The sequence below is a fragment of the Hirundo rustica genome, chromosome 2 (genome assembly GCF_015227805.2).
Source record: "Hirundo rustica isolate bHirRus1 chromosome 2, bHirRus1.pri.v3, whole genome shotgun sequence".
Lineage (NCBI taxonomy): Eukaryota > Metazoa > Chordata > Aves > Passeriformes > Hirundinidae > Hirundo > Hirundo rustica.
In genome coordinates, this window is record NC_053451.1 from 46,060,921 (window position 1) to 46,335,268 (window position 274,348).

Genomic DNA, 274,348 nt, shown 5'->3' on the forward strand with positions numbered 1-274,348 from the left:
TTCCTTTTTTTTTTTTTTTTTTTTTTTTTTAATTTTTCTTTGAAGAGGCTGCAGAAGAGGCAGGGATTAGAACAAAGTGAGAAATTGTTATGGTCAAGCCGTATTCATGCGTACTCCGTATGTTCGTGTACACAAAAATCCGCAAGCCCTTTGCCAGTAAGGGCTAATCATATTAAATATCCAAAGGCTTACCAGGCTTTTTGATAAATTTAATGTGTCTCCTTCTTTTAAAGGAATGGCTTCTAATTAGCAATATTAAAGGGAAGAAAACACTGGAAACAGTAAAATATCCTTACTTAAATTATTTCATCATTTTTCAAGGGATATGAACCAGACTTTTCAGTGGACATTTATTGCTCTAGGAAAAAAAAAAAAAGAAACACATGTCAAACATGCATTTTTAAAAGCAATATGCTTAAGAAAAAGATATAATTGATCTTATTAATAGGGACATTTGTCAGTTACTAGCAACAATAAAGTATATTCTAAATTAAAAAGGAAGTCTTAGGTGTTTCTTTGAATTATTGCAATACCCTGGAAAAATCATGTCTCTAGAAGGGCTTCAGTTGTTTATCATAAAAAGGGCAGGAAATAAAAGTATATAGATAATGAAGATTTTAACATTTTCACTTTCATCATTTAGTCAATTGACCTGACTAGAGGAATAAGAATATTTAATTTTTTCTCACTATGCATTTATTCCATACTAACTTCTGAATTTGTTAATTCAGAGGTGGTAAAGATCGCGCTATTTTAGCCCTCTTGGATCACACTGCAGTGGAAGTGGGATCACATGTTCAAGAAGCTCAATCTTCTCCAGGACCGAGATTCGCTTGCAAAATCTAGAGGACATTGCTTTCAAATAAATCATAAGAAGAGAAAGAAGAGAAGATCTTCTAAAGGATGTAATAAAACAGGTTTTGACAGTCAGCTGATAAACAGAGCTGAAAACTAGGACAAAAGATAAAATGTGTAAGAGGTTCACAGGAATACTGATGCAAAACAGTATATTGAGAAGTCACTAATACTGGAAGGAAACAGCACATGATGACAGAAACCATTAGAAAACCCCTTAGGCATACAAAACATTTTCTGAAAAAGGAAATTAAATTCGTAAGTTATTGATGTTAAAGCCTAAAATGACTCAGGAGCTATCTCTGATTTTATATACAAAACCAACTGCTAGGGGTTATTTACAATCACTAACAGAGTATATTCTACTTTTGTAACTTTTTATGAAGAAAATTCTATATATCATTCCTCTAAGAAATGAGAAGAAAATTCTAGAAATAACAAACTTACTAAAGCAATGTGAAACTTGAGAAGCAGTAACACAAAAGAAGCTCTCTTGAGTAAGACTAAGTATTCCTCTAGCCCAGTTTCTTGTCCCTGGCAATGACTAATGGTGAATGCCTAGGAAAGAGCAAAAAAGAGGACAAGCAAATACTGATACCTCCTGTATATATTCTTCTCACATCCAAAAATAATGGATTAGAGGTTTCCTGAGCCAAAGGTTTGACATACTTTATTGCTGTTTTTATTTAATAGTCCTGTGTAACTTTTTCTTCTGTGCATTTGTCTCACCCTTTTTCTTTACTCAGTGTAAGCCTCTTCAAGTTGTGTTCCAATCTTTCTTGCACCAGAGGAGATTCACAGCTTTACCACTGCTGTATGAACAAACACTTCTCTCTTGCAATAATCACCTTCTGATTTCACTTCACTTTTCTTCAAAAATGCAGTAAATATTTTTCTCTGTTTTTCTTATCTTTGCCACTCATGATTTGGAAGAACCTAATTGTATTTTAACTTGGCCAAACATTTTCCAAGGGTAAGAATCTTTGTTGGAGTTGTTCCCTCTGTAGAAGCTGCTCTATAGCTTTGATCATCCTGGTTTCCTCCTCTATGCTTTCACTAACAGTAATTATTAACTTGAATCAAAGATGTCTTCACTGTTGCAATGGGCTAACCAAGGAAATCTCAAGGGAGGGTTCAATAAAAAGCCTGGCAAAACTCCAAAAGCCTGTTTGTTTTCCAAGTACATTTTAAGGTAAAATCTAAGTAAAACAGTCCATAAATGGGTTTAATGGTACTAGACTAGTAAAAAACAATTATTATGAGAACCTACTGTTTTGGACCCCTCAAGCTACTGGGAAAAGCCTGAGACACTACTTGAAAAGGTCCTTTAATTAATCTCTCTGTTCAAAGACACAGTGACATAATTTGGGATAGGAGATTTTAGTATGATCAATCATACCAAGTATACCAAGTATACCAAGCCATCTCATCTGGTCCTAGTGTTGTTTGATTGCAAAAGAAAAAGTTCATGTAAAACAATTAGTCAGTCTGGAATCTCTCTAACCTGATTTAAATTACATTCTCAGAGTGCAGAAACCATGACTGAATCAAAATCATGAGGATCAGAAAAGAAGAGATCACATTGAATGATTATTAGAAGCTTGCAGAATGATAGGCCAAACAGAAATAATATTTAGTTTAATAAATGAAAAAGCAATTTTTAAAAAGAGGGTTTTGTCAAGGACATGTTTTGCATTTACAGTCTCATCACAATTATTCCAGATAAAGTAAAAGATGCCTTTGGGCTGCTTAAAGGAAGACTGACACTGACTGAATAGAAAAGAGGATTTAAATACTATCTGACATAATCAAATCAACCACTTTAAAGCAATAGTGAATTGAAAGTAGTTTAATCCATCTCTTACATTTACAAAAAGAGAAAGGCTATAAAAATTTTTTATTATGAATTTTATTTTTTTAAATGGATACTTCAAATATATCAACACATTATTAGACAAAAGTTATCTTTTCAGTGTCAGCAAGAAATAGAGAAGAGGTATTATTCCAAGTGGTTTGCCTCAAGCTATAATCCCAGTATTTAAAAATGAGAGCAGGCCATTGAATAGCCTGGGTGAGCAGTTCCAGGAGGAATACTGGGAGCAAAACAATTAATTGCTTTAGAGAGGAGTTGTGGCAGAGAGGAGTAATTTTGCTATTGTAAGACACTTTTTGCTATTCCCTACCGTTGCCTGAGTTTCTGAGGTCCATCTCAGTAGTCAAACTTCATTGGCATAGCCAAAATAAGGCAAAGAGAATGATCTCATTTGCCCTTGAGTGATGCAGGATGCCCAGTCAGTCTCACCCTGTATGATCAGGCAATTTTGCAATCAATGTAGCTGTACCTGGTAGAACTGAGGCTGTGCTTGGCCACAACATGCCCTCCTGGGTGACAGAGGCCCATCAGTGTTTGCCAAGACCACAGGGAAACTCTGGCCTTTCAGTTTGCAACTTCTTCTTTTCAGTGTGTCACTGTCATCCAGCTTGGGGCCTGGGTTTCAACTGTGCCAAATCTGCACCTGGCTGCTCTTGGTGGCCTGCCCCACACCAAGATCATCATTTCACCCTGCCTGCTTGGTCCTTCAGGAGCCTCTTTTGTGTAACACCAAAGCAACAAGTTCAGCAGGAAGAGAAACCAGTCATAGAAATAATGCAGGTGTTTTTCAGTTCATTATTCGCCTGTTATGGGGCAAAATAGCACAGCCTATTCATATAATTGAATCACTACTGCTCTTGAGGTTGAGGTCAATAATTTGCTGGGGCAGATAAGCACAACATCAGTGAAAGGAGATGTACCTGTCTGTGTCAGCAACGAATTTTTCTCAAAATCTAGGGAGACAAAAGTGGATCCGGCAAATAACTGACAAGAAATGAAGAGAAAAAGCTATCTATTATCAGAACAACTAAGAAATTAGTATAGAGGTGTTACATTATACTGACTGCACCCTCTGTTCAGCCTGATCCTTTATTATCCTGGGGTTCTCAATTACTATTCACTTCAATAAGAATCTTGTAGCACATTCATAGCTCACAAAATCGGGATTGTGGTACTGTGACTGGTATGCAAATTGGTAATATGTGAGTATATTAAATATAAATTAAACTGTAAGGGGTTTAGTCTTTGATTTGGAAGTGCAATGAGTGGGAGCACTTATTAACAGAGGTATAATTCTTATCAGATACATACATGTATGCAAATATCTTTTTTTTTCCTTGCCTTGAGCCAATATAAGATTAAAAAATTCTATTAACAATTTCTCCCAGAAGAGAGCTGGAGGAATACATCCAAACACATTCTCATCATAAAGTTTCCGAAGTGTTTCAGTAGGATTACATGCAGGACAATGGGTAATGCTTGTCTTGTAATGGAGTGGTGCTGTTATTCCTCACATGCATTGCGAGGCTGTAATGCCCCGCCTTTTCAGTCAAAGTTATTGCAGCATTTCCAGACAAGGAGAAAACCTATGAATAATACTTTGGAAATTAAGATAGATTTCAGAAAGATCTTTTATGGCTAATGTGATTCGGAACATAAAGTGTTCACAAAATCAAAGGCTATTGTTCTTGTGAACTTCAGTGGACCTGACATTTCAAGATCTGAGATGAAGGACTTCCTTGCCAGCTTACAGTTTATTGAGCATAATGTGCTTTATTCCCTGGTATAGCCATGTTGGTAGACACCCAAGTGGGCTTGTTAGAGCAAATTCTGATGGGATGGAGATAACATTCATTCTGATTCCAGTGAGATCAGACTGAAAGTGTTACAGCTAGTTAAATCCTGATCCTTCTGAACATCTAAGGGTGTTCTTTTCCTTAAGGCTTAGGAGCATGGACACGGATGACTTTTTCTGATCACATGAGGGCCCTGGATTTGGAATTGTCTAAGAAAATCCTGGAGAAGGACTTGTCTCAAGGCCAGGCCATCTTTCTGTTCCTTCTTAGCCATCTGGTCTATTGATATAAATATCAGTGCTGTACTGAGACCACATCACTTAATGGGTCTTCCATATGTAACTGCAGTCACCCCCAGTTTTACATCTTTCTGCTGCACAAAAACTGACTACTGTGGCTGTTCATTTATCTTGGTGTAAATGTGGACTTTATAGAATTACAGCTGTGAATATGGAAATAAATACACACAACACCCAGAGCCTTAAATTTTCTAGACCTTCAGCCACCAGCCAGCAAAGCTGTTCCTTAGGTTTCCAGTGATATTATAGAGTAATACCAGCCTGTTCTACTGAGAATGGGAAATACTGGAAGAGCCATTTCTTTGAGGAATCTTAGCTGTGTAACTGGTTTGCCAGAAATATATTCAGTATTTAATTTCTACTGTATATTGCATCAGAGTTCATACTATAAAGCAAATCTTTGAGGAATGGTGTTTATATTACCTCTATATCCATATGTGCAAGAAAAATAATCTTGACTTAAAGTTTCTCCAGCATTCTGACAGGCAAAAAGCAGAGTTACAAGCACAAGATTATTTACATGGTAATACCCTTTTTTTTTTTTTTCCTGTTGTCTTTTGAAAGTCACTAATAACCAAATACCCTCATTTAGTGTTGAGAGAAAAATAGCAAGGCCTTAGATCAATGAAGAAGTAGCAGCAGCAGGTGTATTTCTCTCTCTCCTTACTCCCTGCCCTTTGGCTTTTACAGCCAACATGCCTGAATTACCTCCACTGCCTTCCCAGCACCGTGGAGATGACTCCAAGACAGGTCTGCCTACAGTCCCTGGCATCAGAGCCTAGGGTGGCATTTGCCCTGGTTTTCTCCTCAAGCCACCACACTGCACTCACAGACTCTCACAGTGCCTCCCATCACTGAACACATACAACTGCACAGAGTTGCAGCACAGATATGGCACTAGAAAAAAATTCTCCAAACCACTTTTCCTATAAAGAAAAAATATATACCTACTGCCCTGGTATCATGGCTGTGCTGAAATAGAAGATTAAAGACAAATGCAAGATGAAATTGTTTAATGGGATGCCCCAAAAATAGCGCCTATGTCCTCTGAAGTGACACCAAAAACACCCCAGAGATGTTCTCAGAGGAAGAAGTTCCACCCTCCCGGGAATGATTTTTTCAATATTAAGAAGAGATGAAGACAGGAATCAAGAGAGAAAATACAGAAATATGCAGGGCGACTTTGCTGTAAATCATTAAAAAAAAAAAAAAAAAAAGCTTTAAGAATTGGCATAGCTTTGTCTCAAGAAAATGTGGAGGCTGGAAATACATTGACTGGAAAAATACCCTGAATAAATCTACTATTCCTGCTGTTCTGGCTTGCTGAGAGTGACAAATCGCTTGATATAACCCTTGTTCAATTTAATACACCTTGAAGAACCTAATAAAGTCTTTTAAGCAGAGGAGACGCTTTGAAACCTTTCCTTCAATTATAGGGGAGGATGCCCCTATTATGCTAAGAGATGAGCTGAACAAGTTTAATTTCCGTTTATGATTAAGGAAAATACATGGATATGTTGCTGCATTGAGAGACTGAAGTCTACTGTATATCACAATGGCATATTTATGAGCAACACAACGTGATGCTCTCTTTCACTCACAAAGAGAATGACATATACAAGCCAACAGCAATCCCAGATCTCAAAGGAATCACACACTGCTTCAGCTTCCAGTTTAGTGAAAATAAATTATTTTAATCTGTAACAAGTGCTGCAAAAATTTAAATAAGTGAACAATAAATATATAATAAAAGGACTAATTTTTCTTTTTTCTCTGCCAATATTCTCAGTTATGATAGAACTTAATGAGGCTTTAAAAATAAAACAATACTAAATACTTACTATCATAAATTTCCTTGGAAAAAAACCCAAAAAAATAAAGAGGAGTAAAGTCCATAGTGAAAATAAATGGGCCAGATACTATCTTCTATTCCAACCCTTTATACAATCCTGTCAGTGTATAAGGCTTGCCACCTGTGGAGGTAGGAGTCTTTGTTCCCACATTTAATCCACTCCATAGGATTTCCTCAAACACCCTTTCCTTAAACACCTCTATCCCCTGAGCTCTACATCCTGTGCTCTTGCACTCATGAGAAGCAGCAGAGAATTTAATTCAATGTTTCTTTGCTCCCTAAGTCTTGATGAGAACAGGATTGATGACCCAATCAGGATTTTCCCCACTTTCCCCTACTGTCAACAATTGAATAAGTTACTCTCTGAACGAAGGTTGGAATCATCAAAGTACCCATCCTGCACCCCATCCCTCACCCCATCCCAGCCAAGACTTGATTGTTCGGCTTGGTGGGGCTTGCTGATGTGCAGCTCTTCAGGGCTCTGCCACCCCTGTGTTCCTGTCCTCGGACAAGTACAGTCCATCCCTTAGGGGGTTTTATTGTGAGCTGGTTTCAGCTCACAGACCACAATTTAAATTCCTTTATATAAGATACATCCTCAAAGTAACAGACTTTACAAGGAAATGGCACTTGTAAACATCCTGACGCAATGCTCTATTTTTGCTGTGATTGCTTTGGAGGGCACCAGTGGATGTGGGAAATGGAATGAAACTCTCAAAAAAGCGGTGAACTTCTGAAATCTTTTACCTTCTCTTTGGAAATAAATTTCTTTGGAAAACTTGTCAAGGCCACTGCTTTTTAAAACTCATTTTCCACTTCTGTATCCTTGAAACACTTAAAAAATGTTTACTTGATTAAAAACTGACCACTCAACCTTGTCAAATGCTTTTCCTGCATGTAAAGACAAAAGAATGCATTGAGCTAGTAAATTATAATAATCCCATAATCCTAAAAGCATGTTTACAGAGTTTTCATATTGTTAATTGCCAAGGGAGTTGGCATTTAATTACTTTCTGCAATCTTCACACAGTATTTCTCTTTTGTCCTAGCTTTTTAGAATAAGCAGTTACTTTTTCTCACAAATTACCTGAAAGACCCTAAACAACAAAAGAATTTTATTTGTCCAGTGTGATGAAAGATTATATTTACCTGTCATATCTTAAATTTAAATACAGTTTTAATTTATTTTACATGTTGAGATTTTATATGAGTTTGCTCTCTGACAATCTTGTTATTTATTTTGTATTTATTTTGTTTTCTTTCAAATTTATGCAAGATTAATAAATATATCTCTCACAGTATTGGCAGCTGTCCAGATAATTTTATTAATTTTCATTCTTACACTCCATAATGGCAGAAAGTTCACCTTTTCTTTCCTTCCTCCTCCTTGGACCCTTGCCCAAATTCATATTCAAACCAAACTCACATTAAAGCTAAGAAAGAATTGCTGGAATACGACTTGAAAGATTAGGTAAAAATTCTTCAAGGCATAAATAAGCTGCCTGCACCGATATTGCTTCTCTGTTTACACATTTATTTCACAATTAATGTTATGAAATATCTTTTCACATAAAATATGAGAAATATGAGAAACTTTAAATGGCTGAAAGGGAAAATGAAGCCACTACACTACATAAAAACGTGTTCCCTGCACCAATTTGGAACATTTTATTCTGAAAAGCTGGAATTTAAAAGTAAGTAAACAAACTTTGCTGATGAAAGAGAATAACATTTTATTTTCCAAAGTAGTCTTTGTGATACTTAATGAAAAAAAAAAAAAAAACAAAAAACACAACGACAAAAAAAACAAAACAAAACAAAACAAACAAACAAACAAAAAACAACAAAAAAAAAACACCAAAAAACCCCAAACGACCAGACTACCTTTCAGTGTATGGTCATACCAAAGAAACAAATCTTCTGTAAGGAACTAATTCTTAGAAATGTGTGCTCTGTGTAAAGATTTTTATGATTTAATAAAGTGCTTAACAGATCTCAGCAAAAAATTTGCTTGAAGTATACAACTAATAATTGTGTACAACTGTACAAAGAGTAACCAAAACTGCTTATGCTACAAGCAGTATTTGTTTAATATCTTCAGATAAAAAAAAAATAGATACTTTAAAAATCTTAGCTATTTTGTTCTGTATAATGTTTCTAATTTTTAAATCAACATAAGAAATTCTTTAAAGACAAGAATTTCAGGCTAGAGAATTTTACTACAACTCCTGACACAAAATATTTTTTTATCTTTTTGTTGTTGTTGTCATTTGTTTATTTCTTTCGAGGGGGTTGTTATTTTTTTGGTTTTTTGTTGGGTTTTTTGGTCACAGAGCTGCAAATTCTGTTGTCTGCGCAGCTCAACTGGCCGCATTTTGTCTAAAGCAGTAGGGAAGCTTCAAGGAAAGCCAGCAGTGTCTCCAATTCAGAATACTTTTGGTTTGATCTGTAATGGATAGGATACATCTTTGATTAAAAACCTTCATGGCAGCAGTCAGGAAGATTCAGTCACCAGGGAATATATTCTCTTCAGAGAGTCTTCAAAAACTATAGAAGTTAAATTAAAATGAAATAATTTTATTTTTCTTCCATTACTTAAATCTCAATTAATTTCAATAATCCTTAATGAATCCACGGTTTGGGGGTGAATGTTAGCAATTAGCTATTAATCTAATTGTGGAGTGTACATGCATAAACATTTAACCCAAAAGTTTTAATGGATTTTCTTTAAAGTATTTTTTCAAAATGTCACTGGACAAAATTGGTAATCAAAATAGTATCCCTTCTTGCTATGATGTCATTTGGAAAAATAATTATACAACTGCCTCATCACTGAGCACTGCAGTGAACAATTCTCAGACAAATCTGAATTGAAATTCCTTTCAAAGTTCCATTTTTAGCCTTTTTAGCATGTTGAGCTTCAGTTGGCCAGTTCCTCGGTCCCTTGCAGCTCCTATCATCTTTACCTTGGAGCAAAGCAGAGTCACCGTGTATGATGGCAGTACCTGTGGCACTGATGTGACTCCTTGTCTCCAGACATCGGGGGTGAGGGCCACCTTTATGAGCTAACGATTTTTGAGCCAGACATACCATTTTCATGAAGAGGAGGTGAGGGTTTGAGGGCTTCTTCTCCTGTGCATCTCTGCAGGGATGAGATGCTGCTGGGGCAGCCCCTGTGTTCACTGCAAGGATGGAAGAGAGATGAAGCCATCATCTTCCAAAATTTCCTGGGAAGTCTGATTTATTGATCTGTAATGATTTTCTGCTTCACAGGAACACGGAGCTGACAGCAATAACAGCTGTTGTTGTACCAGATCACCAGAGATTTACAGAGTTCCTTATTTCCAAGGAGTATTGCTGCGGTGTGGAGGTCACGGTCCTGACAGAGCCGGCACACAATGTTATACGACTTTCATTGCTGTAAAACTTTGAATCTAAACAAATAAATGTCTCCAATGCAATATAGTTCTCTTTTATGTCCTGGGCAAGTCTGCAGTTTCCATGGTTACCAAGGGGCAGCCTAGTAGAGAAACAATCCACTTTTTCTTTCAGCAGATTTTTTGGGGACTATCTTTTTGAAAAGTTGTACAGAATAAATAAATTGTAACACATATCTACGTTTCTTGAATTTGCTGTTTATTTAGATATGTATGCAAAAATCAATTGTACAATTTAAAACATATTAGACGGGGCAACTTTGATATTCCTCATTCAAAACCAGCATGTCTTATAATGTGCATAGTAGTTATTTACATTGTTTACTGTGTCATTTCTCCTAGAATTAAAAAAGACCAAAAAAGCCCTGTTAGTTATTTAATATTATTTTGAAATTATTTAGATAAATCAAAACTATAGTTTTAGAAACATTTCTGTCCACCAGGATCTATCTTTCTCTGTGAGACAAACATAATTACAAGTGCACCGCACTCCTTTTTTTCTTAGTTTTTATTGCTGGGCAAATGCCGTAAGTTGTGTAACATACCTAAGTACTTTGAGTCCTAAGACTGGATTTTGGGCTCACTATCTCATGTCTGTTTAACAATCATGTTGAATCAGAATCTTACTATAGCAGTACCAACAATAATGGTAATAAGGATGATGCAGGATGTTCATTTTACAAACACCAGGTATTGACATTAAATGTTGGCATCAAAGATTATCAACAGCATTTCAAAAATATAATTTCAAAATGGCATCATTTTTTTTACTGTTACATCTGATCTCTCCAGACTGTTTGGAAATCTCAGATTGGGTTTCAGCCACATGTAGGTTCCAGTTTTGACTTCCCAACAGATATTTTCCTTTTCATATTTATTACTTTTCTTTTTTCTCAGATGCCCATTTGAGAAATCCATCTGCTCCCTTAGAGAGCCCAGAGTGCTTCCCTGTGCTCCAGTGCTCTCAGCTTCCCAGAGAGTTGTTGAGGAGTTACCAGGAGATAAAACCTCAGATTCTACCTCAACCCCATCCCAGTTCTTGCAAATCAGAGCAGGAGTAGTGCCCCCCGTCAGATGAGAGATGCTCTCACTAGGTTAAGCAGTTTGCAGCAAGGCATTCCAGACCTCTGGGTTAAATCTCACAAAGTCCCTGACATCTTCCTTAACTGTCCTTGGTGGGAGAGGTGCTGGGCCCTGCCCTCTGCAACACCATGTGCCACATTCAGCTGTCCAGCTTGGGGAAACTATTACCTGTGCCAGGTGCATGGAACTGGAAAAGGAACTATTATTGTGCAAGAACCCAAAGGTATATTTTCCATATGCAGTTGTCTGTTGCCCTTAAAAAAACCTTAAAAACGCATGCACAGATTCACATGGCTTACAGTGACCACACGTGGCTTTACTCTGCTGAGCCATGATCTAACACAGCACTGCAGACCCTGCTACAGTAATCACCTGGCCAGAAAAACATAATGAGCGTCTTTCAGCAGCTCCTGCTGTAGCAGTCTTTCCTCACGGTTGTTTCTGAATTCGTTTTGATTTTTAAAAATTTATTTGTTTAAAGAAAGCCTCTGAAATACAAGCAAAACTTCAGGAACTGCTCTGATATAGCTGAGTAGCATGAGACCATCACCAGCTTACTGCAGGGTTAATGCAGCTGCACAGTCTTCATCTATTTTCTTGCTGTATCATGTTACAAATTAACATATCATTTGATGCCCTCTATTTCCTCTGCTTTTCATGTTTCTCTCATATTGACTATCACAGACAATTTTCAAGCAGATCTGCTAGCTCACTTTTCTCTAATAAGAATTCTAAATTTTCATTTAGTGAATATATTAATACTTTTGTATTCTCATGTCATTTTTGCTTTCTTCTCTAGAAGCAAGAAAAGCTCTGAGATTGGTATCATCTTCACATTTAATTAATGAGATTTCTGTTCCCTGAATAAGCTTCCCTGGCATATCTGCAGTTGATGCAAACTTATATTCACACTGACAGACGTTATCATTAATGTACTAAGTGACCATATACTATTTTAATAATAGTACTAATAATCATTACACTGTTTGCTGCCTACACATACACAGGTATACAGAAGAATGTATCCAGTGTTCCCAAGTCTTTAATACTGCCCAAAATACATCTTCTTCTTTGATTCTGAGAATTATTAGCTTTGGCTGGTTTATCTTCATTATAACTGTCACTTTTAGCTCAACCAAGAACAACTTTACTGAAATGCTCTGATAGCTACTCCTGAACTGTGAATCCGATTAGGTGGAAAATGAGAAGTTTGATTTTAAAAAAATTGAGCTACTATTAAGAATTTAGTTGGAAGGATCTTATTGTCACTGTTTACTTCATGGAAGTAGAACATTAATTTTAAAATTATAGTGAACACCTAATAACACAGTAAAAATAAAACCAAGAAATATGCTCACAGATTTAAATGCCAAAATTTCTATTATCTCATTTTGAGTGCTCAGGTATGTGAAACTGCTCTGAATCTTTTTCAGCCACTTTGAAATATCACCATTCCCTTCTTCCTGCCAGGAAAGCAGCTGAATAAACTGCCGGGTAAACTCTCCAGCCAAAGGGTATTTCCAGCATGTCTGGCAACCTAACACATACTGCTTCATATTTTCATTGGGATGTTCACTCCTTTTACTTTCTTGAGAAAACACAGAATGTACACAGCACTGAGATCTTCAGAATATCAATTGATTTCTGATCACTGAAGAAGGCTACTATACTTCCTTTTTTCCTGGAGTTCATGCATTTTCAATTTCAAGTGATAGTGAACTACTGCTTATTAGAAAGGTCCCAAAAGAGTGTCTTTTGTTGGTGTCCAAGGCACCTCCAAAGTTATATAAGGGTTATGAGGTTTTGTGTCACCTTTTTGGACATGATCCCCACACAACATTTTGAAGTAGAGGACACTTGACTATACTTTGTCCTTGAGTGGAGTCAGCTGCAAGGGGGATCCCAGGGATATGGGACTCTCTGGAGAGTGGCTGTGTGCCTGTGGACAGCCTCACTCATTCAGTTCTCCTATGAACTAGGAGCTGGCTTAGCTCAGGGCTCCACTAGGGAAATGGCCACAGGGATCCAAGACATCTGCAAGGCTTGAAATTAGTTGCACACGTCCCTTTCCAAGCAGTTAATTTGAGGACATAAATGTTAGAGTTTAGATGTGGTACAACTCCCAGTCTGTGATCCACATAACAAAAGGTAAATTTCACCTTCAAATGATAGAGGACAGCATCTAATTTTTTCCTGCTAATGATTAATATTTAATATTATTTGTGGGAATATAATTGAAGGCCAAGCTATGGCCTCTCTGGTATATTAGCTGATAAGTTCATTTATGTATAGCCTTATGTATTTAGAGATGTGTAAGGATTTCAGGGTAGAATGTTTCTTTGCTGACACACACAGCACTAAATAGAGACTATTTGGGATAGTCCCTTCAGCAAATGAAACTAACCCTTTTCAAGTTAACTATGCTCGCAGCTTTTCATTAGCAATTTATACCAATTAAAAAGCCAATAGCACAGAGTCTCTCAAAGATTTCGCAAAATTCCCTGTAAAATCTGAGATAGGGCAAACTCTAGCGATTCCACTTGGGTTAATTATCTAGAGCAGTGGGAGGACAATTTCCAAGTATTTTAACTCTGGAAAATTTTGTGATATTTGCCCAATTAAAATGCCTCCTGAATTAAAAAAAAAATAAATAAAATAAAATAAAATAAAAAAAAAATCTGCTGAATTTAAGAGGAAACCTGGAGAAAAGAAGTCTAGGGGTAATCTTATAAATGTGTACTGATACCTGTTGGGAGGGAATTAAGATAAGGGAGCTTGAATCTGTTCAGTAGTGCCCAGTGTCATCTCCCTCTGTAGAGATATTCAAAATCCAATGAGGCACAGTCCTGGGCAACCTAATTTAGCTGACTCTGCTCAAGCAGGTGGGGATGGACTAGACAATCTCAGGAGGTCCCTTCCGACCTCTACCACTTTGTGATTTCTTGAAACCAATCTTTGGAAGAAGCATCGTCTCCTAAGCAACTTCTTATTCTGTTCTCAACATTTTGCAAGTTTTGAAGTAAACCCTAAAACCATAAAAGAAAAGTGGGGGAGATTTAAGTAATTTAGGGAATTTCATTATCAGTTTTTTAAAACTTCATTTCTGGCAGCTTATGATACCATCTTTAAAATATTCTGTACTAAAGAGAACATTTTTTTAGCCCAATACCAATTTCAATATCTGCATCTGATTATCAACTATATCTTTGCTTTAATGCTTCTTTGATTAATGTCTTTTAATGATGAGTTTGTTTGATCAGCAAGCTCACATTTCATTATAGTTAAAATGAAACTGTGAATTATAATTTTTTTAATATGATTTCACTGTTTTACAGGAAGATGGATTCCACAACCCTTTGTCATTTTTTTACTAAGAGCTAGTTACTCAATGAGAATTTTTTCTTTTTTTTTAGATCCTAGTCATAAACATATAGTGTGTTTACCTCTCCTCTGAAATAAGGAGGTTTCATTTTTAAACATTCTAACTCTACAAAAGAGAAAATTTCTTTAACCTTAAAAGATTTGTATAACTGTCCATTTCCCAGTTTTCCTGTTTACTTGTCCAGCTGATGCTGATGGATGTGCTGTCCCAGGTCAGGCTGTTGTTTCTGTTGCAATGATATCTCTCTCTGTGTCTTTTCTACTGACAGTTGTAAACTGCTTCCGTATTATAACTTACTATATTGCTAATACAATTACTAACGTAACTTTAATGTTCCAGGATTTTGATTTATGGCTCCACATTGCATTATCCTTGCCTCTCCTCATAACTGATATTTTTTGCTCCTAAGATAACAGAAGTTCGTAGAGAAATATATTTCTTTATTTGATAGCTTTAGTAAGCATCTTTTTTGCCAGCGTATCGGCTGCTAATAGGATAAGCATGTATTAGAACTGGCCTCAGCCTGGCTGAAGTGTTATTAATCAGGTCCACATAAAATAACTGTTTTTAAAGACCAGTGATCTGAAGCTGCTCATAGCCTTGAATCAGTCCCTCAAGGATAGGTTCTTGAATTGCTGCTCCTTGGGGTTGTATATTAGTGATGCTGATTTGATCTTTTTTAACTCAGGTCCCAAGTGTCATCTATCTGTACAAGAAACTGTTATTTATGGGTTCATGAATACCTTTAAACGACTTTGATCTTTTCCTCTCAGTATTGTTTTCAGAACCTTCAAGATTAGCTTAAAATTAATCTGGTAGCTATAAATGTCACAAAAATACAGAGACTCAGTTCATCTCTGAAGAGCAATGTTTGGGTGCAGTGGCAGATAGCACTTGTTTTGAAGGGCCTTGCCCTGAGGCTGCTCTGTATTCCGAGTGCTAAGAGGATGTGTCTAAATGAAATCAATCTTTGACACTTGAACTTCGGTCTGGTGCTCCCTTATGGCAGGAGTACTCTGCGGCACTCAGATCTCCTTCTGCTTCTCTCTGACTCTGCAGTACATTGCTCATTGCACAGCCCTGCAGCCCAGTGGGAGAATTTCATTTATCCACAGGAGGAGCCTGGGCAGCACATCCCGCCGTGGAGCATGCAGGAGGTTGAGTACCCCAGTAGTGATCCCACTTTGCCTGCAAAGAGCACTCTGTCCTCATTAGTACAAAGGCTTTCAAGTGTTTCCAAATGCTTCTGTGAGTTGAGACAGAGATATCCAGACACTTGATGATATTTTCCAGATTTGAATGCTACTTGTTAATACTACATAAGAAAAAAAATGGTCAGTGCTTCTTTTAATATATCAGGTGGATCAAATTCTCAGTGGTCTCATCTAATGGGAGATGTCCAGGGTTTGTTTAAAGCTGGTTACTGCAGTGGATAAAAATAAACGAACTGCAGTGGATAAAAATAAACAAAGAAGGAAACCCTGCTGGTGAACTTGATATGATTCGCATTAAGTTTTGAACTAATGATTTTCCAGAAATGCCTAAAAGCAAACTGGCAGTTTGTCTGTAGTTGATTGATGGATATATTAATTGGTAACAAGAGCATGAAAATAGTCCAATGGCAGTTGCAGATTTTTTTTTTATTATTATTATTATTATTTAGAAACATTTTGTACATATCGATATTTCATATTTTTGAAAGAGAAGAAGGTGTAGCAGAATTTTATTGTGGTAGAGGAAAGAGGATTTGAACTGTTAACACTGGAGTTTCAAATGCACACAGAAACACAACCTCCCCCTTTGAATAGGCTTTGTCTGTGATGCAGTTCTGTGATACTTGCACACACAGAACCTGAAATAACTACCTAGAAATATGTCCAGGTAGACAGAGACTAAGACTCAGTTGAGCTCAACTCAATTTTCAAGGTAGTGTGAGCACTTGGAGGTAAATGAGTGGTGTTGACTTCAAAGGACAGGCACACAGCAAAAGCACCGTGCTGTACTTCGTAACCATGAAGTTTCAAATTGCTTTATCTTTCACTGCACAATTGTATCATTTTTCATTATATTTCTGTGCATTCCTTTCATGAGAATTATTACATTATCAACCAGAGCAGAAAAATGAGACATAGGACTTACAGTTTCCTGCAAAAGAAGTGCCAGATATAATAGTTTTCCCTTTATCACATTCCCTTTCTTAGGCAGCCTGCCAGCTATTGTCTTTGAACAAACAAAGCTCTGGAAAGATTTCAGAACCTGAATATGTCTTTTGCAAGCAACTTTATTCATTTAAACTCTTTCTGAACATTATCTATTGCATTAACAATAACCCACTCTCAGATGTTCTTCTGAGCATCCCATTAGGCTGTACCTAATAACTAGATGCTTGGTAAATGATCTAATTTTCCCCATATTCATAAGGCTACTAGTCCTTTAAGCATGATGCAAGACCTATATCACAGCTCCCCAGGGAAAAAAAGTAACTTAAAACAAACTTCTTCTTCTCATTGGCTGTTTTAATCTGCTTGGTCGGGGGAAATTATTGCATCCACACATAACAGGATACTTTTGCTCGACTGAAATATTTTTAGGAGGTAGGGTTCTCCTTCCTAGCCCTCTGCATGGACTTGTTCTCATTTACTAGATGTAGTAATGAATAAATTATCTGTACTTCCTTAATAGGATCAGTTTTTAATTTATCTACTTAATGGAAGGAAACAAAGGCTCTAGTAACACAGTAAAGCATCCTGTTAGAGATTTAGATACCTGGTTGCAGCAAAACACAGCAATGCACTAGGCAGGATGTTTTTTGGATCTGTTAGAATGCAGATGACTTGCAAAATATTCCCAAACAACATCTAAAAGCCTTGGCCTCTCCCCTTTTTGCTTTTCTCTGAGGCATCCGAGTCTGCTCTTTGTCCGCACAAAACAGTTCTGAATACAGCAACACCTTTGCTATGAGTTGAATGCACCCCAGACTTTCAGCATCTGAAGCACTGATGTGAATGGCAAGGGGAATGCATGGCTCTTCACACCAGCTGCAAAGATTTCCTGGTAAAGTAGCTGTATCGATCCTTCCCTTGATTGTGGAGCCGGAGAGATCTCTGCTGTTCCCGTGCTGAGAGGCAGCCCAAGAGGGAGAAGATTGTGAGGGGGAAAAAAGGTCCCTTTTTTACGATTTTTTTTCCAGATTATTGACTAGTTTTAGCTGAATCTGATAAAGCTGCATACATTCACAGCTCTTTAGGAACACTACACTGTGGAGTTTGAAACATCCCTTATATGAGGCTGGTCTGAAACTGATGTAGGTTTTCCAGCCTGCATTATCAGATTCTTCTAAATTTCGGTTGATCTATAGAGGACGATGTCACTTCCAAAATCTGTCTTGAATTGTGAAAATTTTGCTTTACCTATTCTGCAGAAAAATTCTCCTTAAGAAATGTAAAGCAAAATTCAGGAATTATTTAAAAGAATTCTTTACATAATAGCTTATATTGAATATTCACAGCAATTGCTAGAGATTATTTGGAAGAACATGAAAATACTTCTTGTTTTGGAACAGGAGAGATGTTACATAAAGTGCTTGTTCTGAGAAAATATTTCTTAGTGAGTTGGATTTAAAACAAGAACACTGAGAAAAGCAATGCTCAGTATTAGTAAGGAATTACTTATCAGGCAGATGTTCAGAACCAGTCAGGCACAGCCTGCTCCTTTGCGAATGCTTTTTATGTGTCTGTTGGGCTGGCATGGCAGGGTTTTGGTAGTGGGTGGTTACAGGGGTGGCTTCTGTGAGAAGCTGCCAGAAGCTCCATCCATATCCTACAGAGCCAATGCCAGCTGGCTCTGAGACAGAGCCACCACAGACCAAAGGCTACAGTGACAGTGGTAGCACCTCTGGGAATAACAGGCTCAAAACAGGGGAGAAGCAGCAGCAGAAGCTGGAGAGGGGAGTGAGAGAATGTGAGAGAAACAGCCCTGCAGACATCAAGGTCATGAATAAAGAGGGACAGGAGGTGCTCCAGGCACCGAGGCTGAGATTCCCCTGCAGCCCATTGTGCAGCCCTTGGTGAGGCAGCTGTGCCCCTGCAGCCCATGGAAGACCATGGTGGAGCTGAGATCCACCTGCAGCCCACAGAAGATCCCATGCTGGAGCAAGTGGATGCCTGAAGCTGTGTCCCCATGGAAAGCCCACAGTGGAGCAGGCTCCTGGCAAGACTTGTCAGCCTGTGGAAGGACCTGCACTCGTGCAGCTTCTTCCTGAAGAATCCACACTGGAGCAGTTACTGAAGATCTGCAGCCTATGGGAAGGACTAAGTGGGAGAAGCTTGTGGATCTCGCAGGTCTCCTGTGGGACGGACCCCAGGCAGGAGCAGAGGAGGAGTGTGAGTTCTTCCCTGAGGAGGAAGGAGCAGCAGAGATATGTGATGAACTGACTGCAGCCCCCATTCCCTGCACCCCCATTCCCCCTGCACCACTGCTGGCACGAGGTAGAGAAGTCAGGAGTGAAGTCAAGTCTGTGAAGGTGAGTGACCTCTTCCTGCTCTTATCTCAACCCATGAGATTTTTCTTTTATTTTCTCTCTCCTGTCCATCTGAGGAGGGCAGTGACAGAGTGGCTTTGGTCAGCACCAGGCATTCAGCCAGCATCAATCCACCACAGTGTGACTTCCCAGGGCAGTGATTGGAGTATCAGGCAAATGGATGTTTTATAACCAGCATTGTGAAAGTTCTTTAACTGAATTTGGGGCCCTAATGCCCTATTGTGATAATTTTAGAGATACATGGGTTGCTTGCATATTTGCATTTGAAAGCATTGTTTTTAATCCATCAGGGAAATAAAAATTAGATCATGTAGGCAATAGTAATATTAATATTTAAACCCTCTAAGTGGACACTATTCTGTACTTGAACCAAGTTGTTTTAACAAGGAGAAAGCTTTTTTTGTGAACATCTATTTTAATCTAAGTTATTTCATTATTATAAACCACGTTAAGTTATTTTTATTTTCATGTTCTTCCACTTTTGAGAGATCATTTCATTTTCTCTACATCACCCCTGGTTTTGGAACTTTAGGCTGATACTTATCTTCAAAGTATGCTACCACTGACTGACGAAACCAAGAATTTCATAATTATTTTCTCTGAACATGTTTACAGGCCTCACTACCCTTTATTTTTATCCTTTTAGTTGATGATTCTTAGCACAAAGAAGACCCAAGTAGCATGAAATATTTCCAGAAATTCAGGCTAAAAAGAACAACACTTCAGTTATTCTGGTCTGAATAGCAAAAAGTGTAATTTTCTTCACATATCGACTTCATATGGAGCAAAATAACATACCTGGGCAGCGGGAGATGAGGCATCATTAGGAAATAATTTCACTACAAGAAGCACAGATAAAAAACAGTTGCACTTCTAAACATTATAATATACACAGGGCAACTTTAACATTCATCTTTACTGAAGTAGGCCAGGACTAAGAAGAGCACAGGCTGTGTTCTTAATCCTAAATACTTATTAGTATTTTTAAAGAGTATTTTAGAATGTGTCCTAAAAGTGCATTGGACACCTTCAATTGGACAGCAGAATAACATGCCTGTGATCACCACAGAAGAAAACACTATCTAGTAATCTACCTGAAAGTATTGTTTTCGTCTTTGTGTAGTATTCACCTGAAAACTAGATCCATTAATGTGGAGGTTATTCAATGTTGTTACATTTTTCTTCAGTGGTTGGTAGTTATATGGCCATTTCTAGTAATTTCTAGCAGGTAGAGGCTGCCTCTATCAAGCAGGACTGCTAGTCAGCAAGATGCTGGGCTGCAGTCTCAGGGAAAGCAATGTCTCGACCTTGGCAGGTTACTCAATTGCCACCCACTCAGCATCAATCAGTCCCCCCTGGAAAATTGATTGAATAACAGTCTCACAGAAAATCACATTTTGTAAGCACTGAATTTTCATGGTTAAAATTACAGTATTTTTAGGAAGGAGAAAAAGATTTAATTTTGCTGATAGTCCCTGTGTTTACAATCGGTATTTTATTTTTGTATGTATATAAATCTGTGTAAGTGATGGCTCCTCTAAGAAGAGAGGACTTTATCTCTAAGACCCAGGGTATGTCTATGCAAGTACCAAATTTTGCACTAAAGGGGTGGATCAGTAGACCAAAAGAGGTACTGCTGAGCCCCCTAATCCCACATAACCCATGCTTTATGGATATTATCTGATTAGATATAATCTTGTCTCCTGGATTGAACAAGGTTATGACACATGCAGCTTAAAGCTGCTCGAAGAGCTGTTTAAAGAGTTTGAAACTTCTTGGTTTCATATGCCTGTGAGCATTTGTGATTGCAGTGCCTGTGATGCACCCTGGATGGGAGATTCCCATTGAGTTTCCACCAAGACACATCCAATTCCCACCTCAAGAACTCCTTTGTAGATTCTGAGATGTGGGAAATGAGGATATTCAGGACTTCCCTACAAGCTCACACTTGCTCCAACCTGAAGCCCTAACGGAGATGAAGCCACATCATCTGAGTGGAATGAAGGCCACTGGAAGTATCTGCCTTAGGTTTGGAAGTAACAGAGAGACACTTTATTGGGCTATTACTCAGTGTGCCAATACTAGGTTTTGCATAACTGTAAACCTTGACAGTGTGAAATACACTATAGTCAAGAAATATGCTAGCACTACCAGTGAGTCAAAGGTGAAAGGGAAAAATTAATCCGACCACTGAGAAACATTTCACGGACTGCAATATTTTTACTGAAATACTTTCCAATTTCTTACATACAGACAGATACAGAGGAGGAATACTGGGCTCCATGGACAGGGAAAGGAGTCTGGTAAGAAAACTTTTCACATTTAACCCCTACAACTGTGTTTCTTTCTTGTGTTAGCAGGGAAGCACATACATAAACCCTACCACCCCTCCTCTGCTCCTCCATCCTTCCTTCCTTCCACCACTTCTTAGCAAACATATGAAGGACTTTCTGCTGGGACAGATACTGAGACCTTCAATTCAACATAGCTATTCCTCACCCATGGCTTAAAGTGTGAGACAGTATAAGACTATTCCTTTTGAACTGAGGCTGAAAGGTTTCTTAAAAGGAATCAATTATTTTCTGCTTTTTAAGATCTATTTTTAGAGTTATATTAATGCTTACTGCTGTTATGGTTCCCACATAAGACTGCCAGGACAGTAATTATAACAAACAATGTGATATAACCTTAATGAAAGTAGAGTTGTCAAAGGGAAAGGAGATTGGAGCTGAAGCTTCAGGGGCAGTTTTTTCATGTGTTTACAGAGCAGGACTGACCGCATACCTTATTTTTTTTTTTTCCCCAAGTCTACCATTCATAAGGAAAATGACGTATATTTGCATTGTAAATTACTATTCAGTGAGGTGACACACAAGCATTTTCCAATGCTTCATATTAGTTTTTCAGAGCAAAATATCAGAAGGAATTAAATACTTATTCCATTGCTGGTTTTCTTTGTTTTCAAGGTTATTTCACTAATATAAGAAGTGATAGCCACACTCTTATAATAGAGTAAAAAATGAGTAAAATTTGAAGAGTTTTTAATCCCTAAAATTTTTTGAATTAATCACATGAGAATATTAGAAGACGCTTCCATGGTACTGGACAACCAAGACAATAACACTTACTTCAGTTGTATGTAAGTATAATTTTAAGTAGTATGTAGAATTGTAAGTTATGGTGGTTTGGTATCAAGTTATACCAGTATAACTTGGTATCAAACTTCTTGTCCCTGTGCAGACATAAGAAAAAGAGGGACATTGTTTGAATTTAATGGTGTTCATGAGGCTACTTGTAGGTATCAGAATTTAAATTTTCAACCAGGATAAATCATCAGGACTTACTGATTTCACAGGCATTAGAGATAATCTCAGATTTGTCACTCTGAGTGCTTGAGTATCACATTCTTTACAGAGCCTTCTCTTGCTCTTAAAAATAAAGGTATTAATTACCGTTAAGTACTGTTTTGTTGGCAAAAGAAGATCAGTTACCTCTGAGGAGATTTTGTCTTCAATCCCAAAGTTCCCCACTGGACTTGGACCACCTTTCTATACGATCAGTAGCCAAATGTGGTTCAGTGACTGGATAACAATACTTTCTCAGGTTTGTTGAGCATCCCAGTTACAAATGCACTGAGACACAAGACATCACACCACCCCCCTCCCCAGCCCCCACGTGCCTAAGGCCACCAGAAATAACTTTCCATTTAAAGCTGCTTTGCTATCAAGTTTCCCTGTCAAGATATGTTGTGTCATTCAGAACTGCTGAGTCAAGAATTGTGCCTATTTGTGCAGATGACAAGTTACCAAACTTGCCCTGTCTGTCAGCTATTGGTGGCTTGGCAGGACTGGGCATTTGAAGGGCAGATGAGCCACCCACATCTGACCTCTCTAATACAGAAGATACATAGGTCAATGCTGTATTTTTCTTGCCATCCTCTCTTCCCTGTAATAGTTGCTACAGACTGCTGCACTCAGCATAACACTACAATTAGTTTTAAGAGAGAATTTTGGGTTTGTACTTTGGTTCTGTTCAAGCCAATGAGAGCTTTCCTCATCTTAATCTGAGTAAGTAAATCAATGAGGGTGGCTGTGCAGTGCAGGACTATAGTGACCTTCTCGACAAAGGAAGTGGGGCGTCAGAAATTGTTCTGGTGCTGCTAGGAAATTGCAGGATATTTGCATGGATCTGGGAATGTGGCCTCCTTACAGTGAAGAGGATAGATTTGTATAAGAGAATATATCTCATTGCCCTATACCTATGGAACAGTCCCTTGCATCCCTCTGCCAAAGTTTCATGTGTGGGGGGGTAAAATGGAGTAGAACCACAGCCACGGCCCTGACTGACATCTGGGACTCTGGGGAGGGTGAAGAGGAGCATGCAGCTGGGACCTCCACACCTTACTTCTGGGAGCAGGATGAGATCCCTGACTCCAGGCTTGGGGCAGAAGCACAGTGGGTACCTCTCCCACTTGCTGTGAGATGCAAAAGTTTCAAACAACACTGGTCCAAGCAAAACCAGGCACCTAGAGGTGCAGCTGGAAGAGATGCCTTGAGAAGGCTGACCTGGAACAGAGATTAGATAGAGCTAAGAGGAAAAAGTAGGTATGTCTTAGAAGGCCTTAAAGGGTACACCTCAGGCAGTACAAGATCCTGGCCAGGGCTACACCCAAGATGGACCCAAGATGGTCACAAAAAAATGGACGACTGGTCATGAGGTTTCACACTTTTATAAGTTTTGGCCCATTTGCATATTGGGGTTAATTGTCCAGTTATAGCTTCAGATTATGAAGTCCCATCCCTCTTGTTCTCTCCCCTCAGCCCTCAGTTGTTTCTGCTTTTTTGGGCCTGAGACTCAAAACAGTTGTCCTTGGTCTCAAGCTGGAAGAGGATTGTTTTGTCTACCTACTCTGTGAAGAGAGCTGACTAACGCTTAATGTGAGGCTCAGAGCTACACCCCTAGGCAGCTCAGAATCTGAAAAACATGAAAGCTAAAACCTAAGGCATCAGAGGCAGAAGGACATCAGTGAGGGATAAAGGACTGCTTGTGTCAGGCTCACTCAGCCATGCGTGCAGCATGCCAGTGCCACCAGAGAGTGTGATGCAGACATCTCAGGGGAGGGTCTGTTAAAAGGAATCAGAGTTGTCATGGCAGGACAGACAAAGCAGAGACACCCACTCCTGTCGTGTGTCACACAAGCAGGCTGTACCTTCACCAAGCAGACTAAAGGTGTCAGGAGTGTAGACGCACAGAGAGCACATCGATGGCCTGTGAATGACAGGACATCTCCCAAAGGCAGCACAGGGCAGTTTTCCCATATGGTATATTCACATAATTCCAAATACCCCATAACTGCCCATGAAACTTACATCTTTTCTTATGCATAAATTATTAGTTTTTAATAAAATAACCGTTTCTGTCCTGAGTTTGAGTCCCAGACAAGGTGGAAGTTGTTGAACAAATGTCTTCTCTTCTGCATCACTCTTATTCTATGCCAATGGATGTAGGATCAGTAACCCAGACTGTAGAGATTTGTTCCTGCCATAAGGGCAATACTTTAACAGCTCCTGCATATGGGTTCGTATTGGCAGAATAGTCAACTGTGCCCAATATATGCAGAGACAGCAGGTCTTCCTTTTATGAATACAGTCTTGGTAGTGAATCACTTTGTCTCTATATAACCTTGAGAGTATGTCAGATTCTCACTTTTTAATTTCTATACAGTTATTGCATTTTAGGAAAAGTCTATTTAGTGTTTATCCCACTGTCAGAACCGTCAAGGTATATATACTCTGAGAGAAATACCAAGAAAATTCTTCTTAAAAAGCATTTTAAATATTCAGTTTACTGCCAGTGTTTATACATGAAACAGAACTAAAAAATATTGCCAGTATTGAAAGAGACAGCTTTTTGCTGCTGGTTCCCCAGAACCAGAATGTAGAATCATGAAACAGTATCTCATTTTACAAGATGCCTCAGTTTGATGGCATAGTCTTATAAATGTTAGTGTAAATCCCCAAAAGATTTAGTAGACAGCTTTGATTTTTTTCATTTTGTGATCCTAAAATATGATAATTTCACTAATTTGTAATAAAGAAAAAATTGTGAATTTTAGATAAACCAGCAAGTGAAAAGGTTACAAGCGGATACATTGTAATTTTTGTATTAACACAAAAGTGTGAAATGGTAAATAAGGAACATGTGCAGTAAACTTATACTGATCCTAAGTACATATGGAAAGCTGCTTCTGAAAAAATTGACTTTTTTACACTTGAAAATGCAGAAGATATAAATTAGTAGTTCTTCATTGTATACAAAATGAGCCAACAACAAAAGATGTGTTACGTGACTGACACTTCTTATACTCTTGAAAAGAATTTCAGAAATATCTAAATGACTTAGATGAAGTCAGTGGTAATTAACCTTCATCTTTTCTTGGATGCTTTAAGGATTCAGGCTAGAATTTTTATTAACTTAGAATTCATTCCTGGAGCTAGATTTTCTGAAGAGGTTAACAATCAACTGCCACTGAAATGCTAGAATAAACAACCATATATCAAGAGTTCAAGAGGACAGCAAGTCAAGCTCTGCTAGAGCTTTCAAAGGTTATTTGAAACAGTGGCAAATATTTCTCAAAAGTTTTACGTAAAATAAAACAAGGAAAAAGAAATTTGTTGAGAAGGTCAAGATTAAAGATAATCTTGAAAGGTCCTCAAAACTAAATGAACACTTGCTTCACTTGTCAATACAATTAATGATGTTAGATTTGGGGGCAAAGCAGGACCCTAATGGGAATGGAAGTTATCTCAACCTGAGTGGAAACAAAACTCCAAGATACTAGTGAATATTGATCAAAGCTTTGTTAGAGTTGCTACATGAGCTTGCAGATTCTGCAGTTATATTTTTTAAAATTGTAATGCTCACCTTGTTTAACAAATGTTTACTATGTTAACAAAAAAGGAAAACCCAGGACATTGATAGTTTCCTCTGATTTGTTTTGTTGCACTAAATTTTTTGCCTTTACTGCAGATCTTAACTTTGTTACAGATAATCATTCTGAGGAAGGGTGGTACAGATGGCACGGTCACATGTGGAGCAACTGTTCTTCACGTCCTCCTGAAATAAACATCTCCCATGCTACTAACCAAAATTTAAAGTATTGATAGTGTTAACCATGCAGCCCAGTGTTTCACATCTATTGTCTGGAGAGTAGTAAAGGTACTGTCAATACTTAAGAAGACAGACATATACAACCTGGGTCACTGCAGGCTAAGCAGGTGGAGGATATAAAGAGGGCAGGTTAAGAAGAGGTGGCAGCAGGTAGCTGTTGAAAGCAAGTATACAAACAGAATGCTAACATTGCTGTGGCTTAGCTCTCAGCCTTATCATTTTTGTTTCCATGAATCAAACTGGGTTCAACAAGACAGAGTGCCAGGTCCTACACTTTGGCAATGACAACCCCATGCAGCACTGCCGGCGGAGGGCAGTGTGGCTGGAAAGTGACCCAGCAGAAAAGGACCTGGGGATGCAGCAGCAGCTGAACATGACCCAGAGTGTGCCCAGGGCCAAGAAGACCAATGACATCCTGTCCCGGATCAGCAATAGTGTGGCCAGCAGCACTACAGAAGTGACTCTTCTCCTGTACTCAGGTGAGGCCACACCTCAAGCACCTTGTTCAGTTCTGGGCCCCTCAAAGCAGGAAGGACATTGAGGGGCTGGAGCAGATCCAGAGAGGAGAAATCAAGTCTGGAGCACAAGCCTCATGAGGAGTGGATGAGAAGCTTCTCCAAATTGTTTATTCTGGACAAAAGGAGGCTCAGGGGGGACCTCACTGCCCTCTCCAACTGCCTGAAAGGAGTGTAGGCAGGTGGGGGTCAGCCTCTTCTCCCAGGCAACAAGTGACAGGATGAGAGGACACAGTCTCATGCTGCACCAGAAGAGGTTTAGGTTGGACATCAGGACGAATTTACTCGCAGAAAGAGTAATTAGGCATTGAAATGGATTGCCCAGTGTGGTGGTGGAATTACTTTCCCTGGTGTTTCAGGAAAGACTGGATGTGGCACTCAGTGAGTGCCATGGTCTGGTTGACATGGGAGTGTTCAGCCACAGGTTGGACTTGATGACCTCAGAGATCTTTTCCAATGTAATTGATCCTGTGATGCTGTGGTAAGGATCACAAGGAATTAACTAAGTGCCATGTACACAGATCTGTATTTATCGCCTCTAGCTCAGGCACCTCACTAAGGGGCATGTTTAGAGGCAATTCTGTTCTGAACCATTGCTGAAACCACTTACACTTGTTGATGGACTACACAAGGAGCACTGCCCTAAGAAAACTCTTTGAAGACAGGTAAGAGAACTTATGCTGTAAGTTAAAAGGTAAAGAATTAAAATGATTGTGAGAGGAAGTAACAATAGTTCTTTTTCATTTGTGAAACAACAAAATACAACACTAAGAAGCATTAGCTGTACAGGTAGCAAAGCATCATTCCTGTTGTGGGAAGTGCTCATGATACTTCATCGTTAATATGACATAAAACTTGTCACCAATGCTCAAGAAAAGTGACTTTGACTTGAAAAAGAGCATGAAAGGCTTTGCTTGCTTGTTGTGCAAAATACAGGCTAATAAAATATATGGCTGCTAATAAATACATGACAGGTTAAATGTTAAGAGGAAATAAAACTGTTTATGCTAAAGAATAATACCTGAACAAGAACAACTGGGGGTAATAAACTGAACTCAAGTGTCTTTTAACTCTGACCCTACTGAAATAAACCTACCCACTGACCTGTCTGGAACAACTTTCCAGAAAGGAAACTAAATATTTTTTTAATGTTTAGAATTGAATTGAAGAACTTTATGGAGAGAATTTTTGTATCCTGTTTGCCTGCAAGGGCAGAGAACTGTATACAGTGACCAAGGAATCCATACCTTCAGTGCTAAGCTCTTCTGAAAGTCAGTGAACAAGGGAATGAGGGTTGCTGTTGTTGAAATATCTAGAAAGTCTGTTCTAGCTGAGTTGCTGAACTGATTTTAAAAAGCAGCCTGCAATTTTAAAATGAAAGCCTTTATGTACTTTGATACTGAACTAAGATCAGACAAAAATGACAGTAAAAGGCACAAAACCTCCTGTGTGTGAAGCTCAGGATTTCTGTCTGGATTTGTCATTCTAAGGAATGCCTCTCATTCAGACTTGGGAACAGAAACATTTTATCATGCCATTGCTGTAATGGCTAGCCTGGCTAGCCTGTGATCTGTAATGGCTATCAGATGGCTAGCCTGTGATCTGCTTTTGCAGAAGTGCATATCAGGAGAAAACTTCAGATTTTTAGGTCTCTGGGAAATGAATCATATAATCTAGGAATAGCAAAAAATCTCCATCATTACGGACAGCCCTTTTCTGCTTCCCACACTTATTCCACACCCCTCCCCCCCCCCCCCCGCCCCCCCCCCCCAAAAAAAAAAATCCATGTGTCCTTCATGGCATATGGCTACCACATGAAGAAATGAGATTAATTTTAATTATTAGGTAATAAAATAATTCCCACATTCAGAATCAAAATTAGTGTTGTAGTCTCTCTCTGATGATAATTTTTATTTTTTCTTTTTTTTTAATTCAAAAGCCAGGACAATGTAGGGGTGATGGAAGTTAAGGGAGTTGGAAAGATGGGGATACATTTTGGAGAATAAGTCTGTGCCAGAAGTTGATTAGAGATGCAGTCCAAATATTTAGGATACATAAAAATCCAGGAAAAACTGGGAACCTACAGAAGCCACGATCATTAGAGACATGAATCATAGTGTTAATCACACAGAAACCCGTGTGCTTTAATCCTGTTTGCAGTGTTCTGCCTTTTAGACTATCAACTCTTCAGGGCAGGACTTTGTTTTTCTAGTGCTGAAGTCAGATTTTTTCAATCAGGGTAATTGTATGTATACAAAATGAGGGACAATACCAGGAAACTTAATACTTGACAAATAAATAGCACAGACAACTGTTCCTATAATATGACTTCATGATGTATGAGATTTCTCAATAATATTAAGGGATATACACTAACAACATGTTTCTTCCAACATAACATTGTGTACTATGAGTTCTACAACAAATTTTATTCCAGCATTGATTTAATCTAGTAACCAGATAGCATCAGACAATGGAGAGCCTTTGTTGCATGAGTGAACAATTTAAAAAGAGTAATTTGAAATAAAAGAAAATAAGTAACTTTAATTTGTAAATTTGATAACTTTATAGCTTAAGTTTTGGCATCAAAGACTTTGTATTACGTTGCTATTACATATTAACAGTCAAAACAAAAGTTCCTGTGCTTATCTGGCCTTCTGAGAAAATTTTGTGCTCTGCATGTTGATGCTTTTCTCTATGAAATTCTGCCTAGGTCTGGTAGCTGAAGTGCTAAGCTAATCTCCCTTTTTCTGCAGAGATAATAACACGCTAATAGAAACTCCTGACAAGTGACTTGTATTATTTAGCAATTAGCAACTGCCACTGTAATAGAATTGAAACATCAGCAAGGACAGAATATGAAAAATGGTACTTTTTTCTCCCTGGAACCATTGTTCTGTTGGAGTGTTGTGCTCCTGTGAAGTAAAACCTTTGCAGGGATGATTTAATGAAGACATTTTGAAACACAAAATGCGTTATCTTTCCTCATCAATAGCTTCAGATAGTCCTGGAATATGACTGAATTTCTCCAAATACTGTGTTGTTAAACAAATATAACAAAGACCATAAATGTAATTTTGTGGCATAGAAAGCACAGTTTTTATTTAGTTGCAAACTGTCTTTGTTTGGCTCAGGATGGAAATTCAGCAGCTTTCTCCCTTGTGCAGGCATGTTATTTGAATTTAACCAGTGCAAATGAAAGGAGGCATGAGCACAGCACAAGAACCCAATTCAAATAATACATTTCCCTCACAAGTTCATCTCGTTTCCCAGAGCATTTTGTTTGTGCTGAAAGAAACATGACACACCAGCAGGGACTTGACAAGATTAACAGAGACATCATGGAGAAAGCTTCTACTTCAGCCAGGGACACTGAGAGGAGAAGCTGCTGCCTCCCAGCAGCTTTGTGCTGCTTTGGGACCGGGTGCGGAGCACCAGATGCAAATGCCACACAGCTGCACCACTGCACCCGAGTGCACCTAGCCCAGCAGGAACACTAGGTCAGCTCAACATAATGTGATAAAAGTCTTTCATCTCTTCTTTCTAAATTGTCCAGTTAAATACATATGCCTTTTCTCAAATAACAATGCAGAATTTGGTCTCTATTGCTTATGTCAGCAGAACAAATGGGATCTTTCTCCCTAGGACTATTTAAATAATGACATGTCATTTCAACTCCTCCCTTCAAAAAGATTTAGCCTTCTGATCAAGAAAAGAAAATATCCTGTTAAACTCTCAATGCGCTTTTATCCTGACCCATCTGATTTACGCGTGGTTTTGCAAACTCTGCCATTATTCATGTATCTTAGACCTGACTTTAAATATTTCATAGTAAAAGCAGATTAGCCTTTTGCTGATCAATGTGTTTTAAACTGGCTGCAGACTTTTGCAAGTCAAACAACATCTTGCTTTTTCCTACTAGGAAGGAGCTCCATGTAAAAAGCCACAAAATCACCTCCTTGTTCTCCAACAAATATCCCCTTCAGTGCAATGTTTACACATTGAAAGTGCCAGACATGAGTTAGACTGCCAATGCACTTTGACCCTTCTAAGGTCTATGACAAAGAAAGAGAGCCTCAGTGTTTCTGTACTATCCTTTTAATTGCACTCATCTACTGCCTTTCCTTCTATTCTTATAGAATTCTGGGGTGAAGATTTTTTCTTTTTTTAATTTGTGTTTGTGAAGGGCCTAATATATGCAGGTGTCTGCTTATGCATACAGATAGTAAGTGGTATAGAAATAAAAGTAATTTATGAGATTAAAAAGAATACTTGATACCAAACTTTTTTTTTTTAATCATCAATGAACAATTTCTATCCATATTTGCCAGTTTCTCAAGCTAAAAAGGGAGCTCTGCTGTAAAGAAGGTTCTGTTCTCTCACTACATTACCTTAAAGTATTATCTTCAGAGGCGCAGGTTTTCTGAAGCTTTCTGCACTGCCCTGGTTGGGAGAAAACACTGAGGTAAGAAGCAGGGCGTGAGTCACAGTCTCTTGAGGGATGGAGTTCATATATATATACACACAGATAAATAAGCCCAAGAAGAGGCATTCTATCAGGTTTCACTAAGAGCAGTTGGAACAAGCCTCTCCAAATAAAGCCTGTAAAAAGGAAAGATGGTGACAAGACCTATGTGCACTGAGACATCACTGCTGCTTATGGGAGAACTTATAAAGAAAACTTCCAAACAAATGGACACCAGGGAAAACAAATTAAGACTCTTCTCCTTTTCTTATCCCAGCAGAGATATTAAAAAAGAAAGCCCTGTGTTCTAGATAACGAGACACTGTTCTAGTTACCAATATTTCTGTGCTGCCAGAGTAAAGACAAAAATGGAGATATATGATGTGATATAAATTGATGTGATATTAAAGAAAGGGGATTACAAGTAAGCCAAAAAAATACAGAACTAAGGAAATATTAAAACAATTGAATGTAATAATTTGCAAACAGATATAAAAGAGAAACAAATTTAACAGGTATATTATGTTGGCTCTTTCATTTTAAAAACTGTAAAAATGTTGCAATAATTATAACACGTTTTGCTGTCACTCCCTAATAATTTTAATATCAGTAATTCTTCCCAGTGGTTGAAACTGTATGATGGTAGGGACACTAAAAATTTTCTTTACTAATAAGATATAAAAAAGATAATTGGAAAGGCATCAGGAAAGGAAAATATGTTATGTACAATGGTATATTTTGAATTTAAATTGCTCAGAATTAACTATGACATAGAATACTCATTCATAAATAGAAAGTATATTTGCTGAGAAGTACGAAACTGCTTCTGGCTTGTGGATAACCAAGGGGGAAATCTCAATATTTTCTTGAAATATTACATATCTATATGATTTTAATATTAGAAAACTATCAAATTTACAATGGAGCTGTATCTAGAAGATTTGTAGAAGTGACCAAGAAGGAGGCAAAATTTTATTGCACATTTAAGTTCTTGGAGAAAAAAATAGAGAATCTGTTAATTAATTAGAAAATGCCTCATCTATCCTGATGAACATATATTATTTTGATGACTAAGTGGTTTCAAAGGAGAAGGCTGTTAATTTCCATATGACAACGATAAAAAGAGAAGGATTTTGAGGGACTGCACTGTCACAACAATAGCCATCAGCTCAGAAAGTCTCAGATGCCCAAGCAGACTGGAATTTAATGTAGATGGGACAGAATGTGTGACATTCACACTGCCCAACTTTAAATTACCAAAACCTACACGTTTACTTCTGAACTACTTGCTTTCAGATTATTTAAAGTCATGAGGAAAAACTAAGAGCATTTAAATGACCCCAGATCAGCCAGGTCCATGTTTCTTCTTTGACAGTGAAGAAGGAGCTCTGTGGCCAGCTCAGTTAGAGCCATCTGCATTTTATCACAAGATTCTGTCCTGCCCCGTGTCACTTTTACTTTGTTTTAAATCCATTAAAAGCTCTGAGTCACCCATAAAAGTTCAAGCCACATCCTTTGGCAAGTAAATTTTTTTCAGTTTTGAGGATTCAGCATAGTGCTCCATGGTTCCTGGTAGGAAACCCATGAAGATGCTGATGTTAAGATTGCTAGATCTACAACCAAGAAGACGAGCCCAAAGTTTTTGTCAGGTCAGGATTTATGGATTTCTGTACCAAGTGAAAGGGGTCAGCCCAAGAGGTAGAAACGAACTGGAGAAGGCAACTTCCCAGCAGGAGAAAAGCTCTGTCCATCAATGGAGCAGGAAAAGATGGCACAGATATCTCCTGGTGTATGAATTTCCTTACTAGCAAAACTTCTGCCTTCCTCCTAGATCTTCAGGGAATAGAGCAGACCCAGTGGGATGGGATAAATTAGCAGCTTAGCTGCTGGTACAGACAACAGCTGCATAACTTTCAAGCAGAGATATGAAAACAAGTGCCAGATTGTGACATGAAGTCAGAATTCCTTACTTAGGACTCTCAGGCTGCCTCCCATGCAATGAGGTTAAAACCAGCTATTTGTCTCTTTATGTCATTTTAATATTTCATTATTATATTTGTATTTGCTTCTTTATTGTATACATGAGTATCTTATGAGTAACATGACACATAAAACTGTGTATTGAAAAGTTGTTTGTAGATTTCTGTTGTTTTTTGGTGTGGGGTTTTTTTTTTTTGGTGGGGTTTTTTTTTTGGTGTTTTTTTTGGTTTTGTGGGTTTTTTTGGTTTTGTTTTGTTTTGTTTTGTTTTTTTGTTTTTTTGTTTTTTTGTTTTTTTGGGTTTTTTTTGTTTGACAGAAATACTGAAGATACTTAACAGTCCAGTGAAATAAAGGGGTTAATTTATCACTGATCCAGTTCCCAGGAGCAGGTAGCAGCCTTCTCACAGCTCCTGAGCAACCAGACTAATCATCAAAGCAAATGAATGCAGAGGTAACTCCACAGATCACTGCCCCACTCTATACTGTCCACGAAAAACTTAATATCAGGAAAAAACCCACAAAGAAGCATCCTTTAGAAGAAGCATCTTGATTAGCAAATAGATCACGATACATAAAACTATCCTCTGCCACAGAGGAGACAGCAAGCCCAGCAGAGTTCCTCTGCTCCTGACTGTAATGTAACCTGTGTTCAAAGCTGCAGAGGCATTTTCACAGAATAGATGGGGAAATTATCATATTGCCTAGGGCCACTCACATTTAACAGCTCACTATCTTATTTCTCTACTATAAATAAAGGATGGCAAACACACACTGCAGCAGGTTATCATGTGAACACACTCTCATTTGTTTATAAATTTTTTAAACTGTAGAAAGATCCCAATTATCTGTTTCAAATTCCAGACAGTGTCACAGAAAGAGCACTGAGTCACAGGGCAGAGGACTCCGACACTCAGGACAATTTCCTCCACCCAAGAAAATTTACACTGGCACAGGTTGCTCATCTCAGTAAGCCCAGAAAGAAGTCAAGCAATACAGGAGCAGTAGGGGAAAGTCTCCCCTTATAGAGGTAGAAATAATGCTGTGTTTGCTTGATATTTTTTTTAAATCTTTTCCACATCAGTATGATAATATTATTTAGCAGAGATGAGTAATCCATGTTGAATATAATCAGCCCAACTTTCCCAGATGGTTCTTCTTTCTTAGTCAAGTTCTCTGATTCATTTTAGCCCCTCTTTACTTATCTTTGACAATTGCATTGACACTTTCTGCTTTCTTTTTCCATCAAAAAAAGAAATCTGCTTCAATTTTGATCCTGTTGTGAGAATACAGAAGATGTGAGACCCTTTGTGACATGGTAGTAAAATAAGATGTTGTTCATTCACTTCAACATCAGAGTCTTTGAAAATAACAATGATATCAAAGCAGTGTAGTGCAGAATTATAATTCGGAACAATTGATGACAGCTCCAAGCCTTCTTTCTTCTTCCTAGAGGAAGAAGATTTATACAGAGGCATTGATACCTTAAAATAGTTCATTATAAGAAATTTAATTCATAGAAGAATAATTATGACGGTAAGATAGATAAAGTATCTAACTTTTTTTTTTGCCATTAAAACACATATGGTGTTTTTAATTTTATTCCTGATACCTGTAAAGTTTTCTTTATTTGCCAGTTTGTCTACTTGTAATGCAAAATAATTTTCAGGTCTTCGGGTTTTCTTAATCTCTACATGAAAGAAGACTGTTGCCAGTTAAACTGCCTGATATACTAATTTAGAGACCCATTCTGTAATTAATAATGTGTGAACAGACAAGTGCATCCTTACAGAGCTACACAGATGTCTGCAGGACTTCTTGTTGCTTTATCATTCTGCAGCATGCTGTTAGATCAAGACCTTGAAAGGTTAAGCTGAAGCCCAACCCATGTTACTTTGGTAATGTGGGCTACTTTAAAAACTGTGTTGAAAACTTGAAAAATTCTGAGTTTGGGTCAGTTTCTGTATATAATTGTCATTTGGAAGGGATAGCACGTTGGTTTTAATTTCTTGGGGGTTTTGTTTTGTTTGTTTTGGTTTTGTTTGGGGGGGGGGGTGTTGTTCTTGTTGGTATTTATTTTTTTACTTTGAACATCAGAAGGAAAAAAAAGCATAGTATGAATAACATGATAAATATGAAAAAGACTAAACTAGGAATAGAGAACGCTAAATGTTTCTATATTCCCAGAAATCTTTCAAAAATGGAAAAGCTGCTACCAGAGCATTACAGCATTGTAAGAGGTAAGGCTAACAGACCCTTGAAAGTTACCAAGACTCCCTGGTTTTGAAGTGGTGGGAAAAGCTACAGTGTATGAAAAAAGGAACAGATTTTATTCTTTCACTGAAATTATTAGTCATTACTGCATTTGAAATCAGCAGCAAACTATTTTTTTGCTAGCAAAACAGACATAGCTTTGATTTGTGTCTATGCTACAGATCTGGAAACTTTCTTGATTCTTGTAAAAAACTTGGTTTTCTTCTGTTTAATTAAGGCAGTAAGTTTGGACTCATGTCAGTTGCAAAAGTTAGAACAGAAGATGACAGATTTTCTTTAGCAAAGGAAGAAAATTGAAAATCTATGATTAAAAAATGTGAAGAAAAGGGAGATGAGGCTAGCACTTTCTATTTGTATATCTTTTATAATAATTAGTCCTATTTTGTTTACAAATATTTGATATTTCTGGCAGTATTTCCTTGTCCAACTGGCATTCTTCTCTTTATTATTGAACAACCCACCAGCTCTTTAAAAAAACCACTTTCTCACTTCATGAAACTGTCATCTGCTAACTGTAAATATAAATTCACATTATATGTAGCTATGATATTATGAGCTGACAATATTCTCTAGGGACCATTTTCCCATATCTTGAACTTTAGAACACATTTCCAATATCTGTAATCCTACAGAAAGTAGAAATTACCTGAAGAGGAGAAAAAAAATCATTTTGACTTGCTCTGGGGTTTGTTCATCACACATGACCAAAGCCTCAAATGGTGACTGCAGACTTGTTTCCTATGTTATCAAACTTGAAGATAATTAACAAGTGTGAAAAGGTTTTTTCAGGGGTGGTTCTCTATTACTTGAATTTTGGAGATCAAGGCTGGTGATCTCTCTGGAAGGGATCTGTTTCCAATGAGAAGTTATCAGTTTGAAGCAGGACTTGAGGTACAACTTCAGAATTGCACAGTGTGGGTTGGGCAGTTAGATCAGTGGAAAATGTCTCATTTGCCATTGGAATCTGTTGGGGAAAACCCAAGCTTTATTTAAAAATATTCAGAGTTGTATACTATCTGCTTATCTTACTCAATCAGAGACAATTTAATCATTATTCTCTATAAAAGTATTATTATTTTTTATTGTTTATACATCTCTTAATAATATATAAGTTGCACTGCTTTCAGTATGGGATATTATCAATATCAGAATGTTTTGTCTGAATGACAAGCTTAGCCACACTTCTTTGTTTTGCAATTGTACTGAATTAGCATTATTTTCACAACTGGCTCTACGGAAGTCAGTTCTGACTCGGGTTATTTCATACGACATCAAGCAATTGAAGTCACAACTTCCTGCAGAAAGAATTATCAGTTTCTCCTTGAGAACAGGACATGCAGTGTTTGATTTCTCCTGTCTTTATTCATGCTCTATTTCTTAAGGAGTAGCAAAAACTATTCTTCTAACCCCTATGTAAGCAGCAAGATGACTCATGGTGGCTTCAATTCAAGGAAAGCGGGGAGAGAGGCGACAGGCCAGGTTCAGGGAAATATGCTCTCCTCTTGTATTTGCATTCTACTGATCCATCAGCAGCCAACAATATCACATCATTTTGTGTGGACTTGAGAGAGTAGAGCAGGCATCGATAAATGCTGTACTTCTAACAGCAAACAGGGCAGGAGATAAGTATGGGTGAGAAAATACTTTTCATCTGCAGAAGCAGAGCCAGAGGCCCTTGGGAGGTGCTAAGTGGAACACTATTTAAATTGTGAGGGATTCAAATAATTTCTTACAACTTTCTCATGCTAAAGCTGCAGTTTCTGTTCTGTTCTATTCTGAGCAAGTTTCCTGGGTTTGCTCTTGGTCGATAGGAAGATACAGGTGGTGCAAGGGCCAATCCTTATATTCTAGCCACGACAGCTGCCTAAAATGTGTGGAAGGGATTCCTACTGCGGTCTTTCTACTCTACAGAAAGAGGCAGGACAACTGTTTCAGGGTAGAATTGAAGGGTTAAAGAATTGGTCTCAGATCTCCCTGCTCCTAAACATAGCTACATCTCGGAACATAACTCTCTAGCCGTGATTAATATAAACCTCAGATGAAACGATAAAGAATCAGTAAAAACTGCAGTGAGAAAAATTTAGTTATTTGAAAGCTTTGAAACAGTTTCACTTCATCTTTGAATTCTAAGGAAGCAAGATTGTGTGAAGTCCCACTTTTTAATTTAATTTTCCTTTTGTTCAATGAGTCATCTTTTCATAAGATTTTACCATCATTCTGTGGCAAAAAAAAATATATCAGACATCAACTAATGAGGTCAAAGATGAGCTTTGATGACATTTGAAATTTGAAAGCAGTTTTTTGCAATTAGAGTATCCATTTGGATTAGCAGTTTATTATATAATGCTTCATATTTCAGAAAAAAATACACTTGATAATTATTTAATTTATTACATTTAGTGACAGCATATTTCAGAGAACTTTTAGCAAATTCTTCAAGCACATTTGTAACTTTCAAGTTTGAATCCCACAGAACATTAATAGCTCTTATGCTACTGAATTAGAGATACTTAGTTTGAATTCCTCATGTTTATTCCAATAGAAAATGAAAAACCCAACTGGTTTTAGGTTTAGGAATCTGACCACAGATTCATTCATGTATAGGGTATTTTGTTAATTTATTGTTGTATAAGATATCCTTTTTAAATGCGAAGGCCTTTTCTGTTGAAGGCCAGACCTATGCACCATGTTAAAACCTCAAATTAGAATTGCTTTGGTAAAAGTATGACTTTCACCCAGAAATATTTTAATATTTATTAGTTAGGATTTCGAATTAATGCAAGCAGTACAAAAATGCAGTAGGTCTAATCAAAAAGGAAAAAGAAATCCCAATTATAATCTATTATTTCTCTAGGGTCATGTACATTAGGCAGTCTACAGACATACAGCATGAAAGCAAAAGGCCTGTTCTGTCAAAAATGTGTTGGTGATTTGATAAACCAGACCACAATTGGGAGTAAAAGCAACTTCATTGGGATTATACTAGAGGTAGCTTTGTTGGGGTTGAACCTCTCATTAGCTAAAACAGAAATCAACACTTAAGTTTCAGAATAGACTCCTCTAAATAAGGTTTCAAACTAGACCTGCCAAGGACGACTGTCTGGAATAAGTGTGGACTGGCCTCAGTTCAGTGGGTCTCTCCCACCTCCTAGCTCAGCAATGTACTAACAATGACTCTTCCAGTTTTTTCAGTCAGGTCATAAGAGTATCCCTACTGGCAACTCAGTCTACCACTGTAATTTTTTATAATGATACTGTGAAATACAAATCCTTTGCTGCTTGAGACTACAGCTCAGGCACTCAAACCACCTTTTCTGACATGCTCAGAGGAAAACCCACTCTTTTTACAACTTTACTTAGTTACACAATAATATCACAATTACCTTTTCTCCATTTTCTGTCCCCTACACCATGGTATCTAAAGCCTCCAAGCAACAGACCCATTAGAATGAATGTCTCTTCTTGATGTGTAGCTAGCACGCATATGTAGACATAATGTAGACTTTGCTCTTGAAGTTGGACTCAAAATGGAACCAAAGCTCCATAATTAAGTTAATTTTCTCTTCAGAGAGTATTTTCAGACAAAGGCCTTTTCTTTCATTTTAAATTATACAGACTACAGTGAAGTCATTATGTACAATTTCAGTACACTGCACTAAGAAAAATAATGATTTTCAGGAAAAAAAGAAAAGCCACAACATTGTTCTGATGATTTTGAATACTCCAGACAAAGCCTTTGTATAAATCTACAGTCAGACAGTCAGAAAATGATTGAATAAAATATTAATAAAGCACAAAAACTAATTGAAGTATTTAAAGAAAATTACCGATTAACAGGTTTACAGGATTATCTTGTTATATGAAAATATTTGGGGCCTGAAGAACCTGACCAGCACATGTAGGCAAGGTCAACAAGAAAGAAGCTGTATTCTTTGTGGTTCAGTTGTTTGTACAGACTTGGGAACTGTTCCACTGAGGGAAAGAGAATTGCTTATCAATAGTGCTGAAGAAATCTGGATGACCGCCCTATCTGACCTCCTGGCAGTAGAACCATGACTCTGGTAGGTATCATCAACAAAGTCAATCTTCCCCTGCTTTCCCACCCCACCTCTGCTCCATGACACTTAGAAACTAAAACAGTCTCTATTTCTATGTGTTTCTTTACCACTGCAAAATTAGAACTTTCTACTCAAATATTTACATAATATTAAGATCACACAGAATCATTTCTGAAGGAAAAAAAAAAAGGGTTTTTTTTTGGTTACCAACTCTTCTGTTTTGAGCTCTATTCACATAAAATCTTATTATAAATGAAAAAGCTGTGACTGCTTTCCTTGTGGAATGCTGGCCATTTAATGGTAGTGAAAAAAATTTTTAAACAATATCTACTTTACCCTTGTTATCTGTTAGATAAAAGAGTCATATTTAAAGTCAAAGAGTCAATACTTTCTTACAACTGATGATAAACTATGCAGTTGAATGGGGTTTACACAGCCAAGTTTTAATAGCAGGAATGGGCTACAGGGGTGGCTTCTGTGAGAAGCGGCCAGAAGCTCCCCCCACATCCAGTGGAGCCAATGCCAGGCAGCTCCAGGACAGATGTGCTGCTGATTAAGGCTGGACCTATTAGAAATGGTGGTAAAGCCTCTGAGATAACATACTTAGGAAGAATTTTTTAAAAGTTACTGCACAGATGTAATTGCAGCGAGAAGGGCAGGGTGAGTACACGTGAGAGGGACAGCCCTGCAGATCCCAGGTCAGTGCAGAAGGAAGGGCAGGAGGTGCTCCAGGCACCGGAGCTGAGATTCCCCTGCGGCCCCTGGTGCAGACTGTGGTGGAGCAGCTGTGACCCTGCAGCCCATGGGCATCCACAGGGGTGCAGAGATCCACCTGGGGCCCTTGGAAGAGCCCACACTGGAGCAGGTGGATGTCTGAGAGGAGGCTGTGACCCCAAGGGAGGCCCCTGGGGAGAGGAGCCATGCTGGAGCAGCCTGTACTTGGAGGGCTGCACCCCAAGGAAGAGTGACCCAGACTGCAGCAGTTTGAGGGGGACTGGTGCTCACGAGATGGAATCACACTGGAGAAGTTCATGGAGAACTGTCTCCCATGGGAGAGACCCCACAGGGAAACAGGCAGCAGGGAAACAACTCCTCTCCCCTGAACAACGGCAGAAAACAAAATGTGATGAACTGACAATAACTCCATTCACTGAGCCCCTGGGGGAGGAGGTAGAGCTCCAGAAGGAGGGGGGGCCGAGGGGAAGGTGTTTTGAAGGTTGTATTTTACATCTCATTACACTGCTTTGATTTTGTCAGCAATAAATTAAATTAATATCTCTAATTCAAACTTGTTTTACCCATGACAGAATTTGGTGAGTGATCTCTCCTGATCCTTAACTCATGAACCCTTTGTTATATTTTCTCCCCACTGTCCAGCTGCGGACAGGAGCATTAGAAAGCGTTTGGGGGGTGCCTGGTGTCCAAGCCACTACAAGCAGTTTATATTTCCCTGTTACATATCCCTAGGACACTTAATAAATTGCTTGTTGTTTGGACTTTTTCTGAAGGTCAGAAATCCCTTCCTCCAAAATGAAAATTCTAAATGTCTTTAAAATACTCATTTAACTTTTCACTCTATCTGCTCTTTCCAGAACCACATATTTTGTTCCCTTTCAAAATCAAGATGAAGTTCTACCTGGATTCCATAGAAAATCTTGCAGGTTTTCCAAGGATACTGATAAGAGAATTCTTAGCAATATGATTAAATTTTAATTCCCTAACAAACTTCTGTATTACAATAATTAAATATCCTATTTAATCCTACTTAGATCACATTAACAAAATAAAAACTTATTTGCAAATAGCTTTCCTGAAAAATACAAAGTATTTTATACATGTGTCTACGTACATACATATGTTATCTAAAAAGGCCAGGAATTTTTAAAGGGGTTTTTTTCTGAATTCCCTGAGTTTTAAATAGAAAACTGTATACTCTATAAGCAAGTGTTTTGAAGTGTGAGGAACTTTCTTTGTTTCCCACTAAAAAATATTCAAATTTGAAGCACTGGTTCAAAACAAAAATCAAAATAACAATATTCTAAATAGCCAATGTATGAATGCAGAAAATATTATATGCTAGTTTATATTTTTCTACACTGTTTAGATCTGAACTCTTGCAAGAATAATATGAAACTTCATTTTTCACCCAGGGGTGATATTCCACAACTGAACTAATCTGAAGGTCATCACACTGATTTCTAATTATTTGGTTTCAGGCAAAAAGGCACTGTCTACTGGGCCATTAATATCATCCCATTTGGAAACAGAAGATTTCCAAGACAGATACATACATTTCTAGGTTGTGTACCAATAAAGTGTGAGTCCACCTGTCAAAATCATTGGCCAAGGCCAAACAGCCACAGGGAGCTCAGAAACTACATGGAAAACATGTAGAAAACATCATTAGAATAATAAAAGGCAGGCTTTGCCAAGTTCATACATTCTTACTGGTGATTGGCTATAGTTGCTTTTCTCCTTTAACTAGATAAAAACTACTGAAGAAAAGAAGTGTTTCTTTGATTGGAGGCTAAACAAAATTCATCAGAGATCTTTATTCTGAATTTCAGACTTCAACAAATCATCTTTCACCTTCTCTTATACTAAGACAAGAGATTATTATAGTTTACGGTTAAAGAAGAAAAAAAAAAGGAATATATGAAAATATTTTATTTTTTTTTCTTTAGCCTGCACCACTGATCTCATCCAGAACTGTGTCTTAGCCCTTTTGTGGTACCTGCAGGGTGGATGGGAGGACAATTGGAGACACACTCCAGCTCTGTTGTGGGCAAAACTGATCATGTAGGCATGCAGGGAATATTACATATATTCAGAAAACTGCTGCTTTTTGTATTTGCTTTGTATTTACGACTCTTCAGCAGTAGTCAAGCTCCATCACCGGGTTGTAAATTACTTTATTACAATACTAACAAAGGCACTAGCATGTGGCAAATCCAGAGGTTTGTTCTCATTGTGTGCTGTAATCAAATGAGAACTGCTTGCATGCAGTTGAACAAAGCAGACGAGAAAATTCCGAGACCTTGAACAACTGTGTTAGGTGAGTTTTATAATGCAGGTAGCCAATAATTTAAAACTCTTTGACTACAGTAAGGATTTTGGTATGGTTATTATTTCATTGTCTCAAATTGTAAAGATTTAACATCTTATTCTAGAGCAAGATAATGGGAATGAAAACATTGAAAGGCAAAAAGCTATTTTTATCAATTACTTCTTCTCCTCTGAGTATTTGAAAGAAACTTGTAAGTGGAAAATAAATCCTTCAAGACAATTTTCATAGCCACTCTCACTAGAATAATTTGGACTAAATACCTCATTATATTAATGCAAATTAATTTTTATTATACAATGGATACCTTTATATAAATCCTTGTCAGTTAAATAAATTCAGGAACTATCAGAACACTTCAGGAATGTATGACTACCCTACTCACAGGAAAGGAAAAGTGAGCTTCATAAATCATTGGAACTGAGCAAAAATATATACATAGGTATAGTTTACATTTTGAATGTAGGTTGTGTGTAGGTATCAAGGCAGATCACAGGAAAATGGCTATGGAGATTCTGAGATTTTCCTCTTTCCATGATTTAACATGGATGTTAAATATTAATTACCAGTATAGCTTTTAGTTTTTACTTGACCATTTTAGTTTCTATTTGACCAAATCTTCAAGGTCTGATGTCACCTTAAATATATGTCCAGTCCTGTTCTGTAGAGCTTACTACAGAAGAGGTCGTGTTTGTTGCCTCACATGCATTTTACCACTAAATGAAATGCATTTGAAATGTTAATATTTTTGTTCCAAGGGATTCTCATACGTCATCTGTTAAGGACTGATATCCATAAGAAACAAAATAACCTTCTATGTCTTCCTTGAGCCTCTCAGGAATTTTCTTTTTGTATTGCACATGGTGATAATATGAATAGCTTAAAGCCATTGCAATTATTATGTTTAATTCCAACACCATATCTATTCCCCTAGTTTATTACTTTTTTTCAGTATTGTTGCTATATGATTTCATCTCAAGTCTTTCATGAATTGGCCAAACTACCGTGTAAGTATTAAGCATACTGTATTTTCTGTCTTCAAGAACAGACATCTTCTAATACATTTAACATTCTTCCAATACTTTACAAAAAATTACAAGCATAATTGATCTTGCCATATAATACAGTTCTCTAAAAAGAAACAAACACACAATGGAGTTTTTTTTATTATTGCTTTAAGAGAGAGGATTCCTCCTGAGAAGATGAAAATAGACAATTAAAAGGACCACAGTCCTGTACTTCAGAAGAGTAGATTTTAATCTGTTGGAAGACTCACAAGTGAGGCCATCCTGGAGAGATGAGAGGTTGTGTCAAGGATCACCTCTTCCATGAGGTGCTCAGAAATGGTCCATCCACACAGCTGTGGCAGGAGCAACCTGATCTCTTTGAAGATGTCCCTGTTCACAGCAGGGGCATTGGGCTAAATGACTTTGAAAGCTTCCTTCCAACCCAAGCTATTCTATAGTTCTATGATTCTATGATTGCAAAGCCACTCATGATATTTGAATGGTGCTTAGAGGAGGCTCATGAGGTCTGTAAGAAAGGAAAAGTCATTCCTGTCTTTGAGACAGGCCTCAAATCCCTAGAAAAGTGATATAATCAAATACTCCTGGAAGCAGTTCCTGATGTATGAGAGTCAAGATTATGACTGGGAGGAGTCAGCATGGATTTAGGAAGGAGAAACCTGGCTAATCAATGTGAGAGCATTCTATCATAAAACATACCGAATGTTTTTTACCTTGGCTTTAGCGAGCATTTTGTTGCTGTATCCCTATAACATCCTTATGGACAGTGAAGTACAGGATAGGTAAGTAGACAATGAGATGAACTGAAAAATGGCTCAACTGCCACTCTAAAAGCCCTGTGATCAGTGTCAGAAAACCTATCTGGATGCCAGCCACTTACAGAGTACCCCAGGGGTCAGTGCTGAGCCAAAGTTTAACTATTTCATTGATGACCTGGACAACAGAACAGTGGGCATCCTCAGGTATAAATCTGGGAGAAAATGTTGATACATCAGGTGAGAGGGACCTCTACAGGCAGGATAAATGGGCCATTGATGTTTCCTTTCATCAAAGAAGATGAGAAGCATTAGGGAGAATGCTGCCAACAAGCAGACCACTGGTGAGGCCACCTCTGCAGTGCTGTATCCACCTCTGGGATCTCCAGTACAAGGATGACATGGTCAGAGTGAGTCCATTGATTGACCATGAAGACAGCTGAAGGGATTTTTAGAGATTGAAGCCTCTAACATATGAGCGACTGAGAAAGGATGCTTAACTTCCAGAAGAGGGTGTTCATTGAGAATCTTATCCATGTTTATAAGGACTTGATGGAGAGTAGTAAAAAAGGCAGAGACAGATTCTACTCAGTAACAGGACAAGAAGCGATGGGCATAAATTAAATTCAACAAAGTCCACTTGCACTTATGAAGAAGCTTTTTAATTATGAAAGTGGTCAAGTACTGGCATAGGTTGACCAGAAAGGTTTTGGAGTCTACATCATTGGAGATATTAAAAACCTGACTGGAGATGGTCCTGTTCTTGCTGACTCCTGTTGGACTAGATGTTCTCCAGAGGTCCCTTGCAACCTCAGCTCTTCTGTGACTTGGTAACATTTACAAATACTGAGCCTCCTTTCAAAAGCAGTCACAAGTGTGAAAGAAAGCCAAACTACATGGTCTATCTGAGTATTTCATGGACTAAAACAAAGGGGTGTGTGTATTCTCCTTTGTGAAAAGGAATAAAGTTCATCCGAAGTAAACTTGCAGACAAAAGTTCACAGAGACAATTTCTTCTTTTCTTCTCAGTCTTGTTCTACCATTAAAAGGCAAACAAAGCTGATGGCTCAAATTTAAAATGTGATGTTCCTTTCGAAAGCTATTCAAGAGCAACAGCTGGCAAAGATTGTTTAGGGCTCAGTGAACATCAGGCAATATATATCACAGCTGTGAACCCTGAAAGACTATTGATCCAGTAGCCTCTTCTAATTGTTAATGGAGGTAGGGATATCCTAACTGACATGACACTAAAACTAATAGCTCCAGGCACCTGTAGAAACCTCACAGATTTCCACTTTAACTGTAGACTCAAAAAATTTATCACAACCATGGAAGGAAATCAAATCTGTCATAAAAGTACTTAAAAACAGAAAGTGGCACTTGATTAACATACATATTATCTTTTGTGGGACTTGCAGGTGCTTTTGAGAACCTAGAGAGTGCTCTTCTTCAATAACACTTTACATTTTTCCATAATACTTTACAATCATAGACAATGGGGATATTTATGGATTAAAGAAAAATCAATTAGAAACTCAGTCCTTATTTCTCCAGATTTTCCCCCAAGGTCTTCATGCTACAATGGTTACTACAAGGATTAAAGATCAAGATTTCAAACTAATTTAGTTTCAGGTTTTTTTGATAGATGATTGATGAAAAACATGAAAATCTGGAGAGTTAATATATTGAGTCAACATTGTAAAGTACCTAAGTTAATTGGAATACTAAGGCACAATTTTCTCAATAGTGATTTAAGGCCAGATTTGCAAAGACATTTAGATAAAGACAGAGGTAGCCATAAGTGATTCATACATCAAATAGTAAATTAGTATTAAATCCTCATTTACCACACATAAGTATTTTAGGTAATTATACAGCTATTAAAATATGCTCCTCAGACATTTTGAAACAGAGATTTGGATATGATATACAGACACATGCAAGAGATTCAAGAGCCTTAACTCCAACAGCAGTCTCCAGGACTACGATTTTAAATCACTAAGTCACCTTGTAAAAATGGGACAGGCTTCAAAGTTACTTACATGCTTTTGAAAAGGCCACCCTTTTAGAAAATAAGTTAACATTTACCCAGCCTGGTCACAGTAACCTGAAGAATATTAGATTTCAGGACCACAAGGATAGTAGGATCTTATCTTATAAATCTACTTAGATATAAAAATTAATGATGGTATGTAAGGCTCAATCTGAACTCAATTATGCAATTTAAAAGCGATGCTAAAAAAATTTAAAACATTTAGTCTTCAAAATTAACTATGCAGAGATTAGAAAATGTTAGATTTAAGTTTTTCCTGTGTAACTTTACATTTGCTTTCAGGTGCTTGGGTGCCTTATTTAATTGTATGGTCATAAAATACTTTTTTTCTGAGGATCTACTTCATTCAAGGAATAACGGTTCCCACAAAATAATCAAATTTCCATACTTAATGAGTCTATAACATGATTGCATGCAAATTTTTGTGCAAATGGCCAGTTGTGCATCTAAGTGGCTACTTGTATGTCATTATCTGATTTGCATGCAAAATCACTGTAATTAGACACAGATTTAAAATGTGAGACCACAGTGTTTGCTGCTGAAAAAATATGATTTAATTCATGTATTAGTCATGCCTATTAATCAATCATTTACTTACAGTATGTTTACATTAATCAGCTGCTCTTTGCATGACTTACATTGCCTCCTTGCTTACAAGATTTATTCTGTTCCTTTTACCTAATCACTGTGCCTGTCATTCAGGAGGCAGACACTACAGGCACTTCTGCCAAATAGCAACCTGCCTCTCTTATGGCTGCAATCTGTGATCTATGGCCTCTGTACTCAGTTACCCTATATAAACAATCTTAAACTGGGAGAGATCTGTGCATCAGAATTAGGTAATATCCCCCTTTCCAAGTAGTATGAGGTTCTATTCCTCCCACTGACATTTAAGGCAATTTTCAAAAACTCTGTATCAGCTCTGAATTTGTACTCCTCACCAGCCCTTTGCCAGTGCAATCCAAGGTTGAAACCACAAATTCTATAAGCCAGAAGCAGAAGAGTGAAAGCATGAAGACATGTTACTCTTTATCAAGCAAACATGTTGCATTCGATTTGGATGACGTGCTAACCTCATCTTATATTTTCCATTCCCTACATTCTAAATTCTCAATATAAGCTGATCTATCTTCACTGTCGCATGAAGTATTAATGGGAGGACCGGATGACCTCTGTATTCTGCAGGGAACAGGCCACTACTCTTTTGTGATCCGTATGGCAGTCTGTTCTATTATGCACCATTACCTGTATAAACACTGACATATAGGATAAAGGAGAAGGTATCAGCAAAATATACCATGCACACGACGTTCCTTAAGTCTAGGGAAGCAAATAAAGTCTGCTAAATGGAGATCTTTGCCATAAGATAATTATTACACATGCATTAATCAGAAAAAAACTGAAATGGAATAAAGATGTCAGCAGCAATCGGCATTATTTCAAGATCTCTGAAGGCACTGTGAAGCAGAATAATGTTCAATGTTCCATTAGGAGTCTTACAAAAGACGAGCTGTGCATTAAAAGGGTTCCCTGAGGCCATGAAGCTCAGTAGTCAGGTACTAGTTTACATAATAAATTAATTTTAAAATTATTCTGGTCTCATATCAACAGCCAGGTGGCAGCATGCTTGTTGGAGTCCAGGGCATTCCTTTGGCTGCCCTGGAGGGTCAGAGACCTGGACAGGGGGGTCTGGGACCCCGGACCAGAGCTCAGAGGGACACTGGCTTTGATCTCAGTCCATAGGAAAGACTTCCTGCACTGCAGGATGGATTCCAGGCCACAAGAGTGTGAAAAATAGTAGTTTAGTTTATCACAGTAAAAAACAGTAAATTTAGGTTTCTAGCATTGAAGTGAATGGGGGCAAGATGGAGAATTCGGGGTGTTGTCTCCTGCTTCTTTTTTCTTCTTCCCTCATTCCATTTCAGCAGTGACATTGGCACAAAGTAGTTTAAGCAGATTGGATCAAAGCAGAGATGACCTGTTTAGTATTAGTGATAGGCATTGGCAAGTAATGATAAATAAAGAATACGTAGCAATTAGCATAAAAGATAACGACAGCCCCAGTTCGGGGGGAGTCGTCAGATGTCCAGGCAGCTGCAAACATCTTTGTTGAGCACTGAGAAAATTGTAAGATAAAAAACAATAAACGAAGTATGCAACCTTGAAAAATCAGAACCTGAAAACTCCGTCTCTTTCATCCGTTTGGCACAGAGGTTTGCAGAGGGCAAAAAGACTCTAAAACCACCTGAATGCCGGGGAAAGCCCACGACACATGCTTCTTTGAGGACCTTTGGTGAGACACATCAGGGATACCACTGGACTGAAACTAACACTAAGAGAAAGACAAGGTGGTCTGGGAAAACAGGAGGCAACTGCACTGAGCACCACAGTTCTCATAATTAAACTGAGCCAACTCCAAAGAGAGAGTATAGAGATGAGAGAGTTACTATGTGACCATTTGACTGTGACTATGCTTTTAGCGCCTGTGTTTAACTAGATTGTTACAATTAATAGCATGCAGCGTCTGTCAGCATAATCCTCCTGATAAACCTTCTTCAGGACAACTGGATGAAACTGAGTTCTCTCCCTGTTCATTACTCAGAATGCTCAAATTACCTGGCAACGCATATGTGGAGAAAATTCACCTGACTGAGAACTTTCCCATTCAGTCATGGGAAAATAAAACTAGTGGGGCTGCAATGTTCCCCTTGAGCTAATACTGTTAGTACCACTAACATGACAATGCTAGCAATCCTAACCCCCACAGACCTTGTCTTGGTGGGAATGGGCATGACAGGACAGCACAAAATACTGTAATTTGGGTTACATTTTTATGACATCCATGGAGGCCTCATCACATCAGCGTCTCACTGGCAGCTGCTGTGCAAGTAAACATAATGAGGATATGTCACGGATGTATTATGGAGCCATAAGATAGCATACATGCAAATTTCATCCAGCATAAAAAGGTCTCGCTTTTTCAAATATTACCAGTGTAAACCTTTTCTAAGAAAAACTTGACACATTGCTTAGAATTCACATTTCCTGGTTTTATCCCCATTTATTAATCCTTATCCTTATTAAAGACCTTTATATAATACAGGCCCTCTCTCTAATCAATGGAGAGAGATATTAATTTACAAAGCAGCAACTAATTCTGCCAGTTTGAGAAAAATTAGCTATTGTGTATAACTCCACTTCTGCTGAGTCATAGCAAAATTTCAAACTAAAACCACAGTAAAAACCTGTTATTTGTGAATGATGGCTGTTTGCTACTCACCCTGAAATGACTGACTACATTACACACATCTACAGATTCCCTTGTACGCTGCTTTCACCCCTTTTATTGTTATTTCCTTTCATCTGAGTCATAAAGGAAAGACAAACATTATCTTTCTTCTCAATTCAAATTAATTTCCATTCCCATTGTTTTTTCAGCAACCTGATAAAAACACTCCTTTAACTTGTGAAAAGATATATGCAAAGCAGGAAGAAATAATAAATCTATCTGAAATTTAAACTGAAATATGCACATGGAAACTACCAGGACTGATTCATAGGGAAGTGATGGAGGGAATGCCTAGCTCCTAACATCTATAATGTGAAACTAAATTTATGTTTTATTTTTTACAAAGATATTCATGAATCCTGTAATGCAGAGAAATGTCATGAACATACAGGCGAGCTGGGAGGCAGACAGCCGGTATGTGCGTGTGATACAGGGCGGCTGCCACCATTGAAAGGAGATGGAAAGCGAGGCACAAGCACTGAAAGCAAGGTGTCTTTGCTTGTCTCCACACTAAGAAGTTCCTCCAACCACTTGTTCTGTAATCATCTATACTTGGAAAAAGGCTTTTAAATTTCTTTGCTAAATGTTTCTTGAAAACAAGCATTTCTTTCCTCTCCCAAAGGTTAGAAATTTCCCAAGGAATTTTGAAAACAAAGCTCTAAAATACTACTGAATCCTGCTAATGAGTTGTCTAATATATCTTCCAAAAACAGCCTCCCCCAAAATTATTAATAAATCTAGCTGTTTTATTTTGCACAGATGTTTTATTAAGTTTATCATGTTTTTTATAGATTTTTTTAAATCTTTTTAACACCGTGAGGTACCACTTGCATGTTTTACTTCTCCACCAAACCAGGCACCCTGGACAGACCCTTCTTACAAGAAAGTTTGCATCTTCAATTTAATTATGCTCCTAAAATATTGATCATAAAGCATAATTAAAGGACTTTTTCCACTCTTTTGGAACTCTTTAAGTATGATTTGATTTTTGAATACCCTAGTGTTATTGAAGACATCACCAGCTGAATGTTTCATAATTGTAGGAATGTTTACTCATGACAATAAGAACTGTATTCATAATTATGCAGACTGAGGTGTGGCAGATTCCATTTCTTGTTGAAATGAAGAAATAGACCTGTGAATGTTATCCACAGGCAATCAAGTTACAGTCAATCAACAAATGAACACTTTTCCTGTGAGCCTATTAAGTGCATCTCTGCATGAATAAGTATGAATAATGTCACTTACTGTATCTGAAGCAGATGACAGTTGAAGCAAGGGGAAAAAGTGAAGACAATTTCCCAAAAGTATTTTCAGCTTCCTAGTGTGTGCTTTTAAAATAACCTAAGTGTGGTAGACAAACCTTGGCAAATTAAGACACAAGGTTCTCTACTATTCCACAAACCATGCAACAATGATAAGAATTTTACTTGGAGACCTTAATGCGTGTTGTCAGCTGAAGGTTTTTGATTTCATATGACATATCACTGAGGTGCTTGATGGGCATACGTGAAAGGAAACGTTTTCTTTTCTGATTTAAGGTTCTACGTCTAAAGTCCCTGGCCCACATTCTGAGCAGCATAACCTTCAATAAGAGGAAAGGATCCATGCCAGTTTATACCATGTGTTGATCTACTTCCTGCTCCTCCTCCCAAAATGGTATTGGGTATTTAGAAACACTCACTCCATTTGCTTCTCCAAATAAATGTATTGCACAACAATATCTATGCAATTATAATGGTTTTAAATATCTCTATGTATGTATTTTTAAAAAAAAAAAAGGTGGCGGTCACACAAAGACTGGATTAGATTACATCCCTTTACCTCATTGAAGTACTATAAATTTATCTATTACTGTAGTGCCTAAGTTTACCTTCCTTTAATAGTTAATATAGTTAACTATATCCTAGAACTCTATGTTCGGTTTGCGGAAATTAATTTGTTCTGTCATCAGGTGTGGTGGTGCAGATATGACTGTCAGAATGTAGTTTTTTACTATACTTGCAGTTGTTCACATCACTCTCGGAGGTTTGCACTCTCACCTCCCATACTGACCGCAATGAGAGGTGCATAAACCCTTAATGCTCAATTAATAAGTGGTTGCTAGTTGTAAAAAACATTCTCAGACCAGGGAAGTGTCAAGAAGAGAGGCCTATTTGCAGGACAAGCAAGAGACAAGTTAGGCAGGACAAACTACAAGTATGTAAGAGAATCCAAGCTCAGCCTTTCAGAAAGAATTAGCTGCCTCTAATTTGGCTGAAGGAAACTGGATGGGAAACAGGTTCAGATCAGCTCCTGTCTGATTTAAGTCACATATTTTACCCTTATTTTATCACTAAAGAGAACACCTTATCCATAGTTAAATTACAGGTAAGGATCAAGAGCCATCAGTTCCTTGGTTAAAAATGTCAGAATTTTTATGATCTCCTGCCATATGAGATGCAGAACTTTTCAATAATACTGTGTTGATTACATCCACAGAATCTACAAAAATTTTAGTTATGCTTGGGAAACGGAAAACAGGAAGGTTCAATCAAAAATGAAATCCCAATAATGAGCTTAATATAAGATCCCAACCTAGGGAGTGAACGCACACAGACAGTACTTGTTTTACTTGTATTCCTCTTCTGCAATTATTCCCTTGCAAATTATTACATTTTGTTTGAAACCTTATACATTCATTAGCTCAGAAGCTGATAGGGAATACTGCCAAACTTCAGGCGGTTGTGTGCATGCTGGAAGCACACTGTGTACAGACTTCAGCTGGAGCTTTCACTGCAAACTCAGACAGCAGTAGTGGAAAAAGGATTCTGTTAACACCAGATTTCCCCAAGTGTTTAAAGACAGCACTGAGGGCCTTCTTATATATGTAGCTTTTGCCTTTGTGGTTTTAACACTGGAAGTGCAGATAGAGTAATGGCTGTATTCTCTTGTTTGGCATGGTGGCTGTTCTCCTTACATCACTGAAGGTTGGGTGTGGAGTTCTTGAAGTGAGCAAGCTTAATGTCCCTTCTGTCAACATTTTTTAAAATCCCCTACATTGTGGTTATTATATATTACATGCAACTACGTATTGCTGCAAGCAAGTGGTTAGTTTTCATTGTCATTAACTACATTTTTAGTGTTCATAATTGTCTTGCTAATTCATGATTCTGTCTAATTGCTATTGTATAAGTGGAAAGATTATGTAAAATGTTCCAACATTCATGAAATTTCAATGTTATGAAAATCTCACAAAAAAAGAAAAACCCAGATGTTAATTCAAAATTAAAAGTAGATTTCAGATATTTGGCCTCTGCATTGTTTTTATTCCATGAGCATATGGCTGAAACTTATTTTAATATACTCTGTTTCTCATAGAAATTTTAGAAATTGAAAAGCAGCTATGATTAATAAAAACAATTTTGAGTAAAATTATGATGCCTGCTGAATGTCTTCTTGGGCACGTAGGCAATGACAAATCAATTTCTAGTATGCTTTGTGACAGCTGAAAGTAGCTGTGCAACCCCTAAGCTGAAGCAGTTTAATTAAACCCTGGCATTTTAACAGAATAAAAGAGAATTAGCTATCCTATTTCATTTCCCTGTAGTGTAAACAGAGTGTATGACAGGCATCTGTGTGATATATAATTAATCCCACCAGTCAAAAAATTCTTTCAAGGATAGTTATGAAGACTTCAGCTCATGTATACAATAAAGTTTATATCCCAAAGTTGCTCATTATATATTCCTAAAATTACTTAGTGAGATGATTTATTGTCATACACACTGCAAAAGAGAAAAGTATGATTATATATAAAAGTAGATGCAGTATGCATTTACATTTGTAACTTCAAAGAAAGATAACTAGAAGCAACTGCACCTAACAGAACTAGAGAAAAAAGGTCTGCAAAGTACATTTCATGTGCTACAAAAACTGTGTGTAAGGAAGAAGTACTTTTCATTACATTTTAATAAAATATTTAATAAAATATTTTTCATTGATTTGAAATAAGCATCAATGAACTATGAAAAAAGCATAGCATCTTTACTAATAATATTGAATGACATCAAAGTATATTACTGAACAGCAATTTATGTTTAAATTGATTTTAATAAGCATACAGTTCATAATCAAGCCAATTTTCAATTAAGTGTTAATTGAACAGTGACAGCAGGGTGACATACTGCTGCACAGTGGAGCAGAAGCAGCAGAAAGGGTAAAAAAGTTTCCACAAATATCCTGAGGGGAAGAAAGAAATGAGCACATAACAAGTTCTCAGCTAGCCAGGAAAGGTTTACTGCAATTTCAGAATCTGTAGGGTGTTTTAACTGGCTTCCAGCTGCTGCCCCAGAAGGACAGTTGTCTCTTACAAATCCTGTTCTGGTACATCCCATGGCTGCCTTGGATATGCTAGAGCACACCATGCCCCCTTGGTTGTCTAAGGAGGTGAATCAAGGCCCAGGTCTCTGCTGACAATAATGGAAGTGTAAACCTTTAGTTTACAGTCAGATATAGGGGGGCAGTAGCATGAAGGTTTCTAAATCTCAAACTGAATCCCACCCTTAGAGCAGGAGCAAAAAACCACACAATGGGGATAAGCATGAATCCATCTACAAGTGTCTAATATCACTTGAGTTGTCTTATGTTGTTTAAGAAACCGTTATGGGACAAAGGACAAGAAGGGAAGGTATACGCTGCAGGGTGCCAAGGAGGATACCCCTAGGGCATATCAAAGAGCACTGGACCCTACAGATGGCCAATTGACATGAGTTTTAAAATATTTACATGGCTGTAAGATGAAACTGTGGCTCAGTGGTGCACCTAATCTTACAGGGTTCCTGATTTGATGAAAAGCCCTCTATTCACAAGCAGTCCTGAACCACACATACACAGAACAACTTGGCTTCCACAGCGCAGTGCCACAATCCCACCTGACCTGAAGTGAGACAGATCAAACAAGGGACCCGACATGCAAGCCCTGCTCAGAGAGCTACAGGTGCTTCTATTAGAGACTTATAGCAAAACTAGTGTCTCTGTTTCTCCCAGTAGCCTGTAAAAATAAATGGTCTTTTGTTTCCCTCATCACTTGGGAATACATCCACTAATGTGTTTGTGCAAGTCAAGTTGAACTGACCAGTAAATACCGTAAAGAGGGAGACGTGCTCTTCTTGGAGGTGAACTGGGATGGGAGGAGAGGAAACAGACACAGATTGGAACACAGAAAACTCTGAGCAGATATTAAGAGGATAAAATTACCTTTAGGGTAATCCAGATTTTGAACAGAGACATTGTCTACAGACTACGAGATGTTCAAGGCCCATCTTGACATGGCCCAGAGCAACCTGACCTAATTAGATGTGCTTTGAGCAAGGAAAGAATGCAGATGACCTCCAGAGCTCCTGTCAGAACAGAACTACTCTATGAAGTAATAATTAATTAATTTAATTACTTCATTAAAAAATAATGAAGAAATATGAATGAAATATAAATGAAGAAAAATGAATGAAGTAATAATTAAAAAAATAATGAATGAAGGTATTTTGAAGCATATGGCTTCAGATATACACATACTTGATTCAAAATGAATGAATCAGATTTCAGTTAATCTTCACAGCTAATGGAGACTCTATCTTGTGGTCTGAAATACAGGAACTTACTTTAGGTTCCAAAGGGCACACTCAGTGTGCAATCAAGGATAGGATTGTCATAATAAAATCCAAAATAACAGAGGTTAAGCAGAGAGCTAGGAAACACTGCCCGCAGAAGGATGTCTAGCCTTTCATTCCTTCACTCTTCAGAACTTCTAAAGAGTTAAACTGATGTGCTCACAAACTCAGCAGTGGAAATCCTTATCCTAGAAATAACAAGTTATTCAGGAACTACATTTATGCCTATAATAACACTGAGTGTTGAAAAGTTGAACCAGAATAGGGAGAAGTGGGAGTTTACAGATTTTAAAACACTTCTTCTACATTATGTCTGTATAAGCAACTCTCACATCTATTACATTTATCCTAAATGAATTTATATTTTGCACTGAAAATTTATATCCCGCAGTAGTTACACAGAAGCAGGATCTATTTGGTCATCCTTTTCAAAACCATAACTGTATTTTGCTTGAGAAAAAAAAAAAAAGTTTAATACTAAAATAAAGCCTGAGATACTATTTTTCTTTTTTAAACTGAGAAAATATGCTAAAGAATTCTATGATTGAATAGTGCCTTTCTTTGTGGCTATTTCATCTCAATTACTGTTCCTGAAAATTCTTGTATTTTCATGGAACTGGGCTTCAATTTTGCACAGGCAGCCACAACTCTAAAGCACCTATTTTATTCTGGCTGCCATTTGCTATAATTCCCTCCTTTTCAGTAGGAAATTATGCCTCTTCATGTCTTCATATCTTCATCATGTTTCAGAACAGCAGAAACACAGGACTGAGGGCTCTCAGAGAAGATCCTATATTCCTTTAGAAGTCCTAAGTGATCTGCCACACTGAAATCTAACTTCAAAATCTTTCTGAACTACTGTAAGAACATAGAGTAGAAATTCTTCTATAAGCAGATAGGGGACAATTTGGGGTGCACTCTGTCACTAACCTCTCAGAGAAGAATAGAGTTTCAAACATCATTGTAGTGTCAAGACTAAAGGGTGAAAGTTTCCTTACTGGAAACAAGCAATTCTGAAAGACTCTAAATTGTTCAGGGATTTCATAAAAGTCCACACTTTCCTATTTTAAGTTGGGACAGAAGCAACGGCAAAGCAAACAGAGCACATCACTATTACATGCGTGAGACTGCGGGGTAAGACCTGAGCACTGATTCTTACGGACTATTTTAGTGGTTTTATCTATAGGTACTATTAAAGGACTTCTCTCTATATATAACTGAATATACCCAATACAACAGCTGAAGTGAGTTGTATACATTCCTAACAGCCTACACATAGGATAGAATTCATGGCCTGTTCATGATAGTACTACTTCGTAATAATTTGTCTCTATATGGATGGTTGTAATTAGCAATATTTTATTTCTTTATTGTTATTTACTTTCCTTGTGCTCCTTATGGGGATGTGTTATCCATATTCTTAAAAGCAAAATATGAAACAAAGATACACATACTAATATAACCTAAACTTAAAATTTTATAACAGATATAAGATGTGATGGCTGAGGTAATTCCAGCACAACTACTGCACAGTAAAAGAATGATGTAAAATAACATTTCGGTGTAGTAACATAGCTGAAGCACCAGATTTATTAATGCCATTACTTGGTACATTTAAAAGATGTACAGTGAGCATAAATTCATCTAGATGACACAACTACTGGCTCAACAAAATGATTCTTCTTCAGGGCTGTATGACATTCTTGCTAAAGTCTGAATAACAGCACAAAAAATATTCAAAAGTACTGATTGCTACTACAAAGTCTGCAAAGAAGTCACATTTCCATAGATAATGTCATGAAAGGACATTATTCAGCTGGCAGTAAAGAGTTGAAAATAAAATTGTTATGCCACATGCATGTTGATAGCAATTTAGCAAGAAATATAGTAAAACTTAGAAGTAAAACTAGAACCAAAACAAAGCAGAAAACCCCTTTTAAAATATTCTAAACCCTTTTTTCAGAAGGATTTTAAAGGGCTTGTTTATAACCACTGCTAGGATACCTACAACAGAGCTCCATCTTCTTTGTATGGCTACAGAAAGAGATCCTAATAATTTCAGGAAATAATCCCATTAAAAAAAAAAAAAAAAAAAAAAAAAAAAAAAAAAAAAAAAAAAAAAAAAAAAAAGACAAGCTTAGTTGTCATATTTGACCAGTTTAAATATAATACACTATTTTACTATACATCATTGTGAGACAATTACTTTTCAAGCAATTGCCACCCTACTACAAATGCTTTACATTAAGTTTCATGCTTATGAACCATCTTTACCAAGACGCTACCAAAACACTTCTCCAACTACATTGTATCACTGACTGTTTTGGTTTAAGCAGGGAGAATTCAATAATAAATTTAAAAAAAAAGGAATTGTTAAAAGTTTTACTTAGGGACAATGCGTGACATACAAGACATGTTGTAACAAAAAGGGTCATAATAAAAGGTTATTTTTAATGAGTAATACCTTATTTAGAACTGCAATATGGCATTTATAAGCTAATTTGTTTATCCTTTTCTCCACAGACAGAAAAAAACCCCGAGATAAACTAGCAACTGAGAAGAAAATAATACCATATAAATTGGTGCAGAACTGGTAGAAATGAGAACTGTTCATCCTGCTAACAGTGTATTCATATTGGTCAGATCTAAAGGGTACAAAAGGACAAGCAAAATGTGTAGTCTGAATTAATTACAGTAAAATTACATTGAAGCAAGAAATCTTTGAAAGTGTACATTCAAATGTAAGAGGAAAACAATCTTAAGAGAGGTGAAGGAAAGAAAGGAGGCAAGAAAGGCATGCAAAAAACTGCCTGCCAGGAATGACCAAGGAAACTATCCTGTCTGTGTTTCCTCTTGGTTGGATCTAGCAGGTTTGCATTGAAAGGAGCCTTGGACTGAACCAATACCTGCACTCTGGGGCCCCTGTGGGGAAGGTGCCAGAAAAGGCTCCAGACCCCAGTTTACAAATGAATCCTGATATTATTGCCTAAGTGGCTGTAGAGTTTATAGGAGTAGCCATAAATCTTCAAAACCCATCTTCAGAATGCTCAGGATGCACTAAGCTTTTTGTTGGCTATATAAAGAGCATAAACAACTTTGAGACACAATGGAATCCAAATTCCCGATGCAGTATGAGGAATAAAATGGGCAAAAGAAAAGCTGAAGAGGAACATGTGTAGATTTCTCAGGAGCTCAGGGTTATAAGAAGCACAGCATACTTCACAACTGAAGGTTGCCCATGGGCTCCGGTTCTCTGGAGCTTATACCTAGGCTGGGCTCTTTTCACGGACACTCAGTCTGAATGTGAGAAACACTTTGTCACTCTATCCTTGGATTTCAAGAGGGAAGCTACTGCTGATACCTGATCATGGAACTCAGATAATGCCCTTTCTTGAAGCAGCCAATATGCTGTCAAGGGCTTGCTTTACGTTTTGTGCAGGTGCTCATAGAAAAAGCAGGTCTTATGACACATAACCACAGAAAAGCTGTTGGATCTTTTAGCCTTGATAGAACATCATGCATTTTTCGGACTTGAACTTAGACAGTTTGATGGTGTCCAGGGAAATGGCCTCATAAAACGACCTAAGATTTTTTTTCTCAGAAGGAGGCAGATCACCCAGGCATAATCCCTGAAAATATTAAGAACTCCGAGGGGGGGTGTTTTCTTGTTTTGTTGTTAGGGGTTTTTTTTCCTTTGGTTTGCCTTTTTTTTTTTTTTTTTTTTTTTTGGGGGGGGGGGTGGGAGGGGATGTCATTACTCTTTTTTTAGGTGCTCAAACAACAGAATCGGATTTGTAGCATGAGCCACAGAGATTTCCCAGAGGCAACCAGGCTATTTCACAGTCCAGTATACAATGTTTGAAGGGTAGATTAACATTTACATGGCACATGACAGCACGGTGAGGAGTCATAGTGTAACCCAAAGGCTGCATCTTTGGAGAATGACGACTAAGCTGCTGTGAGCCAGCTGAGTATGGATGGATCCATGCCATCAGTGTGAGCTACTCCCAACTCCGACCTTGAGCTTCTTTATTGGGAAAGCTATTTAGCTTCTGTCACAGATGAGTGGGAATCCAAAAAAAAGACATAAGCAACATGGCCAGTGAGAAGTGGATGAGGGGTGGGGACAGGTGAGGGAGGAGAAAGTGAACTCAACTGTTTACATGACGGTATAGATGCCACAAACCTGAACTGATCAACGTGTTAGCCAGTTCATTAAAAAAACAAATAACTTTGCATTTATATCTCACTCACTGCTTATTCCACTGTACAAGCAATCTGACTTCAAAAAGAAAATAGAGAGTAACTCACAACAAATGTGTTTTCTTCAGGGAGTTTATAGCTGGTATCCATAATACAATATTTCATTTTACATGGAACAGATTCTTACGTACAAGTTATTAACACCATTGAATCTAGGTGATCAACATATCAAATTCCAATGCTGTCCCAGTGATTAAAGCATACTATTAGAATTTTACCCATACCAATAATTTTTAAACTATACTTTGGATTTACAAATCCATGTACATTACGGAATATGTTAACAAGAATAGAATTTGTTAAGAAGCACATACTTTTAAGAAAATGACTGAATTTTCCACTGATTTTTATTAAACTTGCTAGTGTATCCAGGATAATAATTTTCAGTAAATTATCTCAAATTCAGACACATAGTAGTTCAAGGAACTAGAAGAGATTTGTTACACACAATACAAACTGGTAGCAAACAGCACCCCTGAGAGTGGCCTTTCACAAAAGATTTCCAGATTAGCTACTGACGTTCATAACAACCACAAAAAAACACGGAAATGACAATGCTCAGAAATAACTTGAAAATGCTGATTTCATCTTGTTTCATATATACAAGATTTTCACCAGTCCTGAGCAGCAGCTCCACAGGTAACTGCCAGAGAACTTCCAACTCCTATGAGCAATCAGCTAAACATTTATTTTTAACCATCATTATTTTCTCCAATACTACAACAGCATCTGGAAGTCCAGACTGGCACACCATTTTTATGCAAGAGATGGCTACTGAAGTATCATCTGCTGGATCTCTGGTAACAACTCCTGTAAAAATTTTTATATACATAAAATATATAAAATTAATTTTAGACATAAGTAGAGTGGTAGGATTGATAAGCCACAAGAAGAAGGAAGATTCTGCACAATAAAGGGCAGGAAGAAAAATTAAGAGAGAACACCAAAGGGCAAGATACAGATTACATAGTCCTACCCCAAAGCAAAGTAGGATAACTCTTTTTTTTTTTTTTTTTTTTTTAATCCAATCTACATCCTAGCTACCCTGTGCCTACAATATTCTGCTTATTGTAAGTCACTCATACAACATAAGCCTTTTGCTGGACACAATTTTACTACAGTTCAATACAGCTGTCTCACAATAGCTGAGATTCAAGGTGTTAGAATAGACCAGAATAAAACTCTGACTTAAATAAAAACCCCAAAAAACAATTCAGTGTTGTAGGTCAAAATGTTGCAAGAGGTCAATGAAGATACCGGTTATTCCAACAAATTATCCTCTGGATGAAGAGATTAATTTGGTCAACATTTTTCCCTCTCATTTCTGCAGTAAACACTTCAATGACACATTTCAGTGTACACACAGTAATTTCTATTCCAGTTTCATGTATCTTAGTTTGCACCCCAAGTAATTTTCCACATGAAGTGCAGTAGAACTTCCCCATTCCTGGGTAGTTCAGCCACATGAACTTCCAATCAGTAAATACTAAAAGAAATGAATCTGCATGCCCAAACATTCTTCAGACTGGGCTGGCTAAAAGCTAAAGCTCAATTCAGCTCTCCAAGGACTAGGATGATATCAAGTCTGTGGGGAATACTGCATTTACTGCTAGTCCTGGCTGGCCAGGGTCCAGTTTCCTACACTGGTTTGTAAACGTGAGTTTAGTTTGGACACCTTCAATCCAACTCTCCACTACCCATGTAGGATGGCACGATTTGTCAGAACATAGTAAGATACACTGCACAATTCTCACAGAAATTTCTGGACAGGGTGAATTCTATCCCATACAGAAGCAACACTCCCTCTCCTTTCAACCAAAAACTTTGTGTGTTCTGCTCAGATGCACTAGCTGTTTCAGGCTGGGAATTTTCTTTCGATCTCAAAGTTCCTTCTTAACCCAGCAAGTCCTGCAGTGCTTATTTCCTACTTTTTCAATGCTTTCACTTGGGAATATTTCCCCTAATTAAAATCTCTACTAAGTTAAAATCACTTCCTCAGCGACTCATTTTTCTGACTTCTAGGATAAGGTTGCTAAACTTCTTCTCCATACTCCTAACCAAAATTTCACATGTATTTCTTGCCAAGCCCCGTAAAATTCTGTCTTCCCCAGAATCGTTATCTCCTTAAACTCTTCACCTTCCCAAAACCTGCCTTTGCCGACTTACACGACACATTTTACCCTGTGTTGCCCAACAATCCTTTCCTATTCTTTCTCCTCTTCAGCTATACCACTGGTATTCACTCCTCCCTACCTTTCTGAACACCCTTCCTGCAAAAGGAAAAACTGTATTTATCATTCATCTTCCCAATCAGCACGTCACGCTTCTTCTCTGTCGCAGTCAGTTTCCCTCTTTTCCTCCCTGATCCCTTTTTCTTCTCTTGAACTGCGCAAACCTTATTCTTACAATCTCCTCGGACATCCGCCCCCCAACTCCTTTTGTGCTCTCCACCACATTTATCCGGCTCCTACCACACATCCCGAAGCCTTCCCAGCCCCTCCCGTCCCACCCTGAGGCCGGCCCCAAACCCCATCCGCGGCAGCGGGCGAGGCGCGGCGGTGCCAGCCCAGCCCAGCCCGGCCCAGCCCGGCCCGGCTCGGCCCGGCCCGGCCCGGCCCGGCCCGGCCCAGCCCAGCTCGGCCCAGCCCAGCCCTGCCGCCGGCCCTGGAACCGGGTCGCTCCGATAAAGCGCAGAGCTTTGGGCTCGGGGCGCCCTCCAGAGGCACCGCGGAGCCGAGTCCTGCCCTGTCCTGCCCACCGGAGCCGGGGACACACGGCACGGACGCGGTGCAGGGAAGGCCAGGGCAGCCCCGGCGCTGCCCACAGCCGGGGAGCGCAGCCCGCCCGCGGCTGCTCTGTGTCTGCTCAGCCGCTGGGGCGGAGAGAAGGGAGGGCACAGCTCGTCTCCCGCCCCCTGCTCGCCTTCTCCTTCTCCTCCTCCTCCTCCTCCTCCTGGCGGCCGCCCCTCTGTTCCTCCTTCCCTCCCTGCCGCGCCGGCCACACCGCGAGAGCGGCGCCCGCCCCGCCAGGGCGAGGGAGGGAGGCGCAGCCCGCGGGCAGGAAGCTGGATGAGGACGTGTGTGCGGGCAAGGCAGCCCCTCGGGCATGAAGGGGACCGCGGGGACGCTGCCCTGCCCTGCAGCCGAGCGGGGACATCAGGTAAGCGCCCCGCACTCCTGCCCGGCCCGAGCCGAGCCGACACGCTTCCAGTGCCCGGGAGAGGGCAAGCTGCCCCTGGAAAGTTGTCCTGCCGCCGCCTCCGGCCGAGGGGCGAAGGGCAGGGGAGGCTGGCGGGAGGGAGCCCGCGGTGTGGGGTGGCACATCGGTGTGTTCGGCAGGACCCGCTTGGCGCTCCGGTACCCAGCGCGGTGCCCCGCGCTGTGCCTCTCCGCGCCGCGCTGGGGGTGCGGCGCCGGCATCCCGCGGCCGCAGCGGCTCGGCGCTGGTGTCAGCGGGCGCGCCGCGCCCCGCCGAAAGTTTCCAGCGGGGTGGGGGGCGGAGAGAAGCGGGAGAGGATCTCCGCGGGACGGGAGCGTGGCGAAGGAGAAGCAGCCTGTCTGTGTTGCCGCGGGCAGTGGGTGCCGCAGCTTCCCCCCCTCGGGTGGCAGGAGCGGTGCTGCCAGCAGTTCGCTCAACTTGTCTGGTTGATTTCACTCTGGTTTGTTGCGGAGGAGTAGGATCAATTATCCTTACAAGCCTAATGTCAGCATCTTTAATGGCTACGTCTTACTCTTCTGTGAAATTTACCTACCTGCTTGTATCGGTTTAGGTATGTTTAGGGAAAACAAACTACAAAGTCTTACCAGAACGAGACGCACAGCGGTACGCCTGAGACTTCAGTAGGTTTGTTATGTTTTGTGACGTAACAGTAAATGCAACTGCTGTTCTTCTTGATTCGCATTTCGTTGGGGCTTTTTAACTGAACATTTGTGGATTAGGCAGAAACTTTTAGTAAAATGCATGAATCATCATAATGCTGTTAGAGATAAAATCCCAGTTTAAATGTTTTGCAATTATTTTCTTTCCCCTTTGCTCGTAATTTATGTAAAGGACAGACTCAAGTGGTTTGCTTAGTTCTTCTGAAGTAACTTAAGGAATCGAAAGTAAGCAGAGTTTCCCACTGAGGTTCTAGGTACCTTTGCTGCAAAGCAAAAAAAAAAAAAAAACAACCAAAAAACCCCAAACCACTGAACTACTTTAAAAAAAAATAACTAATCAGAAGATCTGTACCTTGGGAAACCTCCTTCCCTCCCAGCCTGAACGAAAGATGTGTACATTAGAAACTGCAGAGAATGCATTCAAGCCATTTCAAATGAGGCAGTTTCCTCCTACAGAGAATGTTCTGTGCTATCTCTCCTGGTTAATCGTAGATAGTCTACCTTAACTATCAGCTGCTGTTCTGTTTTACTTAAAAATTTTCAAATACCAAGGTAATTCCATAATATTTATTGCAAAATCTTATGGAAAAACATAAGTGCAGTGAACCCAATTTCATTATATCGAAGTCTGAATAGCTTTTTGGTTTGAGGGTTTATTTTCTTGGATCTGTTTTTTTGTTGGTTAGTTTTTAATAGAACAAATTTGAAACCAGATTTAGGGGAGCATTTAAAAGCAGACTAGATCTAAAAGCAACATATGTCTGTTGCTGCAGGTAACACCTGATTGTCAGACACTGATAAGGCACCGTACTTAAGGTAATTTTCAGGTTGGCACTTTCCTTAATCGTCACATGGATATATCCCTTAAGAAGGTCTGTCACACTTAGTGACCCGATGCAGTTCTAAGATGTCTTTACATGTGCTCAGGCTTTTATTAATGGACGTTTATATTGCATAAGCTGACATAGTGCTGAGGAAACAGAAGAACAATAGACATGTATAAAACTTGAAATGCTTCCTACTTTTCTGCATTTTGTTCACTGGTTGGGTTTTTTGATTTTTTCTTTTTCATTGTCAGCTTCAAATACACCATCTCTCTGGGCTTTCATGCAAGCGGCAGGTTTTGTTAAACATATGATACAATTTTCTGTTGTAAAATGTTCTGTAGTTCTTACTTCCTTAGAAAGATAAGCTATGACTAGGGAATTATCATTTTTCTTGACAGCATGACAGTTAAAACTTGGTTTGCATAGGAGCGAGCATGTGTAGTGTATTAAAAGGAGATGTCATTCTGAACTGTCTGACAAACTTTTCAACTTCTTTTATGGAGGTGTGTAGTGGTGTGAGAGTTGTTTTATTGAGTTAAATGTATTACTTGTAAAATTATTGCTAGGATGTAACTAAGATGTAAGAACTGATGTAGTGGTGTTGGGTCTAACTTAGGATTTTTAGTATAGTTCTAATATTTAGAAGCCTATGGATTTAGTGCTCAGGTGTTTAACCAGATATTTGAATTAATTTCATTCACATCATCATCTTAGTTAAATACACAGAAGTACCGGTACTTAAGTTATGCAGAGGTAGAATATGGATAGAATATACTGAAGCAAAATGCTCTGTTTGATAATACTCTATCTGTTCTGATAAATGTCCAAATTGTATATAGGGATTGCTTTCAAAAGCTGAGCTCATGTTAGAAGTCAGAAGCTTAAATGTGGCTGGGTGTCCAACAAATGTTCTTCTACAGTGTGCAAAATCTTAAGCAGTGAAAATGGCTAGGTGAAGCAAGGGAGATGTATAAAATGCCATTAAGGTATGGAAGTATGGGAAGTTAAGTAAAAGGGGAGAAAAAGAGGAGGAATTTAGGAACTGAGGGTTTTGGGGTTTATTTGCTGTGATTTGGTTTGTTTGTTTGGGGTGAGCTTGTCTGGTTTTTTAACATGAACATTTGCTCTAAAAACTGCTTTTGAAGATAATGCACACATTGAGGATTTTGGGTAAAGGTGTGCATGAAAGAACAGGTGAGGTATTTGCTTGTACTTGAAAACTGTGGTCGCGTATACAGCTTTTTTTCTTATAGTTCTGTTTGCAGACATTGTACTACTATATATAAAGGCATCTCTTGAACCATGATAGAAAACTTTTTACTTTGTTGTTTAAACCCATCTGGTGTGGTTGGCGTAGATAAAATCATTGTGAAACTAGTTAACCGTGTTTTTACAGAAGCAAGAAACTGATAAAAAGTGGAATACACTATCTAAAGAAAATTGTCTTAGCTACAGGTTCAGTTCCCAGGCACTGTGAAGTACATAGAAATCTGTAAAAAGACCGGGCTAGACTTAGGGAAAGGATTCCTTCTGGTCACCACGAACAAGTAATATTCCTGCAGAATGAGCTTTCACTTTGCATACACATTCTGGGTGTTGGTTTCCTCTCAGCTGAAAGACTCCTGATTATTTAATTTTTGCTTCTTTGTCATCTTTTTTTGACCTCTGGTAGTTAATATTTTCTGCTGACTTCCTCTATTTTCTTCCTTGATTCCATAGGTAGAGAATGTTCTGTAAGGAAATTACAGCTGTTGCCTTACCAGCAAGTAAAGATTAGCTTCAGTTCAAGGTAGCATGTTGTCTTTTATACAAAAATATGGTATTGCTGATAATGTTTACTCATGGTAACTCTAACCACCCAAGTACCAGAATAGCTACACACTGAGTGTCTTCATCCAGTATTTTCTCAGTTGATTTTTTTTAGTTAAATTATTTACATTCTTTAATTGCATCTTAATTTTCTCCTAGATCATGTTTTCAGTTTTACATCATTATTCTGAGTTTTAGTCGTGTATACCAAAATTTTTAGTCCTGGCTTCTAGATCTCCTTGGCCTAATGTCATGCTTAGATGTAAAAACTATACTCTGTCAGTTCTCTTGTTAATAAAGTGATTAATATCTATCACAAAAGACCAGGAGAGCTTTCTCTTAATATGGTAATGTAACCTGTTTTCTTAATTAACCAATCTAATGGGTTTCAGTCCATAGGTATTATAAGGGTGTATAAATATAGGTATTATTGTCTTTTAAAAACTTTTATGAAGTCCGAAGCAGGAGTAGTATGTATTTGTTTGAGAAAGGTTTTGTTGCAAAACATCACAGCTTTAAAGGAAATAAAGTGCTTTTTAATTTAGAAATTCTTTTTAATACAATTGTTTTACTGAGCAACCAAATACCTTTTCCTGAATGTCAGGTCAAAATATTCCTGGGCAGTGTCCCTTGCAATCGTATCGTGTATACTACTTTAATTAAAATGCTGTACACAAACCTCATGAAAATTAACAAGGTAATATAAGTGCCAGTTTTACCTTTAGTTTGTGACAATTATTTGTAGTAAGTAACTTTAGTCACCAAATAATGGGGAATAATAAGTCAAATTATTGAGCTGTTTGATTGCCTACTATGCTTTAGATAATTTCTGAGGGTCATTAAAATTCCACATTTGTTCATGTTTATGAAAACATTAGAGGAAAACTAAAATAATGTTACAGAAACTGATTTTCTGTTAGGGGTGTATGGCATTGAAAACCTTAACAGTTTTATATGAAATGGGCACACTATGAAATTTGATGTTATATTTACCTGTTTTCTACGAATATGTAGAGTCTTAGGTTTAACAGAGTGATCCTGAACATCTAATTATTTTTTTTCCACTTCACTGAATTTACTCACTGTGATGTTCCAAATTAATGTATTTGTCAATATTGCTGTTGAGTCACATTACATGTATCAACCTCTGAAACTGAAGAATTATTTTTGGGAACTTTGATATATGTGAATCATAGAAAAGTACCTAAATAAATTCCTTGCTCGTGGTTTTGCATTAAGCATTCTATACTTCTGAGTATGTATTTATTATAAATAATTCTGGAAACTCCATAATATCATGTCTGTATAAACCTGGAGAGATAGCTTCTATTTGTTTTCTAAGAATTGCACTATCGAATTTGGATTTTGTATATTGAACACCTTTGCTATTATCAAAGATATTGTAAAAACATGGTTTTCTGTGTTGCAAAAAAAATAGATCGTTTTTCAAATAGGAGTTTTGAGGAAAAAGTTCCAAGATTCAAGAAATTTCACAGTATACGCTGAAAACCCTGTTCATTAATCTAAAAATGACATAATAACATATATAAGTTGATTCTAAACCAGCAATTTATTTGATTTCAGAAACAAGGAATTTTTGTCTGTAACTGTCTGTCAGTTTTCCTAAATTCTTCATTTGCTAATGAGGAATTGTAAACTAATGTGCAACATTATTTGAGAAAAATACTGTATGTGAAAAATCATAGCATGATACTGACTTGATTTTCTTGGTTGCAGCACTTTCTCAGGCTGTGAAGATTTTTGCTCAGAGATTTGAAGACAGCAATATGTTTTTACATAGAGGTGCATATGCACATAATTAGAAAGGACTCAGCCTTTTCCTGGTGCTGACTTCAAAATTTGGAAGTACTTAAACAACCGAGGAAAGAGAAATGAAATGGAAAGACCTGGCTAATTAAATAAATTTCACTGGAATCTCTCAATCCATTTTCAAAAACAAACTTCTCCAGATAATTTGAGAAAAAAAGTTATAAGCAGTCTTAAAAAAAGACTAGCAGCCATTGTGGAAGTCCAGAGACGTCCTTCCGCCTCCTGCTCCTCCTCCTTGTTGGAACCAACACTGGGTTCTGAAGCCTTCTCATATTTAGAAAGAAGCTTCAGGTTTTAGTAAACCATTTATGGTGTCTTGGCAATGGTCAGAGTTACATTTTCATCTGAAGTGCAAGGTTATATTACCTCTCTCAGGACATTTCATTGTTGGATGAGCTGTGTTCTTCATGGATCTAGAATGAACTCAAGAGGCCTTTTCAGGATCTTTTGAGTAATATGACGACTTTGCTAAGCTTTTAGGCAATGGGATCTTCTTCTGCTGCTTCCCTTAGTTCACTGGCTGGCTAATGCAAGATCCTCCCAGAAGTCACAGAAATGTAGAACGGCTTGGGTTGGAAGGGATCATAAAGATCATCCAGTTCCAAACCCCCTGCCATGGGCAGGGACACCCCTTCCTGCACCAGGTTATACAAAGCCCCATCCAGGTAGGCTCTAGAACGTCCCAAAAGAGTTAGGGATCATACAGAAGTCTCTATGTTATTGGAGGTAATCATACTCATAGTTAGGGATTGTGATCTGTGTAGAGGAATGTACAGGAATATATGTAGGAATCTGAGTTTCAGCAACTAAAGTGGAAACTGTGGCTGTGACTGTGCTGCCGATCTAATTGTTAGATGCAGGAAGCATAGTACTGTGGGAAGATGGTGTGCACTGTCTTTACTTACTGTTACTGACGTAGTTTTACTGAGTGACCCCAGGACAGATAGCCTTCAGAGAGGCTTCTACTGTAGTCTAATTAAATCATCTTGTCAGTTATGGTGTTTTAATTCCAGAACATGTAATGCTTTCTTCTTGTTCAGTCTGTGTAGAAGAAGTGACAATATTAAATTTAGATGGTCTGAATCACTTATTACACCTTTGAACTTAATAGTCATGTTGAGTTGTGATATTGCTTGGTTTAAATAAAATACTGGGCATCAGGCTGTTTTTTGATGGGAAACTCCTGTTGCTCTCTGTTCTCTCTGCTTTACTGCTGCAGATTGTTTTTGTTGTCTTCACCCTTTCTCATTCCATTTTATTTTGTTTGCTTTTCTCATCATATCTCTTGGTTTCTTTTTTGCTTGTTGTTCCTGTGTCTTTGTTTCTTACCTCCTATAAAGCAATCTTATCACTTCTCTTTAGTATAGATGACTCTTCCTTTCTTCCTGTGCATAAGCCAGCTGAATTTTGAAAGTTCAGTGAAAAGCTGTCTGGCCTCATTGCACAGCAAATTTCCATAGTGAGCTCCAGGAACTGGAAGAAAAAAAAAAAAAAAGACGTTTTGATTAATATAAGCAGTTCCAGGAGATCATGACAGATTAGTTTTAAGTAGAATGTAGGGGAAACATTGATAAGAGTTTTCTCGAGCTTCAGCTTCTTGAGGAGTCATTGGTGTTGTTTGTGTACGTTATCTTTCTCGTCACATTTGTCGTAAGAAACCATGAGGATTGTTTTAATGACTTGGATAGTTCTAATTTTTATGTGTTCTCCATCATCATTATTGAATGATTGTCCATCCCACTAAGAGATCTTTGGACTTTTAGCATTGCAGAAGTGTCTGAACAGGCAAAGAGAACATTTTACTCACTTGTGCTTCTTCACAGAATTAAACAAATATATTTAAAGCTGAGGTACTGGTGGCTTACTGTTTTTGAATAGCTGAGTTTTGTTTTCTGGAAGTAACAACACCATTTTATGCCATTAGGATATTTGACTTACAATTTAATAGCAAATTTAGTACATATTTTTATGTAACTAGAGGAATGTGTTAGTGAGAAGTGATACTTCACTTATTTGTCTAATTTTATAATAAAATGTTCTAACTTCCGAAAATAACAGACTAAATAGGGCCCAACTTTCCAAGTGAATAAATCTTATAGCTTATTTAGTGACAGGTGACACATCCCATGCCACTGAACCTTTTGTTCAGTGACAGAAAGTATAGACTTACTTAGAGGTGTCAGACTATACTGCAATCATGTAAGAATTCAATTATCTTTTTTTAACTATTCCTACTTTTTTTTTCTTATGACCAGCCGTGCTGAAATTTTAATGAGAATTCTCAGGCTTACTTCTGCAGATAGATGGCAGAATGAACATTTTTATAACTGAAATAAAAGCTGTTATGCTTTATCACAAGGCCTTCCTATTGTCTTGTTTCACTTTTGTAAGATAAGTAAACATTACCTCAGAAGAAACTTCAAGGAACACCCCTGATTTTTTTTATGTATACATAAAAATCCATGCACATACACTTTTTTTTTTTGTATTACATCTGCATATTTACTTTTCAGCTAGACTGGCTGATATGTTCTGATTATGTAATATTTCCTGGCTACACAAATCAGTTTTTCACAATTTCATTAATCCTGAGTTCATAGTAACACTGAGGTCATCATGTTTATGTAACACAACCATGGGACCACCTTATCAAAGTTCCTTGTTGCTAAAGTAGCTTGACCTTACATTTAATTTACTAATCAAAAGCAATCCTAGGATGCAGTTCAAACAAAAATACCCCATCTTTGTTTTCCTTTGTAAGTAACAAACAAGGTCACAGTGAGTGGACAAGGGGAGAGCATTTACCAAACTGCTTGGGCCTAAATTTTCACCTTATATTACTGAAAATAAAATCTTAAAAGTAATTTTTAAAAACTCTTTTTTTTTTTCCCCCCAAATATCAGGCTTACTCTCTATTCACCACAGGCTATCTGTGTGCTACTCCAAATAGTTTGGAGTGAGCTGCTGCTCTCAAAAACAAAAAGTGATAAGCCCTACTCCTGAACTCTTCCCAGAGATCTTTGTGGACCAATAGGGAAAGACTGTGGATCATTCTGTTATGGCTGTTCAGTGCCAGTCACTATTTTTTCTGAAGATTTATGGATTCTCCTTCGGCATGAGATTGCATTTGCCACTGTGACAGGAAATAGGCTGTTTGGTCCTTTGGAAATCATCTCACATTTGGAAATGTGCCACTGTCAGAAGGGCTTCTCCAGTATAATCATTGGTCCTTGGTTTTTGTCCCAAGGATCATGAAAAATAATGTACCAGAAGTGGATTGGCCTGATATTGCTGTTAAAGTTATTTAATCCAATAGCCTGGCACTAAAAATTTAGCTGAGAGAAGACTGAATCTGAAGTGAATTGTTGACATCTGCTGCTAATGCACTCTACAAGAAATTGTAAAAGCAGATATGTAGGACATGTTGCATAGGCAAAAAGACAAATTCTGTTTTGGAGCTGATTGAAAGTCAATCTTATTACAAATACTATTGATTTCTAAGTACTGGATGTTTGGAATATTGCTATTTTTAAAATTTATCCTGCCTGTTTAAAGTACTATGAATACAGAATACATACATAGGTAATAGTGGAGATCATAAATATTAGCAGATGTCAAGGACAGGTTAAATGCTAAATCCTAAGAGGAGAATTTGTGATCTTTGCAAATGCCTCACATGCTTAAGCTGTCATCCTGAAAAATTATAGGTCACAACCAAATGAATATACGTTTCTTCATGCTGATGTATTTTGACAGATTGTGTTCAGGTTTTTATGTTAAGAATTTACATTGTATATGTGGACTGTGTTTCTTAAAGTTCTTGAAAGATTTAAAAAGAACTGCAATTTACCTGCTGCACGCTGAGTAAAAACAGGCTAAATATTATCTACTTCTTCCTAGATTATAAAAAAGGAAGTAATGTTTGTAACATTGAACTTTTTGTATGCAAACTTACAAAATGCAAAAGACCAAATACTGTCTCATAAAGAGGGCTTACCTTTTCACAACAACTAGCGAGGTATTCCTTTTCTGATGTGTACTTCTTATTTGGAATATTTTGGGAGGCATTTGCCTGTACTAAATATGATCTACCATGCAATAGGTCTTTAAAATGATTTATGACTTGGTGTAGAGTGCACATACAGTTAATATAAAATAATGCAGTGGGTATAAATGTTACAAGTCCAAAATTCTGTCTCCATAGCAGAAGCAAAGGAGTTCTTTTACACAGGAGAGTCCTGAATTTTATTTAACTTGGACAATGCTATAGATGACCTAGGCACATTTTTTATTATAGACTAAAAAAGGGGACAGGGAAGTGGGAAACCAAATTCAGAAAGTTACTAGTTATGGACGCATACTACTTCTCCTTACAAGAGAATGCCTTAACAGCCAGACTGTAGATTAATATTAGATAGGTTCAGTATCTAATCTGTTTCTTGTTGGATCATTGTGAAGCAAAGAATAATAGATTTAGATCTAAGAGGGAATAGTAACGGGACATTGCAGTATAATCAGAAAAAGACTTCAGAAGGAAGTGTGTCCACTAACTACAGCTGTTCCTTGAGGTGATTAGTGGGTACTGGCTCATGTCCATTCTTCCCAAGACTGAGACTCTTCAGAAAGATGAGTTACATCATAAGCAGGAGCGTAGACAATGTAAGCAGCTACTTCAGAAAACTCGGGATTTTCACAGCATAGGCTTCCTTGTTCTTGAGCTGCTTTATCTCTTGAATTTGTTGTGCTATTTATACAAGCCATTGGTTTGTGGTAACTGCCTAGATGTGATGTTGCTGTAACTTCACCATTGGTGAAGCTGTGATCCCAGAGTGCTCATATAGGGTTATCCTGGTTTATGAAATACAACTTCATGAGCTAACATGAAATGTTGCAATTTGGCATCTATGATCCTAATATACTATGAAGTTTGAAAGAAACTGCTGTCTTGTGAAGGATGATTCTTTGTGCGTTTGCTTTCATCAAATATTAGTCCTCACTACACAGAATACTGGTTGAGAAAATTGAACTCAGTTGTCTTATTGAGCCGAGGTCAGGATTGGGACTCAAATTTTTCTGTCTAGAGCTCGGGATATCTGACACCTGCTCTTCCGTTTTCTGGGCACTTGTCCTTATTGAGCTGGAGAGTGATAACTTTTTTTTTTAAGTGTGCCAATCCCCAGCTCATACCTGAGGAATGACTTCAGCCTAAGTGAGTAAAATCTGAGTATTTTCATGGTTAGTTGTAAAAAATATAACTGCAAATCATCCATATTGAGAACAACCTAGGAATCTAGGTTTATGTGGGATATGTTCATGGGACTTCCCATTTGTCTTAGGGTATTAGATGGTGTCTGTTTATGTAGCTTTCTCTACTTAATGTTTTCAACTGGCAGTTGCAGTTCTTAGGTTTCTACAGAGATTTGTGGACAGCCAGGGAAGATTTGTAGATTCCTTGTCTGTTTCTAACAGCTAAATGAGTGTAGGTCAGACTTGTTCTGATGACGTGCATAGCATTCTTAACCTCTCCTGAGATGCTGTCTGTATCAATCTCAGGGTGTTAGTCTACGTTGTGATGGTGCCACTCAAGCTCTGCTCCCCACTTCAAGTGACAGCCATTCTTTGATAACAGAGGCCAGTACAGGGACAACAGCTCAGTCTTGAACTCTTGCAGGTAGAAATGAATTATGCCTTTGCTCCCTTTAACGTAAAAAAAGAAGACTTGAAAGGTGTTTGAGGTGCTGGTAGCTCCAGTGCTGTAGTTATGATAAATTTTGGAAATACCTGAGCTCCATCTTGCCCAAAAATCTGTCTTTGACAGTAGATCACAACAAATGCCTAGGAAAGAATATAAGGACAGGAAACATCATCTTTTAGTGATATTTCCTGAAATAGCCTCCTATTCTCTTTGACTGTTTCAAGATTTACCAGAGCCTGTTGCTGTGCCTTTGTATATGACTTTTAGACAGATTTCCAGGAATGTGTCTACCTTAGCTTTTCAGTCTGGCTAAATTCTTAGCATGTGGGCTGTCTAGAAGCATCATTGCATTTAATCTGTTTACTCTTTGCTCTGAAATAATTCTGTACTGTGACGTGTTTTCAGTAGTTTTGTATTCTAGGAAGTCCCTATGAAAACAGGGAAGGGCCCAGTCGTTTTCTCCCTCCTTGCTCTGGACCTGGAGTTTAGTCAAAGAATCCTTCTTAGGCCTGGTAAATTTCCTTCCATCCCCTGGAAATCCAACTGTAATTCAGTCTGAAGTCATTGGCCAAGTATCTTCCCGTTGGATGGACTAGCATATGGACATTGGACACTGGCCAGCCATGGTCTGAAATGGGGTCAGTCGGTGGAGGCAATGATATCAAACATTTTGGTAGCTGGACTCTGTTTCCCAGGCTTGACATCTTGAAGAACAAATAGTGGAAAAAAAAAAAAAAGCTGCAGTTTTCTGTGTGGGTATTTAGGCTGGAGTCAGATTCTGTCTCAGATCACACATATAAATAAGATAACCTGCATACCAGCTGGTGGTAAATGACAGTCTATATTCCTGATAGTGATGGCAGGAGCCGTATTTCAGTGGTTAGGAGGAGAGGGTTTGGGATTGGGTTCTTGTTTTCATTGGGGGTTTTTTTGGTGTGTTTTTTTGTTTGTTTGTTTGGGGGTTTTTTTGTTTGTTTGTTTTTTGTTTTTGTTTTTTGGGGGTTTTTTTTGTTTGTTTGTTTTGTTTTGATTTGGGGTTTTTTGGTTTTTTTTGTTTTTTTGTTTTTTTTTTTGTTTTGTTTTTGTTTTTTTGTTTTGTTTTGGGTTTTTTTTTCTGAAACACTGTGTGTGAAGGAGGAAAAGAGAAGGAAAGAACTGGCTTCTGTCTTCTACCTAAGATGTACTAGTCTAACAGTTGTCTGTGTTTTTGTAGTTTACCTTGAGTAAATCAGAAAGTTGTGCTGCTGTAGATGGTGGATCTAGCAGGCACCTAAAAGAAAGAAATAGAGAGAGCTCCTCTATATGCATGTATTCACTAGTCTTTTCCTTACCTTTCCTAAAGTGTTTCTTCTTATAGAAGATGTGGGTTTAGAAGGAATTGAGAATACAATGAAAATCACTGCCCCATTTTTTTTTCCACCTTTTTTTATTGTGCCTAGATGCATAGGTTGCCAAAACAGATTTCAGAATTCCTTGCAGTTGTTCATTAAATAGGTAAATCAACTGTGTGTTATTTAAGTAGCATGTTGCTTTACATTAATAGTTCTAATTACATGGCTTTTTCAGTTCTATGGAATTTTTTTTGGTATGACAGCCTCTTCTGCCTTTCTGTAATCTGCAAGCTGCTTTTTCTTTAAAACTTCTCTCTTTGTATTTCAGTGTGCATCTATCTCATGCAAACCTGAACATTTAAGCTGTTAATGTGCTTTTATTTGACTTAGAAACAACTGACTAGTTTCTAACACTTTAAAAGTAATCTTTCTATCAAAAGTTGACAGTTTTCAACCTTCATTTTAATACTGCTACCCTTTTGATAGTTGTACTTTAGTTTTCAGAAAATTGGATCCTAACTAAAAGCTTCTTTGCGTTCTGTCAGTCTTTAGCGTTGTCTCTTGTAATTTTTGTTCTTTGATGCATCTGAAAGTTTTAGATGCAGCTTTTTGATGCTGATTTTGTTGTTCTTGTATCCTGAGAAATTAAAAAATTAGATGAATTTTTAAGCTTCCAAAGTATGTGTCATGAAGGCAAAGCAGCTATGAAAAGAACCAGGTAAAGCAAATTATTTTGACTTGGGTTGTGGCTAGATGATTTTGCTTTCAAAATTTAGATCAGCCTTTTGAACAGTTCCAGTTTTAAATTTCATTCTAGCTGTATGGCGTCATGTGTCCCTGCACATAGAGAATAACATCACTAAGAATTCTCTTGTTGATTCCTCAGATTTCCTCAGGAAGCTTTCAATATATTCCCTAACCAGAATTTAAGAAGCTAAGCATCTATAGCACAAGTAGTAGCGTTGTGAAAGGATAAACAGATGGCTAAAACTTGGAAAACAGAGAATAAAAATATGAGCTAAATTTTTGCAGCAGAGAAACATTGTCTTCGTAGATATGCAACAGTTTGTGCTGAGACCTGTCCACATGACACAGATCTTGCACAATGCATGTCACATGTCTTTTCTATCATAGCATATATCAGAAGGGCTGTGTTGGGGTTTGAGGCTCTGATGTTTGAAAAGTTAGAAATAGCATCAATTGAAAAGCTTCAGAAGGACCTTCTGATTTGGAGTGATGAGACAGTAGAGGGGCAAATCCAGGTGATGGAAATGTAAGGTATGCTAGAATAGACTAGAACAGAATGCTTTGGTCAGAAGGGACCTTCCATCAGTCATCTAGTCCAGCTGCCATGTTGTCCTTTTGAAAGGCAGAAAATCCCTCAGCCTGTTTCCTTGATGCTTTCGTTACTGCATAAAAATACCATTAAAGTTAATCGAGGGAGAGTCACCCCTTGGTGTTTGTTTGTTCTTTGTTGGCCTTAAGCTTCTGAAGCTAGCCCTGTATTGTTGCATGCTCAACATAAAAAAGGATTTTCTTTCTTTACTTTTTGCATGTGTAAGCCTTACAGAAAGTGTCCCAAGCTCTTCATTCTCACAGTGGGAAGTGGGTTCTGTTGTTTCAGAGTAGCAATTTGTCCTCACCTTTGTGGTGGTGTGTTTGGAACCAGTTCTGATACTAGCATCTGGTACCAGCGCATGGTGGGATCTAGATGATCTTTGAGGTCCTTTCCAACTCAAACCAACCCATTGCAGGATTTTACTGGTACTTAGTGACCTCAGTAGATGTGTTCTTTAACATCTCACCTCAGACATTGCTGTAAAGCCACATACCTAAAGCACGGCAGCATTTTCAAAGTCTACTGTTGTGTTTTCAATTTGCCATTGTTTAATTGGAGGTTGAGTAGTGCCATGCCATCAGCTGTTGTTAGAATACTTATGTGAGCCCATCAAAAAAGTGGGGTAGAAAAGGCAAGTTTTTCTGTATATTCTCTGTGTCTAAAGAATTGATCGAAGGTGTCAGTGGTACAAAAATGGCATGGGTATGTTTTGTCTTGTGCCATGTTAGTGGAACAGGGATTAGAGCATTCCTCCCATGGACACTTCATTCTTTTGTGGTTGGGATAAATTCACCCTTTGTTAAAATGCACTTGGGAATTACCCATGGAACGAACACCATTACTGGTCAGGATAATTTCCCCTCTTGGTTTTGAAAGCTGCGTTCATGAGAAGGGACTTCAAAATGCAGCTAAGCGAGAATATCAGGATAAAAGGAGGATTGGAGATACAACAGCCCTTTCAGTTGAGAAGCTGTGAAAGATGTTGGATGGCATTAACAAAACCATCAGAGATAAGCTTTATTTCTCTTCCTAGATACAGTGTGTGGTGTTTATGAATGCTGATGGGAGAATTCCCATATGTAGTGGTGAATTAGAATTTCACTGACAGGAGCTTGATGAAAAGAGAGTTTATTTTTGTGTCTTGAATTCAGAACTGTGGTAAAAAGCTGTAAGGTCATCCACTTTAGTGACAGGTGCAGGGTAGATAGTGAATATTTTGGTTTTATGCTACACTTTTCCCTTTTTTTGTAAATTACTTGAAGCAGCTGGAAAGTAAGTATGATATGAGAAAATTTTATCTCAAATGGAGTTTAATAGCTACTCAACAAATCAAATTTCAACACGGAAAGTAAAATATTTATAGACAGTGGAAGACAATTGCTTATTTACAATTTTGGAAATTTCAATGAACTCACTTTTTAAAAAGTAAAGCTTTTCTAGGAAGTTAAATACATTTCCAAAGGGACTGTTTGTTTTCTGATTATTAAAAAAGATTATGTCATATTGTGACTATGTATGGTTCTGCTGTTTCTTAATTTGTTCTTATATTGGGATTTAGATTCTAACCCCATGCTGAGTGGCCATTAAGACCATAAGAGAACTCTGATTGGGGGGCGGGGGGGGTTGGTGTGGTACATCAGGATGTTATTCTTTTCCCCCTAAGCTTTTCTGGAGCTTCTGTAGATACCTTCTTCCACTTTATAGGCTGACCTGCAGTTTCTTTGTCCAGGCACATTCACAGTTTTCTCTGTTTGGGCCCTCTTTAAGTCTGTTGGTATGAGATTCTATGATTGTCTCACAGTCATAAAATCCTTTTCTGCTTTTACCTTGATTTCATATGTCTATAAAGAAAATGGGAAGTACAGCAAATGTTCAATAGCTGCCAAATTCTCTCCGTTGTTATAGTTTGAGTTATTTATGAAAAATTTTAGTTTCTAAAAATGTTTCAAATCATCTCATTTGTAGAATTTTCTTTTGGAGATTATTTTACTGTACATTTTCAGTGCCTCCATAACCATCGCTCTTTATAAAATCATTTTCCTCCTTTTAAATATAATGTAGTATGTTAAGTGAGATATTTTCATGTGGTTTATTCAAAAAAGGCTATTGTTCCTGATCATTAACTTGGGTTAACACAAATGCACCAGGCAGACCTTTGTTAATTTCATTCTCAAAATTATACATTTTCATTATTAGAGTTATTCTTGATAAGAATTATCTCAACAATTCTGTAGAAGTCAGGATTTTCTAATGACTGCAAGCATTGTTCCTTAAATTCTGCCTTTCCTCTTAGATTGAATCTTTGTTTCACAGTGCCTAAAGAGAAGCAAAACGACAAAAGCATCGTCTTTAAGAAAAGTTACAGATATCTCCAAAGGCACATCACTAGGTCTAGCTGACGTGGGCTCAACTCCCCCAAAAAGTTACACTATACTCAGAAAAGCATTAATTTGTGGAATTGTATGTTTTCTCACAAGGATGCTATTTATGGATCCTTCCTGAAGCAGGTGAAACCAAGAACTATAATGAATTGCATGGGATTGGCTTGGGGATGAGGAGTTGAAATTGCTAGCATTTGACATTGTTACAGATGCCGCATTGCAATCTGCAGAAAATTTGGAAGCATCCTTCAGAGATAGCAGGTTATCAGTAGTGCTGCTTCTGCACCAAGTACATTAAATATGTATCTCAAAGTCTGAAATTGTTGGTGATTCTGAGAAAATGACACACAGCTTTCTCTGGATTGCTAATTGTAATTACTCTTTCAATAGGAAAAAAAAAAATAAAACCCCAAAGCTCATTTATGCTTAGTTATCTTTGGGAATGCAAAGTAAGTGTAAGTTCACTTTAGTTCATAAGAAGTTGACACACTATTAGTTACCATGTATCCATCTGTTTATCTTGCTATTTTTTACATCATCTTGCTAATAAGGGCTTTTGCCCTCCTCTGGATCTCTTCCCTGGGCTAACGCAGAACAAGTAGTTTATTTTATGTGGTATTTCAAGTAAAAACTTTTGAAATAAAAATTTTTAAGGTAGTTATGTTTTCCATAGAGGAATGTAAGTAAGCATGTAAATTTTACTGTTTACTAAGCATGGAAGTGGGACTATCAATCTGTCTTGTCATATTTAATTTCGTAGTTTCTGAATATGCATTTAAAATTTATAAAGCCGAAAATATTTTCTTTTATTTATGTTGTTGGGTTTTTTTTAATTATAAATGAGTGTATAATACTCATATAAATTTGAATTAGGTTGATATATGTTCTCCATTTTTTTTAACCATACAATCATTAACAAATGCAAATTGCCCAATTATCTGTACTGCTATAAGAATAAGATTTAGAGTGGAGCTATTTGACGTTGTGTAGACCATGTACAAATCATTGCTTCAAATGTTGATTATTTGAAAAGAAAGGAAACTACTTAAGGTATAGACTTACTATAGGAATATGCCGCATGTAAAAACAATGGTATAAAACAAAGCCCAGTCTATTATTTTGCAGTGAAAGGCAAGTGAAGACTTCTCTTGCAGTGAAGACAAGATTCTTGCAATATATGGGGATATAAGATGCTGCTTGAGCAAAGGGATACAGTTTAATGTAAAAAAAATCTCTTTGTCTTTTGGGCATTCTTTAGAGGTTGCATTGTATGATGCAAGTACTAAAACCAGAATTCAGTAAATGTAAAACCACTACAAAAGGGTATACTAATTTCCTGTTATCATCCTGGGGAAGGTGCTGCTGGAAAGTGTTTAGTGTGTAGTTTTGTTGCTCACAGAGGTAGTCTTTTACACCTTAAAGGCCATTCTCCTTAACCTGTGACTTGCACATTGAGCATCAAGAGCAGGAGTCTTTCTGTTGCAGATTGGGTACTAAACCAGCAGCCTCAAAATGCTCCTTCTTTGTTCAGGGTCTGTCTTCTGTGGGATTTCCTCCATTAGTTTCTCTCAGAGTAAGGCCAAACTTTCCTACAGTACTTTACTAGCTGCTCATCCTAGTCTCTCAATGCATGGCCTTTACATGAAGCATTGGTACAATCTGCTCCAAGGATTAAACAGCTTCCCTAGCAACAGTGCAAACACATTTTCATTCAACTCCTTCCAGTTCCTGAATGTGTAACCCGAAGGTGAGTCATTGTGTTTACTTTTTCGCAGTCACTTGGGTATCCATATCACTGCAGGAAGAGCATTCCTATGTGCTGTTGGATGCTAAATATCACAAACGCAACACTCAGTATCTGTCTTCCCTGACTTTCCAGTCTTCACCTAACAACATACCCAGGAAAGCTGTCATGAACATCAGTATGGCTGGAGGCAACTTCTCTTCTAGCCTCAGGTGTCAAAAGTGCCAATCACTCCTTGATCCAGTCTTAAGAATATAAGGAGAAAACAAATATCCAAAAATATTGCTTCTCTTCCTGTGCCATTCTCAGCAGAAAATCTGAATATAGTCTTGACCAGACCTTTTCTCCCCAAACTATTTCAGTAACAAACAAAACTTTCCATTTGCCATCCTTTTCATTTGCTCAATCCTATGGCAAGCAGTAGAGAACTATGGGGGAATTTTGAGAGACACCTGTAAGTATTTTCGCATACACCTGTGAATGTATTAGGCTATAGATCTGTTTTTTAAATGCTTCTTCATTATTTTTTTCTTCTTTTGGGGATATTATATAGAAGACAGACAGGGAGCACTAAATTTTATAAGAAATAAGAACTGCTAGCTATTGATAGTAAAGCAAGATGCCCGTGACTTAAGAAAAAGTTTTAAATCTAAGCACATCAAGCACAGTTAATGAGGAAAGAGAAGTACATGAAGTGTCTACTAGAACTTGCTTGAGAATATAAAAATCAAGTGCTCTGGTATTGGTGGTTTTGCCAAGCCCAGAATCAGATTCTATGAGGCAAGTAAAATCAGTTAATTATAAAGTCTTAACAATGACAATTAAAGAGAAAAAGCCCCAAAGATATGTGCACATTTTGAAAATCTGAAAGGCTTGGCACTAACTACTTGTATGTTTTTGTTTATCCTTTAAGGCCTCTTCCTATCAGTATTCTAGGAAATATCAAGGATGCTTCCTTAGGAAGTGCTAGAAAAAGTAGAGATGGCTCTAAGCCATAGTTGAACTGGATATGCAGCTAGTTGTACTGTACAAAAGCTGACTAGAACAGTGCACTTTTAGACTGGTTTTGGTGCTTATCTGCTGGATTAATACTCCATAACAGAGTAGATGTGACAACCCACCCTTAAGGGGAAGTGTGCGTCATCACAGTAGGCTGGAGATGGTCAGACACCTTTATCTTAGGAAATGGACAGCGCATTTCTGGAATTTGTTTTCTGCTGGAGCGGCTGATCTGTGCCTTGGCTTTGTGTAACTGCAACCATTTTCTAACAGTCGATGGACTGGGTATTTGACTGCACGGCTGAAAATTAAGCAGCCTGTTTGAGTAGTTATCTAGACAGTAAATGAGAGGATCATACCAACAAGGATGCAGCTGTTGTCACTTCAGCTGATGCAAAGCCAATGAAGCGTGAGAAGTAAAAATGTGACATTGAATGTTTTGAGTAAATAGCAGGGAAAAAGGCTTTTAACCATGCGTTCTGATTTTGGTTAAAATGAATGTATTCCCTACTAGTAAATGACTGTGACTAATAATTTTGAAAATATTATTAATCACAAGTTCACTAAAGTAGAAGCTTGAGCATTTGGTGATAACGTTTCTAACTAAAATCAAACAAATTGTCTCCTATTTTGCACAACTAGAGCAGCCAGGTAGAGCCTACTTCATTTTTCGTCCATTTCCATACTACTTTTTTTCTTTATTATTTATTATTTTTCAAAATAGCCTGTTAGAATAGGATGCCTAATTATAATAAACAGTGCTCCAGATAGCACTACTATTATTTCTTATTTTAACTGATAAACCCCTTTATTTTGCAAATATATTAAAACTCTGCTCAATAAGTTGGGATGTCATATTCTTAAAGACTGCCAAAATTTATCAGTTTACATCTGTCAATTTTAAGTCGACACTTCCTCTATGGTTAGTCAGCTTGCTGTGGTTGCCTACAGCTCAGCCTTGAGGATAACCCTTCAAAGTACTAGATAATTACACTATTCCCATAGTTAATTTGAGCATTTCAATCAAACAGGAAATAGCTTATAGTCTGTTCCCTGGTTGATTTAGTTTCTTCTATGTTAAAAGGGCGCCACTTAACATTTGCTTGCTTATGCCAGATGGCAAGTTCCTAATTAAATTCACTTCTCATGTGCCTAATTTTTCTGCTCACATTTTGGCAGAGCTAAAATCTCAGTAGGGCAAACAGACAGTTAGGATATACTAACAACATTATTATTGTTATTTTTGTGGTCTTTCTTATGAATGGTAGCTCAAAAAAGCATCTTATGGGTCAAGAGCTGTGATTTAACCTTTGGTACTAAGGCTCTGTTTCAATACAAGTTCAGAATATCAAACCAGATTCTTAAAAATTATTCTCTCTACACTTCTACTGTTGCTCTTTTAGGGCTGTTCAGTTTTTTTTCCACAGAATGCGGGAGCCCTAATTGCTATTTTATTATGGTGATAAGAAGAACTGCTTGTCCATTTTCTGCTTCCTTTGCATTCGCCTTCTTTTTGTTTTCTTAGAAGCACTAGAAGAGGTAAAAACTCCTGAGCTAAGTGCTGAGCTTCCTTTGTGCACCTGATGAGGACAATAATTTTGATCCAGAAAAGTGATTCTGAATTACTTCAAGTACTTCAGTCTTGCGTATGGACTGCATATTGCAGTCTTAAATATGGTTCAGTAGATTCTTCATGGAGTGATCTTGGGAAATCATCAATTATATTTTTTAATGTGTAGTGGGTTCACCCTAGCTGGATGCCCAGCACCCACCAAAGCTGCTCTATCCTCTTCTAAGCTGGATGGGGAAGAGAAAATATAATGGAGGTTTCGTAGGTTGAGATAAGGACTGGGAAAAATCACTCACCAAATACAGTCATGAGGAAAACAGACTTGATTTGGGGATATTACTGAATTTATTACTAACGAAATCAGAGCAGGATAATGAGAAGTAAAAACAAATTTTAAAAACACCTTCCCCTACCTCTCCCTCCTTCTCATCTCTACCTCCTCCTCCCTGACAGTGCAGGGAGACAGGGAATGGGAGTTACAGTCAGTTCATCACCTACTGTTCCTGTCACAGCTCAGGGAGAAGAGGCTCCCTTGCTCCAGTGTGGGGTCACTCCCAAGGGAGACAGTTCTCCATGAACTTCTCCAACATGAGCTGGTCCCATGGGCAACAGTTCTTCACAAACAGATGCAATGTGGGTTGCTCTCCCATGGGGTGCAGTCTCTCAGGCAGAGCCTACTCTTACATGGGTCCCCCACAGGGTCACAGGTCTTACCCGGAAACCTGCTCCAGCGTGTATACCTCTCTCCATGGGTCTGCAGGTCCCTGTCAGGAACCTGCTCCAGTATGGGCCTCCCTTGGGGTCACAGCCTCCTCTCAGACATCCACCTGCTCCAGTGTGGGCTCTTCCAAGGGCCCCAGGTGGATCTCTGCACCCCTGTGGATGCCCATGGGCTGCAGGGTCACAGCTGCTCCACCGCAGTCTGCACCAGGGGCCGCAGGGGAATCTCAGCTGCGGTGCCTGGAGCACCTCCTGCCCTTCCTTCTGCACTGACCTGGGATCTGCAGGGCTGTCCCTCTCACGTGTACTCACTGCACAGCCACAGTTACATCTGCCCAATAACTGGTTTTTCCTTCTTACGTTATGCCAGAGTCATTACTGTCGTTCTGACTGGCCCAGCCTTGGCCAGCAGCACATCCCTTTTGGAGCCAGCTGGCATTGGCTCTGTCAGACATGGAGGGAGCTTCTGGCAGCTTCTCACAGAAGCCACCCCTGTAGCCCTGTGCTATCCAAACCTGGCCATGCAAATCCAAAGTGTAACTGTGTTTCGTTAACCAAAGATTGCCCAGGTCTTCAAAGTGTGAAATGTTTTGCTGCGTTGAATCTGTATCTGAATAATACATGTGTTAACTATTTCTGGGGAATTTAAAAATGAGGGACTCAGTTTCAAAAATGGAAATGCTATAAAATACTGTTTGCTTCTAGTTTCCAGAATAATAGCTAATATATCTGTGGTTTAGGCTGTTTTGCTCTGTAGAATTGGAATCCACTAAATTCTGAGCATTGGGTCTGTCAGGGCAAGAGTTGTGAGACAATGGTTCCTGTTATAGGGCTCTGGCCAGAACACTGCAATTTCCATATTTTCGCTTCTCCTAAATCTTTTGAAACTGGAGACATTTTTCTTGTGTGCCTTAACTCATTTTTGTTTCTTTCTGGCTTCAAAGATGCATGGTGGTACTGAATGAGAAAACTCTTCTAACTAATGAAGTAGATACTGAATAACTGGATTTAAACAGAATTTTGTGTGCTTTATATGCTTTGGTTTCAAATGCAAATTAGATTAATGCGTTCTTTCTCATAATTAAATATATACTATGTTACTGAAATATAACATTTAATAATAGAATGGCAGGCTTTTATATCTCTCAATCTCCAGTACTTCTGCTCTGTCGGTGAGTACTGAAGGAAGCAAGAAAAATCAAAGATAAAAGAAATAAGAAGAAGAAAGAAAAGAAATAATAATAAGAAAGAGACTTTTAAACTCATTGTATTCATTAGGGTTTGTATCTGTACAAGCCATTATGCAATATGAAAATATGAATACAGAGGCAGTGCTTCCAAGACCTAATAAACCTGTTCTACCATGGAGGGACAGTCATTCTGTTTTTTTGTTTCAAACAGCCACCGGTGCTGGGTGACAGCCATGTGTTTCACTTGAATGCCTCAGATTTCAGATATCCCAGATTCCCAGATTTCAGATACTTCTGGCAGCTGGCTCTGGACATTCAGTGCATTTTAGGTTTTGCTTTTGTTTTTAGTAAAGACTGGATTATGTAAGAGGAAATATTATGACCAGAGAACATGAGATGTGGTTCTCTGTTGCTTGTCAGTGCTGTTGACATCTGTTGTAGAAGTGATTTGACATACTGTACGAAATAAATTGGAAATACCCTATTCTGCTTGTCACAGAGTGCTTGCTGTTAGAGCTGTGAGTAGGTGCACAATGAATCATATCCTAAAATAAAAATCCCAATGCACAAAATAGCACACCTATTAAAAAATGCTTTGCTCCACCCTCCTGTCCAGAATATTATAGAGTTTCATATGAACCAAAGTATATGTCTCTATATGCTTTGGTAAGTATACACACACACACACACAAAAAAAAAAAAAAAATCTGTCTATCTATCTATCTATCTATCTATCTAATTTCCTGCCTGAGAAAAAGCTAACAATTAGCTTCCTCAAGCTAACAGTATTTGCACTTCATGCTTGAATTATACCAACAGTACAACAGGACAAAGTCATTACAAAACTGCTTGGGCATTTAATGTTTGGTGGGTTTTTTCCTCCTTGAAACTTAGTTAGGCAACATTTTCTGCTTTTAAGGTAGTGCTATGGCAAGGTCCCTGCATTGTGTCTTCCAGTCTGCATAAGGTGCAGACTCCAAATTAATAATTTCAGCTGGACTCTTTGGAAGAGTCTACAAACATGACTTTTCTTGTTTGCTCTTAGAAGGTAAATTTATCCCAACTTATCCATATTCCAGGGCAGCTGTCAGGCTCATCTTTGCACAGACTGTGATGGTGAGAACAGAGAACACATGCAGTTTTTCACTTGTTGCTTCGCTGCTTAATCTCTTTAAAGGTTCATGCAGAATTATACTCAAAGAAATAAAATATTTTTTAATCAGATTGTATGAAGATGCAATCCAAGCAGAAGGTAGCATTTAACACATCCTCAAAAAACCCCTTAACCAGCCCTCTGTGAAAGTTTGAAACAGTTCTATATAAATTAATTTTGTGTCTGTGTGAATTTGAAAAGAGATTGAGTAGAGCTGGTGAACAATAAGCGGAAACAATTCTTCTTCTGGACTTGTGTGTGCACTGGGGAGGAAAGGTGACAGTGCGTCAGAAAGTGAGATAGAGAAAAGGGGTGTGCCAGCAAGGAACAGAAACTAACAGCAGAAGCAGTGATGGAAACAGTGTTAGGGTGATCAGGCAATAGACCCACAGCCAGCTGTTTGTGCTCACAGATGAAAAAGGTTCCTAGAAACCAGACCTGCCATGCACTGACACACAGGGCAGTGGGATCCTTGCAAGTTCTTTAATTTTCGTGTTGTCTTGCATAGTACTTTTCAGATTTTTCTCTTTTAGTTTATTGTTTATTATTATTATTATTATTATTATTATTATTATTATTAATAATAATAATAATAATAATAATAATAATTCTCTAACTAAACAGTTATTCTGAGTTTCAAAGCTGTTTTTAACCTCCGTATAGATATTATGTAATGGAATGGTCTAAGCAGATCTCCCTTAAAGCCTTGTATTTGTGGGTCACACATTTGTATTTTAAAAGCGTCCTGTTTGTAAAACTTAAAAACAATTGCATTTTTATAGATTGAATTGGTGTAAGAGTATCTTTTAAGTATTTCTCTCTGTTTATATGGGAAAGATATAATGCTCTTTTGGCTCACTCTTTTGCTCAGGTTTAGAAGATTGCGTGCCATTTTAAATATTCACCATAACCCTATCCTTAGGAGGGGGCAAGGTGTCAATCTGCCAATAAATGAACAGCTGTTCTATCCCTTAAAAATTTAAAAAGCACATTAAACATACCCAATTCAAAATGCTCTGGAGGGAAACACTAGAAAAATTTTTTCCAACACTTCTTGCTTGATATCACAGTGGAGCCTCTAAAAACATGGGTTTTGAAAAGGTGATTTTTCTGTGGCATCATTATTCAAGCTTGTGAGTAACTAAAATGCCCAAGAACAAGAATACATGATCCTTGGACATTTCCCCTCTGTTATTGGTAGTCCAGAGATGTCTGGTAAATAATTACTTTCTATATTTTCATCCATTATTAAAATTATCCCCCACTTTAGTTGTTTTAGAATTTGATTAATTATTGGTTTTGCATTCATACTTTTTTCCTCAGCATTTCTACCATTTTATCTTTAAATTTGTTTTTGCTACACTACACAGTTTTTCTGAACCTTTATCAAAGTGTCTTTAAATATTTCATATATCAAAACTCCTGTTTCATAGAATCTTTTAGGTTGAAAATGATCTCTGCTATCATCTGGAGTTACACATCTGTACAAACTAACTTTTAATTATTAGTGTTTTTAATTTTAATTTTAATATTAGTGTTTTATTAATTTTGATTTAGTGTTTTCCACATAATCACAGTATTTCAGGTAAATTCCATTTCCTATACAGGCAAGAATATTCTTGTTTCCTAAATACGCTTTGCTTACCAAATCCTTATCACCACTTAAATACCCTTTGCTTACCACTGCTTATCACAGTCTTTAAACAGACTTGAAAAATATCTGACAGGACCGAATGTCTTCTATGTCCTTTCTAGTTAGATGAATTACTTAAGCTGATACCTGGTAGTGTCTTCTCCACCACTGTGTTGTTTTGTACTTTGAGGAATAAGCAGATGTTCTTGAAGTCTTACACCAAACTTTTGTTAAAAAAAAAAAAAGAGGGGAAAAATGTAGAATCAGTTGAAATAGCAACATATTGAAGCCATAATTTCTGATGGTTTTTTTCCCGAGATAAGTTTGCAAGTGCTTCTGGTTAGTCAGGTGCTGGTGTGGGTAGACCGACAATGTGGAAGATAAATATGTCTGCTTAGTTACCTTTCCAGGACTAAGTCACCACCTGTTGATTTCCAAAATCCAGTTGAAAAGGAGGTTGGCAGTTTTGGGGTGAGGAATGGGCTATCAGCATTCTTCAGCTGTGCAGAAAATTACTTGAGGGATAGAAAGATTTAGATTTTGTACAAATGCAATGTAACCCCATAATTGAAGGTATTGTTCATTTTAATAATGGATTCCAATCTTATAGTTGCAACAGAAATATTTTTTATTATTTTGTACATAGGTTTTTGACTAATGTTTATTTCTCATTTACTGTGAACTCTGCTGTAATGAGCATTTGCAGTCCAAACAGCAGTTGGGTGTCCAGTGTTTCATTTTCTTGCGTCACAGTTTTAAGCTGTGTGAATTTTGGCCTATTACTTGTAAGATGTTGTCAGTTAAAGTAGTAAGGAGGACAGTTCATGAATGTATGTTATTTTTCTCCATACTCAAGCAAACTTTTGCTTTCTCTTTCCCTTCTTTGCATTTAAATAGGAAGACAGCTGCCTTCAGATGGTACAGAAATCCCTGACAGTTGCTCTTTCTTCAGTCCTACTTCATGAAAACTTCAGAAGCTACTAACTGAGGTATTTATTTGTTCTTTTCATTTTTTGCAGTTTTAACTTTGCAGAAATTAGATATGTTGAAGAGCAAGACAAAGGAGACATCTAGACCAGTGAAGAGAAATCGTATATAGAAAATAGCATGAAGTTTTCTCATAAAGAGAGCTACTGGGTGATAGGATCTAATCGTTCAGTAGCTAGGCATTATGTTAGTTAATATTTTTTATATGTTGAGAAATCAAATAATTACAAATATGTCAAAGGAAAACATGTTAAAATGCAGTTAAAAACGGTTTTGAGGGTCACGTACCCAGTTTTATCCGATCTTCTGATTTTCTTCAAGAATGGATGAAAGATTTTGCAGGAAATCCCTGGATGTGAATATCCGATTACTTAAATAATGACTAAATAATGAACCTTCAAAATTGTCCGTCACTTACAGGTTTCTTCCTCTAACACTTAAAAGGAATTTCAATTAAAGAAAACACTTTATCTTTCATACAATCCTGAGATTAAATACAAAATCTGTTTTTAAAAATACTGATAAATATTTTTTATTGGAAATATTTGTCATTTTTGGTAGATACCAGTGAATTCATTTCTTTGCAGAGAAAAGAACACCATTTGTATATCTAAACAGAGTCTGACAAAGAATTTATGGCTACAGAACTCATGAAGGGAAAAAAGTATCTTATAAGCCTGCGATCAGTTGGATTTGTGTCAGTCCTAAATTTATGATCTGCAGCTGTTAGATGTGTGATAGGAGCTTCATCTTCTAAAGCGTGATGACGGTGTGAGCACATGGCTGAGAAAAAGGAAACATAGTGCTTTGATAGATGAAACGTGGGTGATTGCAATGCTTCACATAGCACAAACCTTTTGTTCTGTAAATCTTACAAATGTATGTTTTAATGCTTTTTAAATTGTGGAGAGCAACTGGCACAGATTCTGACATATCTGAGGTTGAACAAGAAGTACGCTGGTCAATGTTTGTGTAGGCAGTCTAATGTAAGCAGTGCCAGACTGGAATTCTTTTTCTGCATTTGAGAACTCAAAGCTTTAAATGGTGTTGAAAAAAAAAAAAGGGGGGCTCTTATAACTTCTGAAATGTCTGAAATCTGAAAGTATGTATTATATGCAACTTTTTTTTTATATATAGCTCTTAGTATTTATGTGTGACTTTGCATAGATATGCATCTGTGTTTTAGACACAAGATAGGCTTGACTTCTTGGAAAGATTCGTAATTGTTAGTATGGTTCTTGTATAAAATTTATATGTGCTATTATAGGTATATTACAATATCTGTATTTCCTTTTTTAAAGAGACTTTTTATATGCCAGCCAGTATATATTATAGCTAGAATAATGTTAGCATTAAAATGAAAAGTTTTCAGAAAATGGCCTCTTAAAATTCAATTGTGATGTTACATACAGATTCAGAAAAGAAAGCAGAAGTCATTTTTGTTTTTAATTTTGCATTGTGTGCTGTTAGCAGCCAGCTCTGATAATGGTTTTTATGTGCAGGTTCTATGGAGTGCTCACATTCTCAGATTTTATTAAAGAAGTTGGTGTTACATGACAGGTTGAGCGATTTCAGTGCAAATTATGGATTGGTTATGTCTTACAGTGGGGCAGGTCATTTCTGGAGTCAGTACTCAACCGTTTTAGCAGTAGAATTAACCGCTTATGTCACAGATTATAATTAGCTGTGTCTCTGTGCCAGAGCAACAGGATGGAATGCAAAACATAGCCAAACATGTGAACGAATTTTCTTCCAGTGATATTTGGCCAGACCTAAAATATCTTCCACTCCAGATCTGAAAGTAGTGGAAAAGTTAGACAGTTCTCTCTTGGAAAGAGACCGGTTGTAGTTTATTCACAAGTCCACATTGTTTCAAATCCCCGAGGTAAGTAACAATTTTTAAAATTTATTTTTATATTTGTATTAAAACATTAGCATATTAATAAATTAGTCCTTTTTGTTTGTTCTTTACTTGTTACATGGTTGCATTGAGTTTCTCTCTTGTCTGAGTTTCTGTGCAACATTCCAGACTGGTTTTGTTGTTATTTAAGGATCATTTTGGTGCTTATGTAATTCGTTTTAGGGCCTAAATTATGTGTTCATTTTTAACTACAATTACTATTTTAGATTCAGGATAGTTTATTTATACTTGTTTTTACAATTAAATGTAGTGTTAAGTTACACAGTTTAAACCTGCATTTCTGTAATATTAAGAAGCTAAATTAGAAATTTTTACGTTTAGTAACTTTTAAATCTTTTACAGTATCATGTTACTGAACTTACATAAATACCTGATTTGCAGTAGTAAACCTCTGGTGCTTGCAGCTATAGATGTCTCTCTGTTTATTTATCACATACCAAAAGTTAAATTTAGTCAAGAATGGATCCATGGTTCTGCTGAACACTTCTTTTTGGCTTGATTGTATGAAAAAAAACCTCCCACTTTTGGGATTGTTACCAAAATTGTTTCTAACTTCTGTGAAGCATACTCAAATTAATATAGGGCATTTAATTATGTGTGTATAGAACTTCTTTTGCAAGTTTGTAATCCCCTTGAATTTAAGTACATTTACTCTTGAATAATTTCACTGCCTGAAAGAAAATTACCAGCTGGGTATCAGTGGACTACTGACTCATTATCAGATGATTTATTGGATGATACTTGGTGTCTTGCCATCAACAGGTGTTTGCACTGCATACTTAATCATGTATCTGAATGAGCACATAAGTTCCTAAACCGAGATATTGCCAAAGTGTAGGAACGTGATTTTAGTGCACCAACACCAGTCAACTAGGCTCCTTTTACTGAGGTACGGGTGTTTTTACTATATCTGTCTTAAATCTCCTCCTACTTGAGGAGGAGGTGAATCATGTGCTAGAAGTGTCTATCTATCTTCATTTTCTGTGGAGGGGGCCTAGGTAAGTGTGGCTGATGATGTCTGTGTTTGGAGAGTTGAATTTTGGCCTGCAGAGCCACTTCCAAATGAGTAATGCATTTGAGTGAACTATAGGAACTTAGTAGCATAAAGTTCTGGAAGTTTGCCATCAGTTGAGATTTTGGAAGTTTTGTTTGTGATACGGTCACAATTTATGTCACTTTGGCAGAGATGGATTTCTGTTTATCTTCTAAACAAATGTTCTCTTAGATACACCCCTCCTTTTCTATTATGTAATGAAGAAAAAATGGTCCTAGATTACCACCAAAGGATAAGAACAACTGCAGAGGGTAAAATTTTAAAAAAAAAAAAAAAAGTATCGATATTAGGCCCAGCATCAGAGGGAGCCACTCAAAATCTCTTTTCCAACCTTTATGCTTTTGTTAACAGCATGCTGCTCTTTCCTGGTTAAAAGCTCAGTGGTTTAAAGCATTTTATATTTTGAGTTTTATTCATAATCATATGGCACATAAAGTTATGTGTACAAAGATCTTGCTTGAATAGCCTCATGAGATTTTTTTCCTTCCTGTGGAAAGTAATGCCCTGTACATGAAATACAAATCCCAGGTCCTAACCTCTTACTGTTTTTAATTCTTTTCATGACTTGGAATTAGGTAAGCTGGATTTCCTGTGGACTTATTTCTCAGAGTTGATTGTCTTAGATTGTCCTACCTGTTTAAGCAGTGACTGAAGGTCTTTTGTAACAGAGACATTTACAAAGTCTTTTCCTCACATGAGTTTTCTGATATTTTATAAGATCCTCACGCCCATTGCAGTCCCTCAGTAAAGACATACATGGGGTTTATTTTCTCTGTTATCTCATTTTAGAAAATTTGCAGGAATGTAGTATTTGAGGCATCTGCTTCTCTGTTGAATTTTGTTGAAATTGGCCAAGAAACTCAAAAGCTATTGAGGGAGGTAGGGAAAATGAATGGGAAAGAGATGATTTAGACATTGACATAGGGATTGTGTTTTTTATTTATTAAACCAGGCTAAAAGCATCATGGCAATTTGGATAACAGGTTAATTCAATATCCTGGTCAAATTTTCAGCTTGGGTAATAGTGTTCTCACTATTTAATTCATTTTAGCTTTGGCTACCTGGGCCAGTCTTCTCATTAAATCTTTCTGTGTATCTGCCAAAAGCTGTTAAACAGCTGCTGCATTTCATGCCATGGTTGGTTAAGTTTCTGTGGTGGATGAAGTCTGTATAAGACTGTGAGGAGAAGTATAAACTAAAATACATAAATATTTTTTAAAATGGAATGTGGTATGTACTGAAGTTTTGGATAATGCTGGTGGCAGCCATAAAACACATGCTTTTTAATAAGGTGTATGGTAGTTTGTGTTTGTGGATATGTATATCCTGAAAGTTGCCTGTAAGAATCATGTATATATGTATTTTCAATAATGGGATGTAGAGATGGAATTGTCTTGTCGTAATGACTGTTAAAACTCTTCAGTTCCTCCTTTTTTAGTTGCTGTGCTGTCAGTGCTCTGAGCAACAGAAGTTTTAGTACCTTTGCTTCAGCTTACCTTTTCCCAGTATTTCAAGTGCCAGATACTAAACTTTATACAGACTCTTTGCATTATTGCCTTATTAGTTGTGGATACTAGTGGCTTTCAGAAAAGGCTAACTGTGCAGAGTATGACAGCCTGTTTCATGTTAAAGTTTCACATAGGTCCTACCTTGAATTTCCAAGCTGTTGCACCTTTCTGTGAGAAGCATACAGACTCCTGATGGAAGTAGACATGACTGCAAAGTTCCCCTACACCCAATTTTCCTCAGTTTTGAGGAAAAGGATTTTAAGTGAGAGGCAGTAATAACTAAATAAGAAACATGTTCTGGTGACTCCAGAGGGCTGAAAGCAGAATAAAATGGAAGAGTTTCTTTAAAAAATAAATGCTCTGGATTGAAGCTGAGTCAGTAGAGCACACCTGTAGTAAGGAACCCTAACCACAGACCAGGCTACATTAGCAACGCAGGAGATATCAGGCTCTTTCCAAAGGCCTCTTCCAGTCCAGCTTTGAACTGGAATAGATGATTTCCAGAGGTCCATTGCAGCCAAGATTTTCTAGGATTCTCAGAATTAGTTCAGATTTTCCTGACTATTTACTCCATTTTTCTTATTAATTACCTACTGGTTTTGTTTCATCACCTGGCTGTCTTACTAGCTGATCCAGTCTGCAGCATTTCAGAGTTCATGGAAGAAGGCATCACAGTTTAATAAATATGTGAGATTGGTAGCTGGAAGTATTCTCAAGCCACATAAAGTTGCTATAAATTAATAAGAATTAACTGTAATATTTGATTTTTACTTGAAAATACAAGGAAGGAAATAGATGGATTCAGAACCTGAAGCTAAAAAAGTAACAGTGAATATTACTTTAATATCAGCGTTCCTCATGACCTGAAAAGCCACGGGAGGATGTTTGTTCTCATGGCAGAAAAGGTTGCTGTTATTGATTGCCTGAGTGAAAGTTTTCACAGTAGGGGTAATAAAATGATAGGACAGATTTCAGTATGTGCAGGAAGAAAAGGTTGATTTGAGTTTGGCCTGAGTGCAATACAAGAAAGTGAGAATGGTGAACAGTCCCAAAAGCCAGCACGGTTGAGGCATAGAAGGCAGTATCAGGTTTGTTCCCTCCACATTCATGTGACAGTGTCCTGATACACGCTGTGTTTTCGCAGTACACTCCGAGACTTCTAGCATATATTCTGGTGCTCTAAAAAGTCATATTTGAGGGCTGAAGTGGTCCAAGTTTACCTAGAGGGTACCCAGAGCCAAGTTTTATGTAGTATGGTGTGTGGCATAGAATTTTATGGACATGGAGCCAAACCTTTTGTAGGGTGGGCAGAAAGACCAAGATAAGACCTGGTAGTCCTGTGCGACCCATGCTACTTTTCAGGCTGTTTTTCTAGTCTGAAGTGCTCAAACAGACCTGATGTAGCCTGTACACCAAAACTTGCCTAATTTTCAGCCCTACTGTTTTGTATAAAAAAAGATACTTTTTTTTAGGCCCAACACATTTTTTCCCTGTAAAATTCTACTTCTAGTTTCATTCTGTTATGGTAGGTATTTCCTACTTAATGAGAATACTGATGATGTCTGCTGAAAACTGTTACCTTGCTTAGACATGCAACTGCATTACAAAATAGTTTATTCCATTTTGAATGATTTATTGGGTCATTTAATAATTATGTTCGATGCATGTGTGAAGGTAATACTTCCAGAAACAGAAATGCAGTTCTTATATTGACAAAGTTGTATAAGAATATTAATGTATTGGCGTATCACAGAAAAAAGCATTTCTAAGCTGTATTTGATAAAACCACTGCATATATTTGAGTACCCTCCGTTCTTTGTGAATTGAATATTTTTTTTAAATTCTGTTAGTAACAACTTTGGCAATCTGTGAGAGTACTTGCTTTTTAAATACGTATTCTTATTTTATTGACTTTGCTTTTCGTTAAACATCTGTTGAACTGATAGTATTGTGATTCAAACTTGGTGATTTAACTGAGTTTAGTCGCATTTATGGAAGAAAAAGCTGTATCCCATTAGTCATATTGAAAACATCTAAAATACTGCTTAAATGGAGAACATTAATATGACTGTCTTCCTGTATCAGAAATCCTAAGGCACCTTGTAACAAATGGCTTTAACTCAAGAAAAAATTCCAGGCTAGCATTCAAAAAATTATGTGGAAATAAGCTTTGATTCAGGATTGTTTAGTAAGTGAAGCATATAGATGGCTAGAATGCAAAATAAGGAAAACAAAGGCAGCAGAAAGGAAAATAATCTATATTCCTTTACTTTATCAAAAGATTCCATCTTTTAGTACCTTTTCCTTCTTTTCTATTATTTTACTTTCTTCAGCACCCCTAGGTACTTCCTCTTTTCTCCCCATATTTTACAATCTCCAGTTCTACATCTGATGTTCGTTTCCTGAGTGTACTCACTACTTAACCTTTTTCTCTTATTCTCAAGTGACTACTCACAGTGTTTATTTTACTGTAATTAAAATGTGGAGGCTTTTTTACATGTCTGATCTCATATTTTCTTAATTCACAGCTAAAAAGAAATAAAAACATTTTTTAGACAATTTTCCCCTACCAAAAGAGATCTCCACTTTGTGGTAGATGATTCTAAATTTCAGCTGAATTTATCCAGCATTTTCTTTAAATTGAAGTAATAGATTCTAAAGCTTTGAGAGCACTCTGCTTATGTACAGAGGCTGGCAAAAATTTTTGAGTTGTCCTTATGTTGAACTAAAACTTTTCTGAAAAGTAATTACCTTCCAGAAATGTGTGTGACATACGTGGTTCTTCGCTGCCAAGTAGGGAATCAAAATCCATCCTAGGCAGAGTTTAGTTACCCAGTTGGTAGAAAACAGTACAGATCGCTGCAAACCTGCAGGTGCTAAGATATAGCATCATTTGTCTTTATGAGAAACTTGCATATTTTTCCAGAATTTGAGTTTAGGAAAGCCTGATTTGCAGCTCTTGGTTCTCTGATTATATCTCAGGCTACGAAAACTGATAGATGGGTCAAGCACTACTGTCCAAATCTGAGGAACAAACGACGTCTAACTGAAGTTTAAAAAGACAAGTTATACTTATGCCCTATGAATGTCATTCCCTAGGTATGCCTAAAGAATAACTTTAGAAACTTCAGACATACTTTCTGGTGAAGGTAATGTGCTTGTTATATGATCCAAATAGGAATTGTTTTACAATTACTCAAATTAGAATCTTTAAAATGAAGAAAAATAAATCCTACATTTCAGATTATACTACCTGATTTACATCAGTAAATCAACTTTCAACTAAAGTTAAGGATTTTAGTAATACCTGCTGATTTCCATTTTGGATTAAATGCTTTGTAAGGAAAAGTCTACTTTGAAATACCAGGAGCATATACGTTATGTCAAATAAGAGATTTTTCTGCTAGTTTATCTTGGAATGCCTACATACTTAACAGTTACTTTGGGGTTTGTTTATGTTTCATTTGTTTTTACAGCTAACTGAAAGATCAGCTATGTCTTTCTTATAGGTTTTAATGCAAGAACTGGTACACTAATCAAAATCAGTATTTATACACTTTTCCATGTTCTTCATTTTCTTTGTTTCCTGCATTGCATTATTGCTTTGTCACAGTTGCTTAGAAAGAAACTTAGAGATGGTTGCTGCCTAAACAGTTGGAGTCAACACCACCAAAAAAGGCTTCTGCAGTACAAGTCTTTTGATGATGTCCTTATGAGTCTAATACACATTTAAAATAATTGGCTTTTCTCCTGTGAAAGTAAAAATGGTTATGACCAGGACTGAAAGCGACGGGAACACATTATTTTGTAGTCATTGACATTTAAAATTCATCAGAAAAGGGCAGAGGTTTAAAGAATATAATCAGACATGGTATACATAGGAAAGCATTTTGCTCCCCCTGCTACTGAGAAGTGGTTCTGAACCTTTAGTTTAGCTACATGTGACTTGTTGAAAAAGGTACAGTTGTTACTTTCCAGATGCAAAGTCAAATTACTCTGTCGTATTTTTAAAAGTATGTATGTGATGAAACACTTGAATTAGGGAGGGAGGACTTGAGGATTAATTTTCATCTCTAGCCTCTACATCTAGTTCTATTCCTTCTTTAGTGTATTTTTATTTCAATTTAAAAAAATAATAATAAGAAGAAACTTTACAGAATAGCAGTATTCTGTGAAGTATATCACCATTTACTACATGAAATCAGTTTTCAAAGCTAAATAATCTGCTTTTTGAGGTCTACAACCTACACGGGAAAGCACCACAAAAGGGAGTTGTTTTGTAATTTGTGCTGAAGCCTGCTAAATGAACTGGAAGTATACTTCTCAAGAGATAACAGTGTTCTACCTGGAAATAGCACTTTCATAAAAGCAGCAGCAAGACAAGGAAAAAGAGGGAAAAGTTATGCCAATGTATATGTCTTTATGTACTTAAATAGGGCTATTTGCTTTTGCTCTCACCTCTTTCCAGCACTGATGGCATGAAATACTTTTCCTGCAAACAACATTGAGGATAGTGTTAAAAGGCTTTTGCTAAAAGTGCTCTCAAAACACGACTTGCTTTAGGAACACTCTCTAAGATACATTTTGGCCTTGCTGCTGCTAATCATTGTGGTATGACTGGAAAGCTCTTCTACCACACACATAAAAAATAAATAATATATTTTTTAAGTATTTTTAAACAGAAAAATATACAATTGCTTTTTTAAAAAATACCTACATTTTATCTTTGCCTGGTAAACATACATACAAGATTATGACAGCAGAGATTCTTTTATATTTGCCTCCATCAGAGGGATTGCTTTAATTTTCTTCACATTTATTTGGAATTTCAAGTCTTTTGATGAGTTTTCAATCACCCCAACAAAGATTATTTTCCCCATTCCTTCCTGAGTTAGCTTTGTAATTCTGGTTGCTCTGTCACACTTCTAAGTGTGACAAATAACCAGAAAAAGCATAACAAATGACAAATTCTTTTAAAAATTTATGCATACAAGTGTTTTGAGATTTCTGGTGTTGTCTCCAGTGAAAGAAAATTGAAGCCCAGAAAACAATCCTTATTTGCATTTAATGGTGCTTAAGAAATGAAATTTTGTACACAGATTTTCCTAATTTTTGCTGCAACTCAAATTTACTAGCTACCAGATCCTGTCTGCAAAGTTTAACTTCAGTGTGTGTGAAAGTAAAACTTTGTGGCTCTTTCTTTCCTTATGATGCTGTACACTGATGATAAAGGAGGAATTAAAAGTAATTGAGAGCATCCAAGCTGTACAGTCACAATAACAGAGCAAAGAGACCTAATTTAGAACCATTTAAATTGCAATTCAGAGAGCATGGGATGTATCCATTTTGTCAGATACTCAAATAAACTTCTCTTAACGACACCCAGAGACATGAAAACCGCTCTAAAGTAGCTAGAATTCTGTTTAATCACCTAGGTTAAGAGTAATACTGCTGACCTAATGGAAGTTTAAATGTGATGACTTAAGGGGGGTTCTTAGATGTTATTTACAAATACTGTCTTTTGACTTTGCAGTCAAATTTAAATATGGTAAAATAAAGACATAGAGGTTTTCAAGGTAATTAAGGTTTTTTCAAGTTTAATGAAAGTGTCTTGTGAGATAATGCCCTCATTAGAGGAAAACTCTGTCGTGGTACATTCTGTTGGCATGTGAATAATATCTACTGGGTCAGAATACACAATTGAATCTAGCTAGTACTGAGGTGTGTTATATTTGTCTCAGGAAATTTTTATAAAGCACATGGATAGAGCAAAAGTAACGAGATGAACAGCATTGATGTGGGTACTTGACCAAACATACAAAGCTGTACACAACTAGGCCTCATCACTTCTGGTTATTGTACAGATTTTTAATTAAGCTTTCACTGTTTCTTTGCTGCTTTTATAGGATTTTTAGACACAATTGAAAGCAACAGCAAACATACACAGGTCCTGTATCCTGTCTCTTTTTATTCCTCCTGTACTTTGCTACTAACTTCAATTTCATTTTTGCTGATGATTTAAGTGATGAGCATAAACTGGGCTTTGAGTTTGCCCTTTCTCAGTGCTCCTTCCAGATGAAACAGTTACCTCCCAACACAAACCCTGAATTTGTTTCAGAATATTATTGCTGTGTTCATAATAGTTGTCCTATGTGTTCAAGTACCATGTGTGACCTGCTTCATGATCAAAGGTAGTGAGGACCAGTCCCTCACGTCTTGTGGCTTTTTGTAACATCTAAGAATTCCTGTGTAGAATTAAGTTAGTATTTAGACCATAGAGACAGAAATTCTGCTGTGTGATACTTCCTAAATGACTTTATATATACTTAGACATACGTGAATTACTGTCTTGATAGTGATTTTATTTTTTCTTCGTGGATTTTAGCAAAATGGCCAAAGAACGAAGACTTGCATATCCTCCTCAACAGAAGATGTGCAGAGTTGGATAAATTGGATAAACAATCATCTAGCACTGATGTTAAAAAATTATTAAATACTGTGAATAATATTTTTGGTGATTGATGTTGCATGTATCTAACCTGATGTTTTAAAAGGGTATTTGGAGATGTGTTCATGCAGTCAGAAGTATTCATTCAGTTCCTTCATGGGTTAGGGGTTTTTTTAATTGACTTGCATTTGTTTTTGAATATTAATACTATCCATTTGAGTACTGGATATACCCTGAAGATTTATATTTTGAGTGTCTGAACAGAGATAACAAAAAAAAAAAAAAAAAGAGTTAACGTCAATGTTCTCCACTGAGGAGGTCTGGGAAAATTCTCTGTTTACCTTTTCATTCTGGAGGATGGCTCTGAAGAAGTGTCCCAAATGAGAAAAAAAAATCATTAGAAGATATTTTGGGAGAAATCAGTAAAATTGATAATAATTATTTTTCTGTCATCAGGACCAGATGTTACTCATTCATGTTCAGAAGGCAAAAAGTTCTTCATGTGCCTTTCTGGTAAAAAAATCAAGAGAGCACCAGACATGGCTTCATTTTAATTTTAAGCCCCAAGATCTTCAGATATATTTAGGTATTGCTAACTTCATGATTTTAGCTTTACTACCACAGTAAATCCCCACTGTCCATTATTCCAGGGGCTCGAGTATGGAGTAGAATAGTGATGAGAAATACACATAAATCTTCAAATATTATGCAATTCCTATTAATTTTTATATGCAAACAGGAAGAATTTTGTCATTGTCAGAGAATACCCCCAGGCAGATTATCCCTGTCTTCATATTTTGAATAAACAAAAGAGCAATAATGTCAGTTTAAGCCAAAATGTAACCATTGTTGTGTTTAGAAATGGTTATAAAGGGATTGTAGAGGAAGAGTCACTTATGAATAAGTAAAATGTAGAATAAGCAAGCAGAGACTATCAGATGTTTGCAAGCAGTTGGGGAAGAATGTTTTAAGTTGCAGCCATTGAACAGAATAATTTCCAATAAGCTTAGAGCTTTTAAAGGTATTGTGGACATCTCCGTAGCCCATTGTAATGCAATGTGAAAAACAGTTTTTCTTAAAGAACAAAGGCAATGTCCTAAAAACATGTATTTTCTGTAGCTGTCTCTCAAGTGCTGTAATTTCCTGGACTTGCCAATGATATTGTAAATCTAAGTGAAAGAGGTTTTTCTCTGGAGAACAGTAGAAATTTTAATGTACAACTGAGAATACAAGAATTCTTTTGTAGAGCAGTCCTGGAAATGTACAGGAGGCTCATGTGTCATTTTCTGTTCAGCACTTTCTAGCAGGTGTGGATGTATTGCTTTTGCAGGCACAACAGCTTGTGGTGTAAAAATATGGTATCAAGAGTAAAAATTTGAATTTCTCTAAGTGTCTTCAGTTGCCAGTCTTCAAATTTCTAATACAAAACAGAAATATATCTCTAAAGAGCATGATATGTTTTATCTTTGCTAGAAATTTCAAATAATTTACCATTTGAAGTTGTTAATAAAATATTTTGTATTTCAAATGAGGAATTATTCCATTTTATAAAAGCAATAAGTTTTTTGTAAGAAGAAGATTTGAAATTGTGTAACACATGGCATTCTTGTTCTCCACAGAGGGATTTTATAAACTTAGTAATTTCCCCAAGTATTGTTGACTTTCTTGGGTAGGTAGATACACAGCAAGATGTGGCTAAGTCTTGGTCTGAGTAAATATGTGGTTTTAATTGTGATTTTTAACCTCTGATTTCAACTGACTTTTGTCTTGCCAGACTTAATTAAATTTATTATTAATTAGTAATAATAAAAGATTGGATGTCTGGGATAGATCACATAAGAAAACACAATTTAATCTGTAGCCATCACATCCTTGTTTGGTATTAGATTTTGTGTATATGAAATTTTACAAAATTCTATAATTCGATGTTTCACTCAGAATTTTGGTCAACAAGTTACTTGCCAATGACCTTCAGAATTGAATGCCAGACTTTAGCAGTAATTAACTGTAACAAGGACTGAATGGAAAGGCTTTATCTGCATATAGTGTAATGTGCACATTTCTTCTGAATAAGGAAATAATTTAGCTGTCACTGAATGAAAGAACTAAAATGCTAGTGAACAAAAACTACCTGTGGTAGATTGTAGTGAAAGTTCTGTAAATTTGACAGCCACCTTCTCTTCATTTCTCTCCTTGAAGTGTCAGATTATACGTGGATTTCTTTGTAAACCTTTATTACTTGCCAGGAATGACAACCCCAAGGGAAACCTTCCACTTTCACCTGAAGAAAAGCCCTTTGACATCTGGAAGGTTCAAATAATCAGAATAAGAGAGAATGCAGTGTTGAGTAATTTTATAATTATTTCGAACTATTATTTTATAAATTAGAATTGGAAAATTTATTAAATCCTCAAGACATCCCTGTGTGTTTAATTTTATTTTGTCCTTCTTAGGGAGAAAGCCTTTTATACAGGAAACTAAATGCACATAGTTCTTACTTTTCATAAAAACAGGATTTTTATTAAACCGTAAGGAGACAAAGAAGGGTGATTCTCCCTAGTCTTCCCATAAGAACAAGATGGCTGTCAGCATTCCTTGCACATTCATATGTTCCTTTTTTCCACCTGTCTCAAGACAGGTGCTACAGATCTCATGCTAGTTGTTTAAACGCTAGCGCATACAAACACAGGCAGTTAAAGTTCATACCTAGCTTAGTTATAAACACTCTTTTAAATGCACACTTAATGAAAAAGAAGGATCTAGGGGAATGAATCTGCTCTGGCTTGTGCTTCAGAGAAAGCTTACAGCTAGAAGACTACAACAGTTTCTCTTCTGATATTCATGGCAGTACATTATGTATCTGGTGACTTGCAGTCCTTCAAGGAAAAAATAAATCATGTTGAAGAGCAGCTGCTACGGGGGAGAAGTGTATTGGACTTTAGAGGGCAAAATTTATTTCACAATTAGGTTCATTAAAGCAAATTGTTCACTATCGCATTTTTATCCTCTACTTGAGGCCCATGAGATATCTTCTTCTCAAAGGGATTGGAGAATAAAAGCTATTCTAGTAAGATGAGATTAGTTACCTGTTGCAGGTTTGATGTTTTAAAATGTTTTTGAGGTAATAAACCCTGTTGAAAAACACTGAATGACGTTCAACAGGACAAGACAGTGTTTACACGCTGAAACTATGGAATTTCATAATACAAAGAGCACTAAGTAAGGAAACACTTAAATGATCTTGGCAACATTAATGGGTCTCAGTCTTTAATTTTTAAGTGAAAACAATAGCTGTACAGACTACTCTTTTCTCTCTTCTTAAAGGATTGTTTCTAAAATCTGTAATAGTAATGAGAGCTCCATAGGGTTTAAACAGTAGCCTCACCTGCATAATCATTCCATCATTTCTACATCAAGTAAGTTCTTTGTGGTTTTGTTTGTCTATTAAGACAGAGTAACATATGTTGAAAAACCCAGAAAAGTAATAATTGTGATATTTTATTTTTTCTTTCATATTATGGTACTCAAGGTCACTTAGCCGTAATAGTGGCTGAATTTCAGGGAAAGAAAGTTCACCTTTTTTTAATTAAAACAATTTTAGGCTTTTTACATAAAAGACAGGAGTCGTCTCATACCACAAAGTAGCTGCTTCTTTAAATGCTTAATGTAAAAATTAATAATAATTTTCATAAAAGTTTCTGTAATATTTTTGTGTTTTGTGTTTTAATTCTGGTGGGAATTTATTTTTTTCTTATCTGATTCTTGTTTTTGGAATTTTTGAAGGAGGAAAACAAATAAAACTGAAAGATTGAAAACAAGGTTTAAAAAAAATGTACTGTAAATGAGATTCAAGAGTAGACATTAGACAAAGAATATTTTATATAGCATATTATATTAGTATTATTGTTCTATTAGCAATATGGCATATATTTATACATTAATAATTATGTCATTAATATTTATATAATCTTATGCTGTCAGTGACTGCCTTTCAGCTCTATTTAAAATGTGTAAAGCTGTTGATTGTGACCATGTCATAGTTATTATGCAAATGTGCAGTGCAGGGTGTGCAAACAGTTAACTGGGCCATACAAATTTCTTCACTGGTTTCCACAAATTACGCTGCAGGGATCCAGCTCTTTTCAGCTGATGGTGTTTGTTTACAATTCAAACAGTAATATGCTATATAACAAAAAATTTCAACAAAGCAAGGTTGGGTGATATTAAATACAATATGATGGAAGGGCTGAAAGTAATTACAAAATTTTCAACTAATTATGAGAGTTTGATTTTTTCCCCTGCCTCTCTGTTTTTGTCCTGACAGCTTTTCCATATGGATTCTAAAGGTTTCTCGTCTTTTTCTCTGAACAACAGGTTTGCCTCAACTGTCTTTCCTCTTTCAGGAAAATACTCCAACAGCACCTTTTTCATGCTGGTTAATCATTGGACTGCTTCTGTTTTCACAAAAACAGAAGTGTGCATGCCTGAATGCTAAAGTGTGAAGTCTTGGTGTACTTCTGATGTTCATACTATAATAAAACCCATCTAGCCCAATACAATACACAAAAAATGGACATAATATTCCGTGAAGAATTCCCCCACCCCTGGTAATGACCTGCTGGGGTATAGAAAAACATCAGAGTCCTTGTCTCATCCTTTCCACAATGTCTTCTTCCAGCTGCTGCAAAAAATTACCTTGTCCTGGCCAAAAGCAGAACCATAGGGAGGAGTAGATGCCCTGATGACTGTTCATGGAGAAGAGCATGCATAATATGAGCACCAGTGGTGTAAATTTCATCATGAAACCTCACCAGTTCTTCTGAACTCTGATTTGAAAAGGTTTTATTGAATGCTAAGCTTTTTGTCTCTTTGCTGAAAATATAAAATGCTAATAATTACATAATTATTATTGGAATTACAGCTGATAATTAGCATTAACCAGCTGTAGTTCTGTATTTAAATTGCTTTCTAATTGTATGTTATTATCTGTTGCTTTAGGACAACATGATAAAGTACTTGAGTAACACAGTTCTGCACTGTCTGTAAAGGGGAATTTTATTTACATGAAAATAACAGCCATTTATGAACAAAACAAATGAAAACATATTTTAACAGTTCAAATATACTGAGATTACTTATTTTAATTGAATAAGTATTCTGTCTTCAGTATTTCCTACAGGTCATTCATGAAAACAGTACAAATGACATGCTTTTACTCAGTCTTGATTTCCTAAGCGGGCTAAAGGATAAGTTTTCAGATTGCTTTTTAAAAATATCTTAAGTGAATATTTCAGAGCTGTCAGCTTAGCTTTTTGAACTTGATGCCTGAACTAACCTCAGTCCAGCAGTAACATTAGTGATAGACTGTTTTTCAATGCCATTCATTAATCAATATTAATATAAAAATCTCCTGGAGCTCAGAATCACTCAAATGACAGAGACCAGTTTCTAAGTCTTGCATGGAAAAGGGTGCACTAGAGCTAGGAAAATGTTCAGTCATGGTTATATATATTTTAGAGGACAATTATAAGTGTGAAGAACATACAGGTCTTTTATGGGCAGCTCATATGTATTACTACAGGCATGGATTTCATGCCTTACATGCAACATATACAATGTCTGAACATATGAGAAATCTCACAGTGTCAAAAATCTGCAGTGTTATTGGTTGTTCGTGAGTTTGATCTATCATTTAAAATCCGTGAAAAGTCTTTTGGCAGCTAATTAGCATTCAGTATCTGGTTTAATTCAGCAAAGAGGCAAGAAGTAATTTGATTTAAATGGATCCCAGTAAAATAGATTATGACAATTAGAAAATACTTCTAAATAGCAAACTATCGTGATAGAGCTCAATCCCGTGAATTATGGCCAAATCTACAAGAATCCATAGGGAAATGCGCTGATTGTGTTGGTCCTTGAATAGGAGCACCAAGAAATTCCACTTCCAATTATGCAGTTTATTTGTAGTAGCTGTGATTTATTTGTAGTTTATTTGTAGTATATTGTGATACTGCTGACCTGATGCAAATAAGACATTTTCATGGCCCATTTGAAAGATGTAAGAATTTTCATTCTGAAACTCAATTGCCACTTTATCTGCACTGTAGGTTACCAGTATTTCTTACTGTTAGTCATTGTGTGCTGCTTCCTTGTAAAATAATACAAAGACAACATTTACCAAAGTCATTGTGCATTCTGCAGGTTTCTTGCTTCTCCAGCTAACTTGTGTATATCCAAGTGTCTAAGTCACCACCTCCTTCTTAGTGCCTGTTTGAATGCTCCTAACACAACCAGTTTCATGGTTATTCCACTTACAAGTCACATTTCTCATAATTTCTCCTTTGTTCTTCTTCTGTGAGTCTATCTTGAATATTGGCAGACTTCTCAACACAACTATGAGGTTTGCCTATCTAAGGCTTTCCTTTTAGCCTACCTTTCTAAAACATCCCAAACTTATAAAAAGATTTCGCTCTGACTTCTTCAGACAGGTCTGAGGTTATTTTCCAATGTGATTTCAGTTCATGAGCATACAAGTCAGTAATAAAATAAAAAGTTGATTCTCCGAGAAGAAACAGTCCAACAGTATCATTTCTGAAAGGATTTCCGCTGTAATTACGTAATAATAGGAGACTAATTCTCTTAAAAATCATGAAATATTATGCTAGGGAGAAAAACTTAATCCTTCTCAATGCATTCAGTTGTCTAGGCCAGCACTGCCTATTTACTATGACCAAAGCAATTTTTGGCAGTATTAATAATGCTCAGAAACAACAGAACTGTTTCCTGTCAGGAGGAAATAATTCAGGCAGGGAACAATGCTGTACTGGGAGATGTCCGCTGTGGAATTTCTGAAAGGCTGAAAATAATCACAAAATTCACAGGCTTTTTTACTGAAATGTGTAATGGATTTTGACCTCACCTCATTAAACAGCAGTACATAATAAATTATGTAAAAAACCCTCAGCTCACAAAATAAACATTTTACAACAGGGTGAAAATGGAACAGAGAAGAACAGGAATCAAAAAATCCGATCTTCTTGTTAAATTCCATCCTTTTGGAAATCATTCTGGTTGAAATACCTACAACATACCAGCATACATGTATGAGAAATTCATCCTAGGCTCTCATTCTTTATCTTTTGATGGATGCCTAAAATTCACATCTAACATAAGTCAGATAAATAAGTCCCAGCAGGGGGACCTATCTCCATTAACCATAAAGGGAGTCCAGGTTGACTGGCTCAGATATTCAGGGCTAAATTGTTCATATCTAATGTGAGATGAATTCCAGTCTGAGACCACTGTAATGAGGCTGCATAAGAGCATGAAGATGTGACAATTAATTAACTCTTTGGCAAATGGTCTCTACTGCAAAATTTACCTTGCAGGTGTCAGGAACAGCAACACGAGGAACAGGCAAAGCAGTCTGCCTTGTGAAGGGGGCATGGAAAAGATGCAAACAAATCCATGTGCCAATACTCACCGCACAGAAACTGGCAACATCCCAACCACTCGCTCATGTCTAGCAGCACCAGAAGGGCTCTGTCCTCCTGCAGCAGCCCCCTGCATGTGGCATGAGGTTGTATAGGATAACCTCAGAGTCCCAGCCATGCCCCTTTGGGCTACTGCAGATATTAACTGTGTCCTGGCCAGATCCAGGACATAGCTGTACTACTCATGGGCATGAGGTGTACTGCTTATTTCTCGAAGTTTGTCTCTGGTTGTTACCAGATAGGAGTTACTGCATCCTGTTTTTTAAGTTATGTATTGAGAAGAAATCTGTGTCCAATTAAGGGTAAAGGTTTGTCTAAGCGTCTTACAGAACCCGTTGTACGTATAAATGTCCCAATATCTCATGGCAGTGCACAATAACAGAGATTCCAGATAAGGGGCAGCATCTGAGTAATATGGTTTATTGTACAGTAACTAGGTAGGAAACAAAAAAAATAGAATCAATTTATATTTAAACAGCATTTATAATCAGTACTGTGTGCTTGAGTAATACACAGAACTAAAACATAATCTGATGTTTTTAAACAGACATGTTTAAAAATGTTCATGTGGGGAATATTAAGTAACATCTTGTAAATCTTGTAAATATTTTGTACTAATATTAAGCTAGGTTATTTCAGCATCTACAATTCCTCAGGAATAAATAGTTGTACTATTTTCGGCAATGAAAATATTTCTATATATAGTCTATTTGCCTCTGAGACTGATAGCAGAAAAAAAAAATTATGCTATACCATAATGTCTGTAAGCAAAGTTACATTATGAACTAACAATTATTTGGTCTCATTTTTGAATATAAATAAGGAAGAAATAAATTTTTATTGGAAGTGCAGAAATAAGATGATTACTGCAGATATACAAGGGGCTAATGCATGGGCTTGTGTTCAGTTGTAAATTGATATGGCATTCTCTGTCTTGCTAGGAAGCTACAGGAACAAAAGATTATATATTTCTAAAGATGAGCATTAGAACTGAGAGACACAGGCATGTTACAGACACAGGATGGCTCTGCAGGAAACTTGAACAGAAGCATGGATGTCATTTGATCATATTTTGAAAGCTGTGTGAACAGAGCATGGTGATTGCATAGGAGGAAATTCAGAATTGAGAGTAGACCTTGCGTGAAACCTTTCTGAAGGCACTCTCATTTGGGAGCATTATATTATAGGAAAGTGGACCAGTTTTTGGATGTGATGCCTGTGGACATACCTGGCTCATGGGAAGGGTTTGAACTTACGATACCTATTTTGTTTCTGACATCCATGATTGGGTTGTTTTATTCTTCCTTTATTTATTGCAAATGAGACAGATGTTACCCACTGTTGTTCTTTATAAGCAGCTTCAGCTGCTGAGTTTTTATTCTTTTGGCCAAAATTGTAAGCTTTAATGAATGGTTTGAATTGTTGGTGATCTCTGTGCTGTAAAAGTGGAACTTAGGGAATATTCTCATGTTTTAAGGAAGTTCAAGCTTGTAAGATTCCTTTAAATTCAAACAATGCTTCTTTAAGAACCATAGTATAAAGGGAAGTTGTTTAAACCCAGTAGGGAGTGTTTTTAATGTTGATATATCTCTAAATATGAATATCTGATTAACTGAGAAATCATTATTCCTGTACATCATAAAGAATAATTTCATTTATTTACATACATATTCTGAAGCCTAATATGAATTAGCCTAATAAGCATTCCAACTGATACACACTTGTGAGCTGTAGATTACTATATGATCCTATTAAATATTTTCTATGCGAGAATTAGAATATTATGAAAAATGGGACGGGAAGTTTTCTTATAGGATGAAATTCTTATAGGAATTTCCTTATAGGATGAAGTAAATTTAAGCCTCCTGAAAACAGTAGTTAATGCAGTTAATATATTAAAACATCACGTTGCGTGTATCAAAAACTAAAACGCAAGTTGGACGGGGCATGATGAAAATGCTTTCCGGGTAAAACTTCACAAGAGTTTCTGGTTCCTAGCTATTACAGTTATATTTTCATATTTTCCTTGGAGTTTTACATAAATATTGACACTTAAATTAAGCAACTAAGCAGTTCCCTTTCTTTTTTTGCTTTACATAGCAGATGGTACGTGAACAATACACGACAACGACACCAGGCACCAGCCTAGAGAGGCCGAAGAATGAATATATCTACAAAATTGGAATTTATGGCTGGAGAAAGCGTTGTCTCTACCTGTTTGTTCTCCTCCTGCTTATCATCCTAGTTGTGAATTTTTCTTTGACAATATGGATTCTGAAGGTGATGTGGTTTTCCCCAGTAAGTGTCCTCTTTAATTTCTGTTCTTGTCTTATTTTTCCTGCCTCACTTATTTTGTAAGTACACCAGCTTCTCTGTAGGTAATGGACGGTTCTTTTTTCTTTCTTCTCAGCTGGGGTTTGTATTTTGGCTTTAGTAATGATTTTTTAAATACTGAGGTTGTTGATGCTTTAGATTGCAGAGAATTCTAACCGTTCTATGAGAATGTATTTTACTGTTGTCTCATAGTCTCTGTTAAGATGATATTTTATAAATGTGTTTACTGTAATTTTATCTCATACAGAATTCCTTAGTTAAAATATTGCTGACAGTTGCTGTGGTTTTTTTAGCTTCTTTCTCATATTTATCAGCATCTAAAATTTAACAATTTATTTGACCAATTAATTACAGCTCGGAGGTAATTATCACTGCTTCATGCTTGAGGCTAAGCAGCTATAAATTCAAAAGTAAATTTAATAACTTTCCACTGTCGTATATATTTTATTATTTATAATGTAATTTTGCATGTTGTAGATTAAAGGGTAAGTTCCAGAAGTCTGCAAGATACAACTTTAGTCAGAATGCAATAAAATGCATCAGTGAATATTGAAGCTAAGCTAATTTGCTCCTAACATGCATTTGTGATACACAGATGATTTGAATAGACTTGTTAGAAGAAAAGCAACAATAAAAGTTGTAACTCTGCGCTGGCTACTGAAGAAAGTTTCTGTTATCTATTGTTATTACACGTCTGTCACTAAGTGAAGACCACTTTATTTTAATATAAATATTTCTATGCTCACTAAAAAGGAAGTATATTCATTTTAAGTCCTGCTTACTGATACAGTTTTTAGTGCTTGAATTCCTGAGAAGGGTCTTCCCCTACATGAATTCTTTACAGCACTGTTACTGTCATACAGATTACAGTGCCAAATGTCTTAGATCACATATAATTTTTCTCTTATGCAGCTCACATGGAGGATAGGCTTTTAGTGCCTGAGTGTCATAAATCACAGAGAACATGAAAAATGTACAACTGTTTTCTGTGTGGCTCATAGTTCTATTTTTAAGGGGTTTAAAAAAATATTTTAGGTTGATTTGATTTCTACATATGAGCCTGGGTATTTCTTCTCTGACACCAGTGAGGACCAAAAAAAAAGAAAACACTAGAAATAGTAATGTCTATTTCCTTGTAGTTCCTGTTTGAAGGCACCAAATGCCTTGATCTGCTGAGGGACCTTCTGCTTTTGCAACAAGAACAGTGGAGTAACAACTCTAGCAGTGCAGGTGTACATGCTTTTACAGAGTGGGCTGTGAATACTGCAGCTATAAGGAATTTCCTAATTCTGTGTTAAAGAATCTGTATGCAAGATATGCCCAATTGGATAGTGACTTAACAGTAATGACTTCATTCCTTTGGGATAATTTTAGGGAAATACTGAAATTCAGATAAATATCAACTGTAAATAAATTTTACATGTATTTAAATCCATTACACATGCAAAGTGCACATGTAAATCACAATCCTCAGCAAAAGTACATGTGACATCATTAAGAGAGAACTTATTTTACTGGGTGTTGTTTTAATAGACTACATCTCTCAAGACAAGAAGTAACCGAGGATACCAGGAATATCACCCAGAGAATCACAGAGAAACACTGCAAGTCACTGAGTCTAAGAAAGATGTTTAGTGCATGTTCAAATTATGGAAGTATAACTGAAGCATCACAGTCCTTTCCTGTGTCTAAGGAAACACCAATTGCAAAGAATTAGTGTAACAGTCATAAGAAATTACCAATACTACCATAAACCCCTTTTCATGATGGAATTAAGCATTTATGCCTCCAAGTGTTTTGTTACTGTTTGAAAAGAGAGGTATCAATGTAGTCTCTAAGAATTAGATTTTTATGATTCATGCACTCCAAGCTTGGCAAGTATTTGCTGTTTAGGAGATGAGTTGATTCATGTATATCACACTTTCCCAATTAAGCATTCTCATGATTGGGAAGAGTTTAAAAGTAATGATGAAATAATTATGCTATGCAGTCATCAGTTATTTGGCAAATATTAATCTGTCAACTGTGATAACACTTATATTTATTAATTGTATTCTAGGTATATTGTGTAGAGATTGTAGTACTTACTAGGTTTAATATTGATGATAGATATTGTATTTTTAGCTAAAATTTTAAAAACATTTGGTCCCAGTTTTAAAAAAATCATTAAGATCACTCCTAAAAATATCACTCTTAATAATATTTAAATATTGATAGTTAATAAGATATTAACATTTTTTTTCTCTGTAAAATAATACAAAAAAACAAATTGTTTTCTCACTGAGGTTGATAAACATATTTAGAAATTAACATTGCAAACATTTTAAAATACATTTTTATAGTAGAGTCCTGAAGAGAGCTTATGCTAAAAAAAAACTTTAAACATAACATGACTGCAGTATATAATTTTATTAGGAGAACAGTTTTTCAGTAATAGAGCGTTGCTGCTTTAGTGATTGATCGACATGGTTCTATAGCACAGCCCTTTCATAAGCCCACTTAGAGCTGAGAGACTGATACTTTAGACATCAAAGTTTCTTTCGTTGTATAAAAAGTGTTTTCTTTTTCTATAAAGCATCCTTGACTCTTTCATTAAGTAATAATTTTCAGTATACAAAAATCACATGTCTCTGTCTATTCAGAGATCCGGATTAAAATAATAATGAAATTATGAACAGAGTTTGAAGAGGCTCTGGCATTGAATTAATCCATGCACACCATGTCCTGCCTTAACTCCCATAAAACCGGACAGTTTGTTAAGTACTAGGAAAGAAGCTAAGCTGATAAAGGAGAACATGAACCAGACATAGATGTGCTGCAAGATGAATAGATTTTGGTCTTCTTCTAAGAATTTGGTATGATGAAAGACAGAAGCTTTTCTAAGCTCTATTGTTGGAGAGGCCTTTGGTATCAAATGTAGATGACTAAATTGAGCAGAATTTCATTGTTTCATTTCATTTCATAAAAGCTAGACTAAAGGAGAACAACCTGAACAGAGAATATATCCCTTTTCTCATGCTGCCCCAATTAAAAGACATATGGGCATCTCCAAATTGTGCACGTTAATTCAAAGGTATCAGCTGTGTCTCATTCTTTTTTTTTCTTTTCTCTCTTGGAGTTCAGAGGGACAGGGTCTCAAGTTTTTTTGTGGGCATGAGCGAAGAAACCTGTGGATTCATTATATTCAGCTGTTTCAGAGAAGACATGCAAATAATTGTATCTTGAGCTTGGTGAATAAAGTGAAATAGAGTAATTTGAAAACTAGCATTATTTTTGCACTAAAATCAGTTTGAAAAAAGGTTGGGTTTTTTTCCCCTGGACGACATATCACATTTTGCATGTAATGGGAATTTCAGATTCTGGTTTTAACATAATGAGGCTTTCTGAGCACTAAAAGGGAATGCTAGTTTTAAAAGTTTAGAAGACTGAGACTCTTAAGGGATTTAGGACTGCAAGTATGTCAGAAGTCCTGTGGACAATTCTGAAGGATCCAGTAGGTCTGAAAGAGGGGAACTTCAATGTTTCTGACATCTGCTGAAAGGAAAGCATGGCAGGATGGAAGCAGAGGAAATTTCTAGAGGGTGTCAGCAACAACTTCTGAAGAGGACAATTAAAGGTGGCACACAGCTGGATCTGCTACTCACAGGATCCCACAGGAGCCAGATCTGAAGGGTAACGTTACCCAGAGAAGCTTGACCAAATTTATGGACCGTATCCTCCGAAAGTGAGAATGATCACTCCTGATACTCAGGAAGATGAATATCCTGGCTTAGAGAGGCGGGTTACCTGTGATGGAATTTCAATGAAAAAGCAGCGTAGAAGTGTTGAAAACAGATACAGGCTACAAAGAAGAAATTTCAAAACCATGTCTGGGCCAGGAAATGTGTCAGGCTCTCTACGTCAGGAACACCAAAGCTCAGTTTCAGTTAAAAATTATAAAGGGCAAATGGCAACAAGATGATGTGCATCCATTGGTGTGGAGAGAACCGATCCTCTTGCAGAATCACCCTCTTCAGTATTTGAAAGGTTTTGGAGATTGGGGAGATCCTTGATGACTGGGGGAATGCAAGCATTGCACCTGTCTTTAGAAAAAAGGGGGCCATGAGTTTACCAAGGGTGAATTATGCCTGAAGAATCTATTGCCATTTTATGATAAAATGTCTGGAATTGTAGATGATGGGATCACACAAAATATCATCTGCCGTGACTTCAGCCAGGCTTCTGACTCACCCACAATATTCCTGTACCCTAGTTAGAATAATTACAGCCATGAGGAGTAGTCAAACAGATAAGTATATAAAATAAACTGCTTGGCTAGTCGGGCTCAGAAGATAGATACTAATGTGTTGTGGTCTGCATGGAGGGCAGTAATAACCATTGTCGTTCTCTTGTCCTTGGTCTTGTACTTTTTAAAAACTTAATCAATGACTTGGAGGAGGTGACAGAATGCTTGTTCACTAAATTAGCAGGTTGTACCAGTTTGGGGGTACCATTCAGTACTTCCAAAGCTCAGGCTGGAGGTCACACTACCCCTAATCCAGGATTGTCATGCTAGGTCTCTAAAACTCAGACGTGAAAAATGCACCTGATCAGATGATTACCATTCCTGATGCTCTAGCATCTTTTTCAGAAACTCCTTATTAATTCAGTTATTGTATTAATTAGGTTCTGCCACATTATAACACCAGGAACAGTTGTCTGCCGAAGATTATTTCAAAATTTTTTTAGCCTCTGATGGAGAAACTCATGTTTTCCATGGATTTTAGTGGATGCCCCAGCTATCATGGTCTCCTGGAACATGAATGGAAATTGCACAATACTTCATTTTGATAAGGACAGATAGTAATGCAACTACAGTGTTCTCCAGGATAACTAGTTGCCTTTCTTCAGTGTGGAGTTTCCCCTGACAGAAATTTTAAGCACAGTTTAAAAGAAGATAGGTCTTTATAGCTTTAGATGCACTCTTAGTCAAACATAATTCAAATCTGCTCTCAATCTCAAGTTCTCCTGCCATCCATATTAAACCTTACTTGGGTTTCAGTCTAACCAGAAGAAAGTCAAGTCCTAATACTAAACCTTAGAATAAGCCATGGGTCATCTTATCATGACAGGGAGTAGCTTGGTCTGTGGAGGGCCGAGTCGGACAGTGTCCAGTGTCCAGTCCAGCAATGCATATCCTAAATATGGTTCTTCCTAAGAACGGGACAAATGTTTACCCTGCTCTTGTGCCTGCACCTCAGCTGGACATAGAGACAAAGGCAGTGAGAACTGGGAAGGTTTTTGCATATTGAAGATAGATTGTGTGCTTTTACTTTCTCCATTATGCAGATGAATTTCTGGCACTGGCATAAACAGGGGAATTGCCGCAGTTGTACAAAAACATGCAGGGTTGTCTAGATATTATTGACAGGTGTTTTCTTCTTCTGGCTTACTTTTAATTGGGGACTACTCTACCCATGTAGCTATTCCCAGAAACATTTATCACAGATATAGCACCCTTCTAAACTTCTGGTGTTCCCATTAAAAATGAATATTTTTAATATTCAAAGTATTGAAAATTATTTTTTAATTTTTTAAGTATTAAAAATATTTTTGAATTATTTTTCAAAGTTTTCTGTAAGGCAATAGTAATTTGTTGATAGTTCATTTTATAAGACATTGAAAAGCAAACTATATATAATCTTACTATATATACATATTAGTTGACTGATAATGGTGCTGCTCTGAATCTATGAATAAATTACGTATTTTGAAATTAAAAAACTATTTTGTAATAAAATACTTGTATAAACAACTATTTAAGCGCTTGATAAACTCAGGCACTGAAGATGGAGGGAAGTACTTAAGGAAATACAGAAATATGAAACTAGGAATGTAATGAATTAAGAAAGCAAAATTTTAACTGAAAATCAGTTAACACTTTCTGACAGTGAGATTTAATAGACTGTGTAATAGCATGCCTTATTAAATTGGAGATGCTCAATCATTTGGAACACCTAAAATCAGAGCAGACAGCGATGAAACTGTACAGTAAAGAACACTTACAGAAAGAGTTCTCCTTCACTGAAGACACATTAGTGGGCTTTGTACAGCCTTTCTGTGTGTTTTGTGATTAACAGTAGGTGCTCCATGGAATTAGTTGCCCTTTTGAGAACGTTACATTACCTTAATACTCAAATGAAATAAATTATTGAATTTTTCATAAATTCTTATCCAAATTTTCATGTCAGAACAAAGAACATTCCATAGTTTCTATTCTGAGTAATCCTAAACAGCTGTATTTTGCTACTAAGTTAAATACAATTTCCCTCCAATCAGGCTACAGTCATTCCCATTTTCTCTATCAGACAAATATCTAAATATTTTATGCAAAGAGTAATAATTGAATAGAAAGATATTGAGATACTTACTGCAGAAAACTGTTGCCAAAGACTTTTCAGTAGTGATACATACTTTCATTTAAATGTATTTTCTTAAAGCATTTCATTATTCTGAATTATAATTTGAATCAAATCATGGATATGTAAAAGGATGCAGAGGAACACTTGTTTTAAGTGTACTGTTTTGACAACCTTTACAGAAAAAAGGAAAATATTTAATTCCATTCCTTTATCTAAGTTGCATAATTACAAATGTTAATATAATAAAATTAATTACCCAACTTATAAAAACATAATTCCTGAATAAATACATGTAGCAGTCTATTCCTTTATAGTCTGTTTTTCTAACACAGGAGATATAATGCCAGATGTAATGGCAGTTTTTAGTATCTTTGCACTACAGAACCAAAGACAGAATTTGGTCCTTGCTGAACAAGGAAATGAAGCTAAAGCTGAATTTGTTTTGAGAATATATTCTTTCCTCTTGAGTAACACTTGTTTTAATTAATACTTTAAGTAAGGAAGTTTGTTATTCTGTACATCAGGACAAAGATAAAAGAGGACCTGAAAATATCTTGAAAGTATGCATCTTAAATATGAGTTCTCTTTTATGAAAAAAATGTTATAAATATAAGCAAACATCAGCTGATAATTTGCATAATTCGTAGCTGTTTTCTTACAAACCTGTTGAATTCAAAGTGGCCATCTACTTTTCTAAATCTCAAAATATTATCAACCCACTTTTCAGTCCTGTCTGCAAATGGTGGTTTGGTTTGTATCCAGCCCTAAGCCAGGTGAGACTAACTTCTATACCAGGAGTGCTTGCTGTTGCTGAGGGCTCTGATTGACCAGTGTCTTTGACTGAAAAGGCTCCACTGTCATCTGAACAGATGAGTCAGATAACCTCTATCTGAGTCCAGCAGATAGAGTCCTTTCAACTGAAAATGAGATGAGGCATCAGTAATGTTATTATACCAAGCACGCACTGAGCTCCAAAATTGATATTGTAAGTCAAACAGAGAGTTTCATCAGATTCATTACCAATCCTGTTTTGCTGATTGCTCTTTAACAATCTCTACCCACAGTCCTATTATCTCAATGAAACAGTACACTCTTGTTTGCAAAGCAAGTTCTCTAAATAGTAATTGCTGCAAGAAGTACTGCAGTGCAAGCTGGATCTATAAAGCCATTAATTGAAATAGCTTTGGGGCACAACAAGTGATGTCTTGGTCTGAATTTGCCAAGGTCTTCCCTTGATCTGGCCTAGAAGGAGGATGTAAGAATCCTACAAGAAAAGAAGAGGATTTGACTGAGTGGAAATGCTGCATCCTTTCTGCTCTGAAGTTAATATCATTACTGGTTTAATTCAGCCACTAAAGCGTGTGTGGACTTGTAATATATGGAAAGCTTGAATATTCAGGGAGCAGATGCTGCAAATCAAACATGCTTTTAACTCCTGAGACAGAAGCTACTTGATTTGAATTGAATGTCTGTTAAAACTAATGTTGGAATCAACTTCAAGATTTTTTTTTGGTGTAACCGTACTAAAATATGGGCCAGCCTGTCTTTCCAGTTTTCAGTCTCTCCCCAAAAGGAGAAAATACACATCCTCCCTTGCAGCTCTTAGCTGATACACAGAGGAGAAGTACAATTTCTCTTATTCAGAGGAGTCCAAGGACTGCATTTGAGTCTAATGCTGAGAAGGTGCAGAAACAGTGATGATGTGATATTTTATGACATATGCTATGGAGAGTGGTTGACCAAATATACTGAGCCAAGGTGTATTGGTTTCAGTGTTAGTAGGAAAATAAAAGCTGTAGTTACTGATTGACTTCAGGTGACTGGAAATACTCATTTTTAAACTGAATGGATGTTCCCCGTGCCTCATGCTCATTTCTAAGGGCCACATGCCTACAGCAGCAAACCTACATTGTCATATTCTTGAGAGATAAATCCCAAATAAATCACCTGATGCTCTTTTGCTTCCATATGCCATAGACAGCATGAGGCTCAGCTGCCTGAGAGCAACTCACTGTGAGTGTAAGAGCCCTAGAGCTGCATCTGCTTGTTTTCCTCTCCTAGTAGTCTGGAGTCTGTGTTTAGAGTGTAAGAGAATGATAAGACATTCAAGATGGTCCTCCCATCCAGATTTTCCACAACACAAAGTATCTTACCTAGGATTCTGCAGTGGTGGCTACTCACTTCAGCTGGTTTGGAGTATCCCTGTGTAGATAATTCACTGGAAAAATAGATGTCAAATGCCTTTTAGATTAGGACTTCTCAATCAAGGAGTCTTTTGATGAGCTTTTATAAGGATTCATAGATTGAATTTTTTTGGTAGAAGCCTTTATCTCTGTTTCTCCAAGCACTTACCTGCTTGGGAGCATTTTCAAATTATGAAAAAATGCTTCTACTGCAGTTGAAGACATCCTGTTGCTGCAGTTAGAATAAGTCAAACAGTTCTGAAATGAAAACTGGTCACACCTTTGTGAACACTAATGCTAAGTTGCATCTTTGGTGCATAAGTTTGGCAGCTGCCAGCAGTTTCCACACTAGTCAACTCCTTGCAGTAATAAAACATGATGGCTGTCTACAGAGATGCCATTTCATCCTTCCCTGCTGTACAGCTGCATCCCTGCCTTGCTGAGGGCTTTGCATAATTACAAAATGTGAGTCTCAGCTATATCTGCATGTACAACAGTGTGTTACAGCTCAGGGCCAGCAAACTGAAGCAGTGACAGTCACCGGCATCAGGATAACCAGAATCCAGACTTGCCATACATCTCCTGTGTTTGACAAAGCACCTTTTTTTCGCCCACCCTAAGCAATAACTTATACTACTGCATCCAAGTCCACATCTAACTGGTATTGGGTCCCTTTCCTCAAATCAGTAGAAATATTTTTAGTCAATTATTTGAATAGGGACAGAATCAATTCCTTGAAAAAGAAAGCATCAAGCTAGTTCATCACTGAGAAAGCCGCAATACTCAGTAAAAAACAATTGGTAATGTAAGAAGCAGAGTGGTTGTTGAGAGAACATTATGTGTAACTATTATGCTCTGCCTTTTCATGGAACTTAGCATTGAATCTCAGTGCATTGGGGTGGTTGTTTATTCTAAACCCCTCTCTTTTATATTCCATGTAACTTCAATTTGCCAGTTAATACAAGGGGCATAATAGAATTCCCCTATCTCACTGTATTGCATAACTCAATACTGTTACAATCTTAAGATGCTCAAATATTGTTGTACTAAAAACATAATAATTGTTTGCAGTCACAAAGGTAATAGAAGTGAGGGTCATTATATAAAATCCACTTTTTAATTGTTTGCATGCATGTTACAAAGTTTATGTTAGTCCTCACAGATAATCATTTATGCACATAACCCATGTTTCCCTGGGTTTCCACTTCCCAAGTGGTCAATGAGAATGGATCATGAGGCTGTTAGGTAAATATGTGAAAATGTGAGCTTTGTGTCAATGCTTAAATAAATATCTGATGAAGAAAATACGGCATACTGGAGGATATACTTGTACAAAGTAAACCTGGGGGATATGACTGGATTTACTGAAAAAATAGGAACTTCTAGGTAAGTTGAAAGTGCTGAGTTTTGTCATGTGATATACTATTCTTTGTGTCAACATTTCTTTATCTTCATAGCATTTTCACAAACATTGCTGAGAAACCTGAATCCATTAGAAAGAGGATGCTGAGTAAATTGCATCATTTTTTCCACTTTTTAATTTTTTTTGGTCTCTACTAAAAATTTCTTCCTGCCAAGGGCAGGACAGAGATTGCAACCCAGGAGTTTGTTAATTTTCCCCATTCTGCTTCAGAGCAAGAATTAATTGCTACTTCTTCCTCTGCCTTCTTAAATTTCAGATTTGTGGATGTCATTTTTTGTACTTACTCTATAATATAGTATTGATTTAGTTCTTTATATTTATGCATGTAATAATAATGCAAACTCTGTTTAAACGTGATATCTAATATAAACTGCTTTTACCTGATGGGAAAAGGTATGAATTCAGAGCAAATAATCAGACCCTGAATTTGGTTAATAAAAGAGGAGATACTTGTTGGTGCCATTTCTTTAGAATATCCTGATATTTGACATCAGACTTTTGAAAAGTGTTTGTCTTAAAACCTATGTGTCTTTATAATGTCAGAGTGTTGCAGGTTAGAAAAAACTGAGTGGAGTCTTCACTAGAAAAACATACTTCTAAATCAGTGCTGGCTAGGAATTGTCAGTTTAAAAGCTCATCATAGGTATTATTTTAGTTTTGCCTTATGGGATGTATCAGTATATACGGGGCTCTTTTTAAAAGCTTCGCAATGGTCTAGAATTTGGAAAACGTATCTGTTTCCACTGAGGAAAGTCAGTACATTATGTATTTCAAAGCAGTAAAATATTTGACCCTGTAAAACAGATTCCATAAATAGCTGCTCTAAAAGCCTCTTTCCTGAAGCAAATCTTGCTGTGGAAGAATCGTAGTTGTACTCTCCAGTGGACTGAGTGAATGGACATTTCTTACCTTCTGGCATTTAATTAAAACTTGTTTCTTATCTTTGTCTCCTTTCAGGCCTGCTAAAAAAATAGCTATGATTTTTCATTGAAGGCTGGTTTGATATGTTACTTAGAATTATATATATAAATATATAATCTGATGAGTCAGAACATATATTTGAAAGCAATTACCATCTCTTCAATTATAACTTTTATCAGTGGCAAGCATAATTCGTTAGATGAGCAATTTATTGATGTGTAGTTGGTGGCCTGTTATGTATCTCTTCTGCTTACATGGAGAACTACCTGAAAACTGTTTGGAGTGGAAATACTTTTTTGGGGTTTATTTTTTTTATTTAGCCCTTCCATCTGCTCCTTGTAGTTTACAGCAGTTGCCTTGAAATATTTTCATGTAGCCAAGTTTGAAGGCTGGGGTGTTTTTGTGTTTTTGTTTTTGTTGTTGTTGTTTTGTTTTTGTTTTGACTTGGTTTGGGGTTTTTTTTGTTTGTTTGTTTGTTTTTGTTTTTTGGGGTTTTTTGGGTTTTTTTGTGGCAAGTTTTCTGTCACTCTTTGTGTCAGGGAAAGGGGTGAATAGTTTACAAATTAGCTAAATACCTGTGAAATACTTTGCAGCTGAAGCCTGCAAACCCTCAGATGTACTTACTGAAGTAATTCTTCATTCATTTTTCACAATATCAAGTCTATGATTATGATAAAAGGGAGTAAAAAGAAAGAATAATTGGGCTGAAAGCAGGAGGGAATGGCAAAGAAGGGATGAGAAAACTGAGAAGCAGGTGATAGAGAAAAATGTATCTGATAATGAGATATAGAGCCTTGACCTACAATTAGAGAAAAAAAAAAAAAACAAACCTAAACCAATGAATTAAAACTTAATTTAAAAGAAGTAATTGCTGAAAATGGATACTAATAAAAATCCCTCTTTGCCTGTTCTGTAGGCTTACATTAATGATAGCATTAACCCTGACATGTTAATGTAAGGTTTTTTATGTGTGTATTCATTTGTAAAAGTTTATTGTTCATTAGATTTTAAAAAGACAAGTACAAGAGCTGTTTCAGTACAGCCAATACAAATGCACTTCTTTTTAATTTAATGACTATTAAACTGTATTTCCACTCCACATCCTTGCCCCCTCCCCTCCCCCCCCCAAAAAAAAGAAGAAAGCAAACACCATGCTTAATGACTTCATGAAACCTGCAATTTCTCACAGGAAATTACTCCTGGAAAAAAAATAAGGAATTCTCAAAATTTTACATGCATTACTATTTGTATATTTATCAGTAGACTCGAGGCAGGTAGCTTTGAAAATGTTTAATTCATGAAAAGAACACAAAATAAATACAGCAACAATAGTAAATTTTGCATAATCTTCACATCTTCTCCTCAGACTGGAATGGGACACCTGCGTGTTACAAAAGAAGGCCTTCGACTGGAAGGGGAATCTGAATTCTTATTCCCTCTTTATGCCAAAGAAATCCATTCGAGAGTGGTAAGTGGGTAATCTTGCAATAATTCTAAATAAAGTGAATGTGCTTCTGAATAATTGAACTTTCCATGATTTCTGTCATGTAAAAAAAATATATACATATATATGTATGTACATGTATATTTGTGTAATAAATACGATCGACCAAATTCAATAAATCAAAATTTAGAATTTTATTTTGAGACTTAATAACAGTCTTCGATAGCTACAATTAAAAGGTCAGCGTCGAACCCCGGGGTTTCGGCGCTGGGTGAACACGGTAACACACTCTGTCAGTCTGTCACCCCCCAAGTTCACATTTTGGTCTGGGGCTGTCGATTTTTATACACTGGTTCGCGGAGAGAAAATCGGGACTCTAAGACTCCCGAGGCAGCTTCATTAGGTATTCATGTTTGGGTTCTGGCGAGTTGAATGGATTTGTGCTGGAGAACAATGTCATGATTGCTGTGTCCGGATACGGTGTAGAGATGTTAATGCCGGACGGGGACGGATAAGATATCGATCTGATGTAATCATTCGGTTCTCCAGTTCTCCATCTCCCTTTTCCATCCTTTTGTTTTCTCCTCTAACGATTCCCGGCAGAAGTTTTCTCATGTCCCTTTTCGTGTAATTCTTGGCATAGTTTTCTCATGTTCCTCCCGTGCAATCTTTTAGCAAAAGAATTCCTTGTGTCCCCCTTCGTGCTGTCTCAGTCCCAGTTAACCCGTTGTACACTCGATTAGAAATAAAACTTACATCTTACAGAGAATGAATTACATATTATAACATTTAACACAAATTAACTTTAGGACATATATCACATCTGTATACACACATATTTCTGCACACTTTACAAGGTCAGTGTTATGATGCTTTGTCACAATTAACATTTATCTCTTAAGCATGTGATAAGCAGCTCTAACAGGAATTATAATTGTTATCGTACATGAGTAATGCTAAAACTTGGGGAGTGTATAGAAAGGTTTTCATTATTTTTATTGAGATTATTTTTTTAATGTAGGCTTCCCTAGGAAACTGCTTGTTTTGTTTATTCATCCACTACAGAATAGTTTCAGTATCTTTAAAATTCGTGGATCCCAAAGGAAAAGTTAGGATTTCTCTAAAATATATAGGTTTTTTCTCCTCAAGGACAATTCCAGAAACATCTGGTATGTTTATATATTTATGTGTATAAAATTTACACGTCTAAATGGGAAGACATAGTATTTAATCTAGTCTACCTAGACAGAAAAGTCTATTGTTGTTATTACTAGTGAGGTAAAAAAGGAATACCATACTTGGTCAAATATTCATCAAAATTATTAACTTTAAAATGTCACTGAGAATGGGAAAGGTATGGAAGTTGTGCATTTGGAAAAAGGAAGAGAGACTCTGGTTTGGATTTTAATTATCCAGGGAGTCTCTGAAACTTATTCCATTGAGTTTTTTGTAAAGAGATGTCTGCTTCTGGCCAATAAAATACTTTTCAGAACTATTGTCCATAGTCCAGTGCCTCACAAAATAAAGTTTTATGTTTTGTAAATATTATCTACAACCAATGGGACATTTAATTGAATAAAGTACTTTTTAGTAAAAGTAAAAGCCAAATACGGCTCTTGTATCTTCAAGTATGTAACTGTGAAGAAATAGCCAGCCATGAGACTTTCCTGACACTAGGAAAAAAGTTTGTGTTTATATTGCTATAGCAAGAGAAAATGTAAATAAATTTATCAGAATGAGGTTGTTAACGTGCTTGATTACTATAATTTAAGCAATGCCAACATATTTTACTTATATTGAGCTTTTCTTTTTCTCTCTTTCTGCAACAAGTATTTCCAGTTTCAGGAACAGCTTTTAATTAAGACAGTGAAATTCCATTACTATATCTGTATTTCCATTTAGCTTCTTATGCTGTATTCTTTTCTGCCTCACAGGCAGTGAGAAAGCGACTTACATGCTTTGGTGAATTTCCCTTGAGGTTGTTTATCCAGTTAAGACCTAACTTTTTAAGACCAGCACAGCTGATGTTTAAGAACTCCCTCTAGTCCCAAAGATCGTTATGCAGTGTTAAGCTACCATTTGTGCTCCCTTAATATTCCTTTCAGCTCTTAATACATTTAGTACAATGTAGGAAAAAGAGGTGTGGCAGCATCTAATATAAACTTAGCTGTCCAATGACCCGTCATGATCATTAGTAGCATGCTTCTCTCTGCCTACTGACAATTCATCAGAGGTTTTTTGTTTGTATCTTTGCTTTTTAAAATATTTGAACTCTCTAAAGGCTTAATTGCCTGCAGCTTGGTCTCCTGAGTTGCCATTTATGTGTTTATTCTCATAACGTTACTTATTTGTTAAGCTTTCTTTTTCTAAGTTTGTTCTGGAGCACCAGGCTCCTCCCTGCTTTCAAAACAGCTTTCTTCCTTGCCTTAATAGTTTTCTCCTTGCAGTTTCCTAAGAGATTTTCTCACCTAATGATATCTCCAAAGTGCTAAGAAAATATGTAGCAGAAAATCTACATGCTGTGCATTGTCTCTGGAGCCTATTACAAGTTTATACCTTCGTTATGAGTCCAAACACAGAACTGTGGGCAAGACCATTGCACCTTTGCCAAAACATCTTTATGGAAAGATAAAAGAAGACCCTTTTTAAATATGTTACTAGATTTTAATCAGTCAAAACCACATAAATGGCAGCAGCAGGTCTAGAGTACGGTTTATTCACACTTTCATTTGATATCACAAATTAATATTTTTTTTTTAATCAATCAGTGGCAATCAAACGATTGTAATAAAGATGCCCAGATTTGTGGGTCATTTATCAGATATACTTAAATGTACTATATTTACCGAATACCCAATACTTTTTTGACCTTCCTTTTCCACTTTATACTAACTTATTACCATTAATGTTCATTCTAACACATAACTTACTTTTTTCCTAAGACTTTTCATTATTTTGTTAATTCTGTGGGCTTTCATGTTTTCCTGATATAATTTACAAAGTGAGATTAATTTATTTTGCTCACTTAATGACTTCTTTTGAGAGAGCTTTTCTACCTACTTGTGAGATACCGTTTGTTTTCTTAAAAAAAAAATGTTTAAATTTGAGTCTAAATTGTGTGTTGCTTCTATTTTATTACTTTTTTATCAGGTTTGTGGTTCTGTTACTAAATAAGTGTTTATAGTAAAATTCATCACATTAAAAGAGTTTAAAATTCTCAGGTTGTCTCATACTTTAGGCATTAAATTGAGATGAGGACATGCCTTGGGGTTATATTCAGGGGTTAGCCCTTCAAGGTACTGCATAGTCTCTGATGAGTCCAGAAAAATAACTAGAAGCCATAGCTGTGAAAGAGGCTGATCTTTTAACAACATTCCAGTAGTTAGAAAGTCATTTATTTAGGAATGGGTATCTCCACTGAAGTCACAAGCAGGCAGCTTGCTGATGCCCACGTCTTACCAAGTATTCCCTGGTACTTTGGCAACTTCTTATCACTCACTGAGTTCTCGTCCTTTGAACACAAGGTAGGCTTTAGTATGAAAGCACCTGTACTGCAGAAAACTTCACTTTTTTTTAAGTCTACCAGTGTATTTACAGTTTGCTGATCCAAATGACCATGATAAGACTTTTTGTCCCCAGGTAATTTTCTGATACATAATGTCAAGTAAAGATGGTGGCCACTATGATTACCCTGAAAATCACCTGTAGTGTCATCTGTTGAAGTCAGCATTGATCTAGTCAGCCTGCCACTCTCTCCATCACTCCCTGTTGCAGCTTCCGTGCCTAGAGAGTCAGTGCCAGGTGCCAAAATTAGGCCACAGCCTACAGACTGCTTGGACCATTGAGGAAGCAGAATGCACATGCATGTTTCTGACAAAGTTAATACAACAGTATGAATTCTCAAAGTGTGGTGCTCACACTCAACTAAATGGCTGTCTTCTAGGTGTCTCAGTTATGTACTGAAAGTACATGAAGTACTAAATCTAGTACTAAAGCATTTTTTCTAAAAGATAAAATGTTAGCAGCCATGTTCATTGGTCCGGTAACACAGATTTTGTTCACCTGATGTATTCCCTTTAATTTTTTTTTTTTTTTACTTTATTTCTGGTATAGTTGTAGTAATCAGAAATGTCTGCCCACATTATGTGATGGTATCTGTGGATAGTTTTGTAGCTGCAAAGACCTTTCAGTGACTGAGTTGATACCAACACTAGACTAAATTTTGAAAATTGTTCTCAATTCTGATTGTTCTGTCCAACGTACTTTTCTTCTGTCTCTGTACTTCAGGACTCATCACTGCTTCTCCAGTCTACTCACAATGTGACTGTGAATGCACGCAATTCAAATGGGGAAGTCACAGGCAGATTAAATGTGGGTAAGTCTGAGTAATTATTTCTTGTCCACTGCTTTGGAAACATTGTAATGAATATTTGTATACAGATTTGAGAATATAAAGCACTAAACACATGGTTATTTGTTACTGTTGTGGTCATATTTAAATAGTCCACCTGCCACTCAGAAAGTGCAGCAGTATATTTTCAATTTCTTAGTCAAGCATTAATTCTTTAATGCTTTGAAGCACTTCTTTATTGCAGTTATGCAAGAAAGGTCTCTGCAAAAGTTATCCTTTTTTCCTTGTGTAAATATCTATTGGTAGTTGCAAATCAATTTCTAAGAAAATGCAACAAGAAAACATAGCTAGAGTCTCTCTTTATTTCCTAGTGTTCCAGAAACTAATACATTCAAGCAGACATCCTAAAAAATTCAAGTTCAAGACTCAGACATTTGTATCTTTTACTATCTATGGTAGCAGTAAAATACATCCGTTTACTCAGTGAAGCCAATAGATCTAGACAGATGTGAGAGATCTTGGCAGCAAAAATAAACAGACCTCACTCTTTAAATCATGCTTTTAAAGTAAGAATGGCAACAATATGTGTGAGCTTTGACAAAATTTTTCTTAGCTTTGTTACTATTTTTCAACCTTCATTTGACTTTGGAGAAGAATGTAACAATTTACTAACTCATTTCTTACAAGGTCCTTCGGCAGCAAAGCATGAATTCCTGCTTATTTAACTGTAGCCTAACCTGATGTGTTTAAGTGGTTTACTAAATTGGGACCCAGCAGAGCGTTGATGAGCAACTTTTCCATGCTGTTGAGACTATGTAACTTCTATGACAACTCCTGTTTGAAGAATTACCATTTCAATTGGTAGAAGGTTTTACAAGCTTCACTGGTTTCAAACAGTTTTCAAACAAAAGGGGAAAAAAATTTAAAATATTTTAAGGAGCCTGTTATTCCCTTTAGAAATGTATAATTACACAATTAATCACAGCTCAGGCTTTAAATGTTTTCAAATTCCCTTTTTTTAATTCAGTCAGTCATAAAGATTTGAATGACTTCAGAAAATACCCCTAAATATTTATCAAAAGGAGTGTGATTAAAAGATGTGTGGCATATTTACTTTATATGCACAAGCCTTTGCTAAAGAGTTAGTATCTTCCAAAATTGCCAACATGCTGGAATTATGTCATGAAGCTCTAGTCATCTTATAAATACGACTAGTTGCGATTGTGAAGGAACAATATAGATAAGCTTGGAATTATTCCAGAGGTGACAATATAATATAGCATCTCTCATAAGATTATAACAAAAATACCTTTTAACTCATGGAAATTGTGATTCAAATGATCTGTTAAAAGAATTTGATAAGTTACTAAGAATGATTTAAATACCCAGTCTTCAACAGAAGTAATTCACAAGAGAGATGTGAAATAAATCTTTACTTGAGTTTCTGTGAAATTGCCCCTATGAAGATAACAGGCATATATTATGCATTCCCCCATGAATCAGAGATATACTAAAAAGGCATCAAATGTGAGCAACTTCCAACATGACTACTCTCACTTTAAAACTTCTACTTGCCTCTCAGTTCATCTGCGTGAAATACCTCTTGGAGGAGTTGTTGGAGGAGGACATTGTGTTTTAAAACAAAATGCTGTAGATGTTGAGGTTTTTACTGTGACCCATAATTACACTGCTTTCAGAAGCCTCACTAAATGGAAATACTTTTAAAACTGCTTGCTAGAAAAATAGTACTTGCAAATAATAGGGGTCATAATTAAAAAAAACCCAGAAAACAATTACATTCTTTACTCTTTTTTTACTTCATTTTGTTTTAATTATTTTTTACAAATAAACAAACAAGAACAAAACAAGGCATAAAAGGAAATTAGAGCTTTATTTAAGGGAAGTGATTGCTTTGTTAATATTTTTACAAGAAATGGGACTTAGAAGGATGTTGGCCAACAGACAGCAAGGAAGGAATCTAAGCAAGGCTTAGTTCTGGGAACGTACAGGCTTGATAGTCATGTGGAATTAAAAAAGTTGTGGAGAGAGTTGCTTATAGGCAAGGCAATGATGTGTACAGAACAGGTGATAAATATTTTCATTAGAATATCTCCTCTCCTTAAAATCATGCATAAGGTTCAGGTATCATTGTTACCTGAATAATCATTCAGGTTAGAATGATACCTGATTCAGCTTCCTTATCAACTTTCAAAACTGAAATATCTAAAATTTTGGTAATCCAAGAAAGCTGTTAATTATGATCTCCAAGATTCCTGTTCTTAACCACTTCAAAGCCTGGTTCAATCCTTGAATAAAAGAGCAGTGCAGCACTTTTGACTTATATCCTCAGCAATAATAAATGATAAAGAAATAATAAACTTAGTGCAAAAAGCTTGTCAAACTTTTTCAGTAAAAATGTGGTGATAAATATGTTGTGTCTAAAAGAAACGTATAGACTATATAGTCAATTATCAAATCATTAAGAGCAACATTGGTATCAAATAGTAAAAGATGTTTTACCTAAGTAAACATAGGCTTCTATTATACAGCTTATCAGAAGATGAAAATGATATGCAGTTGTTTTCCAGTTGTGGTTAATAAGTCTATGAAGAGCAGCATGTTTCCAACTGTCACTGCTGAAAAGTAGGACCAGATTTTTAAGCTATCTGTCTTTCAAGAATCATGTAAGGAGGTTTCAACATACAGAGGACCCCAAGTTCTCCTTGTAATATGCTTTTTTTTGGGAGAAAATTATTAAAAAAATAAATTAAAACTTGGGGAAAAAAAAGGAAAAAGGAAGTTTCCAAAGTCATGAAAGGTCTGTGAGAACAGATTCCAGTAGAATGGAATCCTTGTCCTAGTTCAGTTTTTTACACCAAGGAATAGTTACATCAGTAGCTTCAGGTCAGGGGTTCAGTTTAAATGTTTACAGCTTGTAGGAATTTATTTAGATAGTTGGATTGTGAAGCTGTTCTGCATTGTTAAGCATGAAATCAGCTTCACTCAGAAAGCATGGGAATATGGTGAAAGTCAAAATGGCTTATGCAGTGTGAAAGCAGAATTACAGTCAAAATTCTCCTTTGAGACTCCTTTCATGTCTATAACATTAATCTGAACAGCTGTTACAGTGAGAGTATTTGTGCTCTCTCTTTTTTCAGACCGGAACAACATTCCGAGGAAACAGATCAGTGTCACTACCCCATACGTTTCTTTAGCAATAATAATTGCCATTTAGAAAACCGCTGCTTTCCAAAGTCAAATCATGTATTGTTTTCTTTTCAGTATTTTAATATTTCATTTTCAAGCAATGGTATTTTTTCATAAGAGGCATAGGAGGAAGAAAACAGTGTTTTCACAGGGAAGACCCTGAAGCCAGTTTCATAAACTTAATAACATTGTAAAATCATTTAGCTTTTCCTTCTTTATTTATCCCAGAAGTCTTTCATTAAAAACCCCATTTTTGTACAAATAAAATTTTTCTTATCTTTAAGATAAAAGGTAGAATGTATTTCTTGAAGATCGTTGTCTGCAAGGAGATGATTATTTGCACAGCTTTAATTGCTGTCCAGCTGGGCTGTAAGAAAGATACAACATAGGAGCAATTAATAGAAAGATAAATCTGAAAATTCATTGAAGTATTTTTGAGGTGATTAAGTCTTCCTGTGATCAAGAATTTACAGAAATTATTCCAAGGGAATTAATGTAGGAATGTTTACTTCCTAAAGTATAAATTTTAGCTATAATTTTAGCTATTTTATGGAATTTTAGCTGTCACTGAATCTGATCATATCGAGACATAAATGCTAGTTTATTTAAAAGTAAAATTTGGTTAGATAGATAAGAGAGAATGACAGGTGACTGCTAAAACATCCTACAGACTTTTTAACCAGTTTTCCTTTTTAAGAGAATGTGCATTAAATGCACATGCTTTTTAATATGCATGAAATGCAAAGGCTTTTAGGCTTTTGTGAGACAATTGTGTATTTAAATGTGTATCATGTTGAAAAGAATTAAAACAAATAGCAGAAAACAGTAAGAAATATTCAATTTAAATGAGAGCTAGCTAAGTAAATCAAGCTGCAGTTTAAATTTAGACTCAAATGAAAAGCATCCTGCTCTTAAAAAAAAAACAACCATTGATAGTCTATGCGTCATGTAGAGTAAGATATGCATACCATGTCCCCAAATATGATAATCTTTATGAAGAAAAACACACATATTTTCCATATTCACAGTCAGACTGACTTAAGCTAGAATTAAAACATCTTCTAGAAATTAATCAGATCGTTATTGTGGGGGTGGAGAGGCACTGGAACAGCATGCCCAGAGAAACTGCAGCTGCCCCATCCCTGGAAATGTTCAAGACCAGTCTTGGGTGGAGCTTTGAGAAACATGATCTAGTGGAAGGTGCCCCTTCCCATTTCAGGGGGTTGAAACTACCCATTCTTTAAAGTCCCTTGCAACCCAGACCATTCTGTGATTCTATTATAACCTGCAATGACAACTTGTTAAATATGACAGCATCACATTAAGGGGAAATTTAACCTGGCCCAGGGGACTTGAATCCTATGCTGTCACTTTCCATCTCGCTGGGTGTAGAAGAGGACATAAGTCTACAGAGTTTGGCTCTGGAAAAAACCCACTAGTATTTGGGAAACCATTTTTTATTTGGAAAATAACCATTAGGGGAATACCTGCCTCTCATCAGGGAGGAATTACTCATCTGAGTAGCTTCATTGTCTCTTTATTCCAATGGGAGGAAATAATTCAAAATAAGTGAAAAAAGGGGATATATTAAAGTTTTTATAATCTTCTCAACTTTTAACAGTTTCATTAAATTTGCAATCCCAAATATATTTGGGGTTCAGTGGTACAGTGATCATTAATATAAATAATTGGATGGTAATTAGAAGGTAATAGATACTGCTAAAGGTGAGGATAGTTCCTGCACCAAAAATAATTGAATTTTTGGCATTGGTTAATGCTAGATGAATTTGTAAAGGTTAGCTTAAAGTAGCTGAAATTTACTGAGACTATAATCTAAGACAGAATTTGGATAATTAAGTACATCTAAAATCCTGGTCACTTCAAATGCAACAGTCGTTTTGAAGCCTGATGGCAGCTGCTGCCAAAAAAAGGAGCCACACACCTATCTTTGTGCAGCAGGTCTGCAGAAGACGACCCAAATTCTGCTGCACACCTTGAACACGTACCTGTAGTGTAGCCTTGTGGCAGTGAGCACTAAGAGCAAACTGGGCTGCATCACCCCTCACCTGGGAGACTGTGGCTGGAATACTGTGGAGCCCTTTCCGGTATGACGGAGCTGCGAGCCAGCGGAGGAGGCGCCCGCAGGGAGCTGTTCAGATGGCCAGGGAGTAGAAGCACGTGAAGTATAAGAGTCTGAAGAGGTTGTGTTTGTTTAACCTGCAAGAAAAGAAAGCTTAAGGAGAGCTTCTAACTTATGCCTAATACTAGGAGGGCTACAGCCAAAATAAATCATAAATCACAGAACCATTAAGGCTGAAAAAGACCTCCCAGGTCAAGTCCAACCTTTGACCCAATACCAGCATGTCAGCTAAAGTATATCACAAAGTGCCACATCTCATTTTTTGAACACTTTTGAACCCGCTTCCCAGGGTAGCCTGTTCTGAAGTTTAACCACTCTTTTAGAGGAGAAAACTTTCCTAATATTAAAACTGGACCTCCTTTGGTTGAGGCCATTTCCTGCTGTCCAATCACTGGACGTGAATCCAGACTCAGGGTGCACAGTGAGAGGGCAAAAGGCAGTGGTCATGGGTTGCAGAGATACAAAATGCAACTGGATAGAAGGGGCAGGGAGAATTACCACTGTTACAATAGTTAACCATGGAAACAGATTGCTCAGGGAGGCTGCTAAATCCCCTTCCTCAGAGGAAGCACCCTGAGCACCTTTATCTAACTTCCAACCAAGCTGACCCTGATGCAGTTAGGAGGTAAGACTTACAGAGGTGACTTCTGGCTTGCATTCTTCTGTGATTCCAACTTGCCCAGTCTTCAGCTGACATGCTGGAAGTGCTCGCGTGGCTTCAGGCCCCATGTCAGACTTTCTGGTCTGATACAGAAGGACCTAGATACTCCAGGACATCAGAAAAAATGCCGAACAGAGAACATGAAAGAAAGTGTAATGGTACTAGGCAGCAATGTTGTGAACTGGATCATGCCCCATCTGTTTGGCTGATCCTCTCACACTGTCCTCTACCCAGATGCAGTAGGTATGCTTAAAATACTGCTGAAACACAGTGCAGGAGGTGACCTTATGAAAGTACACTCATGGCTCTTTTTTTTTTTTTTTAATAAGAGGAAAAGGGGAAGAATATCCGTTATACAGATGATAAAATATTTAAAGTACTCACTTAGGGACGAGAGACTCAGATCAGCTATCCTCTCTGCATACAGGGTTTCAAATTATCATGCCTCATCTCCTTTAGTATTTTCCTTTTCACCTTATCCGTCTGAGGGCTGTGTATTTCAGCTTTTCCTGTCGAAGTTCTTCATCATGCAACAAAATTTGGATTCATTAAGCCTGTGAGAAAAGGTGACCAATTTTTTAAGATCTCTAAACTTGTGTTCAACCACAGATAACAACAAAGTATAAACAGTGGTGGCAATAAGGCACTCTTACTTTGATCTGAGAGGACATAATTGCTTCATCCATTGCAGAAAAGGAAAACTGAGAGAAAAGGAGGAAACAGGAACAGCAAGTGTTCTATTAACGTATTGGAGTTGTTGTTCAAAGCTATGAGAGATTTATGATATGGACAGAAAATGTATATGTGCAATGTGCTACATATTGTCTGTAATAACGCCTTTGCTCTAATGAAATACCATACCCTTCCATATGAAAACAGAACTAACTTTATGTTTCTGAAAGTAAGGACTTTACATTTATTGGTATTGTATTCTATCACTCATGGAATGAGAACTGAATCTGTAGAAGTATTGCCTTTTTAATACACTTTTAATGAGATCTTATTTTAAGTAAGGTGCTTTAGTTTAATAAAAAATAACTTAAAAAGGAAATTGCATAGGAATACCAAAGAGCACTCAGGATTTTGGTTTATACCCAGTACTTCAATGATTCTAGGTGCTAGGAGAAGAGCATACAGAGTAGCTGACAGCCACAGGTTAATTGGAAATGGCAGATCAGAAAAGAGAGTAAGAAAATAAAATATATGAAATTACTTAATGATAGAAGTAAATCCAATGTTGGAAAGTCTTTTCTTCTGAAAGATCTAAAGACACACTGAAAACGCTTAGTATTTAGCAGAACTATTTGAAGAGTCTGCCTGCTGGTAACATGTAGGCAGATTCTTCAAATTTCAGACTCCTCAAATTTCATTGGCATTAAGCATTTGTGGATATTTATTTATGGCTGGCCCTGTTTTTGACAGAAGGTCCTTTGCTTGTACTTCTATATTTGTATAGTATATACTTCTATATTTGTATAGTATAGACAAGAAGGTCTTGTACTTCTATATTTGTATTGGTCTGGAATTGGTTGTGTAGCAGTAGAAGACAGTTAAAATGCTTTTCAACTGAAATGGAGTCACTAAACAAAAGAGCTTCCTTCCCTGGAAAATCTCTAGGGAAGTAAAGAGTGAGGAGGATAAATGAAAAGGAAGACTGTTTGGCAGTATGTCAGTTTCTTTTTGGAAAAAAAGTTCATCATTTAAAGCAGCATCCTCAGTGTCAAGAGATATGTGATGTGAAGATCACTTACAAGGTCTGCTTCAGGGCTGCACATTAAAGGAGGAAGCACACAGAAACAATGGGCAGTAATCAGCCTGATTAGCAAGAATAACCCATTGACCTGGAAATTCCTGTGACATATCTGACAGCAAGCAGAAAACAAATACTTCCTAAAACCTGCATTCAGTCAGGTTGCATTTTTAATCGTAGGATTTTATCAGCAAATGTGATTATATAGTATTAGTTGACTTATATGTAGTTGATATACCAGGGTGGTAAACAAAACACATTTAGGCATTAGATTACACTTTCAGATACTGAGTTTGGCTGCTGTCTGTGAGATGAAAATTAATCTCACTGGGATTATGATACAGTTAGTGTTATTGCAATATACCTTGTTTATGTGTGTTGTGGAATATCATTAAGAGAAATCAATGGCTACTTTTCATTACATAAACCTATTCCTATTTATGCAAAAGCCTATTATTTCTTTTTGAAACCTGAGATGTCTCATCTCTAGTATGAATAAAACATATGCTTGAATTTTGTTTACCCTAGCATTCCCTCTTAAGATTTCAAATACATCAATTGTTATCCATACCATTCTCTGATCATGAAGATTATCTATAGGACAATCCTTATCTCACATTAGTGGGGCACTTGTGTTAAGAAAACTGTGGACCTAAAGATTCATGTTAAAGATTAATTCAAGTGTGCAAGGTCCAGGACCAAACAGTCTGAATTCAAATCCAGCATGAGCAAGGCCATAAGTTGGAGTTTCAAAGTTAAAGTACCTTTGGAACATATAAAAATGTTCTATGAGCGCTCTCACAGTTCCTGCAGAGATTTTCCTTAACTAAGCTGCTTTAAAAGTCATGGGGTTGGATGAATGGGAAGGATGAGCAGCACAGGTAAAGATGATAACATCCATTTTACTTGGGCCTTCGATTTGTTTGAATACACAAGGATCTAGCTATACTACATAAATGGCCAGTTTCATTATTGGTGCTGGGCACAAACAGGAGCAGTCAATCTCTGAACTATAAAATGGCTTGGATTGGAAGGGACCTCAAATAAAACCTTGACCAAGATTCTCTAGGAAACCATTGACAGGGGTCTATCCCTGCCTCACTTACCCAGAACTGTTTCTTTTGCTGAAAAAAAAAAAAAAAAATTAAAATAGTATTGAAGACCTTTTCACTTACAAAGATATTTTCTGATCTCACTTTTTGCAACATACTTCTCAGAAATAAAGTCATAGGCTTTAGAATAGCTTTAGAGAAGAGCCAAATTGGGGTCCATAAGGCTGTGCTTGGGTGCACATGGGCAGCAGTGCATAAAAATGCTGAGCTCAGCCCTCTACCTTGACCATTTTCAGGTAGAATCAGTGTTGGATTTTATGCCTTAAAATTGTTGCTGTAGTTTAGGACATCATGGCTTCTCTAACTCTTTCTGTGCTTATTGGGAAGTTAAAATCAATACTTTGCATCTGAGGCTCCACAATTTGTATGGAACCTCATGGTGTGCTTTTCTCTTACCAGCTACCAACCAGATTTTGTGAAATACCTGCATGTATTTCATAGCTGCATCAGTCATCATCACCTAATACCCCTTTAACATAAGATCTAAAAAAAATAATTTCCTATTTCTTTTGAGAATTCCTGCCTGGAATATATTTAACGTTTATGGGAGCAGACATGGGAAAACAAATTCTTAATGGGAAGGAAGCAGTTCAGTGCCTCTCGATCCTGTAGCTAGTTTGTGAAATACATTTATTAAAAATTGCTGAAATAAGTCTTAACTGCTTTTGACCATTCTCTGTAATTTTAATTCTGAATATAGATTTATGATGACAAGTCTGTATAATAGATATTCAGGCTCGATGTGGTGTGAATTTTAATTGATCAGGTTGTTAGAAGAGGGATAAGGGTTTGATTTTTTTATCTACTTACCAGGCCAATACTGTAGAACAGGATGTTTTAGTGCATTTAGGATCTGGAAGTATGCACAGACTCTCTTGCTTATATTATTTTTGGTTTTTGTTTTTGGAGTACCAGAATCGATTGCAAATATTCTCATAGCTTCTTGAAACCCTTAAGAACATGATCAGTAACATTTTTTAGATACGTGGAGCCAAACTGGCATCTGTTATGAAGAGCTGAGGTCCTGCTCTTACATGGGATGTTTGTAATTTTAAAGCATTTGAGCCTCCCTAATGAAAAGGGATGATGCTACAAAGACTTTGATAATTAGATTCTGTTTAAATAAAAAAAAAAAGGAAAAAGAAAAGATAGATTCATTCTGATCAAAGCAGTTTCAATGCCAAAAACATAAATGTTTGTCTGGATCAATTTATGTGGGGTTTTCTAGATTCCCTGGGAACCCAACTATAAAGGAAGACTCCAGGTATGGTTTTGAACAACAAATTAGGTCACGTAGATAGACTTACCCAATTTCAGAACTTACATGGTTACTATCCTTAGCATGTCTGAGTGCTTCATGACCTTCAGTATGACTTCTTTAGTAACAAACCAATTAAAAATATTAATAATTTATTTAGGAAATTGAAGAAAGATGATGAAATTATTCCATTATTCTACTGTGTTTTGCAGGTCCTAAAATGGTAGAATTCCACAGTCAGCAATTTCAGATCAACTCGAAAGATGGAAAGCCACTTTTCACAGTGGATGAAAATGAAGTTGTAATTGGCACAGATAAGCTTCGAGTCACAGGTTTGTAATGGTTTAAGAAATGCTCAGATAATACCCATATGAAAAGCGCATTTTTAAATTTGCTATTATGTGTGAATGCAAGTTCTGGTTTTACCTCATAAGGAAACAGAAATATGAAGATAATCTGACCTTTTTCAATAAATAATCAGCAAGAATTTTCAACACACACAAAAAAATATAAATAAAAGATGTAAATATTTCTGTATGTATGTGTTTTATTTTAAAGCCATTTGTAACTGGAACTGTAGTGGTGCATCTTTTTATGAATTATTTAAATTTTCCAGGGCATGCTGTCTGAGGCTGAAAAAATTCTAGCTATTCCATTCTGAGTAGTAACGAGTCTGATCTGTGAAAACTTTAGGGAGAGAAATATCTCTCTGATATTTTTATATGGTTTTATCTTTCAAAGTGAAAGCTACTGTATTTCTGTTCTGTGAGTAGCACATATGTCACAGGAAGATATTTGTAGTATATCTTAAATGTCACCTGTCAAGAGAAAAGTTTGTCTCAGACTGTTTCTTCAAATCACTGAAGTACTCATTTACAAAGTAATACGTCAAAAAGTCTTCACATGAAAAGCTACTTCCTTTCATGCAACCTGATAAAGTCAGCCTTCATTTTCTAGGTGTAAGCTTGCATTAAAATAGATACATCACGGTGTGATTTCTCTTTGAGCAGAAGAATCTGTCAAAAGAAATACTGAAATTATTCTGTTATTTCTTCTCAATTAATTTTTTAGTATTTTTTACCTGATTGCAGCTATCATGTTTGGCATTCGCTAATTACTGGTCCTCTGAAATCTTGAGGTCTTCATTTTAATGAATCTATTCATATTATTTCACTGTCAAAACCATAAATATGGTAGTAACTATACAATTAGTGTTTCAAAGCCAAAGTTAAATTATAATAATAGTGTTAATAAATTTTGTTTACGCCTGAGAGTCTTATCTTAAGGTTTTTTACTTTTTAACCTAATTGAAATTACAATTTTGTTTAACCAGGAAACTGTATCAAATAATTATTGTTTGCCCAAGGGATGCTAAACTTTAATAGGAAAGCATGTTTAACAAAGATATGAAAAACTGCATAATTGTTAACTGATTTGAAAAAGGTCTATCTCTGCTCAAAGTAAGTAAAAATCATTCATACACGAGTTGAAATTGTTATGCTAATATTAATGTCTCACTCATCCAATATTAATCTTTACAGTGCATTGCTAATTATTTACTTCAGCAGACATTGTACTAAGACACATTGCCTGTTTCTTTTTTTACGCTGCAGTAAAATTCAAAAGCAAATACATTAAAGTCAGTGAGGTTATTTCAGTGTAAAATTAATGTGAGAAGAGATTCATGCCTACTTTGCTTCAAATTAATTTATTAAAATTGTGATTTAAATGATACTATTAGCATGAAGGATAAATTAGTAATACTTTGCATACTGAGATTATTTTTATACATTTTAGATAGAGAACAAGATCCATGTGAAATAAATTTTGAAAAGTTCATGCCATAAAAAACAGATGATCCTGGGTTTAAAATACACAAAGAACATTTTGTAGTTTTTTTATGTACAGTGTAGTGAACTATTTGATTTTACTTCTCCTTATTTATGTGAATTATGGAAAGCTCAGTAATGATTTTTAAGAAAACCTGACAGTTTTCAGCGAAAATGTAGCAGAGAGTGAATGTGTATGATTTATGATACTTTTAGGCAAAGGAAAAGGTCTAAGAGTAATATAATCCAATCCAACACCTCAAGAATTGTCATTTTCCTACATTTAATATGTTTCAACTCGTATTTTTTCAGTCAGACATTCTCTGGACTCTGTGTAGCGTAGAGCAGTGCAAATCAAGGAAGAGCAAATTCCATGGAGAAAGCCTCAACAAGGAACATGCTTCCCATACCCGCAGGGTCCCTGGCAGGTCTGGGTGGCACCTGAGACTCCGGCACCTGCCCTGGCCAGAGCTCTTGTGCCCACCAATTGCTGTTCCCTTCTTTGGGGTGGGCTCCAGGGCTTGTCACCTCCCTTGGATATCGTGGGTAGAGGCTGAGCTCATGTGCTCAAACATTAACATCCAGCTGCGTGTGAAACACCCGGGGCTGTGTGAGACACCACATGGTATCACTTTATCTCCAAGAGGTGCTTCCTGTGATCGTGGCAGCTGGAGGCCAGGCAGGATGCACAAGGGTGTTCCAGGTGACAGTAAGGACATCCAGTTAGGCAAAGAAACACTGCCTCTAGCTCATCCTTGACATCTACATCACAGACGCATTTCAGTGTACATGAAACTGAGGCTCGGCTTAACCCTTGGTGACAACTACTGCTCCTGAAGGAGCATGGACTCCAACTGCATCCTCTTTAATATTATTTCAGTAAGGACCTCCATTTTGCAGGCATTTATTATGTTGCTGTGGCAGTACTGAACACCCATGTTTTGTTCTGGGAGGCTTTTGTACATTCAGCTGGCATTGGTGACAGTGAAACCACCTGTCAAAGAGCCAATTTCTTTATAACCTCGTCATAGCAGGCTCATAGAAGCATAGAATTGTTAAGGTTAGAGAAGATCTCTAAGATCATGCCCGACCATTAACCTAACACTGCCATGTTCACCACTAAACTACGTCCCCAAGTGCCACATCTGCACTTTTTTTTTTGTTCCCGTAAAGCTGGCAGGGTAGAGAGGATCAGTATGTTTATGGAGAAGCATATTTGTATCGCCCTTTCTCCAGTTTACTACTTGCCCTTCTGCTCGTTTGCGTTTTATAAAAATCCCCTGAAGCATTTGCTGTGTATAGTCTGTGATTTTCTAGTGCTCTGTTCTGTGCAAAGGTTTTCAGTTTGCATAGCTAGTGCTGAAGTGCAATGTGACAGCGTGTGTTTAATTTAAACACTTCTGCTCAGAAGGCAAGTTAAGTAGGAGGTAATTTGAGGGTATGAGTAAACATTCTGTTAGACTTTGAGGAGGCAAATGGTCCTTGCCTGATAGGGTGCGTGGGGTGTTAATGTATCTTGCTGACTTCAGTCCTCTCATTGAGAAAATTAATATCTTGTTCTTGTGTATTTTAGGAATAAATTACAATATCTTAATAAAGAGTAGCCTTTAAAATAGCAAATATGGCAATAGTCATATCACAGTTAAAAAGATAAAGTAGGAAATTAAGACAGGAAATCAATTTAGGGCCATTAAAAAAAAAATAAAATTGCCCTGAGATTTTTTTTCTATTAGTGGCCTACTGTTAAAACTTAATGCTGTTTGATGAAGAAGTTTTACTCACATTAAAGGCAATGCTTTACTCTCGCTTAGAGGTGACAGCTCTAGAATATGAAAATAAGCCTTTTTGTTCCATTTTCCACCACCTGCCTGCCACCTAGAACATTACCACTGATGTTTCCTGTTCTCTTTCTTCTGTTAGTCCCTATTTCCATTAAACTGATACTATCTCTGTAACCACTTTCTTGTCTTTATAGAATCATGGGATCATGTGATCCAACTTAGGTTGGAAAAGAACTCTCAAGATCACCAAGCTGAACCATTAACCCAGCACTGCTAGGTCTACCACTAAGTCACATCTCCAAGTGCCACAGCTGCACTTTCAACATACCAGTATATCCCTGCAAAATATCTTAGTTGTACCAATTCAGCATTTTCTGTTAAGCATTTTTAATTTCCTAAAGTGCAGAATAATCTTAATGTTAATGAAAATAGATTGAAATGCTAATGAACCAGCTGTCTGAATTAATAAATTTTATGATTTCCAGTATTATATTCATGCCAGTTTGTAATTTACAGAAAGATTATTCTATTTAAATTGATGAGGAGGGTATTGACAGCTAAATAAAATTTAAATTCAAGTTTAGTAAGTCCTTTAAAATTCAAGTTTAGTAGTCACTTCCTCAAAGTGCTGAAGTGATTTACTATGGTAATTCTTGTATCTTGTGTACATCTCTTCCATCCAAGCCAAGGAGGTTTCAATTCTAAGGAATCACAATTTCAGCTAAAACTCTTCTCAAAAAGCAGCACATTTCATGCCTTCTCAGGACAGCCTGAGAATTTTCCTGCAGTCCTCATGAAGTGACATTCTTCCTATCAGTTGTCTCAGCAATCTATTCATTTTTAATGTTTTTTGTTGTTTTCACTTCTTTTACTATGTTCTCATTTTTAATTGTTTTTCCCTTTATACCACATTTAATACAATCTAACAGCGCATGTATACAATCTATACCACGCTTTTTAATCGTCCATTGGCATTCTCTGTTTAGACAGAGCCCGAATCCCTAGCGTTAGGGATTTTTACAGCCCATAATTCTTTCCAGAGGGTAACGGTGTAAAGAGCAGCCAGACTAGCCACCTTGACCGAGTCATTGAAAACCGATATAGTCACAGAGAAAGACCCTCTAACTAATTTAAGTTAGAAAGTGGTATGTTGATTCACCGGCGGGCAGCACGGGAATCATCTCCAAAAGGCGTGGCCGCCCCGAACAAGGCTCTTTGCTCTCTATTTATTTTCCAATATCTTACATACAATACATATGCATAACCCCAGCACCTCCCATCCACGCTCTGTATTAAAATGAGGCTATCAGTCCTTCACGCGTGCGCAGTTCTTCTCTTGAATTGGGTCGGTGGTCTCGAATTGGGTCAGTGGTCTCAAAGGATGAAGTCAGGGGAGTCTTCATCAGGTCTCTGTGACCCTCTGGCATGATCCAAGGTCCCCTGCTTCGTGATTGGTTGATACCAAGTCCAGGTGCTGGCCATTGTTCTTACTGGTTTCAATCTGTTCTTATGACGGTTCACTTACTCCACTTTTTCTATAAACAAGCTCATAATACAACAGTTAGCTCTAGCTTGGGCATCTAATAATCATTAACCTACCATTTACTAATCTAACTTATATTTTGATCAATATAAATTGCTTCTAACCCTTAGCTAAAATCTTAACTCTTTAAAGTTATGTCTCAGACTAGTGTCCTATTAAAATATATTGCCTTGCTGCATGTTCATCAGGGAAGTTCTCAGATATGTGAATCCTCAAAGCCAGAGGAGATCTCTCAGCCTAAGAGCTCTCCAGTTTTTGATGAGTATGTTCACAAAGCCAAGGAACGGAACGTGAGGGGCTGCACCCTTGCTGTAGAGGGTGGTGTTCAGCTGCTGTTTTGAGCTGTCTCTGTTGCTGAGGGGCTTTTGTCCTACATCAGCCGATTTCCTGGTCCTGGTGGAGCCTAGGTGGGAGGTGGTGACTGGGCTGTTGACACTGAAATAACGCTAATAGTTAGGAGAGCAGAAATGGAGGTCCTTGGAAGATTTTCAGGTCCAACACGGAGGCTCCTGGTGAGGCTGAGTTCCCAATGTTTCTTCCTCTTTGGAATGAAGCTACGCATATATCAATGTGTAAGCTATCTGATCCCACAGTCATTAACATTTTGCATGCAGAAACACCATTTTATATTCAGCAAGTCTGCCTATAAATAGGGGAAAATCTTTGATAAAGCTATATGACAGAAGTTGTGATATGCATGGAGCAGTCTAAAATTAATATGATTATTTAGGAGTATAGTATTTGCAGAGGTTTTGTGGGATTTTAATTACCTCTCTTAACTCTAATGAAAGTTACATTGTATAAATCTTATTTACTTATTTATTAACTTATTAACTTATTTACTTATTTGCTTATTTACTTATTTAAAATTACTGTCTTCAAACTTTCTGGATTTCATTTTAAGAAGTTACAGCTGTATATTTACGTTAATTCTATATTGTATTGTCCCAGCCAATACTGCAATGGTAATAACATAGCTATATTTCAATTGTCTTATAATTCTTAACATGTGTTCTCTTACCTTGATTTCCAACATCAAAGTGGCCATATTAAAAAAATCTTCTTGCTATTTTTGTTTTATATTTGCCTGGTTACATTACAGTATTTTTCTGCTTTGGGGTTTTTTTGCAGGGCCTGAAGGAGCACTTTTTGAACATTCTGTAGAAACACCGCTTGTGAAAGCAGAAGCTTTTAAACAGCTTAGGTAAGAATTTATACATAAATCTAATAAGTAAATGTTATTTTCTATAAATATTCCCTTTTTTTTGAACACTTGATTTTCAAAACAGAATTGCTAATAACTTTTTTCTGGTTTATGTGATAAGTTATTATTTTGAAGGAAAATAATATATATTGTTCTGCAATTTTGGAATATATTTTGAATTATTTGTTGATGATGAATATATTTTAAACCCCTGTGGAAAGATTTTCTGTAAAATTCTCTTTTTCAGTTTTTAAACACTCTGAAATATGATTTTTTCCTACTGTGTTATGATATAAGTTGGTTGTCTGCAGTAGGTAATCTACCTGTAATTAGTCAAGGCTTTTGAAAACTGTTATCTGAGGAAGCAGACTAAGAAGAAAAGTTTGGAAATGTATGAAGCTCTAATGTATGAAGAGAATTAAAAATTGGTTGGGGCAACCGCAGGGAACATGGTAAAAAGAAAAGAAGTGAAATCAAGAAAAAACATTAAAAATTACTAAAGAGCAGTTTGGGCTGAGAAAATCATTAAGTATTTTACGTGTGTCAGAGCTCCTTAATTCTGGCATAGCATTTCTTTGTGCATTATTCTATTTAATTTTGAGTATCCCAAGTTAGTTTATAGTATGCTGGTTATGATGAGGTAATAAACTCAAATTATATTCTCTTCATGAACATGTTATCTTTCATTTCATAAGCCAGTTCAAAGAAAGATTTAAAATGAAAGAGGATCTCTTTAACAATTGTATTTCTGTCCTTTCACACCTTGGCAGTTTGCTACTTTCTGTCATAATTTCTCTTCTTAGTTTTCCTCTCCAATAGGGATAACTACTAGAGAGTAGTGGAAGCTGATGAAAGCTTTCAAAAACACCGGCTGTATCTTGCTGATTGAATTTTCATATTGAAAATGATAAATGAGAGACTGTTAAGATAATTATTTTGAGTGTCTCATTTATTTTTAGAGATAAAAATGTACTTTATGTTGTGCTTGCATTTGAAGACAGTAGGAGTTCAAGGCATTGTTTTTAACATTGATGTCCACTTTCAAAAATGTGGTTTTTCTCTTGTGGTAGATTTGGATATGAGAGACTTTGACCAATACATACGTTGTCTGGTTTTGTAGGGAGTGGATTCATTCTGTTGTGAATTCGACATTTTCTGTGATTATCTTGACTTCAGTGAAGTAGGAGGTCGAATTTCTTAATTGCAAAGTCAAGAAAATTCGCAGATTTTGATTGGATATGTATAATTTTCTGCAGTTGTTACATTGCCTCAGTCCTTTAATTTATTTTCTTTTTCTGTCTGTGCTGGCTTGAAGGCAAAACCAGCGAGAGACTCCAAGTCAGAAAAACAATTTAATAGGAGAGGAAAAAAAAAGTAAAATAAAATAAAACACATGCAATGGTACAAAAGATCACTGACAGAGTCAGAATACAACCTGAAACCGTGGTGGTGGCAGTCCAGATGAAGTGGTCTTGTTGAAGCAGTGTTCTTGCAGAAAGGTCTGGTAGCTCTTGTCCTCTGGGAATCCAGTGGGTAAGGCCCCCTGTGCTGTCCCAAGGCCCCGATTATATCCAGGTGGGAATGCTTGGCTCCTCCCCCTGGGCGGAGCATCTCACAATGGACTGATATCATTTTATCAGTTTTGCAATGGGTCCTTGATTGCCTATTAAACAGAGATAGCTCCTGGGGAGAGTTATCTATGAGTCATGCAGGACGGCATTGATGGGCCATTAACAGAAGATAGTCTGGAGGGAGGGGGCACGGGAAACAGTGGTGCACAACAACATTTCATGTAGATGGTGATAGAATACATACTTTGGGCACATTTTACATTGTAACCTAGGACATAATCCACCCCTTATTCTATGACCATCTACATTATACCTAAATTAATACATTCTTACAGCTAGATAGATAAATATACACATATACAGAATGAAACCCTACACTCAGTTCTCACTTAAAATTAGGTCTCCCTGTGGTACACAACGGGTTTCCCCATCTTTCTGCATTACCCACCAAGTGGAACCAGGTCCTTGAGCAAAAACAATCCCACGGATGGGTCTGCCTTTGCTTGATGTGGGATTAATCCAAACAGTTTTTCCTAAGATGCCTTTCATGTGTACCACAGGGACTTTATCTCCATCCACTGTGTGCAAGGGTTCAGACTGGGCAGGACCAGCTCGATTGATTGACCCTCGAGTGTTGACCATCCAAGTGGCCTTTGCTAAGTTCAGTTCCCAATTTTTGAAAGTCCCCCCACCGAGCGCCTTCAGGGTAGTCTTAAGTAACCCATTGCACCGTTCAACTTTCCCGGCAGCTGGTGCATGATAAGGGATGTGATATATCCATTCAATGCCATGTTCTCTAGCCCAGGTGTTTATAAGGCCGTTCTTGAAATGGGTCCCATTGTCTGACTCGATTCTCTCAGGAGTGCCATGTCTCCACAAGACCTGCTTTTCAAGGCCTAAGATAGTATTCCGAGCAGTAGCATGAGGTACAGGGTAGGTCTCTAACCATCCAGTGGTGGCTTCCACCATAGTTAGCACATAGCGCTTGCCTTGGCGGGTTTGGGGAAGGGTGATGTAGTCAATCTGCCAGGCCTCCCCATACCTGTACTTCAACCATCGTCCACCGTACCACAGAGGCTTTACCCGCTTGGCCTGTTTGATTGCAGCGCAGGTCTCACAGTTGTGGATGACCTGTGAGATGTTGTCCATAGTAAGGTCCACCCCTCGGTCACGGGCCCATCGGTATGTTGCATCTCTCCCCTGATGACCAGACGCATCATGGGCCCAACGGGCTAAGAATACTTCTCCCTTGTGTTGCCAGTCTAGATCCACCTGTGATACTTTCACCTTGGCGGCTTTGTCCACCTGCTCGTTGTTGTGATGCTCTTCATTAGCCTGACTCTTGGACACATGTGCGTCCACGTGTCGAACCTTAACGGTCAGCTTCTCTACTCGGGCGGCGATGTCTTGCCAAATCTCAGCAGCCCAGATGGGTTTCCCTCTGCGCTGCCAATTGGCCTTTTTCCAGCGGTTCAGCCATCCCCACAGAGCATTAACTACCATCCACGAGTCGGTGTAGAGATAGAGTCTTGGCCACTTCTCTCGTTCGGCAATATCTAAAGCTAGCTGGATGGCTTTAAGTTCTGCAATTTGACTTGATCCACCTTGTCCTTCAGTAGCTTGTGCAACTCGTCGTGTGGGGCTCCATACTGCAGCCTTCCATTTCCGGTTAGCGCCTACAATTCGACAGGAACCGTCAGTGAAAAGGGCATATTGTCTTTCAGTCTCCGGTAGCTCGTTATACGGTGGGGCTTCCTCGGCACGTGTCACTTGTTCTTCCTCTTCTTCAAAAGATAGTCCAAAAGTCTCACCTTCAGGCCAGTTAGTTATAATTTCTAGAATCCCAGGGCAATTCGGGTTTCCAATACGGGCGCGCTGTGTGATGAGGGCAATCCATTTGCTCCATGTGGTGTCAGTGGCATGATGCGTGGAAGGAACCTTTCCCTTGAACATCCATCCCAGCACTGGTAGTCGAGGTGCCAAAAGCAGCTGCGTTTCAGTGCCAATTACTTCTGAGGCAGCTTGAAGTCCTTCATAGGCGGCTAAGATTTCCTTCTCTGTGGGAGTGTAGTTGGCTTCAGATCCTCTGTAGCTTCGGCTCCAGAATCCCAGTGGTCGGCCCCGAGTCTCCCCAGGCACCTTCTGCCAAAGACTCCAAGACAGGCCATTGTTCCCGGCTGCTGAGTAGAGTACGTTCTTCACCTCTGGTCCCGTCCTCACTGGGCCAAGGGCTACCGCATGAGCGATCTCCTGCTTGATCTGGGCAAAGGCTTGCTGCTGTTCAGGGCCCCAGTGGAAATCGTTCTTCTTGCGGGTGACCAGGTAGAGAGGGCTCACAATCTGGCTGTACTCAGGAATGTGCATCCTCCAGAAACCTATGGCGCCTAGGAAAGCTTGTGTCTCCTTCTTGCTGGTCGGTGGGGACATGGCGATGATCTTATTGATGACCTCAGTGGGAATCTGCCGCCGTCCATCTTGCCACTTTACTCCCAGGAACTGGATTTCTTGGGCCGGTCCCTTCACTTTACTTCGCTTAATGGCAAAACCAGCTTTCAGCAGAATCTGGATGATCTTTTCTCCTTTCTCAAAGACTTCCCCTGCTGTGTTCCCCCATACAATGATGTCATCAATGTACTGTAAATGTTCAGGAGCCTCACCTTTTTCCAGTGCAGTCTGGATCAGTCCATGGCAGATGGTGGGGCTGTGTTTCCACCCCTGGGGCAGTCGGTTCCAGGTGTACTGTATGCCCTTCCAGGTAAAGGCAAACTGGGCCCTGCACTCTGCTGCCAAAGGAATGGAGAAGAAGGCATTGGCAATATCAATGGTCGCATACCACTTTGCTGCCTTGGACTCTAGCTCGTACTGAAGCTCCAACATGTCTGGCACAGCAGCACTTAGTGGTGGGGTGACTTCATTCAGAGCACGGTAATCCACAGTCAGTCTCCATTCTCCACTGGACTTACGCACTGGCCATATAGGGCTGTTGAAAGGTGAACGAGCCTTGCTGACCACCCCTTGGCTCTCCAGTTTCCGAATCATCTCATGGATAGGAGTCACAGAGTCTCTGTCGGTGCGGTATTGCCGTCGGTGTACTGTTGTTGTGGCGATTGGTACCTGTTGTTCTTCAACTCTTAGTAGTCCCACAGCACAGGAGTCATCTGAGAGACCAGGCAAGGTACTCAGTTGTCTGATGTCTTCTGTCTCTACAGCAGCTATCCCAAAAGCCCAGCGATATCCTTTTGGATCTTTGAAGTATCCATTTCTGAGGTAGTCTATGCCAAGGATGCATGGGGCCTCTGGGCCAGTCACGATGGGGTGTTTTTGCCATCCATTCCCGGTTAAACTCACTTCGGCCTCCAATACAGTCAGCTGCTGGGACCCTCCTGTCACTCCAGAAATAGAAATGGATTCTGTTCCTACATACCTTGATGGCATCAGGGTACATTGGGCACCAGTGTCAACCAAAGCCGTATATTTTTGTGGGTCAGATGTGCCAGGCCATCGGATCCACACAGTCCAATAGATCCGATTGTCCCTTTCCTCTACCTGGCTAGAGGCAGGGCCCCCCTATTCCTGGTCATGGTACACGTTGCTTTCTTCCTGTAAATATGTTCCTGAGGTCCCTTCAAGTGGATCAGTCATATCATTCTTCTTATACTGTCTGGGGTTCTGTGCCTTTGAGACTGGAGCAATGTTGGCTCTAGATGAGCTCTTCGTGGTAGGTGTCTCTCTCTTCAGTTCACGTACCCGGGCTGCTAAGGAGGAGGTGGGTTTTCCATCCCAATTCCTCATGTCTTCTCCATGTTCCCGAAGAAAAGACCAGAGGTTACCCCGTGGAGTGTATGCTCTCTCCCTGGCTGGTGGGTACCTGCTCCTAATGGCAGAGACTCTTGTTGGTTCTGGCGAGATGTGGTAAATTTCTTCCTTAAGTTCCTTTTTTAGTTTCTGATGGCCCTCTTCAATTAAGCTCCGGACTTGCTCAGCCAGCCTTGTTTCCACGGATGAGACATGGGTACGAAATGGGGCGGTGACAGTATCCTCGTAAATTCTTAGTTTATTGACCAAGACGCCCACCTTGTCCTCACCTTCCCTCCATTGCAGCGTTGCCAGGTAACGGGAGTACATCTCTGGTCCAAGCCGTGCAAATCTCAACCACATCTGCGATGTGCACTGGACATCATCTGGGCTTTTAGGAAATCTCTCGTCTTCTGAGAAAATGATCTCCAGCACAGCCAATTCCCTCAGGCATCGGGTACCTTGTTCCATTGTGCTCCATTTTCCTTGGTGCACCTGGAGGTCTTCTTTACAAAGGTATCTGTCCCTCACACTTGTTAGCAGTCGCCGCCAGAGGCTGAGAGTTTGTTGGGTTCTCCCGATCCCCTGGTCAATGACCACATCCCGAGACAGCGATCCCAGTTGCCTGGCCTCACTTCCATCCAGAATGGTGTCATTGGCTGCAGCGTCCCAGATGCGGAGCAGCCAGGTCAGGATGGACTCGTTTGTCTGGCGGGTGAATTCCCTCCGCAGGTCACGCAGTTCACCCAGGGATAGAGAGCGGGTGATGATCTCTGGCTCTGTCTCTTCTGCTGGGTGCGAAGGTCCTGCCACATCCTCATCAGTCATTATGCGGACTGATTTGCTCTTTGATTTCTTCTTCTGAACAGGGGCAACTGCCACTGGTTTAGGTTGTTCTGCTTCGGTGACAGTTTGTGTGGAGATGCTGATGGCACCTTTGGTTTCTTTCTCCTCTGTGACAGCTTGTGTAGACACTGACACTGTTGCTTTGTTTTTGGTTCCTTTCTCCTCTGTGATGGTCTGAGTAGATGCAGAAACTGTTGCTTTGTTTTTGGTTCCTTTCTCTTCTGTGATGGTCTGAGTAGATGCAGAAACTGTTGCCTTGTTTTTGGTTCTTTTCTCTTCTGTGACAGTCTGCATAGATGCGGTTCCTGTTTCCTCTACGACAGTTCGTGTAGACACGGATGCCGTTGTTTTGCGTTTGTTTCTTTTTCCCTCCTCCTCAAGGAGACGCTGCACCACCCCATGTAGTGTTTGATTTCTAAACATGGTGCAGGCCGTGCAGAGAAGGCAAAGCAGAACTAACAACAATATTATGCTGTCCTTGGCACCTAGAGAGAACTCAATACTTTTGAAAACTGCTGTGCCATACCTAAAAGACTGGAAAAAATCATTCTTTACCCCTCCCCACAGGGGCTGGGTGCGATTATTGAGAGCCCAGATGTAGCATTCTGGACCAGGACAAGAACACAAAATAGAGTATATATTCCGAATGATGCTCATTGCCTCAGAGGTTATCATACAATAAACATAATAGACCAATACAGCAATTCTGGTACCATACCCTGGTCTACACATGAGCATTAAGACCGGCAAATACTGCCCCATGTGTGGGAAAATGTAGAGAGCTAGGTATAAGATATATGAAAGCATGTTGAGCATCATAGCGGACAGCTGTTTCTTTTTTCCTCACTACAAAATTGTAATTCTGACTTTTCTCAGTACCTCCCGCCCCACGTTGGGCGCCAAAATATATGTGCTGGCTTGAAGGCAAAACCAGCGAGAGACTCCAAGTCAGAAAAACAATTTAATAGGAGAGGAAAAAAAAAGTAAAATAAAATAAAACACATGCAATGGTACAAAAGATCACTGACAGAGTCAGAATACAACCTGAAACCGTGGTGGTGGCAGTCCAGATGAAGTGGTCTTGTTGAAGCAGTGTTCTTGCAGAAAGGTCTGGTAGCTCTTGTCCTCTGGGAATCCAGTGGGTAAGGCCCCCTGTGCTGTCCCAAGGCCCCGATTATATCCAGGTGGGAATGCTTGGCTCCTCCCCCTGGGCGGAGCATCTCACAATGGACTGATATCATTTTATCAGTTTTGCAATGGGTCCTTGATTGCCTATTAAACAGAGATAGCTCCTGGGGAGAGTTATCTATGAGTCATGCAGGACGGCATTGATGGGCCATTAACAGAAGATAGTCTGGAGGGAGGGGGCACGGGAAACAGTGGTGCACAACAACATTTCATGTAGATGGTGATAGAATACATACTTTGGGCACATTTTACATTGTAACCTAGGACACTGTCATAATCAGTGTCAAGTTTGAAAGCAGAGATGGCAATTATTTCATTTTTTCATGAGGGGCTTCTGGAGAGGTTTAAGAAGGAAATGCACTGGTCTGCAGTGCAGATGGTAAATGAAGATGTAGGCAGAGAAGACCATTTTGTCAAGCTGGAAAAAGGTTACTATCAAGGGTAATCTTAAATATCAGCATAAAAAAAAATCATGCACTATGCTGTGAAGGAGCTCAGACAAGTTTACAAAAAACCGAATATTTTGTAATGCTTCATAAATATTCCATTTCATTCCACACTGTTAAATACAGGTACCTACCCTCTGAAAAGGATTTCAATATGAAAAATTTTAATGCAATTTTAAGTATGACTTTCCTATTTTAGATTTGAACATACTTCCTTTCCAGATTAGGGTAGTAAGTACGGAGTTGTAGTTAATATAATGTATTTACTTACCTTGAGCCTTATCTCCCCACTTTCACCCTCTAATCTTCTACTATTTTTCCTTTATTTTTCCTTCTGTGGTTGTGCTGTGCTATGTGGATGTGATATGCTGGATGAATGTGTTATAAAGTGCCATGGTCTGCGGCATTAAATGTGGGTAATAGTTTTGAGAAACCCCATCCACTACAAATGGAGTTGCAGGTTTCAAGGAGCTGACTGGAAAGCTCTTAATACTCCTTGTGTCATATGAATGGGGGCCACATTCTTTCTGTGTCATTCAGATTTAGAGCAGAATTTCAGACTAAGCTGACACAAATGGCCTCTGAATTACACATTCTGCTGGCTTTCTTGTCCAAATGCCAAATTTCAAGATAGACTGCTTTTCTGAAAACAAAGAAATATATTGGAACGTGTCTTTTTATAGCTAAGTTATGGAGACAGAGCAATGCAATTATACTGTGGTCAGAAACTGTCTTTTCATTTGTAATTTGAAGGAAAATTATAGAGGCCTTTTCAGTTTAAAAGATCAAATATATGACTCACTCCTAAAGAAAAGGAGATGTACTTGCACTTGCTTCCAACTGGTAGGAAGAATTAAAAGAACAAAATCTACATTTCAAGATTGTAGCTTTCCTAAGTTTAAAAACAACATTGCCTAGTTTTTAATTTCTTTAATGGACTTCTTACATCTAAATAAGAGACACAGTTTTCATCTACAAATTTTTTTAAGACTTTCGGACCTAGTGGACACATAAAAATGGGGCCTTGCATGTAATAAATGACCATCTTACCCAGGAAATAACCCCTCCCAGACAAATACCACTGAGGGGGCATCTGGTTGAAAACAGCCAATTGTCATAGTGAGAACGGAAATATGTCAGTGATTGCCACAATCCAGCTCTTTATTCCTCCCAAGCTATTTTGTAGCCGTTTCCATGGCTCTTCAAGAGGCCTTGGACTTTAATGTGTATTTGGCACCTTGAGAACTTGCCCCAGTCAGGTCTCCTGGGGCTTCCCAAGAATTTATTTGGCTAACACCTATCACTGAATCACAGCAAAGTTTTAATGGAAAACATGTCTTGCTTCCCAGAAAAACCTGAATTTAAACAGAGTTAGGAAAGGTCATGTTCAGACACGTACCCTGTGACCCAAAATGCAGGTCAAAAACAAATGTAGTAACAGCAACTACTGGAACTAAAGGATCTAGACATAGACATTTATAACAGTTCCCTAGAAGCCATCTTTCCCCCAGGTTTCATGTTAAGTACTCGAAGTAGCCTCTTCTGATGTTATCCAGAGTTTCATGCCAGCACACATACCTTTTTATATCCCCTGTTCTCAAATAACAGTCTGTGGAAACTGGTGTCTAAGTTCAGACATTCCTCTAGTCTGATGCTAACATATTTTTCTGATAACTTATGACAGCTTTTATTATGTATTATTTTGGCTATTCCTGTATTCCTTCTCAATGCTGTATCCTTGAATAACATGGAGTTCATGCATAGTTTTGTCATTTTGATAGCTTCTTTTGATCTACATGGCTTGTGGTTTTCTAAGGGAAAACAGTGGATCAGAAAAACTCTTTAAATCTCAAACCAATGTTTCTGAGCTGAGCATTTGCATTTCCCAAACTTACAAAAATGTGCTTATGAATGTGGCATTTTTCCATTTATCAATTAACTGTATATTATGAATAATGAATATGTTTATGAATTAGTACTATCTTTTTTCTCATATTTGCCATGTATGGCTGTCTGACAGCCAGCAGCTGTGCCTTCTGAGCACAAATCCTGTGGGAAATCACTTTTTGTACACTCAGCTTGTGGTATTTTGACAGTCCTTTAACTGAGGGTTTACATCCAAGTTCAGAATGATCCACATCATTCCACTACCTTGATTTTGGGAAGCACTATGGCAGGAATGATATCACCGTTCCAGAGAGTCAGCTTTTGTCAGAGTATGATTATAAATTTATAGAGAGATATATGTTACCAGAATATGGGTATATTTAATGGTTTATGGGTATATACAGAAACTATTTCAGTATTCCCCAGGGAAACAGATATATTCTAAACAAATGTATTATACTGGTATAAAATAAAACTTTAAATGTGTAATTTAAGAAGCATTGTTTTATATTTAAGTGAAATATCTGTCCAACACTTAAAAGCATAAAGATATGTATTTGCTGGTAAGTGACTGACATGTTACAAAATAGTGATAATTTGAAGGCCAATTGTATGGCTTCTAGGTATCTGGTTAGGGTAAATTACTGTACTGATGGTAGAGTTTTCCCATAATTGACATATACCCTTTAATTTTATATCTGTTCCGTGGCACCCAAAACCTCTACTGATGGAGTTACGGCTTCTGCTACTCTCAGATTCTTTCTGAAGTCTTATTTTTATGCTTTCCATTTCCTATTGATATTATTTTTTCCTTTTGCACTTGAACTATTTTCTATGGTTAAACTGTGTAATAAGATGGGGAGGAAGCTGGAAACAGAATTTGTGGAGTTTTACGGCTCTATGAATAAGAATTAAGAAGGAGATTTAGAGAAATGTATAGAACACAACCAGGGGAAAAACATTTGCCAAATAATTGTTTAATCATAGTTGTAATACTAATGCTAACATGCTCATTGCCTAAAAATATCATCTAACTAATTGAAGTACAGTCATTTTGATTTGCATTCATTATATCAACCAGAAGCCCAGTCAGTCAGAAGAGAATGAATTACATAATGGAAGGTAAGACTAAGGTTATGATTCAGTGTTTGCAAGGCACCTCTGCTCCCTGACTAGTGAGATATTTCTACTGCAGTATAATTTTATGAGCCCTGGCCTTAATTTGCTAGATATAAATTTGCTGTATATAAACTTTTCATAATCACGTTAATTAATCACACCATCAAATACGTGTTTTTGGAAGCTTTAAAGAATTTCTTTTCATTCATCTGATGAACTCAAATATATAATGTAAAAAGGTGTACTTTAGAAGGATTGGATAGTACAGGGCATCATGTTGATCATCTTTTCAGAAGCATTTCTGGATTGGATATTTTAAAAAAACTTTTTTAGCAAAGTCTTGTGTATTACATCACATCTGGTTGTCTTGTAAGCAGTGCTTTTACCTGTAAATGTTAGTCGTAAAGTGAAAAGAATTTTGCAACCACTGTCGTGAATGACTTTCACTGGCTCCAGTCATGTGGCTCATGTTCTTACTAAAGCCTCAGTTTTTCAGACATGTCATTTAACACATTAAAACCAATAAAATTTGTTTCTGCTGCTTGTATGGGACAGTAATTTAAGTATTTTCCATGGCTGCTTTTGTCAGTAGCACAAAGAGCAAAGTTGTAATGATTAATGCACCTGTTTAACTGGGGCCCTGACAATGTCAGACTGCTCAGTGAGTTTGCTGAAGTGAACTTGTCATCAGTGATCACAGCACGTTCCACCAGAGCACAACCCACTGTGAAAACTTTGTTAGTGATTGTCACAGTTCTAGACACCACCTTGCAGATGACCTGGAGCCTTGTTTGTAAGCCTGATTGTGCTGTCACTGATCCAAGTTGTAATATTGAATTGAACAGATCATCCCTTACATTATCTTTCACCTACATACCTATCTGCATATATATCAAGAGAACTGGGGAGGAGGCATGAAACAGGAGACACTCACCATAAGGATGTGGGTGTGGCAAACACTGGAAAAAGAAAAGGAAGCGTTTCCTGGTGAGAGTAACTTTCACAAGATGCGTTGCACACATACACCATCACAGCTCAGTCTTTCCTCTCTCCCTTGGACTGTGTGCACAGTTGTGATACTTCAGTTGTGAGGAGTCTGATGACAGCATGGCACATTCAGCCGCTGTACTAATAATCACAAGAAGGAAAGGGTATGACCTCCTCTTCAGCAAAGCCTTTTCACTTGAGTGTTTGTTTTCATGGAGAACATGTGGACACTATGAACAGCAGGTAATGAAGAACTCCAGTTACTTGAAATCTTGCTATGTTTCAGCATATTAAATAAAAAGTTGCTCAAGATACGTATAAAAGAAAGGCATGGCAAATTTCAGCCTGGAAGATAATTTTTTGAAACTAATCGTAAGGAAAATGCTAACCCCGTTTTTTACAACAATGATGCAAGTGCTGTTATTATATGAGATTAAAATTTTATAATACAAGACATTATTTTATAATATTATTAAAGTAATTTGAAAGAGATAGCTACGCTGGAAACATCTGTGATGTGCCAGATTTAATCACATTCACCAGAGCCTTGGTCATTTTTAATTACCTGGAGAGTCAGCATATCATAAAATTGAGGTCATCACGGAGACCTCTTTTGAATTAGCTCTTTCCACTCTTCATCACAACTGTCAGTCTTGAGAAGCTTCTATTTTAATACGCCTCAGTCTTATCTTTAGTCTTCATTCCTTCAGCAACTCTGCATTGAGTGACAGTGGGCAAACAGGAAAAAACACCTCAATATTTAAAATGGATGGGGAACTAGTAAACAAATAAGTACACGGCAATAATAATTTCTCCTATGTTTTGGAATAGGTTATAAATGTTGTTTTAAATTGCTTTTAGAGCCTTTTCAAAGTGCCATTAAAACTGGGAAGTGTTTCATTCTTTTTTTAAAGAGAGCATATAAATGCATTTGTTCTAGAACTTTGAACACTTCTTTTATGCAGCTTGCATAAAAAAGAAATTCTGTTAACCAAAACGTTGGGAGCTGGAAACATCTGTGATTCAAATCTGGCTTTGTAATTGTGCTTGTGCACAGAGATTCCCCCCTAAGCCATAAGCAGTGTTAGTGCCTGCTGTGCTTATGCTGTGCTTATGCTGAACAATTCCCTTGGATCCAGAATCTCATAACTGAGCTTTACTAGAATCATCTGCTGCCACGCATTTCAGATTTACAACATAAATACAGAACTAACTTGGAACACACACTATTTCAAGAAATAAAAGTATGATAAGATTTTTTTTTATTTATTTAAATTAAAGAAAAATATGCTAAAGAAAACACCAGCTGACACCTTCAAGAGCAGCAGATACTCCCAATATTTAAGAGTGGCACCCAAAAGGAATGCAGTGCCTTGGGGTTCTGCCCTTGATCATTATCCTTGATCATTCTTAGCATAAGGCAAAATGAGCTTAAAAAAACCCAGTAGATTTATTTATATAAAAATCAACTGTGCTTCCTATCCATATGGAGTAGGGCTAAAAACTGAAAATGTACAAAACCCCCTTCATCTGCATGTGCCTAAAATTTTTTTTTTTTGGTGATTCTAAATGATTTCTTGATTGTTCATGTGATTTAGCTGATGATTCAGCACACACTCCTGGTTACCATTCATCTCTTACATATTTAGCCTGCATTCATACAACTGAGTCCAAAGCTAGAGGACGTCCATGTGCCCAGAATAAGCAGATGGATCTCAGATGTCCATCCAGGTTCAGAGTACTCCTCTTTCTGCAAGCAAAATCAATCATTCATTCATTCATTTACTGAAGTGGAAAGGGATTCTCCCACAAGCCACCCACGCAGAAACTAATATTCCTGGAGCATGGCCCCAGGGGTTTACAACTGTTTGGGCAGATGTTCAGGTGGAATTGATTCAGTTTATTTGGACATCTAGGTGCAGATACCTGTACTGCGTCTCATCACTTTTGGTGGAAGGCAACAGGCATTGTGAGAGCATTTTACAGAGCTATCTGAAACAGAGCAGATTAATTATGCTCTAGCACTAGTTCTTTCTTTCTATTAATTTTGAAGGATGCATGGGGGATCATTGTCATTTCTTTAGGAATTGTGCTGTTACCAACTACACCATGTTTGGTTAAGGTCTGAAGAAATGAAAATTCATCATAAGAAATGAGGCACTGTACTGGGAAACGTTCAAATTACAGAATAAAAGCTTTCCACTTGGAACCCAGTATTTCAGAAATTCATCTAAATTGCTAATCATAGTTTATATAACCATGTGACTAGGATTAGAAAATTATTTCAATGTTCTTGTTTGATGTCAGGGATGAGGTAATGAGTCCTTCCAAGTTAATAATTAGCTTGGAGGCCCCAGCCATGCTATGATGTTTTATTTTCAGGAAAATCATGACACTATCATATTTACTTAAAAGAAGTATCCTTTCTTAGTTGGTAGAAATCCATGGTTGTCTTATACTCACTAAAGACTTAGAGAATTTCAAATAAGTCTAAGTGTTTTCATTGCTATCAAGTTTCTGAATCTCTTCTTCCTTCAAAACCTTCTCTGTATTTTCTGCATCAAATTCAGATTTCTTTTTTATACTAATCTTGACAATTGTGCATCCCATGTATTTACATTTATATTTATTATCTTCTACAGATGATCCCTTGGCTCCTGCAAGTCTTGTTTTGAACATTTTTCTGGTATTCTATTCTACACTGCACACTCATCTCCAAAGTCCTCCTGTATCTGACTTATTTTTAAAGCTTATGAATATTCAAATATGTATCAGGAAAATAGCACATTCTCTCTTTTCTTCTAATCTGGGGTCATCAGATTGCCCACAGTCTGAAGCACAACAGAAGATAAAAGCCTTATATTGTTAGTGCTTTTCTTTCATAGAGTCCTTAGTCCATAGACATCATTAGAGGAACACAATCTAGGTTGGTTTTCTGCGTCCTGCATCTCCAGTGTTGGAATATGTAAAAGTTAGACACCCTGATGCAGCAGTAGGGCACGTAACAGACTTGACTCCATATCCAAGATCTTTGAGCTATAAGCTTGTATTAGTCTGTGGATAAAATTATTTAAATATAGGAATAAATGAGAATAAATGGATTAACTGATCTGTGGAAAATTAAACTTACAGTAGAATCTGACTAATTATTATTTTATCTTCATACAATTGATTGTCTTAACGTAAAAAGCATAAAAAGAGCCTAAGATCCATTACTGCAGTGGCTCAATATTCCAAAAGGTCATTGCAAGTTTGTTTTAGCTTTAGAAAATACATTCCCTATAGGTTGTTTATTTGCGCCTAGTGAGTATTTGTGATCTGATTTCTTGGTTTCTCCATTCCATGAAAGTATTTGGGATGTTTCAGTGCATTACAAGGTACATTTCTGTCTGTTTTCAGAGGTCAGAGGTGTTACAAGCTGTCAGCAATGCATAGCACATATTGAGACTTCCCCAAGTTATTGGGGGTAAAATATCGACCTTCCAAAATTAAATTTTCATTAGTGCATTTAAGTAATAAGCAGAAGAATCAAGAAACAAAATTTTAAAATCAAATTAGAACAGATTGTTCTATCATTTTATAGTCTTTATGTTACCACATGGATCACTGAAGATTTTTTTATAAAAGCTTCAGAATTCCTGGAAAAAGGAGGTGCTTTATGAGCAGCTGCTTATATTCCAGCCAAATAATTTTTCTTTAATAGAGTTCCTGTGTGCATAAACTTGCCTCTAAACAGATATTTTCATAGCATGTTTCTCTGAATTTGCTTGTGAATTCACTTGTGAATTCACAGTATTATCAGACAACTTATTCTGTATTTTCACGAGACTGGTGATCTTTTTCCACACATTACTGACACAGAAACTTTATTTGAGTTAATAATTTTGGCATAGTTATGTTGAAAGCACAGTTTTAATATAAAGCTGTATCTCATGCTACTCTAAGTTTTCCTGTAATTTTTTCTACAGTGGAAGAGACAGATTCACTGGGTAGAAAATTATTAAATGTTCTCTTTTTAAAATTTATGATAATTGCTGTTAAATTTTGATTCATCAAAAACGTACTGGTTTGCATATTACATTTTATTGTGGCACAAATAATAAATTAATTTTGTTATCTGTGTATAGGAGCTGTTGATATTAACATTTGTCTTACTGAAACAGAATATGCATCCTAGTTCAGGCAACTCCTAGAGGCAATAATCCTTGGAAAATTCTTTTTTTTGAACTAAGCTAGAAAAAATGGATGCAGTTTTTCAGTCAATTTTTCTCATTATGTTTCATTTATTTTAACTCAGGGAAGTTCAGACTTAAAATATCAAAGTGAATGAAGGCAATACATAAGACAATATCATCCAGGTAGGAAGCGATTATTCCATCTCTAATGGAAGGGATTCAATAGGTGTGATGTAAAATGGGACATTTTAGAAAGAAGAATCAGTCAGCATTTGAAAGATTTATAGAAGTTATGTCAAATCAGAATTTTGTGCTAGGACTTGATTAAGTAACTGCTATATTTTAATTACACAGAAACTGAACGGGGAAGATTTAATGAGTCATTAGTATTTTCTATTCTTTGACATTCAGTAAGAGCTATCACAGTTTACTGTTGAATCATGATACTTCCGTGTCCTTAAGATCAGCACAGTTGCTGGAATATGCTCTGAGACTCATTTTTCCTCTTTGCAAGGAGATGTAATTTTAGGAGCCGTTCCAAAGAAAATGCTTTTACAAAATACAGAAATGAGGCATATATTGAGACCGAGATCCCAGTCCTGTTGTTTTGTCCTTCTTTGTCTTTGGACCTTATGGCAAGCAGTCAAAAGCCACAAGGCAGAACACCAAGATCCTGAAGTCTGGGTAATCATATTGTTGCTGCGTCCTGATCGCCCTCCCCACTCACCTGACCTCAAAACAGCAGGCTACTGGGAGATAAGTGAATATAGGTGGGGATTTTCAGCAGGCATTACTCTATGCCTGGTGCTCACTCTCTACCTCTAGAACTCCAGCCCAGTTCTGCTCAGCTCATGTTGACAGGAATCCAGCTTCCTCATAAAGAAAGGATATGGTTTGAAATTGTGTATACTGCACCATAAATAAATGCTGACAGTCTCTCTATCCTGTGTGACTAGTGCATGCTCTGCCTATGGTTTACTCTCTTAGAATGTCTAGCTGCATGGCTGGGGAATTAGACTGCTTTCAGACTAATCAAAAAGTCAATATACTCCTATTGCCTTTTAAAGGTTAACATGCATTCAAAAACCAGGGCTCAAAGCAGACATCTACAGAGAACCAAGGCAAATTAAGCCCACAGAATCCTCTAGGTTGCTTTTTTGCCTTTCAAAAGATTAGTTCCTTGACAGGTTAGAGATTTTCTTTTTTCCCCCTTTTCCCTCGCTTTTTTTTCCTCTTCTTTTCTTGTGATTGCGACATGCAAAGCAACCACACGGAGACGAGAGATTTGCAGGGCAGAGATGTTCCTCCGAGAGAGCCCAAGGCTGAGCCAAGGCCAAGAGCCCTCTGCCTGTTTATTTCTTACTTTTTATACATTTGTGGGTCTGGCTGTAAATTGGCTTCTGGAGTTACCACCTCGCAGCCGAATGGCCAGACCAACTGTCAGTTACAATTGTTTTCAGGTTAGAAACATGCAAACAAAGGACAGAGAATGAAAAACAAAGGATTTGTTTATGTTACATGTGTGAGAAAAGGCAGAAACTGCTCCTAATATTGTACAGTAGCTAAAAAGACTGATTCCATCTTATGAACAATCAAAAGGCTTTAAAAAACTCAGAAAAACCAGGGTGACACTTTTCTTGCCTTTTCTATTCATCCTTTGCTCCATGACCTCTAGTCGTTGCATAATTTAATTTCTTTTCCCCTTTAACCTTTACAAAGTCAGATAAACTCTGGGGCAGGTGTTCATGGCAGGATTTCTTTTTGCACGCCAAAGGTATATGAGGGTCTCTTCCTTACCTATGATGGGAAAAAGATGTTTTGATTATAGACTCTCAAAATGGTTTGGGTTGCAAGGGTCCTTAAAGATCATCTAGTTTCAAGCCCCTGTTATGAGCAGGTACACCTTCCACTAGACCATGTTGCTCAAGGCCCTGTCCAACCTGACCTTGGACACTTCCAGGGATGCACACTTGTTTGGTGCACTGTGATATTAGAGGTAGTGTTGATCCTGGACCTGTTCACTCCAGTTACAGTAACCCTGATCTTCCTCAGATAGGTGCTGGGAAGAATGCATACCGATGGGCAGCTTCTGTCTAAGGTCATACCACAGAATTCTCATCCCATTGAATTCAGGAGAGATGATGACTCATGAGCTGGAAAGGTCAAAAAGGAGTCAGAAGGAAAGGTTAAACAATTACCCAAGAGCAAGCTGGTTCCTCTATCCTGCACTAAGGGTCAAGCAATCCCAAACTGCAGTAGGAAACTTACGGTATTGGTTCTTCAATGCTAGAACCAGCTTTCTAGTGCCTTGTGGTATTTACAAGGTCTGTAAAGTATCCTTCTGACTCCTGCCAGACCAGGATGAAAAAAGTGATCAATATTCCTGCAACGTGCACAGGCAGTGTCACCTGCTTCTTTGCCAGAACTGCTGCAGGCTGTCACTGCCCTTACATTCTCCCTAACAGCCAACTGAGCAATTTCTGGTGATCTGGCATCTCCATGAGTTAGCAACATGCTTATAGGAAAAGGGGAAGTCTCCTGGTTTCAGATCCAGAGCTTGGATGCTGTCGAGGATCCCTCAGAATATTTTTCACACAGTCCTTCATGAATTATTTAGCACAGCTCAGCACCAAATTTCTTTGGCACCCAGACAAGACAGTGTAGTTGACTCCTGGAACTCTTACCAACAAGTAAGAAGAAAGCAATGAAAATATTATCTTTACTGTAATCAATTGCTTTAGTTGCAATGGGCTGTGGAGAACCAATATCCAGCAAATGACAGCTGTAAAATACTACCAGGGACCACCTATTCCCTCACCCTACCCTGCCTTTCATAAGCTGACATAGTGCAGTTTCTCAGGCTGCAGGCATCGCGGTGAAGGGGAGCAAGGCAAAGTGACTATTCTGCAAGTGGGCCCAGGTGTAGCTTGCATTGACTTATAATTTGTGGGTATGTCTATTTGAGTGTCTTAATTCAAATTAGAAACCTGCTTTTGAGGGAAATCTCCCAATGGTCTGAGCACTCCACAATCAAATCTCTTGATTTTCATTGTGGAACTGTTTGGGGTATGTGGACAGGGTGACACTTGTATTAAACTAATCTGAAAGTTGTGATCTGTTGGAGAATACCTAATGTGCTCCAGTCTTTCTGGGCATCTGGTTGGCAACAGTTAGTCCATAGTACTCCTCAGGACACATATAATGGGCTGTCAGGTCCTTGGCTTCTAATGTTGTGCTGCCCAAATCAATTCCTCTTGCACTATACCCATTGCTAATTGACCCTGGCAGCTACCGCAGTACCTAGAAGCTACTCATAAGTACAAAATCTATATTCCCAAGTGAAAGGGAGGCTGTGACAGTTGTCACATTTAGGACAGCACATTACATAGATTAATTCCCCTAGATGATAAAGATCATTCACGTCATGTTAAATGTAATTTATGTGTCTGTAAGGCTAAAAAAAAAGATAAAGTGACTGGTAACAGTATGTTCCCTCATCATTCTAATGCACGAATTCAAACACTATAAAGTGACCAAAACCTCTAAGACAATTAATTTCTTCCCTCTTACTCTCCAAGCACCCTCCATCATTTGCAAACAAACTGAATTCTTGTTTAGCCAGGGCACCTGAGGGATGCACGTCAGTGTGGGGACTGAGAAGGGTCAAGGTTCATCTCAGGCTGTTTCTACACTAGGTGCCCATTTCCCTTTGAGTGCATCTGGACTTCAGACACAGAACCTTTGAATATTGTACGAAGAAATGCATCATTAGAGTTATTGACTCACATATTACGGTTCACGTCACTGATTCACGACAGTTTGCATTGCCAGGAAGCTTCAATGACATGCTTAATTAGGCAAATCCAGGCTGAGTTAATCTAGAAATAGGGCCTGCATAAACAGCAGAAATTTAGGTTTGTGATTAATATAGCAAATGTAATTCTGCAATGTAATTTAAATTATGCATATGTCATATCATAAATCTAAGTGCTTCCAAAGTCTGTAGGCTTCATACCAGCATTAATTTTTGTAGAAAGTAAGAAATATTTCTCTCATGTTTGATTGCTTTTTAAACTCCATGTCTGATATACTCTCAGAAATTTGTCCCATTCTGCTGTCTTGTGATATTCAGTGGAGTTTAAAAGTAAAAATTTATGCCTACGTATAGTTTGCTTATGTAGGTGAAATACTTTACAAAAGAACATGAGCTATTTCAGAGTTTAAAGCTCTTTGTTAAGAAAAAGTTATATTTAACTACCTTGACACTAACTTATGAAAATATACTAAAACATTGGAAATAGAAACTTTGTTTAATTTTTCAGTATATAATTCATACAAATGTGCACTGAAAAATATTCCCATGAAGCAGACCTCCCACATTAATCACTCAGGGAAGAACTGATTTTCTGGTTCATAGAGGTATAAATCTAGAGATCTAAGGCAAAAATTCATACAAAAGCTGTTAATAAAGATTACTAATACTGTATTGGTTGTCTGATGCAGAACAAACTCGTACTCGTGGCCGCTTACACAGCATGAAAATGACAGAAGTTTGTGCTGTTTCATACTCATGGAATGAGGCATTAAATTATTTTATGGATATGGTCTCAATATGGGGCCATGATGCATTTACCCATTGTTAGTATTTTTTTTTTTTTATCAGTCTGGAGTTTAAACTAACTGAAATTGATGAACCCAGGAGGTGTCATGGAGAGGAAGATCATAGAAACATAAAGTCGTAGAATGGTTTGGATTGGAAGGGACCTTTGAAGATCAGAGAAGATAGAATCTTCTGCTAACTCTGGCTAGCAGTGATAAGCCGATATTGCTTGAGCTATTTTCAGATTTGAGGATAAAAAATGAAGTTTTAGTGACTGTGCTTAGATATCATGGATTAAGGTTTTAAGTTATCAGCTGGATTTAGCTTCTTCAGAATTCAAAGATGCAACTGAACTTTCTCACAAGCACAAACTCTTCTTTTACATTCTGGTTGTGATGAGGTAATAGGAAAACAAAAAGAAAAGGAAGAATTGGAAGAGGCTCAGTAAATTAGACAGCTAATTCCTGCCAATGATTGGCAGTGAAGAGTCTGGACTCACTACACAATGCATTCTCAGTAGAGGACCTGGACTGGCAGCTGTGGAGCACCTGTGGAGCCAACACAGCATCTGCTGGGAGTGCATGCACACACACACACACACACACACAAAACCCTCTGCATTTCTAGAAAACACAGTGGGTGAGAACATGCAGGCTTCTGAACAAGTGTGTTTGGGTTCTGCAGTGTGGATGCAACCTACATCCTTTGGCATGCGTCCAGGGAATAGGAAAGCTAGCACAGATGTTAACAGGCACCACCAGTTGTCTCACTTCCTCTAGCCTTCATATTCACCTGTTTGGTGTTGGCTGGTGTCATCAGGAAGGGTGAGTGGATATTCATGATCAAAACCTAATAGGTATCAATTTTGATCCTGCAGTGCCTCCAGATGAAGCTGTTCTAGGTCTAAAGAAGCAACATAGTCACTAGCTTGTTGCTAGGATTGGGCTTTTTCTTTCCTTCTCGCAAATTAATTAGTTCTTCTGTCCCTGCTACTTAGCATGGAATCGATACAAAATTCTGAAGAAACAAAGCCTTACTGCTTTGTAAAATAAAAATCATTATTCTTGCACAGCTGATCCGACAAAGTGATTGCTCAGATAATACAGTGCCTTCCTGCCATCTTGTGGCACTGCAGGGTTTGCAACTCCCTGTTTGTTGTACTGTGTAATTTTTATTTCAAATTAACAGATTTTAAGTTTCAGAGGTCATCTAGTTAAAACACACACACACACACACACATACTGAGTGAAATCTTGGTCCAACTAATTGCAGAGTCAAAAATCTCATTGATTAAAAAAAAATCCAGCTGTATTAATTGTATTTATTTTAATGTCTTATTATGTCAAAAATGAAAACAAATTGCAACTAACTGATATAAGACTGGGTTTCAGGTTAATAGAGTAAGTTACTGTTATACTGGAATAATCTGCAGTTATGTATGACATAATACCTTGCATTTATATTATGAATTAATCTGTATTTTTCATTTGGGATGCTTTGTTGGTTTTTGAAATAGCTGCCTCCTTTTTCAAGTCTGCCTGAAGAAAAGGGAAGCTGCATCTTTTATATAACTTGAGGCAAGAGCCTGCAAGGGCTTGTTCAACGTTTACTTATTTTTCTAAAATAAAGGAATGTATGAGATTGTACTACTGTCTGATTTCCTGCTCCTGCTTTTAGGCTGGAATCACCAACTCGATCTTTGAGCATGGATGCACCACGAGGAATTAATATCAAAGCACAAGCTGGGAATATTGAAGCTCTTTCCCAGATGGATATCAAACTGCACAGCAGTGATGGCGTGGTGAGTACAAGCCCTTCTTTTCCATAACTGTGGTTGATATGTGTGACTATCAGTTCAAGTCTTTTTTTCAAGTTCTGTTAATTTAATTCCTCAGCTTTTAGGTGGCAGGATATTAAAATTAATAGTTTAATTAATAATTTAATAATAAAACTTTTATTTGTGTAAATAATACTACCAACAGACATAATGTTGTATTCGCTTAGAGAGATGGTTTCTCATACAACTTGGCTACTGCTTAGCTCCCCACTAATACAGTGATTCCCGGGCACCCCAGTGAGGAATCCTGGCTCAGAGCAGATGCATCCCCAGAGTGGCAAAATTAAGGAGTGAAGCTCTGCAGACATCATTCACAGCAGGCAACATGCAGCAGCCTATTTATCCCCTCTGGAAGGCGGTACTGTGCCAGTTCTTCCACAGAGGAACTACCCATGTCCATCCTTAACCAGCTGGCTCCATGGTGAGGCCTCAGCACTCAGGCCAGGACAAGCCTGGGGTCCAGAGCAGTGCTTGTGTCCTGCTGCTCTGTGCATGGGCACTGTCACCTTAGAATCACAGAGTGAACTGTGATGGAAGGGACCTTAAAAGACCATCCAGGTCCAGCTTCCCCTGCCATCCATGGGCAGGGACACCTTCAACTAGACCAGGCTGCTCAGAGCTCAATCCAATCTGGCTTTGAACACTTCAGGGTCATCCCCAATTTCTCTGGGCAGCCTGTTCCTGTGCCTCACCACTGAAAGAAATTATTTTTTATATCTAATCTAAGTCTACCTTCTTCCAATTTAAAAGCAGTGTTCCTGATAAAGGGTTGCCCCCCCCCCCCCCCCAGCTTCCTTGTAGACCCCCTTTAATTGCTTGAAGGCTGCAATGAGGTTGCCGCAGAGCCTTCTCTTCTCTGTGTTGAACAACTCCAATTCTCTCAGCCTTTCCTCATAGGAGAGGTGCTCCATCCCTTGAGCATCTTTGTGTCCCTCCCCTGAACTCACTTCAACAGGCCCATGTCTTTCTTGTGTTGGGGGCCTCAGAGCTGGAGGCAGCTTAGGTTCTCATTTGTCAACACCCACACATTTTTCTCCTCAGGGTTTCTCTCAATCCATTCATCACCCTCTTGTATCCATTTTGGGGATTGTCCCAACACAGGTGCAGGACATTGCCCTTGGCCCTGTTGAACCTCTCTGCTAAGAGGGTGGGCACCAGCTTACTCCTGTCCTGCGTTTATGTCTGCCAAGAGCCTAGCGCCCAGAGAAACTTTATATATAACAAGTCCTGTGTAAAAGGCCATTCTTAAGCCTCTGCTTAGCCAAATTCAGCTCATCTCACGACATGTTATTGTTTTATTATCTCTAACAACCCCATTTGTCCTGCTTTTTTGCACCCAGCTTTTGCTCGATGCTGAAACTGTGCGACTGCCCAAGCTGCCTGAGGGTGCAAGGGGTGGATCCGGGATTTCTCAGGGGCTCTATGAAATCTGCGTGTGTCCAGATGGAAAGCTCTACTTGTCAGTGGCCGGCGTGGGCTCCACTTGCCAAGAATACAGCCGAGTCTGCCAGTGAGGCAACCAAAAAGGCCGCACACCCTCTTGCGCATCTGAGTTTTGTACTATTCCTAAAGAGCATTACTGAAAGCATATTTTTCAGCATTTTAAAAACTAAGTACTTACAATTTAGGAAACAAATCTGCATCTACAATTCTGGAACACAGGGTGTAAGGGGAAGAAGAGCACAAATGACATTTCCACTTCAGAAGAATGACTTGAATCAAATTACATGTTTTGTCAGTAACACTTGGAAAACAGCCTTACAGAGAGCATAAAAAAATAAAAGAGATATGTTTCTTCACTGAACTATTATTCAGTTAGATGATTATGTCATTGTTCATATTTTTGAGATCCGTGGGTTTTTCCTCTCACTACGTGTAAGCACTTACTGTATTAGTGGGTGAAATTAAATTGAGGGAACTACTTGAATTATTTGTAAGACAAAGCATTATTTGGAGAATTCAGAAAGTGCCAGCAAATGGTCTATGCAATTTTGTTCTTGCAATAACACAAGATAGAAAAATGCGGTATTTATATAAGTTCTGTGTAAAAGGTGTTAATTTGCTAATAGCTTTCTATTTTAATTTGGCAACACTATGCTGATTTGCTTCTTACTGAGATTCGTATAAAAATAACTAATGCAAAAAGCTCCAGAAGTCATGAAGGCCTCTCTTTTGTCTCAGTTCCATTCACTATACAACAGAGAAATATATTAGTATATTTTATGATAGCAATTGTTTGCTCTACTGTGTGTACTGTCATATTCATTTAAATCCTTTTTTATTTTAGGACATGCTAATTCAACAAGGCAATCTGTTGTGCCAGCTGGACTAGTAAAAAGAAAAAAAAAGGTGTCTTCACATTGTCTGACACAAGGAACTATTTGGGCAGTGGGAAAAATCCTCTTATGTAGCTCACAGATTTCAATTAAGAGGAATATTTCATTTCCATCTGCACATTTTGACTGGTATTTCTCATCCTGTCAGAGTGGGACTCCATCACAAACAGAGAGCGTAAAGCTGTTATTATTTTTTACATTAGGACTTTGGATACAAAATAAATGCTCACCAGAGCTGACAAACTGTTTATTGGCCATGTAAAGAACACAACTGCAGACCCGTTCCCCTGTACAGTGTTGCACTGAAAACAAATAAATTGTTTGCACACCTCTGGCTAGCAAGATTTGTATTTAGTAGTCTGTTGTTTAAACCTTGTGGTTTTTATTTCCTTTAATGGAAATAAATTTCCATTTTTTAATTCCTTTGATGCCGTTTTGTATATACTTTTTGATCTTATTATCCAGGAAGGAGCTATCACATAGTGCCTTGGTGTCTATTAACAGAAGGATTTTAACCCAGAGTGTTAGTAAACCAGAAATGTGTTAGTAAACCAGAAATATCCACCTTTTGGAAAAAAATTAATCATCATCCTTAAAACAGAAGAATCAGGACAAAATAACCACTAACTTTCTAAAAACTTGCTACTTTGGCTCTGGTGAACAAAGAAAGAAAACCAACACTCAGATGAGATCCCCAGGTACACACAAAAGCCTGAGCTGAGAAAGAGTCCCCCGTTAACATTTTCCACAATTATTGTGGCAAAGCCCAGGGCAGTCCCTGCGTCAAGGGCTGCCTTGGCAATTCCTCTGAGTCTGATGTACGGAACTGAAACTGCCCTTCAGCAGCAGGGTGGAGCCCTCAGCTATTAATGTGAACTCAGAGCTTCAGTAGCACAAGTAGGAAACACTTAACACCTTAAGCAAGTGAATCGAGGTTTCACTTTACCAGTAGAGTGCTCCAACTGCTGTTACACTGCCTAAAGGAGAAGTAGGAAGCCACACATCTTCCATACCTGAAATTCCACTTTCTTGGGCTTAGACTCACTCATTCCTGTCTTCACGAGTGAGTCCAAGGCTGTTGGCCATAAGGAGAGATGTGTTTATCTCCACAGTTGTATTTCTTGACTTTATCTGTCTCTACAGCTAAGCTCTCAGCTGGGGCACACTTTAACAGAAACCTGTCTTCAGTATTCCTTTAAAGTCAGCTGAGGTGGTTCCAGCTTGATGCACAAGATTTTACAAACCAAAATACAAGCGGGCTTAGTTTAATCATAGAATGGAAAGTATGAGTACTGAAATAAAAGTCAGCAAATACCCTTGCATGTGCCAGATACTTAAAAACTGCTGCTACAAGTAACTTGGAGAGCTGTAATGTCACCAATCTCTTACAGATGTAGTATGAACAGGAAAACTGGGACTTGAGTCCTTAGAAATTCCAGCCGTTGTTCTGACATCAACATAATGCCCATTCTTCCATGGATTATCAAACAAATCATTCACCTAATCTAACCCCTAAATGTTTCCAGATACTGCAAAATAGTTAAAATCTGCTTGTTCTGCTTGCAATAGAAGTAGAGCACTTTTAAGTAATACATTTTAAGCTTTTGTTTTGGAGGCACATTTTCAAATATGATTTGCCAGTTAATTCACAGCAAAGGATTGAACTGAGGCTTTCCAGGCAAGAATAATCTGACCCCTAAGGAGCTAGGAAAACCAGAGTGCAGTCCCCTGGTAAGGTATGCTGGCACTTCATTTAGACACTGAAATATCTACCACATTTCTTGTGGAGATAAATCTTCAGGACTGGCTTCAGTTCACAGGTGGATTCTGAGTAGAACCAAAACCTAAAGTGGTCTGCTGTACCCTCAGCACTGCGATCACCCAAATCACCAATGTGATCCTTTTCATTGCTTAAATTTCATTCTCCTTTTCATTATGCTACAACACTGACATCAGAAGTATTGTTCCATTTTCGTATTGTGCACATCTTTTAAAGCAGGACTGGTGACATCTTGTCACTTTTTTCTTTTAGGTGTGGCTAGTAGAGAAACAAAATTTATGCTAAAATTACCAGTGTAATCAGCCAATGCTAAAATCTGAATTACTGTTAATCTCAACATTGTTCATACATCACTAAATTATCATTTCTGATATCTCCATGTAGATGACTATCCCTCTCTCTTTAATACTGCACAATTACTGTTTCTATTTGAATCAAACTTCAGTAAATAGTTACAGAGTAACAGAAAATTATGGCACACAGGGAAGCAAGAGTATGCAGTTCTCCAGTTTATTTGCAAAAGTATTATCCAAATGGAGAAAAAAAATCATTACCAGCATACTGAACTGATTTGTTTGCATATTTACTCCCTCAAAAAGAATTATTTACAGCAGTTCTTGCAACTGGTTGCAATTGTTACACAGTGGAAAAATGATAGAAAAACTTCACTGGTGATTGCCCAAACATGAACCTGGTTTTTTTTTTCCATTTCACAGTCCTTTAGTATTTGCATCTGTCTATCTTTATATAGCTTTATGCAAAAGGAAATTGCAAGAATTGGAAACTGAGTTCTTGAATAAAATTTATACATTTTGAACAGCACGCTTCTGCTTTTGTATTCAATGAAACACAACTGAAATGAATGATTTCATTTTTAAAACAAAATTATTTTTCCAAGACTAAGAATGTGAAATGTATTTTATTTAAAAATATGAACAAAACTCTTGGTCCCAACTAAAAATGTACTTTGCAGAATTTTGAAAATGCTTTACAATTAGGTTTCAGTGGACATCTAGAATTCCTTTGTCTGAATCAGTAGTAGGTGGAAGTAAACAAAGAAATTATGGCAGTGCTACTGAATTAATCATCCAGAAAACAAACCAAAGATAAACAGTTTTGATTAGAAATTCATTGACAAATCCCTACATGTGACAAAAAATGTGTGTCTCCTTCAAGTGAAAACATTTACTTTGGCTGCCATGTTTAGTTATTTTTGAACTATTAGTTCTGTCTTTGTTCCCCAAGACTAATCCAGTCTTTCTCAAAGATCCAGTAACAGAAAATCTCAAAAGTGGTACTACACTCCTCTACTTTAATTGGAGAAATTACAATGGATTTAATTACAGCCTTGTTTAAAGCAACCCAAGTATATCCGTCCCAAGTGAATGCAATCCTTAGAGTAAATTTTAAATCCTATCCCACAAATCATTACAGTAACTTTAGTGATAATGATTCGAGTACAAATATTGCAAAACTGCATTTTTTGCATAATAAATAATTTATTTTTCTTCTTGTAGACAGCTACACAAAAATCAATTTCCTTAAAAAAACAGAAAGGTATTTTTCATGTCACTAATTGCTGAGGCAAGTGTCCCACCCTTTTTAGAATAGCTGTGTGCCATTGTTTGAGAGGAAAACTTTCAAAGCACAAGATAGTAACAAGCCAATCAAGGCTTATTCCAACTGCAACTCCTTAGATTTAAGCTGCCCAATGTATAGTTAAATCAGCTTCATATACCACTGACTTCTTGTTAAATTCCTGAACTGCAATTTTGGGAGACAAGAACTGAAGCTGCTTTTCCTAGATAAATTGCTGGTACCTGTGGAAGGTAGGAGATAGACCTGATTGAAAAAACATTTTCTCCAATGAGAACCCATTTAATGTGCAGAACTACTTGTTGAATGCATTTTTGTGGAACCTACATACTATTGTTTACTTCTACAGACCCACACTACAGAATCATCACATCCTAACTGTTCTAATTTTCCATACCTGACTTAGATACATTGCCAAGTCTCCCAGCTGAGCCAAAAGGAATAATCAATTAAGCATTTTATTTCTTTATTTTTAATCAGGAATTAAATGGCACTTACAAAATCATGTTCTGTCAGAATATGGTTTCCTGGCCTCACAAAGCCTCTTTATTTAGGCTAGATGTTACAGTGAGTTAAGCAAGTAAGAAACTGAGAGACTTCCAACTGAGACACCACTCTTGCCTATCTCTCTGCAGCCATATGTAAATTTTATTGTTAGTTTCAATTCAGGAATAACAGAATTAATTAGTTTTTCTGCGTTGTTCAAGTTTTCCTTCTCAGCTTGGTTCAGTGTTTAAAATTGCTTCAGACCATTAGCTTCCTAAGAACTGGGACTGTTTCCTTCCTCAGTTTCAGTGCTCAACAGTATATACAAAATAAACAAAATAAAAATTATAACAGAATACTTTAGTGGTTCTGCACAGCCATTTTAACAGTTCATAATAATAATACTGGTAAGGCAACATAAGTTGCTTATAAAACACAGTTATACATCTAGAAGATTTTCTTCCTCGGGAGCTCACATAAAAACAGTTCGTGGTGCTCCTTTTACACTTTTGCATGCTGCCATAAGACCTTATGCTTCAGTTCTATTTAAAATGAAAAGCATGAGAACTTTTTCCTTTTCAAGTATTTTGCTCACCCTGAATACTGCTCTGACTTAATGCATGAAGCAAGAACCACGAAGGAATCTTTTTAAAAACACAGGGAATTAACTAAACTGATTTATTTCATGGCACACCAGGATTTGTGTTTTACTTACATGCTATTTATTGCAAAAAATCAGCAAAATGTACAATTTCGTTGAGAAAACTGCAAACATTTGTCATTGAAAAAAAAAAAAAAAGTTTCCTTTTCAATAGTATTTCAATATTTGTATAATTATTTAGAATCCATTAAAAAAAAGATTCTGTATTTACCTATATAAAAGCTTCAAATAATAGGTAAAGTTAGCTTACATTATAAACCCAAAAGACATTGAACTGAAATATATGTTTGCGTTTTTCTTTATTAAATTTATGGCACTTAATTTAATAGCAGAAATAATAATAATAGGGCCCACAATCAGAAGCAGTATCATTTTCCAAATGTCACATTTCTTCAAGAACAAGGCCTTTATAATTTACTCAAAACTGAGGCAGACCTCATTGTGATTTTTTATTTTTGTATTACAACACTATCACAGCTGCATCAGCCCTGCAAGCTTGCTGTTTATTTTCCTTTGTATTCTGTAAGTTAAATTGCAGTTTCACTGTGCTGTCAAGTAGACAAGTATAACAGCATGCCACAGGAAAATGTTTGACATTTATGTTTAATGTGGCTGATCCAGCAAAGAAAAATCCTTCCTTTTGCATTATCCTTCCATTTTTTTATTTTTTAATTTTATTTTTTACAAAAAGCTAATGTTGAACATACTGCATGACATTACCAAAAGTATTACAAACTATAAAAGAAAGAGTGTGAACTAATAATCAGATTTCTCGAGGGCTGTAGTGAATAACAAAATAAAACCAGCATTACATTGCAGCACCTTTGAACATGTAACAAAACACAGTGCTCTGTGTCCACCAAAAATAAGTTGCTGAATTGTACTATTACCAATGATGTGGAAAAAAATATATATATGTACACACACAAACGCACACACACGGGGGGGAAAAAAAGGATCTAAAGCATTTAGGCATCTGAAAACTGAATTTTGATGTTCCAAAACAAATCATAAAACACCATATAATAATGTTCACAGATTTCATATCATCCACATGCTTTTTCATTAAACAAAAGATGACAGGCTCTAAAAAAAAAAAGTAAATTAAATAATTCATTATTTTACAATAAATGCAATCAATGCATGACATGATGTGGCATGTTAAATCAAGTATCATTATTCAGCATTAAAATAACTGTACAAGTTTACAGGTACTAAACTATCCTTCAAATGTTTACAGTGTGATGCTGCAGCAAATTTATAATCAGATCCAGCTGATAAGAGTACTACTAGGAGTGACATGAATGTCCACAGAACACAAAAGAATACAGATATGCTTTGGAGCAACACCTCCAAAGTTATTTTAACTTCCACCCCATCTCCCATTTCATTGTATGTCCAGTCTTAAGATTAGTACATTGAAAACTGATATTACCCTTTCAGAAACATTACATTAAATGAAATAAGTCTAATAAGGATTTATAATTACAGGCTTCATTTAACAGAAAGCTAAGCTTTGGTTATATAAAGTGCAGTTCAATAATATGCCAATTAATCATGTTGTGCATACATCTAATTTTTGCAGCTCAATTTCCTTGCAAATTCTAAAAAATGTTCAGGTTTTACAGTTTGCTTAACAGCAGGCTCAGTTAAGAAAAAAATCCCACTTAAGTAAATTTCAGTTTTAAGTACCTTGGTACCATCCACCTTTGTGCACTACGCTTCCAAACTGCTTGGCACCGTTTAACCTCTTGGACATTCCATGATCTGCACAATTCCATTTGTATCCCATCACGTGAAACACCTAAACTCTTGACAAAACAGTTCCCTAACCTCTTCAAATCATTTATACTTTTTGTTGTATGAAGTTTTCAAGTTTAATTATGATACAAGCAGTACATTCCATCACTCTCATAGCAACTTCTGAAGTAAACCTATCATTGGGAATCTGTGGAAAAGGAAGTAAGTCAGGATACCTAGTTTTTAAGCTATCTACTCCATAAGCCTCCAACGTCTGAACATCATTTGAAAGTCCTTCAAGTTGCTGACTGTACTCCTCTATTTTTTGTGCAAGGGCTGCTGGTTTTACATCTTTGTCTGACTTTCCCTTCACAGCGTAGTCAGCTGCAATCAAGGCTAGTTTAGTAGAAAGGTAGCACTTAAAGCACACCCATTCATTGGCATTTTTATGAAGGTCATTTCGTGCAGCTGAAAAGTTGGCTCGGGCCTGCCTAAGCCATCGACGTGCCTCCACAGGATTGCCAACAGACCTGAACGTAGGTGGGACAAAAAAGCGTTGTGAGTGAGACGGCCCTGTGGAGGAGGGACACTTTTCTTTATACTGTTGCCTTTCAGATTTGTGGCTTGTTGCTTCCTGATTCCACGAAGTGTAAAATCTCTGAAATGAAAATTTATCTGACTGAAATCGAGAAGCGGAAGATGAAAAAGGTCTCCTTGAGGCTCTGTCCATATTTTGATCCATAAAGGCTTGTTTTTCCATCCTGTTAATCTCATTCTGTAAATGTTTGAAAACCTCATTAGCTATATCAAGATTCTCTGCATTTTTATCTGGATGCCATTTAAGGTACAGCCTCCTAATAATCTTTTTTCTTTCAGATTCTGGAAGCTTCCAAGCCTGTTCAATCACAGATGTCACTTCTCTTAATATTTCTGGCAACGAGTTTGACTTTATCTTTTTTGGAGAGTGGTGTTTTGAGGACATTGTTTTGTGGCTCTCTCTTCCAGTGAAGATAGGTGGAATTGCCCTTGGTCCATGTGCTGGAAATTCTGTAGGACTGGTTGGGGTAGAAGGTGTGCTATCCCTGCCTTGAGAACTTTCCTCTGGTCTGGAAAACTTGTACAAGTCAAGGGAGCTCACTATTTTATACTCACTATATCCAATATCAATCTGGTAAATCTTCCCTAGAAAACTGGGGCTTTCATCATCTTCTCTTTCTACTTCTTGCACGATGATTGCATAGGTATAAGTAGGCTGATATGATCCATATATATCACCACCTTCAGAATCAACAAGGTAACCAACATATTCACCAGGATAAAATACATTCATTGGATCCATTAGAAGTGTATAGTGAATTTCAGCTGGTATAGGAGTGCCAGGTGTTGGTAGTTCAAGTTTTGATGGCTCAGAAGAGTCATACTTCACTCCTAAGCTGTCAAGCTTCTCACTGATCCGATAAATATCGTTACAACCCAGCATGGCAATTAAATATGAGGTATCAGAAATCAGGTTGTCAGTTGCAGATTTTAAGGTCATGGCTAATGCTAAGAGGAAATTTATGTCCTTGCTGTCAGAATGCTGTATGTAAAGCAATATTACTGCATTTCCATATCTCTTCAAGAAAGCAAATGTTTCACTTTTGCTGTGGGGAATAGGAGCAAACCCTTTAACTCTTAATGTTGTTTGCAACTTCTCAAAACAGGAAACTTTCAAACCTTCTCGCAAAGCTTTGCAAAGTCTTATTGCTTTTTCTTCGTTAGCCAGAAAAGCATTGTCATTTTCATGCTTCATAATCCTAATGAGTCCTGTGATGAATTGCTCCGAAGACAACAGTAACTGTAACCTTCCCTGCAAAGAACATAACGCTCCAAACTGACAAATTTTAGGAGACTCCTCATCTAACTGTTCTTCAAGTATACTGCTAAGTAAGCGAGGCCTCAGTTTCTGAGGGAATAACATTATCAATTTAGTGTGAAAGCCATGGTCTTTGCCTAAGTAACACTGGCTAAGATCAACAAGCATCTGCACACCAATGTTACCTTGGATTCGGCTTTTGTAGTGGGGTGCATCATCAAAAACTAAGATACTAGACTTTACCAACCTACCGTCTTGACTGGGGAGGTAAAGGGCAAAATCTCTCATATTCTCAAGGTCATTCCTAACCTTTACAGAATCATTCTGAAGACTTTTGAACAGGCCTGAAACTACTCGTTTAACTGTGCGCATTTCATTAGGATCCAACTGCTTTCCTTCCGAGCTCTTATATATGCGACCTAGAACTTCAACATATTGCTTTGTTGAAATAATGTCTTCAGTACCCAAATGTTTAAATAACTGATGGAAAGTACCAAGTTCTAAAGGAAGTTTGTAAAGGTAAGGTTTAAAATCAGATTCATACTCCAGGTTTATTACCACCTCCTCAGGCTTAAGGAGCTTCCAACCTTCTTCCACCATTACAAAAGAAACTCCTCGAAGCTGAAAGCGGAATTCCCTCTTCTCTGTACTAAGAAACTCATAAATGCTTCTTAGGACCTTGGCCCTAGTTTTCACCATGTCCTCATCCAAAGTTGTGATATTGCATATATTCCTGCAGTTATTGATAACTTTGTCCAGAGGAGGGTCCAAGTTAACATTCAGCATGGTTAAAACTTGCTCAAGCTGTTCTTGTGCAGCAAGACTACTCCCCTCTTGCTCTTTGATGCTTAAAGGTGTTGCTTTCTCAGGAAGAATAGGACATGACGTCCACAGCAACTGCAACACATCGGTCTGCTTGAACTTAGGGTTCACCTGTGCCCCACTGAATCGTATAAGAGGAAGAGTTCCATTAACTTCTTGATACTGAGGATGAAATCTCACAAATTCAGCTGGAGCTCGTTCAGGGCACAGAAAAGGAATTAAAGACAATTCTTTCAGGAAATTTCCTGAAAAAAGATCAGTTCTTTCTTGAAATATATGATGGAGGAGAACATCGACAGTATTCTGTAGTGTTTCTTTCGACCAGTTTTCAGTATTTGCTCGCATGCTGATTTCCTTGGCAAACTGCAGTAACTGCTGCTGTGAAATGATGAATTTCAATCCGATATGTCGCAGAAAAGTTACCCATGATGGAAGGAATGCAGCTTGATTTTTTGGTTTTGTAAGTTGCTCTAGCTTCTTAAAAAAATCTTGAGGTATAAAGAATTTTTCAGGCAGCATAACTTCAAAGACTTTTACAGTCCTGTCATAAAAGTACTTTGCGGGTTTTAACCTATTGCTCGCATCATGAATGATCAAAATGCTTTCAAGCTTTTCAAACAGCTGTTCTTTCATTTCTGAACTTTCTTCAATGCTAGTTAGCCTATTCTTTAAGTAGATCAAATGTTCTAATTTTGCATCGTAAGACAGACTTTCAATTTTTGGCAAAAGATGTTTCAAGTACACTTCAAGATCATCCACAGAGACACAGCCAAGCAGAGTATACAAATCTTTCAAATGAACCTTCTCTTCAAGAAAAGCTGATGAAGTCGACTGTGTCCATCTGTCTACTTCTACTGATGGGATGCTTTTCGTGAGGACATAACATGTCCCATATTTTGCAATGCTGATGTATCGGCCACTGATTGATTTGTAGCATGGAAGAGACTTTAAAATCTTAATGTCTTCCTGAGATGTCAAATGACATAAGTTGCAATTGAAGTACATTAGGAGAGCCTCAAAGTCACTTTCTGCTAACTTTTCAGTCTTAAAAGTTGATGTCTGTACCATATATTGTATGGCTTTCAGAATGCTGGAAGGATTATCTATGTTTGCTGTACGTCCCGACAACAAAGGCACTAAAGCACTGTCTTTGGAGCAGATTTTGTTCAATGCTAGCTGAATACAGCCTGTTTTCATTAAAGCATGGAAGACTTTATCACTCTGAGCATTTGGAAAGACAGCTATATGCATGATGCTGAGTGGCAGCAAAACATCACACTCTGGCACAACCAGATGATTGGCTGAGACAGTAAACTTTACACCTGGGAGCAAAGTCCAGTCCTTCAAAGTTTCAATGACACCATCAAATTTTGCTTGTGTATCTTCTTGCTCTTCCTTAATATTTAGAGACTCACTGATAAAATGCCAAGCACTTTTAAGCCACGATTCACTTGCAAAATTTTCCTTCCATTTCATACAATTTCTAGTTTTATATTCTCTAGGCAGCACAGATGACAACAATTCAGAAAAACTTCTGATATCAAAAACTTTAGCTACTTCACTGCTGAGCAGAATATTGTTGTATCTCAAGTACAATGTGTTCATAAAGAGATCCTTGCGAGACGGAATCAATTCATGGTAGGTTGTCAAGAACTTTGGTCGCTTTGAATCAAAAACTTGCAAAACATTGTCAAGAGTAATGAGGAGCGGCAAACCCTCAATTTGAATTTCATTTTCTTCTGCATCTTTGAAACAGTAATCAACCAGGAGTTTGAGGCTATGGAACAGTTTCAAATTTGTCTGCTGAAGACGACAGGGTAACTTTCCAATGTGGCAATTAGAGTCTGGAAAAGAAAATGTCATCAAAAACAATCGGACATCAGCAGGCGTCACATAGGTGACAGGAATATCTGCATCTACCAAACAGTGGTAGAGATTTGCAGTCTCATCACAGTTATATACCAAATTAAATCCAATTTCTAAGAGTAAATGTTTTAGTCTGTAAACATTTTCAGCCACTGTCTTCCTTGTTGTGATGTTGTATTCTGTATTTTTGAGGTGCTGCAATTCATCTTGTAGCAAATTGTCAAAGAATGGTCTGCCTTTGTTCACAGTAGACATGTTAACCCATGTGATGATAACAGCAGAATGCAAATCAGAACCATCAACATTTGGAGCTCTCATAACAGGTAAAAGACGTTTCAAATCTTCATAAATGCAACTGTAAACTGCTTTCACTAAGCAATACCAGTCTGGTTGAATATCAAGTCTATTAACTGGGAAAAAGGATAAAAACTTTTTTAAAGTGTCTTTCACAGCATGAATAGGTGTGTTTTGCAGCACTGATACTGTAGGATCAGTGCCTGGAAAATACCTCTTCTTCAGCTGAATCAGCAGTTCAACATAGGCTGGTGCTATCAGTGCTGTCATTAGACTACTATTCCAGTCACTTCTTACACCAACGCCATTATCATCACGCCACAGATTTCTTCTTGCAGAGTCCAGAGCAAAGTGTCCATTCACATGGAAAGGTAATCCAGTTTCTAATGATAAGGGTAAGAAACAGAATGCCCTGTGGGGTTTTTTGTAATTATGAGTAATGCAAGCCGCTACTCCACCACGAGGGAAAAGAGTAATGTCCTCATTCTTGTGGGCTGAAACCACACTTTTGGATACCTTTTCCATGTCAGAAAAGCCTGACCTGTTACAAATTAGCCAGGTGGTGAGATTTCCTTCAGAGTCTTCCGTATCCATTGTATAAGTAATCTGCTGTACAGGTATTTCACTTAGCTGCTTCTTTTTAGTTACGCTGTCGATCACAGATGCATGGAACTGCTTTCTTTTCAGTCTGTCTCCATCAGTGATTTTGCCTTGTACAGAATACAGGACATTCAGTGCTCCTGTTGTTTTTTCTATCTCACAAATAGAAATTTTTTCCATATGGTTCAAAAACATTAGAAGTTCTGCTCCATCTGTACGCAGCTTATCCAAAAGATTTTGGACCATTCTATCTGAGCATGCAACTGACGAAATTTCTGATACTTTTGCCATTTCTCCATTTCGAAGAGGAAACCTAAACATTGTACAATTGTCCAGTTTAAAGTGATTTCCTAAGTAGAGATCCAGTACATCTGAGAACTGTGTTCTGAAATCTGCATCTAAATCTCTAAACATGCGGCCAGGACTTGTCGATGTTGAACCTGGTGCATATCTTGCATGAGGATCAAAAATGCAAAGTATATCATTGCCAGACAGGAAAGAAGGGCAATCCGTAATGTGGTAAACAGAATTGAAACCTATACCATATTGTCCAGTTTTACAGGGATTTCCTACTTTTGTACCTTTCCCAAGGTTCTGGATTCCCCGAATATCATCTTCTGTAAAAGGCTGATTGTTGTAAACACACAGTGCTGGTCCTTGAAGTGGTGCCCATTTCTCATCAAATATTCTATCAGCTGGATGCTGTCTAGGATCAAACACAAAACAGATCTCTGTAGCTTTTGCATCATCTGCATTCTGAAGGAGCTCTTTCAGCATTTCTTTTTCTGAAGGGTAAGCATTCAGAATGCTTTTAATTCTACTAGTCAATTTTTCTTTCTGGCCAAATTCTGTTCCAAGGGTAGTAAAACAGATATTTGATGCATATCTTTCTAAAGCTTTATGGCGTTTTGGTATTGCTCCAAGCTTTACTGCAACTTCTCTTGGAATATCGCCATGACAATATTTAACCGTAGTGTCTTTCACTTTAATCCATGGACAGTCATTGTAACACAAAGATTTTGCAGGCAGAAGTGCAAGATGAGTATCTGGCAGTAAAATCTCACCATACTTTTTCTCACAAAATTCCTGCTTTTTCTCTCTAATGAGGCCCCATATTCCTTCGCTAATTATTCGCCTGCAGAGCTGAAAGTTGTCTTCTGTTAGTTGTTTGGTCCCTCTCTCCTGATTTATTAATTCCAAAACTACAGCAAAGTCTTCAACTGTGAAAGCCTGTCTTACACCCACACTTTCAAACAGCTCACGGAAACTATTTTTATATTTGTTAGGCAACTGATAGAGATAGGGTGCTGCTTCAAAATTCAAATGAAAAGACACTTTTGATGGATCAGCGTACACATTCTCAACCAAAATAAAACTACAGTTTGTTAGCTGTTCAATTATCATGGCTTTTGTTGATTCACTCTCCAACATTGCTTCATGTAGATATTTGTAACAAGCATTGGTGATATTTTCTTGATACAATGTGATTCCATCAAACGACTTTGCAACTTCTTCTAACTGATTTATGACTAAATTAACAGCTGGTTTCTTAATTAAACCCAAAAATTCTTTGACAGCTAATGACATAGTACCACAACCTTTAAAAGAGTGGGAATTTTCATTAAGAATTGGTTGTATGAGGCAAACTATATCTTGATGATCAGCAGTGAAAAGATCATTTGCTGAAAACATCGCTTCAGGCTGAAAATCACTGCCTTTCCAGTGCAGTGAGAAGCCTGCTGGTTTGCTAAGGAAAGGAAGGAAAGGAATGTTTTGACATTTTGCAGCAAATTCTTTAGCTTTAGGATCTCTAGATTTTAATTTTTCATCAATAAGACTCAATATAATGCTGCTCCTGAGACAAGCTGCAGCATGATCAGTCTTGTTAATTTCAGCTACTGACTCCGCACGTTCTATCAGATCTTCCCATAAAATATCATCTTTAGCCATTCCCAACTGCACAAGTTTAACCAAAATAACAGGGTTAAGATAATCCTGAGTGGTACCATAAGGAAATCTTCCATCCTCAGCATCATACAACTTTGCAACTCTTCCTTCAGGATGGATCAGTCTTGATGGTGTAACTAATGAATGCCCATCCAATGAACAGGGAATACATGGAGTAGCACGAAGAATTCCTGAGAACTCCTCAACTTTTTCATTGAGAACATAACGCATCAAAGGATCACGTAGGTCTGGATCAATCTCCTGAATATTAGGGAAAAATACCTCAGAAAAGAACTGTTTCTCAGAGAAAGTGTTCTCCAGTAATATATATTTGCATCCCGCTTCTTCAAATCCTGTCTTTACCCAGGATGGAAGGTCTACAGCACACAGATTTTTGGAACCAGTTTTTCTAAGGTACTTCTGAAAGATCTTGAAGGCTGACGGCCCAACATCTGGCCGTTTCAGTATGGAGTCATCTAAAAACCTTACATTCTTCATGGAAACCCAAGACGAACCATCAGAAAACACTTTGATCCCTTCTTTGCCTTTCACATGAGCTATGTCCTCATAAAACCCTTGACAAATAACAGAAAAATCATCATGAACTGAATCAGGATCTGGCCACACTGCACAGTAACTGTAGTCAACTAGCTCACCATTGATTGCCATGTCACGTAAAACACAAAGGGCTTCTATGTAGGCTTTTACAATAACGTGCCTCATGAATACTGTATTCCACCTTCCTTTTGTGTCTGTTTTCCAGATCTCTTTCCGATTTGAAGTAACCGCAAAGCAGCCATTTATGTGGAGAGGTAAGCCTGTTTTTATTCGCAGAGGTAAATAGCAGAATACTTCACCTATGTTGTTGCAATTAGGTTTCACAATCCATTTTTGATCCTGGGTTTCAGACAGCAACGCTCCTACACCACCACAGGGAACTAGGCCTAGTCTTCGTCCACTTTCATGCAAAGAAAATTTCAAAGCATCTCCAACGTCCATGCAAGAACATATAAGCCACGTTGTTGAATCTACTGTTTTCTGTGGCAATTCATCACCTGATCTTTTCGTCTGTCCTGACTTAGCCATTTCAAAGAAAGCAGCTGGATCATCTTCAGTACCTCTGAAAAGTGGAGACTGTAAATCAGCAATCCGCCTAAACACATGGTGAAATTCTTCTACTACTATCTGCAGGATACATGATGACTTTGGTGTTTCAGTGGGAAGCTTTTTAGTACTGCTGCTGCACACCTTCATGAGTTTAGCTGCTTCCTTTAAAACACTTACATTTGGTGCAGTCAAGGCTTTGGAAGAACACAGATTTTTTCTGATAGTGACAACATCTTGTGCCACGCCGGGATCATCTGCTTCAATTTTCAAGTATTTCAAAACCATTGAATTTACACTCTGAGCAAATATTATCAGTCTGTGACCACAAATGCTAAATTCATCCACAAGAGAGTAAATGTCTGCTGTATTGTAAGATGCACTGCTCACTTCACTCACTTTAGCTTCCTGCTGAGTCCTAAAGGACAGCCTGAAAAGTGTTCCTTTGTAGCTATAGGGAGACTCTACTGTCAGTGGCAGCTGGCAACCAAAAACTCCTATAAATGGCTTAAACTGATTTGGAAATTTTCGCAGCCTCTTCTGTTGTTTACTCCAGTTGATTTTGATGCCAGGGTTGGATTTATCTCTGATATGCTTGCTTATATGGTTGACATTAGGATCAAACATAATCATGAACTCCCGGCTCAAAATAATAGGAACATCAGTGATATGATAAACAGAATTGAATCCCAGTCCAAATTTTCCTACTTTGTCAACTTCACTCCTTTTTAGAGACTCTCCTAATCGAGTTATATTTAGGAAATCAGAGTCAGAAAACTCAGAATTATTGAATGACCATAAAGCTGGCCCATGACATGCTGCCATTCCTGGATCCAGAAGGTTCTCTCTTATATCCATATTTCTTCTCATGTCAATCAGGAAATTACATTCCGTTGCATTAGCATCATCAGCATTTTGAAGAAGCTCCTTAAAGATATCTGAAATGGAAGGGTATTCTTCCAATATGTTTTTAATTCTCACAGTCAGAGGCTCTCTTTGCCCAGATTGCTCAAACCCCATATTTTCTGGATTAATCAGTCTTGTGCTAAGGCATGGGACATTTAACCACTCAGCGGTTTTCATTGGTATGTCTTCATGCACCAAAATTATGGGTTCAACAGAATCCTCAAGCAAATCATTTAAGTCATCAACTTTGATGTCACAGTAACAGCACTCATGAATTGGCTTCATTGCAAGTTTATAAGGAAGTTTGCCACTGTACAGTGGCATGGGTGTATGCAAACTTGCGGGGATCTGATTGCTGTACAGCCATCTTATGATGCTTAACATAATGTGGAGGCTTTGCTTACTCTCTTGTTCCGAGAGAGAGTGCTCACTCTTCAGATATATTTTCTGAATGACCATAGAAACATGGTCTGGTGTTAACTCCTCAATTGAACCACAACATTTAAACAACTGGTGAAACTTCGCCATAGTTTTTGGAACATAATGTAGATAAGGTTGGAGATCAAGATCAGGAACTGATTTTATAACTGCTTGTGTCAGGGAACAAAATGTTTTACCTGTCCAAACCCAGGGAAATTTCAGGGCTTTAAAAGCTTCTTTGCCTTCTTCTAGATGATCATGCATAAATCCATAAATCTCAAGCAAGATATGCTGAAATTGATAGTAGTCCTCATCACTGAAGGTTTTAGAACTATGCCAATCAACTACCACCTTGAAATGTTTCAAGACTGCTTTTATGCTGGGCTTGGTCAGGATGCCAAGTGCTTTTTCTATATCCAACAGTACATTTTCCACAAGAGGAACTGAGGAACCAACTAAAATTGCGTGTGATATATCACACATTTCTGGTGGTGAACACAGATTACAGTGATCTCCTTTCCAAATTAAGGACCCTGGATAATTTGGAGGCCTTTCCTTACTTGCAGGAATCCATTTTATCTTTTTCATTGCAGCTTTTGTCTCAGGTGATTGAAGCAGCAAATGGTTTTTGTTCAAAATTGTCAAGAGAGTTCTAGCTTTTCTTAACAGCAAATCATGATTGGTGTTAGAGTCAGCATGCAAACTTTCAATTTTTTTTGCCACTCTCAAGATATCATTTTCCTCAAGATTGGCTTCATTTTTTAAGCCTATTTGTCTGAGAGAATGAAGAATATCTGAGGATGTAAAAATAACAGGGGGGAAGCAACTTTCCTCCTCAGCATAAAACAAATGTTGCAGAAGTTCTACCTCAGGATCAAAGAGTTCGTTTGCTGACATTATCTTTTCTGGTGAGATCAGAATAAACTTTAGTGGTGTCAGCCAATCTATCACATCTGTATTCTCATTTTTCAGAAAAGTCAGATTTTCAAGAACCCATTGCATTATCTGTGCTATTTCATCATATGAATAGAAATCACTTCTTATATCTTCTATAACAAACTTCAAGCAGTCTGTGCTCTTTAGCTGTTCTATTTTCAGCAAATTAGCTAAGCGAATAGTTGCTTCATCACTGCTGTCAATTATTGGAACAGAAAACCTTAGACCAGGAGGAATTTTGGCAGTGTGGTGTAACACCTTACTACCTTTTAGCCCGGTAAAAACAGGGACACTTTCATCAGATGATTTTTCAATTTTTTTAAATATTAGCAATTCCTGAATAATTCTCTTCTCTTTTTCATTTGCATCTGTTAAACTAGCTAAGAATGCCCTAAGAGCATCTTTATGTGTCGGCGGGAATGACGCAACCTGATTGCATAGTTTCTGTAAGGACATTTTTTCCATTATTTGTAAAACAGCACTTGGCAATGGAGGATGCACATATTTTTTTATAAGTGGATGTTGGACAGAAATATCCAATTTCTTAAGTACAACTCCTCCAATTTTCTGAATAATATCAGCTAAATATTCTGGGAGCTGAGTCTCAGATTCGTCTTCCAGAATGATGGGTGATGGATTCCTAAATCTAACCAGTTCCACCAATGTTTGATTTTCCTCCAGCAGAGTCTTGGGGATAAGCGGCATTTCATCAAACACACTCAAGTCATCAGAAAAATGTATGTATAGATTCTTCCAGACCATCTTCAGCCAGGAAACTGACGGGTGCTTTTTTTCTTCCAAGCCTGGATACCACTGTACAACCACGTCTCTCCCAGGCCACACGCTGTTCATGACTTCTTTAATGAGCCGGGCAAACCTTTCTGGGTTCAGGAGCTGCAGCTGAGTGCATGGCCTCCCTGAAATTACAGCAAAAGGGAAAAGCTGTGAAAATCACAGAGCAGTTACTGAACAAATAGCTTCAGGGGGCAAAGAAAAAGGAAAACAAGGAAAAAAAGTCTAATCCATGCCCTTTTTGTGGGAAAAAAAAAAGTTTAACAGGACTGCAGATACCAGCTTCCTTTGCTTTCAGGAGTTAATTAAAAGCAAATACATTCCATATTAGTATGAAAATATAAACAAATCGAAAATTATCAGTATGTTATTACATTTGTTAGTTTAACACAAAAGTTCTCAGGCATACATAGCAACTGGAGATTTAGAATTGAACTATAAACACATTTTTTTGTTTAGTTGATTCTTTACCCCACTTATTTGCCTAGTGGAAACTAAAAATCTAATCCTTTATTTGTCTATAATTGCAAATGTTTGAATAGACTTGAAAGATTATTAGATGTAGTAAAGTGGTTCAGGTGCAGCTGATCTTACAACTAAAACTGACAAACTGGACTCAAGCAGCAAGTGCTGAAATTAAGTCTATGTGTTTTTATTCTTATTATTGAAGTTCTCACTAAAAGAAATATGTCTTTACACTGATATCTTCATTATTGTTAGGAAAGTTTATACTTAGAACTACAGAACTTCTAGGGGTAAAATAGCACAGAATAAAAAAAATACCACTACCTCCCAACACATCAGAAATAATTACAGAAGTGAAAGCAAGACATCTATTTGAATTTCAAATCTTTCATCACACATCTAGATAACATTGGTGTTTTCTTGAAGGCAACAGTCCAAATAAAGATTAAGAGCAGTTATAGTCATCCTTCAGAAAAAAATCTTTTCTCTTTCACTTCATGCCTACAGAGCTACGGATTGTGAAGGCTCTATTGAACAGAAAACAGGTAAACACACCAGCCTTGTGAAAGTGAGGAAAACCTACAGGAGCCCAAGAAAGATAAGAATCTATATAAAAGCTAAACTTAAATCCCATTTTTTTATTTGAGAACAGAAGTTTAAAATACTGTTTTTAAAACAATATATGTAATCTTAAAATACTGAAAATCTTCCTGCATGTAAAATTATTAAATATATATAAATAAACCAATGAAAATATTGATAATTTCCATGTAACATAATTCCAAGGTTTTCTTCATCAATATGCACTCTCCCCTCAGCCATATTTAGAAAACGTTTTATAATTATGTTAGGTTGCTATCTCTTGGCAGCACTATTTGGCAAGGCTTTTTTTGCAAGAAAGTTGGAGCAATGAGAAAAGCTAATCACCAAATTCACACAAATATCAAGCTTCAATCCAAACCAGTACATCTTCAATTATAATAACCATACCTGAAAATCCCCAGAGAAGCTGTTGGGCTAGAATATAATCAAATCCATTTTTAGAAAACATCCTGTGAGCTACACATTAAGACACTAAGTATAGAAACAGTTACTAACTAGACAAATACAGTTCACATTTTAGGAGAGTAAAAGTCAGATCTGTTTATCTTTGAACAACACAATAAAAACATTTGCATCCCATCTCAAAGAAATAATATAAAAAGTTTCTATTTCTGCAACCATATCAGAAATCTCTCTGATGTAATTTCTACAGCTATATAAATAAAATTCTTGACAGATTAGGATTTCTAAACCTGTCAAAACCCCCTCTAATACTTATTATTTATAGTAACATACAACTGTTATGGTAGTGCAGTTGTACAATTATGCGGAATCACTGAATGAAGAATAATTTAGGAGATAGAATGAAAAGAAAAGTAGGACACCTGAATCTTGTACGAGATTATCTAACAGTATTTAATAATTTTTAGAACATTTAGAATACTCGCCATATTTATTTACAAAAATATGTTCTTCTAATGAATGAGAGGCATACTAACAAGAACAAGTCCCTAAAAAATATCATCCAAAGAATCTGCCAGAAGAAGAGAGAGACAAAAGCAAGACTTAAATGTGACCTAAAATCTCCCCAGTAACTAAAAGGACTCAAAATACTTCATCGCAGTTCTGATACCAAGCCTGCAAGGGAAGGAATGTCCTAGAACTCAGCAAGGGACTGGTTTAATAACATACACGGGTTTTTCTGTTTCTGTCACCTCTACATTTTCTGTTTAAGATGTATTCAATCATATGCTGTATTTTGTTTTGGCTGTTTTGCTCTGTTTTTAATTTAAGCCTGCTTTTAGATTGCTGTGTGACATATGCTTGGAGGAAATTGTCTAGGAAAGTACATCTAGAAAATCAGTTCAAGGTTTCATCAGAAAGAACAGGCATTTTCAATACCAACATTGCTATCTTACATAAAACTTTCATCCATCTAATTTCACTGTGGTGGTCTAGATACCTATATATATCCATTCCTTAAAAGGTACTATTAAACAGTAGCTCCTTACGGTTCTATCCTAGATCCCAAATATTACCTGTTTGAATACACAATTTAAAGCAGTCATCACTTTCAACACTTTACATTCTTTTTACAATCAGTACTGAGGGAAATTAAGAGCAGAGAAAAAAAAAAATTAAACCAAGCATATTTTACTGCGTTGGCAGATACAACATCCATCATCTAATATGCCGATGGGACTTTGAAAATTCTGCTTTTTAAAATAAAGGTTTTCTTTAGCTTTATTTTAAAAGGTAAAGAAAAATTTAAAATAATTTCAAATTTTATGTCCTTCATAGTCAATTAAATTCCCATATTTAATATATTCAATACATTTTATAATAAATATGTACATTTTACTCTAAGAAAAAGGTCACTCAATTATTTTAATTTTTTCATAGATGCTTTGCCATAGTTTAAAAAATTATCATCTTGCCTCAGGATTAGCTTATTTTTTTGTTTTTGATAATGAAGGAATGATCAAAACATGGAGAAAGGAGGAGCTTTAGAACTCAACAAAAAGAATAAAGATGAAAGATTTAAAGGACTGAAGGAAAAAAAAGGTCAACACAGAAGAAACAGGGACTAAATGACTGAAGACCATGATAAAGGATATAAAGAAAAGCAAATCAAGACTGTGAGTAACAGTATTCTACACCTAGTTGTAACATCTTCAGTCTAAGAAAGGATTCTGATGAATCAAACAATTTAAAAAAAGACAAGAATCATTTCCTGAAAAGCACATTTTCTAGACATGGAAGAACAGCTTACTTTTAAATAGTATTAGGATATGGTGAGCTAACAAGTGACTTGGTTTGTGAAATGTGTTTAAGTGAAAATATTTCTGAGATACAGGCTTCAAATTTATCAGTCAAATGGTAATCACAAGGGCGCAAAGGTAAGAGACAAGACAAACTCTGAGTAGATACTAGAAAAAAAAATTAATTGTAAAGACAGTTAAACACAGAGGTGTCTTATCTATACATAAACTACTTCACCATGTCTTTTGATCGTGATTGGGAGTATTTCAGTAGGGCCACACTGACACAGCCATAAACCATGAATTAAGAATCAGGAAACACATGAAATTATTTGATTTACAGTATGCTTGGACACTTAAACTGATTTAATCTTGTTTAAAACAAATGTACTGAAGTGATCACCTGCAACCGTGAGTTAAATATGATCCACAATACTAAAACACAGCTATTGCATGTGCAAATACTATAAATATAAAACAGAATTAAGACTGTCTTAGGTGAAGAATACCATTTGAATAAAATTCTTCATCCTTGTATACATTTTACTAAATGAGTATCTATTATTTTATCACAAATTTTCATCGTTCTTCCTTTGCCTTTTTGTTCATTTATAATTTTCATCTGCGTCAATTCCAAATCAAAAAAGTCTATCATATCCTAATGAGGTTTTTTTAGATGACTGTCTTACTTATGAGAACTCAACTTCAAGAGACATTACTTTAAACTTGGGTGTAGAGCTAGTCTGTTTGAACCATTAGAAGTTCTGTAAGAGAATACAAAAGACACATTACCTCGGCTTTTGGCAGCTTCTTTCAAAGCAGCAAGGACCTCAGGTTTCAGGTCATCAGAGAGTAACCTTCCCTCCAGGCCAGGAAAGAGTGATCTAGCACACCACGAAAAATGAGAAACAGCAAAAAAAAAAAAAAAAGGCCCCCACACTTTAGCAAAGCCTCATTTATTTATGTTACTGTACAGACATTACCAGCGTGGTAATCATCATGGTAGAACAGCAGCATGCAAAGCAATCATGCGCATATGCAGAGTAGGGCTTTCAGTAGGCATCTTCTGACAAGTAACGAAGTTACACATTTAGAAGCAGAGAGTAGTAAGAAAGTAATTTTTCCAACTACTCTTCTTTTCAAAGCAGGTCTAAGCAAGTTTTCTTTGATGGAAAAACTGAGATTAAAATACTATTTTCACCTATTTGTACTCTAACCAAAAAAAAAAAAAGTTAAAATAGCACCTACCATTCCATGTCTCTTAGAATTCTGTTTGAAAAGTTCACGTAAAATACAACACATAATTCTAGAATCTCACACAGATCTGTGGATTTGAAAAGATCTATAGATTTCAGAAGATCTACAGTCAACACTTAAAATTATTGTTCCACGAGTCAGTCTCATCCTCCCTTTCTCTTACTTTGGCACTTAAAACTAATCGGTTTTCAGGGCATTGGTCTTTGTGAAATCTAAAATAAATACCGAGTTTCATTCTTATCGTGGGTATGTTCATTAGACATAAACCGACACAGAATCTTGTTCTTCCACAGTTAGCAGAAAGAAAATTTCTAAGAGCTTATTTTGTCTTGTTAGCAGGCTCCAAATCTGAATAAGAGTCAATCTCCTAAACTGAAAGCGTTTGAAACATCTAACATGGATAATTTATCATATTAAAACATCAGAATTAAATATACTTGATGTAGGCAAATACAGAGGCAAAGAAAGCATTACTGTTTCAAATTTCTGTTTCATCACAGCTGGCAAGGAGATTTATACCTGATATAATATGCTTTTGTACCAGTTTTACAAGACTAGTCAAACCAGGTCCATTACCAATGGAACATAAACTGAATAAGAAATACTGGTATCCTTAAGTTTCAAAAATAGTATCTTACGACTAGTCTGAAGCAGGTCTCTAATTCATTAGTCTCATCATGAGAATGTCTTCTCTGTTAGTATACTGGCTTAACATCTGGAAGGATTAACAAAGTGAAATAACTACAGAAGAGAAATCATCTCACAATAGATGCAAAAAAGCTTTTTTTTTTTTTTTTTTTTAGAAAAAGACACTAGAATCATGGGTTCTGAGTAGCTTTAATCCCCTGATAAATAACCTGAACTGTTTAGAGCAAGAAAAGATTGTGGTTTATGATTATGGGTTTAAATTTATGCAGCTCCTGGAGTGGGGTCCAGCAGAGGGCAACAAAGATGATTAAGGCATTGAAGCATCTCTCTTATGAGGAAAGACAGAGGGAGCTGGGCCGCATCAGCCACCAGAGGAGACAGCTGAGAGGGGACCTCATCCATGTCTATATGTATCTGAAGGGAGGGTGCCAAGAGGGTGGAGCCAGGCTCTTTTTTGTGGTGACAAGGATACAGACAATAGCACAAGAGGCAACGGGCAGAAACTGATGCACAGGAAGTTCCAGCTGAACATAAGGAAGAACTTCTTTACTGTGTAATGACCTAGTACTGGAATGAGTACTGATTGCTCAGAGAGGCTGTGGAGCATCCCTCACTAGAGATACTCAAGAACCATCTGCACACAATCCTGTGCCACATGCTCTGGGATGGCCTTGCTTGAGCAGGGAGGCTGGACCAGATGACTCTTTGTAGTCCCTTCCAACCTGACCCATTCTGTGATTCTTTTTAGAATACAGCAGAAAAAGAACAGCAGCAGGCCTGAAGATATGCACATTGTTTCTGAGAAACATGCGAAGGAAAGTTACTTGCATCCAACCGCTGTTCTTTAAGATTGTCTGTCTGTATGTGTACTCAAAACACAATCTACATAGGGACCTCACTTGAAGCACTTTTTACCTTAATAATACCTATATGGGCACACTCCAGCCCATCTCTACTTCCCTTTTAAAAAGCCCACAGAGCAGTAACAGTAACAAAACATACGCCAAGTGCCACATTCTCTCAAGCTGAGGGTCTGGAAATTAGCGGAACTCTGAGACAAAGGAGAAGGAAGGCTCATTATAAACATGCATAGAGGGAGCACTTTGTAAGGGGAAACAATAAGACATCTGGAGTGTCTGAGTGACTTCAAGTCTTTAGACATTGTGTGCAGAATGGTCCAGGTTTAACAAGTATTTAATACATGCATAATCCAGTACAGACATAAAAAGCAGTAGTCATGCTTTCTCCCCAGGGACCCCAAACTCATTCACTCCAGCTACCCTGCCCTTTGCTATGCCCTCCCCAGTGTCAGTGCAAGCTCTTTTGCTGACAAAATGAGAACCAAATTGGAGTACTGATGCAGCTGGGAAATAAGCAAGAAAAAAAAAAATTGGAGAGGGACTGGAAAGAACAAAGGGAGAGCAGCTGTAAAAGACGGCTAATCATAGTATCTACTTATTTCCTGAAACCAGTTTTTAGTACTATCTCACTGAAATTAAGTGTTGTGATAGAAAAAAAAAGCCAGATGTAATCTCAGGCCTTAAATTTAATAAAAGCTCTTATCATTAGCTAATTTAATTAATTCCCTCTATGCACGTTTCTAATCTCCTCATATTTGTAATTCCAAGAAAAAGAACTAGAAATGTATCCTGAGGTATCTCTTCAAGTGTAGATCACACAATTCCTTTATAAAGGGTTAATGGCAAATGAGTGTCAAACTTTTCAAATGAGACATGCACGCAGACACATACATGCATACATAAGGAAAACTGAGTTCTATCTATGTCTTACTTCATCACAATACAGACTGCCGCACACCTTGTTTGTTGACAAGCAAAGAACAGTCTGAAGCTCTGTTTTAACATATAAATTTAAAAAAAAGAAAAAAAACTAACAAAAAACCTCCCCACATTACTACAAATATTAAGCATACCTGGGATATTCTTCTGAGGTTATGTAAACTACATCCTGTTCTGACACAGATGAGGAAAAAGGAATAAAATTCCCATTCTGTAAAGGCAAAAGCTCCAATCCAATAAGTTCACTGTAGACTCCATCAGAAAGCACAAATTCTAAAAGATGAAGTTTTTCTTCAGCAGATCCACTGTGTCCAGATTTCCTTAGCACTTGCCGTACTACAGCAGGAGTCACTTTTTTCACAGCTTTAGCAGCAGAAGTAGTAAGATGCACTGCACTAGCAATATTTGCTGGTACCTTGGCAATCTGCTTCCCTGAATTCTGGAGGTAGTTGAGAACAGACTGTGTGTACTCCAATCTCTCATCCATTTCAGAAAAGTGCACCTGTTCCACGTTTATCCACTGATTACTCACTGAGTAAATAACTGTATGCTGGAGCAGGTCTTTAAAGAGAGGTACTACAATTGGTTTCCAGGGTACCCTGATTTTGTTCTCATCAGGCCATAACCTATAAATTCTTTCAGGTGACAATGGAAAATCTGAATTCTTCTCAGTCTCCATTCGCTTGATAGCTTCCAAAATAAGGGTAGTATATGCCTTAGGCACTATATTTACCACAAGAAGATCATTCCACAAAGCTGCTGGATCTCTCCACTGATCCAACTCTCGCCATTTGATACTCCTCCTATTGTCCGTGAGACCAAAGAAACCACTAACATGAACTGGAAGTCCAGTTTTGCTTTCTTCGCCTGGAGGCAAAGGCAGAAAACAAAATGCTCTTCCTGAAAAGTCAGCTACAGCTCCATTTTCCTCCTCGTTAGTTGCTAAAGACATGGCAATTCCAATAGTGGGAACAAATTTCAACTCATCAGCTAAGCAATCCAGTTCTGTACACATTCCTCGTCCACCCACACAATTACACACTAACCAAGATGTTTTCTGTGCGTCCTTAACACTCTCATCTTCAACAACTATATTTACATGGTATGTCACACATGTTATGCTATTGCTTGGAACTCCCTTACAATACTGATTTATTGCAGTTCCCAGGATTTTGATAGAATTGGGTCTTTCATGTTTCAAGGCCTTGTTCTCACTGGCAGTTACTCTGAAAACCAGCCTCTCCGTTCCATCAGCTTCCCGAACGTGCAATGAAACATCCTGAACACTCTTCAGGAAAAGCAATACTGTGTCTGCATCTGCTCTGAAGGATTCAAACAGCTCCAAAACCTTCTGTTTGTCATAAACATTGCTGCTTAGCTGGGAAGGCTGCAGACGAAGTGGGAAACGAAAAAAGGTACCAGGAAAGTTTCCATTCTTAAAGGTTTCCTTTGTGCTGCCAAATACACCAATGAAAGGTGCAAACTGGTCCGTAAGTTCATTTATTTCCTTGCTATCTTCTTTTAGATTCCAACACTGGCCTGACTCATGAGGTCCGAAGAGGGTTTGATGGGGATCAAGCATTCCAATCTGGTCACCACTGAAGATGCTAGGGACATCTGTATACATAAAAACCAACAATTACTAATAAACCTAAAGCAATACGTTTTTAAAATACAGTGATAAGGAAAAATTTTTAAAAGGCAGGAATAAAATATTCTAAAACTGATAACTGAGTACAATCCCTAGGGAAATGGCTACGTCACCATCCCTGGAGGTATTTAAAAGACATGCAGACGTGACCCTTAGGGACACGGCTTAGTAGCGGACTTGGTACCATTAGGCTTATGGTTGGACTCAATGTTCTTAAAGGCCTTTTCCAACCTACATGATTCTATGATTCTGATAACATAATTCAGTGCTTACTAACAGGGAAGAAACAAGCACACAGTTCTGCAACTGAATATATAAATACTCATTCAACCATTTGAATTCTAGCAGACAGTGAGCAACAGGAAGTACAATTTCTTTCAACTACATACTTTTATGTTTCCAGTATTTTCAAGGAAAAAAACAACAAATGAATTTACTACATTTGTGTTCTACTAGATTCATACTCTGCAGATCTTGAAGGCTGGAAAACAGTAATTCTGTACATTTAAAATTCACAGAAGTATCAAACCACCGAATGCATTAATTTTATTCATGCTCAGCTAGGTATTGTTAAAAATGTCATGTGTCTTACAAATTCACAAGGTAAAAAATCTTATTTCAGCAAAACTTTGCCTCTTATCCTGCACTATTATAACTGTGGAGACTGTAAGCATTATTTATGCTTCTTCTGTACCACAATAAAAAATTCTGGGAGAATAACAGATGTCAAGACTGAATATTATGAGCTTGCGAAACAGTATTTCTTTCAAGTGTAAATGTGCACTATTATGTAATATCTTTTCTAGCAATAAATAAAAATCACTACTTATTATACAAAGAACCTGCAGAAGACTTTCAGTCTAGTGAGTAGAACTTTCACACTTCTACTTGGATACCTACCTTATATTAGGAGCCTCTAATAAAATGAGCTGCAGTGTATAATTGAAATACCAGTGTAAAGGAATGTTCATTTCAATATAAAGGACTAAGTACATAATGATGCTAATAGAAATATCTTCTTCAAAAACCTTCAAAATCAAACAGATACCTTATAGGATTAGAGAAGAGTAGGAACGCTTCGTAAGAAAATCTAGCCATGAACTAATTTCAAAACATACTGTAGAAAAAATATTAAATATTTGTGAATATCGAAAGTAATTTAACTATTTAAAACTTCAACATTTTCTTTTTAAAACAACTACTAAGATTACCTGTTATATGATAAACTGAATTAAAGCCAATGCCAAATCTTCCAACTTTAAGGGGATCATCTTTCTTCCTGCTTCTTGCTATTTCCTGTATACCATGCCAGTCCTCCGGGGTGAAAATTGCATCATTGTATGCATAAAATGCTGGCCCTATAATAAACAGGAAGAATTAGAAAGATGACAGAAGAAGAAAACTACTTGATGTTTAAAATTTCTAGGAAATGAACTCACAGACCTGAGAAAGCATTTCTTTGACGTATATGCATGTGCAAATTTAATGGGGAAGCTATGACTCTAAGATGACATCAAATTAGGCCTGGTAATGAAAAAAAAAAGCAAAATGCAAATGCAAAAGCAAGGAGATCAATTTACTTCTGTAAATGGTACCTAGATTTATATTCTGATGTGTTGTTTAATTCTTGCATCCACATTTTAAAAGAATGATTCTGAAAAACTGAACAAAAAGCAGAAAACAACAAAACTTCTGAAAGAAGTGTCATGTGGCATAAGGCTTAAACTCAACTTGTTCAGACTATCAAAAAGATGTTTGAAAAATGTACTAGTCACAGTATAAAGATACCTCCACTGGAAGGGAATATAAGGCAAGATAAAACAATAACCTGTGTCTAGAAAGTAAGACAAATTCACCTTAGAAGACATAAGGCTGATTAACAACTGAAAAAAAAAGCTGGAAGAAAGAAGTAATGGATCATCCATCATTGAAACTTCAAATCCCAACTGACTGCCTTTTGGGATGACTATGCAAACTAATTCTAAAAATAATATTAGTAATAATGAAAATTGTTAAATCATAATTTATCTTTATCCCACAAAGCCATAGTAAATGATGTAAAAACCTTGAAGTTTCAAGAAACCGGATTCGCAGTATACAGACACGATGGAGCAAAGTTGGGTGTAAGGTCAAGAGAAAAAGGGATGGGGAAGAAAACTGAACTGCCCGGAGAATGCTGAAATGATGCAAAGCTCATCTTTATATTAAAAACTGGTGTGCTGGCATGGGCATCATGGTAGCTGGGGGCTGTTCTCTGGATTTGTGCTGGAAACAGTGACAATAACAGAGGGCTGGTTTTAGTTTATCATTGAGCACGGTTTATACAGAGCCTTTTCTGCTTCCCATGTGGCCCAAACAGCGATTGGGCTGGGGCTGCCAAGGAGCTGAGAGGGGACATAGCTGGGACAGCTAACCCCAAACAACATACATATTGAGGAATAAGGGCCAAATTTAATAAAACTTATACTTACCCTGATATTGTGCCATGTCCTTTGACCATAACGTTTCTGTTCCATACTGAGTTTCATCATATAGAAACCTAACCTCTGTGGCACCAGCATCTTCTGCGTTCTGTATCAGTTCCTGAGGCAGACAAAATGAATCAAAACAAAGTATAATGCAGTAACACATATTCTGCTCCAACAGAAAATAACAAGCAATTGTCTCAAGTGTAATTGTTTTCATACACTTCACCATAAAACCAAAATGGTTTTATCCAGTTCACCTGCATGAGAATAGGTATCCTTATAAAACAAATATTCAGACAAATACTATAAATATGATTTTAATTTGGAGCTCAAATACCATACAAAAGCAGTCACAAAGTTGAAAAATAAGCTACAAAACTGTTTCTACATTATCCTGATTCAGAGCTGTAAAAGTCTCAAAACAATGCAAATGTGAGTAGACAAAAAAAAAGGATTTTACATTTATCAAAATGTATTAGGTAAGTCCTTACAAACAGTTGTACAACAGTGAGAAAACCACTCACAAAAGGGTAATGCATACCACTCTTCTTTACATCAACTGAATTACGTTTGAGTCAGTATTTCACAGTATGAACCCAGCATTCCTGGGCCATGGTGCTTACGCTTCTAACACCCCTCCAGCAAAGGGCTACAAAGCAGCTCTGAGCAGTAGCTCCCTAAGTCCTGAACCAACAGAGCAGCAACCCTGTTGAACGAAACCCACAGACTGGAAAGAGGCTTATATTAAGACTGAGTATTTGTTAAATAGCAGTGGTGAGAGCTACAGAAAACTGAAATGTCAGTAAACCAGTTCTGTAGTCACAACCATTAATAAAATACGCCTATCCAGTCCTGTTTTCATCAATAGTAGGCAAGTAAGCATGATTATAAATACCTACGGGATTACAGCCGCACACAATGGTCTATTTACACTGAATCATCACTGTATCATGGCTCCAGACACATAGACACCTGTGTATATTTATGTGGGTGTGTGCAAGCTTGGCACAAGCAAGTATTTCAGCTGAATTGAAAATCAACATAGACATATCACGTGCAATGTATTCATACACTTTAATTTCATTCAGTTATATGTATGACTTGATAGCAGGATAAATTTGTACATCTGGTTCCAAAATTATAACCTTTCTATTTTGCAGTTTTTGACTTCATGTTCAGTCTATAATGCATATTATATTGTCACTTCTACATAGTTTTAAGTACTATGATATAGCAAGAAATATACCTACAGTTAAGCACAAATAATGTTTAAAGAATCTTTACAAGATAATTATATGCAGTTCTTCCTCTAAAAAAACTATCATGACAGTCCTTCATGAAGAGACAGTAAGATAGCCCAAAGTTTCCAGAAATATTAAATACTAAGTATGGCAACCACCATGCAGTCAGACTTGCATTAATGCTGTGGCACACGGGGTAACTGCTACATTCAGCTGTAATAGCATTGTAACTGAAGAATCAAAACACTGAAATAAATTTTAAGGTATCAGCAAAATTTCTGGTAGTAAGCTCTCTAACCATCTGTTAACCCTAAATTGCAAACTGTGAAAATAGCATCATTTCCACTTTTAAATTAACCTATCTGATTTCTAAGGACATTACCTTATTTCTTCATGTTGGAATGAAAGTTTGGGTTTAAAATGTTGAGGAGGTCTGAACCCTTCTTACTTCTTAATTCAAATGCATTTTACAGATGCAACTAGTACTGAGAAATAATAAAAATGTAAGCACCCATCCTACAAACAGACACGACTCAGAATGCACCCAGGAGGCAATTTGCCAAAACAGTTGAAGGTATGCTTATCTCGGGCATTCCCACTAAGCATAATCAGCTTCTAGTTCCATGGTTGCAAACAAGAAAACAGACATAAGGAACTGTCATCATCTGTCAACATTTGTATTTGTGTGTTTTGTATGTATGCATGTATAGATAGATACGTCTGTATCAAGTCCCATTAGTCAGAACCTAGAATTCCCATACACTAGGAAAATTAAATTCCTATCACCCACATGATGAAGCATCCAGCTAATCACCCCAGATGCTCCTAAAAAAAAAAATCCAACTGCCATTTTCAGACATTAGTATAGGAAGCTATGATAAATCACACAATTCACCTTCTATTCAGCAAACTCAGAAATGTTTAAAGGAAAAAAAAAACCCAAACAAAAAACCACACAAAGCACACAACTCATTTTGCCTTGTCCACAGAAATGGAAATATACATCTTCTGTAGTACAGTGAATGTAAGATAAAACAACCACATTTGCTGGGAAGTGTTAAACTTTGGCATTATGTCATGCATATTAAATGACTGTTAAGAATACTATTTATTGTCTACCTTAAGAATCTGTCCTCCCTCTGGGTATCTTCTTAATATATCCTTTAGAAAATCAACAAGTGGTGGAGTTGTTTGTCCAAAACGACCTAAAACCAACCAAATAAATAATAAAAAAACTCCTGTGTATTATGCTACTGTGCACTTAATTTCAGATAAAAAAAAAAATACTAAACAATTACCAGAAACAATAATTTCTTTAAATTAACTCAAGGCCTGTTATTGTAAAATCTTTTCTTTCCAGAATTAACTGTGAAAAACCCTACATTATAAATATTTTAATTTAAAAAGGTGAAATAGCAGTCTTGATATTGAAGTCCACGAGCTGTTTCATATCTAGATGAAATAAATTTGAAGGCTAAGTCTTTGCAACAGTTATACCACAATTCCAACTACCTGATGTTCAAAAGCAGCAATTTCTAAAGGACCACTATTTTTAAGAGGCGGGACAGTATTCCAGGGCAGCAGTGGCTCTAACTCTTTTCCAGCCTGTGATGATCCCTACTGACAGCTACACACACAGGCACAAAAGGTTTCGGCTCTAGTCTACACCTCCTGCTCTGAAATACTCTGGCCATGGACCTGATGCCAGCCCTGGTGTTGCCAAGGCCTAATGCTGGAGGGAAAAGAGTCCCAGCATTACGAGCCTCTGCCCCAAGAGAAAAAGTCTATCACAAAATGAAAGGTTCAATACTCTTCATTTCAAACTCCAGTCTGAGAATAAAGGGCAGCTCCTTAAACCAAACCTCCAAAACACGTGCTTCAAACAAATAGCAATGATGCAATCCTCACAAGGAAAACAGACCCTAATGATGCCCATCTAAAGCTTCCTTTTAAAATTATTAACATGTTATTATTCTCTCCCTCTCCTCTGCATACACATGCGTTTATGAAGCACACAGATCCAAACACCCGTATTATGTATATTCTGGAATAAAACACTAGGAAAAAAAAATGCAAAGTGAAAAAAAGGGGACAAATAGAGTTCTATTTGCTGAGGAAGCATCAAGTAAAAGCATCAAATATATTTTCTTTAAATTTTTCTTGTGTCACTTTATTTATGGTAACTTAATAGCATCAATGAAAAAATAAGCAAGAAATTGCAACTCACCACTGAATGTGTGAAGTATTTCATAACTTCTGTTATTTTTGCAGTATACAGAAGTAAATGAAAGTCAATGTGCATTATGCATACCTCCAAAATAAGGTGAACTGATCAAGAGAAATTATCTAAACTCAAGAAACAGATCTTCTCTAAGTTGGAAAGGCACATGGAAGTGTTTAAACAACACATTTTATTCACTATGGGAACCACCACAAAAACAGACAAATAACTTCTAAGTGATAGGAATGAAGATAGACTTTGTTCTCTTTAAGAGCAGAGCTCTATGTATATCACAACAACTACCCTGTCTATAGGCCATTTACTGTATCCTATCAAAGGCTAAACTGATTTTTCCTGAGTATTAGAGCTGGGCATATTTAACACAAAACTGGTACCAAAAATTTCAAGAAGAAACTTCTACCATAAAGGCAGGCAAGTACTTAGGAGCCCAGAAAGTCTGTGCAGTCTCCATCCTCTTTCCAAGCTCAACCAGATCAAGCCTCAAGTGACCCAGTCTGACCTCAGAGTTGCTCACATTCTGAGCAGCAGGCAGAGTAAAAACCTCTAGATGTCCCTTCCAATGTGAATTATTCTGTGATCATATGAAAAAATCATGCAGTATTTGATAGAGACCAGCAATGAATGAACACAAACGGGACATGGATAATCTTCAGAGTACTTCAGCAACCCATGTGCGTGGTCCTACTGACCATGCATTTCCAAGTTACAAATTCAGGGCATTTCTTGCTTCACCTGCTGTAAGGAAAAATCTCTGAACTGGAAGACTCCAGAATGAACACAAAAGGCTGATACTGAAGCCTTCAGATGTTTTAGATCAACCTACATCAGAACTGTGGGCCAGGGAAGTTTAAGCATTTTATCTAGACATAGATTGCTTACAGTGACATCTCTAAGAAAATCCCCGATCCTAGGCACAAAAATCTAGCAACAGTTTTCTTTCCCATGAAAGATTTCTTAGGGCCACTACACTTTATTCTCATACACTTTCATGGCAGAAAATAAGACTCTTTTTATTTAGTCTACCACAACCTATGCACAGCAAAACATCAGAGCAAGCAATCAAGAACGACAGAAAGAAAAATGTTTAATGACATAGAACAATGAGGTCCGTTTTCATAGGTGTTTCAGGTTCTAGAGAATGTGAACATGAACTTCGGGCGAATATACAAACTTCCCTCTGTCACTAAAAACCCATAATCCAGTAATACATGCCTTAAACAGGCAAAGAAATACAATATTTGTGAGATCAAATAAAATATCTGCATGAAAAGAAGGGTTTCCTTCTTCACCATGCCATCTGATTAGCATTCATTTCACTGCCTTACAATAAAGTTATTGTGAGAAGAATATTAATGCTAGCAGCCAAATAAAATAATCATGACACATTTTAATTACAGCATTTCTGAAGATATTCAGTTATCAAGATACCATATGAAAAGATACACCTTCAGGGTTTTTTAATAAAAATGTAAATAACAGACAGAATCAAAAGAAAACAAAACTATCAAAGAAAATACCCTCAAAACAACAGCAGAAATCCATAAATTCTCACCAGTGTTATAATTTTTAACATAGTGGTTACTGAAAAGATATCCCTTTAGTATCTGAATTGTTTTCAAGCACCCAGCTTATTTTATACGAGACAAGGCAGATACTACACTACTGAAAGGCAAGTCTTATTGATTCAAAAAGACAGCAATAACCTAAATTCTACGCATCATATCACAGGAAAAAAATAAACACCAAGGCACTTAAAAAGAGAAGTTTAATTTTTCTAGAGCAGAATGAAAAGAACAAGTGACAAACCTAGGACTTACATGCAAAATAATTGCTTCCCATTTAAAGAAGATAAAAATTTCAATTAACTCCATACTGCATCAGGAAATGCTTTGAGCTTCCAGTCTATAAACAGAGACAAATATTTTCCATACCTCCTCCTTTCAACCCTTTTGACTGAAGCTCTAGGAAAATTTGATTTTGAGACTTCTGAAGATCCACAATCTTGATATCATCAGACAACTGAAGGAAAAATAAGACAGCTCTTGGTCAGAAGTATCAGTTTGATAACAACAGGACCAAAACAAATCAGGTGGAAAATGTGCCTATAGAAGCATACTAAGAGCAAGCCATTGCCTCTTGCTTCTACAATTGAAAGTTTTGTACTCAGGGAAGTTCTGGAAGCATAAAACTAAAGCAGTTATTGTTCTAAGTTGCATGCCCACAAAAAAAAATTAACATATACAGGAAGTACATCATTTGTAAACTCCACAAGTACATCTGGGTATGCAATTTCATAGGGAGCTTAAACTAAGCAGTATCAGCTCAAAGCACCTGGCAAGACACGGTGTAGAGACAAAACTGTGTCATAGAAACATCCCTGAAGAATTCAACAGCCTCATCCCCCATAATCTCTACATGCAGACCCATCACAGCATGATCAAGGTTGAAGGGACCACTGAAAGTCACCTAATCCAACCTCCAGTGCCTCACCAGGAACATCATACAGAAAGTGAGGCAAACTGAGCAACACATTCCTTAGCAGCCATTGGGGAAACTATTAAGTAATCACAGCACATAAAGGTTTTGTCGCAATTCTAGTTTCATATGCTATGTCTCATTCACACACAAAGTATTGCTAGAAGACTTGTATACGACCTGTTATCCTGCACGCAACAACAAATGCAGAGTTAGAAGGCCACTGTATTAATCAGAAACTGTATTAAAATATTATTATGTGAAATTATATTAGCCTCAGATTATAGTAGGTTTTGGGACTACTTCCTCACTTTGATGGGAAAAAGCAAATCACTAGAGAGCAGTAGGTGTTTACACAGACAAAGATGCTTACAATCTATCTACATTTAATAAAAGACAGCCCTAGTCCAGTATATAATCATTATTTAACATTAGTAAGAAAAAAACTTACATTCTTTTTACTTGCACCAGTTTAAAATAGTGATTAAAACAACAGTGGGTTTATCATAAAACTGCAGAAATACTGTACTTGAGCTGAACTTTCTCAAGACATAAAATTGGGTATAAATACTCTGAAATCACTAAAATATAAAGCAATCCATAGAATGCTGGAACCCATCACCAAGCATTAACGGGATAGAGTAACCAAATATTCTAAGATAGGATTTTAGTACCAAGACACCGCTAGAAACTTGGACATTTAATAGATCCATATCAATAGTTTAATACAGTAAGGAACTAAGAGAGAAAAAGATACTGGACCTTACTTAACATCTGTAAATTGCACATTACAAATAATTTATGGATGAATATTCTACTACTCATAAAATTAACATATCATTTCATCCAAATAAACAAGATTTCAAAAGTTTATAAAGGATTTTCAAATTTGCTACAGTACAGAATAAATATTCCCATCTATATTCTAGTTTATTATTTAAAAAACAAAAAACAAAACAAAACAAAAAAACAAACAAACAAAAAAACAAACAAACAAACAAAAAACAAATCCAAACCAACCAAACAAAAAAGAACCACAAAAAAACAAACAAAAAAACCCCACTACAACAGAATAGCAATTACAGTCTGCTTACTGACTGTTCCCTGCAAAAGATAAGTTTTCTGTGCCAGTCAGGTCTTAGCTTCCAGGCAAATTTTAGAAAGTGATACAAAGTTTGTCCTCCAAAACAGGAAGGCCTGGAGAGCACGAAATCAAGGACACACAAAATAAGGCAAGAAAACAAAAGACAAACTACACAGGCAGTTTGCTTCAAACCTGAGCCCTCAAAGACTACTTGTGTTGCCCAGGTTCTTAAAAGCTTCCTGAGCAATACAACCAACATATGTGTCTTTTCTTGTATCATAGAATGGTTTGGGTTGGAATGGGACATTTGAAGACCATGTTGTTTAACTTAATCTCCTACCTCTGCCATGAACAGGCACTAGATCAGGTCTCTCAAAGCTCCATCCAACCTGATCATCATTTCCAGTCATGGGGAATCTACAACTTCTCTGGACAACTTGTTTCAGTGTCTTATCACCCTCATCCTAAATTTCTTCCTTCTGCCTAATCTAAACTTATCCTCTCTTGGTTTAAAGCCATTGCCCCTTGTCCTATGACTTCAGGCCTTGGCAGAAAGTATTTTTCCATCTTTCCATCTCTCTCATAAGCCCCCATTATATATAGAAAGGCCACAATAAGGTTTCCCTAGAGTCCCCTCTTCTCTACACCTTTGCAAATTCCCTTGCCTATTTAACACTAATTTCCAGCCTCCTCTCTCTCCCTTTCTTGCCTCTACTCATCCCATCCCTCCAGGCCTCCAGGTTCCCATTTCCCAAGAGCACAGCTAGAAGCACAAGAAGCAGTACTGGAAGACTGACACCAAACTGATGTCTTCAACAGAACAAGGTCATTCATTCATTCGACTCTCTCCTGTGCCCAGACCTCAATTTTTAACTTGTCACTTTCCTCTCACTGTGATGTCAACTCGGCTCTTTGAAACTGGCCAGAGCGGCAGAACAAACACATCAGCACTCTCAGGTGAATTTCTGCTCTCCTCAACAATACCCCAAAGAAATCAGGATAAAACACACGGAGAACATCAGGGAAAGGAAAAACAAAACAAAACAAACCAACAAACAAACAAACAAAACAAACAAACAAACAAAACCACAAAAAAAAAAAAACAGGCACAAAAAAACTCGGATGATAAAAGCTGGCCCCATCAAGAACGGTATGAGGGTCGTCCAAACGAGCTCCGTGCCTCCCACGAGAGGAGCACCTAAGGACACGCGCACACCGCGCTGCCCACGCCGGGCACAAGCCCCGAGGTGGGGACTTCCCGCACCCCGGCGGGCGCGGCCGCCCCGCCCGCCCCTCACCTCTCTGCCGCGGTGCCACAGGCGCTGCTGGGCGGGGGGCAGCCCGGCCTCCGCGTCGATCCGCCTCTTCACGTCCCGCACGGCCGCGGACGGCGGCACCTCGAAGGTCCTGCAGCCCAGGCAGTCATGGAGGACGGTCACCCGGGCCAGCCTGCGGCAACACGACAGACACCAGATGAGAGAAAGCTCGCAGCGCCGCCGCCCGCCCGCTTCCCCCTCGGGCACCGCGGAGGCCCGAGACGGGCGCCGGAGCCCGCAGGGTGCAGCGATGGGCGGGCGGGCGCCAGGCCCGCTCTCCGAGGGGAAGCGGCGGAGCCGATCCCGCAGCCTTCCCGCCCGGCCCGGCCCGGCCCGGCCCGGCCCGGCCCGGCCCGGCCCGGCCCGGCCCGGCCGGCACTCACATCCCGCCGCGCCGCACACAAAGGACCGCTACTCGCCCCGCCGGCGGCGCTCCCCGCGCGGGGAAGGGGTGGGGCTGCGCCGCCCGGAGGTCCGCGCCGCGGAGGAGGCGGAGGAGGAGGCGGGAGCGGTGGAAGTGCCGCCCTAGGAGCGGCGGAGGTGCGGCGGGGCCCCCGGGCGGCTCCTCAGCCTCGGCGTACGGAGGCGGCTCCCGGCTCCCCGCGGCACGGGGCCCTCGGGCGTCTGGGGCGAGGCGGAGGCTGCAGCTTCGTATCTACGGCGTAAGCCCTGGCTGAGAGTGAGATCTAGAGATGGTACCTCAGGCACATCCCTCCTTCGGCACGTAATTCACAGAATTCAGGCACCATCGTACGGAGCACACATGGTTACAGCTGATAAACTTCATTCTTTCTCAAGGATGCAAAACACAGAAGGGAACATACCTTTTTGCTCTCTGTCGGAGAGCCTGTCAAAGGTCATACATCCTGCCCTATTTTAAAGGGTTTATGTTAAGTCTTCATACCAGTTCAAGACTTCAGGAAAATGCTCTCGCTCCTGAAAGGTGGGCCTTAGTCTACCTGTGATCCCAATGAGTTGAGAGGAAACTTTGAGAAACTTAGGGAGGGGGCCAGCAGAAAGGCTGCTCTTCATCCTGTACAAAGTTCTGTGCCCGGGACCATGGGCTATGCATCAGTGAGAGGCTGAACAGCAGCCCTACTTCAAAGGAACTGAGGGATACCAGGCTTTCCAGAACAAGGGAAGTAAGTCTGCCCAGTGCTGATGAGGCTGGATCTAGGATGCTGTGAGCAGGACATGGTGTTCGGGGTTTGCTTTGTTCCCAGGCAGAGGGTTGCTGACATGCTCAGGGGCCCAGAGCATGTGACCTACAAGGAGTTGGGTTGTTTAGTCTGAGGTTGAGGAGAGCGTACAGGGTGCAGTATGGTAACATCCTGCGTATACCTGAAGGACAATTTCAAAGGCCATGGACATGAGCTCTTCTTAGTGCAAGGCTAACAAGGGGCAATGGCAACAAACTGTAGCTTGGGAGGTTCTCATGAAACAGCAGGGAAAATCCTGTCACTAGGAGAGGAGCTGTCTAGAGGTACATGACTGACCTGAGCCAATACTGATCCTCCTGCTTTGAGCAAAAGTATGGACTACAGACCTCCAGCCAACAGTTCCACTGGATTCCAACAGCCCCTCAATTCCAATCCATGACTAAACTAAAAACATTTAAGACCTTACTCAGTGACAGGGAGCTAAAAACTGATGTTTGCCAGGCAAAGGCAAAGAGATTCTGTGGAAGAGGAAAAAGACACAATGAACCTTTGCAGAAAGTGTATCAAGCTAAGAAAATAAAAAACCCACTAAAACTAAATAGGAAGCTAAAACTCCACAAAGATCAGGTGGATCAGGATCCAACATGCTATCTAAGTAGGTAGATACTAGTGCTACAGCCAGATTACCAGTGCTACAACAACTGATTTTATTCATCAGCAGTATTTGTATATTGAATTGTACAAGATTATAAAAAGATGTGGAAAATATTTTGGGAAAATATTGATGGGAAAATATTTGGGATCGCAAAAACTATTTTAACATAAACAAGACCTCTCTTTGCCGTGGTTTAGGACTTTGTTCATTTTGCTATCATTTTGTCCCATCAACTTTCCATTTTGTTACCTCCCCTTTAGAGTTCGTCCTCACAGAAGTTTTCCTACTATGTCCAAAAGAATGAGAAGGCTGCTTTTCTAATCTCTTAATGTTTATCTTTTTATGTCTTAATACCTGCAGAAGGGACACGAATGAGCGTGACTGGGCAAAATGGAAGGAGTTGAAACCCAGTGGAGTTCCATCTATATTATCTACTAAAATACTCTCCAGACCAGTTGTGAACCACCAAGCCGCAATAGCAAAATCTAATTCTTCTTCTCTGCTTGGGATCATGGGAGTGATTTAGCATCTTATGAAGCATGCACAATTGTTTGAGTGGGACCCTGGGGAGGAACAAAGCTGTCTCAGGTAATAGCCACCTCTCCTTGTAAAACTTCTCAAATGGTGGGACACATTCAGGGCCATGGGCCATCCTGCTATCAGTGCCAGGCTGGAGTTCCCCAAGCTATGTCACATCATGTGACAACACTCCAAAATTATGTCCTGTGATGATTTAACATTAATATTAGAGGAAAAACACTTTGTGTACTACCGATTTTGTCTAGTATATGACCTCATAGTAGAAGGGAAGAGTTGAGAAGAACTGGTAATACAGAAATAGAACATTTCAAGGTTCAAAAGTGTTGGACTCTTGATCTATTGGAAATTAGCCATGCCTGTTCTCACAAATCTGAACCCCATATTTTTTCTTCATATCTAAATAAAAATGTTCTAGAAATTGATGATACAGAAATCACACTGACTAAAAAAAAAAGAGTACATGTTCCAGCTTGCAGATTTTTGCAACAACAAGGACAAAAATAAATTTTAAAATCTCACTTATCCACTTGAAAACAGAATTTGGAAGCTGGGTAATCCTAGTGAAGTTCAATATATCATGTACAAATTTGTTATGCAGAACTACTAAAAATGATTTTACATAACAAAGTTTAAAAATAATTTGATTTTTTTGAAAGCACACAGGTCATCCTTATCAGCTAGGAATTTTTTGGATATCCATGGTAATTTAAAAGAATCCCCAACTTTTACATATAAAAGGGTTGGGTCTGATTTGAGGGTTATTAAATATTATTTATAGAATTTCCTATGCTAACAATTTTATTACCACATTTCCAAGCAGGAGAGCATTTAGCATTAGCATTAAAAATACATGCAGAAAATTCTTATGTGGCTATAAATAAATTCTATTTGGGTCAGAATTAAGTCATATAACCCATACAAGAAGGGACATGCTATTAAAAAAAAAAAAAAAAAAAAAGTCTCTACAACGTTAAATTATTTTTATAAAATGAAAGCCATTTTCACAGTAACATTTCCTTGAAGCTAGAAAATTCTGCATTGCAGAATCACCTCATATTTCCAATTATTTAAAATAAGACTGCAGTAGCAGAAAAAAGATGGATACAAGTCCCTCCCATCCTGTCGGTGTGGTTAGAAGGATGGAATGGAGTCTACAAAAGGGGTGTATGGTGTGATAAGAAACAGACATGACTAGGTCACTCCTGCCAGAGGAAAACCGCTGCAGCACAGTGGCTTCCAGCACAGCAAGTAACATTCTGCAGTGCTGGCAGGCAAGGAGCAGTGACTCGACAACTTCATCTGGGTTTGAGACAGTGCACACCAAACTTACAGCAAAGCTTTCTATCACACAGCAAGCACTGACCTTCATTCTTAAATCAACTCCTTAAGTGTTACCAGCAGATGTTTTAAACATTGTGCTGTATGTATTTACCAGCAGTTGGAGATTACAGATTGTGTTGGTCTGTAGTCACTGCCAAGAACTTGCTTTACCCTTGCTTACTAATGCCTTTTCAAGAAGTTTGAAAATAAGCCTTCCATTTGTTGATGACACACGAGCTAGTCATTGGCAAGACACCCCTTACAGTACAGTTTCTGTTTCATTTGAATACCTCAACTAACAGTAAACATCTAATTTTTTTTCTAGCTAGAGTTTTATCTAATATAAATGGCCAAAAAACCCCCAGCCTATGGCATGTGAAGGGTTTGATTTAAACAAATACCTCATTTTTCCTCAGATCTATTACACATTGCATATTTTAATTAAACTATTTAAATTGGTGCAGTGAGTTTAAATAAGTACTCCTATTTTGCACCCCTCATATGAAACAAGTATTAGCAGTTTCTAAGCAAAATATCTACGTGATCATAGCTTAGTCAAACACTGAAGAACTGAAGTATTATCTTATTCCTTTCTCAAGCTGACACATTTCTAAACATCAAATATCAACGGAAAAGGTTACTTTTGAATATGACTAAAAACGAGCAAAACCTTTAAGGGCACAGAGACCAGGAACAAACATTTATTTTAATATTAAATATTTTAATATTAAATATCAAAATATCTAATTATTTTGATCTCTCTGTGATTTGCTTTAGTGTTCAAGTTAGTTCCTTGATGGCACTAAGCAAATGCTAATGGAAAATGTGTTAAAGACCTATGAAAGTTGTTTCAGTTTATACTTTGCAAATAAAGAGCAAAACAAGAAGGCAAAAATAAATTACAATATTTCAAAATCTCAAATGCTTAAGTAAAATTTCCTCTTTGATCCACCTTTTAAGGAAATACTACTTTAAGGTAAGTCCTTTAAGAGACACCTCAACTACAGAGCAGTAACGGTTACTCCACAAGTTTAAATTGCTGAGAATCACAGAATTTTCAAATCCTGATGGTACAAGTAATGAAATACCAGTACAAAATGTTCGAGATTTCAAATTATGCAAAAGATTAAACCAAATGATAAAAATAAACCCCTCAATTGCTCTTTAGGGAATGTAATAGGACAGACTAGAGTGTTGCAAGAGCTGCTGTTGGCATACATTTTTTAATAAGCAATATGTTAAATTACTGGTGGTATTTTCTTTTGGCCTTTGGTGCCAATAAAAGGGCCAGATTTAGAACATCCACTTTAACCTTGAAACATCAAAAGAGCAGGGCCTAAATTTGCAAATTGATTTCAGGGTCTAATGTAGGCTCCTAAACACTCCTGGATTTATTAATCCAGGCCTAGGTTTTTTTCTGCTGTTTAGGACACAGATTCATCAGGTTATCACAGCTAGGGCTTTTCCATACTAGCTTAAGACTTTTTTTTCCTATTTTAATTTCAGAATTAATGAAGCTACTATCTTTTCACTGACGAAAATCAACTCAGTAACTAAAATAGCCCAAATTACACATGCATTAAACATTTTAAGTAATATTTACTGATCCCTGGGTTTTTTTTGAATGCTGCATCAAATCATGCTCCAAAGTTTCATAACATTTCCTAGGCATCAGTGAACAGAGTTCTTTGTATTTAGAGAAAAGTAGAATATAAAATAGAAGGAAATACAATACAAGTAGTTTTAATAATTGCAAAAAACCACACAATTTCAAGCACTTCTGCGACTGTCTCTTCATCAGGTAGTGGATGATATGCAGCAATATGCTTCCAGATAATTCTAGCTCTTTTCCACCTCTGTATCAGTTCTGTCTCACTCATAGCACAGTTCCATACAGAAATGCAAGCTACAATTTATCCTTCAGAAAACGGAAGGACAGGTGGCACGGAACAAGAAACATGAGTCACATATAACGCCTAGTAAGAGGAAGGGAGGAAAAGGGGAAGAAAGCACACAGGTCATCCTCTTCTGGGTAAACACAGAGAAGTAAAAAAACACTCAGAGATGCCCAGATGTATAAGACTTGCATTAGAAGGGCCTAGTTAACTAACCTACCAAAAAACAAAACAAAACAAAACAAAACAAAACAAAAAAAAAAAAAAAAAAACAACAACAACAAAACCCACAAAAAAACACACAACCCCAGAGATTCAACCCCCTAGATTTTCTATTCCACTGTCACCTGGGAAAGCAAATATATCACTTCCATGAATTTTCACAGAATTGCCCAGGGAGCCAGTGGAACAGACCCTGAACAGACCCTGAAAGAGGTGCTAACAACCACTGTCTAACACGGGGCAAAGCCCGCCTTCTCAACACACAGGAAAAGCAGAGGCCGTACATTAAAGAACTGCACATGAAGGGGAATTCTGCAGATTGCAAGGCTGAGAGTGGAAGCTGTCTTCTTCCTGCAGGCCCACTGACAGCAAACAAGAACATTTCTAATTACAACTTAATGTTTTGCAACTTTCAACAAGTAAACATTTATCTCATAAAATGTGTTTAGACACGGTTCATATGAAGAACTTGCATTGCATTTTAGCTGTTGGCAAGAATATACATTCATCCCAGTGAAACAATATGTTGAATTAAGAGTTAGGCAAGCACAAGAAGGAAACTTTCTCTGTCACTTGTTTTCCAAAAAGTGCTATAGTGAATGGAAACTGTGAATTGAAAGTTAAGCTATGTACCCTTTAATCACAGGACTTTTTTTCAGGCAGTTATCATTAATTTCATGGAAACAATCCATAAGTAAATGCAGCAGAACCTGGCACCTGTATATATATTTTGTAATTTAGGAAATTAATTTCACCTTTAAAAATAGCAGTTTTGTACAAACACTAGGCAAGTTTGGGACTTCTTTAAACTACTGACTATGGATGTTTGACCAAGAACATGCCAGTCTAACAGTAAATTTTCCAGGAGATTTTTTTGTTTGGTTGGTGTTTTTTTACCTGTTCTTATCCTTGATCTCCATTGTCTGTCTGATATCTTCTTGACAGGAACATGAAGCAGATATTGGATTTACAAATTAGAAAGTTATTTTTTAATCCTTTTTGCTTATCGTCTCTTCAGTGGACACCAGAAAGCCCAAGCATATGAAAGTCAACTCATTATTCACTCCATCCCTTTTATACCCAAGATGTCTCTGCGCATCACCATCTGCTACTTCTCCAGTTTTCTTTTAAAGTCACTTGCTTAATTGTTCACAGAAGTTCATTCTCTTATAATGAAGAACAGATGTAACAAGAGAGATCTCAGAAAGCAAGGAGGTCTTGTTCAGTTATGTTAATATAGCCTGAATTCAGGCTATATTCTTGTGCAGTTGATTTATATTTATCTCCTAGAAAAGGAGTGGGATTCTGTAACTGCTGTTTCTGCTTTGTCTTCCTTTTTTTCTGGAAGCAGGCACAGTTGGAAGAGTATTAGTGAGGCCCAAAGTCTAACATGTCTTCTCCATCACACCTGCTAGATGATACTTCTTAACATCAGCTGAGGAGTTCTGGAAGAAGAGGCACAAGGGAGAAGAGTAGAGCCATTAATATAAAACAGAGTTGAACTGAAGGGTATGAAAAAGCCATTTCCTTTGAGGGCATAGTTGCAGTTACCAGTATTGAGTGAGTCATGATACTAATTATAAACTGCCTTGTGCGTTGCTTGTAGGCACAGGGAGGGAGAGCTGACACAGAGCAGTGAGGTTTCCTGCTTCTCCTCCAGTTTAATACCATACAGTCAGCACGGTGACAAGCACGCAGAGCTGTAAGTATGCTGACTGGATGAGTGTTATGGGGTAATGCCCACTGGCAACTAAGCACCCAGCGGCTGCTTGCTCACTCACTCCTTCCCGGTGGGATGGGGAGTAGAACCAGGGAAAAAAGGAAAATCTGTGGGTTGAGATAAGAACAGCTTAATAATTGAAATTATTATAATCATTAATAAGAATGAAATAATGGTAATACAAAGAAATACAACAAAAAAAAGAGACAGAAATTAAACTCAAGAAAGAAAAGTGATGCATAAAGCAATTTCTTACCACCCACTGACCAATGCCCAGCCCATCCCTGAGCAGAGATCCATCCCTCATGGCCAATACATCCCAGTTTATATAGTCAGCCTGATATTCTATGGTCTGGAACATCCCTTCAACCCCTTGGGCTCAGCTGTCCTGGCTCTGTTCCCTCTCAGCTTCCTTCTTGTGCACGTCCTTTCTGTCAAAGTACAGAAAACTGAAAACCTTAATTTAGAGTAAGCACTGCTGAACAACAACTACAACATCAGTAAACTGTCAACATTATTCCTATACTAAAATCAAAATCACTGTGCTGCACCAGCTGCTAGGAAGAAAATTAACTATATTCCAGCCAAAACCAGTACAACTGGCAACTGTTCTAGGAAATATATTCCTCTGTGCTAAATATTACAGTCTGGATATAAAATTATGCTATCAAGGAAAATAACAGGCTCAGCAGAACATTCATGGAGGAAGGTTTTGCCCTTCCATTCAAACGTCTTGCAGCTAGGGGAAAAGATTAACTAGCTTGCAATGACTTTCCACTAGGAAGATTCAAACTTTTCCCGGCTAGTCCCCAGTCCCAAGCTATATAGGTCACCATCTACCCTATGCTACCTTTGGAAATATTTCCACTGAATTTCTGTAGCACTAGAACAGTGTACAAGTGAGGCAAGGCATGTGCTGTCAAGCTGCAGAAAACAACATACTTCAATATTAAGTATGGAGAATATGTTTAAGAGAGCTGGGAGGACTGACAGTGGTGTTCCATTATTGTTCTGCATCTGTGCAAATGTAAATCCTTCTCTGAGCCTCTAACAGTGTTGGCAAGTCTTTTAATAATATGCAGTTGCGTATGTCTCTCTTCAAACAGCAACGCACAGACATTCCTTTCTGATTCAGAAAGGAAAACAACTGTGGCTAAATTGCAAAATATGAATTAGATGTAAGCATGATACTGAAATACAAATGGCATGAAAGAAAGGGAAGTAGATTTTGTGGTTTGAATACTGGAGCTTTTTTAATACTTAAGGATTTCACCTACTCAGTACATAAAATGTTGAAATGTATGAATTCTGAATGCATGTTTACTGTGACAAGTGTGAATAATTTAAGTTAGAATAATGTGTTATGAGGTGGCTTCAATATAAATTTTTCTTTCTGTGGATGCTGAGATGTGTATCTACATTATAATCAAAAGAAAAGTCCACCCTTAAGTCATACTTAAGTAATAAAGACTGAAGAAAAGGGCCTTGCAAATCTAGCCCCATTTTCCAAGATGTGAATAATTTCATCGAGATCAAAACTATTGCAGCCCAGCTGCATAAGGGGTTGCAGTTAGGAGGGGAGTGCTGAGGAAAGGCATTTTGGCTGCAGTGGAAGGCCAGGCTCAAGAGGTTCAGGCACTGTGTGTGCACCCATGGCTGGAAGACAAGGGTAGTTTTAACCAGTTCACCTAAAATGTCATTAGAAAAATCGCATATGAAAAGTATTTCAAGTTTTTTGAGTAGCTTCAATTGCCTTGAGAAACGATAAAGGAAAAATACGTTATAATAGAAAGTAATAGAAAGCTAATTATGACTTTAGGAGACAGACTCTCCATAATTAGGGAGTGACACACTTTCTCAGACTCCAGTCTATTTCTAGACTTGGTCTCTCAAAGATTATCCTTTATTATGTCGCCCCCTTGATACGTTACTTTTCTTGGTACTGACACATGCTAGGAAAGCAAAAATATCTTCTAGGATTTTTGACATGACACCTTGTTCAGAAAATTGGGAGGTCAAAATTTCTTAAAAACAGCCTAAAATTATTGATACAATAAATAAATTTCTTAGCAGAAAAGTACATTATAGCACAGTGTGAAGTGACATCTCTACACCAGCAAGTAATTCCAGCAGTCCTCGAAGGTGCTTGGTCTTGCCAGCATAGACGTGACCAAAAGGTGTCAGTTTGGTACCAGATCACATTACAGTCCTAGAAGGATTTCAACACAGTCATGTCTATGTTGTCTCCCATGGTGAGAAACAGAGCCAACTTGGCTGTCAGATACCAGATGCAGATTTATCCTGGCACACTTAACTTGCTGGCCTTACACTTCCCTGGTGCCTGAGCTGGTAATACAGGTTACTTTTATATGATACTGAGGTGCAGCATCTGAGAATGTTCTCCAATTGAATTTATTGCTATAGCAAATCATAAATCTCTCCTGGAGGGGAAAAAAAAAAACAAACCAACCAACCAACCAACAAACAAAACCAAAAATCTGTTAAAACCAACACCTATGCCAATTTTCTTCTGCGAAATTTATTACTTTTTTAGGATAAAACACCTTTGCTGGAGGATTTTATGTGTGTCTTTAATTGAATTTTGGTGGAGGAAGTTTAGCAGTCAAAGTGCAAAAACAAATCATCAACTTTATGGGTGTCTGTGATGAGTTGTAGGTAGGAACCACAAGTATAGCTACACAAATACCTAATTCTGTCTGCAAAACAGGTAGGTGGATAGGTATAGCTATAGATTAGATATAGATATAGATATAGATAATACAGATAAATATATAGATACTGCTACAGAAATTTTTGTTTTAAAAACAATTAGTGGTTGTCTGATTATCTATCTGTTCATTCTTCCTCCATCCTAGTTAATATTAGGATCAGTCTAAATGATATACACTGAGGTTTTTTCTGCAACAATAACACCTCAATCAAAATTGTTAAGTCCATCCAACACCATGGGAAAAATGCAAGAACCATCAGAATTATAGAACATAATCCAAAGCTTTGAGTAGGAAATCTGTGGAGAGTTTTGAGTGGGAAATCCAACGAAGTACTGCACTGATAATGCTTAATTTATGTTTTAGACAGTCTGAAAGCACAAATTGTTCCTGTCAACATACAACTTATACTAGCTGAGTTCAAAATACATTTCTATCAAATTAAATTCAAGGCCATCCCACAGCTGCAGGTACCACACAAACGTAAAGAGTTACTTGTCAGAGATACCTGTTCTGCAGAAATTTGGGGCAGACCTGATACAGTGAAATACAATAATGTGACAGCAAGATATAAATGCTGCAAATACAGTAGATATGTCCTTAATATGTTAATTGTATAGACAGCTTGATGTAGCAACTTCAATTGAAATGAGTAGTCCACATCATCAGCAGATAGATATCAGTGCCATCAGCAAAATATAGGACCTGCATTTATACTGTTATGAATTACAGGAGCTTTCATGCTTTATCACATAGAGTTTTAAGATCAAAAGTATACTAAAATCATTCAAAATGTCAATACTTTAATAATAATTATAGATTTTATAATATTAATGCTACAAATTCTAGATCATTAATGTTAATCATATTATAATCAATTAAAAATGCTGCACCCTTGTTGATTTTTATATAGAGAAGAGAGTGATTGCATCTGTACAAAAGTGATTCTTTTTCTAGAGTGTGATGAATTTGATGCATTTGCACAGTAGGCATTGTTGCTTTTTGATGAAACAGCACAAACATACATAAAAGGATAAAAATATTTAACAGATGAAAATCAGGACAAATGCTGCAGTCAGTTTTTGAAGCAAGTATTGCTTATGTCTACCCTTTCCAAGGCCACACCAGCACCAGGAAGAGCAGTAGTTATTCCTCTTTGGATGGCTGTGAGCTGTCAGTGTGCACTCGCAGCCCAGAAAGCCAAACGTGTCCTGGGCTGCATCCAATGGTGGGCAGCAGGGCCAGGGAGGGGATTCTGCCCCTCTGCTCTGCTCTGCTCTGCTCTGCTGAGACCCCAGCTGCAGTGCTGCAGCCAGCCCTGGCCTCCCAGCACAGGGAGGACAGGCACCTCTTGGAAAGGGTCCAGAGGAAGAACACAAGGATGTTTAGAGGGATGGAGCACCTACTCTACAAGGAAAGGCTGAGAGAATTGGCATTGTTCAGCCTGGAAGAGGGAAGGCTTGATGGCAACTTAATCGTGGCCTGAAGGAAGCCTGCAAGAAAGGTGGAGAGGGACTTTTACAGGAGCCTGTAGAGACAGGACAAAAGGGAATGGATTCAAACTGAAGAAGAGTAGCTTTAGATAAGAACTGAATAAATTTCTTTACTGTGGGGATGGTGAGGCACAGAAGCAGGCTGCCCAGGGAAACTGTGGATGCTCCATCTCTGGATGTCTTCAAGGCCATATTGGATGGTGCTCTGAGCAACCTGGTCTAGTAGAAGGTGTTCCTAACCATGGCAGGGACATAATGATCTTAAAGGTCCCTTCCAATCCATACCATTCTGTGATTCTATGACCTACAGCAAGGTTCTGTAGCTCCCTCAAGATGAGTGAAGGCCCTGTCCTATTCTTTGCTTCACAGCATGGCAGTCATCTGACCATCACTGAAATCTATTCATGGTGAAAACGTCTTTATAATGAGAAGAAAGAAGACAGCCTCCAGCAACAATCAGTGAAGGCATAATGGTAAGTAGCAGTTCTGGTGTGGATGCATTTGTGACACATACTGGAAAAATTTCAGCGTTGCCTGAGTGAACAGAGCAGCCACTAGCTCCAAAACTAGAAGCAGCCTAGCACTAACAATCCAGCACTGCAGCAAGCAGAGCTGACAGCCCTATTGTTCTCAAGATTAATCCATTATCTCTTCACAGCTCAATGCTGCATGGATACATCAGCTGACCATTATCTTAAGCCATAGAGTTGAGGAAATTTGTCTCAGACATGAAAGAATAAGTAAACTGAAACCAAAAATAGGTCTCATACCAACTTGATCTTAGAGGAACAAAAACAACACCATTCTTAAAATGTAAATGTGCTTAACACAAGACCTGCCATACTTCACTTACGGAAAAGGTGACTCAAGAAGTATGATTACATACAACAATAGGAAAACTCTAAAAAATACTTGCAATAATATGAATAAGTTTAATTCTGTGATATTCAAATGACCTCACAGTAACCATCTAGGACTGTGTGGTTGAATTATGTATAAAGAATCCTTTCATCAAATTCTGATGAAGTAAACTCAGATATCAAATGACGATGTCTCAGTGATTTCTCAACAATGCATAGCAGCTGGAGGAAAAGGCTTAAAAAAACCCCCACAAAACTGAGGGAAAGATCCATGTGGTTAAAATCTCACTGCTGTTCTCCAGAAATGTGGAAATTTTAAGACCTTTTCTCTGAAATTTAAGGCTATATTTGCCATAAAATAACGCAAGCAGGAGGAGGACCATTTGTGCTTAGTGTTGGTTCTGAATAATTTAATGGACTTTCCAATGAAATGGGAAACTGGAACTGTCTATGAACCATAATACATAAGCCTTTAGAGTCACAAAGATATAAACAATGGGCTATTAAGATGAGGAAAAAATAGCATATGAGTTATGACTCGACTGCATAATAGAATGCCTTTAGAGATACACAGCTTAATTGATAAGCTCTTCTTGCTCTAAAGCAGGGTACACTAAGTCTGAGCTGAACACTAATTTCTAATGTCAAACAGTCTGGACCATCCACATAGCAGCACACTATTCTGTGCAGACTTGTCAATGCAAGAGTTTATGAATTATCTAACAGCTGGGTGTCAGTTTTACAAATCCCTGGTGAGAAACGAGATGAAGGACAAGATAGGAACTGAGCCCTTAAACAGAAAATACTAAAATTTCAGAATAAATACATAGTTTTGGTTGAACTCAGTCTCTGTAAGTGATACAGAGCTGGAAGGAAAAGTAGTTGGTCAAGTGCTCTGAAATACAATTCCACAGGAAGGAAGGGAACTGAGCACTTTTACAGAGTAAAAAAAAAAAAAAAAAAAAAAAAAAAAAAAAAAAAAAAAAAAAAAGAAGAAAAAGAAGAAAAAGAAGAAAAAAGAAAAAGGAAAAAAAAAAAAAGGTTTTTAACAGAGTAAAATTGGTCCCTCTCTCTAATCTAATTTAAATTAGATTTGTTTGGATTTAACAAAAGAAATCTCCTTCAAGCACTTTTCTTCAAGAGTAACCTGGAAAACTCACACCTTAATTATTGTTTTGCAACATTACTAGTGGCTGAAATTCCAGGAAAACCAAACACCCTTCTTGGTTACCTAAGGGCACTGTGCTGTGCTGTACACAGAAAACCATTATAACAGGTACATGAAGTCTCAGAGTGCACCTGAAGTACACTTTGCAGATAAGCACTTAAATTGAAACAGTAACTGAACTTATTCCAAAGATGAACTTAGAATAGTTATATACTATAAGATCAGTTGTGCTCTAAATGCTGAATACCTGATCTTGGTATCCAAATTCCTTATGCATTGCCTCCTGCTCTGTAAGCTAACAGTGCTTAGTTCAGGCTTAGCTATACTGAGCTATACTAAATCAGAATACTTTATTTACTTGGTTTAGATGTACACAAATAACTCTTTGTTTACATTCAAATGTTTAAAGCAGAAAAACACATAGTTAGGAAATTTTCTAACCTACTAAGTAAATCAAACTCCAAATAATTATAACAAGTAATACACATATATGGAAAGATATCCTTTCACACACTGTATCTAAAATTATTTTTAGGTTTTTACCCTTAAGTGAAGGGTTTAACTATGTCCAAACATTGTTACTGATCTAACTTCAACATTTACATGAAAAGTAAATTTAAAAACCTATCTTCAATGAGTAAAATGAATTGATGTTTGATTTAGTCATTACTGTTCTCTGGATGCTATCAATAAGGTAGGTGGCCTCACTACTTTCTCTGACTTAGCATCCTCCCCTTTGGTCACTTTGCAGCACAGATAGCCAGGATGGAAGGATGCCTGATGATAAGAGTAATTGTGTTTTCAGTTGGACTTTTTGTCTTCTAAAGACATTTCAATGTCTACTATTACTATTGCAATGAAGATTGGAAAGAATTGCTTATCACACTAATTTGAAAGTCCTGAAAAGCAAAGCTTTTTCAAGTGTGGAATTTATTTTTTTTTTTTTTGCTTTCACTAAATGATTATCTATTATTATATGGAATTCCCCCTTTTGTTTACAGTTATTTGAATTCAGGAAAGGTTGAGTGCCACAAAGCACTAACCTGTATCAGATATACATAAATGTAATTGATTGATTGTGTGAATGTGTTTTGCAGTATCTCATTTGTTTAAGTTTGAGTTATGTTGAAATTCTTAGACTACAACTCTGCAATCTGCATTTGACAGACAAAAGCCTGAATTTCAAATCTACAGTTACAGTATACTCCCGCTACTTTGATGGAGAGGAAAATATTAACAATGCTCTCAAAGCAGCATTTATGAAGGCAAACCTTCTCCTAATTCAATTCTCCTGGCCTCAGTTATTCTTGCGAAGAAGAACCTTTCTTCACATTGGGTTACTGGAAAGCTTATGATGATGTAAACTTGGTGACGTCATGAGCATGCCAAGCCATTCTGTCCTTCGGGAGGGATGAGATGTGCAGACAGCCCCAGTCTGAGGGATCTCCAGGTGAGACAAATGGGTATTGTTGACATAAATACATCTGACGAAACTGAGCTCTGATTCATCCTGTCAGGACAGCAGTACTGGACTGCGGCTGTATGTGCTGTGCACTTGTTTACTGAATGATGTGTCCCCTACCCTGCAATAGCTTCCAAATGATTTCTGGGTACAATTTGAGATATGCCCTTTTTACTTAGAAATCCTCATTTACAAACTATTACAGAGCAAGGTAGCAAAGGCAAGTAACATTCTCTGTTATTTTTAGCATTCAACATGGGAACCAGGACAATAGGAACAGTAGAAAAAAGGTTTAGAAACTGAAATTCCCTAACTGAAGTAGGAATTAAAGTTAATTCACTCTAATTGTAAGCAATTAATTTACCTCTGAAATTAATTTTGTAGGAAATATTTTTAATGAATCAGAGATTAGTGCTATATACTGGGAAAAAGTGTTCAGGGCAACTACAGACACCTTGTGCACCACATGTAGTGCACCCATGCATCTCAGATTTGCTAAATGTAGACTATAAACCAAAAATTAATGGATACATTAAGAAAAAAAGCCTTAGTGTTCTCTCCTGAAAGAGAAACTCACTGTTGTTCAGTCAGCTGGCAGAGAATTTCAGTGTTGATGTTTGTAATTTTGTTCTGTTTGCTTGCACCCAAGCATACCACAAGACTGCTCAACTAAGGGTAGAAGAGCAGAACATCAATTTGGCCTTGCACCCAGACATACCACAGGACTGTCTGACTTAGGCCAGGGAGCAAAATATATTGTAATAACTGTTTGTTTGATATGGTAGCACTGCAGTATCAAATCTTGAATAAAGGCACCCAATCTGCAGCTATCAGAAGGAATCACATAATTCAGAACGTACCGATACATCACAGCCACCTGAACAAATAGACCAGACCTCTGTGGAGAGGAGATGACTTTGGAGCAGGCTGGTGCTGACCTATGGAAAAGCATGTCAATACTCCCTGTTTTGCCCAGCTGGTGATGCTTTTTGATGCACCCTGGGATGGGGTTTGCCCTCCTGCCTGCCAGGGCTTACTGCTGGCTCCCACTGAGCTGCTGCCCACCATGAACCCCAGATCCCTCTCTGCTCTCCAGCCACTCCTCCCAGGGTCCATACATGTGCCTGGCATTGCTTGGTCCCAGGTGCAGATACTGGCATATCAGATACACACTGACTCACCTTGCTCAAGGTCAGAGCCAGGTTAGATCTGGGCCATGCATCCAGTGGGCAGCCTTGCTCCCAGGCATCTTTGCCCCCATGACATCCCAGTGATGTTGAGAGATTTACAGGAACTTTGAAGAACCAGGGTTTGTTTTAGGTCAAAAGACCTGAAATAATGATGCTTACACTGTGTAAAAATGGTACTTCTCTAGCACTAGCACAGACTTAACTCTGCATGTCTCCATGACTGGTGTTAAGGAGAGAGGCAGGTCCATGAGTAAAAAGTGGGAAATATTTTGCAGTCTATGTTCTTTCTCCAGAATAATTCCACATGGTAACCAGCCAGATTTCCTTGCAAAGGACAGGGAGCTATGTCAGAAACAGACACAACTGTGAGATCAGCTCCAATGAGTGCTGTTCATATACCTGGCAAAGGATATTCAGACCAACAGTTAAATACTTCTGATGTGTTTGTTGCAGGGCTAATTTGTTGTTGTTGTTGTTCAGTTACTCATGTTAATAAAATAATATTTTCCTCTTCATGTCCTCCAATTTTTTTATTAAAAAGTCAGGAAGATATTTTTGTGATCATTACATACTTGTACAAATATGGATAGGATTTGACAGACATGACCAGAAGTGCTTTTTTCTCTACGTCATTTGTCAGCCACAATTGATGACAAATGGTATGGCATTTTCTGTTGATGACTAGTATGCTTTTAAGCAAGGAATCCATCTGTATTAATTTCTGCTTTTCAAGTGGAGGGAGCTTGTCTCTAAATTGGGATACATTATGCCGAAGTCTTTCAACTAGGAATGCCAAATGCTGCAGAAGCAAGGAGATTAACACAAGTTACAGCATACCAAGACAGCACAGAGGAAATATTTTAAAAGCTGACACTACTCAAGCCATTTGCAGATGCTGGCAAGTGTGAATAGTACTGGAATGTCACCTGTTTATGTAGCAGGTGCCATTCATGACTGCAACTGTTATTGAAAAACTTCCTTAAAATTCTGCCAAGATTTGCTGTGCCCATGACTTGACACCATGTCCTGCTCTTCCATTGCTTCACAACATACCAAACTCTACATAGTACTTTCTAGAGGGACATTTTAATGCCCTTTTTTCTCCCTCACAATCAAAAATGCTAAAAAAGTGCCCTAACACTGAAAGAAAATGACTCAACAAGGACTTTTCAACACAGGAAACAGCCGTAACATTACTCATAGAGAGTTATATTAAGCATCAGGTGCTGCATAAATAAATAAAGCTGCATTCATGAGTGTATGCAGAGTGTTTTGAACTACTTGATTAAACTGCACCTTATTAGTGAAAATTATGATTAATGATTAGCTTATAACAACAAAGCTCTCTCTACAAGCACTAAAGAAAATAAAAAGAAAGAAATGAGAAGCACACTTTAGATTGCAGTTACTGTGCTAATAATTAATAAATTAAGCCACACTGAAAGGGTATGTGGAAGATTTTTGTATTATAGGGTTTAGGTTGACCAAAAAAAGAAGTGCAATTTGTTCTATTATTTCTTGAGGTTTTTTAGAAAACAGTAAGACTTCATCGTTACTTGAATTTTACAACATGATGAGAGAGATGCCAAAGATCAAGGGTCAAGCAAGAAGCTCTGGCATAAATACACTTAAGGGAGTCTAAGCAATTTTGTTGCCCCATTATGTTCCATAATTTAAGCTGGTGGCTTTTCCATCCAGCTATAACATTAATCCATTAGCTGAAGAGGAGAAAAGGTCCTTCTTATTTATTATTTATAAGACAGGGCATGCACAACTTGTTTGACATCATCTTTGTCACAGCTAATGAGAAACTGTGATAAATCCATCTTTGTGGATCTCTCACAGAAGATATGAAAATCTCAGATCTAATGATCCATTTTTCTGCAGTAGGGAAGGACTTGCTAACCTACACAACTTAACAGATTATTGTATACGATTGTATATTTCCCAAGGGGATGAGCTTTCCACACCACACCACTACTGCTGTTTGAGGGATGTGTCCCTGTGTCCATATGTGTACACTGTATAAATATCAAACAACCAGCATGAGTCAAAGAGAAGTTTTTTGCTGTCATCAGGAGTAACCAAAACAAACCAGAATGCAATTTAAACACTTTAAGTTCTTCAGCTGTTAAATCTACTGTACTATGGTGGATCAACAGTGTTAGGCTGACATCCTGACTGGCACAGGTTGGGGTAACACAAGCCAATGCCAAGATCCAGGGAAGCATTTCCAACACCAGTCCAATATGAGAATGAAGGTAGTGAGCTGAGAAATGTTGGCAACTGGAATGAAGCTCTACATCACTCTATAGTGCAAAAATCATCTTCCAGTGCACATCTTGCTCTCTCTCTTACACATGGACTGCCCTAGACAGAGAGCTTGGCTCAGAACACGCAGGCAGGAGCCTGGCAGCACCTCTGAGCACAGAGAACTAAGGACTTGAGCAGTATTTAGTTTCCTGCCTCTTATTTAGCAGTACATCTGTGGCCGGGAGAGCAGGAGAAATGCAAGATGCTGCTGGAGGATTGGGGCAGGCTGGGGGACACTGCTCTTACAAAAAACCTCATGGGAGTTGGTCAGAAGTGGTGATTCATGTAGGAATTGTACTGGCTTGGAGACAGAACAATACAGAGGGAGAAATTTGAGAAGAAAGGGGAAGGTTTACAGGAGGCATTTTGTGGGGAAAGTGCAAGTAGTACAAACAAGGATCAAGGACACAATCCTGCAACTCCCCTTCTCTCCCAGCAGGTCTCCAGACATCTGACATTAGCAATTTCTTTCATAGTGTGAATGATTTTATGGGATAGGATTTGGCAACAGCTGGTGTTTTCTTGTAAAGCACATCAGAACACTCTGAGGCAACTATCACATTCCCTAGGATCTCACCTTACATCATGTAAAATCTGACAATAATTTTGCTGTTACCTCTGCAGAGCTCCACATTGCACCATAAATAACTAACAAAGACATAGGTAAATTAGCCTATCTTAAAATGAAAAAAAGGCTGTTCCTTTTCCTTCACCGAAGCTTTAACTAAAACTCTGTTGCAGTTTAATCCCAGCTGTCAACTAAGTACCCCACAGATGCTTTGTTCACCCATCTTCCCAGAGTGGGATGAGGAGGAGAATCAAAAAGAAGGTGAAATCCATTGCTTAAGAGGAGAATAGGTTAAAAAATGTAATTAAACAACAATAACAATAGCGATGATGACAATAACGATAATGATAATGATAACTATTATTATTATTATTATTATTATTATTATTATTATCATGCAAAGGAACATGACAAAAAGAGAGACAGAAGCAGAACCCAAGTGAAACCAGTGATGCACAACACAGTTGCTGACCAATGCCCAGCCCATCCCCGGGCAGCAACCAGCTCCTCCCACCCGCTTATATACTGCGCATGGTATTCTATGGTATGGAATATCCTTTTGGCTAATTTGGCTCAGCTGTCCTTGCTGTGCTGCCTCCCAGCTTCCAGTGTGCCTCCTTGTTGGCAGAGCATGGGAAACTGAAATGTCCTTGATTTAGGGCAGGCACTACTTAGCAACAACTACAACATCAGTGTGTTATCAACATCATTCTCATACTAAATCCAAAACACAGCAATGTGCCAGCTACCAGGAGGAAAATTTACTCTATCCCAGAAAAAACAGCAATTAAAATACTAACATTGTTTTTTCCTTCCTCATGGGACACGAGAGTGCTTAAGCTCTGACCTTTGCTATTTTCCACCAGCTGTCATATCTGAAATAGGTGGTGATTGGTATATACAGCCAGCTGTAACATTCTCCTGTAAGAAAAAAAGGAACCAAACCTTACCACTGAGAGGGGCCTGAGGTACATTCATGCACTCCTGTGAGGTCACCAGAGGTGATCAAAACACCTGGCCCATCCTCTCATGAGTTTAACCATCACCTATCAAAAATAATACCTTCTTTTCGTTTCACTTGGGCAGAGAAAGTTTCTACAGTAATTTTAGGAAAAACAACTCATTTATTTCTAGTCTGACCTTCATGGCTGCAAGTTTTTTTGCACATAAACACATATAGGTCTTCACAGGCAATGTGAAACCTTCCTTTCTCACAGCTCTGGTGTACCTCCATCACAACTGACAACTTGCTAAAAGTTCCAAACAATGACCATTCTGCTAAGCTGATCAAAAAGAAGACAAAAAATGCTAATGAACTAGTTCGCCCCATTTAAAGATTTAGTCTAGACTGCTAAAGTGCAAATATATCCATTAAATACACAGAAGAAAAATGTCGACCTACTGTCCCTAATAATTGTGTGAGTTGTTATGTTTCTTAGATGAGGCAGAAAAAATTGCTGAATAATTGTGTGTATAACAAAAAATATTGCTGAGTGAATTAACACATTTTTTCAAAAAAGACAAAATCTTCAAAAAGATCAAATATTTCAAAATCTGACATGCATGTTTTCCATTCTGTGTGTTATTCCAAGGGTTCATACCAACTGAGCAATTAGACACTGTTTAAACTCTTCAACAAAATGGCTTTTTGCCCTATAAAGCCTACACTTTTGTATATTTTAACATAAAAACTAATTCAGTACATTAGAAACTCCGCTTTTGGGAGTAGGATCCAAGGGCTCCCAAAAATTGTTAAGTTCAATGACCATGAGCTAGTTTTAGATAGGTCATATATCAGCTTTTTCTGGAAGTGCTGCTGTGCTTCCATTAACGGAAAGAAAATACGGTCCAAACCTGAGTATTTTATTTCCTCTATGTTATACTTTATAAATCTGTACCTGGTCCCTTGGTCATTAAAAAAAATCTCATCTAAGAAACAGGGGGGAAAAATTAAGAAGGAAAGACAGAGAAACACATGGTTTTTGAGTTGGCCCCAAAAATGCCAAATTCACCCCAGTGTAATTCTGCTGAAAGTAATGGAAGGACACAGTGGCTGAACTTTTCCCTCTGTCTTTACACAACGGTAAGCAGCATGTAAAACTATTTTATCCAATAGCCCTGCACATTTTCGGTCGGTGAACAGAACTTTGCTATGTGGGACGGAGGGTTTTTTTTATTATTTCTGTATTCTTGCAAATGATTACTTTCTTAATCTTTGGAAAATCCTGTTTCCAACCAGAGATTCTACTTGATGTTGAGAGGGGGACAATCCTGACACGGGAGAGAAAGGGACAAGAATGGACACTGACAATACCAAGCCAATACATTCACAATCACTGCCAGAGCACTCCCTAGGTAACAGTAGTTTGCTAAAATCTCATTAAGGGGTAAATTTGGCTTCTTCTAATTAAGTTTCTGATAGCAGACAATAGGAAGTTGTTTTGCAAATAGACAGCTGATGGAGCTCTTCTACCTCTGGGAATACAAAGTGAGGGCGAATTCCAAAGCGACGATGGTAAAACTTCCCTGTGGGTGCCTTGGTGTCAGGAAGGTTCTGCCTTACATCCCCACCGAGGTGATCTGTGTGATGGGGCACCTTGCAGCCCTCAGCATCAGGAGCTGCAGTTCTGCCAGGTCCCAAAAGAGACACAAAAAAGGCTCCTCCTTGCAGCAGCTACCCACCCTCCTTAGCAGGCCCACACAGGCTGCTCCTCACCATCACCCTGCTGTCACCTCCCCGGCACTGGAGCGAGATCTCCCGGCGGTTTCTGCAGGAGCTGCATTAAGTACCAAGGTGCAGCCATAGAGGTTATCAAATAGATGATATTCTCAGGCTTAGAGCAAATCACCAGAGGTTTATGCTGTACTTAGATGAAAGCAAAATTAATATTCTCATTTAATAACAAGGAAATACTCACTACTTGCATTTCGTTGGGGGTTTTTTTCGCTCTGCTGATGTGTGTAGTTTTAGCTACAATAAAAAATTTTGTCTGATTACAAAAAAATTTTGCTGAGAAATGCAGTGCAGTAAACTTGCCCTAGCTCTGCTTTTTCCCTTGTTTTTAAAGCTAGATCATTACTAGATCATTAGGGCATATGCAGACTAAAAAGCATGAAATCGTTTGCCAAAGAGAAAGACGTTGGATTTCTGTAAAATAAAAGGCTTATGTTTAAAAATATATACATCTACTTCAGCTAGCAACAGACCAAAGATAGGAAAGTGTACATTCCTTTGAGCAATAAATCATACTTGGCAGTCTCTTTGGGAGAGCTATGTTAAAAACTGGTCTCCTCATGCTAATACGAAGCTATTGAAATTTCATTAGCTTTCTACAACTGCATACGTGAGAAAAAATTAAAATAAAGCAGTTGGCATGAAGTAAGTTTGCATAATGAATAATTCTAGGGAGTGTGAAAAAATGTATTGTGCATCCCTGTGCTTGAAGGCGGAGCTGAAATTCAGTGAGAGGCCTTTGCATGGGGAGGGTGGTGCTGCAGCAATCTGCTAGCACATCTATAGAGCAGAGCCCAGATAAGCCATCAGGAAAGGAAAATAAGCTCATGTTTACAGTCCTATTCTTCACCCACCCTACCAACACACTGCAGCCTGTGAGTCACTCAAAAATCCTGTAGAGACACAGACAATACAGTTATTTACTTAAATATACTATGAAACGTGTAGCAGTTAATGCTTCATCCACCTGTACATGCTAAAAGCATCAGGATACCCATAAAACCTCTCCCACAAGCAACTGCAGCGACCACGGGATCCGCTGTTGAGCTCGTACTTACATTACAGCATCGGCCGGAACAAAGCTCGGCATTTAACTATTTCTTCATAAGCTGCTTCCACATCCTCATCTGTTCATTGTGCCATTCCTTCCATCGATTGCTTGTGTTTGACAGCATCTGGACTGCAAAACGATCCTTTGCCCCCTCTTTTGCAAAATCAGCAGGCTGCGGAGTGATGCGTGACCACTGCTGCAGCCGATGTATCCAAACAGCCCAATGCAGCAGAGGCTTTAGCTCCCCCTTCCCAGCCTGGGTTTTTTCTTTCTTTGTCTCTGTGGGGTTTTTTTTAAAGAGATATGGTCCTGAATAACCTCAAGTTTCAGGAGCACAATACAAGCTCCAGGCACGAGGCAGTGAAGCAGATGTTGAGGGATACCAAGATAGAAGGCCAAAATAACACGATTTTAAGAGATGTTACTCAAGATGTAACATGTATTTGAACTATTTCCAGTAACAGATCAAATTTTGGGATTGGTTCTGTTTAATTCAAATCTTTCTTGTCATTTTGCTGCTTTATTTCTTCACTTTTTGCATTTTTTTTCAGCTTATACAATAGAAAAATAAGTTTTCTGCTTCTTTATTTCATGCTTCAACTGTCCTTCTGTGTCAAAGAATGCTTGCATTTTAAATGTTCAAAATTTGAAGAAGCCCTCTGTTAAAACTTCTGTCTATATAGCAGTTTTAGCAAATATCTTTACTGTTCTGCCTCTGTTTTACCAACATGGTATGCTCACACTTTTTAGGACATCCTTAAAATAATTTTGTCGGTGCTGATTATATGAAGAGTCAGAAGTCTGTGGGCTACAAGTAGCATACCATTTCTCTATTCCCAAAATAGCATTTTGCTTTCTTTTTTTCCAAGCTGGCACAGGTAGCTATTAGCAGTTCCACACTTTCAAACTCATCTCCTTATTAACTTCATATTCCTGTTCATGTGATCGGCTGCATAAAGCAGACCTCAGCATTTAAGGCGCTTCTAAGATTTTTCATTCTCTCCCCTTGGTCACTCATGTTAACCTGTCAGGTTGTCCTCCAGGAAAACCAAGAAGCTTTTCCTTTGAGAAGCTTTCTAATCTTGCCAGTTATACTTCTTTGAATTCCCCATGCTAGTGTAGAATGCTGCCCCTCTCCTTGATCCAGTAGCCTACTGCCAGAAACACATCCTTCCAACCTGCCCGTCTTCATTTAAAAAGCTGGACTAATGCAGCACTTCACAAGAGCTTCAGGACTGGCTGAAAGGATGAGATTAGGGATTTTGACACGGTCTGGAGCTCTCTTTTCCCTCTGCAGTCCTGAGCTGCACAGGTGATGGACTGGAAATAGCTGCTCTACAGGGTAATGTCAGCAGAGGCAGAAAACAAACACAAAGTGCTAATTCAGCTTTGTACGGACAGAGAACTTCTTAGACAACTCCTGGACTTTACTACAATTCTGCTGCTTTTGGTTAGAAAAACCTCTTTTCCTGCCAAGGAGCTGAGGCTGACTTCTGTCACGTTGAAGGTTAAAGTAACATTGCAAATACTAAGAGGCTACTGCTGCATTGTATATATTAAAAAAATATTACTCTTCCAAGGAAAAGAAGCCTGTTCCATATTAAATTACATCTGATAGTAAGTGAAATTATTTGTGTTACCAGAAACTGTTTACCAGAGGAGGACAACATCCTTATCATTTGGAGTCCTGATCATGAAAGGTCAAGAGGAACTGAGCAAAAGTAAGCAACAACACTGTCCCTACAATACTGCTTTTTGTTGCATAGAGATCAAGGAAAACACATTTTTCTGGTCATCACATCTCAGCTTTAACTACAGAAACAGTAAGAAGCCCTCTCTGAGTTCAGGTAAACAAAAGGACATTGTAACCAGGCAGAGCAGACTGTTTAGCCAGGAAAACATGCAGTGCCAGTCTCCAAAACATTGCCCCACTGGATAAGCTCCTGCAGCATAATGATCTCACACAGCTGTCGTGTTGCTTCTCAGTTTCGCTGCCAAAAGAATTGGGCCCAGTGCGGTGGCACTCTGAGAGCGACCTTCCTCAGCAGGGCACTCGTGGCGGCTGCAACTGCCCGTGGCCATGCTGGCCACACAGGCCAGTGGCGTGGCATCAGCCCTGTTTATCAATGTCACATTCTCAATGCAGGAAAAAAATCCATATAGGGGGGTGGGAATGAAGCCACAGATGACACAGAAAGCATCGCAAGGATAGGAGGCAATGGGGGACAGGACATTGAAATAAAAAGGCTTTAAAAGCACTCTCTCACAAAGTGCTCAAATCCTTTTTAAGCAGCAGGCATAAAAAGCCCTCCTTTGAAATTCCATTCCTAGAGTGAAAATAGATTGTGAACGACTAGCATTATTAGCAATCTTCTTATAGAAGAATGTCAGCTGAGGGCAGCCCTGTGTCTGAAAACTGAGCCTGAAAAAGCAGCTGAGCTTCCCACGTGGGAAGCAGGTGAAGGGCAAATTTCCCCTCCCGGGACATATTAAAACAAATGCAAAAGTAAGTATTTGATTGATGCATTCAGCATCCCAGCTGTGAAAATCAAGTAAAATTAGAAGGCTCATTGCTACTGCTGCTGAGTTTGGTATGACTTTTATTGGTGCTGACATGGGTGAAGTGCAGCCAGCTACTCAAATTGGTGGCCTGCAAAGCTGAGACCTTGTAAAGTTCACCTGCCCCCTCTTTCAGTCAGAAGCATTTTTCCTATTTCTCTTCCTCTTTAATTTCACTTCCCTCCTCCTGAAGTGGGACACCTCCTCTGACACAGCACCCTCAGCATCAGCAACCTCTCTATGTTGTCCATGAAGGGAGAGGCGCAAAGTCACATCCCCTGATGCCTCTTGGGCATTCACTATGGCAGTGGCAGAATGGGGACAGCTGGGTTCCCACTGGGCAGCACTGGGCTGGAGGCAGCCAAGAACACCTCACTCACCCTGCCACTGTCACATTCCAGTACAAGCAAATGGTTTCCTCGTCCAGATGCAGACCACAGACACCCCCCTAGAGAGGGGAGCTGAAATCTTTCCTCAAGTGGCAGTGCATTGCATCTAGGTGACAGACCCAGTTCAGAAGGTACAAGAGCACTCTGACTGCTTTAACTGTGGAAAATCTCATAAGAGCTGACCCAACCACTCTGAGAAACATGAAACAAAATGAAAAACCTTAATCAAATTTCATTTTTATAGTGAGCTCTGTTTCCTCCACAATTTACTGGATTTTTCCAGGCATTGCAAGACCATATCCCTCAGCGGTAGGAGGAGGACTGGCAATTTTCTGTTTCATTCTTCTCCCCTGCCCCCAGCACAGCCAGCCTCCAATTAGAGGCAATAAAAAATGAAATTTAGCCATAAAACCTTCTTATAAAATCCATGTGTGAGAGACCTGCACTATGTAACAGCAAAGATTAAGTGGAGTCTTTGAAGCTGGTGAATGTATAACAGATCAGTTACATCAGTGACATTTGAAGATAAGCGGAATAGCTGACAACCTGAAATAATTTTTTTTAAATTTCAACAATAGTGACAGGTTGAATATGTGGAACAGCATTAGCTGGATCTTGTGGTAAGATCGCAGTAATATTTGGAACAGCAAGCTCTTCGGCACAACCTGCTTCAGCTGTCTCAAGTGACTCACATGTGGTTTAAAGCTGCTGCAAAGAAAAAGCTTTTTAAAGAGACAAAATATGAGGAAGAGGTGGCCTAACTGAAATTTTCTCCAGTACTGTGAGTGCCAATATATCTGATTTTCTTCTGTTTTAGGTTGAAATTGTGATTTCTGCATTTTGTAATTGATCATTTCTGCAGTAGATTTCTTGTTAACCTAGATAAAAGACAAAAATGTTATAAACTAACATTTCCAGGCTGTGATCCAGGATGATTAAAATACCGTCTTGCCCAGGCTATTAGTGCCATAACAATTTCAATGCCAGCAAGGCCAGGCAATTAGCGTTTGTGTGATTAAAATACCAGCCTGGTCTTCTAGAGCCAGAGTGATTAGCATGTTGCCAGTCTTAGCTATTAGCGTTAGCACCACCAATGGTGTGGAATTTTATAGTCCTTTGAGAATTAATTTAGACTCATATTATCTTGACATGATGCTTTTTCTTTACCTATACTTTACCTCACTGAAATATACTTATTCATGTTTCAAATATTTACATAATCATAAGAAAAAAATATTTTTGTTTGTATCACCGTGATAATGGAAGATTTAATATATTGTCTGTGTAGGAGGAGTTGTGAAAAGGCTGGATTATCAACTAGGAATTCCAAGCAGGGAAATTAAAACAATTACGAAATTTGTTCACCCTCTGAACAAATCTTAAATGCCAGCTCAGTCAGTCCATGGCATGCAGCCAGAGCCGTGCAGCCTGACTGACCCCAGTTGCCCAGGGCAGTGGATGCATTAACCCCTGCAGTGCAGTGCAGCCCTCTCTGCGTCCCGAGGTGGGTGCAGAACATGCGGGTGGGTCCATGGGGAGATTTGGCTTTGACACCAAGGGTTCAAATTCATGAGATGGGCTTTTTCTATGATATGTACTGGCAACACCAAGGAGGGACACAATTCAGCGTTAGGGGCAAAGATGTCATGGCAGAGACCTTGGCTTATGCTGTCCAGGAAAAGCAGGACCATGAAGAACCCCCTTTGTAGAGGCAGGTACCTTCAGAGGGCTGAAGCCATGTCACAGCAGATTGTTGGGCTGTAGCACTCAGGCCACCAGTGTTCAACTCAGAATTGTATCTTAGGACGTGTGTAGCATTTGTATATGTGTGTATCTATATACACACTCTGTACTCTCTATATAACCATACATGCATATTGACCATTTACTGCAACTTTGAATTTTCTATTATTTAATCAGCCCTCCAGATATCATGCAGTCTTATTCTGTGACCACTTTGAATTCCTAAAAAGCTTTTGGCAGTGGGCTCAAATGCCTTTGGAGCTCTAGGTAGTCAGGATTTCTGTATCCCTTAATGCTATTCCTCTCAGTTCAAGCAGGTATGTGAGATGTGATTTTCACTCACAAAATTCACGTTGACTGTCTCAGAGTGTCATAGTTATTCATGTGTCCTGTAATTTTATTCTTTCTTATAAACCTTGTAGAAGTGTCCTGTAGTGATAATGAACATACCAGTCTGTAGTTTCTCAGATCCCTGTTGGAGCCCTTTTTGAAAAGTGGTCCCATCAGTTGCTTTCCAGCACTGTGAGAAGCAAAGGGTTTTGAAGGAAAAGTTGCAAGCATGGACAGCCCTTCAGGTATTTCCTTTAAGAGTTGTTGAATGAACTGATTTTTAATAATGTCTAGGTCCTGGCAATTTGTTATTCTTCATTTTCTCTACTGTTCTATGTATATTTCACTCCAAGGCAGCAACTCTGTGTAGTTTCTGTCTGGAAGAATGCCAGCATGGAGATTTTCCTGTGCTTTATTGTGATGAACAAAAATGCAAATAACTGAACCAGCTTTTCCTGTGATGGGCTTATTTGTTTTGTTTATCATGGAAGAGTTTGAAAAACTAGGTAGAATTAGTTTTGCACTTTTGCAGGTTGCTCATCAGCAACCTGCTCAAAGATGTGTCATTTCCAGTCTTGGTTTATTTATTAATTAACCTCTCCTACATGAGAAGATATTTCACCTAAGCACTGGTAGCTAATACCTTCTTCAACATGATATCACAGGGAGTGTAAGGTAGGCATGAGCTAGCATGAACTACTGTCATCAACAGTCACATTATTTTAACACATTATTTTCCACAGTTTAAATACCAGAGAAATTTACTCCAGACAGAAAGATGAAGACCCATACATAACCATTTGCAGACCCCCAACGGATGTAAATAAATCTTCAGAAAACATTTTGGGGATCTCTCATCTTTCTTTCTTGTACCTGCTCACCGTACATCATGACAGGACAGAAGAGCAGGCTGTGTGAAATTGAGGGTAGCATGAGTCAGATTGCAGTGTCAACACTGCACCCTGCCTCCATCCAGCAGTCAGAGAAAATATTATTAATTATTGTGGTAAATAATAGTAAAAACACTCTACAAAATATAGATATGTTATATTTTATGTGCATATTCAGTAGATAAATAAATACAATGGATTTTTTATGTATTTGTTTATAAATACGTTTATTTCCAAAAACTACAAACCAATTTGATAATCTTAATAATTATTATAAAAGTTGTCGATAACCATTATCTTGCTGGTACAGTGCAGCCACGAAGGAGGAGTGTGATCTACCAGAAAATCGTAAGTTGCTAATGAGTGAGAGGTAAGTGAGAGGATTACAAGATTCTATCTGATTCTGATTTAGTCCCAGTTAAGCAAGATGCCAAGAAGACATGGAGAACGGATTCAGAGAAGCCTTAGCAAACAATAGAGAAACAATATTCACCTTCAAAGAAAAAGATTAAACCTGCTTAATTTGTTTATCAAAAGAAGGTGAAAACAATATGACTGATCACCAGCAAAAGCCATGGATGCCAGGAAGCAGAATGTGTTTCTAAGCTACTGGGCAGGATTAATTTCATATTCCCAAACGCTCTTCTCATTTTTTAATGCTTTTTTTTTTTTTTTTCTTTTCTTTGTGTGTCTGTTCCACATTTCACATTTTTTTAGCAAAAATTACCCTTGAGCGTAAAGTTAGGAAGTATTTCCCTCCCAAACAAGCTTCCTAAATCATCTTTCACAAACGTCTTGATAAACAACTCTGCCTTTTACCTGACAAGGGTGTGTATGACAGGACAAGGGGCAGTGGCTTTAAACTGAAAGACCGCAGGTTTAGATTAGATATTGGGAAGACATTCTTTGCCATGCCAGTGGTGAGACACTGGAACAGGTTGCCCAGAGAAGATGTGGATGCCCTATCCTCAGAAGTGTTCTTCAGGACTGTGTTGGATAGGGGCTTGTGAGCAACCTGGTCTAGTGGAAGGTGTCCCTGCCCACAGCAGAGGTGATGAACTGAATGATCTCTGAGGTCCCTTCCAACTCAAACCATTCTGTGATTCTGTGAGAGCTGTTCCAGTCAGTCGTACCAAGCTCACGAACCACAAGATCAACATTGTCAGTGCAGGGACATTTGGCCAGAGCTCTAGGTTACTTTCCTGGCTCTCTCAGGTGCAGTGTCTGGAGGACTTGGCACCTCTATGATGAGCCTAGAGAAAAGAGATCCTCTGCACCATTCAGTGGCAGTGGCACCAAGTGTCTGCTGACAAGAGAAACTCAGCTGCTTGAGCAGTGCTGGTACTCACAAGGCTTTTAGTCACTTGCAAGAAGAATGGGTCAGCTTGCCCCTCTCTCAGCCACCCGGAGTCCACGAACTCAGGAAACCTGCCAACAATGGTGGCACAATAGTACAGATATTTTTTTTCCTGGTCTCTTTGTCAAAACAAATTTTGTTTGGTTTTTTGTGCTTGCTGCAGGAATTGTTTGACAGTGACAGCTGGCAGCGAGCCTTTAAATGGTGGATAGCATCTTAGGGGGCAAAACTGGAGACTATAGCCCATGAACCACATCACTGCATCGATCAATCCAGAGCCTTCATGGCAGAACTATGGCTTCTGAGAATCCAGGACACTAAAACAGAGCAAATACTGACTATTTAGCTGTGATTAGCATAATCTTGATCCCAAGCTTCTAAACTCTGCTGAGGGGCCATATATATTGGCTTAGACTGGATACCACATAAATACTTGGAGCAGGAAGAGCGAGCAGATGTTGGTATACAAGAAATCATGTAGCCATATCATTTGCCTATGTGCATGGATCTACTTCTAATCATATTTTGCAGATGACACCATTTTGAGGGGAAATTGGTGAATACACTTGAGTACAGGCCATTCGGAAGGATGTAGGCAGGATGGAAGAATGGTCCAACCCTGTGAAATTCAAGGACAAATGCGAAGTCTTTCTTCTGGAAAGGAAAATCCTCTGGCACCTGTGCAGGCTGGTCCTGCCTGGATACTGGCAGCTCTGTGGAGAAACAAGTGAGCGGCAAGATGAGCTTGAGCCAGCAGTGCCCTGGCACCAAAGAAGGCTGACAGATTTGTGCTGGGGCAGAGCCAGAGACCAAAGGGTGATTATTCCCCTCTACTCCGCGCTTATTATATTACTGCCAGGCCCTGAATACAGGAGAAGCATTGACTATATCTGGATCAAGTTCAGCAGAGGCACCGCTTCTGTGGGGGCTGGGGCACTGGCCCGACAAGGAAATGCTGGGGGAGTGGGATTGCTCAGCCTGAGCCAAGATGGCTTCAGGAGACCTAACAGCTCCTGATGACAACGGGGAGGTCACTGAGCGGGGGCCAGGTTCTAGGCAGCAAGGAAGGACAGGAAGATGGGAAGCAGCAGGTATACTTTGAAAGAATACAAGTTAAAAACGTTGCGCTGCTTTGGGCTGGAGTAGAGTTAATTTTCTTCACGGTAGCTGGTAGAGGCTGTGTTTTGGACTTGTGCTGGAAACAGTGTTGATACCACAGAGATGTTTTCCTAACTGCTGAGCAGGGTTTGCACACCAGGTCAGGGCCTTTCTGCCTCTCAGCCCACCCCACCATCAAGGAGGCTGAGGGTGCACAAGGAGTTGGGAAGGAATGCAGCCAGGATATCTGACTTCAACTGGCCAAAGGAATATTCCAGCAATAAAACTGTGAATGGAGGTTGGCAGGGAGGCTCAGGGACTTGACTGCGCTTTGGTTGGTGGGTGATGAGCAACTCCTTTCATTTGTATACATATTTTTTTGTTTGTTTTATTTTGCTCTCTCTTTGATGTTTTGGTGTTTGGGGGTTTCTTCCTTACAATTAAAGTACAAAACAACTTTTAAAATATTCAATTGGCTTTATCTGAACACATTAGTTTCTTCCTCACTTTCACCTTTCAGATTCTTTCCCCCATCCCACTGTGGGGGAGTGAGCAAGCAACTGTGTAGTACTTTATTGCTGTCTGGGGTTAAACCACAACTGGATAGAAATTTGTCTCTATGATGACACCCAGACAGAGGCACAGGTTGTCCAGAGAGGTGATGCACTCTTCATCTTTGTGGGTTTTCAAGCCCTGAATGAATGAAGCCCTTATCAGCCTGGTCTGACCTCAGAACTGACACTGCTGGGAGAGAAGGTTGAACCAGAGGCCTCCTGTGGTCCCCTCTGCTCGTATTGCAGTCCTGGACCCCGTGATCCTTTGAATCCATCCTCTCGAAAGTGCATCCCTCCAGTCCATGAAAATTCTGGGCAGACATCACAGCAACATCTCCACTTCTATCCTGGAAGCACATGGAAGAGGTTCGGAGCCACCTCTCGCTGTGCCTTACCTTGTACTTGCCTGAGGTCCAATCTCAGCACCGCAGCTGCTCTTCAGCTAGTTGGCTGAAACAGATTTCAGTAGTTCTTGGCTTAAAAAATTCTGAATAGATTAAGACAAGCAAAACACTGCACTTTTATCTTACTTTCCTCTATGCAAACAGGTAAAAATTGATTGACGAGAGTCCCTTTATCTCTCCATTAAGAAGCTTAAATGGGAATCTCCAAGGCTATCTGCCCTGCAGACACACATACAGGCATATTTCCATTGGATACTCCAGAAGGTAATAGAAAACCCACTTGTGAGCAGTATGTGAGTTTACATTTGTATCTGACTCTGTTCCAATTTGTCTCATACACAGTTCAGGTCATGGCTAAAGAGTTTTACTCCCAGACCAAATGCATCGTTCATAATTTTTTATGAAACTAGAAACTTCAAATTTCTTCAAACTCATAGTTTAAGTATTTTTGATTTTAAAAGAATCCAGAATGCATGAAAAAAACAAGAAATATTGAATTATATAAGCTCACACTGACTTTTTTTTTAATTCCACAAAACTAATGTTACAGGAATAGATAAAAATTTGCAACGTTACTGCCAGATGAAGGATGAAAGCATGTCCCTCAAACTGGGATGAAGATACTCTTGTGTTGGGAGTGTGTATCACAGAAAGGACTGAAAATTACATCTGCACAGTGAATATAGGCACTAATTACTCAGAAAACTGAATTTTCATGCTATATGTTTTTAAAATACAGGCAGGTGCTTATGTTTGCACCAGCACTGACATTGAGTAATAGTCATAGAATTATAGACATAGAATCATAGTCACAGAAAGCCAATCATACCCTGGGCTGCATCAGAAGAAGTGTGGCCAGCAGTACAAGGGGGATGATTCTGCCCCTCTACTCCTCTCTCTTAAGATCCCACCTGAAGTGCTGTGTCCAGGTCTGTGGCTCCCGATATGAGAAGGACATGGACCCATTGGAGCAAGTCCAGAGAAGGGTCATGAAGATGGTTAAAGGCCTGGTGCACCTCTGGTGTGGAGACAGGCTGGGGCAGTTGGGGCTGTTCAGTCTAGAGAAGAGAAGCCCCTGGGTAGACCTTAGAGCAGCCTTCAAGTACTAAAGGGAGCCTACAGGAAAGACAGGGAGGGACAGTTTGTCAGGGATAGAACAGGAGAGAACAGTTTAAAACTGAAAGAGAGTTGATCTAGACTGGATTTAGGGAGAAATTCTACTGGTGAGGCAGTGGAACAGGTTTCACAGAGAAGTTCTTGCCCATCTCTGAAAATGTTCAAGGCCAGGTTGGATGAGGCTTTGACCAGCCTGTCTCTCCTCGGGACAGAGGGTTTGGAATAAGATGAACAATTAAGGAACCTTCCAATTCAAACTGTTCTATGGTTCTATGATAACCATAGAACCATGAAATCGTTAGATTGGAAAAGATCATTAAGTCCAAACTTTAGCCAAGCACTGCCAAATCCACCAAAAAAGGTGCTCCTAAGTGCCACCCACATCCACCAGTTTTTTGAGCACTTCTAGGGAAGGTGATTTCACCATATCTCTGGCCACTATCTTCCAATGCACGACCGCCCTTTCAGTGAAGAAATTTTTCCTAATATCCAAACTAAATCTTCCCTGACACAACTTGAGGCCATTTCCTCTCATCCTGTCACTTGTCACTTCAGAGAAGTGATCAAACCCCACCTGGCTACAACCTCCTTTCAGGCAGTTGTAGAGAGGGACAAAGTTCCCCCATGAGCCCTCTTTTCTCTAGGCTAAGGAACCCAGCTCCTTCAACTGCTCCCCGTGGGAACTATGTTCCAGACACCGCACCACTTCTGCTGCTTTGCTTTGGGCACACTCCGGCACCTCGACGTCTTGCAGTCAAAGCGTAGTCTCATTTCTTCTTGTTCACATGCACTTGTATTCCCTTTTTCTCTTCCAGTCGGGCTTCTCTGGTGAGCTCAGCTTTGCTGCGGGTGTCCGGGAGCGGAGGAGCGGAGGGCTGGTGCTCCATGGCCACCACGAGAGGTCTCCCGATCCCCGCCAGCCGGGGCTGCCGGCCGGGCTGCGCCTGGAGCCCGGCGCGGCGACGCGGACAGCAGCCGCGGGCATCTCGAGGATGCCACTTCGTCAAACCTGGGCCCCTAAAACGAAGCACCTGGCTACGAAATGTAGTTATGGGATTCCACCCCACCATCCTCCCCACCCCCAGCCCCCCCGCCCCTTCCCCGCAATGGATGTATCTGTATTGGGAATAAGAACAGGAATAGTGATATCCAGCAGAGAGCAGAGTCTGCTCATAGCTTATGCACCCGAGTGTGTAATGTTGTTTGTCGTTCTTTTACCTAAGAAGGTATTTAAAATAATGGCATTTGCAAATTCCTGCCTCGTAGTCTCGTCTTTGCACTTACGTGGGCCTGTAGTTGAAAGAGTGGAGTTATATGTGTTGGTCTTTTAATAGAGAAAGCTAGAAAAAAGAACAAAACAAACTAATATAACTGGAACTAAGAGGGGAAAAAAGACATTTGCTAAATATTTGGAGTAATTTAGAAAAATATTCTGTCTCTGGTAAGCCCTCAAATGAGCTCAATTATTGTCTCTTCTCTCCAAAGCTACTTTTAACATGATAATGGGTGTGCAAACATTTTACTGCCAAGCGTGGGCCCCTAGCAAATGGGTGTGCGTTAAACTTTTTTCACATAGCACTTGTAATTTTCTCATATTTGGAGCTGCATTTTGGTAGGCAACAATATGACTTCAGGCAGGGGTGTGCTCCAGCTGAACTGTAAATGTGAATAAAGGTCCATGGTAGTGAAAGTGACACATACTTCTGCAATATTCATCAACATGAAAGGCAAGTGCAGGCAGCAGCAAATTAGCCATTCTGTTAGGTTTGGTTAATGCTGCATCTCAATGGCTGACATTCATTTTTTTAAAAAAATAATTTAAAATCCTGCGAGGGACCAGCTCGTTTCAAATTAATTGCTATTGCAAAAGGCAATGGGAGAGGAACGGATACGCCTAGTTGTACAATTAGAAAGAACCAGGAGCTAAATTTAGTGAGACTGTGTCCTAGCTTTAATCCAACAAAGCATGCATTTAATTTTAAGTTTGTAAGCAATTCATTGACATCAGTATGATTATTCTCATGTTTAAAACTATGCACCTGTAAAAATGTCATACAGGATTGGACCTCTCCCTTCAATACCCTCGGAGTGTTCACACAATAGTGCTCTTTGTAGTGTCTGAAAATCTGGTTCCTCAGCTTCCTTTGCCTGCAGTGATATGAGAAACAGGTCATTTTGGGCCCAGTCCTGCCATGAGCTCTCCTCAGCCAGGTGTCAAAGCCATGAAGAGTTTCTATAGCCCAAACTTCTTAAAGCCTGTTTGCAGTAACTGCAGTGATGAATCCAGCTGCCTGTTGCATTCTTTCCCCGTCAGAGTTTGGAAGCATGGCAAAACGTTTTCAGGTAATTCTGGATCATTGCTGTATCAGTGCAACAGCTTTTGCTTGCGTAAAAATTAGGCAGTGCCTTGTCTTGACAAAATGCCCTGTTCACTTACAGCCTCACAATTCTGTGAGAGACTTATGATTAGGACACCGTAAGAATACAGTCCAGTAGACTTAAATGTTTGTTTACCCAAGCTCCCTAAAACTCTTGCTTAATTCCCAGATAAAAAATGTTTAGTAAGTATACAGCAGTGTTACCAAGCGAAACTGGGGAATGAGTTTGTGCTGGAATATGCCATGCCTCGGTAACAAACCTCCGAGAGGTACTGCAGCACACAAAGCACAGTGAGTGTGTTTGCATGCACGAGTCCTAAACGCTTCAGCTTTAGCACTGGATGACCCAGGGGGAAATGAAGTAACCTTGTAAGTGGCTGATTAGAAGGGGAAAATATTATCCTGTCATTAAAGAGTGACTGAAGAGAGGAATAAATTTCCAGTCCGAAGACACAAGCTGAAAGAATTTGAATTACTTTCTGATGCTAAGTATATCAGGCATTTGGACAGTGGCCATTGCTGCAAAGCTCCTGTGTGGTGAGCCAGGAGTCAAGTTCACCACGGAGGAGTGGGTGAGGAGTGGCCTTCCCAAAAGGCACCGGCACACTGGTCACATGGACTCGTGTTGGAGCTCAGTCACGCAGTGAGTTAAAAGCTTTACAAAGTGCCAGGCAGATTCCTTACACTAGTGCCTTCAGCTTTTTGTTTGGATATCAAAGAGACAGGAAAAATATTTGTGTGCATGTGTATTCCTACAGGCACTATATTCCACTCAGAGAGAATGGAATCTGATCCTTAAAAGGAGCTGCTGCAGAGATTAGAGCACAAATTTCAGAAGCAGTTATCTTGAGTCTGCCAGTTTTGTACTTAAACAATTTGATGTTCTGAAATTTGTGTTTAGTGGATATTTCTAACATGAATGGAAAGTGCAAGAGAGGGCTTATATACAAACACAGACTGGGGTTTTGAAACCTATTCTCTTCTAAAAATCTTAGCAATTGTGTAGAAAAAACTTGAACAAACCCATGAGTTTTGCATCAGCTTTGAAGAAAGAAAACCTATGAAAACCTTCTTCTTAGGGCACAAATTTCTACATGTTATTAAACTATTTATGATCACACGTATTTCACATGTATTTGTATAGAAGGGCGTCCCCCCCCCCCCCCCCCCCCCCCCCGTTTTTGTTTTTGTTTTTCAGTGTCTTACTTTACAATGGTTGGTACCAGAATTACCATAGAAATGGGGGAAACTATATCATATAAAGCATATGTATCAGCAAAAATTCATGCATGGAAGCACATGAAATATGTAAAAAGATATAGAGGGCATGAGTAAAGTCTCAGTAGCAGAATGTGTGCTACACAATTATCACCACTGCAGTTGTTCTTGGCTGTCATGTTTTCCCCCCATCACTTCCCTCTTTTTTATTTTCCTTCTCCTCCATAACATGGAAACAGTGGTTCCAAGATGCGGTTGCTGCCATGGAGTGCAGAAGGTGCCTTCTGTCCTTTCTCTTCCCCTTCTGCACAACTTTGAATTTACATTAGGGAGTGACCCTCCTGCTGCTTTATGAGCTGAAGTGCAAGACTGACTTCTCCAAAACAGACGGTTCTAGAAATGCCCCATTATCTGCAAAAACCCCCCAAGTCCCTGAATATGTTTTGTTCATGTCATTGATATTCATTCAAATCTCATCACTGCAATACGAATTACAGCTGAATTTGGCCTTTGCTGGCTTTGAAGCAATAAGGAAAAACATGTGTGTAATCGTTAACATCTGTGAATTTGCACATTTCAAGGCGCGTTTTTAAATTAAATGAATGTGCTCTCTGAAGATCTTATTAGTTGAGGAGGCATAAATCCTACAGCTATATTGAAGTCTGGGGTGGAAATAACAGTAAAGCTTTGTCTTCAAATGCTCACAGAATTTTCACAAAATATTCTACGTTGGGCAATAACTTTATTATAAAAACCTTCAGAAAAACCCAGAGACCATTGTGCTGAGAGTAGGACAGATTAGAAATACAAACTCAAAGACAGTGGTTTTAGGAAGAGGTAATAAAGACCATATTTGGATAATATAGACCATATTACCTCTATTCGTATACTTCATCTTGCTTATGTCCTTAAATGGTCATTGCTACTGTAGCACTAGATACTGCCCAGAGGCAGGATTCTGAGTTTGAAGTGCATCTTCATTTTTTTTCTTTAATACGTTCAAAAAGTTTTAACACGTTTAGGAGTTCATCAGTAACCCACCTGTGATGCAGCAGAAGATTTTATTGTTAAAATTTTCATCACACATTTGAAAATGCCTAATCAATCTGCTCTGGGCCTCTGTTCACTGAAAAGTGGGGCTGCACTGTTCCCAGAATCCAGCAAATGGCTCCAGGCAATATTGGAAATATTCTAACCATTTCCCCATCATCCTATTTAAAACTGTACCCACACACTGAGAACCATTTAAACATTTTAATCCTTAAAATGAAATGTTAAATGTTTGGAGCAATAGAGGACAAAATTGTGCCTAGGCACTGGAGTTAAATTTGTAAATTTTAGAGGGTTTTATTTTTATTTTTTGGGGCTCTGCCTGAAGCACAGCTAGTTGCCAAGGTGCTTCATCATCTGCATCCAGCTCCCTGACCGGCCAGGCCAGGCATCTCTTGGAGTTCGCTGTAGCTTTAGTTTGGCTCGCATCACCAGATGCCCTTCCCATGAAATCCAGGTATCTGAGCTGAGATGGCTGGCATGCACATGGGTTCACCCCAAAATATGATCCAGACCTGGCCTTTGCACACATTCTGAGTCAGATACTCAGATGTTTCTCAGATGTTATGATGTCTAGACAGAGGCTTAATGCTTCTGGGTCTATAATTTACGTTTTCCTGCACATAGGTTTCTCATCTGCATAGTGGAGGTAAAATGGTGCAGTCTGTGTTGTTTGCTGTCGGGGGTAAGAATGGTCTCCTGAGTTCCGTGTTGAGAGTTAAGACAGGCACACTCTAATTGCTGTTTAGATCTCTAGCCAGTATTTTAGTTAACACATGCACAATAATTTGTTGCAAAATGTTAGGGCATCTATATAGAGCATGTCATACTTCGTACTATGAGAAATCAAAAGAGCAGATTAAATTGAAGTTTGATCTCACAGGGATACGTAATGTGTTCTTCTCTGCTGCAACCTGACAGTGGTGGTGCCACATACCACATAAATGCAGAATGCTTATAAAAAAAAGCTATGTCACACCACCTGTTCTCATCCAGCTTTTCTTTTTTTAACTAAAGCAACTGCAAGTGAAACACAGACTTTCAAGCCAAAGAAACATTTCAGCCAGTATCCAATTTCAAAGGGTTCATATTAAAATTGTATGAAGAGAAATCCAACAGGAATGACTCTGGGAATTCAAAAGCACAAAAACTGGCAGTTTCAAATTCCATTCTGGAAGATGACCTATTTTTAGAGACAAATGAAAAGTTCTGCTTCACTTTAAAACTGTTCTATTTCTGGAGCTCCAGCCAGCTGTCTTCTCAATAAAAATGAGTAATAATAATAACTACAACACATGAACATTGGCCTTCTCACAAGGGTTTGCAACTTTATAAAAAACTTTGCCGACAGTTGCTGCAGCGATTGCATCCGTGACCACACTTGCCATAAGTGAAGGTAACTTAAACTTTTGGCAGCAAATTTTGTCAGGAATTATTCTAGGTAAATATATGCAATGCAAGCTGCCAGGGAAAGTGTGCATCTGGACACCTGTTTTTCATTTATAACATTGGATTAAGTTCATCTCATCCTGAAGGCAGGAAAAGCATCATCTGAATCCATCTGTGAAAAACTGAATAAATGATAACTTATGCAAGAATGCAGATATTCTCTTTCAACTAGAAGTAAACAAAATGGTTCACTGGTAATTTAATTATTGATTAATTTGGCTTGCCACCCATTCCACAATGCTAACTGATGTTTATGTGTTTAGACAACACAGCACACTTTTGAACACAGGGGCCCTGACCATTTGAATGAGTAGTTACCTCCTTGTTAATATATGAATATTGTTTTTAAAGCTCAGTACATTCTGGGCCAGAGGGAAAAAGAACAAAAAATGGTGAGTTTTAGTTCTGTAAACAGGAAGACTCTGTGACTATCTAAAGTCTTTTATACCAGCAAATTTTCTAACCAAACTCCTTTGGCTCCACATTCAGAAGGGCTTTATTACAGCTGAAGCAATGATACACGTATAAAACAAGATGCAAGTGCAGGGGCCAGGCTGCCACACGTACGTGTGCATCACACACTCATATATACACAGAAAGGTGTGAGACAACTTTGCATCTTTCTCTATATGAACATGCCATGGCTGTGGCCTTCAGCTAACATGTAGCACCCATATTAGGCTGATGTCCCTAATCAGTGGCTGATGAATATGCCTTCAACCAGTAAGTTTGGCAAAATAAGTACGTACACATACAAATACTTCCAAACAAGGACCAGTTTTGCCTAAAAAGTGTAATAAATTACATTCTTGCAACAGTGAAGAAAGTGAAGAAGTAGAATATCACAATTGCTACATCACACAAGTGATTTTTTCAGCCAAGTGTTACAACTCTCAAGTAAAAAGTCATTGTTGTGAAAGATGACACAATTGTCTCAGCAAAAAAATTAGAGCAAATCCATCTTTATGCAATTAAACATGTATTTCCTTAAACAATTACACTTGTGAAGATGACATTAATTCTGTTTGTGCACAGAAATAGTCTCAAATAAACAAAAAGTATTGAATCCAAAATTATCTCAGTTGAAATCAGGACAGCCTCTGTTTCAGCGTGTTTGCACCTAAACTAGTCCTTTTTTTCCTCTCTAGTTCCTGTTTTGTTAGTTGCCAGTATAGCAACTAACTCATTTTTATTACAGAAATCTAAACTGTGAAACAAGAGCAGTATAATGGTTAATCAAATACTATACAAATAGAAGCATTTGTATCATGGGCTTAAGGGCAAATTGGCTGATTTTAGATTGGAGTTTTATCTTGCACATCATATCATCTAGTGTAAAATTTGAATATAAATATGAGTGAAGACATTTAGGTAAGCAATACCAAAGCAACTTCAGCAGCATCTGCAGCTTCTTGATTTTCAAAACAGCTGCACATAAGGCCAATTCTTTCTTTCTTTATTCATTATACCCTAATGTTACCTAGGCCTTCCCATTTTGAGGTGCTTGTTCCAATTTCTTTTTTGGGAATGTATCAAGGTGAGAAGCCAAATACAACTTCTGACAAGAATAATTCGGCAAGACTGTTGTAAGAGAGAGACCCTTAGATGGGTTCATTATTTCATCCTAAGCAAAATTTGCAGCTGTTAGGTGCTGACTGAAGACTTTCCAAATTTTTCCTTTTTGTTGTGGATCTTTAGATATCATTAGTTTTGTATGTGTCTGCCCAACATGTCTTGACAGCTACTTGATCTCATATTATCTGATAAGAAAATGTAGAATAATTTACTGTTATTAATTATAAACTCCCTAACGTGCTACTTTGCAAATGCACAAGAAGCAAAGTGTACTCGCATAAAATGAGCAACAAATGAGTATGCCCTGACAAGTTTTGCCTTTATTCCCAGCAAAACCTCTTTTCCTTATGATTTCACTCCAGCTGGTTCTGGGGAAGGAAAGATAAAAGGGTGCTGGGCTCTGCTGCACATGCTCTGCTCAGCCATAGGCACTTCTCTGGGTTCCCTAAAAACCGTGCAGGCAACCCAGCTGTCGAGATGCTGAAGGCACTCTCTGCCTCCTGCTGTCATTCTTCCCAGCACCCAAAGGGCTGGGAATATTACATCTGTAATAATAAAAGGGGTGGAATAAAATTTAAAATTAAAGTAGCTATGTAAAAAAATCCAAAAGAGGCCAAGTTTGCCACTCTCTCTACAGCCGCACAGAGGGCTTGTGGGCATGTCATTGGCTTTGCTACCAATGGTTGCGTGTCTGCCAAGCCCTAAGCAGACCTTCGAGGCATCTGTATTAACAGAGTCCTGAGTTTAAGGGAATAATGTTTCCTGAGAAGTATTAAGTACCTCATACTACACTAGCATGTTTGCATGGATGTCAGTCCTGAGCTGGTCCTTGTCTGGCAGGTTCGAAATGCAAGTGCCCACGCCTGCCCATACAGACACAGCACAAATGTCTGTATTCTTCTGCTCTCCACATATATTTTTTTTCTGCTCTCCATATGCATATATCCATGCAGATACATTCCTTCCCAGTCCCTCAGAACTATTTTTCCAATGAATTTAACATCACCAGCTCTAAGATAAAGCCTTCACATTTTCTTTTTCATTAAACCAAATTCTCTCATGATGAATATGGATATAAACCTGCAAACCATTATTTCTTTCTCTAGTCTTTATGGATGAAATTCAGCTCTGGCACAGATGGCTGTATATATCATCTTGTCCTAGATGAAAAGATTGCAGAAAAAGGGACTGCAGGATTTTCTATCCAAAGTAGCTCAAACTCTTAGGAGAAAGGACTCATCTCCACTGCTTTGTTGCTGCATAGCGCTACAGCCTCCAGCAGAGACTTTGGGGGTGTGTTGCTGTGAAGTCAGGGAGCCCCACAGCTATGCCTGGCAGCAAGACATGAAGGTCTAAGTCTGCAAATGGTAAACCACAGGCTGCTCTCTCCTAAACTCTCCGTGCTGTACCTCTAATGCTGAGGCAGGAATATTTGTGACCTATCTGGTCCCGGCGCATTGTTCCTTAGACTTCAATAACAGCGTTCACAGGAGCCTATGAGGCTACAAAATGAAGCAAAACAAAACAAAACCCACTTATCAGGAGTTTTATGATCTAATATTTCAATCTCTTAATGGATTAAGCTAACTAAATGGAAGTAAAAAGTGTTTTTGCTGCAACACCAGTTCAGCTGTGAGGTTCCTGCAATTGAGCATGAAGGAGGTGTATCAAATCCCCTGTTCATACACTGCTGTACTGAGTCCCAAGCTAGGACCGACGGAATGAAATAGCTTTTGATTATGGAGCAGATTTTCAAATGTAAAGTGCCTAATTCTTTGCCTTGAGATTATATCTGAACATTTTTTTACAGATCTCAATCCCTCTGAACTTTAAAACTTTACAATAGCATAATTGATTTTAATCTTTTCTAAGCACTTATCTGATAAATGTAACTAGATACTTTATATTGTGATCCGGGCCTCAGGCTTTAAAATTTGTAGATACAGTTACTGTGAAAAATAGAATACAAATTCAAAAATTATATCTCTAATGACAGTGTTAGATTTCTCAGTTTATGATTTTAATACTGTGATTAATATACAGCCCCTGTGCTTGATGTAAAAGGAGCCCACAATTGTGAAATCTTTTGTCCAGTGTAGCACAAACCAATATTAATAATTGACTTCACTGAAGCATATTGTCAAGGACACTAACTCAGCTATGCTGGAGTGTTTATAATACAGGATTTACAAGATAAAATTTAGGATATTCAGCACTTCTGTCATGACCATGTCATCCTAATGCCCAGCAATGTCAAACTCCACAGACGAGTTAAATGCTTGGAACATTGGTGTGGATTGAGCCCACATGAACATCTGTGATGGGGCAAAAATCAAATTCATAACCAAAATTAGACATTGCACTGTCCACGCTACCTGGTGGAGTCTGAAGCATCTACAAATGGGATATTTGCAGGAGAGCACACTGACTGTGTAACCAAATACATGAACCAGTAGAAAATGGGGAGAGAAATGCAGGTCCCCGTGTCCTCCTCTGGGCCTGAGGATGCAGCACCCTGCTGCCAGATCTGCTTGCAGCCAGCTCCAACCAAAAACATATATGCATATATATTTCTGATTAAAAAAATTGTTGCTCAAATTGCGTAAGAATTTTTAATTAGCGCATCCCATCTTGCAAGCAAATGGATTAAATGATAGATTGGCTGTATTCAGACAGACTCACTGTTTCATCTATCATCAGTGAAGCAGAGCAGGACACTTTGGGAAACCGCTTGCGGATTTCAGATGCTCTACCTAAATTTACCCTGCTTAGACTTGTCCTCACCAAAGAGGGCAAGTCATGGCTCATGAGATCCTCTGTCAGGGCTGGCTCTGATGAGGGCAGAAGTGGGGTGGCTGGAAAGCAGGAGGCTTAGCCCTTTCATCAGTCTTTATGCAGTGGAGGAATATTAAGGAGCTTTCACCAAATACAGCTGCTCCACTCATCCAGAAATTGTGAAGGCAGTTGGGGCACTCAGGTGAATCCCCCCAGGGCTCACGATGCTGGCACAAGTCGATGTAATTTCGATCTCACAGGTCAGCAGAGGTGAAGTGGTGAATGGATGTCTCTCCTGCTTCTAGGCCAGGAAAATCATAAATTATGAACTGTATGTAATGCCTTCAAAACAGCTAGCTTGGGTATCTTCACATGATTTACATGTTGCAGACCGTAGACTTGTGCCTTAATATTGATTGAAAAGGGAGGTGATGCATGCTTCATAAGAAAGCAACGGGAGCTGAAGGTAGAAAATGAACCAAAACATTGGTTTGTTTTTCTCCGTGTTTCTTCTTTTCTCCTAAATTACTCACTTTATGGTTACACCACCAGGTGCCAGTCAAGAGTGGGATGAAAGGACACAAAAATAAAGCTGCAGTTTGTGCATTTGAGGACCCAGGTGCCCCTCTAACATGAGATGCTGTATTCCGACTACAAAGCATCTCGCAGGGTTTAGGACACAGAAAATAAACAGGACCAAGCACAAACACTACGAACACTAATTTTAGCCCTTAGCCTCTTCTTTCACTGTTTTGAACTGGAACAGAAACTGCAGTAAAAAAAGTCTTGAGGGCTAGATCTCCATCTTGGGTACATGGATATTTCTCTGTGTTATATGACACTCTCCAACCTGTCATGCTCTGCTATCACTCAAAACCACTTATAACTTGTTAACAAGGTAGCGAAAGGGAGGTGACTATTTTCCCAGAATGGTATTTTATTGAAGAAGCTTTTTATTGAAGATGATAATTTTAAGGCCACGTAAAATAGTGCAGCAAAATAGCCTTCTTTGATACCTGGGGAAAAAAAAAAAAAAATTTGCTAAAAGTTGCTAGAATGTCATGAATAAATTACTTTAACCAAAATCAGGCTGACCATTGACAGGAACAAACCACATGCCACAGATTTCTCATAATTTCATAGCTATTATTAATATATTAGAAATAATATAGTAGGACAAACTCTGTGAAAGCTAGAGAAAACTCAGGTTGGGTAAGAACAAACTACTGTGGCCTTGACACAGGTTTCTCTAGGAAACATGCATTGCTTAAATTCTGAAAGGAAATCAATTTATGATTTTTGCAATGCTCACATAATTTCATCGTGCTTTTGGGAAACTGCCCCAAACTATGTATTCAGTGATTAGATTTATATGATGTGAGTGACTGAAGAAGGTAAATTTGGTATGTCTTGGTGCATTAATATAGATGTAAGTCCTGTCACCATGTATAAAAACTTAAGAAAGATGTAACTAATAAATAATCTGTGAAATATAGTGAGAAAAATACAAGGCATAATGAAAAATATTATTAATGTTAACTTCAGGTCTGCAGTCCAGGTAAGAAAATATAATTCTTCTTAAGAGTTTAGCAGTGCATCTATAAAGGCTCAGTCCTGAAGCCCTGAAATAGGAGAAACTTGGCATCTGTGCCAACATCTGCTGAATCAAAGTTCACATTGAAATGAGGTTTCCCTCTTTCAAATTTTCAGTTTTCTTTGTTTCTTTCAGTCCTCCTTTCCCCTGCACCCACCACCACACAACTTCTTTCTTTTTTTTCTTTTTTTTTTTCTATTTGTTACCAGAATACAGAAAAGTTCTTTAAGCATTTTTCCCAGCCCCATCTGAGGAAAAACATCAAACTAAGTGAGATGCAAATAAAAATGCCATCTGTTTTCACATGTTTTGAAGTGCCTGATTTTTTTGTTTATAATTTTTAAGTTAATTTTAAAACCTCAGACTTTGAATGATATCTTCATTATGCCATGAAAACTAGCAAAAGAGCAAAGGATGAAGAAAACAGGTTTTCAAAAGAACATTTTCTTTTTCCCTGACAAACTTTAACAGAAGCAGCTGCAAGAGTGAGATAGTTAATTACCTGTATGATGTTTAACCCTTTAGATGCCAACTTTAATCTACCTTTTTAAAAGGAATCTACATGTTTTTTGCACTTGCCCTACTTGCCTGCTAAGCAAAGCCTTTGGGATAAGTGCATCCTCCTCTCCTCAGCTGAAAACTGAAAGCTCCATGCCCTACTTTTGCCTGTGCTTTGCTACTAGTTACACTGCTGTCCCAGAAGAACAACAGAGAGAAGTTATGACCACTGAGACACTGGTGGTTCTGTGCCCAAAAATGCAATCTTTGTGAGAGAATAAATTGCTGAGATACTACCTGCAGGTGTAGCTGGGCGCTATGATAAATAATTTTTTTAAAAGAGAATAAAAATGAAAAGGAAAAAAACCTCAAGGATTTGTGTGTTATGTCTGTAACATTCCCTGAAGTTCAGTCTTGAGATGATATCTATCTGTGAGTGTATAAAACTAGGCTGTACAATGATCTTGTAGAAAACAAGTATCAGCCACTTCTCCAGTCCTGTCGAGGGCTCTTTTTCCCTGGAGCTTAAATTCCCCGGCATTCAGGTGGTTTTAGAGTTCTGGCCCTCTGCAAAGCTCTGTGCCAAACACAGGGAAAGAAGGAGTCTTCAAGGTTACATGCTTCGTTTATTAGTTCTTATCTTACAATTTTCTCAGTGTTCAAAAGATGTTTGCCGTGGCTCAGACATCTGGTGACTCCTCCTGTCTCTGGGCTGTCCTTATCTTTTATACTAATTGCTACGTATTCTTTATTTACTATTTATTACCAATGTCTATCACTATTACTAAAAAGGTCATCTTTACTCTGACCCAATCCTCACTAACTACTTTGTGCCAACGTCACTGCCGAAATGGAGTGAGGGAACAAGAAGGAAGAAGAAAGAGACAACGCCTTAAATTCTCTATTTTGCCTTATACAATTCAATGCTAAAAATCCCAAACCCACTGGTTTTTTTCCTTGTGATTTACTAAACTACTATTTTACACTCTTGTGGCCTGCAATGCTTCCTGCAGTGCAAGAAGCCTCTCCCATGGACTGAAATCAAATCCAGTGTCTCTCTGAGCTCTGGGCTTTGGGCTGGGGTCTCAGACCCCCCTGCCCAGGTCCCTGACCCTCCAGGGCAATCAAAGGAATGCCCTGGACTCCAACACAGTCCCTTTATCCAAGGCTTCTTGATGGCCAAATTAACTGCCAGTATCACATGTGAGTAAGTCTAATTCTACAGAGTTAGAGCAAAACCACAATAGGAAGTTCTACTCAGGCTGCCCCATGTCCTGGGGATCCCTGTCCCAATAGGCACACATTTCTTCATGCTGTGGACATCCCCAAACAGTTTTTTGGGTTTTTTAGCACCCCATGCAGCCTGCTAACACACAAAGGTTGAAGTAAATGCTGGAGGAATGGACCTGATTTGGGTGTACATCACTCAGGCTCCCATCTGATTTTTCTAGGAGAAGGAAACTGCAGGTGTCTCGAGGCAGAGCAGGGCTAGGGCACAAAGAACAAAGTGACAGTGGCAAGCTGCCACAACCCCCCAGGTGCCATCTCCTTGCTGAGGTGCTGCAGCTGCAGCAGCCACAGGCTGCTCTCAGAGCTCCAGCCACTGCTGCTGCACGGAACTCACGGCAAAAAGAGAAAAGCCACCTGCCCTTGGTTAAGAGGCATCCTGGTCATCTCCTGGGGCTATGCTTCCTGCTGCAGTGGGGAGCAACCTGCAGGGCTGCCCGTCATGCAGAGACATAATTCGCTCTTCTTTCAAAGCAGAAGTGCCTTTGATCCACAGCCTGGATTAAAAAACAACTTTGAAGGGTTTTTTTTAAGTGGTGCTACATTTATGACTTTTCTATAAATTAATTTCAAGACCCAACAGTTACCTTAGAAAAAGGATTTCCAAGCTCCACAGCTGCACTGCTGTGACCTTCTTCCACAGAAGCTTGGGTTGGAGCAGGAACTCCTTTAACTCCAAATATAGCATCCCCCAATCCCTGTTTTACCTTGGGACACCTCAGGTAGGTCCCAAGATATGAGCTGAAAGCTATTTCCCCAGATAAATCCAACCTCCTCAGGAGAAGTGGGGTTAGATGGAAGTATGGATGGCAGCCATGAGTTCCAGTGCACAAGGCTGGTGCCAGTGAGATGGGCTAATCCCAGTCCTCTGTGGGCATCAAATATAGCCCAGGGTCCTCCACAGATCTTTCACAGAACAAAAAATTTCAAAAGCAATTTGATCCTTTGCACTACTCTGGAGTACTGTTTTTTGGGGTGGTTTTGGCAGCCTATTTGATTAAAGACACTCAAAAACCGGATTAGGCTGCCTAATTTCATTACTATGCTAGCGCTGTATACCCTTGCTAGCTGAAAACTGTTACATTAGTGGCAATTGGCGGGAAGCAACCTGCCAAATTAGAATAAGGTCATTGCAATTTACACCCAATAAAGAAGAAAACGTATTAAAATACATCCCCAGGAAAACACACCATTAAATGGATGGCACACAAGATAATTCAAGGGTTGCATAACCTTACAATCTATCCAAGTACATACACACTAAAAAAATATATGCTGATCATCTAAGGAACTGCTCAGGAATTTTAGCAGCTTTTTAAAACATGTTGCTGTTATCTGTTAGTCCTCTGTAAACATCATTTTCAACATTTTATGCACATCAGTGACTTGTACTGAGCAAAAGATCACTGCTGCTCCAAAATATATCATTTAGTACTTCATGTGTTTCGACACTAGTGCAACTAATTTTCACTATGGTCAGACAGGAACTGTGACTCAGATTAATATGCTGATTTCTTCCCTCTTGCCACATTTCATGAATAATCTCGGACCATGCTATCTTTCTGTGTCTTCTATGTCCTTTTATCCTCTTCTTTCCACTCATTTCATATAAGCATGTAGGAAGCTATGTTGGGTGGTTTGAATTTGGGTTTTTTTGGGGTTGTTTTTTGGGTTTGGGGTGGGGGGGGGGTGGGTTGGTTGGTTGGTTGGTTGGTTGGTTGGTTTTGTTTTTTGGTTGGTTGCTTTTTTCCAGAAGATAAACACATTTTACCGGTTTCCATTTTCATGCTACTTGTTTACCGTTTTTTTACTACCTTGGTTCCTTTTACATCTTTAACTCTTTGTCTTCCAAAATTCCTATCCATCTGCCCACCATGCTCCCTGAGGCTAGTTTTTTCTGAAATAGTTTGTGATGCTCTCTTTGTTTCAGATTATAGCTAATTCTTCTCATTCTACATAGAGAAAGTGAGATTTGTTAGATTAATATTTAACCAGGCCAGAAATGACTGAGATCATCTAACCTAATTCTCTGAGTAGTACTGGCCACAGGACTGCCTTGAATTAACTTCCCTCTCAACAGGAGGAGACCTCTAGAAACACATATGAACTTGATTTAAATGATTCCATGGATGGTAAATCCACCACAATCCATGATAAACAGTTCCAGAGTTTAATTAACATCCCTATTAAAAATGTGTGCTTTATTGGTAGTTTACGTTTATCTGCTTCATTTTGCACCAACTGGAGGCTATTAAAGCCTAGTTTGTTTTAGAGTTCAAAAAGCCTTTTCATGGTGAATTTCTGGTTTTGATATAGGTACTTAAGCATTCATTGAGTCTCACCCCAAGGCAAGTTTTTGAGGACTCTGGTCGTTGCTACAGCCCTTCACCTTCTTGACACGTAGACGTGAGACCCTGGGGCTGTATTTTTCCTTTAAGTTCTCTGACCATCTAAAGCTACAGACAATATTTCAGGTTGAAATTTCAGTCTATATTCCACTGTTTGCACATCCAAAGAAAGAAAGTTTATTTTTCAACAAATCATCATGTTCTGATGAAAATCATCTTGAAAATTTCCTGCACAGGGGACTGAGACAGGAAGACAAACATCACAGCCAACATCTACCATTTATGAATTGAAGTGTTACTACTGGTAGCATCAAGCAGTTCTTACTAATGGCAGGTAATGGCACTCTCAAGTACTGAGACACAGATGATCCTGCATCTGCAGTCTGTCTTTTTCATAACTTACTTCTTCCCCAAGCATCTCAATATCCAAACAAAGTTTCATATAAGAGTACTGAGAATCATTTTGCATTATCTTTCACACAGATCTTCTTGACAGGCATGTTAAAATATGCATGTATGTTCCAGTATTTAAAGAGAATCTTTTGATTTTAAATGTTTTCCCTTCCCCTAAAAGAACTTGAAGTGCGCTTTGCATATTCTGAATCCATTACAGATGTTTAATCGTCATATATCTTCATCTACTAAGATAATCATGGGTGGAAAATAAATCACATTTTTCTACAGTTCCTTGGAGCTCCTAGAAATTTTGACATTTGAAATATATTGAAAGTGTCTTTAAACAGTGTATCATGGGTTTCTGAACTGAAAAATATCAATTGCTCATAATGTGCTCTGTAGAATATTTTAGATTTTATTCTTTCATAGCTGTACATCAAAGCAATATTAAATTTAGAAACAAGAACATAAATATCCCCAGCAGTAACTTTCTGCTACTTCCATGAATTGTAAACATTTTAGACAGGAACAAGTTGAGACAAACTAATCACAGATCCTCAAAGTCTGCTGAAGTCAACGATAGAACTGTCCCCATCTTCAACGTCTGTGAGCCAGTCCCTTAACACTAGGATGGGAATGCTTCACTCACAGGTTTTGAAAAACAATAAAATGATTGAAAAAATAATTTGCTGTTGTAAAACATAGCTAGTTTTCTGGATGATCAAAGGTTGTTAGTTTTAAAAAATACATAAGTAAACTAAAACAAAACCCAAAAGAGAACAGCTGAGCTTGGGAAACAGAGAATCTGGATACTCTTCCTAGACAGTGCAGACTCCCCAACCCACAGATTAGAAGTGACTCTAGTAGTAAATCTCTACTGCTCACCTTAATACACTAAACATTTTTTATATAACTTCTCCCATATGTGCACATGTTTAAAATCCAACTATTTACTTCACTGAGGTGGAAGAGAATTTGTTAATATTTCTGGAGCTACGTGATGCCAATATAATATAAACTCTACATCCCGAGGCACTCTGTTGAATTGAGCAATGTTTCTTCTGATTGCCCCTGTAGGAGTGAGTCACCTTTACCAAGAGACGTTCACATGTGAGTGTTCGTAGGACAAAGGGTTGTTATACAGAGCTGTAACAGTTTGGGTTTGAAAGTGTGTGCAGTTTTACCCAGTAAGACAATTTTCCTAGAAGGCCTCCAGCATGAGGTGCAGCTTCTTTTGGAGTCTTAGCAGAAAGCTGGGTATAGTTTTTTTTCCAGGAAAGATCCCAAATTTTGCAGCACATGAGGGGAAATTGCCAGGTGTCTATCACTTCAAGGAGCCTTCAAATTTTTTAAATTTTTAAGCATTTTCAAGTTTTAGTTTGATGATGTAGCATCCATTCTATAATCCTGCTTCTGTGCTACCTGATAGTGAGTTGTTTTTATTTCATCTTTTCAGTCTACATTTCATCTTTACTACACTGTGGACTTGCCTTTTTAAGTTTAAACAAGCCTGGTACAGGACAGATCCCATCTCTCAACTCTATTATTTCTGGCTTTCTCTTTGACCTCAGGAAGGCAATTCTATTTCCATGCAACCATACAAATAAACTCACATACTTTCTCAAACTTCAGGGCCAGAAACATTTTAAAACTAGGGCTGGGAGTTTCTCTGGAAATTTACCAACTTATTCTGGAATAATTACTTCAATAAATTCCAGTAGCTTCACAAGTGTCGGCACACCCTCGAAATGGAGACAACAATTCTACAGTAAGGGGTAAATTCCACCACAAATCCTCTCCATAAATTATTGCCTCAGCAAGGACATAACAATTCCTCCACATCAACACATCTGGTCTTGTTTTTAATATCTGCCAAAAGATTTCGAATGGATATTTTTGATATGAGGTGATTTTTTTCCTCCTTTGTTGTTGTTATGGTAATAATTCTGACCTGTTCCTTTTTAAAACTATTTGAGAATCTTCACCTAGAAGGGTTCACCAGGTCAAGATATTATTATCACAATTACTCTTATATTAATTGGAAATTTTATTTGCTGTTTTCATGACAATAAGAACAAACTGTCTCTCTTTGCTATTTTTACATCAATAGTTTGCCTTTGTTCTATATTATTTTATTTTTCTACACTATTTTATTTGTAATTATTTTATTTTTCAATGCTTGTATTACTTTGGAAATGGTTTAGTAGCTGTCTTTTGTGTAAATGATTGCAATCCACACCCCGTGTGCCCACTTATCATAGCATTAATTTCTGGACTCAGTCTTGATGTTTTTCTAAGCCCTTTCAGCAGATAAATAATATTAAAAAATGAACAACTTTTTCTTCCTGGAATTGTCATAAATATATTTAAACATAACAATGTGACAAGTATGCAGTTAAATGAATGATAGCAAAATTTTGCCACATGATATCTGTCTGCAAGCACACAAGTCTCTATGAGCATGGGCATTTGCCAGTGTAAACGCTGGTAATTATGACATTTTACCATCCCAAAGTCATAAATGTTAGTTTTAAGGAAATTGCGTACAGAATGTCTCGAGAACTTTTTTTTTTAATCGAAATTGATATTTCAGTCAACCATTGAACCAAATGAAAATCATTTACACAGGAGACGACTCAGAGCAGTGGAAAAAGTGGTGGTGTTACTAAAACAGGATCAAAAGGAAGAAGTTTTGGTAGTGCATTTAACGAAGACAAGGTGAGATAGTTAGTTTTTAATTTCTTTACCTAAAAGTATTTTAAAGACTTGCTATGAGGCTGCCCATTCTTCTCCTGTAAGCATTTCAAATCTTCACAGGAGCAAAGGCCAAATGTCACATACTATATGCCCTGGGATCTGAAGGACACAGGAAACTCCAGGCATGTTTCAGAGGAGGAAGGTGACAGCAGTGCAGTGGGAACTCATCTATCCTGGCGTTACATTTCCTGCTGATGTTGGGTCCCCCCACCTCCTGCTCGTTCTGCAGCCTTCTCCTGCAGCCAGAAGCTGCAGCACTGCTGGCAGCCTTGTGCTAAACTCTTATCACGAGAGCTGCATCTGAATCCCTGGCGAGTCACAGCCGTAAGGTTACGAGCTTCCTCACCCCAGGCTATGAGATATATGGAAGTGTTTAAACAAAGCTGATTTCAAAGGCCAGAGTAATTTTTGGTCCTGATCCCTTCGGCCTTAGTGCAACACTGGAGAGCTGAGTAGTCATAAAGCACAAGCGGTATAATGCATTTTGTATATCTTATCCAGTTTTACCACTTAAAGTATTAGAATTAAAAAGCAATCAGCCAAAAAGTAGTCCTTAATCACTACTCCTTGGTAGGGTGGGAAAGGGCAAGAGGAATGAAACCACTATGAATACGTAACTAGCCAGGATCTCATTAAGTGAGCATGATCCTCTACAATGTTTGAACTACTGGCCCACCTCAGTGCCTTCAGGGAACTCCTCACATGTGGCCCTCATCACTCCACCCCCAAATCATTCGCTGCCTCCTCTGGAAAAGGAGACATTTGAGGGTGTGTCCGCCACTCACCCCTCTCTCAGGCACCCCCAGGAGAACCTGGCACAGGTGGCAGAAGGCAGGGCTCGCACAGCACAAGCCAGGACTGAGAATCACGCAGGGCTTCCTCCACAGGCCAAGAAGCATCCCCCCCAAAAAGATCCTTTAGAGCTGCAGGTCGTTCTCCTTTGCACACAGTTGGTATGTCCTCAGAGGACAGTGCACCACCAGCCTGCAGACTGACGTGTGGAACAGAGAACACCTGTCTTGCTTACAGGTAACTTCTTTGCACCACAGTAGCAACACAGGGTGACAGCACAGTGCTAAGTCCAGGGTAATTTATTCTTCCCCATGCTGCTCATTCAAACTGCTTCTCGCCATTGAGTTAGCCACACATTTCTGCAGCTCCCTTAGGGTGAGGACTCGGCTGGACCCTGGAATAAACACACATGGTAGAGACTGACATAATTCCCAATGAACCAAGGAGGATATGGGATATCTGCCCAGTTTGAGAGGGAGCCTCTGGGCTTTCAGAATGGCAAACAAAGTATTATTTCCCTTAAAAGACCTTTACAGGAGATTTTCATACACATTTCCTAACCAAGAGTATAACACACAAGTTTTACCATGGGAAGGGGAAACCCAGAGCATTCTGATAACCCAGAAAAACCTGTTTAAAACTTCTGAGCTTAGGGCATCTGCATATAAAATATTCCTAAAAGGTGGGTGTATGCATGGAACAACTACATCAGATTATACACACTTCCACCTCCTACAAAATTACATATGCAAAAGAGGGAGGCTGCATGTAAAAGAGAGAACTACAATTGTCTGCATCAAGATAGACACGAGTTTCAGGAAATTATCTTGGCACGAGACTTGGAATACTAAATTGAAATATAATGATAAAGCATAGAACCATGACACATCTTCAGTTTAGATAAGGCTGCACAGCATAAAACTGTAGAACACTGTCTTTACTCCATGGCAGGTGGCTACAGATTCCTGCCAGATAAATGACTGCTAAGAGACAGCAGCACTTAGAGAACATAAATCACACTAACTGTAATATTCAGAAATTCTAACTAGTAAGAGCTCAAGTTACTCTATGGGTGGGCAGAATGAAATAGACTTTGAAATCCATCAGGAATTACAAGACTTAAAACATGGGAACAGGGCTGATTTTTCATACTAATTGAAGAGTCCTCTAATTCTGCTCAGAGTATCTTCTATCTTGCCCTCCTACTGAAAGGAGCAGCTGCTTACTGGGAAACATGTGAAAACATGCTTCAGCACACTATACACATGATAGTTTGAAGTTAAAATTTACATTAGGAAGTCTTGAATTTAAAGCAGATAAATAAAAAGTTTCTTTCTAGTAAAATGAATAGTTCTGTTTATTTCAACCAGCAGATGCAGCAAACAACAACAACAAAAAAATAAAAACAAGAATTCCCTATGTTTTCCACCTTTTGTAACTTAAATACTTTCTAATGCCTTAAGTAATTAAATTTAAAACTTACATATTTTCTTTTCCAGCATCTGTGTTGCTTGTTAAGTGATAACATTTTGTTACCCATGTCATAAACATAAGCATCTTCATTTTGTTTTGCTGTCAGCCTATGTCCCTCATGCATGAAGTGAAGCTTATAAACCAAATAAAGACTTAATGCATTTTTAATAATTTTAATACATTTTCTGGAGAAAGAAAAAGGAAATACTAAATTAAATGGAGGGATCAAAATTAATTCAGAATGAACAACATACTGTATGTTTTGTTTGAGTGAGCATATTTTTACAAAAGAAGTCCCAGACATAATCCCTGCATTTAAGGAAAATATGTAGACATTCTACCTAAGACAGAATCCACTCCTTTATCTGTGGACTATGAAACTGTTGGGATGTCAAGCACAAATCAACTTGTGGCTTTCAGGAATTTTTGTGAGGGTTTTATGTGCTAGGATTTTTTCTGCTATGATCTGTTGCAGGAATTTGTGTTTTACTTTGAAGCATCTTTTGAGGCTATGGGCTATGCCACCTTTGTATAACATCAGGGCATATAAAGAGCAAGTCAATTGGAAAGGAAGATTCCTAAAAATTTGGGCTTGCTCTAGTTATGGCTGGGTTTCACTCCCTGAATAGTGGGAAGTCAGAGAAAGAAACTCTTTGACTATCACTGTGAGGACAGTGGGAGACTTCACAGTGTGATTTGTAGGAAATGTGGAAAAAAAAAAAAGACCTCCAGCAAAATCAAACAAGTCAAGACTTGTCAAAACTTGTATTTATTTTTCCAAGTAATGGAATTTTCAAGTAAAAAGGTGGAAAAGGACAGTAGGGGAGATTTAAGAATTTTTTTTTTTTTTTTAATAAGTTATCCCTTATATAACTCCTTATGTCTCCATCTCCTATGCTATTTGTAAAAATACCAAAATCATTATCCTGCAAGGAGCCTCTTTTGTTCCCTTTCACCCTATTGTACTGAAAATAATTTCCAGATATCAAAAAAAGAAATATACTTCATATCAATATCAACAAAAAATTCTTACATATTTCCATACCTACTAGGTAGTTTTGACAGTTGTCTATTTCTGGGGTCTAAAGAATTTATTAAGTAGAACTGTGTATTTCTGTGATAAAAAATTGTGCCCGTTCCCTGGCACAGCATAATCCAAGCAATGGGAAGCACCAGTTTGCCCTTAACCCAAAAGCTTTTCTACCACATCTTTTTCTGCAGTGCTGGACCGTGGTAGGCTTTATTCTGTTCTGACTTTCTGCTGCTGTTTTAGAGTTTCTTCAGTATTTCTGTTGATATTTATGGTCATCAAAACATATATCCTCCTGTACATCCCCAGTGTTCTTCATACCGAAAAACATCTGTAAGATGCTTCTGATTCTTTCAGACAGCTAACTCCGAGAAGTTTATTTTCCTCTTCTGTTTGCCATGAAAGAAGGATCTCATTGTACCAAGGACTGAGAAAGGAGAGAAGGTGCTCTGTCTCAGCTAAGCTGTGGTAACTGCTTATGCCTGTTCTAAACGCAAACTTCAACAGAACAAAATAATCTAAGTCAAAGAATGTAGTAATGCTACAATCTAGCAGCACACAGAGGGAAAATTATTCTGTTTCAACTGTTAATGTAACAAGATGAAAAGTCCAAGCTACTGGCTTCAAATGGATCAAACCCATTACAGATACTATAGCTGCTACTGTTACATGAACTATAGCGGAATCACCATTAAATGTGATTTACAGTTACAAAGCATTTGTACCAGTCACCAGTACCAGTTACCAAGATATTTTTAATTATTTGGAGGAAATGCCACGAGCATTAAATAGAAATACTGGCACTTTACACAGGAGACCCTGTGACAAATAAAGCCAGTCCCACCCTCGGCACGTCTGCTTGCAGCAGTCTCCTCTCCATGGGCTGAAGTGGTTCGTCTGGACAGGTATGGAAAGCCCTTGTGGCTGTATCCTTCAGACATTTCAGGGCACTTCTGTCCATTGCAGTTCACTGAGATGCACATAAGGCTCTTTGCAGCTGCCGGAAAGGGAAGAGATGGGCTTTTGCTTCAGGCCTCTGTGAGGTAGCACTGACTGACAGCATCACCTAAGGCCAACACAGACACCAAAAACTCTGTTAGCTAGGTGAAAGTCATCTCACCATGCCCACACATACTGCATTTGCACCTCCCAATGACAACCTGTGGATAACTTCACGTGTTGTATTATTAAAGACCCTTTTATTTTGTAAAAATAAAACGGCAGAGCGATGGTGTGACCTCATGGGAATACCCAAAACATTTCTAGCTGATTCTGCTGTGTCAAACCCGCATCAAGGGGGAAGCTTTGGTCTTTCCAGAAAAAAAAGTGTTGTTTCTTTGCCCTATCCAATCCCTCTAGAGTTAGCATGCAATTGTACTTGTCTCATTCTTTGTATTCAAGAAACTTTAAGAATGTAGGGAATTATGACTAATAGCCCCACTTCCCCTGCCTGAAAGCATTCACAAAGGACCAGCCACATCTGTCAAAAATGTTTAAAAATCAAGCCAGACAGTATTACAAATATTAGTTTAAATGTGATCTCAGCTCTAATTTTTGTTGCTTTCTAAAATAGCTGTAGATAAAACATTACTGTAACACATTAACAGTTTTTAAAGATTCTCAATGTCTCACAAAACACATTTTACAAAATTTTTACAAAATCAATGATCAAGTCTTGCAAACTCAATGAAAGTTATCCAGTCTTCAGTCCATCCCACAACTTCAGCGAGCAACATTTAACCCACACAATCAGAACAGACTGATTTATGTCCATTCTTCACAGCTGAGTTAAGGACCTTCTTTTCTTTCATTCTTTTGTTGTCTCCCACATATATCAGCACACTTCACACGTAAAAAGAATGGGCTGAATTTAAAACCTCCAGAGGTAGATCAGGTGAGTATATTGCTGAGCATCCATAGTTTGAAACAACAGGAATGGCCAAGGTAATTTTTTTTCCGTTTATATGATAGGACGATATACTGAATTTTCATATAATGATAGTTAGTTGTGAAAGAGTGGCCTTCTTATAAAGACACAATTAGCACAGATACAGGAAAATTTCATTATGCCTGAATATCAGATATAAAACAATCTTTTCAAGAAATACTCAGCTTTGACAAAACACAAAATAATTTCACATATACATGTTTGTATATAGTAGATATTGTTTTTAATCATGTGGATGCAAAGGTATCATTCACTCTGCTTAAGAGTGCTGACAAAACACTTCTAGTGCACGTTGCCATGGTGGCTTAGCAAAACTAGGAGCTCCAGCTGTCTGTTCCACTTCTTCAAAAGGAGAGTCCTTCAAGGGGGATGTAAAGAAAAGTCTCTGCCACTTTTGTGCCAAGTCTAGCATTTTGATCACCCATTTTTATGCATAGTTTAAATCAAGTGAAAGAAATTCTATCAGGAGAGGTTTAGATTGGATATTAATGAAAAGTTTTTCACCCAGAGGGTTGTTGGGCACTGGAACAGGCTCCCAGGGAAGTGGTCACTGCGCCAGCCTGACAGAGCTTGAGAAGTGTTTGGACAATGTTCTCAGGCACATGGCATAGCTCTTAGGCTGTCCAGTGCAGGGCTCAATGATCCCTGTGGATCCCTTCCAACTCAGGATGTTCTATGATTCCGTGCTTCTAAGAGGTAGGTCTGGACAGAAGCCCCTGATGCACTGCCCCTGCTGTCTCCATTGGGAGAACACAAGCAGTTAGCTGGCAATGGTGTGGTGACCTCTTGGAGTTGGGTCTCCAAGATCTGTGTGAGCTCATCTATGTGGTTTTCAGTGCTACTTCTCTTCTCTTGCATCCTGTGAGTCTTCAACTTTTACCAACTTATATTTTGTTTACATACTGAATTCTCTGGGGGTTGTTATCTTCATCCTCCATGCCAGAAGAGAGGGGGGGAAAAAGAACCTTTGGCTATTTTTGCTGCCCTCCTTTCTAGAACTCCTTGGTCATGAAATATTTAAACTTTCTCCCTCAAGGTATCAAACAACATTATCATTATCTTTAATTACAAACTAGCCTGGTGTATTTTTATAATTAAAGGGAAGTAAAAAACATTTAGAGTTTAACTGTGAGCTTCTGTGGAAGGCAGTGGTTAAGTTAAATCACTTATTGGAAATACAAAATGCTATTCACAAAAGATGAAGGTGAAATGAACACAACGACAGACAAATGTGAATCATATCTACAATACCCTCTATTTCAACATAAGTTTCTGCATGGTTTCAGCATGAAGAGGAAGAACCTAGCCCTAAAAAGTAGTTGGGGCAACCATATCATGACACTAAAATACAGCTTGGAACAGAACTACATTTCTTGTGAAATAGAGATGAAAATTACTGTTGGCACATCCTTAATTAAAAGGTAGCTATCAAAGCCTTTTAAACCAGAGAGATTACCCTTTACCAAAATATAAATCTTATACTCTCCTCCTCCTATACAGCCTTCTGACGCTCATGTCTGTTTTAAAGTATGTATGCTGAGGAAGAGGCACATGAAAGCTGTGGATATCGAAATGGCAAGACACACGCAGCATTAACATGATTTCCAAAGGATTAAAGATCCAGCAAGTGGTACAGTTTCACTGATTCTGTCCATTTCAAAGTGGTGTGAGATGCTGTTCCCGACATGTCGGGCAGAAGGAATCAGGGAGCACAGGGAGGGCTGAAGGAAGAGCAGATGTGCAGAGCTAATCTACACAGTGTGTTGGTACAGCCCCAAACTGCTGGCAATTAAGTCCCTTTCCCATAGCTGGCTGAAAGATAAGCTTTTAACAGTGTGAAAATGTTGTAGTAAATCATGGTGCCAGTGACATACACAAACGTATTTACGGCACTAAGGATCCCGAAAGGTTCTTACATCAGAACTTTTCATTTTATGTTGCAAAAGATAGGGTCTTTATTGTAGCACTTGCTAGTTGTAATATTGTAAGTCTCTGAGTTACTGTAACATTATGCAAGGTCCCATAATTTTCAAGGTTTCATGATTTTCCCATAATCTTCAACTGTGTTCACCTGCCACTCTGCCCACTGACCTCTGTGCTAGAGATGTTTTCCAGTTATTTATCATCTTCCACTAGCTTTCATTCTTAAAGGGATGTGTGGACCACCATCAAGAAAAGACAGCTTTCATGAAGCTGAACTCTCTATGTAATGGGATTTGGCCTGTGTCTGCACACTCCTATCAGCATAATGAGTCGAGGAAATTAGTGTATTTGAAATCACACAACAATGCCTCAAATGACTAGTATTTGATGCATCTGGGCAGTAGTGGTGTTCTGAGGGTTCCTGAAGCCATGCCTGTCATCAAGTATATCCTGAACCCACTGCTGGCTAAAGAATTTCCTGGCAGCATAAATAGCATGAACAGTACTGGGCACTTCCACATTCAGAGAGGTTTACAGAACAAAAGCCTCTTGTTTCCAGTCAGCCAAAATTCTAGCACCACCAAGCACCAAGTCTTTGAGTAATTAGATCTTCCGCCAGGTACAGCGTACAGCTTTGTGATGCAGGGCTAGAAACAGGTTGGGCTCTCTGAATGAACAATGAACAGTTGTCCTGTACATTTATTGGGAGGCAGTAAGATCCCCCCTTGTCCCTTAGATGTATGAGTCTCAGAGATATCAGATGTCCCATCATTGCCTCCTTACCAGTGTTTGTTCATTCTTTCTTTCTGGAGCTGATGAAGAGGTATAAAATGAAATAATACTTATTCTTTCTTTTTGAATTATTTATTTATATTTACACAGCAGAGATAGGAAGTGAAATGAAGTGCACACGTATCAAATGGATTCTAGGTGTTCTCTTGTCCCAGTAAGGTGCTTGTTCGTCAACACTGCTCATGCAGGTTGGATAAATCACAGGACTAATTGCCTCACAAATGCCCAACAACACAAATTTTCTTTCTCCAACCAGAATATCTCCAGGCAGCACTTGAAAGAAGTGCTTGCTGTTCAGCATGACAGAACCGATGGCAGCCTGCATGTAGCCTGACAGCATAGTATCAGCCAATCTGCTTCCGATCACTCTTTATCTCAGAAGATGACACAACTATTAAAATCAGCACCTGGTGTCGATATAATGCCAAGTTCACAGGCAAATCTGCATTTTCTCCCACCAGCCCCTCACTGAATCCTCCAGAGGAGAAGCCAAAGCTCCTGACATTGGTGGCCTTTCTGTCTCCTACAGATGACTGCAAGAGAATGCTGCTCTTGGGCCATGGCTGTAACTCAGGTCACAGAGTGAAGTAAGACTGGGCATTGCCTTATGTGCTTTACTAAATTTAAGTTGTTGGCATGTTACACTTTCCAGCATGTGAAAGGGAAGGTCAAACAGGTTCTTCCATTAGAGTCTCTGTAAAGAAATTTGAATACTGGCACGATTTTGTTCGGCACAAAAGATACCTGTGTAGGAAGCCCAGTGCCTAACCAAGGCTGGAGAAGTCAGTGTAGCTGCAGTTTACCAGCGTGCGAGTGCAACATAGCTGTACAGTTACAGCTAATTTGAATGATTTGTTTTTTCCTTATCTGAACAAATAGTGTACTGGGGACAGATGTACAGAAGCTGATGAAATAACAAGTTTTATTCACTTTAAGTAAACAAATACAGTGAAGATCAGCAAAGATCAGGAAATAAGAGCAAACCATTCTCAGAAATCCTTTCATACATGCTTTTCCTGTGGTAGTGGTGAGTGATACTTCGTGACCCTTTCACTGATACCAGTACAAAATAACTATCTTAAGTCAAAAGCGTTTTAGTCTTACTACAATCATTTGCAGAAACTGTCGGTGCCATTCCAGAACTGTCGCTTTTGTACCATGGAAGATACAGGATGTCTTCTTCTAAAATACTGTGCTCAGTTTTGATCCCCACTACACAAAAAAAAAAGACATGAACAGGTTGGAGAAGGGCCACAAGATGATCAAAAGACTGGGAAACCTGCCATTTGAGGAAAGACTGAGAGAACAGGGCTTGTTCAGCCTTGAGAAAAGAAGGCTTAGGGGAGACCTTATCATCAAGTTCTAGTATTTAAAGCGTGGCTACAAAGAAAATGGAGGCTGCCTTTTTACAAGGAGTGACATGGAAAAGGTAAGAGGTAATGGGTACAAGTTACTTCTGGGGAGACTCCAACTGGACACAAGAGGAATGTTTTTCACAATGAGGAAAATTAATCACTGGAATTACATCTCCAGGGAAGTGGTGGACTACCCAACACAGGAGGATTTTATGATCTGGTTGAGCAGCTGCTGGTCCACCTTACCTAGGCCATGCTTTTGCCGTGGATGTTTGGACCAGAGGATCCTTGAGGTCCCTCCTAACCTGGAGTTTTATGATTGGCTCTATGATTGAAAATAACTTCTGACAGTGGGTGCCACAAAGCAGGTTGGTTTTCAGAGTCCTGAGGTCTCCTCTGTGTTCACCTCTCCTGTCTCACAGGACCCATTTTGTCATTCTCTTCCCCTTTTAGGACATACAGATTCTCTACTGAACAAATACTCCAGTCTGCTCTGCGGGTGTTTCAAAAGACAGGGGAAAGGATGTGAAAACACAGGGAGTTTCAGGGCTCTGCTCCTTCTTCTACTAGAGCAGGGAGCCTCTGCAAGTAGCATCTGTTCTGGCTTGCAGGAGAAAGGCACGGGCAGTGTAGGGCCAGATGCTGCAGGTTCAGGAGGAACAGAATGAAAGATCTGTATTGTGATAGCTGCAAGCTGTTACACCGACACAGCAGCAGTACCTAAAATTTCTGAAAATGTCTTGCTAGTGATGATGGTGACCTCAGTATATAACTCAGATTTACCCTGTAGATCTATTCCCATTCTGCAGCTTCTTGTAGACTGCATCTTCACACAGTTCCTGCTTACAAAAGGAGTCCAGCGGGGCAGAGGGCTTAGTCTAGACATTTACTGTGATCTTGTGGAACATGTAGGAATCCAATAACTTCTAGATCGTGGCTAGTTGTTACTGCTGAAACTTAAAACAAAATCCCATGTGTTGGTATAGAACAAATTTTCCCTGTTTATTTCAGTGTGAGAATTTGTGGGTATCAAATAAAACAAGTCATGAGGTCCAGAATAAACAAAAGAAGGAATTGCTTCATCCAGCATGAGGTTAAGTTGCAGAACAATGAGGGCATTATCATGTTACTGATGGTTTTGGCCATGCTGTGAAGTTCAGTTCATTCCTTGATAAAAGTGTGTGTTTAATAAAAAAGTACATAGAATGGGTCAGAAGCTGGATTATGTCACATAAATAATGGATCCACATTTCTGTAGTTCAACGAGAGAGAGCAAATATGTCACTCAAGAATAAATGAAGAAATAAAACACTTTGTCATGCAAGACCATGTCCCACAGAATAAACAGGCTTCTAAGAAGTTATTTTTCTGTGGAAATTCAGTAAAGAATTAAAAAAGCTGCCCTCTCATCACTTATAACATGACTTTGAAGATATTATTAGAACTTACGATTGCTTTTCCTGAGTCATCTTCACTCAGTCTTTATAGTCTCTTGTTTTTTCCATTGTTTTCAACTATTTTTTCATATCTCATTGCTTTTTTGAAGAGCACAAAGATTTTTAGGGTGAGGAAGAGTGCAAAAATGTATCTAGGGAAAATATTCCAAAACCTTGCAAATCATGAGCTAGGAAATGTGTATTAAAGTAGATACAGAACTCCAGACTAAAAGCAGATGAATGTCAGAAGAAGAACATCTGCTTTGAAAAAAAGTTGGCAGCAGATCAGCTGAGCCTGATCTCTTCTATAACCTCTGCTCTTTTGTTTATATTTTTCTTTATCCATTTGGTATTTTTATGGCTGTAGCTAATATGGAAGATTTCTTAAGGACAGTAGGATAAAGCTGTGAATACTTCATACATGAAATATAGTTTATCATCTATAACCAGGAAACAGGGGGAAAAAAAAAAAAAAAAGAAAAAGAAAATCTATCAACTCTTTCAAAGTAGAATATGTGAAAAAAAATGATGTATTGCAACTGTGACTGCAGACAATTGCTTAGGGATTAGATCTAGTTACTATTTCTTCTGAGACATTGATTCTGTTCAGATGTGTTCTGAATGGTGGTGCTATTTATTAAAGTTGCCTATTTAAGAGTGGTGACACTCTGTATATCTTCTTGTCTTTAATTTCTTCAAATAAATCTACTCTTCTCTGGGAGGTGAAACTCAGCCAAAAATTACGCTAATGCCGCTCTACAAGTCAGTTACTATATCATCAACTGAGAACAGGTCCTTTACATCTGAATATCCAAAAATAATACACAGGCTAGGCCTCAGTTCAGAAATATGCATTTATTTATGTCCTATTGACAATGTCCTACTTAAAAATATGGACATATAAGCACTTCGCTATATGGATGTACGGATGGAATTAAATCTCAGCTTTCTCACCCTTTTGAATATTATTATAAGTTTTTTCAGTGACTAAGATTAGGCTCTTGGCTGCAGAGGGAGTAAATGCCCAACGTTTGCAGTCACGCCATAAGGAACTTGAGTTGCTTAGCACAGAAACTTGGATTTTTGTTTGCAGTATGTGTACTTTGGAATATAGGGTTTGACACAGGCAGTACAGGATTTCTCATTTGAACCACTGAAGTGAACTCCCAGATGCCGAAGTAATGACAAACAAGGGAAACTAGAACTGGACCATTAAGGTCTGTACTAATATAATTCACAGGAAATTACAATTATTATTTGAGCATCTTGTCTACTGCATTCCCAAAGGTCCAGGCTTTGACTACATAGATACTGAATCAAAGCTCTGCTATAAAAGTATTTTAGAGAACAATTTCAAATAAAGCACTGACAAAAAAAAAAAAAAAAAAAAATCAAATAAAGCACTGACCAAAAAGAAGTCAGTAACCTTCTTCTTAGTTTGTTCTTGATTATTTGTGGGGAAAATGAAGGTTGGGAGAGAAGGCCAATTCTGCTTAAGACTGGCAGAAAAAAAGAGGAGGAAGGGAGAAGTACTGCAAGTTCTGTGCAATAGACTGAGAGTGTTTTATTTAAATGGGGAAAATTCTGAACTATGAAGAGGGAATAAAGGGCAAAACTGAACAAATACTTGAAGATAGAAGTGTGGTGATGGGATTGCAGTGTCTCTGTGACCAGACGTATTTATAAACAATGTTTTGTCTAAAATAAGAACATTCTTTTTAGTTGCAACTAACTTCCTGATCTTTTAGAAAATATTTTGCTAGAGATTCCTTAAGGGAATGCTTCTGAAACTCTTTGTTTTGATAACAACTAGGCAGGTGGCCAGCTATGATCTCTTGTCTGGATCACTGAATTGCACATCTCAGATTTGTTTCTCCATTCCCTTTCTTTCCACTTAGCCTGATTTCACTGCATATTCTATAAAGCAATCAGAACTGGATTTGGAGTTCTGGAGGGTTTATATTTTTCTCTGCAAACCATGACATCTCATGGGGGAAACCTCAGTATTCTTTAAGAGTAAAGGTAGTATAATAAAGTGCTTTGAAGGATAGGGTGTGCTATAAGGTAGGTAATTTTTCTTTAAAGTAGGATGAGAATGCAGTTTTTCAAAAATATTGATTGGCTTCTGAAATACAATTGCAAAATCATTGAATCTCCCATTTCAGCTATGTGAGTAATACCTCTAACCAAGCTTCAGCAGCCTTGGGGAAGTCAATTCACTGACCCAACTCCGCCAGCACCTCTGGAAAGAGTGCTAGGTTATTAAACATTGCAGGCTGGTGCAGAACTTCACCCACCCTAACAGGCAGAAAATCACAGTGGACCATTTCAGTACTAGTGAGAAACTCTACACAGAAGAGGGAAGAAACTTTGTGTTTTCATTTAATGGAACAATAAAGAATGAAGACATGACAGAAGCTTCTTTCTTCACTTCTTGGATGTGTGTGAGGACAGGTAAGGGCTGTAAAACTTCAGTGCACAATAAAGTGAGATGCACACTATTGCCCTAGGGATGCTTGTTATTCTTATTAATCTTCATGAACGCTTTCAATATAGAAACTTTTGAAGTTTCAGAACCAGATTATTTCAGTTTGGAATACATGCAGACTTGCTTTGCATTTTTTCAGGTATGGTATTACAAACAATTATTTTCACATTATTCTAAAGGGATAGGAAAACATGCTGAGCGGAACTGGATGGCCATACAGCTTAAACTGACAGGATTCCTTTGATTTAATTTTAGCTAAAACTTACACAACTGAGAGTCTAACACAGTGAGAAAAAGTAACTTGCCTCCAGTCATAGAGGCAATAGAACCTGTAACAGAACCAGGAATAAAACCACAATTTCTGACTCCCAATCACAGGTAAATTAGCTATTACTTCCTACAGCCTGCATCTACATTATCCTTGAGGACAACCTCTAAGCCAAATTCCCAAACTTCCCTATTATCTAGATGTGGTGATGCCTGTGAGGCTTCCCTTAGAGTGATCTACCTGGTGAGCCAAGAACTAAAAATCTCCATTTTTCTTAGATCTTAAGGAACTCATAAGGGAACAAGTCAAAGCTGTCTCCTACAAAGACCCACAGGGGAAGAAACCCACGGGTGAACTGCAATGAAAATTCAGGACAAAAGACAGGCAAAACAAAACTGTTTTCTCCACCCAAGTCATCAGGTCAGAGACCTGCCTTTGCAGAATGCACAAATGGCAGAAAGAAATTTTCTCCCTGAAAGTCAAAAACTAATGGAACTACATCCAAAGTTGCACTGCAATTGACTGTGCAGAGTGTTGCAGATTAGGGTGAGTCTGATGACACACTAGGTGATAACAGTGAGTGAGCCAGTTTTTCAGGAAATGCCAAAGGGTCTTGATTTTTCTGCCTAAAGGTGCTGTATCTGAAGTTCTTAAGCATTATGAGTCTCAAGGAGCTTGCAAGTGCTGAAGCAGGAAGTGGGAGGAGGTATCAGCAACACCTGGACTAACAACCTCCATGTGATACAGCAGAAACAGGATGTTAGCTTTTGTCGGGATGGCAATGCAGATAAAGCAGGAGGTTGGATTTGGGTATTCTAAAACATCTCTCCTGACCACAGGACTGACTTGCCTCATGGAACAACATCCCCCGATGCTTTAGGAGGGTGATGATCAGCACTTCTGACATCAACTGGGACCAGGATAGATAAGTATTGCTTCAGAGATAGTGCTGATCTGCCATAAAAGGTTCTGAAAATGGTCTTCCACCTCTGTAAATCATCATCTCACCACTTAGCATCAGGAGACAGCAGCCAGAGTGCATGTGCATGATGAAAGCTTGTAACTGCACCAGTGCTGCCTCTGTGATATTTATAATAGGATATCCAGCATTTACGGCACTCTTAGAAAGGCTGCAGCTAGCACAAACTGTGGCTGCATGGCCAGGGAGTGGGCTGTAACAATGGCACTTCTTTTCCTGTGATGATTCCTGACCTCCTCTCTGAACATCTGCGGCAGCTCCTGTGTACTGAGGGGAAGCAAAGGGAAGAGGTGCAGTGAAAAGGTGCAACCAGCACGTGTATAAAGCAACATGATAAATCATTTGATGTATATGATACAAGTATATAAGGCATAGCTTGAATATTAGATATGTTAAGAATGGAGCAGGAGAACAAAACCCTTTATTTGGTCTGATTGTTTCTTCCACAAAGAATTTTTCCCAAGATTTAGTTATATTTAAGAGACATCTCCAGAAAGTTCTTATTTCTATCAACTGTCTTTTATGGCTTTGACCCAGTTAAGCACTGGCTAAGAATAGCAGCCCTGGATCTTGTTCTGTTTCCCTAAAAATTCTTAAAGAGGAACCTAAGAGCCTGAGATCCTCATGTGGTAAAAACAGAAGGACAAACTCACTAAATGTTTCTCAGTGAAGATTCTGTCTAAATTTAGAAAAATTGAAGGAATTAATTAGGAATAGAGCATCTCCCTCTGCAGGACTTCAGAGACATCTCTCTGTTTTCACACAGGAATCACAAGTGCTTCTTCCAGAAAAGCTTTTTGGATACCTAGAGAGTAAGTAAAACCCCAGTTTCAGCAATTTCTCTTCCTACCCCAGTAATTTCTAATTGATTAGAATCAAGCAGCTAGAGAGGAACTTAATGGATTTCAGACCACCTGTGCTTGAATACCTTGACAGGTTAGTGACTACAAGAGAAAGCATGAGTTGATGAGCAAAAAGTGTAAAAGTGAAGTGTCATCTTAAGTAGGTTCTGTTTCTGGCTCTTGTCTGTTCTGTGCTTTATTCAAATCACAATATTATCTTCATTTTATGTAAGGAGAAAAAAAAAATATCAGCTTTTGGAAAAATATTGAACTATAGAGAAAGTTGATGTTTTTACACACATCTGGTCAAAGTTTGAGGAGCCTTTGAATAGGAAATAGCAAATAGTTCAGGCTGAGATGCTCCACAGTGAAAAGTAGTGTCATAAATGCCAAAGGCAAGCTCAGGCTTTAGAAGGTTAAATTGGCAATAATTAACCTCACTTCTCTTTTTCATATGTATGAAAGAAAGATCAAAGATTCCTAATAAGCCACCAGGACTTGCTTTTGCTCAAACTCCAGAGAAATAAGAGGAGCTTTCTGAGAAGAGCATTGTTCTTGAAGCACCTTTGAAATTAAAAGGGGTTATTTTAGTTCTGCACAGCCTATCCCAGATTTTATTTCAATATAGGCATTTCCAGTTTTACCACAAAAGCTACAAATGGAGCCTTATCAAAAAACTTTCTGGTGATAGGGAGTTGTATGTCAGAAGAGCGAAGATTATTGTTGAAAGAGAAATAAGCAGCCTGGATAATTTTCTTTTATTTATAATAGATGGAAGTGGAAGTTAGAGAAAGGGAGATATATAGTTGGTTGATTCATGCTTTTTTTCCAGCAGTGTATACCTGAAAGTCAGATTCATTACCTACACCATACTCTTCTGTACGTGCATCATCTCTTCTCCATCTCCATTACCAGAACGTCCCTCAAACGCCCTGCCTGGATAGGTGACCCAAACCAATATTTAAACTCCGTCCAGCTAGCGACAAAATTACATTCTGCATCACCCTTCGTAAGGTTCTCGAGTCTTTCTGGAAACGCTCCTTGCCATCTCCGGGAGGCAGAGCGCTCCTCGGCGGCCCGGCGCTGCCCGCAGCGCTCCGTCCCACCAGCAGAAGGCTCCCTATCCCAGCGAGTGCCGCGGGAGCGCCGTCCCCGGGCTGCCGGGAGCGGGGCTCACGGGCACGGGGGGGGCAGAGCCGGGGATCCCCGGCGGACACCGCATCGCTCCCGCGCTCCGCTCTCCGGTACCCGCCATCCGCCCCCTGCCCGCTGGTGCTCCAGCGCTTAAGGCAGCCGCGTCTAGCGCATCGCCTCTTTTGACTTCGGCCTTTTGAGTGAATTCTCGGTTGCTCGGTGTGCAAATGTTCGCGTGTGTGCGCCGGTTGACAGGCTCGTATCGCTTTCATCTGC

At 38.1% G+C, this 274,348-nt stretch overlaps 2 protein-coding genes across 8 annotated transcripts; one reads left to right on the forward strand and one right to left on the reverse strand.

Moving 5' to 3' along the window:
• Positions 1-62,644: 62,644 nt before the first annotated feature.
• On the forward strand, positions 62,645-170,111 carry SGCG (sarcoglycan gamma). 6 transcript variants are annotated; one of them, XM_040055863.2, is made up of 10 exons: positions 62,645-62,832; positions 88,670-88,761; positions 90,461-90,644; positions 109,284-109,481; positions 121,812-121,913; positions 126,177-126,264; positions 136,581-136,700; positions 142,653-142,725; positions 165,017-165,140; positions 166,517-170,111. In XM_040055863.2, the coding sequence occupies exons 4-10, from the start codon at positions 109,287-109,289 to the stop codon at positions 166,688-166,690; spliced, it is 876 nt and encodes a 291-aa protein (XP_039911797.1). In that variant the 5' UTR covers positions 62,645-62,832; positions 88,670-88,761; positions 90,461-90,644; positions 109,284-109,286; the 3' UTR covers positions 166,691-170,111. The 6 variants fall into 6 exon arrangements, with proteins under 6 accessions (XP_039911797.1, XP_039911801.1, XP_039911799.1 ...); XM_040055867.2 differs by having other exon boundaries at positions 109,287-109,481; XM_040055865.2 differs by having other exon boundaries at positions 90,516-90,644.
• A 1,962-nt stretch (positions 170,112-172,073) lies between these two features.
• SACS (sacsin molecular chaperone) lies at positions 172,074-228,032 on the reverse strand. Of its 2 annotated transcripts, XM_040055860.2 has the most exons (11): positions 227,855-228,032; positions 211,457-212,004; positions 204,750-204,900; positions 201,824-201,911; positions 198,770-198,855; positions 196,413-196,524; positions 195,153-195,299; positions 192,425-193,907; positions 189,379-189,470; positions 186,773-186,799; positions 172,074-185,442 (listed from the first exon to the last, which is right to left on the reverse strand). In XM_040055860.2, the coding sequence occupies exons 2-11, from the start codon at positions 211,477-211,479 to the stop codon at positions 173,882-173,884; spliced, it is 13,770 nt and encodes a 4,589-aa protein (XP_039911794.1). In that variant the 5' UTR covers positions 211,480-212,004; positions 227,855-228,032; the 3' UTR covers positions 172,074-173,881. The 2 variants fall into 2 exon arrangements, with proteins under 2 accessions (XP_039911794.1, XP_039911795.1); XM_040055861.2 differs by lacking the exon at positions 186,773-186,799.
• Between the last annotated feature and the right edge of the window lie 46,316 nt (positions 228,033-274,348).

What these genes read in the sequence shown, in the direction of transcription:
- SGCG (XM_040055863.2), top strand. Translation starts at nt 109,287, where the DNA reads ATGGTACGTGAACAATACACGACAACGACACCAGGCACCAGCCTAGAG. An exon ending in AGGTGATGTGGTTTTCCCCA is followed by an intron (nt 109,482 to 121,811) that starts GTAAGTGTCCTC and finishes TCTTCTCCTCAG; the next exon opens with ACTGGAATGGGACACCTGCG. An exon ending in CACAGGCAGATTAAATGTGG is followed by an intron (nt 126,265 to 136,580) that starts GTAAGTCTGAGT and finishes TGTGTTTTGCAG; the next exon opens with GTCCTAAAATGGTAGAATTC.
- SACS (XM_040055860.2), bottom strand. Translation starts at nt 211,479, where the DNA reads ATGGAGATCAAGGATAAGAACAG. An exon ending in TTCAGTTTATCATATAACAG is followed by an intron (nt 193,908 to 195,152) that starts GTAATCTTAGTA and finishes TTATGTATACAG; the next exon opens with ATGTCCCTAGCATCTTCAGT. An exon ending in AGAAGCTGCCAAAAGCCGAG is followed by an intron (nt 186,800 to 189,378) that starts GTAATGTGTCTT and finishes ATTATATTCTAG; the next exon opens with CCCAACAGCTTCTCTGGGGA.